Below are 210,800 nucleotides of genomic sequence, written 5' to 3'. Positions count from 1 at the left end.
AGAAAAGAACAGACTTCAGTAAACGGTGGTGAGACACTTCCTAGCATACACAAAATTAATTCCTCTTGAATTAAAAACTTAAAATGGGGAAGTCAAAATTAAAGCTTTAGAAGACAATATAGAGGAGTATCTTCATGACTTTGTGGCTCTAGAGAACAGTTTTTTTAAAACTCACAAAAAAATCTAGCCTTAAAACAAAAAATTGACACTTCGCAGTACCTGACCATTAACAAATTCTTTTTAACAAAGAGCATCATAAAGAGAGGGAAAGGCAAGCCAGAGTGGGAAAAAATATTTGCAATTATATAGCCAACTAAGAACAGGATTTATAAAGATCTTTTATGAATCAAGGAGGAAAAAAAACCTGCCAACACAACCAAAAAATGGACAAAAGAATTGAAAAGTCACTTCACAAAAAAGAAAGAGTGGCCAACAAACATATAAAAAGGTGCTTAATTTCAAGAGTAATTAGGGAAATGCAGAGTAAAACTTCAACGAGATATAACTGCACATCCAACAGATTGGCAAAATTAAAAAAAAAAATCTGTTAACACCAGAGATGAGCAAAGTGGGAAAACACGACATCTCTATTGCTCAGGAAAAACTTTGTTATTATCTAATAAAACTTAAGACGTGAATATCCTATGACCAAGGAATTCCATTCCTAGGCACATATACCTTAGTTACACTAGGCAATACATAAAATAATGTTCATTGTGGAACTGTGATTACCCACCCCCCAAACATCCCAACTGTCCACAGTCAATAGAATGAATAAATAAATAGTTGTATATTAACACAAAGGTAAAATTATACATCAATGACGATGAATGAAGTATTGTTACAAGCAACCACATGGATGAATCCCATGTTGAATGAAAGAAGCAGCCACAAATGAATGTATTGATTCTATTTACATAAAGTTCAAAAACAACAAAAGTAAACTGTATGTATTGTTTAGGTACATACATAGGTGGTAACACTATAAATAAAAACAAAGACACAGTTATCACAAAAGGTAGAAAAGTGCTAACTGCTAGAGAGTATGTGTGGGGAAGCTGGTTGTGATTGGGAAGGGACCGCAAGGGGAGTTTCTGGGCTGCTGCCAATGTTCTATTGATTTGAGAGCTGGTTATGCAAGTAGTTACTTCAAAGTTATTCTTTAAACTGTGTATTTGTATTTTATATACTCTTTTGAATATATGTATATACACACACACACATACATATATGTATATATATATGAATATATATTTCTTAAATAAACAAAGCTAAGACAAGGCAAGACAAAAATGAACAAATTACCTACTGATTACTTCCTGTGACCCCCAAGATTGCAACTTCCTGATTTATGTTTTGAATTTGTTAAAAGTAAAATAGTTAAGCCCATACCTAATGATTGTATACTAAATGGTTATATATTTACAATCACAATGAATTTTTGATAATATTCATTGCAGTTGAAAGGATTATTAGGTAAAGAGAATATTTCCCTCAAGATCTCAAGAGAACAATTTTCTTTCTGTCTTCATTTTACTAATTATAAAATAGTGGACTCTAAACACTGCTGACGTTTTTATGTCTTGTCACTGGCACCACCAGGGAGTGCCATGATACATAAAAAATAAAAATAAAGATACACATCTACATCCAAGTTCTTTGGGACAATTTAGAGGAACTTATAGATGTGTAACATACTGCTGTGAACTCTAAAAAGGAATGGACTTCGGAAATCCCCAACCAACAGTCTGGGATTTACCAGATCTTCTAGGTTTTACAATTTCTCAATTGTTTTAAAAGAATTTCCAGGAGCTAAAAGCACTTTGAAGTAATGTCTCTCCATATCCAGTGAGTGTTCTATCTCCATGATTGCAAAACTTGAAAACTAGGAAACACCAAAGCAACACTACTCACAAAATGAATAATAAAATTGGAATCTCTGGAGTCAACTACGGAACAGAATTTACAAAGATATCGTCAAATTTCTTAATTTATTTTTAATAAGTAAAAAATCACTCAGTGGTACCATACAAAATCAAATCATTAATTTTTGTACCTGGTATTTCAATCACCAGCACTGATCTCATGGTACAGAAATAAAACAGATAATGAAAAAGAACTGTCATTAAATTCACGCTGGCTTTCCAGCCTACTAGAACTATACAGAAGAAACTAATGGCAATAACCGTTACAGAAAAAAAAGCAATGACAAAATGGTTTCAGATTTAATCACAAAATGAACTTAATCCTTACTAATTTTATTTATATCTGCTAAAGCTCTGATCTCTATAAATAAGAACTGATAGCATGGTTTTGTTCTAAATTTACTTCTGAAGAGATGTGGAGATTTAGATCAAATATAAGCAAGCTACTAGATCATAGTTGAGAATTACTGAATGGCTACCTGGAAAATATCAGTTATTGTCATAGAGCACAAAACAAAAAAGTGGGAACAGACTTCTTATAGGAAAGTGCTTTTACTGCTGCTGGCCTCTAAAGTTCCAAACCATAGAACTTTGATATTCCTGGATTCAATTTTAAGTAATATTAATTTTAAGCATTATATTTGCAATATACATGACAGGAGAGGGTAGGATATGACGAACCAAAATTAATTGCTTATTTCAAAGGTAGCCATTTCCTTTAAACTTATCCTGTCCACTTATCCTCACCTCCAACGCAGACTACCCTTTAATCATACAAATTCACCCTCCACTCCTAAATATATTTTCCCAATTGGATGATACTTTTACAAAAGAATGAAACAATACAGATGGTTGGCTAAGTAATTTAAACTATTTGTAAGTGGAATAAAAGGAAAGTTAGGTAGAGAATATAAAAAGATACCAAACTGGAGTAATACTGATGTGAATCTAGTTTTTAATTTATCAAAGTACCTATTAATGGTTTGAACAGAAGAGCAGAAGAAAAGCAGCTAGAGGGAAATGACTTTCTGTGGTTACAAAATGCCAATTGCTTTAGAATGCATGACAGCCTTGGAAATAAAATAAACACTTGCTGTTTTCACTGAGTTTACAGTGTTGAGTACACTTTATGTTATTTTAATGAAAGCATTTCTATGAACATATGCAATAGCTCATATCAGAAAACAGAAAGTTTCTATCAGTAAAGACCTAAAAAAATAAATTTTTATCTTTGTCAACTCCCTTTCTGGGAATGTAGAATTAAATAATACATTTCCCTTTAAAATAAAATATTAATTTATTATTATTTTTTCTGTCCATTAGGCTGCTGGAAGAAAAAAAATCAAGACTCAACTAGTGATAATTTTTTAATTTCTACTTTTCATCTACTTCTAAGGACACTCCCTTTACAAAACCTTTTAGTCTTATATACTATGACAATCAGGTTTAGAGTTCCAAATAAATAAAATAGCCACACTAGAAGGCATACTAAAGAATCAAATGACTAGCCATATTTATCTGTTCACATTCATGGATTCTCTAAGCAGGTTGTCAGAGTCCATATGCTATTGTTAACATTTAGTCCCAGTTAACACCTGTCATCTGATGTGCTCATGACTTACAACACTGGTGCTATCAGAAAAGATCCTGATTTTGGGGAGACAGTGATATAACAAACTCTGGTTAAATCAGCAGAGGTAACATGTCAGTAAACTGTAACTTTTAAAGTTTTAAGAGTAACTACTCTTCATCCACTGCTACCATCCCTCCTCCATTGGTGTTAAATTCAAAGCCTCATCATGAGAGGTGCAGGGAGCCAAACACTGTTTGTATAGAAAAATGGGCCTCAAATACTAAACAAAAAGAATTTCATAAAATGGGATTAAACTTTTTGGATAGTTGCATTTGTTATTTTCAATTTCTTGATCTTTTATTTCTTCTGGTCTTAGATACATATTTTTTTCCTTCTTTTCATCCAAAGAGGTTAATACACAATTTTTTGGTAAGCATTGTAAAACAGCATTCCAGTTTGAAGTTGCTTGTGGGCACATCCACATATGAAGCACTACACATGTGTATACTATGCTTCAAAATGCTTTACAATTCTTCACTGTAGTTTTTTACTGATGTTTCCCTTAAATTAAGGCTTCATCAAAGAGAAATCCATAGCGTTATGAGCTGACTTTTTAAGCTCCTGAATAAGTGCATTCTTTCCAAAATCAAGTAGTCCTAAATTTAAGACAACTTCTGTTAATCAGTGTCATGACTAAAGTAGTATCTTACTGGAGGTCCAGGTAAATCTTCATCTCCATCAGTATCTGGAGCAAATGACACAGTAAGATCCACATATTTCTTTTCAGTAGAAGGTTTCACAAGTTTATGCATTCTAAGGAAAAATAAGCAAGGAAAAATAATTTGGTAAATTCTGTAAAATGAAAGAGTGATTTGGTGATAATGTTGTCCAAAGAATCTGGGCTTGTTTAAATTTATTTTTAAATCTAATAATTCACCTGCTTTCATATAATTATTTTCTTTACTAAAAGCTCTAAAATCAAGACATTCTTTTACCTAACAGTTAATCAATTTTTACCTTTGCTGGTAATGATAAGGAATACAGACCACTTATTTAAAAACAAAAACAAAAACCAAAAACTCCACAGAAAAAAACCTAAAATGTGAGAAATGCTTTTAAAAAATGAATATATCAAATATAGATCCCTGCCCTTGTGAATGAAGCTTATATTGGTGGGAGGGGAGAGACAATTAATAATACAGTAACTGTTAGACAGTGATAAATGCTATGAGAAAGAGGAAAAGTAGAGCAGTGTAAAAGGGATTAGGCATGCTAGGCTGGGGTACCAGACAGGATGCAGTATTAAATAGGGTTCAGAGAGGCCTCTTCAGGAAGTGCAAAGACCAGAGGTGAGAGTTAGTCAGATGGCCATCTCAGAAAGAGTTGCAAGCAGAGGGAAAAACTAGAGCAAAGGTTGCATGTTGGAGACTGGAATGTTCAAGGAAAAGTAAGGAGGCCAGTATAACTGGAATATTGTGAGCAAGGAGAGAGAAGTATGAAAGGAACTTGGAAGGGTAAGTGGGAACTAGATAATTTAGGGCCTTGCAGACCACTGTAAAGACTGGCTGTTTTCCTCCCTCTCTTCCTTTAGGTCTCTGCTCAAATGTCAGCCTTTCACATCAGAATATGACAGGCAGGGACTTCCCTAGTGGCGCAGTGGTTAAGAATCTGCCTGCCAATGCAGGGGACACGGGTCCGAGCCCTGGTCCGGAAAGATCCCACATGCCTCGGAGCAACTAAGCCTGTGCGCCACAACTACTGAGCCTGTGCTCTAGAGCCCATGAGCCACAACTACTGAGCCCACGAGCCATAACTACTGAAGCCCGCATGCCTAGAGCCTGTGCTCCGCAAGAGAAGCCACCGTAATGAGAAGCACGCGCAGCGCAATGAAGAGTAGCCTCCTCTCGCCACAACTAGAGAAAGCCTGCACGCAGCAACAAAGACCCAACACAACCAAAAATAAGTATAAAATAAATAAATCTTTAACCAAAAAAAAAAAAAAAATATGACAGGCAGAGGGAATACCTAGATTGCCCAATATACTGTAGCAACTTAACACCCCCTTATTCTGCTTTATTTTTCCACAGCACTTATCACCATCTGACATACATATTTAATTGTTATGCAAACTCCTCGAGCAGGGCAGGGACTCTGCTTTGCTCACTGCTGTATCCCTAATGTTTACAAAAGTACCTGGTACATAGCAGGCATTCTTTAAAAAAATCTGTTGAATAAATGAAAATAACAATTCGGCATTTTAAAAAAACACTTCAGTCTCACAAGCCTAGTCCTTATGTGTTTGCATATAAGAGGTGGATCTACTTTTACTTGGTATATTGACCAAATCAGGTTTCTAAGCCTATTAGCTTATAAGCTGACCCTGAACGATAATAAACTCACAAGGGTATTATAATCCTATAAATCTCACTTGATAGGTAGCCTGTGGAGCTTGGCAGATTCACTGTCTTTATTACTGCCATTAGATAGGAGTAAATCACATATTTTTATCTGAACTTCAATAACCTCTATATTTAATTTTCTAGTGTGCATCCAACTTATATTTCAACTTTTGAGAATCTCTTGCATATAATGTTCAATACTTACGTTAACTTCAATCTTTTTGCATGACCAGGCATTACAGGAACATAAAGCATTTTGACTCCCTGTACCACCATTGTTGGCTCAATTCCGTACTTCTCCTAAAAGTGAATACCCAAAAGAGAAACAATCAAAGCTCCACCCAAATATAAAATGCTGAATGACAATGTTTTACAACCAGTAAAAAGAGAGAAAACTCCTGCTAAATAATATTTATAAAAACCTCTAATGAAATTATGTATAAAACTAACAGACTCAAAGCAACTAATGAATAATTGTCTCACTTTGACTGCATTTATGAAATCCAAGAGGGTGAACTCTTCTTTTCCATGTATAATCCATCTGTCCCAAATTGTAAATGATATTCCATTTCTGTTGTAGAAAAATATTCAGAACAAAAACATTTAAATTTTCTTCCCTTTACTAATAATAAAAAACCCCAGAAGTCCACTATTTGTGATTTAGCTAGATATTAATGTGGGAATAAAAAAGGAAAATATAACAAAATATTCCATAATTCCATCTTACTTCCCCATCACACCACACAGGTAACCACTTTCATCAGTACCTTGTTTATCTTTCCAGTGTCTTATTATAGATCAGTATGTCTTAGCAAGAGAGTTCCATTTCTCTCTTTAAACAGTTGCATGAGTTTCACTGTGTGGATGTTCCAGTCTCCTATTACGAGACACTTAGGTTGTTCCAATCTTTGGCTATGATAAACAATGCCAGAATGAATATCCTGTACATATATCATTTGAGATGAGTGCAAATGTATCTGCAAGTTTGAAATATAGTGCTATATTTGCCTTAATATGGGTTATATTATTTTATACTCTCATCAGTAATGTATGAGAGTGCTTTCTCACACTCTTGCCAAGGTAATAGTTTTCAAATTTTTGGTTGTTACCAATTGAAAAATTGAAAAATGGAAGTCCAGGGGAATTGATTTGCTTTGTCATACAACTTTTGGAACTAGATTCTTAATCTCATTATCCATTAGTCAGACACTAGAATGGCTTCTAATTAATCTGAATTAGGCAGACATAGATGAAACCATAGAAAGTACAATGCTAAACAGTGTGGCACATTATGTGTTGTGAGAGTTCTATGGCTAGTTTAGTCAGCAATGCTTCATGCTACATGCAAAAGAATGAAATTGGACTCCTATCTTACACCACACACAAAAATTACCTCAGAATAGACTGAAGACTTGAATGTAAGACCTGAAACCATAAAACTCCTAGAAGAAAACTTAGGTGGTAAGCTCCTTGACACTGGTTTTGGTGATGATTTTTTAGATTTGACACCAAAAGCAAAGGCAACAAAAGCAAAAATAAACAAGTGGGACTACATCAAACTAAAAATCTTCTGCACAGCAAAGAAAACCACTAACAAACTGAAAAGGCAACCTACCGACTGGGAGAAAATATTTGCAAATCATAAATCTGGTAAGGGGTTAATATCCAAAATATATAACAAATACATACAACTCTACAGCAAAAAACCCAAACAATCCAATAATAAAATAGGCAGAGGACCTGAACAGACATTTTTCCAAAGCAGACATACAGATGGCCAACAGGTACATGAAAAGATGCTTAATTATCATTAATTATCAGGGAAATACAAATCGAAACCACAATGAGATATCACCGCACACTTGTTAGGATGGCTATCATCAAAAAACAGAAGACAACAAGTGTTGACAAGGATGTGAAGGAATTGGAACTCTTGTACATTCTTGGTGGGAATGTAAAAATGATACAGCCACTATGGAAAGCAGTATGTAGGTTCTTTAAAAAATTAAAAACAGAACTATCATATGATCTAGCAATTCCACTCCTGGGTATTTATCCAAAGAAAATGCAAACACTAACTTGAAAAGATATCTGTACTCCCATGTTCACTGCAGCATTACCTGTAATACCTAAGACATGGAATCAATCTAAGTGTCCACTGATGAATGGATAAAGAAAGTGTGGTTCTATATATAATGAAGTATTATACAGCCATAAAAGGAATGAAATCCTGCCATTTGTGACAACATGGATGGACCTTGAAGACGTTACGCTAAGTGAAATAAGTCAGACAGAGAAAGACAGATACCTTATCATCTCATGTATATGTGGAATCTAAAACAAACAAATCCCACAAAAAACTCAACCAACCAACCAGACCAAAACCAAAAAAATCCCAAGCTCATAGATATAGAGAACACTGATAGTGCCAGAAACAGGTGGTGAGGGTGGGCAAATGGATAAAGGGAGTCAAAAGGTACAAACTTCTGGTTTTAAGATGAGTAAATCATGGATATATAATGTGAAGCATGGTGACTATAGTTAATGATACTGTACTGCATATTTGAAAGTTGCTGAGTGAGTAAATCTTAAATGTTCTCATCATCAGAAAAAAAAATTCTGTAACTATGTATGATAATGGATGGTGACTGGGCTTATTATGGTAATCATTTCACAGCATATACCAGTGTTGAATCATTGTGGTGTACACTTGAAACTAATTTAATGCTGTATGTCAATTATACAATAAAAAAGAAAAAAGAAAAAAAAGAAATGCTACATGAAGATGGGGTTTTGACCTCATCATGAAGTGATGGAAGAGTTTATATATATTGGAGAAAAGGAGCAATAAAGCTATTATTTTTCCCTTTTAAAAGGTAAAAAAATTATTTCATTCTCATTATGCAAGAGAAACACACCTTCGTGCATACCTGATTTCAGTTTTTCTTACTTCAGATGTCTCTGTAAACACTATAATTGGAATGGCTAAGTTAAAGAAACAATTTTTGTAAGCTTCAAATGGATAGTCACCAGCTACTTTGATCATCTCCAATGCAACCTAGATAAAAGAAGGTGATCTGATTATATAAATAGCCTAAAACTATTCATGACTTTAATTGCATCTATATAATTTTCCTGAATTCTTCTCAAGCATTTCTGTGTAGAGAATAAAAGCAGCTATTGGACTGGAGTAATATAAATTTCTTATAAGCCTCTAATTAATTTGACCATGTAATCTTCCTACTTTGAAAGCAGATATCAGAAGTCAAGCAATACAGCAGTCTAAAATCATTTAATAATAGGAACAATAATTACATAGCTTCTAAGAATAACACTACAGTACGGTATAATAACTAGGGCCATCCTAAAGATTCTAAATCATTAAGGAAAGACTAAATTTAAAGAAATCCAAATCACTAACAGAAATTACATTTATTTTAAGACAAAGAACTAAAATCCAATATAATCAAAGAGTAAAGATTAGGGTAGTTCATTTTATTCAAGAAAAATAGAGCATTTGGATTGTACAGAGGATACAAAGATGATGAAGAGGATTATTGTCTGTAAGAAAAGTTATACTCTATCTTGACAGAGCTTATTTTTTTACATTAAAATGTCTGTATTATCTGTAAAAGTTCAAAATACAGATTACTGTATTTTCAGAAATATCTTACAATTTTAAATTATAAGATCAATATGTATCCCTCCTTCTCTAAGATCTCTGAGTGAATGGTTTGGGGTGGTGTAATAGGGAAGACAGAAAAGAAGCAATGAATAACAAGCATTTTCAAAGAATCATAATCTCACCAAGCCAGAAACTGCAGCAGTGGATGTTGCTATAGCAGGTATAATTCTACCTGCTATGCGTTTTGTTTTCAAACGGTCAGCTGGTTCAATGTTATACATTTTGGCACGAAGATTTGATGCAGCTGTGATGAAATCTATGTGTCCATTACGATCATCATCTTTTTCAAATGAAAGCGCTGCCATCTGAAGGTCACCTGATGACAACAACCAGAAAAACAAAGTTTCCTACTAAGTGATAAAGGCTTTACTAGGTAAAAAGCAAGGCAGTGTGGGTTCACTACTGTTAAAGATTCCTTTTTGTTTAGGTTTGCAAATGACTGAAAAATACAACAACAACAACATCCAGGGAACTGAAGTTACTGAAGGATATGAAAATGATGGCTTTAAAACCACTGAATTAGAAGTTTTAATATTAAAAAAAAAAACCTTTCTAAAAAAACATAAAAATAAGAAAGCCATGTACATCTGCTATTAAGTGGCTTACAATAAAAAAGTCAACACTGGGTACTGTTCAAAAATTGATTTCATAAATACTACTCTGAAACATTTTACCTCTGATAACTAAGAATAGGGTATATTGGTCAAATAAAAATAAGTGTCTTTATGAAAGATTTCCAGATTAGTGGTTCCCCAAATCATTCTGTAGACAGGTGTAGTTTAATCTGTGATGAAATGAGAAAGTAAGAAATGGCAATATGTTTTTTCTAGAATTATAATTATTAACTTAGGATATAAACCTTTTACTTGCAAAATAAATAGTTGGCTAATCTAGGCTTTTCTCCTGAATTTTACTGGTCTTTGTGTAAAATCTCAAAAGTTTGGAAACTGCTGATTTATGTAGTAGAAAGGTGCTGAGCGGGTCTAAAAACATGAGCTAATACAGATCTGTTTTTAAGGAATTAAAAGTTCAGTTTCCCTATATTTAAGACCATTTAGCAAGGGTGTACATAGGTCAGGTTTGTATTCCCTGTGTGTAATTATGGAGACTAAGAAGCCAAGAAGAAATCTGTCTATGATATTTTTTCCTAAAGTGATTTCACTGGATCTCAGGGTTAGTCTCCAAAGGACTCCATGTGTTCTTCATTATGCTAGCCATAAGTTAAAAAGGAATCACACAATAGAATCTCAAGAACTAAAACAATCAGAACAGCAAAAACAAAGCAGACTTACATTTCAGCCTTCTACGGTAGGGAAATGGTGGAGAAAGTTATGAATTTAGTCACAGTTAAAGATGAACAGTGACTTTCATATGATCATGGAATCAAGTAATATCATTATTATTGTTGTTATGATTTAATCCCACAACCTTCTGAGTGTACAGCTTAGTGAAAATAAAAATCCCTTTAGTTCAAAACATTTTTATAAAGATTTCCCCTTACTTGCGGTAGCTTCACTAGATGAAATAGCCTTTTCCAGTTGGAAAACAGCATTCCTCTCATCTTCACTGCTAACAGGAACATGGTCTGGTTTCCTTGCAGTTTCATCTGTTTGAACAACCTTTAAATATATGTATGTATATTCATTAATGATATCACATCCTACACCTAAGTTTGACTAACAAATCTGTTTTTATCAAATAAGTCACAAAGCGAAAACATTCTATTGGTTTAATTAGATTATTAATCATTATGGTCCAATGTATTTTACACCTTCTATTGTTAAGTAATATTATGTTATTTACATATTTATTATCTACTGCCTCACATTGACATGTAAACTCTATGAGAACAGGGATCTTTATCTTGTTCACTGAGATAACCTCAATATATCTAAAATAAACCGCTCATAGTGGGTGTTAAAAATACTCCTGAATAGTTTATAAGATCTAAGTTCATACAACTCTCTCTTAAAATTCCACACTAAAATAAAGTTAATGTTAATCAACAGTTTGTGATTCTGACAAATCAACTTCAAACCAAATTACATACCTCTAACTAGTGCAGAGCTGTCTTCTGTCTCCAAAGAAATTGAAGAAATCCACAAAATATATAATATGGGCATCTTTTAAATATTTATTGACTGCTGAAAAGAAGTTCTATCCCAAAGAATATGTCTTCCTTCATATAGTTGCATGCTTAGGGCAGCACATATAAGTAATTTATCTTTAAGAAATTACTTATTAAACACAAGGGCAGTGAAGTTAATATTCTCAAACCAAGAAACTAGCTACACATCATCATTAAAATACTATTTCTTATTAAAGAAACACATTCAATTCACATTTTTACATATTAAATATGATTATAAATATTTGAGAAATATTAAGGAGTCAGGGAAGCCGTAATTTTTATTTGCCAGAATGTGTAGTTGATATTTTTTGGCTGTGGCATCTTTTAACTAGGAGTGCCAGACGCTGAAGCTTCAGTGGGAACTGCTTCAAGGAGTGGTGAAAAAGCTCATAAGTCATGTTAAAATTGCTCAGGGTAATTTATGACGCCAAAACTTCGACACAGAAAGAAGCAATTCAAGCTAGAAAACATATTGAAGAGCAGTAGAGACCTGTAAAGTTATTGATGCATATTTCCTTGGCTTTTGTCTAGCAGTTTTGCCCATTAGAAACATGGGCTAGGAATCTTCTTTATATAGGAATTTTGTTTTTCCTTTCTGTACTTTTGTTCTTGATAAACTACAAGTCATGAACATTTCATTCAGAAAACCTATTTACTTGCACAAAATGAACTGCCTACAAGTTTTCCTTGCCCCTAAAATAAAAATGCAGAGTCGAAGACTGCACACACCACTTCCTACTTGAATTTTGCAGGGAGGCACTCATTACTCCACATTTTCCAGTATAGCTAAAGGTAAAGGGAACAGCAGGTTGTTCTGTGGTTTATTTTTTAGAGTGCATATGAAAAGGCACATAATGAACATGTGAAAAAGAAAAATATTTAGTATTTTCAAACTTTTTTATTTACCCTGCCTAAATTTCATGTTCCATCTTTATTAATACTCCCTTTCTCCTTCCAACATATTCGCCTGACAAAATCACAACCCTTGTTACAATCCGATTTACCAGCTATTCTACAGTAGCACCCAAGCAGCTAAATGCCTTTTCTCCAGCCACATGTAGTGGAATACATTAAGTGGAATTAACATTAAGTGGATCTTAAATATTATCTCGAAATTCTACAACATCTTCTAATTTCCCACTTTTCCCACTCCCCTAGGCAATTATTTCACATCTTTTTTTTCTCTGCTCAAACTTCTTCTATCTTCTCCCTGTCACTCGGAGTGATTAAGCTTGCTTCTTTTTTTCAACTAAAAAAATAATCTTTTTTTCTTACACACTCAAACCAATTCCTTACAAATCCTGTCAGGGCTACTGCAAAATGTGCACAATATCCAACCTCTTACCACAACTTCCCTGTTACCCACTACCCCTGTTTGATGGTTCATTCAAACTACCATCATCTTTTTTTTTTTTTTACATCTTTATTGGAGTATAATTGCTTTAAAATGGTGTGTTAGTTTCTGCTTTATAACAAAGTGAATCAGTTATACATATACATATGTTCCCATATCTCTTCCCTCTTGCGTCTCCCTCCCTCCCACCCTCCCTATCCCACCCCTCTAGGTGGTCACAAAGCACTGAGCTGATCTCCCTGTGCTATGCGGCTGCTTCCCACTAGCTATCTATTTTACATTTGGTAGTGTATATATGTCCATGCCACTCTCTCACTTTGTCACAGCTTACCCTTCCCCTCCCCATATCCTCAAGTCCATTCTCTAGTAAGTCTGTGTCTTTATTCCCGTCTTTCCCCTAGGTTCTTCATGACTTTTTTTTTTTTTTTCTTAGATTCCATATATATGTGTTAGCATATGGTATTTTTCTCTTTCTGACTTACTTCACTCTGTATGACAGACTCTAGGTCCATCCACCTTACTACAAATAACTCAATTTCGTTTCTTTTTATGGCTGAGTAATATTCCATTGTATATGTGCCACATGTTCTTTATCCATTCATCTGTTGATGGACACTTCGGTTGCTTCCATGTCCTGGCTATTGTAAATAGAGCTGCAATGAACATTTTGGTACATGACTCTTTTTGAATTCTGGTGTTCTCAGGGTATATGCCCAGTAGTGGGATTGCTTGCCTATAACCTCCTAATAGCTATTTCTGCTTCCTCTCTCATGTCCTAATCATTCTTAACACAATTGCCAGGGTCATCCTTTTAAATATGTCAGGTTGTGTCCTCTGCTTAAAATCCTCAACTGGCTTCTTATCTCATAATAATACATGAAGTACTTATAACCCTCACTACCTCTCCAATCTCGCTATCTCCCACTCTCCTCTTGCATATTCTCCTCCAGAAAAATTCTGGCCTTCAAAGTCTTTCAAGGCCTTTCTCTGAACTTGTTCCTGCCGTCTGTACTGCTCTTTCACCAGATAACAGTATGGCTCACTCCCTCACTTCCTTCAGGCTTCTGCTCGAATGTTACCATATCAGAGAAGCTTTCCCCTTTTATCTCATATAAGATGACACCAGCTCCATCACCCTTTGTTTTCCCTGTTTTATTTTTTCTTATTAGCACTTATGCCCATAATGCAATATTACATAATTATTGGCACTTTTTTTATAGTCTGCCTCTGGCCCAACTTGCACAAGAACAAGAATTTTGTTTTGTTCCTATTGGCTTCTCCAGGTTTAGAATGAGACTTGACACAAGCAGAAGTTCAATAACTATTTGCTAAATGAATGAACTTGTACACATACCTTGTTGGAAGGTTTGAATTCCTGAATCTTTACTTCGGAAAGAATATTCAACAGGGTATCTGCTGATAAGTCCTGGTTTTTAAAACAGTAATTTTATCAGCATATTCTTAAAATTCTGAATTCTAAACCTTAAAAACAACCTAAAAAAGGTCCTTTATCATACGAAATATTTGAATAATTTATGATATAACTGTTTAGACCACGTCTGTTTGTGACATTTACTTTTATTTCTATAGAAATACCATCCACAAAGGCTGGGAAGTGGGGGTGTTGTGTGTGTAAAAAAGTGCTTGTTAGTTAACAAACATGAAATCTTAGTTCTTTCCACAAATTTTTTTTTTTTTGGCCGTGCCATGCAGCAGGTGGGATCTTCCCCGACCAGGGATCGAACCCATGCCCCCTGCACTGAGAGCACGGAGTCTTAACCACTGGACTGCCAGGGAAGTCCATCCACAAATTTTTAAAAAGGTAGTTTTAGGACTGGTTGTATCAGACAGAGTGCCTTGAGATCAGGAACTATCTCTTCATTGTTTTACAAAGTTCCCTGGGGAAAGTTACACTCAATATACATTGACTCACAGTAAATGGAATTCATACCTTTGGAAGCAGGAAAATATTTAAATGGTTCAGGATAAACTTAGATGAATTTAAGGCTACATACATGTTTATTATTAAGAATCTACTTAGGAAAAACTGAGACACAGTGCTTTTGAGGTCACCTACAACTCATCACAAAATTATCACTCTTTTCACAAAAAGAATACCCAACTGAATGCCACTATTTTTACCAGATATTTATGGTATATTTTACTGCGTGTTAATTCCAAAAGGGATTAATGTACAACAGGCATTTTTATCTAGATCCAAAATAGCCAATTCTAGTTATGGATCTGGCTCATATTTCCCATTCAGCCTAGTACCTAAAAGTATAGCAATTTATTTAGCTCTATTATGCATTTGAGAAGGAAAATTCACTAATGCAGACCTGCCTTTCAAATAAAACTGTATTAGATCCCTTTACATATGAGTCAATGAAGACGATGTCTAAGAGAAAAGGTATAAATGATAAAAGTTAAGAAATTTCAATGTAGGGTAGCATTTTCAAATCTCCTGAAAAGCAGGTTAATTTCACAAAAATTAGCCAAACAAATGTTAACAAACAGAATCACTAAGAAATATTTAAAAATTGTTATGAAATAGGTCACTTTGGGTTTTCAGAGTAATTACAATAATTAAAGTTAGTAGGTTATAAATGTTTTAAAAATAAAGTAAGACTGCTTTTACAAATATTTGTTTCACTACTTAAGTTCAGAAAAAAAAAGTGACTTTCTTCTACTTAGTGATGCTGCAATGAGATTTTAGCTTCTGCTTTATTAGAATGGGCAACACTACAACAAAATGAGAAGTTTATATCGAAGAACGATTCTTATAACATAAAACACATTTTGATGATGCAACTAGCTAAGTCATCTAATTCTAACCTTTTCTATTACTTGTTAGGGCTTGAAGAATATCTTACCTCTTCTGTAAATGGAATGCAATAGACTGTAGCATATAATTTTGCAGCATTCAGAAGGAAACTGAAGTGCCTTTTGAAATTAAAAAATAAAGTGTGAATGCACAGTTTCAAAGATGTTTACCAGAAACTATAGCCTTTAAAATGCTGAAGATAAGTAATTACAGAATTTTTGTTACAGGATTATTTTTTTTAAAGTTAGGCAATGAAATTCTGGTCTAGACCAAGGCATTGTAGAAGCTATAAAAGAAAAAACATCACATGTTTATCCTCATAAGCACTAATATTCAGGTAGTGATCAAGACTACTTTGGGAAAAGAAGTGGCCAGAAGTAGAAAAATTATTGAAAGAAAATTCATTTTAATTCATAAGAAAATATTACAAACTTGGTTTTAAAGAGTGTACAATAAGTTCAAACTAAGCAAATGAGTTTGTTTAAAAACAAAAAAGGTAAGTTTTATAGAAGCAATCAGGGCTTCCCTGGTGGCGCAGTGGTTAAGAATCCACCTGCCAGTGCAGGGGACATGGGTTCGAGCCCTGGTCCGGGAAGATCCCACATGCCGCAGAGTAACTAAGCCCAGGCGCCACAACTACTGAGCCTGTGCTCTAGAGCCACAACTACTGAAGCCCGTGCACCTAGAGCCCATGCTCTGCAACAAGAGAAGCCACCGCAATGAGAAGCCCGCGCACCACAACGAAGAGTAGCCCCCGCTCACCACAACTAGAGAAAGCCCGAGCACAGCAACAAAGCCCCAATGCAGCCAAAAATAAATAAATAAATAAATGTATTAAAAAAAAAAGAAGCAGCAATCAGGATAAGATAACTAGAATAAGCACCAGAGGAAAAAACTAAGCACAGAATTACTTGTTGAAAGGAAGGTTAACAAGCGAAGTGTTTAATTAAAATATATACATATAAGTGTGTTTGTGTATAAAATGCATATCTAATATAGATAGGATATACAGGTATTTACTCAAAGATCAACTCCTTTGAAAATTAACCTGAGATTATTTAGGGAGTTATTTAGTAGTGATCATTTTCCCCCATTTAACTAAAGTTTCTTATATACTGACTTCATTAAATAGGAAAACATCTGTCTTCATTTTACTTTTTTAATGAATAAAGTCAAGGAGATGACACTTTGGTTGTACTTTAGAGAAGACAAAAATAATAAGATTATTTACCATGTAAATAAATAGATTCACCTATGTGTGGGGAGAAGAACTGTGGCTGGCTTTGTTGGCCAAAATGCTATGCTAACTCTTAGGTTAACAGGGATGCAATAATTTAACATTAAAGAGACTGCAGTTTTCACCCTGCAGTGTAAACCTATACAGTTAAGAAGTTTACAATGAAGGATGTATATAAAACTGGATATATATACTTACAAAGGTTCATTTAGATCAAATTTTAATGGAGAGGGGGGCCTTTTTGGTGACTGCCAAAACAAACCTAACAAAATACAAAATATTATTTTCAGTGTCAGCAGTCAGTAATAAATTGCATTAAACTTTCTTCTCAACACTGATATATACTTACTGCCATCTTTTAATCGTGTGTCCAGAGGGAAACAGTGAAGAAGCTGAAGAGCCTAAAGAAAAAATTGAATTTAAAAAAATCACTACTTAATATTAAATGAAGTAAAAAAAAACCCAAAAAACAACATACATACAAAGATATACAGTGAAGTCTTCCAGTCACCGTTGTACTCAATCTGTCCATTCTCCTGTCACTGCCCCCCACCCCAACTCGGAATAATCTCTATTGCTATTTTTTATCAACACTTATAGATTTTTTTCTTTTTTTTGTATCTATGGCAAACATGAATATAGATTATTTTATCCCTTTTACACAAATGGTGGCATATTTTACATATCATTCTGCTCCTTTCAAAGAGCTAATCCTTAAAACAAGCAAAAAAAAAAACAGTAAAAATACATAGTATTTTATATTTTGAAATGATATGCTGCTTGAGATTTGCTTCAAAACCATCTAGGGGGAGGGTATATTAGGTGGGATTATAGATGAAATAAGATTTTCTATGAGCTGGTAATTGTTAAACCTGGGTGACAAATATATGAGGAATACATGGATATTAATTATATGCTATTTTCTCTATTATTTCTGTGGTTGAATTTTTCCACAATAAAAAAAAGTTAAAAAACCCATAGAAGATAAGGACAAAAAAGAGTTCTGTAGATTTTGAAACATGAGGTCACTGATAGTCATGGTAAGAATAATTTCAATAGTCGTGGGGAAAGAAGACACATTTACTGGATGAAGACATGGCAACAGTTAGTATAGACCACTTTTCCAAGAAGCAGAGCAAAAAAGGAAGTGAAAAACAGGAATAAGTATAATTTAAAGACTTTAAAAAGATGAGCTTATTTTATATTCCAATAGGTAAGAGCCTAAAGAGAGGGAGAGACTAAACAGAGTGCAGGACACATTCAAACTTCTGTATGTAACTGGAGTAAGAATAACAGCTAATATTTCACTAAATATTTATGGGATGGACCAGGTTCTATGCTAAAGACTTTGCATGTATTAACTCATTTGATCCTCACCACTATGCTATGAGTCAGGCACCAATTTATTACTCCCATTTTACAATGAGGAAACAGACAAAATGTGATTATTAGATATATACGGGGAAGGCAAAATTCCAACAAAATTTCTGATGGAATCTCTATTCTCTCAGTCTCTTGCTTTACTCTGAACAACAAACTTCTTTATGATTACTGATTAAATGTATTCCTTCTTCTCTAGAAGGAACCCCTATTTTATTAAAACCCATTTTGTACACAGAAAGACAAGGATTAGTTAAATGTATAACTGACAAGCCAATGGGTGGAGTTTAAATGCATTCTTTAATCAGTAATATTCAGGGAGAAATTAGTTGTGTGCCCTTCACTTGTTCTCAGTTAACTTACTAATTTCTGAAAAGCTTCCTGAAAGAAAGAGCACACATTTCAGGTCAATGAAATTAATTTCATAGTAATTAAATGAGCCAAGTTTAGACTTTTTCTTAATGTTTTATAATGTACACTTACCTTATGGTTAAAATATTTTTCAAACTTTAATCTTGCTAATTCTACACAGTGGGACCAATTTCTAGGTCTTTTGCTAAGTAACTTAATAACTTGAAAACAGCCTTCTAAACTGTGTCCAGTTTGTATCTTCTAGAATGAGAGGAAAAAAGAAAACAAAGCAAATACATGTCCAATTAATCACACAAACACACACGCACATATTCCCAGGAAATGTCAGCCAAAGTTTGAAGTGCCAGCTCATGTGTCTTATGATTTTATTATTTTCACCTCAAGCTCCCTGTCCTCGTCTTTCTACTTTCCCTCTTTCTTTTCTTTTCTGGAGGGGAAATGGGAAAAGATAGCATGTAAAATGTTAACTCTAAAGTTTCTTATCTCCCAAGTTATCCTCATGTCTTGCTAGTGGTAAGTTAGTACTATATATGTACTTACTATATGAAGTGCTATGAATAATATTTTACACTAAAAAGTTGGCCTTTTTAGTGTAGGATTACAGGAAAGTGAAAAAACAGCTTTGAAGTTGCCCTCACCATGAGACTAATAAATCTGAGACCATTCCTACTCCTGAAATTTTCACTAAAACTTACCTCAGTTTTTTCCAAAGAGCTTAACAATCTGTTTTATTATTTGTAGCTCTCTTATCATTTATCAAATTCTTATTAGGTTGAACCATATGAATTGCTGTTCTGTGAGTCAAACATGGTAAAATATTTGCAACTCCATATAGTTTGACCAAATTAAAAATGAAGGGTTATTTGTGACCTGCTAACTTCGAGATTCCCCATATACTTACTATATACAATATTAATGTATAATCTCTGTTTAAGGAGGTAAACTATTTATAGGCAACTTGAAAATAAGATTACACTGACATAAAGTGTCAGAGTTAGCAGATGCAAACTACTATATACAGAATGGATAAACGACAAGGTTCTACTGTATAAGACAAGGAACTAAACTCAAAATCCTGTGATAAACCATAATGGAAAAGAATATGAAAAAGAATGTATATACATACAACTGAATCATTTTGCCGTACAGAAGAAATTACCACAACATTGTAAATCAACTATACTTCAATTAAAAAAAAAAGTGCATTGATTTTTACCTTTAAGACTACTTCTGCAGATGGATAGGTTTGCCAAAATTTGTTAAACAACGAAGGCTTGTAGGAAAAGGAACTTTCAAACTATAAGGGAAAAGAGGAAAACACATTACAAATAAAAGTATATTTAAAAGTTGGAAAGATCTGATGAATTGGGCAATTGGGATTCACATGTATACACTGATGTGTATAAAATTGATGACTAATAAGAACCTGCTGTATAAAAAAATAAATAAAATAAAATTCAAAAATTAAAAAAAAAAAGTTGGAAATATCATCTTTCCTACTTCAAAGAAAAATTTCTTAAAAAATATCTTTATTACCTTATCTCTTGCCCATTGTATAGTGTGTTCAATAGCAGCTGGAAAGGATTTTAGGGTACAAAATGGTATTTCCTCTTCTGGGGGATCCCGCTATTTTATAAAATATGACAACAGTTAAGAGAAGCAATGATAATTTTTTATAGAATGAATTTACTTGAGTGTTTTAAGACCATTAAAAAATAAAATTCAAAAATAAAATAAATCCAACATTTTTTAATCTTCTTTCTCCTACACATTAAGAGGAAAAGTTTATTCTTTTGACACTTAACCCACGTGTTTATAGCAATGTAACAACAAACACGAATTCTATTGTCACTTATTATCTGTGCACTCCTTTGGTATCATGTAGTACTCATATAGCAGACTATCATATATAATTACCTTTTTTTTTTTCTCCAAGTATCAAGGTGACATTTAACACTTTAAATATTCCGCATTTTGAAAAGTAATTCAAGAATTCCCAATATAGTGCCCACATACCGTGAGTTTCTTTCTCCAGGGAGAAAAAATATTTGTAAGCAGGAATCGTATGTTCTTGATGCTTAGTATAGTTTCTTGCAGAAATTGTGTATTAAATAAATGGCAAATGTCCATGTTGTGTCATGTGAAAAAGTACCATTGAAGAAATCCATATTCTCTTAAAGGGTACATTTGGTACATTTAGTCTTACTGGCTTACCCAATCTAAAACAACTTACTTTGTATCTTTTTACTTAGAGATTTTATTTTAGTGTGTTGATCTATAAAATACCACGGAATATTTTATAAACCAAAAAGGAAAGCCAGATGGAGTATTCAATTCTAGTTTTTCTGAGTATGAAGTTAGAGAATATATGTATAGGAGAAGGGAAAGATGTGGCAGAATGAGAGAATCAAGGGAACTTTCAGAATTTTGTAACATCCCCTACTTTGAAAATCTTCTAGTATGATCCCAGCATATCATGATTTTCTCCACCTAATTTCCTTCAAATCAAACTTATCAATTTTGTCTATTATAGTGTTTTTATTATATAAACTTCTGATTGCATGAGAGTAAAGGGGAAAACAAATTTTATTAAAATTAAAAAAATTTTCTAAACCAAACATATCCATTAAATAAAGGGATATTTATGCTTGTAAAATAATATTCTTCTTTCAATTTTACAACTTGGGTTGACCTTTTTTTTTAAATCCCCAAGCCTACATTTCTTAGACCAGTGATTTTCAAATTTGGCAGTATCTCAAAATCACTTGTGGAGGTTAAAAAAAAAGTTACACCTATATCATTTGTATAAAATATATGGTTATAAATGGCTTGGTCCCTCATATGGAGAAACTGAGTCTTCAGTAAGATTTTGGGTGGGTCACCAGTTCAAAGGTTGCTAAAAACTAATCAAGAAGCTCTGAGAAACAAACAGTAAACACAAGAATAATATTCCAGAAAGACCGGAAACAAAATTTTGATGATTAAAAAAATAAGTTCAGCTACATTTAAAAAAATGTCTATACACATATGCACAGACATCATTGGCAGATCAAAAACAGAAGGGATTAGGAATGCTAAACCAAATTTGCTGACTAATGAAGAGAAATAAACCATGAGATATAAAAATGATGAGCTATAAAGAAGAGATATTTACTTTAAAAAACTGGTTCACTTACATGACTATTATAGGATTCAGTTAAATGAGGTACAATAACTTCAGTGTGTCCCTTAGTGCCCATTGTTCCAGAATCTAAGAGGGGCCGTAGATTTGCTAAGCAACGGCTATGTGAAAAGAAAATGGGTAACAAACATAAAAGTGAGCAGTAACAATGTAAGCAGAGGACAACTTACCAATTTCTACTGACCATTTCACATGTTGATCACTTCTTGGATATAACACTTTAGGAAACAGATACATGACCACCAAACAACCCATTTATTATTACCATCCCCTTCCTCCCACAAACTTTGTTGCTCACCCTAGCAATTTTTGTCTCTACCTTCCATTCCCAAAGTTTGGTAGTTTTAGAACAAGACACATTACGTTTATCTTGTTCTAAAACTCCTACACAGAATGGATAAACAACAAGGTCCTAATGTGTAGCACAGGGAACTATATTCAATACCCTGTGATAAACCATAATGGAAAAGAATACAAAAAACGAATGTCTCTATGTGAATAACTGAGTCACTGCTGTACAGCAGAGATTGCCACAACATTGTAAATCAACTATACTTCAATAAGAAAAAAGAAAAAACAAAATAAAACCTCCTATCAAATTTTGGGCTTCAACTTTTTTTCCTCTGGGTTAACTCTTAAAGTGTTACCCTTTCTTTTCCTGTTTTCTATTTCTTCTTTGGTTATTTTCTGACTATAAGTTCTACCTCACTATATCTTTTCAACATTTTCTTCATCCCAAACCTTCTTTCTCAATACTTATGATACCTATATTCAACACACTTTAATTTCTTAAAGTTTCTTTCTTGCCTTTCTCTGCTCATGTTTACAAACTTTCCACCGTACTCTCAACTGGTAAATTTTCCTGCTAATAAATCTGCTCTAGCACCCTAACATTAGAGAGTCATACAAAGATATAAGAAAGATTATGTAAGGTGTATACATCATAGTCATTTATTCATCTACTTATTTAACAAATATTTACTGAATGACACCATGTATTGGGCACTGAGGATAGAGTGATGGGAAAATAAATAATAACTGAATAAATGATTTAGTGAGGAAACAAATATTAAATAAATGTGCATGTCAATAAAAAATAAGTGATATGAAAGAAAAATGAGTGCTGTGAAAGATTATCTTAGGAGGATCTAATTTAGAATTCAGGGGTTAAAGAAAGTCTGTTTGAATAAAGACATTCAGGCTGAAACTGAAAGGATGAGAGAAAAAACTAAAGGAAGTGAAGAGTAAGTAAGCAGATTTGAGGTCAGGAGTTTTAGAACAAGATAAACATAATTTCCTGAGGTTGAAAGAGTGCATGTACAAGTCCCTGAGGTGAAAAGTGTTAGATGCCCCCACTGTAAGAACTGAAAGAAAGAATGTGTGGCTAGAATAAGGGGAGCCAGGGAGAAATAGTAAATTTTAAGCTGGAGTGGTGGACAGGTGGCAGATACTCTATGAAAAACATTTAGGCCATTTTAAAGATTTTTAATTTTATCCTGTCTCTAATGGGAAATCATCAAAAGGCTTGGGTTCGAGGAGAACTATAATAGGAACATAAAGAATAATCAGAAAATTCAGTAACTTTTCCATAAATAGGTATGAGAAATGAAGTGAAAACAAAAGAGACAATTTCTATGAACCTGAATTTCAAGAACATACCTGTCTACATATCTCCTGGCTTCCACATTATCTAATGCTGTAATAATTATATCCTGCTTAGTATAGAACTCATCATTGTAAATCACCTCAGTGGCTGGACATACTTTGTTCAAGTGTGCATCTATCTTTAATTGAGGATTTATTTTCAGGGTTGCATCAGCAGCAGTATAGCTTTTAGGTTTCTAGACAAATAACATATAAAAACAGAAGAAATAAATGGTAAACAGGAAAAATAGACCATGATTGAACTTAAAACATTTTTTATATGAAGAATAACATAATGAGACCAGTTTTCATTTTTAATTTGTGGAAATTACATTCATTGTGGTAATGCTGCATTTAGTAATGCACATTAGAATAATTCATACATTATTAATAAAAATATAAACAACCTCTATTTTATAGCTAAGTGCTTTGTAATTCTTAAAATATTAGTTAAAAGTCTAATTAAAAGTACATTTTTCCCTAGTAATGAGGTTTGAATCGAGTAAGTGCCTAGAAAAAAAATGAGAACACATTCAGTAAAATATTAGAAATCCAAGTTCTACAGAATATGAACTCTCAGAGGTATGGTAACTTAATATCAATATTTTGATACTAAAATCTTTAAAAAATTTTACCATTTCTGGATGGAAATATTTAAAAAATTATATATGTTTCAGTTTTATAAAAAGAGTACTCTTTCTTTTCTTTTAGAGTTAGTGATCATTTTTAAATCACTGGTGTCATTTCAGGTGTTATCATAGTTTATTTGGGAGTACTGGCTCTGACACTAAGTATCTATAGATCATTCAGCTTGAACGAATGCATCTACTGTTAGACGGACATGTTTTTACTTCTCAGTGCTATTAGCATTCATACATACAAACTGTAAACTTTGTTAGAAGTGTAAAACAAACAGGCTTTAACAGTTCTTTTATAAGTAAAATGCACAAATGTCAGTGAATGAATCTTATCACATAAATTTTAGTTCATGAGAGACCCTGTTACTTAGTTCTTTGTATTTGGATAGGTGAGGTCATTTGGTTAACTATGCCACTACATAACTATACAAAAGTATGCTTTAATTACTTTTCTGTTCATGACATTTCTTAGTTTACTAAGATTCTCAATGAGTTGTAGGACAACAAAGTGAAAAAAATTTCTGAAGAGCAAATTTACTTGACTGACTAAATTGTTTCTTTTACTGACTTAAATATTTTGACCTTCATAAAAAAGAAGACTGAGAATAAGCATTATTTTATAATAAAAAGAGATGTTAATCAAACAAGATCAAAAGAGCAAAAAATTCTCAAACTTTACCTGTTTTGTAATAAAGGTTAACAAAAAAGACAGTGCCAAATTTGTCATCTATAAAAACTTCAAATTAGGGAACCTGTTTTTATATCCTAAGATGTTTCTAAAATTAAATACATAGATAGATCTTGATTATAAAATGAAAAAAATACTGCTCATCATTCACAACTCAGATTTTAACACCCAAAATCAACGCAAAAACTAATTTTTATATCAAAAAATTATATATTTTCTCTATTGTCATTCCCATTATTTGATAATTTGAGAGATTCTAGTAAAATAAAGACACTATGCTTGTTCAAGCACCATTTTCTATTTATAAAAAGGAAACTCTCTTCTTTTTTGTATAACATAACAGATGATTCAAATTTGAAACAGTATAACAACACACCTGTATGTGATGAGGACGAAATAGGAACTGTCTATTCAAGTTGGATTTTTCTATCAAGTCAGGATCTGTTACTGTAACCTAATACCAAGGAAAAAAATGGCTGAAATTACATAAGAGATAAATTTAAATCTACTTTGCTTTTCTCTGAATGACTAAAACTCCCACAAGTTATTCTAAATTATTTTGGCTGGTGAAAGTTATAAGAATACAAATACTCCAAAACTGGTTACCAATACTACTGTTTTTACACTTATATTTAATGATAATGTTTAGCATAGGAACATGTCAAACAAAACAGCTGAAACCAATTGCAACTCCTACTCAAAACTTTTTTTAAACTATTCGTAACAAAATAAAGGCTTAACATCACTATCACATTTTAGAAACGTAATGGATTAGCCATAGAGGAGTTAGCTCTTCTTTCTATACATATTTATTCTCAATCTCAATTGATTGGGAAAGAAAGCCTCCATGTTTCAATTTGAAAGGAGCTCTTGCTAAAGCAGAGGTCTACAAACTATAGTGCAGGCAGGCTGCCTGATTTTGTAAATAAATTTTACTCAACACTGTCACGCCACTTTATGGCTGTTTTCATACTGCAATGGCAGAGCTCAGCAGCTGTGACAGAGCCTTAAGATCCACAAGCCTAAAACAGTTACAATCTGGTTAAGAAAAAGTTTGCAGACCCCCATTCTAAAGGATGCGAGATTAAAGTAAACAGATCCAAGATAATCTAAAAAGTACTCATAATGCATTTGCCACTTAAGCTAGTATTTGTAAAAGATTTCACTAGAAGCAGTACTTCTCAGAGTGTGTTCCAGCTGTTACATGTTGATTTGTATTCACAAACACATTCACTTTCTTTTAGCTGGCATTTCCGATATATATATATATATACATATATATATATATATATACACGTATATATATAGATATGTGTGTATATATATATGTATATATATATATACTTTGTTTTGTTTTCAACAGTTCTTTGTAATTATGTGTTAGAGGGTATCTCTTTGAAATGGGGAAAAAAAAAAGCACAGAAAATGTCCTTTAAGAAAAAGCTTAATCAGCGTATACTTACTGTGATTCCTGATTAAAGAGCTTTTTCTTCTACCTCCCCCAACCCTACTTTTTATCCACTCTTTTTTTTTTTTTTTTTTTTTTTGTTCTTCTACTGGATTGATCAAGTATTCTTGATTCTAATCCTCCCTCAACGCCCCTGTCAACCCCTCACCGAACTGATTTGGAAGTTAAATCTCTATTTTTATGTGGTGATATTCAAAATTTTAACATGTACATGTGACTTAAGATCTAAAATTAAAATCTCCATCTTCCTCCTGAACAACTGGAGGATATTTGAACACTCCCTTCTATTTTCCATGATATCAATGAACATTTTACTTATTCTTAACCAGCCCACCCCCAAACTGGTCAATATTTTAATTAAAGGTTTTAAAAATCAATGTTTATTTAAATCTAAGAATGTTGATAAATGCCTCTACTTACCCTTGCTTCACACATTGCCTATATTAATCCATAGTTCTTTCAGTGAGAATAAGCAGTAATCTTTCATCATTTTAATAGTCAATTATCTTTTTTTTTTTTCTCCTCTTAACAGATAATTTAGCTGGGTATAGAAATCTAGGTTGATAATCCCTTGCACTATGAAGATATGCTTCTCCATCTTCAGGTGTGCATTTATTGCTGATGAGAAGTCTACTAAGTAATCTCTCTTTCTATCTTTGCTTTTGATTTGTTTGGGATTAGTTTACCTTTTCAAACTGAACACACTTGTCTCTTCAACTCTGGAAACTTGTCATTATCCTTGGAATATATTACTTCTTCTCCCTTATCTTTATTCTCTGGAAATTCTACTACACTTATGTTGGACCACGCAAATGTATCCTCTTTCATTAAAAAAAAAAAGAATCCTTCTATACTATATTTTGGGTATTTATCTTCTTTTCATCAATTCTCACTTCAGCTATATTTGAATTTTAAGTTCACTGATTATACAAAAATTCTTCCTTGGCTTTTTGTGAAAATTTCAGTGCCTTTTCCCCTCATGTTTCCATTCCTCTTTCTATGTCTTCGGTCATTTTTAACTTTACAGTTTGTTTGTTCTATTATCTGTAGCACTCCTATTACCTATGTTCTTAGAGAGCTAATTCTTCTATTTTCATTGGCTGATTCTTCCAGGTGGTACCTTTTTCTAGTAGACTGTCATTTTTCATTGTGAATTGTCTTGAATGGATGTTGATTTCTCTGCATAGTCCTATGTACTCTCAGTGTGTAAGTATCACCATGATGCGGTTTTACATTTGTTTTAATCAGAGCTCTAGAGGTTTCAACAGCCCTAAATTTGTTATATTCATTTCTCTTCTTGAAGTTTTTTTTTTTTTAAGATTTTTTTTTTTAATTAATTTATTTTATTTTTGGCTGTGTTGGATCTTCGTTTCTGTGCAAGGGCTTTCTCCAGTTGCGGCAAGCAGGGGCCACTCTTCATCGCGGCGCGCGGGCCTCTCACTATCGCGGCCTCTCTTGTTGCTGAGCACAGGCTCCAGACACGCAGGCTCAGTAGTTGTGGCTCACGGGCCCAGTTGCTCCGCGGCATGTGGGATCTTCCCAGACCAGGGCTCGAACCTGTGTCCCCTGCATTGGCAGGCGGATTCTCAACCACTGCACCACCAGGAAAGCCCTTGAAGTTTTTATATGATATAATTTTGGACCCCATACACCAGTGTGGTGCAGCTCTGAGTTATGATTTCTCACAAATGACTTTCTTTCTAGTTAATGTATTGGACATATATTCAAGACAGAAACACTTGTGAGTCACCACAGCTTTTAGCTCAGGAATTAATTTCCCTCTTGGTTCCTGGCACCTGGGGATTTCTCTTTCCTTCCTTCTAGTTAGTCTGGCTACATATGTAAACACTTTAAAAAAGAATAATTTATATAGCAAGACTATGCATTTGCAGTAGGCTAGAAATCTGTCCACATTAACTTATCTTGTTTTGTTACCTGAAGTAAGTAGGTTTATTTACTATAGTTCTTTTCCTGACTTTTATATGCTGATATGTATTATGAATTTCCAAGGAGTAAAGTAGGTGATATCCAAACTTGTGTAACCAAGGATTTTTTTTTTTTTTTTTTTAAGAAATACTTTAAAAACTACCAGAACTCATAGTCATTTGTGGAACACAATTTAGGAAATGCTGAGCAGAAATAATATAACTGTAGGACATCTGCCTGTAACTGTGAGAGTAAGTTTAATAAACTATAAAATGTGAACTATTAAATAAATTTCAGTCATTTAATTACTATTAGTCACCATGATAAATCTATGACATCACCACTGTAGTGTACATCTTAAAGGCAAACAGCATCAATGAAATACATTTTTATTTAAATATATGACATGGCTTTCCAGTTAACTGCCATTTATCATCTTAAGAATTTATATTGTATACCAAAGTTTACAGTACTCACTCTTCTTTTGATACTCACCAATTGAAACAATATCTGAGTACTCTGCAACTTTCTAATGTTAGCTTCACCCATCTTAAATATTTATTTAATAATAAGTAGTATCTAATAGAAATAACAGTATTAATGTGCTTTATTGTTTGAAAAGCCCTTTCACATTTGATCTTCATAATTATATTATGAGGCAGGTAGTACAGATAATAGTTTCACAATATTAAAGAAAGAAACTGAGGAGCAGAGAACTCAAGTTATTTGTCACAAGGTCACATAAATTTTGAAAAATGGTCAGGGTAGAATCAGAATCTTCCAATTTCTAGCCTAGTGGCCCTATCCTCAAAACTCAATACTTCAGATCCATGCAGTCAAATACGATTCAAAACTGGGCAGCAAAAGAAATATAAACTTTTAACTCTCAAGGATTTATATCTTACCATTCCCTTCTCTTTGCCTGTGCCAACACCTAGCAAAGCAAAATTTTTTAACATTTCACAGCCTATGGCTCCACATCCTACCTATGGAGAAGAAAAATAAAATGTATCAGATTAAATAAAATTAAAACATCTACTTACTAAAGAGCAATTTCATCTTAATTTTCTTCAAATGCTAAGTTACAATAAATACATACTTTTAAAAATAATTTGAACTTTTAAAGTAACTTAACTTAATCATTTTACTTTAAAATATTTAATGGTTCATGATATCATTATAAGTGTCTCAATTTAAAAAATGTATAAATCATAGAAGGAAAAGCATAATATTTATAATTCCTTTACAAAGAAGACATTTTAATATTCCACACAAAAGCCAAAGTTTGAACTAATTTTTTATATAAGATGGAAACAAACAGCACGAAACAGTGCATTATAATTAAAAAGATTACTTGTTTATAGACAATTTTCTAAACTCATTTGATGAATATAACTATTCTAAGACTTTTAAGTAAAAATTAATAATAAATTCTACATGCACGTAAAAGCTCAGGAATACTGATTTTCAAAGTATTATTTAAAAAATGAATAATAAAAATCAGTAGTACTTTTAGGACTGATTACAATAATTAAAAAAACTAAGTGGCAGGAGAAGTCGTCTTATGCTATTGGGGAGAGCTTCCCTGCCAATGCACTAAGACATTTAAGAAAGACAGATCCACCTACATATTCCTACATTTGGTAAGAAAAAACAAAAAAAACCCCAAAACCCACAATTTTTAATGTATTTCTAGAAAATCTTTTAATGTTCAAAACTATTATACTCGTATTTTAACTTTACATGTAGTAATTCTCTAGACGATGGGTTGGCAAACGTCTTCTATAAAGGGTCAGACAGTGAATGTTTTCAGCTTTGTAAGCGATATGGTCTTTTTCACAACTACTCAGCTCCACTATTATAGTATGAAAGAAGCCATAGACAATATTTGAATAAATGGGCTTGGCCGTGTTCTTGTGAAACTTTATTTATAAAAACAGGCAGCAGGATGGATTTGGTCTGCAGGTACAGTTTACAAATTCCTGTTTTAAACGCTTCCTGAATGTCTACTATGTTAGAAACTGTACTCAAATTTCCTTTAATAAATTAATTTGATATACAATAGCAGTTTGACTGTACTATTTATTCTCATTATTATTCCTACTTACTAAAAAGATATTCAAATTTTGTAGCTTCCGACACAAAGTGTCTCCAATGCAGGCTCGTAAGGCATCATATCTATCTCCTCTGTAGAAAACAATACAAACCAAGAAAATAGAATGGAATAAAAAAACATTATTAAGATTAGTTTCATTGCTGCTATACCAATATAATGAGTTTCTTCCAAACTAACAGATAAATTATCTTATTTGAAAGAGAAGAAACTTCATAAAGAAACCAGTTGATTCTTTTTTCCATTTGACTTAATATTCTAAGTCCAAATGACTTAAGTGAAGGTCACTTTAGTTTATCTGGAAAAAAATTTTTAAGGCAGGGATTTTTAATAAAAGTTTGTAGAGAAGACTATGGTTGGGCTTTGAAGTTGTTAACCCACTTAAATTGAAGGCAGAACTTTGGGTTATGTGTATTTTTGGGAGAATGAATTCATAAGCTTTTATCAGATTCTCAAAGAGATATGTGACCCAAAAGGTAAAGAATGACTGATATAAATAAAAGCTGCAGGTAGCAATTGTTTTCATCTAAAATCAGAATGGTGTTCTGAAACCTAACCATTCTCATGATATAAATTTGACACTTTATATTCATTATTTATAAAGTGGTAAAGAGATACTGCATTATTATGACATAATCTATAAGTAGAGAAGAAATGACTGCAGAAGTGAGCTAGGAGAAAAGACATCTAAAACAAATGCATGTTTGCACAAAAACTCTTTTAATCTAGTTGCTTCTTATAAACATACAACTAAGAAAAAAGCAACAAAAAGGTCAGTATTACCGTGGGAGAAATTCTTCACGTTCAGGTTTGCCTAGGGATTCGACAATATCTGCTGCTTCAATATATAACTTAAAGTAGAAGATAAAAACATAACTTACTATGTAGAAAACTAAATTGCTAGAAAAAGTAATTATCTTCTGTAGTTATTTAATGATCATTAAAGAAAACAATGATAAACATGCTGCTTCAGAGTAAAATAATGGATTAAAAAATATAATTGTTTCTTATGCAATAAACATTCCTTACATTCTTTCACTGAGACAATGGTTAAATCTGGAGGAACTGTAAAAAGATATAATTTGATTCATGTCATTTAGCCATCTTACAGATGATATATTCTAATATTAACAAACAAAAGGAAATTTCACCTCCAAATCTATTTTTTTTTTATAACTACATAAAAACTTCTGGAAGCTTCATTCAATTTCAGCTACATTTGAATAATTTGTTTACTTTTGATAGGAAAGTACCTAGTCCATATTTAGTTTCCAACTTGGAAACTGTTGTAATTATTACATACACTACAGAGGAAATGGTCTAGGAAGCCACAATTTCAGCATTTAAAATAACATCAAACAGAATTAGTCCAGGTTAATGCAAAAAACCCCTGAGTCTCATTCTCATTTTCATTTTAAGTAACTTATATGGCTAAAAAACATAAACATGACCATGAACATGAATAAATGGTTATTTATTTAATTATAACATAGAATCTATATTAATAACATAATTTATATTCCCCATGCTGCTAATAGTTATATCTAAACCAGACTTTTACAATTGAACTTGTACACTGTGTTAAAATAAACCAAATAATGCAGCAGCAAAATAACATTAATTAATAGCATAATTAAATTATAATATAATTATAGTATATTAATATATATAATATAATTATTATAATATATAATTATTATATATTATATATAATATATTATAATAATTATAAACTATAATAAATTTACAAATTTTAATTATTAAAGCTAAATTTAAACTTTTTAAAACATAAAAAACAAGATCAATGTTATATTCAAATGTTTAAAATTAAAAAAAAAAATAAAGGGCCTGAACAGTATCCTTTGATACACTTTGCCAATTATTCCTTCTGGTAATAGAAACCAGGGTTTTTCCATCTTGTGATGTTTTTACCCTATATAGTTCTCAAACTTTTACCATTCCTATGCTTTCTACCTTTAGAAGTTTATACCTAGAAACTAGGGAATCTGAAGATTCATGATACCAAAAGACTCCATGGAACAGTTCAAGAGTCCTGAAAGCATATGACTGCTAAACTAACAGTAGTGGAAACTAAATATAAGGATAAGAAAATTCATTCCTTCACTCTCACAAATGAGGGGAATACATCCTAGAATGCAACTTTGGGTTACATGCCAATAGCCTTAACAAATGATCTTGTCAGTTTCCACTACAGAATTAAGTTTTGGTGGCATATCACATCTGACTCATGCATCAAAAAATATTTTAAGGTTGCTTTTATAATATATTAATTAATACTATGTTATAATTCATAACAGACATTCATTATATGGGTGAATAATTCAACCTTAAGCACAAAAAAATATTAAAATAGAGAACTAACCCACTGGCACAAAGGAGAAAACTTTCCTGTCACAGCTTTCAATACTTCTTGGCTGGCAACACCTCCTACTGCTGCAGCAAGTGGGGGTAAAAAGCCTTGGGCAGTCCAAGAGAGCCAACGCACAATGTCATAATTTACTTCAGGCTGAAACACAAGCCACGAAAGACAATAATCTTAACAGTATTCACATGGTATACTCAAAATTTCAATAAATAATTATACCTTAACTTCTAAAAGAGCTACTCAATTTCCCTAATAGTTTTTAAGTCCTAAAAAAAAGTCCCAATCTCATAATAAAAGATCCAATTCCATGTCAGTTACCTTAAGCAGTATATTTCATTACCAGTACCTGCCCAATTTTGCTTTTTGACTCTTTACATTACACTAGGGAACAATTTAGAATTAACTGGATTATCTACCGTGATGTCGGACAAACAACCAGAATTTTAAAAAACATGTTTTAATGAAAACTATGGAAAAAACCTTGCACCTACATAAAAAAAAAAAAAAAATGACCCATAAAAGATGATGAGCTATCATTTGTGCTTGAAGTGGCAAATAAAAAGTAAAACTGTAAAAAATGAGGCAATACATTGTAAGAAAAGGCAGTTTAGGAAAAAAATTAAGAGAGTAATGGCACTTTTGCAAACAAATCTAAGAGCCAGTCATCACAAAGTTCTCATTATTATACTTAAACTGAAATGATGTTTCTCAAAATAAAATTTATTAGTTTCTCAAAATAAAATTTATTAGTATTTTTAAGGAAAAAACTGGATTTTGGAGCTATTATTTTAGCACAATTTCTTATTTGTCACAAAGATCTCTTCATGAGCTCTGGCTTCTCTTTCTCTTCCTGTTCTTTCAACATCAGTAACTAGAATCTTAACCTAGGATTCAAGTAGGGCTCAATTAATCTCTTGAAATTCTATGTAAAATAACAGTACTTGTACATTTAGGGGAAGAAGGAAGGCTTTTATTACATTATCAAAGATATCTATGATACAAAAAGAGGTTACTATCTACTCACCACTCCACCCACTCCATTTCAATTTTCTATATCTCACTATTTTACAACTATTTAGCACTAAACTCAACTCAGATTACAATTTCATTTAAGATGTGGCATTTCTGAATGCAGAGATATTGGTGGTACTAATAATATTAAAAACAATGACAAGAATGCTAACAGAATCAGGTAATTTGATTGAGCATCTATTTTGAGTTGTATATTAAGTCCACATGTAATCTTCAAAATAATCCTAGGAAATATAATTTCTATCATACAAATTAGAAAACTGAGTCTTTGAAAGATTAAGTAATTTACTCAAGATTTTACTGCTAGTAAGTGGTGAAACCAGGATCTGAACCCAAAAAGTCCAACTCTCCAGCTCTATTCTTACCATTAGGTTACACTATCTTTCAAGATTTTATAGTTTTTAATAAACAAACATCCAAATCTGGGGAGTTTTTCATCACCCTAGGATAATGACTAAGGCCTATATCTGAATTTCTCCACACGGTCTCCAAAAGATGATACATATCCACAAGAAGAGAAATAAACCAGTGGCAGGGCTTCAGCATTACTAAGAAACAGAAAATATGAACTTCAAATTGCCTGTAAATAGAAAAACAAACACCAAACCCCAAATGAACTATTTCTGGACTTCATATTGCTGCAAGCCTGAACAGAGAGCAGGAAGCGTGTAACCACAGAAAAGAGGATGAAAGGCCTAATGTGACAAAGCACAGTCAAAATCATCCTGAGAAAACAGAAGGCCCATACTAAGTGCAAAAAATACTGAACATGTATGAAGTCTGGCAGATCTCAACAGTGGCTATGGTGAAAGAACTTCCCTGGGGAGAATGATGTAAATAGAAAGGGGGAGATATCCCTTGACAGAGAAGGCTAAAAAAGGAAGTAAGAGAGGAAGTTAAGTAGGATTTGGCAGAAATCAAAGAGATGCACAAGATATATCAACACGTATCCACCAAAAAATTATTTTTAAATAAAAAAAAATCACCTATTAAAGAAACTCCTTTTCAGGAAGAGAAGAGGAAGAGGGGCTCTAGAAACAGAAATCTGGAAAAGCACCCAAAACCCTTACCTGTCCAAAAGCATATACAGAAAAATCAGTTTACCAAACAAAGCAGATGTAAAAAGGAGACAGAAAATTAGAATCAAACATTTCAGTACTGAAAATTTCTCCCCCAAACTAATTACAAGGCGGAGTAAATTTGACTGAGTGAATTATATATCAACAAACACTTGGAGATGTGGAAAACAAACACAAAAAACCCCACCTTGAATCAGAAATTTAATAACTAAGAACCAAAATGATCCATTCCACCTCCCCCAAAGGGGAAAAATAAATAAATAAAAGAAAATATGAATCTATGAATCAAAATGGGCTCATGGTATACCTGGAAAAATTGACTGAATGATCAATCTTGAGTTATAACCTGGTTAAACTATTAGATTTCACAGATGAAAAAATACACAGAAGAAAAAAATATACAGGGCCCCAAGGCAAAAAGACCAGATTATTTATAAAAAGTAAGAAAAGTAAGCTGACATCGTATTTCTCAACTATTAGATACAAAGCAAGATATCAAGGAAGAAAGTTAACAGCCTTGAATTTTACTTTCAGCCAGGCTCCTTTCAAGCATAAAGGTTACAGAAAAAATTTGAAATGTGTAAGAACTCAGGGAATACGGTTAATTCTAAGCTCCTTCTGAGAAATGCACCAGAGACTAAACCTGATTTCAAGTCTTACTATAAAGCTACAGTAATCAAAATAGGATGGTATTATCAAAAGGATAGAAACAACCAATGGAAGATAACATTGAGTTCAGAAAGAGCCCTACACATATGTGGTCAATAAATTTCTGACAAAGGTGCCAAAAAAACTGAATAAAGAAAAAACTGTGTTTTCAATAAATGGGCTAGAATTACTGGATATTCATACACAAAAAAATTAACCTTGATCTATGCCTGGCAAGATAGAAAAAAACAAATTAATAAAAGTACAAAACTGTACACAATGAGTTCAAAATGTATAGTCATGTACACGATCTATACTTTGTATGGTATAGAAAAATAAACTCACAAAACAATAAACCTACTAGAAGAAAATACAGGGGAAAAGCTTTGTGATTTTGAGTTAAAAAAGGGCACAAACCATAAAAAAGAAAAACTGATAAACTGAACTTTATCAAAATTAAACACCTGTGCTCCTCAAAAGACACTGTATTGATAGTAAAACGAAAAGACAACCCACAGACTGGAAGAAAATATCTGTAAAATGTGTGTCTGATAAAGGACTAATTTCCAGATTATATAAAGAATGCTCTCAACTAATAAGAAAACAACCTAATTAAAAAACAGGCAAAGATTTGAAAAAGTGAAGTAGAATAATGTCAAGTAACTTGCTTACTGTCACAGAGTCAATAAGTAGCAAAACTGGAATTTTCAGGATACGAGAACAGTAATATATAGAAGATTTATATGTTACATAATTTTTGATGGCCATAACTTTGAACATTCACCTGCTCTTCCAAGGTTTCACTTATAGATGTTGCTAGTTTCAGTAGCTCTTCTGAATCTTGCTGGCATCTAGGATTCAAAATAAAACACCCCAATTTCAATGTTCTCAACTGAAATTTAAGAAATATGTTGAAAAACTGTGGATTACAAAGTGCTTACTGACTTTAAGGTAACTGGATAACTAGATACATTACTTCAAAATTACTTCAAAATCATGCTCACCTAAGAACAGTATATAAATAATGTTTAGTTTTAAATATACATGGCAAAAACTTTTTGCAACAGTACTAGGAGGTAAAAAATTCTATAGCGGATTCATAATGTAATAATTCTCAGATTTTTTATTTTAAAAAGTTATAGCTTTTGAAGACTTCAAAATGGGAAAATTCTTATTTAGTATAACTCCATTTTTATAAATTGATCTCTCCACTCCTACCAGAAAAAAGACCAGGTCAGAAGTGTTTATACAGTTTGGTGTATCTAGTGGTATTACAGTTAAAAAAAAAAAAGTTATTTCAAACAAAGAACATTACCCAATATTTGGCTTGCGACTATAGTTCTCCTGAAACTGGTCCAAGGCAAGCATGGCTGAGTGAATCTCTAAAGGTGCCTATTTAGAACATTAAAAATTGGTCAATATTTATTGAGTGTGTAATATGTGTCAGGCACTGTGCTAATGCTTTTAAGACACTATTTAATTTAATCATTATAATAAATGTATTAGCTTATTACTATTATTATCTTTATATAATAGATAAGGAAGCTGAGACTTGACTTCAAGGTCATAAAGCTATATCTAAACAAAGATCTAAGTTTTAATCCCAGGCTCTATGACTAGTTTTTATTAGGTTATCCATATGAAACAAAGGAAACAAAATGTCTGTACAAGAGCACCGAATTCCTTTTCTTTATCAACATTTACAAATTTGGAAACTGTTAATATTGAATATAATTCTTTACTTATCACAAATATATCCATTGCTACAAAACTGATCCAGTGATTTAAAAAAAACAGAATAAATGCTTCCAAGGTTTTTATGGAAGAACTATGTATTATATAAAACTCTACATGGTTCAGAAAATCTTTTAACATGATCACCTTTGCATAAATTAATGAAACCACCTTTACACTATCAAACCTGGTATATCATTACAAAAGTAAACCTTTTTCCTATTATTCTAACATTTCCATTATATAAATTCCTATTTTTAATCCTTGGGCATCAGCTCTAGATACATGAATACAACTTTTATTTTTAAAAAATCCGACAGTCTGACAGAAATCTTCATAATCTCTTACCAATCCCCACCCGCCTTTCTCAAACCTGCAAAGCATTTATTTACCTCAGGTTTGCTAAAATCCGCAATAAGGCACTTTGGATGTTTTATCTGCTTCTCTAATGGTTCCTAACAGAAAAAAACAAACAAAACAAACAACAGAAAATAATCCACTATTACTTCGGAGCAAGCACATGATTACTTGACAAACTATACAGAGCACTAAACAATGGCTCCCTCCCAAAGGTCTGAAATAAATAAGGTTGGGCTAATATGTTTTAACTGAAATATAAAATAGCTACCATTCACTGGTTACCCCTTTTCATATTATCACACTTTATTTTTTTAATGTTACATGCAACTAGATAACCTGTTCCAAATAGTAAATTTGGGAAGAATTGGTACAAACATTTGTATACCTGAAAAAATCTATAATCTTAGTCAAAGAGCTACCATATTTTTTTGATACCAAGTTATCAGGACTTGTTATGCCTGACATAACTTGAATAAATACCCAGTTAAAATTTTCTGTGTGGAGCAAAGAACACACCAAGGCCAAAAAACCCAACCAACCAACCAACACTCCACCACCACCTCTGCCCCCCCCAAAAAACAAACCCAATCTGAAATTTACTTGAGGCATAATTAAAAACTGGGGACAATGGCAAGAGGAAGTAATGCACAAATCTTCCTACAGCAGATATGACTAGCTGTAGCATTTTAATCTGTTTAGCTCTAACTTTGGCTTGAACAAAACCTTGTAGAGAACTTTAGTTAATAATTGTTCTGGAAAAGAAAAGGCAGTCAAGTTAAAACCTTGAGAACTTGCAAGAAAAAACAGAGATGTGTTAGACAGCTTATACTGAGAAGTGGCCTAAGGATTTAAGCAGCAAGAGGCTCCTTGGTTCCTTGATACAAGTAGCCTCTACATTCTCTCTATACAGATACTTACCTTTCCTTTCAATGCCAGTTTATGGGAATTATTTAACATTTCCAACATATTACACTATTTCTTGAAATCCAAAAAATTAAAAATTTAGAAACCTGGATTAACAAATATGATAAATAAAAGAAATATTCCTTTTACTTCAAAAATGTAAATAACTAAATAATAAAACAGAACATATACTGAATCAATGCTTATTAAATCTTTCAAATATATATTAGTTACATCTTTTGTCTTAGGAAGTAATTATAAGAAGTATAATCAACTCTTTGATGATTCACAAAGGAGTAGTTCCTTTGAGGTAACTTATATACCTTAACTATATGGATGGGTATTGTAGCTGTAAATTTTTTTGCTGCTATCAGTTTATTTCCATAGATTGATTCCATTTTCCTGAAAGTGGGTACAAATTAAAAAACAAAATCTGTTCAGCCTTTGAATTACTTTTATTGCTTTTTTCTCCCTGCCATTCTTCTGTAAAGAAACATATTTTTAATCAGAAAAAAAAAATACTTACAAAGCAGAATGTTTTAGGAGTCTTAACTTGAACAGCTATCCCTCCATGTAAATAAGGTTCCAGTTCTCTAGTATCACCAATGCTAAAAGAAAATGGTGATACCACTAAAAGGAGGAAAAAAGAAAACCATTATATACTGATATAAGTATTTAAATTTGAAGGTTTATCATCATAAAGATGTTAATTTTTCACAGTTTACAAAATTAAGATCTCAGTATACATCATTTTATTTGGTGGTGGGTGGAAGTGTGGGGAGCTAGACAGATTATTTTTCCCATACAAATGTAAGGACTTAAGCAAAAATGGTCACGAAAACTTGGAAGGAAAAAAAGGGAATGAGAGGTGCTTATTATATTAAAATACTTTATAAAGACTCAATAATTAATATACTGATACTTTTTATATATATAGTTCATAATAATTAAAATAGTATGATACTGGCTCATGAATAGACAGGCAGACAAACAGAATAGATTATTCAGTAACAGACCCACAAGGGACACAATTAAGGTGGTACCTCAAACCAGCGAAGAAAAGATACTCAATAAATCTTTTGGAAAAAAAGCCATCTGGGAAGTATTCCAAATGGATAAAAGTTTTAAGTATCAAAAAAGATGACAAAAAAATTATTAGATAAGAGCATAGGAGAAAAATTTCTTTAAAACTTTGCAGTAAGGAAGGCTTTTCTAATTATGACTCAAAAGAAAAAACTGAAAGCTTTGACATCATATACACATAGAGCCATCACAAGCAAAGTCAAATGCCAAACTACAAAAAAATTTTTGCGACTCATATTAAAAAAAAAAAACTCAACAAATATGCCCTATATATTAGGAGTTCTGGGGAAAAATAATCAACAACTCAATGAGAAAGTGGGCAAAGGACAGATGATTCACATTAAAGGAAAAAGAAATAGCTCTAAAATTTAAGAAAAGATACTTAATCTCATTCATAAAATGTAAAATGCAAATCAAAATTATACTATACCATTTTCAATCATACAGGAGACTATTCTACAATTACTGATGTGAAAAGACCATCTAGATGTTTAGTTTAATGAAAAGGCAAAGGGTAGCTCTAGTCATAATATGTTACCTTGCATGTAAAAATGCATAAGGAAATCTGGAAGGGCACACAATAAACTAAGAATAGTGGACAGGTAAGAATGAGTGGGAGTCATAGGTGGGCAATAAAGTTTTCACTATAAACATTTGCCTTCTATTTTTTTTTTAAATTTATTTATTTATTTATTTTTGGCTGCATTGGGTCTTCGTTGTGCACGGGCTTTCTCTAGTTGCGGTGAGCGGGTCTACTCTTCATTGCGGTGCATGGGCTTCTCATTGCGGTGGCTTGTCTTGTTGTGGAGCACAGGCTCCAGGTGTGCAGGCTTCACTAGCTGTGGCATGCAGGCTCAGTAGTTGTGGCTCGCGGGCTCTAGAGCACAGGCTCAGCAGTTGTGGTGCACGGGCTTAGTTGCTCCGTGGCATGTGGTATCCTCCCGGATAAGGGATCGAACCCGTGTCCCCTGCATTGGCAGGTGGATCTTTAACCACTGTGCCACCAGGGAAGTCTCCCTTCTACTGTTTTTGAACGATTTGCTTATTCACAAAATTAAATTAAATAAACAAGGTTTATATATTAAGTAGACAGAAAAGGTCAGCAGAGTAAACATCAAACTTAGCTGCTGTTACTTCTGGAGTAGAGGGGAGGTCTGAACTAGTACTCATTTTTAACTCTACCTAAACATATATACATATATGTATCTAGAATAAGCATATATTGTTTTAGCTATTTAAAAATGTTTTTCAAATAACAGAAAATTACTTTAGAGCAGTAAGTACCAACTAATAAATGTTAAGAAAAAAAAAGTTTCATAAACTGCTACTCTATTCAAATATTCTCTCTCTGCCCAAAGAATTTTTGGTACAAAATGTGGGTTTTCTTTATTTTCATTCCTTGATATCCAGTGGCTTCTCCTGTTAATATATACATATAGCCTCAAGATTCGGATCCAGCACCACAATCTATCATTGCATGGCCCCCAACACAACAAAGGATAATCCTAAATAGTTAGTTGAGTCAATTTATGCAAAAACAGATAAAAATTCTTTAATATCAGTGATCTGAATCTGTATTTTACTTATTTAGATATAGTCTGGGAAACATAATCCAACAGTTTTGTTACCAAAGATTCTTTTTTAAAAATGTTTATTTATTTATTTATTTGGTTGCACCGGGTCTTAGCTGCAGCAGGTGGGCTCCTTAGTTGTGGCTCGTGGGCTCCTTAGTTGCAGCTTGTGGGCTCCCTAGTTGTGGCATGCAAACTTTTAGTTGCGGCATGCATGTGGGATCTAGTTCCCTGACCAGGGATCGAACCCTGGCCCCCTGCACTGGGAGCAGAGTCTCAACCATTGTGCCACCAGGGAAGTCCCCAAAGACTCTTAAATATAGATCCAAAGTTGTTTTGGTATAAAGAGCTCGTAACAGGGACTGATTTTTTTTTTTTTCTCTCCTAAGGATTCATCTTGTAGTCATTAAAAGAAAAATAAAAGTAATCCATTTACTAGTCTATACACTAATCACATAATTATACTTTTAGATGCCCTAAAGATAAAACTGAATCACTCTCAGCTGAACAGGTGTAAACATGCTGTCTCTGAGTTACAAGACATCTAGCAATGTCTTTAACTCTTTTAAACATGGCTGGAGGAAAATCACAAACTACACAGACTAATGCTGCTATAAATTCATTATTTTCAACTTCAAATGGGCCCTAAATGAAGCCTGATGATTTTTTGATTTTTTAAAATGTTTACTCTCCTCACATCTCTGGCCTTACCACCTTACCTCTCCTTTCAGTCATGATTTCATCTCAGTCCACTGACAAAACAGATTCCTGCAGCTTCTTGCCAATAAATCCACAAATCTGCCTGCAGTAACATCCATTCATCCCTTTATCCAAGCCACTGAACAAAAACATATATCTTCACTTGAATACTTCACTGTCACCTCACCCAACAAGCCTAGACTGTACTCATTATCTCTCTCCAAAACCTGCTCCTCTTCTTGCACTCCCTAATGTGTAAACAAATAAGGTGCCAGAATCTTCACTCACCTACCATAAAGTTTCCTCTTAAATGTCTTAAGACTCTTGCTATCTCAACTCCCACTGTCACCCCTGCTATATTATATCTTTAAGTTCCTTGAATTCTATTTTGCTTCTTACTGTTTGTCTCTGCACAGAATATTTTTTTCATCATCTTTGTAAGCCGATGCAATCAATTTTAATCAAGACACCCTGTCCCCACTGCTGCTGTACCAAAAGTGAGTAGGTTTCCTTGCTAAGGTTAGAGATCCCAGAATGCCTTTTCTCTCTTTATACCATCATTGCTGAATGTTAGTATCCCCTCACTTGGATTAAATGTCTTGAGGCCAAGAATTGGATCATGTCTATCTGAGCTGATGGTGTGTTCTCGACACTGAGTATAGTGTCTGAACTGTAAACATGCTAAATAATGGATAAGTATAAATGAATTAATTAAACTTACCAGTTATTTGTTGTGTACATCCATTTAAGCCTGTCATTCCATTAATTTCTCGAAATGTTAGGAATTGTCCTGTTTCAAGTTTGTGAGGACGATTTTCAAGGCAAGTGACAATGCCAGGATTAGCCTAGAAATAAGAGTAATATACTAAAAAACAAGTCCATGTATTCCTTTTTTGTACAAATTCCAAATCTCACACAAAAAGGAACGTTATCATAAAATTCTCAAAATAACCAAAATTCCAAGCCATTCTTCTCCTTCCATATTAAAAGCAATGCTTTAAAGAATTGTCACAAAATAGTAACTTATCATTTTATTATGTGATTTTAAAACTTATTTTATTATGAATGTTTAAAATATAATTTCTATGTTTGGGGGAAATAGATTCCACAAGGGAGTTCAAATATTTCACAGATGCAAAGATTCTTGTGATTTATAAAAAACATTCGAAGTGACTGAATGGTAAGTTTCAAAGTCATTCATGACAGACTCTGTGTACACAAAAGATGACTCTAACTTTGAAGATCAAAGAAATGTAAGAACGGAGGATGGAAATTTAAAGCCAGGAAAGTGGTAGTTTAAAGCTTATCCAACACTTTAAAGCAAAGAAATATTATGTACCCCTGCTTATCAAGATAAAAACAGGAAGGAATTGATTTATCTCATCTAAAAGGTGGATGAGATAGGTCAGACACCAGGAAATTTCCTAACTGCATATAATCCATCACATTGCGTGAATAATGTGATAATAATTTAATTTACATAAAACCTAATGGAATTATAATTCTCTCTTTCATAAATATGTAGATTCTAAAAATTCTCTTGCTGTTTAAGGGCTTGAGAAATACAATTATGATCACAAACATGTAGATAAAATTAATGTAATGTGGGTTTACTAATATCTCAACAAGAATAGAATTCATAAGGGCTTTAAGAAGGAGAAATAATTTATAGATAAGTTAAATGGGAACGTTTATGATATTTTTCTAATTTTTTATGGATAACCTCCATATTTCCTGCACTATTCAATAAAAGACAATATCAGTGCAATACAAGATCCCTTGGAGTTTATTCTAACTCTATAATATTCTTAGGGACAAACTAACAATAACTAGAGAAGGTAAAAGGCTGAACAATAACCATTCTGTAAGCAAAGAGATACAAAAAATGATTTTGCAATGAATTTTTTCTTAAAAAGGGGTGAGAAAGGCAACATTACACTGGGTTTAAAAAGAAAGCATAAAGATAGAAGCACAAATACTATTCGGTCAAAGTATATTATCATTTCCTTATGTTTGGTTTCTTTTGAGCTTTAATGTAAATTGATTATTAAGAGTGCAAATAAAGTTAATGATTTAGGCTAAACTACAGAAAGAGTAGTAAAAATGGATCATAATTTCTCCAATTCTTTCAGGGAATAAAAAATTAAGCTTGCGTGATATTAAGAGAACATGGTTAGAAAATTCAGAGTTTTTGATTTGAAGGTTAATTAATTCTTAAACTTTTATCATCCTCCAAATAATGTTTTAGAAATATAACAAATTAGAAAAGTTTTTGTTTATGATGATTTAAGTGTCCATCTTCCTGGAGTCAGAGTGTTGGGCCAAGTGACTTAAGACATACTTAGTACATCTATGATCTGACACAATCAACAGTTCAGTAAACACTGACTCACAATTCATGTCCCATAGGAACATGACAGAGAACAAAATTAAAATTAATGACATAAGCAAATGTTCATCAATTGTTAAAAAATGTTAGATGGAATCCAGAATACTCTCTCTTAATATTCTAACTTCAATTTTAAACAAATAAAAAATACTGCATATTATAATATTTTGCTAATATCACTTTTTAAAAAATAGTCTTCACATCAACTTAAGAAAATCAATCATATACATATACAATAATATACGTATATAATCATACTTGCGTTATATTTGAAATGAAAATCTCTTTCGGTTCTTCTCCTGTTGTATCTAAAACTTCAAATTCATCACCGAAATCACAAAACAACCGTGACCAAATTCCATGTATATCTGCACTGATGAACTGTGAAATGAAGAAACAAGTTCAAGCTTATACATTTATATAAAGAAAAAAAACCCCTCAACTATCTTAGGCCTTTTGGTGACAATTTTATTTACAATTAAGCATATTATTTGAGGTATAAAGTGACCACAAATATGATAATTTATTTGTAAATTGGTTTTGGAATCAAGGATTTTGGTATTTCAGACTGGATATCTGGTGTTAACAAAATCAGAAGCAACATCAGCACACCATCATTGTACATTCTATAATTTTTAAATAACAAAAATTTGTGCCTTGCCCTAAAAATCAAGCACAGAATATAAGAAAGATATCTTGGTTTGACGGTCTAGCAGTGAATTCTTACCTTTCATTTTAGAAAAGAAGAATGGAGTGTCCATTCACCAAAAGCGGTAGAGTTGAAGGAAAATAAAACAGCTAAAAACTGAGAGTGGCGTCAACAGGAAAGGGGCTGAGGAACTAACAGTGCACGTTGAAATTATGAAAGGTAAGAATCAGATTCTTAAACACAATCATAAATGTTTTATTGAAAGTGATTTTTATAACATATATACATTCTCCAGTCTAAGAAAATGTAAAGAAATTATTTTTGTGCTCAGTTATTTTTAGACATACTGATAATAAGGAAAAAGTCTTAATCTGTAACACATATGACCCTGTATAAGGTGATATTTTTCTAACAAAAACTAAAGTCTATTCATATTTGGGCATAAGAATGTAGCCCATTAAAATAATTTATACCACCTATTATATGAGGTAGAGAAATAGCTAACAGAAGACTACCTCCTACTTGATCATGCACTGCATTTACTATCAAAATAGGTACCTACAGCATTTTTTATGAGACATAAAACTGAGAAGAAATTTATAACCTTTTTTTTTAAGTTTAAAAGCTGCAAACTCAAGGACAATTTCTTTCTCTGCAAAACAACTTTAAAGTATGAATATATGCATCAATCACATAAAGATTTTAGTTTACAACCTTGTGTAATCATTTTGTAAAACTTTCGTGTTCTGTTCTAAGTTTACTGACTACTCTGTCTTATTCATCTACTTAATTTGTGAAACAGAACACACATGTTCTACAGAGTATAAATATGCTATGTAAGTACCACAATCCAAAGATTTTCAGCACATCTATTTTATACAGTATGATGATAGTTTAGTGCCTATCTCAAAGGAACAAATAGCATTTTCCTTTTGCCAAAAGAACAAAGGACCCCATGAAGGAGGTGGAGTCAGTAATATGTATGCAGTTGCAGGGGATGATTTTTCCCATCTAGACCTCTTTCCAGTCTTCTCAATGTCATCACTACTTAACAATACTTAATTACTCTGGACAAAAATCTAGGAGTCATTCTTTATCATTCTTTCCTTCACAACTCTTATTCATCCATTCTCAATCCCATTAGTCTGTTTTTACAAAAGATACCTCAAATTCAATGACTTCTCACACTCTCTATTCCCATCAAGGCACAAGTATCTCTCACTTGGACTACTTACTGCATTAGCCCCTAACTGGTCTAGCCACCTCTACTCTACTGTTACAATTCAACAGTTCTCTTTCTTTTTGGTTTCACGATCCCTTCACATTCTTAAAAATTATTGATGACCCAATTAGCTTTTGTTTATGTGGGTTATACCTACTGATATTTACTGTGTTCGAAAGTAAAACCAAGAAACACTTAAAACACAAGAACACACACACACATTCAATTAGCTGTCAGAGCAATGATATCACCACGTATCAAGTAGACTTTGTAAACTCTACTGCACCCCGTAAGAGAATCAGAGGGAAAAAAGCAAATAACATTTCAGTAATATTATAATAGTTTGACTTTGCAGACCCTATGAAAGGGTCTCTGGGACCCTCAGTGTCCTTGGACCACACTTCGAAAACGAAAATTAAAAAGTATTATTGTGATTGTCCTCATATAAAAAGTTTCTTATATAACTCACTGAAAAGCTATGAATTCTAATACTGAAAGTGCTTTTCCTCTGGTAAACTATATGTCATTATTAAGTGATACTACTACCTTTATTGGAGGGCACTGAGAACGGCAAAAGTCATTGATCTTCTTCTGCAATGATAGTTTGATCTCAGTCAATACTACACACTGTTGAGAAGAATACAAGATTAAAAAATAAACAATTATTTTGGTAATGTACAACTTCTAAATCAGGAGCATTTCAGTTTGCACTATGCTAAAAATACTTTTCTTTGTAAAAAATACTATCGTATTGTACTCCATTTTAAGGTTAATACCTTCAGAGGTACCAAATAGCAAAAGTAAAAGTAACATATACAGCCATCTCTAGGTATTCGCAGGGGATTGGTTCTAGAACTCCCTGTGGATACCAAAATCTGCAGATACTCAAGTCCCTTACATAAAATGGCATAGTATATACAGGACAAAACCTGCCCACACTAAATTCAATTATCATCACAATTAGAAGCAAACCTTAATATCCTATGTGGCATTTACACAACCCAAATGGTTGGAGATTTTATTTTACCTGTTACTGCCATGGAAATGCTTAGTCATCAAAATATTAATTAAATGCTAGCTTAAAACAATTACATTTTCAAAGAGATACATTAGTTGGCTGAGCTTTCTTTTACTTTTATTTCAGAGATTCAACAGATTCAAAATATTACAACTTTTATTTATGACAGTGCCACCAAGTTCTGTTATTTAAGATAGCAAATTATAATTTTCAATGCTTACTTTAATTTTTTATCATCACCCTGTGAGATAAGTAGAGAAGGTTTTATCATAGCTAACTTAAACTCATAAAGGTCAAATATTTTCTTAGGGTCATTCATCTATCAAGTGGCAAGAGCAGGTTGACACACTCAGTCCAGAGCTTTCCTTGCTGCTGGTTTCCATGAAATGGATAACTCAGTTTCACTACAAATAACCAGGTGTGGATTTAGTTTTATCTAGCTTAGAATAGGGTGTGATTCCTACAGAGCGGTAATCCTCCATGGATCTCTTAATGTTTATATATCTCTCACTGGGTATGCCACGAATGCAAGGCTCTGACCATTCTTTACGTGGGCTGTTTCTCAGGATTGTATTTGCCTTGTGCAAACTTGAGAAATGAGGTAATGTCTCCCTCTGGGACAAAGAGCAAGCTTGTTCACTGCTTGCTATAAAACAGCAAGTTCCCCAAGCTCAATGTTCCTTTCCTCTAAAGGAACCCACTACATGTGCAGCCATCCACTGAGCCCTCTGCACTGCACAGGTGGGATTTGGAGGAATGCAGGAGGAAACAAGGCAAATATCATGCTCACACATTTACCATGCTCTGAGTAGTAAAGTCCTTAGTCTCTGATCCAGGAATCTCATGTTTTCTGCCAGCATCCATGAAACTGTAACAGGCTAACTTATTAGCTTGCAATTAGGGTAAAATGAAATCCTATTAGACCCAGTATATATTGAGTCTAATTTGTGTTTCATCAGTGCTAGAAAATTCTCAACCATAATTTATTTGAATATGCCTTTTTCTAGAAGTCCAATCTCATGAATTAGACCTTTTTATTCAAGCTCTCATTTCTTTTAATTTCTCTTTAGTATATTCTCTTATTACTGTGTGCTATAGTTTTTATTTTTAGATTTAATTCTATTTATTTATTTATTTATTTTGGCTGCGTTTGGCCTTTGTTGCTGCGCGTGGGCTTTCTCTAGCTGTGGCAAGCAGAGGTCACTCTTCGTTGCTGTGCGCAGGCTTCTCATTGCGGTGGCTTCTCTTCTTGCAGAGCACGGGCTCTAGGCGTGGGGGCTTCAGTAGTTGCAGCACGCGGGCTCAGCAGTTGTGGCACACGGGCTCTACAGCACAGGCTTGGTAATTGTGGTGCACGGGCTTAGCTGCTCTGCAGCATGTGGGATCTTCCCGGACCAGGGCTCGAACCCCTGTCCCCTGCACTGGCAGGCGGATTCTTATCCACTGCACCACCAGGGAAGTCCCTGTAGTTTCACTAATCTCCTCAGCTCTATCTTTCGATTTATTAATTCTTATTCCAGTTGTATATATCCACTGTTTAATCTATTCATTGTTTTAATTTTTAGGACTATATTTTTCATTTCTAAAAGTTCTATTTGAAAAAAAAAAAGTTCTATTTGGTTATATCTGCCTGATTGCTTTCAATAGTGTCTTATTTTCCTGTTGTATATTTAATCCCTTCTTGTAAGATTTAGTCTGTTTGAACATCTATATTTTATAGTCCCTATCCAATAATTCTATTATCTGAAATTCTTGGAGGTTTAATTCTATTGTTTGTTATATCCACTGACTCTTGATCATGCTGAACTGCTTTTTCCTGTCTTACTATTTTATATTATGAACACAACCTCATAGGAGCTTTATATATTAGAATATACTGTGGCCTGGTTGAGGGTATATTCCTCTAGATCTTTTGTTTCTGTCTGGCATTCCAGCATATCACCAGCTTAGTACTATGCTTTTTGTGTGTGTGTGTGTGTGTGTGTGTCAAGATATTTATTGTGTACAAGATAGTTTACTGTCTTTTTCAAATTCTAAGCCCTGTATAATTCATTCACTCATTAGGCTAAAAGAGGCCTTAAGAAGTTATTCAATATAATCTCCTGAATCCAGGCAAGTCTACATGATAATGTGCATAGAAGTTAAATCAAGACTTAAAATCTTTAAAATCACAAGGCAACTTCACAGCTTTCTCAATCACCCTTGTTTCAAGACATAACAATCATCTCAAATAGGTTATACACAAAAAATTACCGATCAGACATTCACAAAATATGCTTTGAATGAAAATAACATAGCAACAATTCACTCAGAGACACCTATATGGCAAAAACTATACCATAATACAAATCAGAAATAAGAGTTTAGGATGAAAATTTGAAAAAGGTACAAATTTAAGGGCTGATAACCTAACTTTTCTTAAACTTACTGCTCTCTGTCTCCAAAGTTGTGCTGTATCAATAACAGTCTTCCACAGTGCCTCTTCTCTATAAAGGCGAATATACCAAAAACCAGTCCAACTGGGTAGTCACAGATTGTAACTAATGCAAGTCAGTTTTGTAAGGTATATTTGATATTCCATCTACATAACCAGGAACTGTCTTAAATAATAACCACCCTATATTTAACCACAACCATAAATCTCATTCTGAATCAATTGAAGAAAATGCCCCCAAATTCAGATTTAATTCAATTTGAAAACCAATTCATTTCCATATAAACCATTTTTTAAAAAAGAAGCTGGAATAACATTCTGAATTATTCATAATCCTGGGAAATCATTAATTTGGGCAGTGGTTTGAAACAGCATAAAAGAAATTATCAACCAACTTTTCTCACCTCTTATGTAAGAAAGAAATGTTACTTTAATAGTTAAGAAGGCAATGAATTGGCTGACAAGGGCCCACGGTCTATGGATGAATATAGAGATGGGATTAGGGAATGGGACATCAACTTGTGTTGAGATGTAGAATCTTCAATATTTACCAAATCTTTTCCAGAGGTAATACCTTTGTTGGCTTGTCTTTCTTTTTTTTCTCTCTGGTGAAACTATAAATTCTGAACTACCAATGCTCAATTTCTGTGACATTTCCACCACTGACACTGGAAAAAGCTTTGTTTTACAAAAAAATACACAAAGTACATTTTTCTGAGAAGCAGATGAACAGTTGGGGCATTCTGTGGATTTTTTACCACAGCTGCTATCAGACATTTGCTTAACTCTGCAACAAAAGCAACTTGAAAGAAAGATGTTTCCACAGTTTGAGGAAAAGAACCAGACCAAAAACAATAAGGCAAGCTGATGGAGAAAACTGTAACATCCAAATGGTGAGGTCATTAGGTTAATGATGCACTAGACTTACAGTCACACATTAGAGTTCACTCAGTATGACACACTCTAGGTCCATCCACCTCACTACAAATAACTCAATTTCGTTTCTGTTTATGGCTGAGTAATATTCCATTGCATATATGTGCCACATCTTCTTTATCCATTCATCTGTTGAGGGACACTTAGGGTGCTTCCAGGTCCTGGCTAGTGTAAATAGAGCTGCAATGAACATTGTGGTACATGACTCTTTTTGAACTATGGTTTTCTCAGGGTATACGCCCAGTAGTGGGATTGATGGGTCATATGGTAGTTCTATTTTTAGTTTTTAAGGAACCTCCATACTGTTCTCCATAGTGGCTGTATCAATTCACATTCCCACCAACAGTGCAAGAGGGTTCCCTTTTCTCCACACCCTCTCTAGCATTTAATGTCTGTAGATTTTTTTGATGATGGCCATTCTGACTGCTGTGATGTGATACCTCATTGTAGTTTTGATTTGCATTTCTCTAATGATTAGTGATGTTGAGCATCCTTTCATGTGTTTGTTGGCAATCTGTATATCTTCTTTGGAGAAATGTCTATTTAGGTCTTCTGCCCATTTTGGGATAGGGTTGTTTTTTTGATATTGAGCTGCATGAGCTGCTTGTATATTTTGGAGATTAATCCTTTGTCAGTTGCTTCATTTGCAAATATTTTCTCCCATTCTGAGAGTTGTCTTTTCGTCTTATGTTTTCCTTTCCAGTGCAAAAGCTTTTAAGTTCCATTAGGTCTCATTTGTTTATTTTTCTTTTTATTTCCATTTCTCAAAGACGTGGGGTCAAAAAGGATCTTGCTGTGACTTATGTGAGGGCAGGCCTATTGTTATGAACTCCCAGAGAAGATCTTTTTTTTTATTCAGAGCTCAAGAGAAAACAGACAAGCATCTTGTTCTGATGGGCAAAGACTGTTCTCCTACACCCTTTCATTAAGGGTGTAGCTTTCTGAGGTTCCAGAGAGCTACAAAAGGTGGTATGTCTCAATTACACTTTTCTATCACATATAAACAAATTTTTATCATTTTTGTGTGACCATTAATTCACAGGAAATGTGGTTACTGAGACAGGCAAACCCTGTCCCTGAAAATGACCACAGCCAACAGTTAACTGGTCTTCTGTTAGCTACCTATTCATTTTTGGTCTCTGAGCACCTCTCTTACATATTTTGACCTCATGTAATCATTGAAAAGGAAGTCTATTAAGCAATTCTATCGTAGACAGTCTATGAAGCATCTTTGTAGCAGGATGGATTTCAAGCTATCCAGTCAAGAATGGAAGTCTACACTGATTTTTAAGTGGGTGTGATATTGTGATTATAGTAAGAAATATATATTTTGGTCTTCATCCAAGGTTCCTGCCACATAGCTCCTACCACACTTGTAATTTCCTATATAAGAGCTATAGATGCATCTTTTGTTATAATATTTAGTTTTGTCCTATTTCCTGAAATAGCTTCAGAGTGATAAAGATGAAGTGAACGTCTTGTTATTCATAACAAGCCCTTTCATCCACACCTGAGTTTATGTTAATGAGGAGACTTTTGGAAAGCCCCTAAAGATGGGGGCTGATTGTTAGAGGAACCAACCTTAGGATGTGAGGTTCAGAACTTTCAGCCCTATCTCCCAGACCTCTGGGGCTGGAGACTGACTTAATCACCAACGGCCAATGTGTTACTCATTCATGCTTACATAATGAAGCCTCCATAAAAATCCCTGAACCAGGAGCTTAAGAGAGCTTCCAAGTTTGTGAACATGGCATACCTGGAGAGGGCATGGGAACTCGACAACCCTTACCCCATACCTTAAACTATGCATCTCTTCTATCTGGCTGTTCCTGAGTTATAGCCTTTTACAAAAAACTGGTGATCTAGTAAGTAAACTCTTTTCCTAAGTCTGTGCGCTGCTCTGGCAAATTAACTGAACCTGGGGAAGGGGATGTGGAAACCTCTGATTTATAGCCAGTCCTCAGAAGCACAAGTAACAACCTGGACTTGAAATTGGCGTCAGAAAGGGGTTGGGGAGTGTGGGTTCTTGTGGGACTGAGCCCTTAACCTGTGGAATCTAACACTATTTCTCCGGGCAGACAGTATCAGAACTGGATTAAACTGTAGGACACCAAGCTAGGTGTCCAGAGAGTTGGAGAATTGTTTGGTGTTGGGGGGAACACCCATATGCATATAGTCACACAAGTGCCAGAAGTATTGAGATCTTAAAGAAACACAGGAGTGCTTTTCCCTAGACGATGGGGGAACATCGTAATTTAATCACAGGGAAAATCAGGGTCAATCTAGTCACTTTTAGAACTTCCAAGGTGCTGAGAAATTTTGTTTTTATTCGTTACCTGACTTACACTGAATTGTTGGTCCACATTATTTACTTCCTTGTTCCTGGGTTATATATTACTCTCTGCCCATGGCCTTAGGAAGAGTATAGTGTGCTTTCCTGCTCCTTCACTTTGGGCTTGACCATGTGACCTGCTTTGGCCAACAGACTATTAATGGAAGCAACACAAACAGAGGCTTAAAATGTGCTTGAATGGTTGCACTCGCTCCTTTGCATTTCTGCTATTGCTATGAGACCATGTCTCAGGTAGCCTCCTGGTCCCAGAAGAGAGGTACATGGACCAGAACCCAGACTGTGGAGTTCAAGTTTAGCCTAGAACAGCAGAACTCAAACTGACATGCAGATGCATGAGAAAGAAATACATGTTGCTATAAACCACTAAATTTGGGTAGTTTTTCATGTACATTACTGTGAAAATAGCTGACCAATATATTTACTTTGTGAGTAGTTCTTAGGCCCTTTCCCTAAAACGAAGCACTTGAAATGTATTAGTCTAAGTCTTTTAACCTGAAATTTTTTGATCTGCTCAACAGACTACGTTAAATTAGTTATACTATATTAATACATAATGATTTGCCTTGGAGTCTGTCAATAACATCTAATATAAAATGGAGTACCAACCTGGTATTTATCTAAGAAGGAAAGATCGGTAGTTTCATTTAAAGGAATAGAAGATGATGTGACATGAACATATGGATTTAATTCTGCAATATGTTGAAGTACAGCTTCAGCCCTAAAAAAAGAAAAGAAAAGAAAAAAGACTTTTACTACTCTTTTGTTCAATAAATATACTCAATCTTTCAAACTTGGACACTTTGATGACATCAGAAGAACCTGAATGTTACAAAATTTCATGGGAATTTAAACTGGAGAGGAATAAAAGAAGTTAAAACTTATTTTTACTATACAATCTTGAGATGTAGCATACTGTCATATTCCATAGTTAAGTCACATAATCTCAAAGTGTACCCTTATAGGTCAATGCTCCTTAAGGCTCAATGATTCAGCAATAATAAAGACCTACTTAAACAATCTTAAAGAAATGCATTTCTAGGTAGCAATGTGAATGTATTAAATTTTTGACAAATATAAATAATTAAATGTCAACACTTACTTATCTACAGTAGAGTGAATTTATGGTGATGAGTTAAACAACTATGACTGAACTGGTGTTCTGGATATAGAAAATATTCTAAGTAACTACAACAGTAAAAAAAAAAAAATCCTATGATAATACATCAAAATATCTTCACCTGTTTCTCATACTAACAACATCATCTTCACAGAGAAAGAAGTTGGTTCCTAGATCCCATGCTTGGCATTCTTCTGTATCATGAATTGTAAGTGCCTTCAAAAAAGAGAAAAATATCTGTTAAAGTCAGGAGTAAGACAAGGATGCTCACTATTTCCAATACTATTACACTGACTTGGAAGAATTATGTAATTAGACAATAGAAAGTAATTAAAGTCCTAGTAATTGGAAAGGTTATAAAGTTACATCCATTTACAGATGATATGACTATATACAACTGGAAACCCAGAAAAGTTCATGGAAAAACTACTTTATTATTATTTTTTTTATAATGCAAAATAATTTTTTAATGCTAGTATATGATTTTTTTGGCAGAGATTACTGTTACATTAACTTGAATATAGCTTCATTATTCAACTGTGAAGTGAGATAAGACAAATGTTAAAAGCAGGGTTTTGATTACTTAACACAGTAAAACTGTAATTCCAAGTTACAGAGGCACTCATGTAACGATATTTTTAAGCTACTAATAGCTGTATACTGATGACAATAAGAATTAATAATATTTTCCACTTACGACATTTATCAATAACAATTCTCAATTAATTAAGTAAAAAATAATTAACATGATGGTCATATTGTAATTCCAAATAAATATACTATATGCTTGCTGTAGGTGTGTGTATATGTACTCTATTTTTCAAATAGTACTGAAACCTAGTTGACTTTAAAAAATGAATAAATTAGGCATATTACCATGCACTTACATCACCAGGGTGCCTTTATGCTATGTGAAAAACTACTTTAAAAAACAGAGAATTTAAGTTTAGAAAAGTAGCACATTATACAGATCAACATATATACAAAGATTTTAAAAATTCACATAAACTAACATTTCCAAATGGTCATGTTCTAAGTAAGAAAGAAAACTGACTAACTGGAAAATATATTTTTAACTTATATTTCAAGCCACAAATCTTATAGAAAAAGGGGCAAGGTATATGAACGCAGAGTACACTGAAAAAGAAATACATAGGGCCCTTTAAAATATTTAAGCATGTTCAACCTTGCTCAAGAATGAAACACCTTTTTTCATTCATCAGAATGGCATAAATCCAAATTGGTGAGAGTGAAGTAAATCAGGTATTCTCATATATTACTGGTGGGAATATGAAGTAGCACAAAACCTCAAAAGAAAAAAAACTGGCATTCTTTAGCAAAATGACAAGTACTTTTCTCCTTTGACACAGCAATTCCACTTTTAAGAATCTATTACAAAGACACACTGGAAATAATACAAAAATACATATGTACAAGACTCTTAGCTGCAGCACTATGTGTAATAGCAACAGACTGGAAATAATCAAAATGTCCACCAATGAGGAACTGGGTATAATTACGTATGATACATCAACACAACATGTATCCATGCAGCTATGAAAAAAATAAGTGAAAAAATATATTTACCACTATGGAGTAATACCAGGATATGCTGGTATGTGATAAAAAGCAAAGAAGTATGGCACTTTACCTAAGAAAGGCAGGTGGGGATAAATATGTACACACACACGTACAGATTTGCATGTCTATAGGTATGTATTTGCTTATATTTAAAAACAGATTAAAAAAAGAAGGCAATCTAATAAGGGAAGGAGGAAATAGGGTAGAGAGATGCTAAACTTACCTGAATATACTTCGCTTTATAAATTTGACTTTGAATTATATGTCTCATATAATAATAAAACTAAATCAAATTTAAAAAGCAATCCCTAAAAATCCAAAGTAAAATGAATAAATGGACAAAACTATCTACTTGAATTTGTTGCATAATTACACACAGGAATTATTTAAAGTGACTTAAGAAAGCAGTTAATTTGTCTGCCAAATCCAGATGGGATACTAAGGATAAAAAAACTTATCTTAAACTGTTTTCAATAATCATATTGTTATTAATAATGCTGGAACTGTTATTCTAAAACTATGTCATAGATATAATAGGATATAATATAGGATAAAGCAAATAAGTAGTCAGGTTCATGTCATTAAGACCCAAAACCTTATAGTAAGAGAAGAGATACAAATATAAAATCTAAGAAGTAAATAAGTAAATACCCTGTAATCCTAAACTTGAAACTCAGAAATTTCAGTGTTCATTCACAATGAATGTTCTAGCTCTGTCCACTGGTAAGACTTTACAGGCAGTGACAACCAAAGACCACTGGGGTAGTGTCAAAAGGACTCAAGGACTTCAGGAAGATCCCCCAAAGCAAAGATGAAACAATCTGAGCATCAATGAAAATAACAAGCACAATGGCTCAAAACACATCAAATACGTTTAAATCCATCATGATGTTCACATACACACATACCACCCAAGTTTCACCTGTCACTGTTATGGGATCATAGAAAACCAGTGATTTTGAAAAGTAGTAAATAAAGGGGGGAAATCAAGTATTTATCTTGTCTTTTACACATGCACTAACTATATGTAGCAAAACCAAACAAGTGATGAATGGAAACTTTTCTTTCTAAAATATTATTCCCATTAATAAATGAAATAGAAATGACAGAAATAGAATATCACAGCCCCAATAAAATAATGATCTAGGCAATGATCATTAATAGGTAGTAATAATCACAAAAAAAAGATAACAGAATATTATTTCCTCCTAATGGGAGAACACAATATCACTTGTGAAGCAGCAGTGCCAAAAGAATCAAATCTGAATCTGATTCTCTGGATATAATGACCAGTTTATAAGAAATACAGAGATGGAGGTACACGTGACAAATGACCTGATTTCTTTAACAAGTAAATTGAAAGGAAAAAAAAAAATCAGAGAAGGGAAATCTATTGATTCAAAGAAACCAAGTTCAGTATATGGACTTTACTTGGATCCTGATTAGAACAAAACAAATTAAAGAAAAATTCTTTTAGACGATTGGGAAAATACGGACTCTAACTAGATACTTGACGATTGTGGTAGGCAGGCTTCAAAGATACCCCAATGATTCCCACTTCCTGATATTCAGGCCGTTGTGCAATCCCGTCTCCTCCTAGTGACTTGCTTTTAAGGACTACAGCATAGGTGATGGAATGTCACTTCTGAAATTAGGTTACAAAAGACTGCGATTTATCTTGCTAGCACATTCCCTTTCTTGTCTTTTGCTTGCTTACTCCGATGAAACAAGCTGCCATATTGTGAGCTGCCCTATGAAGAGGGCTACATGGCAAGGAACTGAGGGTGACCTCCGACTAACAGCCAGCAAGGGACTGAGGTGGGAACGACACAACCTTGCCACTGAATCCTATCAATAACTACACGGGCAGGTTTGGGAAGCAGATCCTTTCCCTAGCCTCAAGATGACTGCAGGCCCTGCCAATATCGGTGACTGGAGCTTTGTGAGAGATCCTCAGAGGAATCTGCTAAGTTGCACCTGATTCCTGCCCCAAAGAAACTGAGGTAAATGCTGTTGTTTAAGTTGCTAAGTTTTGTTTAAAGATAACAATGATCTTAAAAAAACTGTTAACGTTTTCTGGTGTGGAAGTGATACTGTGGTTATGTTTTCAAAAGGCACCCTTATCTTTTAGAGCTATATAGTAAAATATTTAAGAATGATATAATAGGATATCTGAGATTGATATTAAAATAATTTGGCAGTTGGGGGCAGTGGGGAATGGGAAGAAGATACATGAAACAAATTTGTCTATGAGCTAATAACTGCAGGTGCATGATGGATACATGGGGTTTTGCTAACACTATTCTCTTTTTTTGGATAATTTTCAATTTTTCTGTAATAAAAAGTTTTTTAAAAGGAGGAAAATAGAGAATTATGACAATTTTGCTACTAAATGAAGAAGCAATAATTAGGCCAAAGGGTAACTAATATTACCACTACGGATGAGGGGAAAAAAAAAAGAGTTCATAACAAACAAACAATTCTTCTTACCAAGGACATTTACTCACCTTAATCCCTGCAAGAACAAGATTCTTTGCTATAAAGGGGGAAGAAAAAGAAAGGAATAGCTTAATATTAGGAATTGTATATTAGATATGTCTTCATGGAGTTTGGTTAAATCTCTGACTGAATAATTTTAACTTTTTACTACCTAAGAAATATAGGTTCCTTAGAAAATATGGATGAACAAAAAGAAAAAAATAAAATTTTCCATAATCAAGCCACACTGAGATAATCATTCTTAAAATTTCAGTGTATGCTTCCAGACATGCTGTTATGAATGTGTGTAGGTGTGCTCTCCATAATGAATTAATGGATACAGGGAAAGATCATTAATACCTATCAACATCACAAAAAGAGAAGCAGGAGAGTCATTACTGGTTCCGTGTGGAAGAATGTAACAGTATGAAATACTCTTGCCCCAGCTGTCCCCCCACCCAAAATCAAAACTGAATCTCATCAAGGTTTTGGATCTAATTTCCTTTATAGAAAATAATACAAGGGAAAGGAATTAAATTCTTTAAATTATGTTGCTCAAAGGCATCATATATAATTATGAATAAAAATACTGCTTACCAATTTCCAAACCAAGACCACCCATACCACTTAAGAAAACATGGGACTTGGCCATCTTCTGCATTGCTGTGTCTCCAAGAACATACCTCTGTCGACTACATGTAAAACACAATGAAAAATTATTTTACCAGAATTGTATATCCTTTTAAAATCATTTGCAAACTAATAACCTGGCAGCTAGATCCTGCCCACAGACTTGTTTTGGATCACTTGCACAGTGCTTAAAAGTTCTGAATTAATGCCAAATATATGACATATTTTGAAAAATTAGAAGATTTGGCACCACAGTCCACATTCCCTCATGGCTACAGAGTTGAGTAGGAGTTGCCCTGTTCAGAGAGGGAGGACTATGTGATCTAGATTTGCCACAGTTCCCATCCTTCTCCTCTCATTTACTACCTCGGTGGCCACCACAGGCATCTGAGTTCGCCACTTCCACTTAAAGCCTTTCACTGTGAAAAGGATTTCTCAGGCAAAAAACTGGTTTCCTTCTTGGAGTTTAGGCGACTTAAAGTTAAGTAGTTTTCAAACATTATTTTAAATATAAAAGCTGATAAATTATATAAAGGACCTTGTTAAGTCATCCGTCCTAACAGTCACAAGGCAGTATCAGGATGGGAATTTCAAAAAATACACATTGGCAATTAAAAAAAGTTAGATATAGTAATAAAGTCAATAGTAAGAGTTTATTTGAAAGAACATTGATTAACTTGACGCTATACTAGTTTTTGAAGATAAGGGCATTCCAATGGCTTCTCACCAGAATTATTTTGAAACATGAGTTCAGTATAAATAAATAATTCCAGAGCCCCTTGGGTTGCAAGTATTTCTTTTGGAATTGACACACACGCACATTTACAGATGCTGGTTTAATGTATGTTTGTTTAATATATAGATGTTTATTTAATTTCCATATTTCATCTATTGATATTCAATATAAAAGCCTGAAAAGGGGTCTCTTGTTTAGTAAGAAGAAACTTTATAAACACAAGCTATCTTTACTATTTCCATCCTTATTCCCTACAATATATAATAAAAGCTAGACTTTTCTTGTTCTTTTAAAATTTATTTTATTGAAGTATAGTTAACTTACATGTTGTTAGTTTCTGCTATACAACAAAGTGATTCAGTTATACATACATTTATATTCTTTTCTATCATGGCTTATTATAGGATATTGAATATAGTTCCCTGTCTTATACAGTAGGACCTTGTTGTTTAACCATTCTATATATGTAAGTTTGCGTCTGCTAATCCGAAACTTCCAATCCATCCCTTCCCCACGGCAACCACAAGTCTGTTCTCTATTAGACTTTTCTTTTTAAATTGGTATTCACCATTTCTGCTTCACACATAAAATCGATTTATTTATGAAATATTTATTGAACATCTACTATGGTATGTATAGAACAGTGTATTATATAGTCTTACAACCCTTATTTGTGCATTCCTAAACAATATATTTAAGTTTTGTCTCTTTTGGAACTTTATATAAACAGGATCATTTGAATACTTTTATGAGTTATTCATATCCATGTAGCTGTTCATTAATTTTCATTTCATGTTGTATTCTATTACACTGTACTATTCTATTGTGATAATATACCATAATTTAGCTATTCTACAGTTTTGGACAGTTACCAATAATGAGACTATGAGTATTCTTATATATGTGTCATGGTACAAGTGTAGTAGTTTCTATAGCACGTATATCTAGGAGAGGAAATGCACGGTTAACTATTAGATAATGCCAGACTGTTTTCCAAAGTGGATGTACCAATTTACTCTCCTCCTGGCAGTGTATCAAAGCCCCAATAGTTTCAAATCCTTAACGTGCTGGAAAAAGTTAACACAGCAGGTCTAATCTTTAGCCTGCTTATGGGGGCTAGCCTTTGGCCACTGCCTGTGAACTTGGCTTTTGAAATGTTTCCTACGCTAATAATTCTACTTTTCTATTTTTATTCCCTGAGTTTCCTGAAATAAAAACTCCTTAATTTTTAGGTTTTCTATTCTAAAATACACATGTAGAACTTTAACTGATCTTAAACAGCATCCCAAATTTTGATCCATAGTACTTTAAATTACTATTCTCCAATTTTAATCATGATTCTTCTTTTGACTTATGGGTTCATCTGAAGTGTATTTTTAAATTTATAATTTTATGAGGAATTTTACAATTATTTTTTGTGTTGACTATTAGCTTAAATGTATTGTGAATAGACATCACCATCTATATAATTTTCACTCTTTAATATTTGAGAATTTCTTTGGTCAATTTTACAAATGTTCCATGTATTCTTGAAAAGAATGTGTACTCTACAGTTGTTAGATACAACACTCCTTATATGTGCATTAGATTAATCTTAATAATCATGTTGATGAAATCTATACCTGTTCTTTTTGTTCGCTTGTTCTCTCTTTTTTTTTTTTTTTTTTAATTTTATTTATGGCTGTGTTGGGTCTTCGTTTCTGTGCGAGGGCTTTCTCTAGCTGCAGCAAGCGGGGGCCACTCTTCATCGCGGTGCGCGGGCCTCTCACTATCGCGGCCTCTCTTGTTGCGGAGCACAGGCTCCAGACGCGCAGGCTCAGTAGTTGTGGCTCACGGGCCCAGTTGCTCCGCGGCATGTGGGATCCTCCCAGACCAGGGCTCGAACCCGTGTCCCCTGCATTGGCAGGCGGATTCTCAACCACTGCGCCACCAGGGAAGCCCCTCGCTTGTTCTCTTGATTACTAAAAGCAACATTTAAAAAATGCCCCACTATGATTGTAAATTTGTCTATCCTCCTTATATATCAGTACCTGAACAGTGCTGACATGTAAGAATAACAGCTAAAACTCAGTGTTTATTACACGCCATGCACTGTTTTAGTGTTTTATTTGTATTAACTCATTTAATCCTCACAAAAATTCTATAAGTTCTATTATTATTCCCATTTTTACAGAGAGGAAAACTTAATCATAGAGAAATTAAGCAACTTATAAATAGTGGAGGCAAGATTCAACCCAGGCAGTCTGGTCTTAGCATCCATATTCTTAACCACTATACTACACTGCACATAGATTAAGAAAGTTAAATCATTCTACAAGGCTTACAGGAAGAAAAAAAAATCAGTTCCTGACCTAACTCTTCCCTACCCTGATTCCCAAGTCCTAAGAACAACCACCCTCAATTCTTTTAGTTATTTCTTCTAATATTAACCCCCTTCTTTCTCAATAACATGTTTGTACTTTTATTTCTTGATTTTTCAGTTTTACATATTACCTATTAACTTCCAACTAAGAAAGACAGAATGACTTTTCTGAATACAAATCTGGTCAAATCATTTTCCTGCTTTAAAAACTCCAGTGGTTTCCTATTTCCCTTAAGATAAAGTCTAGACTCTAATATTAGTCACAAAGCTGTTCATAATCTAGTCCCTGCTTGGCTCTCCAGTCTCATTTTTGTCACTCTACCAGCAAACTCCATGTTCCAGGTGTACTAAAGGTTTCCAGTTCTCCAAACGTATTTTCTCTTTGGCTGATAGACGTTTTTCTGGAATATTCCTCTCCCCCACTATTTTATGCCTGAATAACTCCTACTTGTCCTCAGGTCTCAAATTATATATTATTTTCCCCCATGATACTTCCCCTGATACCCCTAAACTTTCTTAAAACAGTGTTAGATCATCTTTTGTGTGCATCCATAACACCCTACATTCAATCTATTATAACAATTAACACAGTGTATTTTCACTATTTGTCTATTTTTCCTAGGAGATGTAGATTCCTTAAGACAGGGCCTGCCTTATTTACTACTGTATCCCCATTGACTAACAGGGCCTGGCGCATAACAGACACACAAAACCAATTTGCTAAATTAATGAAAGAAATGAATTGGCACACAAGAACAACACTTTTATGCTCTACTAAGCAGGGGGCTTGAATTCTTTTTTCTACATTCACAGTCACAAAAACTACATTAGAAAAATATGTTTTTCATCTCACACTTGTCTTCATCAATTATTTTTAAGATTACTTAGGTAAATAATGAATAGCCGTGACACAAACGTGGTTATAAATGACAAAGAACATCCAGATAAAAGAATAAAATTAAGATATATGAGCCAAGGTTTTCAAAGAATCATATAATCTCAGACAAATTCTCAACAGTTGATTAAATTACCTGCCTTTTCAATGTTGGCCACCAAGGGGAAGGGTACTAAGTAAGTGCCTACTTTGTGCTAGGCAATGGCAGGTACTCTGCAATTGACCCTTAAATCCTATCGGATGGGATTTAAAGAGCTGAGAGTGTAACTTCAAGCCCAGCATTGATACATTACAGCTGACTGTATTAAATGGACATGCAACATATCAGTGAATGTACCCAGTAAAAAAGAAATTTCCAAGGCTAACTACTCTACTTTTAAAGAGCCCTATTTATTAAAGATTCTCCCTTTAATGAAGGTACAATATCCCCCTGTAGTTTTCACCACTAGTCCTAATTTTACCTCCTTGGGGCCATAGGGAACTTGTCTAATCCCTCTTTGATGTGACAGCCCTCCAAACATTTGAAGATGGTATTCAGGTTCCTCCAGGCTAAACATCTCCAGTTCCTTAAACAATTCCAAACATGGCATCATTCTGAGTCCCCCTCAACACTCTAATCACTATCTTCTGGATGTACTTCAATTATCTTCAGGCATTCATAAATTTATTAAAATATCTATTTCAAGGCAGGCACTGGCACTGTGTGGGGATCAAGATAGCAACAACCTCATGAGGTACTGTGAAAATTAAATTATTTAAAATAAAATATATAAAATACCTAGGAGGATGCCTGTGACATGTTATTGGTGGGGGGGGGTAAATAATCAAATAATCCATTATTAAGTACTATATACAGAAGTACCAGAAACTACGGGAACCTGAAATACAGAAGAGAAAGTGATTATCTCTATCAGTGGAGGTCATGGTAAGCTTCACAAATGAGGTTCAGGTTGAAATCTGAAGACTTAAGAGGAGTTAAATTAATCAAAGAAGGAAAAGCATTCTATGCTAGGAAAAAGAAAAGCATGAAAAAGAATGGCAGGTAAGAGATACATAGTATGTACCTAAGACTTCCACTTCTGGCCTTGGTTAAGTAACAGGGACCAGATTTATCCTCTTTCTGCCTTAAACAACTGAAAACTGGACAATATAAATGAAACAACAGATTTGAGACACTGGAAAATAGGTAACTGAGGACAGTAATCTCAGAGAAGAAAAATAAATGAGGTGAGTTTTATGATTGCCTAGCCACTGCCTGGAGAGTTTCCAGGAGACAGAGCAGGAAGGGAAACTCAAGAAGAGCCTGGTGGTCTCCTTGTTGAATTGAAGAGACAGAGCTGTGAATTCAAGGCTAGAATTTGTGAGCAGAAAGATGCACAGAGAGAACACCAGACATCTGTAGAGGGTTCTCCTTGAGTCTTCAGCTAAGTTAAGATGAGGAAACAACCTCAAGCTGGGGAAAGAACCAGGTGACAAGTGCAAGTGAAACAATCACTGTTTTTAAACAGGGTCAGAAACAGTTTGTGTTCCTCTCCAGCCAAATGGAAAACCTATAATACAGAGGGCACTGGATAGAATACTCTGAAAAATATTACATCAATACTGGGGGAAAAGTAGCCTCAGAATTGAGTCTCCTCTCATCTCACCTAACAAAGCTTAAAAGTAAGTAAGCCTTGAGAAAATAAAATTGTTTTCAAGTAATTTAACTGTGTCCCTGAAAAAGCTCAAGAATATTTAAAGGAATTCAAGATTATCCAGCAACCAAAAAAGTAAAATTCATAATGTCTGACATACACTAAAAAATTACAGATATGCAAAAGAGCAAGAAAATACAACTTACAGTGAACAGAAAAATCAACAATAGAACACATTTAGAAATGACAGATGATAGAATGTGTAAACAGACATTAAAATAATTAAAAATATAATTCATATGCTCAAGAAGCAGCAAAACTTTTAGAGATGAAAACTATAAAATCTAAGATGAAAAATACTCTAAATGGAATTAACAACAGATTCGACACTGCAGAAGTGAACCTGAAGACATGGCAATAGACTTTACAAAATGAAACACAGAGATGAAAACAAAAAAGACTGGAAAAAAAACCCAAACAAACCCCAAAACCCAGAGCTTAAATGAGCTACGGCACAACTTCACTTGGTCTAATATATGTGAAACTGAGGTCCCTGAAAGAGACTAGAGAAAGGGGGAGAGAAAAACATAACTGAAGAACTAAACAGTTAAAAATTTTCCAGGAACACAATAAACTCACAGACCATGATGCAAACAAAGAACAAGATGTATAAAGAAAACTATACCAATGCATATCATAATTGTTTAAAACTGGGGATGATGAGGAAATATTTAAAAAATCAGAGAAAACAGATCATGCAGAGGAAAGGTACAAATGACAACTTTCTCCCAGGAAAGCAGTACAAATCAGATGGCAGTGGCACAACATTTTTAGAACACTGAAAGGAAGACACTGTCAACCTAAAATTCTATACTCAATTTCAAAAAAAGGAAGTAAAGACTTCATTTGACACACAAAAGGTGAAAGAATTCATTGCTGGCAGACCTTCACTATAAGAAATGTTATAGCAAATCCTCAGGCAGAAGGAAAATGATACCAGATGGAAATCTTAATTTACACAAAGGAATAGAGAATATCAGAAATGACAAATCTATGGATAAATACAAAACCCCCTTTTCTTTATTTTTTAAATCTCTTTTAACGATAATTGACTGCTTAAGCCAAAAACAATAATGTACTGTGAGTTTATAACATAAGTAGAAGTAAAATGTTAAGACAACAATAACTCAAATCCTGGAACAGGAAAAACAGAAGTACACTGTTGTAACATTCTTATGTCATACAGGAAGTGACAGAATAAGATTTGAACATACACTGTGACACATTAAAGATGTACACTATAAACTACAAAGTAATCACTAAAAAAGGCAAAAGAAAGAAGTACAGTTGACTCTTGAACAACACAGGTTTGAACTGTGTGGGTCCACTTATATGTTGATTTTTTTCAATAAATATACAGTCAGCCCTCCATATTCACATCTGAGGATATGGAGGGCCAACTGTATTCATTGTACTACATCACTTGATGTAAGAGGCTTGAGCATCCATGGATTTTGGTGTACATGGAGGCTCCTGGAACCAATCCTCCCCGGATAGTGAGGGACACCTGTAGAGTAACATGCCAATTAAAGGAGATAAAATATAATTAAAATACTCAATTATTCAACAAAAAAAAAGGAGAGAGAGAAAAAAAGGAACACCAGTAACAGAATAAGCAATTAGAAAACAAACAGCAAAAACGGTATCAACATTCCACATTAAATATAAATAGTGTAAACACTCCATTAAAAGACAAACTGTCAGGGACTTCCCTGGTGGTCCAATGGTGAAGAAAATGCCTTTCAATGCAGGGGATGTGGGTTTGATCCCTCATCAGGGAACTAAGATCCTACAAGCTGCGGGGCAACTAAACCCTCGTGCCACAACTACTGAGCCTTCGCGCTCTGGAGCCCGCATGCCACAACTAGAGAGAAGCCTGTGCGCCACAACTAAAGAAGCCCCCACGCTGCAATGAAGAGCCTGCGCGCCACGACTAAGACCCAATGAGGCCTAATTAATTAATTAAAAAAAAAAAGACTGTCAGATTGAATAAAAAGAAAAATCCGACTATATTCTATCTATAAGGAGCCCAATTTAAATATACAAATGAAAGTCAAAGGGTGGAAAAAGATATCATGCTACCAATAATCAAGAGAAAAGCAGACTTTTAATATCAGATAAACAGATTTCAGAGCAAAGAAAATCACCAGGATACAGAGGGCCATTTCATAATGATAAAATGGTCAATACATCAAGAGGACATAACAATTCTAAATGTTTATGCACTAATAACAGAGCTTCAACCTACGTGAAGCAAAAACTGGTAGAACTGAACTAAGAAATATACAAACAGGAAATTATGGACAACACCACTCTCTCAGTAACTGATATAAAGAATGACAGAAAATCAGTAATGATACAGAAGAGCTGAACAACACTATTAATCATTTGACCTAATTGACATTGATAGGACAATCCAATAAATAACAGAATACACATTCTTTCCAAATACACACAGAACATTGACCAAGATAGACCATATTCTGCACTAAAAAACTTTAAAAAAAAATTTAAGTCACACAAATTATGCCCACTGATAACAGTGGAGTTATTAGAGATCAAGCATAGAAAGATCTCTGGAAAAATTCCTCAATATTTGGAAAACAAATAAGACACTTCTAAATGAAGCATGTGTCAAAGAAATCAAAAGAAAATTACAAGTTTTCCGAACTGAATGAAAATGAACACATACCTGTCAAATACATAACAAAGCAGTGCTCAAAAGAAAAATTTTAGCATGAAATGGATATATTAAAAAAGAAGGGTCTCAAAAATCAATGATCTCAACTTCTACCTTAAGAAATTAGAAAAAGAGCAAATTAAACTAAAAATAAGCAGGAAAAAACCCTCAAAAGAACAGAAATCACTGAAATACAAAACAGAAGAAGTATTAAAAAATTAATTAAACTAAAAGCTGGTTCTCTGAAAAGACAATAAAATTGATAAACCTCTAGCCAGAATGATCAGGAAAAAAGAGAAGACAGAAAAATTACCATTATCAGGAATGAGCAAGGGAACATCATTCAGATCTTACAGACACTGAAAAGGATATTCTGGGAATATTACAAACAACTTTATGCCACTAATTTCAACCACTAAGATAAATGAACACATTCTTTGAAAGACACAAACTATTAAAGTTCACTCAAGAAAAAATATATTACCTGAATATCCGTTTATCTATTAGCTGTTTAATATGTAGTTAAAAACTTTCCCACAAAGAAAACTCCAAAGACAGCTTCATTGTGAATTCTACCAAAAATTTAAGAAAAAAATACCAATTCTACACAAACTTTCTAGAAATTTGAAGAAGAAACACCTCTCAGCTTATTCTGTGAGGTCAGCATCACCCTGATACCAAAACCAGACAAAATCATTCAAGTTAAAAATACTCAACACCAGTATCCCTCACGTACATAGTTGCAAAACTTCTTAACAGATTTTTTATATATACATGTAAAAATACATCATGATCAAGTGAGCTTTATCCTAGAAACAGAATGCAAGGGTACTATAATACTCTAAAAGACACAATTGTAATTCACAACATTAAAAGACTAAAGAAGAAAAACCATATAATCACTTCCATGAACGCAGAAAAAGTGTTTGACAAACAATACCGATTTCTGATTTTAAAAAACAACAAAACTCTAAGCAAACCAGTAATAGAAGGGCACTTCCTCAACCTAATAGGGTATCTATGAAAAACCTGTAGCTAACATCATACTCCTTATGGAGGAATGAATGTTTTCCACCAAAGATCAGGAAGAAAGAGAGGTTGCCTGCCTTTACCTCTTCCATTCAACACTGTATTGAAGGTTCTAGCCACTGTAATAAAGCAAGACATAGAAACAAAAGGCACCCAAACTGTAAAAGAGGAAGTAAAATTTCTTTATTTTCAAACAACACGACTGTCTAGAAAATGCTATGGAATTTGCAGAAAATTTTACTAGAACTAATAAGTGAGATTAGCAAGATTGCAAGATAAGAAGTAAATATGCAAAAATCAATTGTGCTCCAATTTAAGAATAATGAATAACGAGAAATTGAAATTCAAAAATTACCATTTACTTTACAATAGTATAAAAAATACAAATACTTAGGGATTAATTTGATAAAAATTATGCAAGATCTTTGCACTGGTAACTATATAACACTACTAAAGACAGTACAGAAATAAACTGACAGACATACCATATTAAAGATTCTTAAAGCATGCTCCCAATTGAAGGAGACTAAACAGGCTTGACAAGTGAATGTAATATGTGATCTGGGATTTTCATTTCTGTAAAAGATATTTTTAGGACAACTGATGAAATGCGAATAAGCCTGGAAAATTAGCTAATAGTCCTGTATTGATGTTAATTTCCTGATTTTCATCATTATGCTGTGTTTATATAAGAGAATGTTCTTGTTTTTAGGAAATACACACTGAAGTATTTAGCGGTAAAAAAAAAAAAAATTCTTAAAGTTCAACAGTTAAAACATCAATGTTCTCAGAACTGAACTACAGACTCAACACAATCTCAAACAAAATTCCAGGATTTTTTTTTTTTTAAAGAATTGACAAGCTGTAGAAATTCAGAGAACCTAACAGAGCCCAACAAACTTTGCAAAAGACATCAAAGTTGGAGAAATTTTACTCCCAGATTCCACAATCTATGATAAACCCACGGTAATCAAGACAGTGTGGTACTGGCATGAAGAGAGACACATATATCACTGAAATAGAAGATTCCAGAAATAAAGCCAAAGATATTTAATTTATTGAATTCTGCCAAAGATATGCAGGGAATTCAATGGGAATGGAAAAATCTTCAACATATGGTGCTGAGACATCGGAGAGCAATATGGAAAAAAATAAACCTTGACCCCCCACTTCACACCATGTACAAAAATTAACTTGAAATGGATCATACACCTAAATTTAAGAGTTAATTCCACGAAACTTCAAAAAGATAACACTGGAGAAAGTCTTAGTGTCCTTGAGTTTTGCAAACACCTTTTATTTTTTAATTTAATTAATTAATTTATTTATTTATTTTGGCTGAGCTGCACAGCGTGCAGGATTTCAGTTCCCTAACCAGGGACTGAACCCGGGCCAAAGCACTGGAAGCCTGGAATCCTAACCACTAGGCCACCAGGAAACGCCCACAAACATATTTTAAGTAGGACAACAAAAAGCAGGCAGTATATACTAAAAAGTTGTATCTCACTAGAATTAAAATGTTGCTCTGCAAGACACTGTTATAAAAAAAAAAGACAAGTCACAAACTAGAAGAAAATATCTGCAATCATATAGATAACAAAGGACACTCTCATAGATGTCCTCATAGAGAACATACACCATAAAGAACTCACTAAGACAAACAACGTAACAAAAAAAAGAGAGGCAAAAGATTTAGAGAGACATTTCACCAAAGTAGATAGATGGCAAATAGGCTCATGAAAAGATGCTCAAGATCGTTAGTCATTAATGCAAATTAAACCACAACATAATACTATTATATACACCCTAGAATGCCAAAATTAAAAAGACTGACCATAGCAGGTGCTCAGTGAACATGTGGGGCAATTCCAACCCTCATACGCTACTGGTAAGAATGTAAAGTGGTACAAGCATTTGGAAAACATTTTGGCATTTCTTCCTTTTTTTTTTAACATCTTTATTGTAGTATAATTACTTTACATTGTTGTGTTAGTTGATGCTGTATAACAAAGTGAACCAGCTATATGTATACATATATCCCCATATCCCCTCCCTCTTGAGTCTCCCTCCGACCCTCCCTATCCCACCTCTCTAGGTGGACACAAAGCACCGAGCAGATCTCCCTGTGCTATGTGGCTTCTTCCCACTAGCTATCTATTTTACATTTGGTAGTGTATATATGTCAGTGCCACACTCTCATTTCGTCTCAGCTTACCCTTCCCCCTCCCCATGTCCTCAAGTCCATTCTCTAGTAGGTCTGCGTCTTTATTCCCGTCCTGCCCCTAGATTCTTCATAACCATTTTATATATTCCATATATATGTGTTAGCATACGGTATTTGTTTTTCTCTTTCTGACTTACTTCACTCTGTACGACAGACTCTAGGTCCATCCACCTCACTACAAATAACTCCATTTCGTTTCTTTTTATGGCTGAGGAATATTCCATTGTATATATGTGCCACATCTTCTTTATCCATTCAGCTGTCGATGGACACTTAGGTTGCTTCCATGTCCTGACTATTGTAAATAGAGCTGCAATGAACATTGTGGTACATGACTCTTTTTGAATTATGGTTTTCTCAGGGTATATGCCCAGTAGTGGGATTACTGGGTCGTAAGGCAGTTCTATTTTCAGTTTTTTAAGGAACCTCCATACTGTTCTCCATAGTGGCTGTATCAATTTACATTCCCACCAACAGTGCAAGAGGGTTCCCTTTTCTCCACACCCTCTCCAGCATGTATTGTTGGTAGATTTCTTGAGGATGGCCATTCTGACTGGTGTGAGGTGATACTTCACTGTAGTTTTGATTTGCATTTCACTAATGATTAGCGATGTTGAGCATACTTTCATGCATTTGTTGGCAATCTGTGTATCTTCTTTGAAGAAATGTCTATTTAGTTCTTCTGCCTATTTCTGGATTGGGTGGTTTGTTTTTTTAATATTGAGCTGCTTGTAAATTTTGGAGATTAATTCCTTGTCAGTTGCTTCATTTGCAAATATTTTCTCCCATTCTGAGGGTTGTCCTTTCGACTTCTTTATGGTTTCCTTTCCTGTGCAAAAGCTTTTAAGTTTCATTAGGTCCCATTTGTTTATTTTTGTTTTTATTTCCATTTCTCTAGGAGGTGGGACAAAAAGGATCTTGCTGTGATAGAGTGTTCTGCCTATGTTTTCCTCTAAGAGTTTTACAGTCTCTGGCCTTACATTTAGGTCTTTAATCTATTTTGAGTTTATTTTTGTGTATGGTGTTAGGGAGTGTTTTAATTTCATTCTTTTACATGCAGCCGTCCAGTTTCCCCAGCACCACTTATTGAAAAGGCTATCTTTTCTCCATTGTATATTCTTGCCTCCTTTATCAAAGATAAGGTGACCATATGTGCGTGGGTTTATCTCTGGGCTTTCTATCCTGTTCCATTGATCTATATTTCTGTTTTCGTGCCAGTACCATACTGTCTTGATTACCGTAGCTTTGTAGTATAGTCTGAAGTCAGGGAGCCTGATTCCTCCAGCTCCGTTTTTCCTTCTCAAGATTGCTTTGGCTATTCAGGTCTTTTGTGTTTCCAGACAAATTGTGAAATTTTTTGTTCTCATTCTGTGAAAAATGCCATTGGTAGTTTGATAGGGATTGCATTGAATCTGTAGATTGCTTTGGGTAGTATAGTCATTTTCACAATGTTGAATCTTCCAGTCCAAGAACATGGTATATCTCTCCATCTGTTGGTATCATCTTTAATTTCTTTCATCAGTGTCTTACAGTTTTCTGCATTCAGGTCTTTTGTCTCCCTAGGTAGGTTTATTCCTAGGTATTTTATTCTCTTTGTTGCAATGGTAAATGGGAGTGCTTGCTTAATTTCTCTTTCAGATTTTTCATCATTAGTGTATAGGAATACAAGAGATTTCTGTGCATTAATTTTTATCCTACTACTTTACCAAATTCATTGATTAGCTCTAGTAGTTTTCAGGTAGCATCTTTAGGATGCTCTATGTATAGTATCATGTCATCTGCAAACAGTGACAGCTTTACTTCTTCTTTTCCAATTTGGATTCCTTTTATTTCTTTCTCTTCTCTGATTGCTGTGGCTAAAACTTCCAAAACATTGTTGAATAACAGTGGTGAGAGTGGGCAACCTTGTCTTGTTCCTGATCTTAGCGGAAATGGTTTCAGTTTTTCACCACTGAGGACGATGTTGGCTGTGGGTTTGTCATATATGGCCTTTATTGTGTTGAGATAAGTTCCCTCTATGCCTACTTTCTGGAGGGTTTTTATCATAAATGGGTGTTAAATTTTGTTGAAAGCTTTTTCTGCATCTATTGAGATGATCATATGGTTTTTATTCTTCAATTTGTTAATATGGTGTATCACATTGATTGATTTGTGAATATTGAAGAATCCTTGCATTCCTGGGATAAACCCCACTTAATCACGGTGTATGATCCTTATAATGTGCTATTGGATTCCGTTTGCTAGTATTTTGTTAAGGATTTTTGCACCTATGTTCATCAGTGATATTGGCCTGTAGTTTTCTTTCTTTGTGACATCTTCGTCTGGTTTTGGTATCAGGGTGATCGTGGCCACGTAGAGTGAGTTTGGGAGTGTTCCTCCCTCTGCTATATTTTGGAAGAGTTTGAGAAGGATAGGTGTTAGCTCTTCTCTAAATGTTTGATAGAATTCGCCTGTGAAGCCATCTGGTCCTGGGCTTTGGATTGTTGGAAGATTTTTAATCACAGTTTCAATTTCAGTGCTTGTGATCGGTCTGTTCATATTTTCTATTTCTTCTTGGTTCAGTCTCGGAAGGTTGTGCATTTCTACGAATTTGTCCATTTCTTCCAGGTTGTCCATTTTATTGGCATAGAGTTGCTTGTAGTAATCTTTCATGATCCTTTGTATTTCCACAGTATCAGTCGTTACTTCTCCTTTTTCATTCCTAATTCTGTTGATTTGAGTCTTCTCCCTTGTTTTCTTGATGAGTCTGGCTAATGGTTTATCAATTTCATCTTCTCAAAGAACCAGCTTTTAGTTTTACTGATATTTGCTATTGTTTCCTTCATTTCTTTTTCACTTATTTCTGATCTGATCTTTATGATTTCTTTCCTTCGCTAACTTTGGGGTTTTTTTGTTCTTTTTTCTCTATTGCTTCAGATGTAAGGTTAGGCTGTTTATTTGAGATTTTTCCTGTTTTTTCAGGTAGGATTGTATTGCTATAAACTTCCCTATTAGAACTGCTTTTGCTGCATCCCATAGGTTTTGGGCCATCATGTTTTCATTATCATTTGTTTCTAGTTATTTTTTGATTTCCTCTTTCATTTCTTCAGTGATCTCTTGGTTACTTAGTAGCATACTGTTTAGCCTTCATGTGTTTGTATTTTTTACAGTTTTTTTCCTGTAATTGATATATAGTCTCATATCACTGTGGTCTGAAAAGACACTTGACAGGATTTCAATTTACTTAAATTTACCAAGGCTTGATTTGTGACCCAAGATATGATCTATCCTGGAGACTGTTCCGTGAGCACTTGCAAAGAAAGTGTATTCTGTTGTTTTTGGATGGAATGTCCTATAAATGTCAATTAAGTCCATCTTGTTTAATGTATCATTTAAAGCTTGTGTTTTCTTATTTAGTTTCATTTTGGTTTATCTGCCCATTGGTGAAAGTGGAGTGTTAAAGTACCCTGGTATTATTGTGTTACTGTCGATTTCCCCTTTTATGGTTGTTAGCATTTGGCTTATATATTGAGGTACTCCCATGTTGGGTGCATAAATATTTACAACTGTTGTATCTTCTTCTTGGATTGATCCCTTGAGCATTATGTAGTGTCCTTCTTTGTCCCTTGTAGTAGTCTTTATTTTAAAGTCTATTTTGTCTGATATGAGAATTTCTACTCCAGCTTTCTTTTGATTCCATCTGCATGGAATATCTTTTTCCATCCCCTCAGTTTCAGTCTGTATGTGTTGCTAGGTCTGAAGTGGGTCTCTTGTAGACAGCATATATATGGGTCTTGTTTTTGTATCCATTTAGCCAGTCTATGTCTTTTGGTTGGAGCATTTAATCCATTTACATTTAAGGTAATTATTGATATACATGTTCCTATTACCATTTTCTTAATTGTTTTGGGTTTGCTATTGTAGGTCTTTTCCTCCTCTTGTGTTTCCTGCCTAGAGAAGTTCTTTTAGCATTTGCTGTAAAGCTGGCTTGGTGGTGCTGAATTCTCTTAGCTTTTGCTTCTCTGTAAAGGTTTTAATTTCTCCGTCGGATCTGAATAAGATCCTGGCTGGGTAGAGTAATCTTGGTTGTAGGTTTTTCCCTTTCATCACTTTAAATATGTCCCGCCACTCCCTTCTGGCTTGCAGAGTTTCTGCTGAAAGATCAGCTGTTAACATTATGGGGATTCCCTTGTATGTTATTTGTTGCTTTTCTGTTGTTGCTTTTAATATTTTTTCTTTGTATTTAATTTTTGATACTTTGATTAATATGTGTGTTGGCATGTTTCTCCTTGGATTCATCCTGTATGGGACTCTGTGCGCTTCCTGGACATGATTGACTATTTCCTTCCCCATATTAGGGAAGTTTCAACTATAATCTCTTCAAATATTTTCTCAGTCCCTTTCTTTTTCTCTTCTTCTTCTGGGACCCCTATAATTGGCATGTTGGTACGTTTAATGTTGTCCCAGAGGTCCCTGAGACTGTCTTCAATTCTTTTCATTCTTTTTTCTTTATTCTGCTCTGCGGTAGTTATTTCCACTCTTTTATCTTCCAGGTCACTTATTTCTTCTTCTTCATCAGTTATTCTGCTATTGATTCCTTCTAGAGAATTTTTAATTTCATTTATTGTGGTGTTCATAATTTTTTGTTTGCTCTTTAGTTCTTCTAGGTCCTTGTTAAACGTTTCTTGTATTCTCTCTGTTCTATTTCCAAGATTTTAGATCATCTTTATTATCATTACTCTGAATTCTTGTTTGGTCTGGTGGGTTTTTACCTTGCTCCTTCATCTGCTGCATATTTCTCTGTCTTCTCATTTTGCTTAACTTACTGTGTTTGGGGTCTCCTTTTCGCAGGCTTTTACTCCTTTTCGTAGTTCCTGTTGTTTTTGGTGTCTGTCCTCAGTGGCTAAGGTTGGTTCAGTGGGTTGTGTAGGCTTCCTGGTGGAGGGGACTGGTGCCTGTGTTCTGGTGGATGAGGCTGCCTCCTGTCTTTCTGGTGGGCAGGACCATGTCCAGTGGTGTGTTTTGGGGTGTCTGTGACCTTTTTATGATTTTAGGCAGCCTCTCTTTTAAATGTGTGGGGTTGTGTTCCTGTCTTGCTAGTTGTTTGGCATGGGGTGTCCAGCACTGGAGCTTGCTTGTCATTGAGTGGAGCTGGGTCTTAGCGTGAGACAGAGATCTCTGGGAGAGCTCTCGCTGATTGATATTACGTGGGGCTGGGACGACTCTGGTGGTCCAATGTCCTGAACTCGGCTCTCCCACCTCAGAGGCCAGGCCTGACATGCCGGCGGAGCACCAAGACCTGTCAGCCACTTGGCTGTTTGGAAGTCTGAGGTCTTTTGCCAGTGTTCAGTAGGTGTTCTGTAGGAGTTGTTCCACATGTAGATGTATTTTTGATGTATTTGTGGGGAGGAAGGTGATCTCCACATCTCACTCCTCCGCCACCTTGAAGGTCTCCTCCTAGGCAAACTTCTTAAATCCAGCATTTCTTAAAAGGTTAAGAAATACACCTACCATACAACTCAGCATTCATTTCTAGGTATTTATCTAAGAATACATGAAAGCATATGTCTACCCTAAAACTTGTATATAAATTCTCATGGCAGCCTTATCTGTAATAGCCAAAACCTGGAAACAACTCAAATGCCCATCAAAAATTATTAAGCGGTTAAATAAATTGCAGTATATCCATACAATAGAATATAACTCAGCAATAAAAAAGAACAGATTACTGATACGACATCATATATGAGTCTCAAAATCATTAGGCTAAGTGAAAGAAGCCAGACCTCCCAAAGGTGTACATACTGTATTATTCCATTTATATAAAATTCTAGAAAATGAAAACTATTCTACACTACAAAAAGCAGATGAGTGGTTGCCTGGGGCAAATGGTAGCTGGAGAGAGAAGAGAGGAAGGGATTACAATGGAGCACAAAGAAAATGTTTAGCTTTGATCGATGTTATCTAGGTTGTGGTGATGATTTCATGAGTATATACACATGTCAAAACACATCAAATTGTACACTTTAAATATGTACAGTTTACTTTATATTAATTTATACCTCAATAAAACTGTGGAAAAATACGTATTTATGTTGGGAGACACTCCTTCATGGGTCTTTCAACTCCTAGATGTCTCTCTAGGTATGCCTAGTGGGCAATGTCCTGACTACTCTTCACTTGGCCTTTTCTCAGGGTTGTATTTAACTTTGAGGTATAAGGTGAATCTCTCTCCAAGACAAAGAGCAGGCTTGATTACTGCTTTGGGTGGGTCCCCCAAATTCAGTGTTCCTCAGCAGTGATATATGTACCAAGCATCCATCTGGGCCCATGGCATCACTCCCATGGGACGTGAGAGCAAGGAGAACCAATACCAGGCTGATGCCCATGCTGTTTGCTATAAGTAATGAAATCCTCTCTCTGACCCAGATGTTTCACACCTTACGCTATCACCCACTAAACAATAATAGGCTAGCTTTTAGCTTGTAAATAGGGCAAGATCAAATCCTAAACCTTGACAATATATACATAAATTCTGAACAAGGCTAAAGAATAGGATGTCAGAGTGTAAAGTGGTGAGAAGTGACATGGAGGCTAAAAAGAAAGATATGGCCATAACTCATGGTAAATTAGAAGCTACTGAATTCATAGGTACAGTACTAGTCTTCATAATTTATTTGCAATTTGTGCACATTTTCTCATTAAATATTTAATGAATAAATGAAAGAAATGATTGGACTTAAAGGTTAAGTAACCTAAGATCATACACTAATAAATGATGGAGAATGATTCAAATTCAGATCTAATACCTAAGTTCAAACTGTCAGCCACTGTTATGCTGTATCCATAAAAGGGCTTAAATGTATATTGTACAGTTTGGCCTCATCAATGTAGATTATAGGGAATCATTTAAGGATTTTAAGCCAAGAAGCCATGGACTCCAAGGTAAGTGCCAAAAATACAACTTTGAATAACTTATGAAAGATGGATTAGAGACAAGAATAGTTCTAAAGAGAACACATAAGAGAATATTATAATAGTTCAATTGAGAGATTCCAAATGCAGGGAGAGAAAATGAAAGAACTGGAATTAAGAGTTGTTTAAAAAGAACTGAAAGGATTTAAAAAATTTAATTTGGAAGATGACAAATAGGGAATAACCTAAGATGACACCAAGGTTTCTAGCTTAGGTTACCGAGTGGGTGTGGCACCATTTAATTAAGCTTGGGAATGGGAAGAGGGAAGGAAAAGGATTCCAATGGTGTTGAGTGCTACTTAATGCTGAAAATTTTATATTAAGTTTTTGGGTGAACACTTTAAGACTTAGATATTATTCTTAAGAGATGTTATTATTCTTATTTACACATGAGAAGTATGAGAAGCAGAAAGATTAAATAACTAGTTTCGGTTCATATAAATGTCAGGATTGGATGTGAACTTTCTCCTCTAAATCCAGAGACCATGTTCATTTCACTGTACCATAGTGTTTCTCTAAGAAGTAGATATTCTAACACAACATTGTAAATCAACTATATGTCAATTAAAAAAAAAAAGTAGTTATTTGCTGAACATCTGCCTGGTTTACCTTTAAAGCACCTTGTGGGACTTCCCTGGTGGTCCAGTGGTAAAGAATCCGCCTTCCAATGCAGGGGATGCGGGTTCAATCCCTGGTCGGGGAACTAAGGTCCCACATGCCACGGGGCAACTAAGCCCAAGTGCCACAACTGTTGAGCTTGCTCACCTCGACGAGAGAGGCCATGTGCTGCAACCTACAGAGCCCATGTGCCCTGGAGCCTGTGTGCCACAACTAGAGAGAGAAAACCTGCACATCACAACTAGAGAGAAATCTGAGCAGACTGTGTGCCGTCATGAAAAGATCCCGCGTGCCTCAACTAAGACCCGACACAGCCAAAACAAACAAACAAAAAAACAGCACCTTGTGTGCATTTAAAAACAAAGGTCTTGAGCTTGGAAGAAGAAAGCTGAAGAAAGGGACTCAAATATAGACAGAAAGCTAAAATCATGGAAATGGATGTGAACTAGAGTATGAACTGAGAGAAAAATCCTCAAATTGGAACCTGGCATTTATAGTGCAGGCAAAGCAAGAGCAGACTAAGAAAAGTCTGAGAAAGAAGTCAAGAGGAGTAGAAGCAAATCCAGAAAAACTGTTATCTCAAAAGCCAGAGAAGTTTCCTCTAGTATTACACGAGAATACACACAGTTTTGATACTATTATGACTGTATTAATCCAGAAAGCTAAGAATGCCCTGATGCTGCTCTGATATTCACGCCTTGTTCATATAGTGATCTCTACACAGGAACCTATATGCAAGGAGCATAAAAAAAGAGACAGCAAAGTATCATTTTATCACTATCTGAATTAGTTTTAATTACCTCCAACAGAGAGTTCTTTGGTAAAAGGAGAGTTAGAAAACCAAGGCTTGAGTCCTAAATTGGGACTCATTCATTTCTTTAGATAAATCTTGGGATTAGCAGGCTCAGGCATATCTTCAGAGGAAAAGAAATGGGCAGATCTACAGAACTGGCTCAAGTCTAACTAGCTGTCTAACTCACCCAACAATTTACTGGCCATAAAGATGCAAAATTAAAGAGAGATGGGGCCCAGAATGCTGTTAGAAGTGCTCCGCCACCCCAAAAAAGAAATCTTTAGATTCTGAGAATAATTTCAGGTTTAGTTGATCAGTAACTATGAGGTAATTTAAGATTGAGTAATAAGAAAAAAGTGAGATATATTTAGCAAGCCACTTTGTTAAAGTAAGTATTGAAACTGCCCTAAAAATATTTCCTACCTAAATATATGTACAAATATCAGACAAATATGTACAAATTCAAGATTTGTAGATTTTATAGAGTTTCAGTTTCATAGGAAAGCCTAAATGTTTACAAATAATTATAACCTGAGATTCAGTTATTCATATCTGGGAAAAACTTTTATACCTAGTAAATATTAAACAAATTTCAATGACAGTATTTAGGAATAAATAAATAGTATTTAAAGTATTGACCTTGGGGACTTCCCTGGTGGTGCAGTGGTTGGGAATCTGCCTGCCAATGTAGGGGCACAGGTTCGAGCCCTGGTCTGGGAAGATCCCACATGCTGCGGAACAACTGGGCCCATGCACCACAACTACTGAAGCCTGCGCGCCTAGAGCCCGTGCTCCACAACAAGAGAAGCCACCACAATAAGAAGCCCGTGTACTGCAATGAAGAGTAGCCCCTGCTCACCGCAACTAGAGAAAGCCATCACGCAGCAATGAAGACCCAACCCAGCCAAAAATAAACTAAAAAGAAAAAAGAAAAGACAACAGGTGTAAATGCATAAACTATGGTAAGAAGTAGTCTAGTATGGCCAGTGTACTCAGAGGAAAACGTAGGTTTGGACTAACAAAGAGCATTGGGAAAATTGGATTTCCAAAACAAAAGATGAAAAGATTAGAATTTAGACCTCTACCTTACATCATCCACAAAATCAACTCAAAATGGCTTAAAAACTTAGACAAAAGACCTGAAACTATAAAACTTCTAGAAGAAAACATAGGAGGGAAACTTCTCAGCATTGGTTTTGGCAAGGATTTCCTGGATATGACACCAAAAGCACAGCAATAAAAGCAAAAACAGACAAGTGAGACTACCTCAGACTCAAAAGCTTCTGCATAGCGAAGCAAACAATCAGCAAAATGAAAACTCAAACTATGGAATGGGAGAAAATATTTGCAAACCAGGTATCTGATAAGGGGTTTAATGTCTAAAATATATAAGAAACTACAACTCAATAGCAACCCCCCCCCGACCCTGCCTATAACCTGATTAAAAAATGGGCAAGGACTAGACTAGACATTTCTCCAACAACAACACACAAATGGCGAACAGGAATATGAAAAGGTGCTCAACATCACAAATCATCAGGGAAATGCAAAAACACAACGAGATAGCACCTCACACCTGGAAGGATGGCTATAATATAACAAAAATAAAACCCGAGAAAATAAGTGTTGGTGAGAATGTGGAGAAACTGGAATTCTTGTGCACTGTTGGTGGGAATGTAAAATGGTCCAGCTGCAATGGAAAACAGTATGGAGGTTCCTTAAAAAATTAAAAACAGAACTACCTTATAATCCAGCAATACCTGATCATATATGAACTGCTATATATGATACCTAAATTGCTATATTCTATAACTTTCAGTCCAGCAAACTGACTACAAGTGAACTGTAAGCTGACTTACCTAGCTTTGCAAATGGAAAATTTAATCTCTGGTTTACTGAAAATTATGTTCATTAATCAGCCATTATAGGATTGGAGGGATATAAAAATGTTTCACAAGGACTGCAACAAATAATGAAAAAAATTAGCCAATGCTATCTCAAGGAGCTGCCATTTGTTATCCCAAGAATATGATCAGAAGGACATTAAGAACATCGTAACTATAGACAGAGTCCAAATTTAAGATGACTTCTGAAGTATAATCAGAGTCAGGAGACCACATGGTAAAACAGTTTTCACGTAAGCAAAATCAAGTTAGTCTTTATCTCTTCTTCCAAGGTATAACACAAAATGTGACTTGAAATCAACATACCAGGTGGTATATATCAGCTCCTCCTAAACTGCTCAAAATTGACTCTGCATCCCACATAAAAAAATATAGAAAGAAATCCAAATTACATGATGAGCCTATTGTTCCAAATTCTACCTACATAAAATTTATTTTTTCATGATTACTTATAGAGGAAATCTAAAAACTTTTAAACTGAGAGTATACTATCTTCCATGCAAACATCTCAAAGTATCTACTAGAAATGACAGCAATTTATGTGTTTTTAATTTTTCTTTAATTTTGAAAAAAGTATTTTTATTTCATGAAAAAATATGGTAAAAAAAGTCCCACTAAATTCCATTCAAATCACAGCTCTTCAATCACAAAATACTTCTCCACTGTCTATACAGTGCAAACATGCAATGTTGTTAATGAGATTACACTGAAGTTAACATGGTCTCTAGATGCTACTGTATAACTAACTAAAGTGAAATGAATTGTCTTTCATGAGACTCCTGCACTATCAAGGACATAAATATGTACTCCTGTCCAGAAACAAGAGGTATATTTTGTAGTGGATAGCAAAATCATTCTTAGTCATATCACCTAAACCTAACGCAACCAAGATTTAAATATTATTCAAGCTTTCAGCCTACAGTAAAAAAAACAAAAAAAGAAACCCAAATTTTTAACTTGAGTAGAACTCTTAGAATATATATTACAAAATTCTGCATAGGCCTAATGGTGTCTTTGAATAAAACTACTCCGTTACTGGAGAACAATGAATGGGGAAAATGTTTCAGTTTCCATAAGGTTCTTACCTGTATAATGCATCATCAATCTCCACAGATTCTGTTGGCATATTGGGCAAATTTGTATTCACACTGAAAAAAGAAAACATAACTTATAAGGGCCAGTACGGCTATTCAATATTCATATTCTGTAATGTAAAATTCAATTATACATGGGATCAGATTCACTAGTTACTAAAACAGGTTTTACAAACCAGATATATATTTTATTATTTACCACTTTATTTAGATTTTAAAAATAGGTCAAGATTAAATTCACTGACTGCCTACCCTGTGTGTATTATAAAATTAAGAGCCCATGGTTGTTTTATTCTCAGGTGTTGTTTATCATTGCTACATATTTTCTGATGCATCTATATTTTAGCAATTTTATTTGCGTGCCCCATAAACCTTCTATAATATACACACTCGGAATTTACCATATAATGATATCTAAGCTTATTTCTACATGTTTGATCTCTCCTCTGCCCTCCAGATTTTATGCATCTGCCAGAACAGTATCTCTATTCTGATGTCTAACTGGTATCACAAACATAACAAGCCTCAAATAGAATTCAATTTCCCTTGCTTAATCTATTCTTCCCCAGTGTTTCCCAACTCACTTGGGACCACCAAGCAAATGATGCCACCACTTACTCACATGCTCAGGCCAAAAATCTAAGGATCTTCTTAACTTTTCCCTTATTTTCTCTATCTGTGAGTGCTGTTAGTTCTACCTTCAAAAGGGATCTCAAATCTGATCACTTCTCACTATTTCAGTCAATACAATCTCAGGCCAAACCATCATCATATCTCATGTGAACTACTTCAAAGGCCTCTTAACTATTCTATTTCTATTGCCCTTCCCTTTATTTTCCATCTAACAGCCTAAAACTTTTAGAATGTAGTCAGACATTACTCCCTAACTTAGAATTATCCTTCAGTAAGTTTTCTTTACCCTTAGAACAAAATTCAAACACCTTAACATACATAATAGGGCCTTTATGTATGTCTCCCAGTTACCTGTCCAACCTCAACGCCCACACCTCTCCCTCTTGCTCACTATCTTCAGCTACACTGGCCTACTTGATGGTCCTCAAAAAGCCAGGCTTGCTATCACTTCAGTGTTTTTATACTTGCTATTCCATTCGCTTCAAATGTCCTTCCTTCAGATCTCTGAATAACTGACTCTTATCATTTAAGCCTCTATTAAAATACTGCTTCACAAATATCACATAGACCATTTGGGATCACCCTACTGAAACTGAGCAGGACCCTGTGGGGCCTTCCCTGGGACAGACTTCCCCTCCCTGCTTGTTTGTACAAAAGTTTTAGCCTCCTAGGCTTTCCCCGAGTTCCAAAGAGCAAATTTAATCAGAGAGGTGAGAAAATGTAGAAACAAAGGAAAGCAGTCAAGCACGGCAAAGTAATAATAGTTTAGCCATAAAACAAAGTCAAGGACCTTTCGTTGTCTTGCGGATGCTAAAACTCCCACCAGGTGTACGAAGTTAACTGTGTGCTGAACTGCTGATCAGTTGGAACCACAAGGTTGATGACTGAGGTTCCAAAAACATTACCCTGTTACCTCACCGTCAAGCAATCAGAGAACTGAGCATGGATCACACACCCCACGACCCTCTTCCTCAGACTGTCTTTAAAAACCCTTCCCTGAAAGCCAACGGGGAGTTTCTGTCTTTTTAGCATGAGCTGCCCATTCTCTTTGCTTGGCCCTGCAATAAACTGTACTTTTCTTCACCATTACCTGGTGTCAGGAGATTGGCTTTGGTGTGCATTGGGTAAGCAGACCAAGTTTGGTTTGGTAACACAATCAACGAAGTAGCTCCCTAACTTGTTAACCTGCTGTATTTTCTTCAAATCATTAACTATGTATTTTTTTCATTATCGTTAACTATCACCTGCCTTCCCCTATAGAATACATGATCCATTAGGAATTCACTACTGTATTCCAAATCCCTAAAACAGTACCTGGCATTTAATAACAAGAGCAAACATGTGCCACACACTGCTTTAACTGCTTTAGATGTACTAACTCAGTTAACCCTTTCAACAACTTTATGAGATAGACACTATTATTATCTCCATTGAACAGAGGAAAAAACCTGAGACTGACAGAGATTAACTTAAATAATATGCCCATGGTCACAGAGCAGGTAAATGGCTGAGCCCTGAATCTAATCAGTCTAGCTCCTGACAACCACATTATACTGCCTACTGCCTCTCACAGTAGGCATGAAGAAAGCACTAAAAAAAAAAAATCTGTTAAATGAATTTTAAAAATTAAAAAAAGGTTAAACATACTAGTGTAACAAGACACAAAGTGATGTATCATTTACTGCAGTTCATTCCAATTTTTTCACAGCATGGCACAGAAAGAAAAATGATAATAGGTAAACACTGGGAAACAGAAATAGTTCCTGGGCAGAGGGAACCAGCTGGGACATTTGGGCCTGAGCCACGGTGACAGCTAAGATCAATATCATCTTGGCAAAAGTGGGATCCATTCTAGGTTTTGGGAAGCTCTAATTATCAATTACAGTATTCTAAAAACAACGTGATAGCACAAAATTCAGTTTTGGAATCTTATTTTCTAGGCCTGGTGTTGCTATACAAGCCAAAGGATTTGAAAATATAATATCAAAATGTGACTATTTCTGTTATCAAATATTGATTAGATGATCAAGTGATATCAGCTTCTAGCTAATAAAAACACACAAATACACAATATACCCTGGCACTGTAACAAAAATTTTTATTACAGCTTTCTTATTCCTGGTATACTTTCACTAGCTATCTTCCTTGCATGGAGGGCAATAGTCTAGTGGGTAAAGCTCTTAAGTAAACATGAGAAGAGCTACATTCTAACCCGTTCTGTCACTTAATGATACCACTGGCACCTACTTTTCAGAAAGTTCTGCCTTACTGGAATATTTCAAAAATCATTCTTATGATAAGGTCTACATGGCAATCAAAAGTGCTTTAAATAAGGAGAGGTTTTGTTTGTATTACATAATATCTCCCAAGTAAATTTGGCAATGCTGGCAATGTCAGGTAATACGATGGTACCAAAAGCATCCCTTCAGTCTGAAGCTGGTGAAAATGCTACAGGTTTGTGAACATTCACATTAGCTCAAAATCAAATATGCGCCACTTTTATCTTTGGCATATTGTATTCTGGTAGTGGGCAGAATATAACTATCCGCTTTATTAATTACGAAATGATTGAAACAGGAACTACACGCACATTTCCCCTCTATTTTTGCCAGAATGGAAAAGACATGAACCTCAACACCAACTGGGAAATAAGAATGGGTAACTCGCGTTTTTTTCCTGGATTTCTTTTTCTCTCTTTCTTTCTTTTTAAAGTGCAGTCAACGGAGGCCTCAGACTGTCCTGACTACCACTGATTCATTATTACCAAGTTCCCTCTGGTAATAGTTTTCAAAGGAGAATCTCAGCGGAGGACAGCGCACAGCAGAGCTTAGCTTTCACTTTATCGAAAGGAGGGAAGGTGTCCGGCACCAGGTCTGGGAAGCTCACACCGAGCGACTCGGACCAGAACTCTCCGCCGGAGCCCCTTCCTCCCCTCCACGTCCGGTGACTGGGGGGAAGGAGGATGGCAGACCCCAACCAGAACTGAGAAAGCGCTGAAAGGGGTTGATAAGTGGGCTTTTTCCTCAGCGAAGCCGGCAGTCGCAGAGGCCGGAGTCCACGCCGCCACACCCACACCGCGCGCTCCCCTAGCCGCCCAGGGCCGGCTCTGGCCAGCCCCGCGGCCTCTCGCGCGCTCCCTGCCCGCCTTAGGGGGAGAAGCAGAAAGCCGGCCCCTGGGTCCTGCCCGCCACGCCTTGCTTCTTCGCGCCCACACACGTCCTCTCACCTGCCGGCCCCCCAGGAGGAGCAGGACGCTTCTTCCCCCTGACGTGCGGCCACCGGCTGGGAGCCCTCCATTGCCTCCCAAGACGCAGCCGCCGCTGGATACTGGGAGGCAGGGAAGGGGGCAGGACCGCGAGGTCAAGGGGCGGGCGGTGACGTCACCGGAGGGGGCGGGCCTGGGGGAGCGCGCAGCCCGGCGGCGCCTTCCCGTCAAGCCCGGAGGCGTCCTGGCTTCCGGTTTGGGTGTGGTCGTGGAGTGGGCTTTGCTGCAGGTGATTGCAGGGAGTGGACTGTTGCGACTGGGGTCTGGCAGATGTAAACCGAACCAAATCACTGAAGGTACGAGTCACCTACCAAACACAGAGGATTCCAGTGGCCAGCGAAGTGATGGGATTGCGTAGCAAAATCCTTAAGAGTTTTATAGTAGGAAGAAGAAACCCCTTCCATTTTATACTTTTAAAAAACCCGAAGGCTAGTAATAAGTAGCTCCGGATTTCCAGTCTGAGATTCCATTTTAAGACGTTACACGTTTAACAAATAATTTTGGACGTCTACGTGTCAAGCACTGTCACAAATTTGATAGAATCGTGATTTTATGAGCCATGAATGGCATATGGCATCCAGGTTGCCCCCTTAACTTTGTGAGGGACAGAAATTTACGGTTGGTGTGACTTGCCAGATTAAGTACCTGAACATATGTGTAAGGACCTCTCATCTAATTCCCTTTCCATTGACTCCCCTTTCACTCTTCTTGGAAAACAACAAGAATTAGAGTGACTCAATAATATTACGATTTATCTTTCATTCTATATAAGTGTATGTTTGGAGAAATGTCTGTAGGATTTTAAAAACTGACAAATAGTTTGACTCTATATTTATATCATCTGTAATGTATGATATTTTTACTTAGAATTTCTTCCCATTCTGGTGTGGAGAGAGGGTCCAGGCAAAAGGGCATTATCCTTCGTGCCTCTGTTCTCTTTTCAACTTGCACATCTCCAAATACCTGGAAACTTCTTATTGCTCACCTATGCTGTCATTCAGATTTCTCAGTTAAGTTGTGTACCTTTTCTACATAATCATGAAAATGAACTTGGTCTGTGTCCCATTCTTTCAAGGTTCTGCTCTAGGACTGGACTTATCCCCTGTCTTCTCTCTTTATTCTAAAATTAATAGATATAAATATCTTTGAAAGGTTCGCTCCGCAAATAACACCAGTTTCTCTCCTAATTTCTTTTCCCTGTTCCTTTCTTTCTTAAATATTTATTGAATGCCTGTTAAACATTAGGGCCTAATGACTAGACAATGATTGGGTGATAGAGATACAGTGATCCCTGATTTCATCAGTCTCATTGTGGGAAGGCAAAAAATGGAAAATAAATGAAAAATAACATTAGAAAGTAAATACGATGAAGAAAACTTTATAACATGAAGAAAGAGACTTGGGGAGGAGGAGAGAGACAATTTTAGACATAGTAGTCAAAGGTGGCCTCTTTGAAGAAGTGACATTTGAGCTAAAAACCTAAGTGTGTGAGTCCTGTGAATATCCAGCAGAAGAGCATTCTAGACTGAGGGAAAATCAAGTGTACACTTTAAAATTTTTATTTTTTGAGATTTGTCACCTTCTGGTGTATGTTTGTTATTTGTAAATTGCCTCTCTACCTTTAAAAGAGACTGGTCTTTTCCTGGAGAAAGAGATTCAGAGTGTGAGGAGGAATTTGTTGGGAGGGAAAATCTCCATTGCTGGCTTCGAAAAGGGAAGGGGGCACATAGAAAGGAATGGGAATGACCTCTAGGGGCTTACAGTGGCCTCCAGCTTCCAGCCAGTAAGGAGAAGGGGACCTTGGCCTACAGCTGCAAGGAACTAAATTTGGTCAACACCTACATGACCTTGGAAGAAAACCCCAAGTTCCAGATCACAACAGGTCTGCTAGTACCTTGATTTCAACTTTGTGAGGCCCTGGGCAGAGAACCCAGCTGTGATGGGCCCACAATTATGACCTTAGAACTGTGAGCTAATAAATTTGTGTTGTTTTAAGCCACTATGTTTACGGTAAGTTGTTATACAGCAATAGAAAATGAATATACTGAATATTATCTAAGACCCACATTTTTCTACATTTTAACTTCCTTGGAATTGCAATGTATTTTTTTCTTTTTTATCAGGACAGAAAATAATGGTGTTCTTAAAATTGAGGTCATGATAGATTTGGTGAAGTATAGTGTGAATTATTTCAAACAAACAATGTAACAGATACCCAGATTTAACAGATTTTAGTGTATTCTTACATTTGCAAAATGGGGAAGAAAATTGGAATATCACTGGACTTTTCACAGTGAAACTTTTGCCAGAAGAAAGTGGAACAACATATTTTGGGTACTCAAGGGACAAAGCATGCACTAAGGATTTTATATCCAGCAAAACTAACTCTCACGTACAAAGGGTATAAACTATTATCAACACTTGATATGATATCAGTATTTGATGAGACTTTCATTCTCATGAGCCCTTACTGGAGAATTACTAGAGAATGAGCGTCAGACAACGAAAATGATGAGAAAAACATTGACCTAAGGATTGGTTCAGGTTCTTAACGGAAAATCATAATCTGTTGTGTGTAATTAATTCTTTATTACTAATTCTCCTGAGTTCTGTCACCTTAACTTCTGAGTTTTTCTATTTTCTTCCCAGCTTTATCAAGATATAATTGACAAATAAAATTGTAAGACATTTAAAGTGTGCAATGTGATGATCTGATATACGTATACAGTGTGAAAGGATTCCCTCCATAGAATTAATTGTGTTTTTCTAATTCTGAATCATGTTGTTCTTTCATACCTTGTATCATTTTCTTAATGTCATTTAGCTAGTTTAAAAATAGTAACTTTCAGTTTTGATCTATTTTGTGACACATGTTTGAGGCATGCTTTCATTATCTGTAATCATGATGTTATACTCCTTATTCTCTCTTTTTTGATAATAATTTTGTATAGTATTTGAACTTGATAGTTTTTGGCAGCTCAGTTTTATGTGAAATTACTGTTCTTTAACTTTTAGTATGAGGCAGGCTTTCTAGTCCAATAAGACTACATCCATCAGAAACAAAACTGTATTCCAAGAATGTCAGGTTTCTGGCTCATTGCAAGGAGGGAGGCCACATTCCATGGAGCCCACCATGGGATGCCTCATCAAACAAAGGAAAAGGTAGGTTTATTACAGGAATTTGGGGAAGTGTAGAATTTAGGAGAAATTAAAACGAAGTAGTATTTTGATGGACTCGAAAGGAAGGATGTATGTAAAGGGGTCTACCTTAGGTCTGGACTGTAACATGGACCCTGTTTTTTTGGAAGCTACAAAGTCAAAGTAGGTGAGGAATGTGTCCACAAACCCCTTTTCTGAAGTTCTGGAAGTAGAGGCTGTGTCTCTATCACATAACTCAGATCATCTAGCCAAGAATGGGATATTTCAATCTTAATGAAAGATTTCAAAGAGCAAGTTTTTTGACAATCTATGATTTTAGAGAAAAGAGTTCTCTGTGAGTAAAAAAAGCAGCAGTTACTCATAGTGGGTTTTTTTGGTGACACTACAGCATGTTCTTGGGAGAGATATTATTTTCTGTTAACTTTACAGCTGGCTTTATCTGTGTTTATTATCTATACCTGATGAATGGCAAAGCAGATTTTTACTTTCTTAGTCCAAGCTCATTTTTCCTTTCTCACAGGTTTCAGGAAAACTTTTCTAACACCAGAGAGCTCCTTTTTTGATGCTTTGGTGTAGTGCTGAAAAATATGGTGGCTTGATTTCTGTGATTTCCTTCATTTCTGTTGTCCCTGTGCTGCATGTGTTTATATGTGTGTATGTATGTATGAATGCATAGTTACATTCTCAAGGCATAGTACAATAATTTTATTTTAAAATCTTTATTTTGGGTAATTTTAGATTTACAGAAAATTTGCAAAGGTAAAACAATTTCTGTATATACTTCACTCAGCTTCCTCTAATGATAACATCTTAAGTAACCGTGGTCCATTTGTCAAAACTAAGAAATTAATACTGGTACAATACTATTAACTAGCTACATACTTTATCTGGATTTCACCAGTTTTTCACTAATGTCCTTTTTTCTGTATGGATCCAATCCAGGATACCACAATACATTTAGAATTGCCCCATCTTGATCATCATGTAAGTGTACATTGTAATGAATATCTTCCTGAAATTTTATGTACAAATTGGATTTCTGCAAATTAAATAGTTCACATCATAAATTATAAAGATAATAAATAACATCTATATTGTGTTTTATAATTACAGAGGCTATTTACATGCATTTTTTACTTCATTCTCCTAAGTTATTGACTATTAGCACAGAAAGGATATTTAGCAGTCACCTCAGTATACAACCCTATTTCTTTACAGAGGATGAATCAAAGAGGTAAAGAGTTTAAATGTCTTGGATAAATTCACATCATTACAGGTACAGAGCCACAACTAGCTTCATCCCTTGTTGAGTACTTCTCTAGTATATTATACCCAGATCCCAACAATTGGAATACCTGTTCCGTGACTATCATAAAGAATAGGGAGTACTACGTCCTGAGGTCAGGCCTTCATGAACATGGTTGGAAAGCAGCCAACCTCCTGAGTTTTGAAGCAGGCGTCTTTGTCCAAAGATGTTGCGGTAACATTTGAACTGGCTTGAAGCTGATTATTAGAGACTATTTAGAAGAACCTAGAGGGAATTCCTTTGTGAAGAAAATAAACCTTTTCAAAATGTGAATAATTATCATCTTAAGTGGTCTATGAATTAGGATATATGCATATCACATTTTCCTGAAATATTTTTTAAAAATTGCCCATAGAGCAATAAAAAGACAAGTCACTGTAGATTAACGATTGAAATATATTTTTCAAGACACTTTATTGTTTGATTTAACTGCTTATGCAACAGTGACTAGAGATAAAATATAATAAATCATGCCCCTAAGTTTAACCTTCTTCTAATATTGGTAGAAAACAGATGACAAACCTGAAAATCCCTAAGTGGGACTTCATGTTTTTGTGTCTTTCTAGGCACTATGCTGTAAATGCATCTGGATGTGCCCTAATTGGGTGATAAAGGCACCTCAACCCCTTTATGAAAGAGGATGCTCAGAGCCCTACTCCAAAGATCCGAATTCAGCCACAGTCACTGTTCACCATAGACTCAAACTATACTATCCAATTTCACATCTTTTTTCTTGACTGAAACAATGTTCAGATCATCTCCCTTCTCATTTTCGGCTTGTTGTCTCATCTTTAGTTTGGCAACCAGCACCTCTAGCCTGGAGGCATCAAACTTCAGCACACACCAGAATCTCCTGGCCTGCCTATTAAAGCAGATTGTTGGACCCCACTAGCATTTATGCTTCAGTATGCTTGGGTAGGGGCTGAGAATTTGCATTTCTGACAAGTTCCCTGGTGATCTGTGCGCTGCTAGACCTAGGACCAAATTTTGCGCTGCTCTAACTCGCTTCCTCTAACTCATTCTTTGGGCTACCTCTAAACCTCCTTTCAGTACGGCTTTCCTTATTGCGTTCTGGACTGCACCGATCTTTGTGTTAGTCTTTTGTTTCTGTTGCTTAGTTTATTTGCGGTCCCATTCCTCTTGGCTCTGATGTGATTTTATACTCTGAATCCTGCCTTTAGAAATGCCTTATATTTACCATTACAAGGTAATAGAAAAAGAATTAGTAATTTCTGCTACAGAAAATGTTTGTGATTGGTTTTTCTAGCAAAGATAACTGGGATATATGTGGACAGAGGGAGGGAGGTATGGAGATAGAGAAAAAGTTAGTATGGAATTCTGTCACATAAATGTGCAAGGCATCATAAAATCTGAGGGAAGCAGTGACGGAGAATACAATCCTGTTGATAATGTGGTTAAGGTTATTGTATACTGAGTGCTTGTAATTAAGGTTTTTACACAAATATAGGTAGCCCCATTATCTCATATAAAAGCACAATCATAATACTCCAGAGTAGATGAAGTTGAAGACTTCAGATACAGCTAAGAAAAACTAAGAAGCTGGGTAAATGGAGAACTGTTCCTATAATCAACTATCAGCAGGAATGAGAAATAGAAACTGGCTTTACAACCAACCAGCAGAAATCCAAGAAAGCCTGAACCTACATTCAGGTCAGCTAGCTTCTGAATCCTGTCCAACGCTAGGTCACTGATTTCCTCTTCAATGGTGTAGTGCCTAGAGGCTCAGCTATTTGCAACATCTTCTTTGCCAGTGATGGCATTCTAGAGAGACCTTCATCACTTACAATTCGTTGTACGTCTATCTATAAACATTCTTGTGGGGACATACTAGACAACACTATTCTCACTGAAGAAGGTGTTGAAAGAGTCATCTCTCACAATCCTCTTATCACTGGGCTTTGGGTGGGATGCTGGATTTTATATTCCAGGAAATAGAGCTCCCAGCAGCTATTTCTATTCTGGACACTAACCTCACCAATGTGATTAAGGATGCTTTAATGCAGGGTGGTAGAAACAGGAAGCAACGCTGAGGGAATAGATACTGAGTCCAGGTTATCATCTCCAATAAGGTAGGAAGAGAGATATCTGATTTAATAATTAGTAAAATGACAAGTTTAGAATAAACATACTCTAAAGATTCTTTATTATCAATTAAGATAATATTAAGTAACAATGGCAACAACAACAAATTACCTGCATGAATCCTCAGCCCTCTGCTGGTGAGATTTGTTTAGTTCCAAATGTTGGGCAATTCTGGATGAAAGGAATAGGCAAGAAATAGATTTGCCTACCACCAAGTTTCATGGATAGATCTGGTGATTGCTTCAAAATGGGAGATGCTCCCATCACTTTTAATACTTCTACTGAACAGAAATTATGGTCATTGATGACATCTAATCACAGCTTCTCTTTATTCATTCAAATTGCTGAAAGACGGGTTGAAAGACATCATACTCCTTCTTTCTTGGTAAGAGATCTCTCTTCTTTCTTGTTAACAGAATATCAATTTTGTTCAGACAAGGCTGCCATGAGCTTCACGGGAGGCTAGATTTCTCCCTAACCCTAGATACTGAGTTATGATTGGTCTAAAATAGTCAAAATCCCAATCTCCTTAGAGCTGACTGGTTTAGGCATTGGCATGTTAGGCGATTCAGGATAATAAGTGAGAGGTAGTCCTATGGATGGGTTTCTGAAGAAGATTCTCCCTGTTGATAAGAATAGACACATCATGGAAATATTCCCTTTTTTGTCTTCGGACTTACTCTGTGAGGAGATGACTCCTGCAGCCGTTTCAAGTTTTTCCTGGCCAAAATGGACAAGCCTGAGATCAAAAAAACTGATACAGTGCATATGCCAAAATCCTAAATTTCCTGCAACTCTGAGTCAGCTAAGCTCTGGAATGCTTGTTATGTGAAATAGTTTCTTTTTGTTTAAGCCATTTTTAATTGGGTTTCTCATTCTTCTAGCTTAAAGCATCCTAGTTGATAGTATTTCTCTCCATTACTGAATAGAAACATTAAGGCAGCAAACTTGTATTACATCTGCACTCTGAAATATCACAAAGAATTTTAGAGTTTTACATATTTCATTTCTCTTAGCATATACATGTAAATATATATACAAAATTATAAATATATAAAATATATATTATACACAGACACACACACACACACACACACACACACACACACATATATTTCCTTGAACCACAGTGTGGGTCTTGCTGTGTCACTCTTTAGGGACAATGATGATATTATACTAATTCCATCCTTTTACTGAAGAAGGAAAAAAGTTAACATTGGCAATGTCCCACAGCCTCTCAGCCTGAAGTCAGAATTGATCATTCAGAGTTGCTCAAGAACACCAAAATAAGAAATTTGGATTTTGTTTTAAGTGGAATGTGGAGTCATTAGAGAGTAAGCAGAGGAGTGACATTTTAATTATATTTAAAACGAGCATTCTGGCTGCTTTGTGGAGAATGGATTATAGCAGAGCAAGAGGAATTTGGTGAGAAGTTTGTGGCTCTAATCAGGTTGAGAGAGATGATGCTGGGTTAGACTAGGTCAATGACAATAGGAATAGAGAAATAGATTTGGAAAATATTTTGAAGACTGAACTTATTGATGGATTAGATATAAGATACTATGGAGAGATAAATTAAGAATAAATCCTGGATTTTGGCTTGAACAAGTTAGGCATACTTTGGTGCCAGCATTGAGATGGAAAGAATAAATGAGAAAGTGATTTAGGGAAGAAATAAAGAGTTCATTATAACATAATAAAGATATATTGAGTTTAAGATGTGCATGTAGAGGAGTCAAGTATAAATTTGGATCTATGAACTTGTAGCTTAGAGAAGTCTGAGCTAAATATATAAATTTAAAAATATATAGTATATAAATATGTGTGTGTACATGTGCATGTGTTTGTATATGTGTATATATATATACATATATACACATATATATATATATACACACACACACACACACACACACACACACACAGGACTGAGTGATATCCCCAAGGGGGAGAGGGTAGACAGATAAACCAAGAATCCCTAGATCTGAGCCCATATAAATATTAGGTAGAATAGAAGGAGAAAAAAATGAAACTGAGAAAGAACTCCTAGTGAGATAGGAGAAAAACTGGGAGGGGATGGTTTCACAGAGCTAAGAGGAGTGTCTCAAGTGGGAAGCGAATTGGTATAGGAATTCATCACTGTCCAGTTCCACTCAAGTATTGATGCTGGGCTTTGTTCTTAATCTGTTAAGGAATTACCACCCCCTCTTTTCAGTGGAATTAAAAATATACTAGACTGCTGAAAGTTGGATTTCTACCCAGAATAGTTATTCAGATGGGGGCTCAGCCTTGTTTTAGGATGATGACTGTTTTCATGAATGGCCAAGGGATATTGTGCTGATATCTGAAAATGGAAGGCCATTCACCAGATAGTGATAAGAAAAACAGCAATGGGGCTCCTCTGTGACGGCAATATTATTTACTCACTTGAAGAGGGAGGGATGGCCCTCAGACATCAATTAAGCTTCCATGTAGCTCCCTGGTGCTTGACAATTTCCCAACCCACCTCTTTGTCTTGTGGTCTCTCCCAAGTCAAGCTTTCTCTTTCAACTCCTGCCACTCCAGTATTCTCCAAGATACGGCCCAGTCCTCCTTCACCTGAGCTCCTTACAGAGAGAATGAACAATTGTTTGAATGTTGATGAAAATTACAGTAAGTCAAGAACAGAGAAATCACCATTAGCTTTCATAGTAGGGTGATCTTTGGTGACCTTTACTAGAGTTTCACTGGAGTAGTAAGGACAGACTACAAGGTGACAGGTGTTGAGGATTAAAAGGGAAGTCAGGAAGAGGAGTTATCAGGTGTGGACAACTCTTGAGAAGTTTTCTGGGAGGGAGAGTAGAGAAATGGATTGTGGGAGGTGAAGCTGAAATTGAATATATAGCTGAGGAGGATTTTTTTTTAAGATGCAAGATAAAAAGCATTTTCATACAGCAATGGGAATGGTTTAGTAGAAAGGGGGAGATTGATGGTGTAGGAGGACAAGGGGATATCTGAAGTGATGTCCTTGAAAGGTGAGAGAGAATGGTATCCACAACACAAGGGAAGGAATTGGCTTTTAAGAGGAGCAGGGACAAGTCTTCCATTGTAATAGGAGAACACAGAGAACAGGATATAGTTTAGGAAGGTTTAATAGTGGGAAGTTGAGAGAGCACTCCTCTGATAAATCTTTGTCAGCTTCTGCATTTCTATTTCTTTGGGATCTGTTTTCTATTGAATTTGACAGTGCTATTCTGATAGTGGTTGCATTTTGTCAAATAGCTTGTCATGGGATTGTTATCTGCAATGGACTTGGAGACCTTGTGAAGGTATTCCTGGGAACTACATCTATTGGGGCAAGCAATTGTTGTAGAGGAACCAGCTATCAGTGAATATGGTAAGTGCATCCTAGAAAGTAGAACACATCCAGCATGTTTAGTGATAGATAATTACTAGTTCCAGAGATCAACTAGTAATAGAGAAAGCAGTGGATGAGAGTGCAGCAAGATACATCCTATCAGGTGGGTGGAGCATAGTAATTAAAAATCTATAAAAGTAGGGAGCATTAGAGATTTTGGTACACAGACCAGTATAGTTTGCAGCAGAGATGCCTGAAATAAAATAGCATGTTCTCCTTAGTTAAAGTTGGTTTAGGAGCAGACTTCAGTCCCATTCTAATGGAGAGGAGGCATTAGAATGGTAAGAATAAGGCAGGACCCCATTCTAGCAAGTCTAGCTTTCTGAAGAGATCACTGGGATAGTAAATCCCAAGAAAATAAGATTTGAATCCTTTTACCAGAACTAGTGTATAAGTTTGGAAAGTGGAAAGTGGTCTTAGAAATAAAGCAGGGGCTTAGTTTCTATCAGAAGGATTCATGTTTTCTGGGGCCTGAAGTTTTTACAAACATCACAAAATCTAAAAAAAAAAAAAAAAAAAAGTAATAATTTTAAGCATTAACTGCTTGACATAACTCTAAAGTACTTTTTCCACTAAATTATTTTGGCTGCATACTCCCTAATTATGTCTTAGTATAACAATGTTTTATAATATAATGTTTTATATATTGATAGTTTTAATTTTTTTCTTTCAATTTCAAAATTCTTTGTAAGTAATGACATCCTAACATTTAATCGCATACATTGAGATGCATGAAACAGATGTACTCACTGGCTTTAGTACTGCTACAGTTTTGTACCCTACAAACACAGGAATTCTGATAAATTTTACATTTCCAGTCAAAAAGAAAATATAGGCATTTATAATTGTATATGCTGCATTGTTGAGTATATTTCTGAAAGGAGAGAATTTCTATTTTAACTAGGATTTGATGAGGACCCAATCTTTTTCTTACAATTTTACATGCTAAGTATATTAGTTTTCCATTGTTGCATAATAAATTACCACAAGCATAGTGATTTGAAACGACACACATTTATCTCACAGTTTCTGTGGGTGTGGAGTCCAGGCATGAGACTGGGTCTTCTGTTTCGGGTGTCAGCAGGCTGTAATCAAGATGTTGGCCAGGCTGTGCTCTTCTCTGTAGGCTTGACTAAGGACAAATCCACTTGCAGGCTATCAGGTTGTTGGCAGAATTCGTTTCCTTGCAACTGTATGACTGAGGGTCCCAGCTTCTCATTAGCTGTCCACCAGAGGCTACCCTCAGGTCCTAGAGGCTGCCCACAATTCCCTGCCACGTACTCTCTGCAAAAGTAGTTCACAGCGTGGCTGTTTGCTTCTTCAAGGGCAGCAGGAGAATTTCGGGCTCAGCTAAGATAATCATATATAATGTAACAATAGTCATGGGAGGAACATCCTATCACCTTTACCTTATAGCTTAATCAAAGAAATGATATCCCATTACCTTTTCCATAGGTAAAGCATGGTTGGAAGCAAGAGTAGCTTATACAGGGGTGTGATTTATTGGGAATCACTTTAGGGTGGACATGCTAAGGAATGAAATAATTTCTGTAGACCAGTTTCTGTACGTTTTATACCCTACTTTTCCTCCACTACTCAAATAGTTCTGGTGCCATACTCTAGACACCTCCATATCATGATATGACCTCTGGCCCTACACTTTCCTGTCACTATGCCAGGTAAGTCAGTATGGGGGTAACAATATTTTATCTAGTACTATGCCTAGATGCTTACTGTGATGGTTAGCAGTGACTTAACTACACATGAAAGTGACCAAGAACCACAAAATATCCCTCTAGATTCAATGTAAATATATACCTAATTCAAGTTCCCCTTGGCTGGATCCCAAAGCTATCCATGGCCATTCCAACTCCAACACCACCTCATCTGAGGGATGAGTGTGACAGAGGGGAAGTAAAAGTGAAAAGAGTCTTAATTATTGTAATTATAATATCTTATTTTTATGAATTTTATAAAAACATGTACCCACGGGAAGACTTCTTTTCCAGGGCTCATGAGGGGGCTAAATGAGGAGCTTTGAAATTAAGTTTCATTAGCTTCATGGGAAATCCACTTCAGGTTGCCACATTTTTTTTTATTTTATTTTTTTTTATTTTTTTAGTTTTGATCACATTTTAAAATTATTAATTTATTTGACAATTATTCTCTTGATCTGAAGTGATAGTTAGAATTTTTAAAACTTATGCAAATTTCTTATCCAATGGACTAGTTATAAAAGAAAGTCAATAATTGGGTGGAAGTTACCCTCTATGCATCAGTTGAAGATTCCAACCACAGGAGTTTAAATGTTTGGATTTAGATTGTGAAAAACAATAAAGTTTGTTCTTTTCCCTTAGGGCTACATTTATTGTATAATTACAATGTACCAAGACTATATTTAGCCTTTATTCTTTGTGTTTAAATTGTGTGCTATTTAAATTTTGTGATATACATAGTCCTGATTTTATTTTGAGAAGGTAATTGGTGATTGTAGCAGGTACTTCTGCCTTCTGATCCCCAAAACATTCCCCTCTTGCTCTCACAAAAAAAGAAAAAAAAAGAGAGAAGAAAAAAAGAACTAAATATTTTTTAAAAGTTATCAGGTGACTGAATGTTCAGGGAAATTGAGTGCTGCTCTCCATAAGATAAAACATACCCTTAAGGTGTTTAGGGTAATCCCTTTCTCCTTTGCTAGTGATAGTTTAGAGGTGTTCATGTGCTCCAGTTCTAGCCAATCTAAGAGGAAGTGCTGAGGGTTCTGGGAAAGAGAGATGTATGGTGAGAAGCCACCCTTTCTTTATGCCTTTGAGACTTCTAGTTGGTGACAAGTAGTTTCTGATCACGAAAGCCTAGAGGAAGCAGAGAAAATGACTCAAAGCTCTGAACTAACCAACTCTGCATGCTTTCTTCTGGACTTCCTATAACGTGAAATGGAAACATGCCACGTCTAGTCTGACATTTCTATTGCTTACAGCAGAAAGCACTCTAACAGAAACAGCATAAAAGTCATACAAACACACATATAATATTTATTGTACCTTTTTCTCTTAGAAAAGCAATATATGTTCATTCTGGAAATTTGGGATACAGGTATTCACAAGAAATTTAAAAAATCATTCAGAGATAACTATATCAACACTTTTTGCACATATTCTATTTTTCCTATTCATGCACTTTGTATATTATATAATTTTAAAAATTAGACTTATTGTTTTATACCTAATTTTTAAACTTAATAACCAAAAGAATTAAATTGAAGATTTAAATCAATTAATCTTAGAAATTAAATTGAATCTTATTCTATTTAGTCTCCTATGGACACAATTTATAGTAATTAGACAACAAGAATTGGTTCGACATTTGAAACTAGGCTAAAGGTAAAATAGATGAAATTCAAATGTATTTTAACTGCTCATAAATATTATCTCTTTGTGACTACCAAGTAAGTTCTGAGATCAGGGCACTTAAAATTTTTTTCTAACTCATTTACACTGATTTATGCTGCTGGGAAGATTATGTTTGTAGTACTCCAACATTTTTGGTTTGTTTGTTTTAAGCTATGATATCTCTGTTTTGTAGGCTGAAATTGAATTTGCACAATCTTTTAATTCATTGTTGTTTGTTCATGTCATGTATTACTAAATTGAATTTAGCAAGAGGAAATCCATTTTTTAACCAGTTTTATATGCCAAATAGAAGAGGAGATATCCAAGATAGAATCTTAATTATCTGATATATTGGATTAACTCTGCAGAATGTATCCTTTTTTACAAGGAATCCTCATCTTTTATTATGACTGAAAATAGAGTAAATGACTGTAATACCAAATATGAAATACTCTATATTGAGTGATGTATCTTTAACTTAAAAGCCACATTTACCTTTTGCACTATTAATTTTTGTATAAATCCATATCCACATTATAATTTACAGACCACAACATTTATATAATATACTTATTTCTGCCAAGTGTTTCATTACATGTTGAGCCTTAAGAGAGTTTTTAAGGTTGAAAATGGTGAGTGATCAAATTGAAACAATCCAGTACAGTTTCAATATTAACATTATTATGAATATATATATATATATATATATATATATGTAAATGTATCAGGTGAATACATTCTGATACATTTTTATTGTAATAAACTTCTTTATGAATGTACAGAATCAGTTGGGAATTCCTAACCTTTTTTGTGACATTGGCTCCTTTGGCAGTGTGGGATGGCCAAAAACCCTTCTCAGGATAATGTTTTTAAATGCATAAAATAATACAAATAGGAATAAAAGTAAAGCAGTTGCATTGTAATACAGTTTTGTGAATGGCCCACAGTTTAAAAACACCTGCATCAAGATTTTGAATAGCCCTTTAGTTAATGTATTAAAAAATGCCTGAGAGCGTATCTAAGTAGAGCAGTTTCTTGAATGTGTAAAAGCCAAACTGACATATGTTCAATAAACACATATCTAACAAAGCCGTTAGATTGTATCTTGTATATTTTTGCCTTTAAATCCATATGTAAGAATTGTTATCAGTTTGGGAATAAGAATACGTATGACAAAGAGACGGTAGAGAAGAATGGTTTTGTTGTGACTTATCTATATTCCTGTGTCATCTAGTGGAACTTTAAATTCTTGGTATTAGTATACACACCTTTAAAGTTAACTTTGAGCATTTTAGCACATTACAAATTTGAGTTCAGCCCAATTCAACTGTAGAGTTGGGGCATTGATTGGCTAATTAAAGGTATGAGTTTAGTAAAAAGATATGAATGAAAGAGTAGAAGGAAGGAGTTCAATAGTGACAGAAATAGGACCAATGGAGACAGAATTGGAAAATAACCTAGAATGTGGAAAAATAACTACTACACACTACAACACTAAAAGACAAAGTATGAGAAGAGAAAAATAAGGAAAGGAAAGACCTACCATTAGTTTAATTAGTAGTTTACTTATCACAGTTCCACAGGGCCTGGAATGTGTGGAAATAACATTTCATCTTTTGTGTGGTACTACATACCTCATGTGAATATAATAATATTTTACCTATTTCTTTTAAAAAATAAGTTAAAGAGTGGTTGAATTTCTTTTAATTCCCTTATATGGTTTTCTTATTTAATGGATATTATAGAACCCTTTCATCCTATCCCCTTTTTCATGGAATGGGTGGAAATAGGCCTGAATTAAAAGAGGTATTGTGCTGACATATTTTGGAAACCATACCACTCAATGTGAACATCAGCAGGTATTAGTTATACATTTACAGAGAGTTTTTCTTTTCCCTTTTCCAATACCCTTCTGTCTCCTTTGACCTATATATAGTGAAACTGAGGTTTTCAGAGTTAATTTTACATACCAAATAACTTTTTGCTTGTGCATTTGCTTGATTTCTTATTTTTTTTTTTTAGTGATTTGTGGATTATGGATTTAGAAAGATCAGAAGATAGAAAAAAATCCCTGATATTAGAAGAGAAGGTATGTTATTTATAAAACATAATCAGTATATATCTTTTCATGATTGCATTTTAAAACAGTGTTATTATTACTACACTTAATTACCACAAACTCCATAGACTACACAGCCCAAGAGGAATGTTCTAACCCCCTGTCCAAATCTGAGCCCATCTGAAACTCCCTTTTATATGGAGGCACTTCACAACCTGTACCAAGTGAAGAATGGGATGAAAGAGAACTATTTATAAGTCTTGTCAGGTTGGAGCAGTGGACGGTGGGTTGGTTGCTGAATACTCCAAACATCAGAATGCTTTTGAAGCCAAGGAAAAAATTTGATTCATTGCATTTTGTTTTTTTAAACCATAGAAGGGAAAACTGATCACATGGGCAGGGCTATCTCTGTGCTCTATGTATTTATTGTTTTAGCATAAGATTGTAATTGCTGCTAAGCCCCTTTGGAGAAAAACTCTCCAAGGCATGCTGAGGTTAGGACTGTGTTTCTCAGCGTTACTTTTTGGCATCTGTTTGCCTTAGGCCATGGCTATTTTAAATATTTATATATTATAAAAGAAGAAAGTGATTTAAAAACCCATATAATATGTTATAGGAGCTCAGTAAGTGAAGAGATTAATTTAGAAGCTAATGGTTAAGAGGAAATATTTAATTATTTTTCCTGAAAAAAATTTTCCTAGTAATTGAGTTTCTGACAATGTGATTTCCAAACGAATAAATATAATACCATAATCTGAAACTCTGCTTTGTTTGTATGTAAATGTGCTGGAATATGCTTTGTGTTTATCATTCCCAAAAGGGGAAATTCATTACCTTGTCCTACATAGTTTACGTGTATGTTTACGTGACTTCCTATGTAGTCTAACAATTACAGAGAAAAATATCCATATATAAGTGGATCAAAGCATGGATTTAAAAAAGCAAAGAGAAAGAAGAAGTGATTTACTGGATCTGACACCCTGTTTACCATTTCAGGATCAAACCAATACCAAATTCCAAGGACATAGTAGGGAGTCCAGCAGACAGTAAATGAAGTGGCAAATGCAACCGTCATCTTTAGAGTCCTCAGTCGAGCTTGTGGTATATTATTCTTGGATTGATTCAGTTGTAGTTCTTTTAGGTAGAGAAAAGAGAAGGCATTTAACAACCAGTTTTATTACAAAACCAAAGTAGACAAAAAGGAAGAGAGAATCATAATTCAACCTGATGAATATAATGGAAGCAAATTTCTAATATTTTTAATAATGACAATTTGTTTGAAAGGCTTGTTTATATTTCAAGTTTTCCACTATGTTACATAATGAATAGAAAATATTAAAGATAGTAGTACTCTTAAAATAAATTTTCCATCAAACTAATATGGATTTGAAATAAGGGGCTACTCAAATTCTTAAAATATAAATTTAAGAGAGCAGACTGAGGTTGAGCTGAGTTGAATTCCCTGCCTTTTGGTTGTCATGCCAACATAACCATGTTTACTTTATAAATTTATAAATTCCCCCTCTTTCCCGACTGGCCACGCAGGAGGTGCCATCGCCATTGTGGGAGGCAATGTAAGCTTGGCACATGGAAGAAACACATGCATTGGAACTGGTGTCAGAATCCTAGTTGGCATTAAGGACATTGAAGGACGAGGACAAGATGGTGGAGTAGAAGAATGTGAGCTCACCTCTTCTTACAGAAACACCAAAATCACAACTAACTGCTGAACAAAACATGCTGGAAGCTACCCCAAAAGATACCCTACATCCAAAGACAAAGAAGAAGACTCAATGAGACGGTAGGCGGGGCTCAGTCATGATAAAAACAAATCCCATACATGGTGGGTTGGCAGCCCACAAATTGGAAAGTAATTATACCACAGAAATTCTCCCATAGGAGTGAAAGTTTTGAGCCCCATGTATGGCTCCCCAGCCTGGGGGTCAGGCAATGGAAAGAGGATCTCCCAGAGGGTCTGGCTTTGAAAGCCAGGGGTTTGATCACAGGAATTCCAAAGGCCGGGGGGAAACAGAAACTCCACTGTTGGAGGGTGCACACAGGGTCTTGTGCACACCAGGACTCATGGGAAAAAATAATGACCTCATAAGAGACTGAGCCAGAATTACCTGCTAGTAGGGGAGGGTCTCTTGTGGAGATGTGTGGTAGCTGTGGCTCACTGTGGGAGCAAGGACACTGGCGGTGGTAGTTCTGGGGAGTACTCATTGGCATGAGCCCTCTTGGAGGCTGCCATTTTCTCACCAAGACCTGGCCCCACCCAACAGCCTGTAGGCTCCAGTGCTGGGATGCCTCAGGCCAAACAACCAGTAGGGCAGGGACACAGTCCCACCCATCAACAGACAGGCTGCTTAAAGTCTTCCCAAGCACACTGCTGCCTGCTAAACACACCCCATGACACAGCCCTGCCCACCAGAAGGACAAGACCCAGCTCCACCCACCAGCAGACAGGTACCAGTCCCTCCCACCAGGAAGCCTGCACAAGCCTCTTAGACAGCTTCGTCCACCAGGGGACAGACAGCAGAAGCAAGAAGAACTACAACCCTGCAGCCTGTGGAACAGAAACTGCAATCACAGAAAGTTAGACAAAATGAGATGGCAGAGGAATATGTCCCAGATGAAGGATCAAGATGGAACCTCAGAATAACAATTAAGTGAAGTGAAGATAGGCAATCTACCTGAAAAAGAATTCAGAGTAATGGTAGTAAAGATGATCCAAGATCTTGGAAAAAGAATAGAGGCACAGATCAAGACGATACAAAAAATGTTTAACAAAGACCTAAAGAACTAAAGAACAGTGAAACAGAGATGAACAATACAGTAACTAAAAAGAAAGATACTCTAGAAGGAATCAATAGCAGAATAACTAAGGCAGAAGAATGGATAAGTGAGCTGGAAGACAGAATGGTGGAAATCACTGCCACAGATCAGAATAAAGAAAAAAGAATGAAAAGAAATGAGGACAGTCTAAGAGACCTCTGGGACAACATTCAATGCACCAACATTCAAATTAGGAGAGGAGAGAGAGAGAGAGAAAGGACTTGAGAAAGATTTGAAGAGGTAATAGCTGAAAACTTCCCTAACATGGGAAAGGAAACAGTCACCCAAGTCCAGGAAGCACAGAGTTGCAGGATAAGCCCAAGAAGGAATAAGCTGATACACATAGTAATCAAACTGACAAAAAATTAAAGACAAAGAGTAAATATTAAAAGCAACAAGGGAAAAGCAACAAATAACATACAGGGGAATCCACATAAGGTTATCAGCTGGTTTTTCAGCAGAAACTCTGCAGGCCAGAGGAGAGTGGCATGATATATTTAAAGTGATGAAAGGGAAGAACCTACAACCAAGAATACTCTACCCAGCAAGGCTCTCATTCAGATTCAACAGAGAAATCAAAGCTTCACAGACAAGCAAAAGCTAAGAGAATTCAGCACCACCAGACTGGATTTGCAACAATGCTAAAGGAACTCCTCTCGGCAGAAAAGAAAAGGCCACAAGTAGAATAAAGAAAATTATGAATGGAAAAGCTCACCAGTAAAGGCATACATACAGTAAAGGTAGGAAATCATCTGCACACAAATATGATATCAAACCCAGCAATCGTGAGGAGAGCACAAATGCAGGATATTGGAAGTGCATTTGAAATTAAAAGACCAGCAACTTAAAACAATCTTGTTTATATATAGACAGCTATATCAAAAGCTCATGGAAACTGCAAATTGAAAATCTGCAGTAGATACACACACAAAAAAGAAAAAGGAATCCAAATACAACACTAAAATTAGTCATCAAATCACAAGAGAAGTGAACAAAAGAGGAAGGGAAGAAAAGACCTACAAAAACAAATCCAAAACAATTAACAAAATGGCAATAAGAACATACATATCAAAAGTTACCTTAAACATGAATGGATTAAATACTCCAACAAAAAAGACAGAGTGGCTGAAGGGATACAAAAACAAGACCCATATATATGCTGTCTACAGGAGACCCACTTCAGATCTAGGGACGCATACAGACTGAAAGTGAGGGGATGGAAAAAGGTATTCCATGCAAATGGAAATCAAAAGAAAGCTGGAGTAGCAATACTCATATCAGACAAAATAGACTTTAAAATAAAGACTGTTACAAGAGACAAAGAAGAACACTACGTAATGATCAAGGGATCAATCCAAGAAGAAAATATAACAATTGTAAATATATATGCACCCAACGTAGGAGCACCTCAATATATAAGGCAAATACTAACAGCCATAAAAGGGGAAACTGACAGTAACACAATAATAATGGAGGACTATAACACCCCATTTTCATCAATAGACAGATCATCCAGACAGAAAATCAATAAGGAAACACAGGCCTTAAGTGACACATTAGACCAGATACACTTAATTGATATTTATAGGGCTTTCCATCCAAAAGCAGCAGAATACATATTCTTCTCAAGTGCACATGGAACATTCTCCAGAATTTATCACATGCTGGGCCACAAAATGAGCCTCGGTAAATTAAAGAAAATTGAAATCATATCAAGCATCTTTTCCGACCACAATGCTATGAGATTAGAAATCGACTACAAGAAAAAATAAAACTGTAAAAAACACAAGCACTTGGAGGTTAACCAACATGTTATTAAACAACCAATGGATCACTGCAGAAATCAAAGAGTAAATTAAAAAATTCCTAGAGACAAATGAAAATGAAAGCATGATGATCCAAAACCTATGGGAGGCAGCAAAAGCAGTTCTAAGAGGGAAGTTTATAGCAATGCAATCTTACCTCAGGAAATAAGAAAAATCTCAAATAAACAACCTAACCTTACACCTTAAACAACTAGGGAAAGGAGAACAAACAAAACCCAAAGTTAGTATAAGGAAACAAATCATAAAGATCAGAACAGAAATAAATGAAATAAAGATGAAGAAACAGTAGAAAAGGTCAATGACACTAAAAACTGGTTCTTTGAAAAGATAAACAAAAAACCTTTAGCTAGACTCATCAGGAAAAAGAGGTAGAGGGCTCAAATCAATAAAATTAGAAATGGAAGAGGAGAAAGCTATTATACAATTGACAGCACAGAAATACAGAGGATCTTAAGAGACTACTACAAGCAACTATATGCCAATAAAATAAACACCTAGAAGAAATGGACAAATTCTTAGAAAGGTACAATCTCCCAAGACTGAACCAGGAAGAAATAGAAAATATGAATAGACCAATCACAAGCATTGAAATTGAAACTGTAATGAAAAAACTCCCAACAAACAAAAGTCTGGGACTGGATGGCTTCACAGGCAAATTCTATCAAACATTTAGAGAAGAGCTAACACCCATCCTTCTGAAACTCTTCCAAAAAATTTCAGAGGGAGAAACACTCCCAAACTCATTCTATGAGGCCAGCATCACCCTGATACCAAAACCAGACAAAGATACCACACAAAAAAGGAAAATTACAGGCCAATATCACTGATGAGCATAGACGCAAAAATCCTCAACAAAATACTAGCAAACAGAATCCAATAACACACTAAAAGGATCACACATGATGATCAAGTGTGATTTATCCCAGGGATGCAAGGATTTTTCAATACCTGCAAATCAATCTGTGTGATACATCATATCAACAAATTGAAGAATAAAATCCATATGATCATCTCAATACATGCAGAAAAAGCTTTTGACAAAATTCAACACCCTTTTATGATAAAAACTCTCCAGAAAGTCAGCATAGAGGGAACATACCTCTACATAATAAAGGCCATATATGACAAACCTACAACTAACATCATGCTTAATGGTGAAAAGCTGAAAACATTTCCTCTAAGATCAAGAAAAAACAAAGATGTCCACTCTCTCCACTTTTTTCAACATATTTTTGGAAGTCCTAGCCATGGCAATCAGAGAAGAAAAAGAAATAAAGGGAATCCACATTGGAAAAAAGGAAGTAAAACTGTCACTGTTTGCAGATGACATGATACTATACATAGAAAAACCTAAAGATGCTAACAGAAAACTATGAGAGATACCAATACCAGACAAAGACACTACAAAGAAAGAAAATTACGGACCAATATCACTGATGAATATAGATGCAAAAATCCTCAACAAAATACTAGCAAACAGAATCCAACAACATGTTAAAAGGATCATACACCACGATCAAGTGGGATTTATCCCAGGGATGCAAGGATTCTTCAATATATGCAAATCAATCAATGTGATACACCATATTAACAAATTGAAGAAGAAAAACCATATGATCATCTCAATAGATGCAGAAAAAGCTTTTGACAAAATTCAACACCCATTTATGATTAAAAACTCTCCAGAAAGTGGGCATAGAGGGAACCTACCTCAACATAATAAAGGCCATATATGACAAACCCACAGCAAACATCATTCTCAATGGTGAAAAACTGAAAGCATTTCCTCTAAGATCAGGAATGAGACAAGGATGTCCACTCTCACCACTATTATTCAACATAGTTCTGGAAGTCTTAGCCACGGCAATCAGAGAAGAAAAAGAAATAAAAGGAATACAAATTGGAAAAGAAGAAGTAAAACTGTCACTGTTTGCGGATGACATGATATTATACATAGAGAATCCTAAAACTGCCACCAGAAAACTGCTAGAGCTAATTAATGAATATGGTAAAGTTGCAGGATACAAAATTAATGCACAGAAATCTCTTGCATTCCTATACACTAATGATGAAAAATCTGAAAGAGAAATTATGGAAACACTCCCATTTACCATTGCAACAAAAAGAATAAAATACCTAGGAATAAACCTACCTAGGGAGACAAAAGACCTGTATGCAGAAAACTATAAGACACTGATGAAAGAAATTAAAGATGATACCAACAGATGGAGAGACATACCATGTTCTTGGATTGGAAGAATCAATATTGTGAAAATGACTATACTACCCAAAGCAATCTACAGATTCAATGCAATCCCTATCAAATTACCAATGGCATTTTTTACGGAACTAGAACACATCATCTTAAAATTTGTATGGAGACACAAAAGACCCCGAATAGCCAAAGCAGTCTTGAGGGAAAAAAACGGAGCTGGAGGAATCAGACTCCCTGACTTCAGACTATACTACAAAGCTACAGTAATCAAGACAATATGGTACTGGCACAAAAACAGAAACATAGATCAATGGAACAAGATAGAAAGCCCAGAGATAAACCCACGCACCTATGGTCAACTAATCTATGACAAAGGAGGCAAAGATATACAATGGAGAAAAGACAGTCTCTTCAATAAGTGGTGCTGGGAAAACTGGACAGCTACATGTAAAAGAATGAAATTAGAACACTCCCTAACACCATACACAAAAATAAACTCAAAATGGATTCGAGACCTAAATGTAAGACCGGACACTATAAAACTCTTAGAGGAAAACATAGGAAGAACCCTCTTTGACATAAATCACAGCAAGATCTTTTTTGATCCACCTCCTAGAGTAATGGAAATAAAAACAAAAATAAACAAATGGGACCTAATGAAACTTCAAAGCTTTTGCACAGCAAAGGAAACCATAAGCAAGACGAAAAGACAACCCTCAGAATGGGAGAAAATATTTGCAAATGAATCAACGGACAAAGGATTAATCTCCAAAATATATAAACAGCTCATTCAGCTCAATATTAAAGAAACAAACACCCCAATCCAAAAATGGGCAGAAGACCTAAATAGACATTTCTCCAAAGAAGACATACAGACGGCCACGAAGCACATGAAAAGATGCTCAACATCACTGATTATTAGAGAAATGCAAATCAAAACTACAATGAGGTATCACCTCACACCAGTTAGAATGGGCATCATCAGAAAATCTACAAACAACAAATGCTGGAGAGGGTGTGGAGAAAAGGGAACCCTCTTGCACTGTTGGTGGGAATGTAAATTGATACAGCCACTATGGAGAACAATATGGAGGTTCCTTAAAAAACTGAAAATAGAATTACCATATGACCCAGCAATTCCACTACTGGACATATACCCAGAGAAAACCGTAATTCAAAAAGACACATGCACCCGAATGTTCATTGCAGCACTATTTACAATAGCCAGGTCATGGAAGAAACCTAAATGCCCATCAACAGACGAATGGATAAAGAAGATGTGGTACATATGTACAATGGAATATTACTCAGCCATAAAAAGGAACGAAATTGAGTCATTTGTTGAGATGTGGATGGATCTAGAGACTGTCATTCAGAGTGAAGTAAGTCAGAAAGAGAAAAACAAATATCGAATATTAACGCATGTATGTGGAACCTAGAAAAATGGTACAGATGAGCCAGTTTGCAGGGCACAGGTTGAGACACAGATGTAGAGAACGGACATATGGACACCAAGGGGGGAAAACTGCAGTGGGGTGGGGATGGTGTTGTGCTGAATTGGGCTATTGGGATTGACATGTATACACTGATGTGTATAAAATTGATGCCTAATAAGAACCTGCAGTATAAACAAACAAACAAACAAAACAACTAATACTAAACTTTCATTGTGTTATTTGTATGGAAATATGTTAATATAAATGTTTCAGACATTACATGAAATTTCTAAAAATCTTATATGTTCTGGTATAATGTTATAAGTCATAATCCTAGTTATTACCTTAAAATGTATATCTCAGAAATAACTAATTTTCTTGTCAACTGCATTATTATGAACTTTCATCAAATTTTTAACTGTGGTCATTTTAAAGTCTTTTGTCATTTACAGACAGTTCTGTGTTTACTCTGATGCTATTGCAAATATGTTCCTATAAAAGGGTTTCATCTTTAAGAAATTCATGGAAAAGACTCTGACAAGTACAAAAAAATAAAAAATAAAATAAAGTATCTTTCTTAAAAAAAAAAAAAGAAAACTATGAGAACTCGTCAATTAATTTGGTAAAGTTGCAGGGTACAAAATTAATGCACAGAGACCTTCAAGATGGTGGAGGAGTAAGACGTGGAGATCACAAATACATCAGAAATATATCTACATGTGGAACAACTCCTGCAGAACACCTACTGAATGCAGGCAGAAGACCTCAGACTTCCCAAAAGGCAAGAAACTCCACACGTACCTGGGTAGGGCAGAAGAAAAACGAAAAAACAGAGAAAAAAGAATAGGGACAGGACCTGCACCTCTGGGAGGGAGCTGTGAAGGAGGAAAAGTTTCCACACACTAGGAAGCCACTTCACTGGTGGTGGGGGTGGAGGGGGGGAAGCTTCGGAGCCACGGAGGAGAGCGCAGCAACAGGGTGCGGAGGGCAAAGCGGAGAGATTCCCACACAGAGGATCAGTGCTGACCAACACTCACCAGCCTGAGAGGCTTGTCTGCTCACCCGCCAGGGCAGGTGGGGGCTGGGAGCTGAGGCTCCGGCTTCCGAGGTCAGATCCCAAGGAGAGGACTGGGATTGGCTGCGTGAACACAGCCTGAAGGGGGCTAGTGCGCCACAGCTAGCCGGGACGGAGTCTGGGAAAAAGTCTGGAGCTGCCTAAGAGGCAAGACACAATTTTTTCCAGCTGCGTGAGGAGAGGGGATTCAGAGCACCGCCTAAACGAGCTCCAGAGACGGGCACAAGCCACGGCTATCAGCACAGATACCAGAGACAGGCATGAAACACTAAGGCTGCTGCTGCAGCCACCAAGAAGCCTGTGTGCAAGCACAGGTCATTATCCACACCTCCCCTCCCAGGAGCCTGTGCAGCCCGCCACTGCCACGTTCCCATGATCCAGGAACAACTTCCCTGGGAGAACGCACGGCGTGCCTCAGGCTGGTGCAACGTCAAGCCCATCACGCCGGCCTCTGCCGCAGCAGGCTCGCCCCGCATTCTGTACCCCTCCCTCCCCCCGGCCTGAGTGAGCCAGAGCCCCCTAATCAGCTGCTTCTCTAACCCCCTCCTGTCTGAGCAAAGAACAGACGCCCTCAGGCAACCTACGCGCAGAGGCGGGGCCAAATCCAAAGCTGAACCCCAGGAGCTGTGCGAACAAAGAAGAGAAAGGGAAATCTCTCCCAGCAGCCACAGGAGCAGCAGATTAAATCTCCACAATCAACTTGATGTACCCTGCATCTCTGGAATACCTGAATAGACAACGAATCATCCCAAAATTGAGGTGGTGGACTTCGGGAGCAACTGTAGACTTGGGGTTTGCATTCTGCATCTAATTTGTTTCTGGTCTTAAGTTTATCTTAGTTTAGTATTTAGTTTATCATCATTGATAGATTTGATTTGGTTGCTCTCTTCCTTTTTTAAATATATATAGATATATATATTTTTTCCTTTTTCTCTTTTTGTGGGCGTGTATGTGTATGCTTCTTTGTGATTTTGTCTGTATAGCTTTGCTTTTACGATTTGTCCTACAGTTCTGTCTGTCCGTTATTATTATTATTTTTTTTGTATAGTTTTTAGTGCTTGTAATCATTGGTGGATTTGTTTTCTGGTTTGGTTGCTCTCTTCTTTCTTCCTGTCTTTTTTTAAATTTTTAATTTTTTTAAATTTTCTTTTATTTTATTTATCTTTCCTTCCTTCCCTCCTTCCTTCCTTCCTTCCTTCCTTCCTTCCTTCCTTCCTTCCTTCCTTCCTTCCTTTTCTCCCATTTCTTATGAGGCGTGTGGCTGACAGGGTCTTGATGCTCTGGCCAGGTATCAGGCCTGTGCCTCTGAGGTGGGAGAGCCGAGTTCAGGACATGGGTCCTCCAGAGACTTCCTGGCTCCATGTAATATAAAATGGTGAAAGCTCTGCCAGAGACCTCCTTCTCAATGCTAAAACCCAGATCCACTCAACAACCAGCAAGCTACAGTGCTGGACACCCCATGCCAGACAACTAGCAGGAAAGGAACACAACTCCACCCATAAGCAGAGAGGCTGCCTAAAATCATAATAAGGTCACAGACACCCCAAAACACACCACCAGACGTGGTTCTGCCCACCAGAAAGACAAGATCCAGCCTCATCCACCAGAACACAGGCACTAGTGCCCTCCATCAGGAAGCCTGCACAACCCACTGAACCAACCTTAGCCACTGGGGGCAGACACCAAAAACAACAGGAACTACGAACCTGCAGCCCACGAAAAGGATACCCCAAACATAGTAAGGTAAGCAAAATGAGAAGACAGAAATATGCAACAGATGAAGTAGAAAGGTAAAAACCCACCAGACCATACAAATGAAGAGGAAATAGGCAGTCTACCTGAAAAAGAGTTCAGAGTAATAATAGTAAAGATGATCCAAAATCTTGGAAATAGAATGGAAAAAATACAAGAAATTTGTAACAAGGACCTAGAAGAACTAAAGAGCAAACAAACAATGATGAGCAACATAATAAATGAAATTAAAAATTCTCTAGGGGCTTCCCTGATGGTGCAGTGGTTGAGAATCTGCCTGCCAATGCAGGGGACCCAGGTTCGAGCCCTGGTCTGGGAGGATCCCACATGCCGCGGAGCAACTAGGCCTGTGAGCCACAATTACTGAGCCTGCACGTCTGGAGCCTGTGCTCCGCAGCAAGAGAGGCCGCGATAGTGAGAGGCCCACGCACCGTGAAGAGTGGCCCCCACTTGCTGCAATTGGAGAAAGCCCTCACACAGAAACGAAGACCCAACACAGCCATAAATAAATAAATAAATAAATAAAATAAAAAAAATTATCTAGAAGGAATCAATAGCAGAATAACTGAGGCAGAAGAATGGATAAGTGACCTGGAAGATAAAATAGTGGAAATAACTACTGCAGAGCAGAATAAAGAAACAAGAATGAAAAGAATTGAGGACAGTCTCAGAGCCCTCTGGGACAACATTAAACGCACCAACATTTGAATTATAGGGGTCGCATTAGAAGAGGAGAACAGAAAAGGACTGAGAAAATATTGGAAGAGATTATAGTTGAAAACTTCCCTAATATGGGAAAGGAAATAGTCAATCAAGTCCAGGAAGCGCAGAGAGTCCCATACAGGATAAATCCAAGGAGAAACATGCAAGACACATATTAATCAGACTATCAAAAATTAAATACAAAGAAAAAATATGAAAAGCAGCAAGGAAAAAAAATAACATACAAGGGAATCCCCATAAGGTTAACAGCTGATCTTTCAGCAGAAACTCTGCAAGCCAGAAGGGAGTGGCAGGACATATTTAAAGTGATGAAGGAGAAAAACCTACAACCAAGATTACTCTACCCAGCAAGGATCTCATTCAGATTCGATGGAGAAATTAAAACCTTTACAGAGAAGCAAAAGCTAAGCGAATACAGCACCACCAAACCAGCTTTACAACAAATGCTAAAGGAACTTCTCTAGGGAGGAAACACAAGAGGAGGAAAAGACCTACAATAGCAAACACAAAACAATTAAGAAAATGGCAATTGGAACATACATATCAATAACTACCTTAAATGTAAATGGATGAAATGCTCCAACCAAAAGATATAGGCTGGCTGAATGGATACAAAAACATTACCCATATATATACTGACTACAAGAGACCCACTTCAGACCTAGGGACACATACAGACTGAAAGTGAGGGGATGGAAAAAGGTATTCCATGCAAATGGAAATCAAAAGAAAGCTAGAGTAGCAATTCTCATATCCACAAAATAGACTTGAAAATAAAGACTATTACAAAAGACAAAGAAAGATACTACATAATGATCAAGGGATCAATCCAAGAAGAAGATATAACAATTGTAAATATTTATGCACCCAACATAGGAGCACCTCAATACATAAGCCAAATGCTAACAGCCGTAAAAGGGGAAATCGACAGTAACAGAATCATAGTAGGGGACATTTACACCCCACTTTCACCAATGGACAGATCATCCAAAATGAAAATAAATAAGGAAGCACAAGCTTTAAATGATACATTAAACAAGATGGACTTAATTGATATTTATAGGACATTCCATCCAAAACAACAGAATACACTTTCTTATCAAGTGCTCATGGAATATTCTCCAGGATAGATCATATCTTGGGTCACAAAGCCTTGGTAAGTTTAAGAAAACTGAAATTGTATCAAGTATCTTTTCTAACCACAATGCTATGAAACTAGATATCAATTACAGGAAGAAATCTGTAAAAAATACAAACACATGGAGGCTAAATAATACATTACTAAATAACCAAGAGGTCACTGAAGAAATCAAAGAGAAAATCAAAAAATACCTACAGACAAATGTCAACAAAAACACGATGATCCAATACTGCTGGGATGCAGCAAAAGCAGTTCTAAGAGGAAAGTTTATAGCAATACAATCCTACCTCAAGAAACAGGAAACATCTCAAATAAACAACCTAAGCTTACACCTAAAGCAATTAGAGAACGAAGAACAAAAAACCCCCAAAGTTAGCAGAAGGAAAGAAATCATAAGGATCAGATCAGAAATAAATGAAAAAGAAATGAAGGAAACGATAGCAAAGATCAATAAAACTAAAAGCTGGTTCTTTGAGAAGATAAACAAAATTGATAAACCATTAGCCAGACTCATCAAGAAAAAAATGGAGAAGACTCAAATCAATAGAATTAGAAATGAAAAAGGAGAAGTAACAACTGACACTACAGAAATACAAAGGATCATGAGAGATTACTACAAGCAACTATATGCCAATAAAATGGACAACCTGGAAGAAATGGACAAATGCTTAGAAGAGCACAACCTTCCAAGACTGCTACAGGAAGAAATAAAAAATATAAACAGACCAATCACAAGCCCGGAAATTGAGACTGTGATTAAAAATCTTGTACCAAACAAAGGCCCACGACCAGATGGCTTCACAGGAGAATTCTATAAACATTTAGAGAAGAGCTAACACCTATCCTTCTCAAACTCTTCCAAAATATAGCAGAGGGAGGAACACTCCCAAACTCATTTTACAAGGCCACCATCACCCTGATACGAAAACCAGACAAAGGTGTCACAAAGAAAGAAAAGTATAGGCCAATATCCCTGATGAACATAGAGCAAAAATCTTTAACAAAATACTAGCAAACAGAATCCAACAGCACATTATAAGGATCATACACCATGATCAAGTGGGGTTTATCCCAGGAATGCAAGGATTCTTCAATATATGCAAATCAATCAATGTGATACACCATATTAACAAATTGAAAGAGAAAAACCATATGATCATCTCAGTAGATGCAGAAAAAGCTTTCGACAAAATTCTCATCACCCATTTATGATAAAAACCCTCCAGAAAGTAGGCATCGAGGGTACTTACCTCAACATAATAAAGGCCATATATGAAAAACCCACAGCCAACATCATTCTCAATGGCGAAAAGCTGAAACCGTTTCCTCTAAGATCAGGAACAAAACAAGATGGTCCACTCTCACCACTATTATTCAACATAGTTTTGGAAGTTTTAGCCACAGCAATCAGAGAAGAGAAAGAAATAAAAGGAATCCAAATCGGAAAAGAAGTAAAGGTGTAACTGTTTGCAGATGACATGATACTTTACATAGAGAACCCTAAAGATGCTACCAGAAAACTACTAGAGCTAATCAATGAACTTGGTAAAGTAGCAGGATACAAAATTAATGCACAGAAGTATCTTGCATTCCTATACTTTAATGATGAAAAATCTGAAAGAGAAATTAAGGAAACACTTCTCTTTACCATTGCAACAAAAATAATAAAATACCTAGGAATAAACCTACCTAAGGAGACAGAAGACCTGAATGCAGAAAACTGTAAGACACTGATGAAAGAAATTAAAGATGATACCAACAGATGGAGAGATATACCATGTTCTTGGATTGGAAGAATCAATATTGTGAAAATGACTATAACACCCAAAGCAATCTACGGATTCAGTGCCATCCCTATGAAACTACCACTGGCATTTTTCACAGAATGAGAACAAAAAAATTTCACAATTTGTATGGAGACAGAGAAGACCCCGAATAGCCAAAGCAGTCTTGAGGGGAAAAAGCAGAGGTGGAGGAATCAGACTCCCTGAGTTCAGACTTTACTACAAAGCTACAGTAATCAAGACAGTATGGTACTGGCACAAAAACAGAAATATAGATCAATGGAAGAGGATAGAAAGCCCAGAGATAAACCCATGCACCTATGGTCAACTAATCTATGACAAAGGAGGCAAGGATATACAATGGAGAAAAGACAGTCTCTTCAATAAGTGGTGCTGGGAGAACTGGACAGCTACATGTAAAAGAATGACATTAGAACACTCCCTAACACCATACACAAAAATAAACTCAAAATGGATTAGAGACCTAAATGTAAGACCGGACACTATAAAACTCTTAGAGGAAAACATAGGAAGAACACTCTTTGACATAAATCACAGCAAGATCTTTTTGGATCCACCTCCTAGAGCAATGGAAATAAAAACAAAAATAAACAAATGGGACCTAATGAATCTTAAAAGCTTTTGCCCAGCAAAGGAAACCATAAACAAGATGAAAAGACAACCCTCAGAATGGGAGAAAATATTTACAAATGAAGCAACTGACAAAGGATTAATCTCCAAAATTTACAAGCAGCTCATGCAGCTCAATATCAATGAAACAAACACCCCAATCCAAAAATGGGCAGAAGACCTAAATAGACATTTCCTCAAAGAAGATATACAGATTGCCAACAAACACATGAAAAGATGCTCAACATCACCATTCATTAGAGAAATGCAAATCAAAACTACAATGAGGTATCACCTCACAGCAATCAGAATGGCCATCATCAAAAAATCTACAAACAATAAATGCTGGAGAGGGTGTGGAGAAAAGGGAAACCTCTTGCATTGTTGGTGGGAATGTAAATTGATACAGCCACTATGGAGAACAGTATGGAGGTTCCTTAAAAACTAAAAATAGAACTACCATGTGACCCAGCAATCCCACTACTGGGCATATACCCTGAGAAAGCCATAATTTAAAAAGACACAAGCACCCCAATGTTTATTGCAGCACTATTTATAATAGCCAGGACATGAGAGCAACCTAAATGTCCATCAATAGATGAATGGATAAAGAAGATGTAGTATATATATACAATGGAATATTACTCAGCCATAAAAGGGAATGAAATTGGGTCATTTGCAGAGACGTGGATGGACCTAGAGACTGTCATACAGAGTGAAGTAAGTCAGAAAAAGAAAAACAATTATTGTATATTAACGCATATATGTGGAATCTAGAAAGATGGTGCAGATGAACCTATTTGCAAAGCAGAAATAGAGACCCAGCTGTACAGAAGAAATGTATGGACACCAAGGTGAAATGAGTTGGGAGACTGGGATTGATATATATACATTAATATGTATAAAATAGATAACTAATGAGAACCTGCTGTGTAGCACAGGGAATTCTACTCAATGCTCTGTGGTATCCTAAATGGGAAGGAAATCCAAAAAAGGGAGGATATATGTATACATATTGCTGATTCACTTCACTGTACAGCAGAAATTAACACAACATTGTAAAGCAACTATACCCCAATTAAAAAAAAAAAAAAGATAACCAACAAGGACCTGCTATATAGCACAGGGAACTGTGCTCCATACTCTGTAATAACCTAAATGGGAAAAGAATTGGAAAAAGAATAGATACATGTATCTGTATAACTGAATCACTTTGCTGTACATCTGAAACTAACACAGCATTGTTAATCAACTATACTACAATATAAAATTTAAGAAATTCATAAATTTTAGTATTTGAGAATGCACCAGATTCTTAAAGCAAAAAGGCACAACTGCATCTGTGAAGTTAAAGATGAAATAGTCAATTACACGTTCACGTTCGCATACTCAACACACACACACACACAAATGTGCATAGTGTGTGGATACATTTTGTGGGTACAGGAGATTTGAATGTGATACAGAAATGCTTAACTTTAACAAGTCTATTGGCTACCATTTAACGAGTTGTACTTTGGTATTCTAGACATTAGGTGTTTGATAGAGCTTTGTGATGGACCAGCAGGAACAAGTTGCCAATGCTTCTATCGGGTAATTGGAGTAACTGTCCTTTCATTTTTAATTTCATGCTGTAAATTTATAATATTGGGAGTATTAAATTACCTCGTCTCTAAATTGGGGATAATAAAAGTATTGCCTCATGGGTTGATTCTGAATATTAAAAGAGTTAATTAATATACATAAACTGCTTAGAACAGTATCTAACGCATAGTAAGTGCCACTCTGCTTCTGTACTTTGAGTACTGCTGTTAAAAGCTGTCTACCCCCAATTAACACCAAATCTAAGGAATACGTACTGTGGGGATCCTGATGAAGGACGCTTGTCAGGGTGAAGATAATTTTTGCATTGCAGATCAACATGATGAGAAGAGGGATGATGAAGAGGCAGGTGAAGGTGAAGAAGTTATAAAAGGCTTGATGCCACCATTGTGGAAAACTGCAGTGTGTTACACATTGAGAGAAACCTTCTGTCTGTCCAGAGTCATCTGCTAAATGGATCATCCTGAAGATGTATAACTGTGTGAGAAAAATTTTTAAAAAGTGATGTTGCTTATTTTCAAACAGTATTTGCAAGTTTTCTTGAAAGTTTTCTCTTCTGTATTCTGCTAACCTTCTAACATGTTGGTGCCCAAAGCAACTGCTAAGCATCTTGATATTCTTTTGGCATTTCTATAAAAAGTTATAAATGGATTTTACTTAAAATATGTTTGGGTAATGTGAATGGATCTGTAGGATTTTGGATTTCTTTTGCAGTTATTTCAACCTTGCAGCACAATCATCAACCAAAGATTTAAACCTTGTTTGTATTTCAATTTCAGATGCTATTATGCTGAGTAAACTTTTTGCAAGTGATTTTGCAAGTGATTTTATTGTTATATCCTCAGCACATAAAACTGTGTCTGGTATTTAGAATATACCCCCAAAATACAAATTTAAATTTTATTTTTGAGACACAAAATATCATTAAAATGGTCATAAAACATGAACAGACAGTTCACAGAAAAGATATAACAGTGGCCCTTAAGCATATGAAAAGACGTTCAATCTCACTTATGAGAGCAGTGCCAACCAATTAAGGCTACAATGATATGCCATCTTCTACTATCAAGATTGGCAAAATTAAAAAAAAATAGCACACTTTCATGGCAAGGCTTTAGGGAAACAGGGACTCTCATACATTGCTAATGGGCATGCAAATTGGTACAACCATTAAGGAGGGGAATTTGGCAATAACTAGCATAACTACATATGCATTTACCTTTGACTCAGCAATCTGACGTTCAGGAATTTACCCTGAAGATACACCCCTACTTCCATTATATGAAAATACATATGCACAAGATTATCCATTGATGCATTGCTTATAATTGAAAAACATTGAAAATAATCTAAATAACAAATCATTGAATAGTAACTGAATAAACTACAGTTGGCCACACAATGGGGTGCTGTACAATTGTAAAAAAAGAGTAAGGGTAATTTGTCTGTGTGTGTGTGCATGTGTACACATAAATACATTTATTCCAGCTCTGCCTGTGGAGAGAGCCTAGGAATAATGACATGCGAGTAGCAATGAGCACACCCAGCACTACAGCACCCAGATCTTGTTTTCTAAGTATCATTCTCTACCAAAAGGAACCAGACCTAACTGGAGAAATGGGTGATCCCAAGGCTGGGGAAAGCAAAGTACAATATGTCCTTGGAACAGCTCTTTTGCTGAAAAGTCAGGAAATGCCCAGAGAATGATGGAGCATGTGAAAAATGTTCAGGCACCAGCTAGAAAGAGCTTCAGTTGGCTGGATCTGGGATAGTTTAAGCATGAAAACAAACACTGATAGAAAAGAATGATAAACTATTGAATAAAGAAAGAAACCATGACTCCATGCTGATATAAATTACAAATCAACAATGACAAAAAAATGGGGAGAGGAAAAAGATCTTTACTGTAGAAAGTCAATTAATAAATGTAAAAGGTATAGTGGAAGTAGTGAGTACCATTTTGTAATCACTATAATAATAATTGATTCAGGCAAGAATCACCAATGGATGGTAAAAATATGGGTGTAAGTTTGAGGAGAGTAGTTTATTTATATCATCTCAAAGTATCTACCTGCAGGATACATGTCATTATAACATTATAAAATAACTTTACTAGTCGAGAAATAACCAAATAATTAACATTGCCAATAATGGGACCAATCGACAGCTTCTGCTACCTTCTAGAATGTGCTGTGAAGAAAGTGTCACCTCTTAGGTATTTTTTGCTAAAAGTGTGTGGATGAAGAATGTCACCTACCATATCAGTAAACAAAGGATGTTGTGGCCATCAAGCCATAGCCACTGCAGCCACCCCCGACTGTGCACACTGAGGGGATTCAGGATGGAAAAAGGCAGGATACTGGCTCTAGATAGTTAAGGTGCTTTTCAAAGGGATGATTTCAGTAAGTCTGGACTCTTGTACCTTCCCATACTTAGAAAAGCGCTAAGTTCATTAACTTGAGATGTATCATTTTTCTTTAATTAACAATAATCTTTTGATGTTCCGACTACCTCGTTTTTGTTGCAAAAAAACCTATACATCCTGGCTCCTCCCTTGCTTCTTGGGAACAGTCCCTCAGAGTTATCTGAGAGGCTGTCTTCCGGGCTTACGTCCTCAGAAAATCTACTGAATAAAACATAATTCTCAACTTTTAGGTTGTACATTTTTCTTCAGTCGACAAGTGCATAACCTGAATCTACCCACGAGCAAACATCAGACAAACTCAAATTGAGGGGCATTCTACAAAATAATTGGCCTGCACTCTTCAAAAATGTCAGCATCATGAAATTCAAAGGAAGACCAAGGAATGGTTCCAGTTTAAAGGAGACTAAAAAGACATGGGAACTGAATCCCTCGCATAGTCTTGGATTTTCTTTTGCTAAAAGGGATATTATTGAGACAGCGAGTGAGATATGGATAAGGTATATAGATAAAAAATAGCACTGTGTTAGTGATAATTTCCTGATTTTGATAATTTGTATTGTGGTTATGTGCTAGAAAAAACACAATGAAGTATTGAAAGGGACATCATGTCTGAACTTACTTTTAAACAATCCAGAAAAAAATGTATACAAGAGAGAGAATAAGGCAAATAAGCAAATGTAGTAAAATGTTAATATTTGGGGAATCCAAGGGAAAGGTATCCTAGAAATCTTTGTATGATTCTTGCAACCTTTCTCTAAGTGTGAACTTATGTTAAAAAAAGAACAAGTTGAGTTAACTATTAAGGAAACGTTGCAAGTGGTTTTCAAAAACAAGTTCTAGTGGACATTTATTCATCCTTTCCCCATCCGTCAAGCACATTTCTTACTTCGGCATTTCCAAGATTTTCTATAGAAAAACTTCATTTTACCGTGAAAAATTATTAAAATGAAAAGAGTGCCCAAGCACTTTAAAACTGATAGCAAGTTAATTCAAGCAAAAATGTTACAGGATTTTTTCTTTTATTTTAAGCAAATGAGGCAGAGTATACATTTTCTTTAGTTGTTGATTAAATTAGTAAATTTAAATTACATTTAATTAACTTAATAGGCCCAGAATTTCTTTCCTTTTTGGGAGGGGTGGAGTAGGAGTAGATTATGCCTTAAAAAAAATACTGTTTTTCCTCTTTGCTTGTAGAGTAGAAAAATTTTACTAAATGTAAAATATAAATATAATAAAATATATACAAATGTAATAAAATGTAAGTAAGTATAATACAAAATATAAACCTATTTCTTTTATTTGTAATTAAAATGTTGATTTTCAGTTTCAGATCTTTTCAGCGTCAAGGGCAAAAAAGAATTTTGAAATAAATCCACTAGAGGGCGCCAATGATCATATTATCTATCATAAAGTCGAAAAAACATACATTCAGCTAATTCTATTTTATGATCCAGACCAACTTTTCCCACATTACAAAGTGACCCTTTCAGTTTTTCCATACTTCTTTGCAAACTGACCTTATTTAAAATTCAGTTTGAATTTGACTCAACAGGTGTTGTGAGTTGAAATCCTTAGAAGGGTTCCTTCGCATAGAATCCGAGAGTCCTGTATTTCTTAAAAATATTTTTCTCTCTACCTCCCCAATCAGCCTTGGAACCAGATGACCTGAATTTGATTTTCTGCTCTGCACTGGGTCACATTTTCACTTTAATATTTTATGTTTTTAAGTTATAACGATGAAACTTTCAATAAAATTGACTTTATAGTACTATGATTTGAATTTGGTTGTCATCTTTATTTATGTAACAAATGCTAGTTTTTAAAGCAACTCATTGGTCAAAAAACTATACTAGGCACACTCTGTTGTAAAAGATGAACTACATATGTCCTGCCATCAGGGAATTAAATTTTTGGTAGGCGAGATATAGCATGTATGTGACACCTGTAATACAAGATAGACAGTGATAAGTTCCAAAGGAGAGGTATAGTGTTATGAAAATTCAGAATCTTACTTGCCCATAAATTAATTTGTTTTAGGCTTGGTTCTGTTCATTTTCAGCTCCAAGGCCATGTTCATTTGCATGATTAATATAAGGATCCACTTTACTTCCTGTGGTTCTTTTGTCCTTGGATCATATTTTTAAAATTTCTTTATGTTTCTTTACTCTCATGCCTGGCCCCAGTTCTCATCAGTGTTTGCTTTACTTTGCCCTCAACAATAGCAATCTGTTTTCCATATTTACAGTCCTTGCAGATGCTATTCCTCATAGCATATTATTTTTAACCTTCACCTTACCCACTCTAGTGACAACATGACCTAATCTTTTCCAAAGGTGATTAAGTTTAGATGATGTGCTTCAGGTTCCTCTCATCTATAAAAGGGATATATTAATAGTATCTGCTTCTAGGAGCTGTCATGACAATTAACAAGTGAATACTTGCACTTAGAGTAGTGCCTGGCACACAACACTATGTAAATTATAATCATTATTAAAATAAAAATTTAGAGGCACACAACTTATAAATATATATCATATATATATGATATATATATGTGTGTGTGTGTGTGTGTCTGTGTTTTTTGGCCGTGCCATGGGGCATGCGAGATCTTAGTTCCCTGACCAGGGATTGAACCTGTACCCCCTGCATTGGGAGCACAGAGTCTTAACTACTGGACTGCCAGGGAAGTCCCTCTGATATCTCTCTCTCTCTTCTTTTTTTTATAATTTGTAAGAGTCTTTTTAAAATAATTAATTAATTAATTAATTTTTGTCTGCTTTGGGTTTTCGTTGCTGTGCACAGGATTTTCTCTAGCTGTGGCAAGCGGGGGCTACTCTCTTTGTTGTGGTGCGCGGGCTTCTCATTGCGGTGGCTTCTCTTGTTGCAGAGCATGGGCTCTAGGTGCACTGGCTTCAGTAGTTGTGGCACATAGGCTTAGTTGCTCTGCGGCATGTAGGATCTTCCTGGACCAGGGATCGAACCTTGTCCCCTGCATCGACAGGCAGATTCTTAACCACTGCGCCACCAGGGAAGTCCGTCCCTCTGATATCTCTTAACTATCTATTCTCACCTTAAGATTTTCCTGTCTTTTTCTTCTTCAGCCTCCTACAGGAAGAAAGAAAATAGACAATATTGTATAGTGTGATATATTGTAGTCATTAAAAACTCTGGGTATGGAGTTAACTGGATGTACTGATACCTCCACTTACTAGATGGTAATCTTGGGCATGTTACATAGCATTCATGATCTTAGGTTATTCATGAATAAAATAAAAATAATAATTGTATCTAATTTATACAGTTATTGGGAGCCTTACATGAAGTAATGAACACAGAAGGGAGTTCCCTGGTGGCCTAGTGGTTAGGATTCTGGGCTTTCACTGCTGCGGCCTGGGTTCAATCCCTGCTCGGGGAGCTGAGACCCCTCAATCCGTGCAGCATGGTTGAAAAAAACAAGACAAAACAAAAACACAATACAGAAGAGGGACTGTCCTGGTGGTCCAGTGGTTAAGACTCTGCACTCCCAATGCAGGGAGGCCACATTCGAACTAGATTCCTCATGCTGCAACTAAAAGATCCCTCATCCCGCATGCTGCAACTAAAGATCCCACAGGCGGCAAAGAAGATCCCTCGTGCCTCAACTAAGACCTGGCGCAGCTAAATAAATAAATAAATAAATATTAAAAAACCCCCACAGAAGCATTTAGCACAATTCCTGGCACATATTTATATACTGAATAACTATTATTTATCAAAATCATCATCATTATTTTTATTTTTGCTACTAGCATGCTATTACTATGTTCCAGTACTGTTTTGGGCATATTGTACATGTGTAACGAGTATTTATTGAATTTAAACTGCTTGTCAAGTTCAGAAGTGCATTCTAGCCCTGTAAATTCTGTGTGTAACAGGAAAGCCTCCACATTTATTCAGACCACATGTCTTCACACCAAAGAATAAAGAATTGCTCATATACAACAGACCCTCCAAATCTGTGGGTTCCACATCTGCAGATTCAACCAACTGCAGATGGAAAAATATTTGGAAAACAAATTTCAGAAAGTTCCAAAAAGCAAAACTTGAATTTGCCAAGCTCCAGCAACTATTTACATAACACTTACATTGTATTACACTTACATTTGAGTAGGACAGCTTGGTGACTAGAGAGTACATTGGCCAAATTTACTTATCAGTCAGAATAAATGTCATAATTTGAGAAATATGAAGTAATCTTTATATAAGCAATTTTCTTTGCTGTTTCTTAAATAATTATTTAACTTTCATACTCATATTTCCCTATTATTTTTTTCTCCTGACTTCAAAAATTCTGTTATGAAGGAAGTAATGAAGACAGGAAAAGAGGAAGGAATGAACATTGAGTGTTAGTGTAAAGTCTTGTACTGGATGATTTTATATATCTTACTCGTTACAATTGAAAATTACAAAAGAATTGTAATTCTTTACAGTTATCCTTTTAAACTTAGTTAACTAATTTACTCAGATAGCTGGTAAGAGATAGCATTGAGATCTGAAACCAGCTTTGTTTAAATCCAGTATCCATGCTATTTTGACTATCCCATTGCCTTTCAGACTTGCAATGGGATCTGAGGTCTTCAGAGACTATGACCAAGCAGAGGACTGGGGCTCCTTTATCCCTATTTGACCAGAGCAAGTCCACTTATATCTGTTTCATTTACTGAAGCTCCACATAGAATTCCGTTTTAAAAGAAAATTCCATTACTAGCAAAAAGTATGACATTTTGGCCACACTATGCTAAAACTTCTGAAAATATATCCCCAAATCGTCACAGAACTCTGAGGTTATTAGGAAGGTGGAAAAGCCAGGTGGTCAGTTTGAAATTTGGTCATTCTGAGCTCTACTCTAGCAAAATGTCATAAATTCTTAGATTCCCGGCAATGTGACAACTAGCTCGTTAGTTTATTTCTTTTTTCAACTTAGGTATGAATTACTCAAGTGATAGAATATATATGCACCAAAAGATGAAGATAAAAGTCATCCTTTCAATGTAAATTAGCCATGACAGGATACGCCTTTGTCAATGGGCTTCTCCGTGGAGCGTGGTGAAGCGTGATGTGTACTCACTGTGTATCACAAGGTCTGGAAATAAAAAGCCCTCCCTACCTCTTATCTTCCCCATCAAATACACATAACATTAGTCACAGGGTTGAAACCTCTTTTATTCAGAGAGATAGCAGAGAACTATAATAAAAAAGATAAACTGGACTTAGTAAAAAGACAGGAGTCCAACAGGCCAAGTGGCATTGGGCAAACAATGAATCCCTTTAAACCAGTGCTTTTCAAACTGCGGGTTGTACCCATCAGTTGGTTGTAATCAACATTAAAAAATGAAATGGAACAGAGTAGAATATTTATTTTATGAAAACTTTTCTCAGTTATAAGTGTGTGAGAGAGACAAAGTCTTTATGTAGTATGTATATCTTTCTGTTACTGTCAAAAAAGTTTGAAGGACTTTGCTTTCAAAGGTTCTCTTTGTTCTCTTATATGTGAAATGGGGACAATAACACAGCTTTTATGTACCTCACAGAGTCAGTGTAAATACCAAATAAGATTATGACTGTGTGGTTTTTCAGGAAACTTCAGCAAAGTGCTTTATAAATTTAAAGTGTTGCTGAAATCAAAAATGGGTCATTTGTTTTACAAAATGAAAGAGTACTACCATTTTCTGTGGCCCACATTTACACAAATCTCTCAGGTAGAGTAATGTATTTGAGCTCAGGCTATTACATGAAATTCCTAAACAATTCGAAATTAATTTCAGATTTTCTTTTCATTACATCAAGACAGATCAGTATTTTGCATTTTCTGTTATTGCTGTGATAGACTTAGATGAAAATAATTGAATTAATACATCAATATTTTATTTATAGTCTCTGGGAGAGTCCTTTAAAAGAAAGTGAAATTGTGGGTTTGTGTTTGTCATTATCACAAATTGACTTATTTAGACTTCTGTCTAGACTTCCATCTGCATCAATATCCCAAATTACCAAATGCTTTCCAAATAGCTCTTTTACTAGCCTGCCTTCTCTCCCCCTTCAAACAAATGGACAGGCAGACAAACAAACAAACCCTTCTGTTCCCAACCTACCTGTCTATTCCAATGGTTTTAAAACTCCTCGGCTAAAAATATTGGAACTTTATTTTACTTTGGTCTATTACTAACCCCCCTAAATCCAATTTGTTGCCAAGCTTTGTTTTTTTGGTTGAAACGTCCCTCATAAATACTATCAACCCCCTCTAACACCATCCTAGCCTCCAGCCTAATCACCTCATCATCAAATGACCTGAAAAGGCTTCTTTGCCTCTCTCCACTCTATTTGGTTTATGTAATTTTCTCAAAACATTTTTGTTAAAAATCATTTTAATAATGTACAACATGATGGCTACAGTTAACACTGATGTATGATGTATAGAAAAGCTGTTGAGAGTAAATCCTATGCATTCTCATCCCAAGGAGAAAAAAATTTTTTTTCTTTTCTTTTTACTGTATCAATATGAGATGATGAATGTTAGCGGAACCTATTGTGGTAATCATTTCACAATATACATAAATCAAACTATCATGCTGTATCCCTTAAACTTATACAGTGATGTATATCAATTATTTCTCAATAAAACTGGAAATAAGAAAAAAAACCCAAAAGAAATATTTTACTCCTTGCACAGGACTCATGAAGGCTATATGGCTTCCGCATTATTTTCAGAATTTCCCCTGGATATTGGTGTCTTCTGTTATATACAACCATTCCACCCCCAATGATTGATTCATTTAGCCAAATTTTTTTTTTTTCTTTCTTTCTTTCTTTTTTTTGTAAAAGGTGAAAGGTCTACTTGATCTGGAGAGAAACGGGAGTATCCTAACATTTAAAATTTCTATTTTTGTTGGGTGTCTCATTGTGTACTGTGAATATTAAGTTGATCATAACAGTCTTCACTGTTGTAAGAGCAAATACCATAATGGCAAAGACAAGCAAATACATAATCATAATGTTTTCTGGCAAAGAAATAATGTGCCATGAGGTCAAAGGAAAGACAGCAACCACCAAATCTAATTTCCTGCTACTCTCAACTCTCAGTCTTTCACTTCAGCCAAGCAAGTCTCCTATGAAAATTAATCACTTTTCAACCTTTGCTGAGAAATATATGTGATCCTTGGCTTACTTTTTCCATCCAAAAATCATTCATCTTTAAAAACTCAGCTCATCCTTCTTTTACCCTAAAACCTTCCTTCACCATTTCAACTCTTGTTCATCTCTCTCTCTCTTCTTACACTTCTAATACGTTTAAAAACTTTTTGGTACATAGTTATATTCATTTTATGTAAGTTTTGTCTCTACAACTGAATGATACTTTCTTTGAGGGCTGTTTCTTTGTTTCATCAGTACCCGGCTCAGTGTTAGGAGCCTAACTTGTGTTTATCTTTTCTAAGAAAACTGGACAATACACAGCACTCCTACTTTAAAGAAGTAAAATGGAACATTTCAGAGCATAAGCCTTTGCTAAGCAACCTCATTTTAAGTGACATATTTGCTAAACTAATTCTTGTATATGCAGTCACTGTGAGAATAATTGTAATATGCTTTTTTCCAGGGAAATGAAAGCATTTTGTTTTTTCCCATTTCTTCTTCAATAAAACACACACTGATATACAAAAAATGTTAAGTGAGGAATTGGTGGGAGAATTTAGATATCTAGCTTTCTAGTGCAAGAAAATGCACTAGAAAGAAAGAAAAAAAAATTTAAGGGTTACAAATATTCAGATTTTATTATAAATAAAATACTATTTTTTTAAACATAAAAAAATGTCAAGTGTTGCATTTTATTTACTACCCTGGAGAGCAAGACTGTAGATTTTAAGGCAAACAGCTAAAGTGAAGGCACATGGAAAAGGGCCACAGTTGGAATTAAAAGGGAAAATTTCAGGGAATAGCTATGTATGTTCCCTGTGACATCAGCATTCTGCCGCAGCCACCTTGTCAATTTTATTAATAAAGTACAGATAACTAGAACTATACAATAAAATAATGGCTATATTGCAGGAGTGTTGTTAAGGTATCATCTTATAAATAACTTTTATTTTAAAAATAAAATTCTGCTTATGTGTCCTGGCTATTGTAAATAGAGCTGCAATGAACATTGTGGTACATGACTCTTTTTGAATTATGGCTTTCTCAGGGTATATGCTCAGTAGTAGGATTGCTGGGTCATATGGTAGTTCTATTTTTAGTTTTTTAAGGAACCTCCATACTGTTCTCCATAGTGGCTGTATCAGTTTACATTCCCACCAACAGTGCAAGAGGGTTCCCTTTTCTCCACACCCTCTCCAGCATTTATTGTTTGTAGATTTTTGATGATGGCCATTCTGACTGGTGTGAGGTGATATCTCATTGTAGTTTTGATTTGCATTTCTCTAATGATTAGTGATGGTGAGCATTCTTTCATGTGTTTGTTGGCAATCTGTATATCTTCTTTGAAGAAATGTCTATTTAGGTCTTCTGCCCATTTTTTGGATTGGGTTGTTTGTTTTATTGATATTGAGCTGCATGAGCTGCTCATAAAGTTTGGAGATTAATCCTTTGTCAGTTGCTTCATTTGCAAATATTTTCTCCCATTCTGAGGGTTGTCTTTTCATCTTGTTTATGGTTTCCTTTGCTGTGCAAAAGCTTTTAAGTTTCATTAGGTCCCATTTGTTTATTTTGTTTATTTTTGTTATTTCCATTTCTCTAGTATATATGGACATATATACACTACCAAATGTAAAATAGATAGCTAGTGGGAAGGAGCCACATAGCACAGGGAGATCAGCTTGGTGCTTTGTGACCACCTAGAGGGGTGGGATAGGGAGGGTGGGAGGGAGGGAGATGCAAGAGGGAAGAGATATGGGGATATATATATATGTATAACTGATTCACTTTGTTATAAAGCAGAAACTAACACACCATTGTAAAGCAATTATACTCCAATAAAAATGTTAAAAAAAATAAAATAAAAATAAAATTCTGTTTAAAAATATACCACACAGATGGAAAAGGAGAAAAGAAACAACAACAACAACAACAACGAACCCTCAAAATTTCACTGTGGCCTAAGACTTACTGGCGTGAACCTGACCCATAGGCTAGATGGAAAACTACCTTAACAGTGTATCTTCAGTCCTTTTCCTTCAACCTTGACCAAAACATCTTTTAGGATGTGGCCACTTAACAAGAGGAACTAGCTAGGAAACACTGATGTCAACACTTGGCAAGAAAGAGCCATGCTTCCTGTTATAAAAGAGGCCTGAGAGGAGGAACAGAGTGGAAGCTTAGGAGGATGCCAGGTCAAAACACTGGTAAGTCAAATCTGGGATGCAAGGAGGAGATGGAAAGGGGAAGAACTAGGTTAGACCACCTCTCCCTCTCTGCCTTTCCGTAGCACAATCCCTGATGCCCTACAATACTCAGTAATTATGCAGCCCCTCATCAAAATGATCCATCCAGCCCAAACAATTGCCAGAGGGTTTTAATGTCTTGCACTATTTAGTGAGTCCTGTGTGACAGTTTTTGTTTGTTTGTTTTTTGTTTTTATGCCACCTGGCCAGTTTAGAATGTCTAGATAAATTTCCATTTGTAGTGATAAGTTTTTGGAGAATCACAGTAAACTCTGACTTTACTTCTTGACACATCTTTGTACCCTGGGTTCACCATAGAGTACATTTACAAGCATAGAGACAACTTGTTCATCTGTTATTAAAGGATCTTTGCCATTTTAAAGAATGTGTCCTTTTCTTCAGAGATCTGACTGTTGAAGAGGCAGATTCTGCAGGTCAATCAACCAGGTTGCCTCTGATGAAGACAGTCTGGAGAGATATCTGCTTTCTATAGGAGAGGGCCTTGCCTGAACCAACAGTCTTATAGTTTTGCTAACAGCCTGTTACATCTAGCCTACCTCCAGAAAAGCTCACGTCAACCTCAGGGAAATGTTCAAATTTCCAAAAGTCTGAGATTTCCCACATTTCCTCTTTATTCAATGCCACATAGCTGCAAACTGCAGAACAACATACTAATCAAGGATAGTTCTCTCTAACCTGCAATGACAGAAGACTCAAGAAGCCCCAAATAAAACAAGTTATACGTACTTTCTACCTATGCAAATTTCATTGTTCCTAAAGATTCTCTCAATTTACCATGTCAACCTGGGTGAAAGGAAAAGTAGATGGAAAAATAGAATAGGGATGAGGTCAAATTTGAGAATAGCTACATTTTCAGGGAGCATTCACTAGGTACCGGAGATTATGCTAGACACTTTAACACACTATTCATTTAATCATCACAAAAGGTGCATAAAGTAGGCATTACCTCCATTTTATAAATGAAGGAACTGAAACCCAGAGGGGTCAAGACATTTGCCCAAAGTAACAGAGCAGAGCCAGGATTAAATTCCACACTCTGACTTCTAGAACCCAAGCTCTTAGAGATAATACAACACTGCCTTTGACAAGACCTTCATTCAAATTTATATAGGAAATCTGTGATCTCCATGTCCTAAAAAGTTTATGATACTGGTTTACCTGTGGTCCAGCAAAGATGCTACTGAGGAGCCAGGCCCAGCCAATCAGGAGCTGTCCGAGCTTGTTGTTGCTTTTCACAGCTAGGGGCCTCGTGATGGCCAGGGAGCGGTCCAGGCTGATCACCACCATCACGAAGGCGGGGGCGTACATGGAGAAAAGCTTCAGATAGCTGAGGACTTTGCAGAGGAGTTCTCCAGCATACCATTGCACAGTAATGTTCCACATTCCGTCCAGTGGCATGACAATCAGAGTCTCCAACAGGTTGGCTAAGGTCAAATGTTTTAAAAGCACTTTCATTCTTGAGAGTTTTTTCCCTTTCTCTTTCCTTTGAGTCCACTTCTGAAGTTTCAACAAGAAAGAAGCATTGAAAGTTGTGGAGAGTAGAAAAAGGAAGAAAGTAACTGTCACTCGAATCTTTCCAGATAAGGTCAGTGTGGGGAGGTTGCCCTGTGTCAGTGGGATGCTGCTGTTGATTGCTGAGCAGTGATTTTGATTCTGCTCAGGAGAGGCACTGTTTGCCATCCTTCACGGCTGATATAGCTTCAAAACTTGTGTTTCAGGCACTTCTGATGTTTTCATTGTAATTGCACTCAAAGTCCTGTTTTATTTCAGCCTTCTTCGAAGAGAAACGTCACGGGTTTATATTTATGTCAAATTTTGTCCCTGAGATACTTTATATTTAAAGTGAAAGATCAAGGTGAACTTGTTTTGTGGGCTTATAATCCAACAGAGTGCTAAAGCGAGCAAACACTTTCTGAGGGCCAAATGTAACTGTAGTATCTCAGCAGATGGCCTGGTTTCCACAACATTTTTCTTAAGTGAAGAAGGACGTTTGAAACTTAATTTTATATTTAAAATTCACTTATGGTACTGTTCAAATAACTCTAATGAAGAGATTTTCTAAAAACTATTACATGTCAACAGATGCAAAATGAAAAAGAAGAAAAATACTAAAAAAAGAACTTGATCCAGTTAAAATTTGTTGTTTTAAGAAATTTATATATTTCTCAAAAACATTTGTTTTCTTTTCAATCACACACTGCTGAGCATTCAAACACTAGATAAATAGATTTATTTAAAACCATCCTCCACGAAACACCAAATTAATACCTTAACAGAATCAATTTGATCTGATATAAATTGGGCTGCATTCAAATTTATCAATCAGTCTTAACAGTCAGATTATCCATGCTTAAGTTAGTAAAATCATTAACTATTTTTTCTGTTATTGCCTTGATTTCATAATTGTCTAAATATTGTACCTGCCATTATTGTACATATTGCATAATGTGACTAGGTATTGGAGAGAATACTGTATAAATGCTGTAACCACATCTATGTATGTTTATATATACTATGAATATTTGTTTATATCCCTTTATATGCAATCTGATTGTTTCACATTAGGGTCACTTAGAAACTTTCTCTGAGTTGTTGCTTTAACTTTCATGATGAGTACTTGATGATGTTGTTTACTAATACTGGTATGACTTAGATTGGAATTGATTAAATCACCAGCTTGATTTGTCTTATATCAACTAGTTTGCTTCTGTGGCAGCCAAAGAAGGAATAATGTTAAGAATAAAGGTGGCTATTTTAATTTAGATGGTCCATTCTTGTTGATTCATTTATTTGTTTGTTCTGTCTTATATTCATTTATTTAATAAATAATTACTAAATACCTGCTATATATACTCTCTTGGCCTTAGCAGGTGATTAAAACGTGAATACGGCATCATCCAGGCCCTGAAGGAACCTATTTGGTACTATAGAAGATTAGACAAGAGTACTGGATTTACCTTATGTGCCTCCTCAGTTCCTGCTGTGCTGGCTCCTTGGTCTTGAGCAGCTTAGACCAGTTGCTTACCTGGGTTCCCCTTTGGTTGTCACCACATGCCCAGACATACTGGTTTTTCTCACTACTTCTAGACTTGGATGAAATATTATACTGCAGGACATGAAATATGGCTTCTTAAGTGCCTTTCTGAAGGTTCTAGAAATATTTTCAAATGGATTATTTTGGTCCTGAAATAAACTACTTTAGAAAAATTAGTGGGAGGAATAGATGAGTCAGAAATCAAGAGGCATGTGTTTTTTAGCAAAATGTAACAATGCATTTTTAAGCAGAAGTATAGCATAAGTATACAGTTCATGCTACTCATTATTTGTGGTAATTCTGTTCTACAGAGTTGCCATGAATTCTGAGTTAGTGAATACTGAACCGTTGCTGCTAGTGAAGATACAGGGTTAGGTTTCTCCAAACCAAAAACATCATTTGCATCATACAGATTCATCTGCCAATGTCTTTGTAAAACAAGCCCAAACTCATCAGTGTTGAACACCTGCTCCTCCACATAACCCTTTTCCTGTATAACACAGAGCAGATATTTTAAAAATTCTGTAATATAATATTGTAAATCAACTATACTTCATTAAAAAATTCTTCCCAAGATGCGATGCCTGATTTGCAGAAATTGCCTCACCTGCAAGTGTGACATTTTTCACACTATATCACCTTTCATAATGTGCAAACCGGTTACCATAAGTTTCTTTGGCTTTCAGTCTCATAACAGTGCTGTCCACTCTACTTTAAAAAATCAGCCCTCATCTCATGAATCCACAAATTTCACCACTTGTGCAGGTTTTCTGTGGTTTCATCACAAACTATAGATTTCACCTTAGCACTCTCTGAAGCAGCCTCATGTACAGATCAGAAAATTTCCTCTTCCTTTTTCTGGGTATACCATGGTTTTGAGTCATTGACATTGAACCCATGGGCACAGCACTATAACTTTTGCCTGACAAGGCCCATATAACACATCCATTTTCTCCATAAGGCACATCACAGCCTTCTTGTGCTTAGGAACACTGGACAGGACTTCAGCACTATGCTTGGGGGGCCATTTTAACAGTGAAATCACCAACAAAAAGCACAAACATGGTACTATATATACCATGAAAAACGTGGTACTAAATATACCATGAAAAGGATGCTAGCTTGGAATATAAGAGCTAAAACAAGGAGGCAGAGCATTGCCTTTTTCATCCTTGGCTGGGAAATTGCACCATGGGCAACTCAAGTATTTCCCTATTCTGTGCATGTACATGCCTGGGAATAATCACAAAATCACTATGAATATGATTTTGGGGTTTGAAAGAAATTTTAGCAAATAGATATATTTGCAAATAATAAAGATCAACCGTAAATAAGAATTGATGTCAAATAGAATAAAGAAAAATTAAAATTCCCACTAGAACTTCCAAATAATTTAAACTGTATTACAAACGAAAATGTTCATAACATTAAAAATAATAGTGTTTTAATCTAGAAGTTCTCAATACATTAAAATATATTTGTTGAACTTGCAGCCATTTTGACTTTATATAGCATATTGAAGAAAGGCATTTTTTTTTTCACATCTGATACTTGTGAACATAAATTTTGTACCTACTGCATTAGCTATAGTAGGTTCCTTAAAATCAAACAGTCTTGATTATAAGAGTTTATTATTCTGAAAAACTCAAAAGACTTTGCATATATATCATGCCAGTTAATCTGATCAAGGCCATATGCTTGAGACAAAACAAAACAAGGTAACCATTGGATAGATTTTATAAATCTGAAAAGCTATTATATGTGGGTCAGAAACCTAAAGAATAAAGGAAAAAATGTTCATGGTAAAATCTGATTACACTGAGGTATATTTTGCCCTTGCCTTCTACATTTAGGGAAAGAAAAACTGACGCATAAAAGCTTCATTGTATCTTTCCTTTCTATTTCTTTCCCTTTCTCTTTCCAAGATTCAGCTTGGTTGAAACTTCTTCCAACATGTATTAGTCCATCAAAGTAAGAAAAAGGAAGTAAAGGAAGATTCCAAAAGAAAGAAAGAAAGGAAGAAAAGAGAAAGAAAGAAAAAAAGGAAGGAAGAAAGAAAGGAAGAAAAAGAAATGAAGGAAGGAAGGAAAGGAGAAAGAAAGAGAAAGAGAACTTATGACGAAGGCAAAAAGGTGATTGGGGGATGAAGTAGATGGATGGGGAGGCCATTCTCAGAAGCTGGAAGAACATGCTCAAATACAATGTTAGGATATTCAATGTGGCTGGAAAACGGAATCTGAGAACAGGAGTGGAAAAGATGAAGCAGCCATCAGATCAGGAAAATCTATATTACATACTAAGAAGTCTGGGCTTTACCTATGCACAGTGTCTTGAAGGATGGAGTAATACGGTGTAGATATGGCCAGAAAGAAAAAGTGCACTTCAACAAACAGTACTTACTTGTAGTGTTATCTGTGTAATATTGAACTTACCTATTTAATAAACTTGGTAATAATTTATTTATATTCAGTGTATTGAGTTTTCAGTATTATTTCAAAGTTCTCATCATGAACTCTTGCCAGGTACTATTTATAGAAGAAATGCCTGAATCTGAAGAGACTCAGTAGTTAAGACACTGATGCCAGATGGGGAGGCACCATTATCATTGACATTACCTATTGTTTTGTCTCTCTTGTAGAGAGGGAAATAGAGTCTATGATCACATAGTATACTATCATGCAGATTAGTTCACTTAAACCATCCCTATTTGGAACTGGCATACTTCTTAAATGTGCTAACAATGTAGCTATTTTCATGTCAAATTATTTTCAAAACACAAATATTAAGTGTTTTGTACTTTTTTCCCCCCCACAGGAATTTTATATACCTGCTATACACAAGGAAATTAGATAAAGAGGAGTACTATGCCTTAAAGTATTAGTCCATCTTGCTTTTTTCCAAGATATCAAAATATGCATAGTGTGACATTGTTTTATGGAAAATCTGATTAAGACAATAAACACATGAAAACATAGAATTTCTGTTGTGAAGTAATATGATTTTGAATAACATATCGATTCAGAAGATAGTACATTTTCCATTGGATAATAAACAACTTTTTTTTTTGGTCTACTAGCATTCTTTTTCTGGAAAAGCCCTTCCCTGACCTGAGAGGCTATCAGTAAAAGGCCCCATCTCCTCCACCACGAGTGGTTCCCTGGGCCAATCATAGGCATCTCAGGACTTCTTTCTTTACTCAAGGCAATGAGTAGGAGGGCTCTATTTTTGAGGGACTGTTAGCCTACCACTAAGGAAAATCTAAGTCTAGAGCCAAGAAGCCTGTCTTTACCACCTTAGTGGGTAGTATCTGGCCATGAATGAAGACAGAGGAGAGGAAAGTTAAGATGTGGCTAGAGATCAAGACATTGTTTGAGCTCCTGGATCTAGCCTCAACTCTGCCATTTGTAGATCCTTATATTTTTAATTAGATGAGTCAATATATTTCTTCTTTTCATTTAAGCTACTGTTAATTGAGTTTCTGTCACTTACAACCAAAGAATTCTGGCCAAAATGCATACAGTTTTTTGTTTATTCTTAATTTCTAGACAATAAAAATATAGAAATATTAATTCTGATAAATTTATAACTCAAGATAGATCAAAATATTTTAAAACCAATCAAATAACAAACCTACTATATTAACTCATCCCAAAATTTTATGACAAATATTTCATTTTAGAATACTATGCTAGGCAGATACTTAGTTACAACCATATCACATAACATAGCATAGTTGTTATTAAGTGTGGGCTCTGGAATTCAGTTGTCTGATTTTTAATCCCAGCTCAGCTAATTATAAACTCTCTGATCTTGACTTTTCCCTACCTCAGTTTCCTTATTTATAAGATTAAGTTTACAAGGGGACAATCCTCACAGTGTTGTGGTGAGAGTTCAATGTAATAATACATGTAAAGTGTGCCTGGCACATAGTAAGTGGTCTATGAATGTTAGCTACTATTATTAATGCAATTATTCTTTGGGTCCTTGAAAAAAATTATATCATAATGAAGGCTATTAGTGGTAGCTGTAGGAATGTCAGTGATGAAAAGAGAAGGGAAAACTGCTATAGAGATACTGGTGGACTGCAGTCTCGGAAAGCACCCTGATGAAATAGTATTCCAGGTAAAAGCCAACTGATCTGCTTATTTGGCAAGTTGGCATGAGGCATAACAGTGCATTTTATAGATATATATGCCATCATCTAGAGTCTTTCTGTATGGGCAAAAGGAAAGTAAAGTAGAAGCAACATTTTCATATTATTTATTCTGTTTGATAATTTGTATTGTTGAGGAATTTTAAGAGATTGGAGACACGTAATATGGTGTTATTGACATAGTGTATTTAAGCCTAATAATGAAATATAGCCCATGTGTCTGAGGATAATTTTACTATTGTATGTGTATATGTGAGAACTGTCTTCTAGCCTCACTTTCACATGAAAGAGAAATAGGGACAAATCAACAGTCATCAGCATACGTCAAGGGATCCATCAACGATTATCATGCTATTGTGCGTCACTCAAGGTGAGGAAGCCATAAATAGAGAAGGGATTAGCGTTGGTACAAAGACTAGAAAGAAAACAGGTAGACAGATTTTCCTGAAAAATTTTTATAGTCAGTATTATTGCAACTCACTAGCCAAAAACCCACCAATATTGGGATCTTGTGGAGTCCATGTGATTCAGCAGGGGATTGTTTATACACTCGGAAGGTAGTTTATTGCTAACACCTAGTCTGTGATTTCTCAAGGGACCTGGATCTGCAAATCAATAGAGAAAAACTCCTTAGTAAAGTGTAATCCACATTTACTCATATGATTCCCTTCAGTCTAGAAAGGGTAAAAGGGGAATTATATGGCCTGGTCCATCATTATCACTAAACCCTTGTCAAAGTCTAATACACAAAAATTTTTCATAATTCTAAAATTATATATGTTTAAATTTGAGACATTAAATGTACATAAAGAGAGGTGATTCTAAGTTAAATGTGGTTTGAAATTACAAACATATTTAATAAAGGTATAATTTTTGAACTTTAATCTACAAAGCATTTATGCACTAGAGACCAGTTTTGGACATGATCCAGTCTCTATAGTATATCACTCGAGTGTAGACTCCAGGTTTGTTTGGAAGGGCACACTCATCTCCCCAGCTTATAATACCAGCAAGGAACCAAGTGCCTATATAATCTGTACCAACCAGAGGTCCACCAGAGTCACCCTAGAGAGAAAAAGGAAATATACAATTAATATAAAGATGAATACTGCTTATTTTTCTCTTCTGTAGTAAAGACAAGGAGAAGCAGAAGGAAAAAAACCCTAGATATTTCAATATTAAAATGATTCTAGTCAAGAACACTTTTGTTTTGTTTTGTTTTGTTGCTGTGCCACGCAGCATATGGGATCTTAGTTCCCTGATCAGGGATTGAAACTGTGCCTCTTGCAGTGGAAGTGTGGAGTCAACCACTGGACCTCTAGGGAAGTCCCCAAGAACATTTTTGAATTCTATAATCATTTATTTAAATCAAAGACATCAGTACATGTCTTTGGATATAACAATATAATAATAAGAAATATGTCTGAAAAATTTCAACTCAATTATTACCCAAAAGAGATATTTAAGGTATTGTTGCTTATGGCATCATCAGTATGCTGAGGAATTCTCTGATTATCTCCCCAAACTCTCCTATTTTCACTCAGATGTTGAAAAAAGAAGTAGTTTATATTTACTCACCACCAGCACTGGGCTACTGCTCTTCCAATCTTGTGGAAACATCGCTCCAGTTCTCAGAATTGTGTAATTTGGCTAAACTATCCTCTATACTCCTTTATGGTTTTCATTTACTGGTGTTTAGCCCATTCTTCCAGAATGATGGGACACCTTGGCATCTGGATTTTCCTTTGCTCTAATCTTTCCTATCATCCTGGATAACTTCAACACCCATTGGATGAAAGCATAGTCTTTTGGTTTCTTTGATTCTAATCATCTTCATATTTATTAAACATTTCTATGTCACTCCTTGTCATCACCTGGACCAGCTCCACCTCTGAAATGCTACTACTAGCATTACAATTGCAGCGTTTTCACTCCACTACTTTTTAACTCTACTTGTGCCCTTCAACCTCTCAACCATTAAGAATGCTAATTTTTGACTCCTCCGTTTTCTCCTAGTGTATTAACTTACCTCTTACTTTCCATCTTTCTTTATGTGACAATATTCCATAATTTATCCATACCACTACTCTTTCAACAAGATTCTTAGCTTCTTACCTTCCTCCCTACTGTAATCTGGACCAACCATACACTGTGAAAGAAAACCATGTTACAAATTTACATCCTCAAACCAACACCTCTCCCCAGTAGTTATGTGTCCCTAGCCATATTCCTTTCTCATTTTTAAAAAAATCACTATTTATTTTTTAATTGTGTAAAATGCACATAACATAAAAATTACCATTTTAACCATTTTAAGTATGCAGTTCAATGGCATTATATACATTCATATTGTGCGATCATCACCACCATCCATTTTCAGAACATTTTTCCATCTTGCAAAACTGAAAGTCTATACCCATTGAACAATTACTCCCCATTGTACCCTTCCCCCAGCTCCTGGCAAACACCATTCTACTTTTGGTCTCTATGAATCTGACTACTTTAAGTACCTCATATGAGTGGAGTTGTACAGTATTTGTACTTTTGTGACTGGCTTATTTCACTTAGCATAATGTCTTCAAGTTCATCCATGTTGTAGCATGTCTCAGAATTTCCTTCTTTTTAAGGCTGAATAATATTTAATTTTATGCGTATATCACATTTTGCTTATCCATTTACCCGTCAATGGAAATTTGTGTTGCTTCAATCTTTTGGCTATTATGAATAATGCTGCTATGAATATGGATGTAAAAATATCTGTGTCCCTGCTTTTAATTCTTTTGGGTAAATACCTAGAAATGGAAATGCTGGATCATATGGTAATCTATTTTTAATTTTTTTGAAAAATTGCCATGCTGCTTTTTGTATAGGCTCACCATGTTATGCTCCCACCAGCAACATACAAGGCTCATTTCATAATTTTTAAATTTCTCACTCTGAACCTAGTGTCTTACTTCATTTTAAATTCATAGAATAAGTAGAGAGTAACAGGTAGCAATCTCTCCGTTTCTTGTCCTTGCCCCTTTTGATTTCCCAGTTCAACTACATCAGCCTACCATCTGTATTTACTCTCCTTTTCAGACAAATGGATGTATTTGGTTCTTTCCAAGGTTAATCCCCCCATCTGTTCTTTGATTCAAGGACCTTGTTCTATCAATAATTGTTTTGTGTATTTGTTTTTTCCTAATATGTCTTCATTTCCTCCACTGTCATTTATCTCCAGGAATATACATTTTTTTGTTTGTTTGTTTTTGGTCTTGCCTGCCTGAAAAATGACAAACTTTCTGGATTTTAAGACCTCCTCTATTGCCCTAATTATCTTTCTCTCATAGCTAAGTGACTTGAAGTAGTAGTCTATACTGAAGTTTCCAGTTTCTCATTCCATTCTCCACTTACTTCTTTTTTTATTTTAAAATTGAGTTATGATTAACATACAATATTATGTTTCAGGTGTATAACATAGTGATTTGATTTTTTATACATTATGAAATGATCACTACAGTAAGTCCAGGTACCATCTGTCACCGTACAAAGTTGTTACAATATTATTGACTACATTTCCTATGTGTATGTTACAACCTTATTTATTTTATAGTTGGAATTTTGTATCTCTTAATCCCCTTCACCTATTTCATCAGTCCCCCCACCCCCTCCCCTCTGGCAACCACCAGATTGTTCTCTGTTCCTATAAGTCTGCTTCTGTTTTGTTTTTCAGATTCCACATGTAAGTGAAATCATATGGTAATTGTTGTTCTGTCTGGCTTATTACACCTAGCACAATACCCTTCAGGTCCATCCATGTTGCGGCAAATGGCAAGATTTCATTCTTTTTTTATGGCTGAATAATATTCCAGTGTGTGTGTGTGTTTGTGGGTGTGTGTGTTTGTGTGTGTGTGTGTGTGTGTATACACCACATCTTCTTTATCCATTCACCTACTGATGGACACTTATGTTGCTTCCATGTCATATGGTAGTTCTATTTTTTATTTTTTGAGGAACCTCCATACTGTTTTCCATAATGGCTGCTCCAATTTACATTCCCACCAACAGTGCACAAGGGTTTCCTTGTCTTCACATTCTCTCCATCACTTGTTTCTTGTCTTTTTCATAATTGCCATTATGACAGGTGTGAGGTGATATCTCATTGTGGTTTTGATTTGCATTTCTCTAATGATTAGTGATGTTGAGCACGTTTTCATGTGGCAAGAATAGTATGCAATGGGGAAAAGACAGTTGTCTCTTTAATAAATGGCTCTGCGGAAACTGGACAGCTACATGCAAAAGAATGAAGCTGAACCATTTTCTTACACTATAAACAAAAATAAACTCAAAATGGGTTAAAGACTTAAATGTAAGACCTGAAACCATAAAACTCCTAGAAGAAAACATTGGCGGTAACCTCTTTGACATTGATCTTAGCAATATTTTTTTGGATATGTCTCCTCAGGCAAGGGCAATAAAAGCAAACATAAATGAGACTATAGCAAACTAAAAATCTTTTACTCAACTTACTTCTAAATGGTTTTTCCACCAATGCACCTTTCCAAACTTTACCAATAAGCAATTGCTGAATTTGATAGACACTTTCCAGCACTTACCTTACTTGACTTCTTGATGTCATGTGTCACTATTAACCATCCCCTTTTTTCTGATCCCTGGACCCCCGTGAGACCAATTTCTTATGCTTTTCTGTCTTTCTGATCTTTCTTATCTCTTACTGTTAGCCCTTTAAAAGCATGTGTACCTGAGTTCTGTTACTTAGCTGCTTCTTATTTTATATACTTTATCTGAGCTATTGTATCCATACTCATGAATTTAACTACCACCCAGATGACAATGACTTTTAGGTATATATCTCTAGCCAAACTCTTTCCTGAGCTCAAGGTCTTTATTTACAATGATATAATGGACATATGTACCTGGATATTCCACAGGCACCTCAAATTTAGCAAACCCCAAACTGAACTTTTACCCTCCTTAAACCTGCTCTTTCTCCTATATACCCTTTCTCCAGTTGCTCAGGGAAAAATATAGAGTTAGCAGGTATAACTCCATTTTCTTCTTCCTCACATCTAATCAGTCTCACAGTCCTGGTCACTCAACTGTCTTATGGTCTTTTCATTCTTACTGTGTCTTAGTTGAAGCCCTTATTACCTTTCACAGGCAACATATTTTAATAGAGCCCACTATCTCTAGCTTTCTTGCTTCTGGTCCATCTGACACTCTGCGTGTATTGAATCTGGCAGTTAGAAAATCATTAGTAATCTTGGCTAGAATACTTTCAGTGAACTAGTAGGGCAAAAGTCTGCAAGCAGTGGGTCAGAGAGTGAATAAATTGAGAATGTGAAACATTGTTGTAAACTATTCTTTAAAGATTTGACCAAGAAGGGAATAAGAAAGACAGAGTAGGATATATTAAAGGAGAGACCTAATAATGTTTGCAGAATATGTGGAAGAGTGTATTAGAGTGGAAGTTTGGAAAATATGGGAAAAGTTCAAAATTAATGAAAAGTTCAAATACCTGTGTAGATGAAAACAGAGTGGATAAAGAACACAGGTAAGAGATGAGCTTTTCTTTTCTTCCTAATAGATTTATATTTGTACTTATCCTTAACTTCTAAGCTGAGGAGGAACAAGTTTCTTCTACTATTCAATCAGGAAGGAAAGAAATTAAAGGAGTAGTTGCTTTCATTTTTTTTTTCTAGTTAGTAGGAGGAAATGTCATTTGTTAAGGAATATAAGGGCGTGGTGGGATACATTCAAAGAACATAATAAAAGTTTGACATAGCACCATAAAAGATGCATTAAAGGATTCTACAGTCTGTTAAGGACCCAGATGTAACTACATGACACAAGGCTTTACATTTATAAGGCTGTAAGATTTCATCTAGCTGTGCTCAGGAGATCGCATATAAAAGCAAATAAGGTAAATAGATTGCTATGTGTTTGGAGATTAGGATGTGTGTGGGGGAATTAGAAGATGGTGAAATCATTGAGGGCGCTGTCAATAGAGTGGTTGAAATAATAAAACATGGGCTCTAGGCTGCACAAAGTTAGAAGACAGTCATGGGTTTGAGAGTGATGGGCTGCGAGAAAATTGAGAGAAACAAGAATTTAAGTTTGTCATGACTTTGAAGAATAGGTTTAATGGGACAGTTGCGAAGATGGGAATCTGTAATAAGAAATGATAATTATGTATTACAAGTGTTTGTTTGCATGTCTTCTAGCTCCTAGAGTACAAGAATAATGAGTAAATTGAATTGAATGAATAAAATAAGGGTCCTTCTGGATTTATCACTGATTCTGCATGCTTAGATAACTTACAGTAGTACTTTAGTAGTTCTAGGACTATTGCTTATAAAGAGCATCAGAGGTATTTGAAGTATATTAAGCATATGGAGAGGCAATTTAGTGTAGCATTCAGAGTATAGGCTGTGGAGTCTAATTTCCTGAATTTAAATCTCAGTTCTGCCACTTAATACCTGTGTTAGTTTAGACAAATTACTTGACCTCTTTGTCTCAGTCTCTTCATTTGAGAAATAGGGTTTATAATAGTATAAACAAACATCACAAGATTGTCATAACTTGACTAAATTATTATTTGTAAAGAGCTCAGAAACACTGTCTGGCACATGAAGATGCTATATAAGGGTTGTCAAATAAATAAAACATTTAGGATGTTGGAGCCACCCTAAATCAAGAAAGCTCCATGATCCATAGGTTTGTTGTTGGACCCAGTTGTGATTCCCAGTCAAAGAGGGCCAGTTGAACTAAAGTCACCAATATTCAATTTCATCTCTTCATTGCTTATTCCATATTGAGTCTCATCCCCACTCCCATTCAAAGCTTCTTATAACAATAAGGGTGATTTAGCTCTATAGTACTTTAATGAGACCTATCAGATAGCAATATAATTTTAATCAGGTACTTTGGCTATGAAACACACGTAAGTCTTTAAAAATTGTCAGTCTTTTGAGACAATTGAACAGGTTAATTGGAAATTAAAAACCATATGAAAAAAATCTTTTTGAAAATGGAATAAGCAGATTTACCTGGCAGGCATCCACACTTCCCTTCAGGAACCCGGCACACAACATTCCAGGTTTGATTGCACCACCGTATACCACTTTACTGTGGCAGGCCTTATTATCTATAATCTTCACTAATCCTTTTTGGAGTATATTAGGATTTGTTCCTAAAGGAAAAAATATATATATAATATTTGCTAAAGTCAATATTAATCTCTCTGGCTAGGTTATTAGTATCTAACCCTATGTAAAATTTCCAAATCAATGTAAAACATGTTTTAATTAAACGTATTTGTGTGCTTTCTTAATAACAAAGAAGTAATGTTATGAATACACCAAGCTATTGTTAAAAATCATCATATTTAGAAATACTTAGTGTGTCCATCCATGTGTGATGGGATGGTTTTTACTTTTGAATTGTTTTAGAAGTTTATATTTATTACCTGTATGGTTTAGAAAACAAAACAAAAAATTCATATTCCAGAAATATACATTTTATGATCATTTTTAGATTTTCTACTGTTTGTTACTACAATTCTGAGTCTTGGAATTTTGTGGTTTATTTTTTTCTGCTTTCAAATGCATTTATGAACACAAACAGCCACTAAATCTTTACATTATTAGGGTCATGGTTTAAATGGTCTTTGCTCAAGTATTGCTTTGTCACAGAGAGCTACTCATTTTACCCCATCAAAAGTGTCAAAATCCCCTGTAGTTCTTACTTTTGCTATGGTACTTATCTGCATAAAATATGCTATGTAATCTACTTATTTATTGTATCTCGTGATTATTGTCTGTCTTTCTTTGCTAAGAATGTAAGCTTTGTAAGGGCAAGAATATTTGCCTATTTTATTCATTAATATATCCAAACGACCTAGGACAGTACTTGGAATAAAAGTCGTAATCAAAATAAGTGTTTATTGAATGAGTGAATGAATAAATGAAATGGAGGAAAATGAATTACTTATTCAAATAATCATTTCTGTAAAAACTGCCATTCTTAAGGGAAATTAAGGTAAACAGCTCTATGAAATTGTAGTTTCTACATGAATGTTGTTGAGGATGATTTTCAACCCATTGCACATTACCTCCTTTAAAATGACCCAGAGAGAGAGAGTATTTCTCAGGTTTAATTGTGATTCTGAGTATTTTTTTTGACTCCTAAAACTCAAACCATGTAATGATGGAAGGTTAGGAACTCACCATCAGACTTTGATGTTCCCTATCCTGTGACCACCACATCGGAACTGGGTGGGAATGCATAAGAAGCTTCTGGAAGACATGCTCTTTGGATGTTGCTTGTATATAATACTGGTGAAGACAGATGCACAAGAGCAATGTCATTATCGTGTGCTGCTGGTGTAGTGGTAGTTTTCATGAATTATAATATCCTTGACACTTTGCTGTATTTGTGGATCACTTAAAAGAAGCCTCAAACTAACATTCCATTCTTTGGGATTCCTGGCCCTAAAGAAAATAAATTTATTTATTAAAAGTCCTGTATATTGGAGTTGTAGGAATTAATATCTTTTACTTTTTTAAAGAACTAGATAAGTTTTGAATTCCCATAGTGCATATAAACATACAAAAGCAAAGATATATGTAAGAAAAAAATTAAAATAATGATAACATGAATAGACTTTGAATAACTCAATAAGCTCTATTTTAAAGGATAGCTCATGTAAACTACATTTTATTCTTTTTTGTACAGAAGAGACTAAAGGGGATTTAGAAAGATAAATATAACAACACAAGATAATAAGATTAAACAAAAAGTGGGAAAGGATATGGGACAAAGTGAACTTGTGGAAATTAAGGAAATAGTCTAAATCCTGTTTTATACGCATTAAAAACTATAAATAGAAAATATTTCTGACTTTTACTATTACTTGTTTATCAAGGGTTGTACATTAAGCACTGAAAGTAGTACTGCCGGAACACTTTAAAACTCTCAAGTTTGAGAGGGATTTTTGTTTACATATAAAAACAATAAGTGCTATATAGAACCAACAGAAATTAGTGAAATGAACCATCAAACAAAAGGGTAAAAAACTTTTAGGTATAAAAAAGTAAACTTTTGGTGTAATAATATATCCTTTAAAGAAATAATCATTTCATGTAGAGATATAACATATATGGGAGGATGCAGGATGGATTCAAATACTTATGATTAAGTAAATATGACCAAATGTAATAATGATGAGAAAGGAATAGAAGACCTGTACTCAATTTGGGATTTATAATTTCCTTATAAAATTGATTAAGCAGATTTAGCTTAGTGATTCTCAACTGAGAGCTATTTTGTCTTCCAAGAGACATTTGCTAATGTCTAGAGACATTTTCGGTTGTCAGTCTTGTCCTCTAGACACTGACATTTGGTGTTTAGAGGACAAGGATGCTCCTAAACATGCTATAATGCACAGGTTAGTCCCCCACCACAAAGAATTATTTGGTCCAAAATGTCAGTAGTGCCACTGTTGACAACCCTGCTCTAGTCTGAATATATATATATATATATATATTTTTTTTTTCTTTTTACTGATAATTCATTGAGTAATTTTGAGCTATATCTCACAATATTGTACAGCTGGAAGCATAGTTGTATGACTATATTCTTGAAAGATATGTATCAGACTTTTAGGTACTTGAGTGAATTTGAGGCCTTTAAGTGGTTCAGAGCTTACTTTAAGAGACAGTGAGCAGCAGTGACAAGCCAGCTGTTACTAATCAGAGAGGCTCCACATTGGTGGACATTGTTCTGTTGAAGGCTAGCTTGCCAGGGCCATTCCCCTTCCTCGGCATCCATGCCCCCAGCTATCTTGTTGCCAGAGGGAGTTATTGTGTGTTGTCCACAACCTTTTCAAAATCGAGTCATTAGCATATAATATTGATACCACTTATGCATGCATTCCTATAGTAAACAACCTTCCTGTAATATGGGCTACTGTTAACTTTTAACTGAGAAAAAACACAGTCTTGGAAAAGTCAGGACTAATTTACTAATGACATGAGATTTCCTGAGAATTCATTCAAAATAGATTGACATCTTTCTCCCCCATCCTCATCACTCACATACATCTTTTTGTGCGTGGTTCGGCCTTGCTATGACCTGTTGAAAGAGGTAGGTGGAATTAAATGTTTAAATCTGGAAGATAATTGTATAACAAATTACAAAGTTGCATGGGGAAATGTGTGCTTTTTAATGTTGTGAACAGTTGTTTAAAGCAATAATTGCTATTAAACATTCATAAGAAAGTGTGAATGAGATATTGATGAGAGACAGAGTAGATAGAAATGTATTTGCATTCAAGTTACAACAAACAATACTTGGATAAAAGGAAAAACACATGAAGATAGCCAACACTTTTCCCAAAGTTATATGCTTCTCTGTATCAGGACTGTGCTTTAGTGTCAATTTAGATCCAGAGAAACTGCTAGACTCTTAAGTCTTTAAAGCAAATCTGCAGTAATAGTGTAACTTCACTATTATTCTACCCATCTGACCCTCTGTCTGATTCTCGTGACTATCTCGTCTTACTCCAACTAAAGCACTGAGCTTGTCCCTTAACAGTTTATGGTACCTTTTGCTAGAGATCATCAGCCTCACTAATAAATATTTTTAGAGGGCAAGAATCGTATCTTTAAATTAAAATGTATCTCCAGAACCTACTGGAGAGAACCCATCACATAAAAGGAGCACAAACAAGTTCTCAAATGTTTGTAGAAATGAAGCCTGTATAGCGTAATCCATGAGACATCTTAAAATAAAAATATTTGACTGCAAAACCCTCTTCTGTATTAGGTTTGTTCCTAAGAATTTGGAGAGTGAATAAAATTTGCCAAAATCAGTGCAGTGGGCATAGATTAAGGTAGTGGTCTCAATCAGTGTCAATTTTGCATACCACCTCCCATCCCCAGGAGTAATTTGGCAATATCTGGAGACATTTTTGGTTGTCATAACTGGGAGGGGAGCAGTGTTGGGCTACTGGTATCTAGTGGGTAGAGGCCAGTAATCCTGCTAAAAATTCTATAATGCGTGGGACTGTCCTTGAAACAAAGAATTATCTGGCCCAAAAAGTTAGTAGTTAGGGTTGAGAAACTCTGAATTAAAGAAAAGATGTTTGTATCAAGAATGAGAATATTTAAATTAATTGGAAAGGTTAGATGGTCAATTGCTTCACAGAGATGTTGTTTATTATACGTGACAAGAGGTATCTTGAGATATTCTCTCCTGAGGGTGGAAAGGATTAGAAGAACAGGGGAGGGACATGTAGACTTTTAAAAAAACTTCACTAGCCCTTTGAAATCCTTAAGTTTGTATATTGCTTCTGATTCTAGACTGTTCTCTTTGATGAAACCCAAACTTCAGGTTGTAAGGCATCCTCTTGATAAACATCACTGAATTTGAATGAGACAGCACTCACATTGACTCACTAAGTGTGACTCCCTTTTCTTTCCCTCTTTCTATCCACTCCTTTATCATGGACGCTACAGAGGATAAAGAAAATAATGCAGAACCTGAATATATAAGGGTGCCTGCTGATCTTCCTTTCTGTTTGGACAACTCCTAAAGGAAGTTGGCTTTTACTCAACTTCCTTCAGAGGAATGTAAAAACAAAGATGATTCTCTGTGGGCTAGGAGAACCTCCCCTGGGCGACTCTACTTCTCTGTTTCTGCTCTTACTCAGAATTTTAATCTAATTTATATCCATGCACCAATTTTTATTCTGAGTTTTTATTTACTCATGATTGTTGTATCTGTTAAGCTTTTAGCCGCCACCTCTGCAGTACTACCTTGTTATTACCTCTGCCAAAATCTTACCTGGCACCTTAGAGCTTTTGTTATGTCAAAAGAGGTCATTTGACAAATTTCAAGGATTTAAGGAATATAATGAAGACTCTCTGGGTGATACTTTCAGGAAAATCAGATAATCTACCAAGCTCTTACAGTCTCGCTACCCTTCTAACTTCTACTCCATCAGATATTACTGCATTTAAAAAATTTTTTTATCAAAGTATAGTTGATTTACAATGTTGTGTTAATTTCTGCTGTACAGCAAAGTGACTCAGTTATATATACATATATATATATATATATATATATATATATATTCTTTTTCATATTCTTTTCCATTATGGTTTATCACATGATATTGAATATAGTTCCTTGTGCTATACAGCAGGACCTTGTTGTTTATCCTATTACTGCACCTTAATATACTTTACGTCACATGCCAAACTCTATTCTCTTCAACTCTGTTCGATTTTTCTTGCCTACCTCTCCCTTCTCCCTTCTTATTTAAAGTACAATTAAAATCTCAGATAAACCAAGGCAAATTCAGGATACTGGTCTGGATGGTTGTTTAGTGTCCCAGATGGGCAGATGGACAAATTGGCTAATCTCTTTCTTACCACTGCTTTTATTCCTGTGTTGACTACCTCTCTCTACCAACCTGACAAATTCCTAATTGTGGATTTTGATCATATCAGTACTGAAGTTTTTAACTGGAATAATTGACTTAAAAATGTCTAATTAGTTGCTTAAGCATTGTTCAGTCAAAATATATCACAGAGAAAAACAATCTAATACAGATTTGTGTTTAAGTTTTGCCCAAGTTGCTCAGAAATAACTATGATGTGACTGAAGGATAGCAAGAGCAATTGGGGTCGGTGTCACCTGGCTCTGGAGGGCAATTCCTCTAATCCAGTTGCTCCAATCAACCTCAGATAAGAGGAGTGCTTCTCCTGACAGTGTGCTCCAGGTTCTAGCAACCTTGGGGATCACATTTCCCAAAGCGGCTAGTGGGAGAGTAGAAACAGAATGCCTTGGCCAACAAGCAGCTGCTTGCATGTAAGGCAGCTGACTTCTTAGCACACTAAACTTGGCTTCTAGGATCAGAATTCCACAGTGAGTTCCTAGGCCTGAAGTTTTCAGCGGCAGAGTAGAAAATGCAAAGGGCTGACATCTTTTGAGTGCTTATCATGAGCGTATACTCTTTTAAGTACTTTACTTGTACCTTCTTTTATCATCACAATAACTTGGAACGGAAGGTTTGAGAAGTTAAATAACCTGTGTAAATTCATCCAGTTAGGAAGTGCTAGATCTGGGGCTCAAAACTAATGTGTAGCTAGTTTTAGAGTCTAAGTTCTTCTTTTTTTTTTTTTTTAACATCTTTATTGGAGTATAGTTGCTTTACAATGGTGTGTTAGTTTCTGCTTTATAACAAAGTGAATCAGTTATATATATACATATGTTCCCATATCTCTTCCCTCTTGCTTCTCCCTCCCACCCTCCCTATCCCACCCCTCTAGGTGGTCACAAACCACCTAGCTGATCTCCCTGTGCTATGCGGCTGCTTCCCACTAGCTATCTATTTTATGTTTGGTAGTGTTCTTAATTATCACTGCTGTCCTTAGATCCCCTCTGCCATCATGGCATGAGATAATGTGTTCCTCATTTTAAATCCATGATATCAGTCAAAAACCATCTACAGTCACCTTCATACAAGTTTCCAGAAGAAAGGTTCCCATTACACCTTTACGGATACCACATTGACTCTCAAGTGGATGGTTGGTTTTTTTTTTTCCATCTAAGGAATTTCTTACTAGAAAATAACTGTTTATTAGTGAACTTACAGGTATTGAGAAGATTTTCTGCTGTTGGCATTGCAATGTCTAAAAGTCAAGGGGGAAGAAAATGGAAATAGTTACATTTATGAACACATTTTGTTTTAATATTAATTCATATTAATTATTTTGTTTTGGAGAACACATTATTCTGTAGGCATAATCATTTTATTCAATCCTGACTATGTAATTTCTATGTTCATAGATTAGCATAGAGAGTAATAAAATCTTAGTATTTATTATTCTGTTTTTAAAAAGACTCTCAAGTTCCCCATCACAAGATATTTGAAAAAGAGGTCTGAGTTCTAGAAAGTATTAAAATATATGAAAAATGGTAATCTGTCACCACATCTTGAATACAAACCACCAGATACTGAATGCATTTGACACTTTTTAATGCCATTTTAAATACTCTTGGCCCATCTTATCCCAGCCACAGTATGGTGACCTATTCCACACAGATTTGGATCTTCTCTACTCAGGAGTAATAAATGCCCTTCTCAAGTCAGCACCTAAGACTTCTCACCTTCTGCTAGAAGGAACCCACTGGACATTCCAAGATGGACAATAGGAGATGTGGGAGGTAACTGTTGGAGCCAGAATTGGCTGAGAGCTGATGGACAAATGTTTCCCCCTTTAGTCACAGGGGAACACAGTTCTGAAATACAATTAGTAAGGTCCTACCGGATGGAGCTAGAATTGCTGCTAGTGATGACCAACTTCTTCCCATTTTACTCTTTCTGTCCTTTACTCTTTCTCAAATCAACTACTGAATGCAAGTCTCTGTCTCAGGCTCTGCATTTGAGGAACCAGGTTAAGACACTCAAATAACTACATACCAGAAAAAATAATGCTTGTAATTAGGAGAGAGTACATAAATTGTTATAGTTAGTGCATTTTTCAGTGTTGTGTGCATTTTGCTATATTTTGCTCATTTAAAAATAAATACATTTTGTGCAGTAAATTTCAATTATTCAGAACATTCAATTAAGCATGCCATTCCATTTCTCATTCATTTTGGATAAAAATATATTTTAAGAAAAGGGCACACTTCAACATTGTCTACTCATTCCTAGACATCTAGGGAATATTATAGAGTGAGATTTACTTCTGATAATTTTGGTATGGGCCCATATCGATGCAGAACGGCAAACCTGTTTAATTCATGTGCAAAGTGTGTGAGGAGAGGGTAAGTGAATTACAATTATGTCCCAAGTTTCAGATGCAGAGAACTGTAAATCCAGTAGCCATTTTGACTTATGAGTTCCTCTTCAAAAAGAAATCACCAGTTACTCTATAAGTTAAATACTGTAAATGTCAAAGTAGGTTCATTTTTATCATGCTCTTGGATTTCTATAAATCCAGGAGGGAGTATCCAGTTATATATGCCAATTACAATTACACACTCTTGTATTAGGTTGCACAACAAATCAGGGAGACAAAAGAATCCTTTACCAGAAAGTCAACCTGTCTGAACAAAAAGGCAGGAGCAATTCAGCAGTCAGAGGGACTAGGAGTAGATGTGTGCCACACCTACTTAAACCGATGGCGTATTTCTGTCTAATCCTTTATGTCTGCTTTCCAGAGGCTAATTTTTATTCAACATGATACCAGTAGAGTTTGATTTTGAGCTTTGTGTGGTTGGTAAAATATATCAAACCATATCAAGATTTTGGGAAATAATTAAACTACTATAACTCTACTGGAAAAATGTTAATTCCTATATCTTAAGAACTAATTATTTAGAAACCCTACTTTGTTCACAGACTTTCTTCTTCCTTTGAGGTTTTCTTTACTGATGCATGACTTTTTTTTTTTTAAGGTATGATTAACACTACAAAAGTTACAGCTTTATTCTGATATGGCCTCAGTACCTAATTTATTTTTGTATTTTTTAATATATCTTTATTGGAGTACAATTGCTTTACAATGGTGTGTTAGTTTCTGCTGTACAACAAAGTGAATCAGCTATATGCATACATATATCCCCATATCCCCTCCCTCTTGTGTCTGCCTCCCACCCTCCCTATCCCACCCCTCTAGGTGGTCACAAAGCATCGAGCTGATCTCCCTGTGCTACGCAGCAGTTTCCCACTAGCTATCTATTTTACATTTGGTAGAGTACATATGTCAATGCTACTCTCTTACTTCGTCCCAGCTTCCCCTTCCCACCCGGTGTCCTCAATTCTGTTCTCTACATCTGCGTCTTTATTCCTGCCCTGCCACTAGGTTCATCACTACCGTTTTTTAAGATTCCACATATGTGCATTAGCAATGCATAACTTTCTAAAGAGAAGAAATGTTTTTGAGTTGGAACTTACATTTAATAGTTGTATTATTTCAGAGCTTAATACAGTAACTATCACTTGGTTAGGTGGAAGACAGGTACCATGAATGGGGAAATGACTTAAGCTGTCATTGTTTTCGACTGAGTCACCGCTCTGGCACTTTGTGTGTCCTTCCTTTTTTTAATTATTTTTAATTTAACATCTTTATTGGAGTATAATTGCTTTACAGGGGTGTGTTAGTTTCTGCTGTATAATGAAGTGAATCAGCTATACATATACATATATCCCCATATCTCCTCCCTATTGCATCTCCCTCCCACCCTCCCTATCCCACCCCTCTAGGTGGTCACAAAGCACCAAGCTGATCTCCCTGTGCTGTGCGGCTGCTTCCCACTAGCCATCCATTTTACATTTGGTAGTGTATATATGTCCATGCCACTCTCTCACTTCGTCTCAGCTTAACCTTCCCCCTCCCGTGTCCTCAAGTCCATTCTCTACGTCTATGTCTTTTTAAAAAAATTTTATTTATTTTTATTATTATTTTTTTAACATCTTTATTGTAGTATAATTGCTTTAGAATGGTGTGTTAGTTTCTGCTGTATAACAAAGTGAATCAGTTTTACATATACATATGTTCTCAAATCTCTTCCCTCTTGCGTCTCCCTCCCTCCCACCCTCCCTATCCCACCCCTCTAGGTGGTCACAAAGCATCGAGCTGATCTCCCTGTGTTATGCAGCAGTTTCCCACTAGCTATCTATTTTACATTTGGTAGAGTACATATGTCAATGCTACTCTCTTACTTCGTCCCAGCTTCCCCTTCCCACCCGGTGTCCTCAATTCTGTTCTCTATATCTGCGTCTTTATTCCTGCCCTGCTACTAGGTTCATCACTACCATTTTTTTAGATTCCACATATGTGCATTAGCAATGCATGACTTTCTAAAGAGAAGAAATGTTTTTGAGTTGGAACTTACATTTAATAGTTGTATTATTTCAGAGCTTAATACAGTAACTATCACTTGGTTAGGTGGAAGACAGGTACCATGAATGGGGAAATGACTTAAGCTGTCATTGTTTTCGACTGAGTCACCGCTCTGGCACTTTGTGTGTCCTTCCTTTTTTTAATTATTTTTAATTTAACATCTTTATTGGAGTATAATTGCTTTACAGGGGTGTGTTAGTTTCTGCTGTATAATGAAGTGAATCAGCTATACATATACATATATCCCCATATCTCCTCCCTCTTACATCTCCCTCCCACCCTTCCTATCCCACCCCTCTAGGTGGTCACAAAGCACCAAGCTGATCTCCCTGTGCTGTGCGGCTGCTTCCCACTAGGCATTTATTTTACATTTGGTAGTGTATATATGTCCATGCCACTCTCTCACTTCGTCCCAGCCTACCCTTCACCCTCCCCGTGTCCTCAAGTCCATTCTCTACGTCTATGTCTTTTTTTTTATTATTATTATTTTTTTAACATCTTTATTGGAGTATAATTGCTTTACAACGGTGTGTTAGTTTCTGCTGTATAACAAAGTGAATCAGTTATACATATACATATGTTCCCATATCTCTTCCCTCTTGCATCTCCCTCCCTCCCACCCTCCCTATCGCACCCCTCTAGGTGGTCACTAAGCACCGAGCTGATCTCCCTGTGCTATGCTGCTGCTTCCCACTAGCTATCTATTTTACATTTGGTAGTGTATATATGTCCATGCCACTCTCTCACTTTGTCACAGCTTACCCTTCCCCCTCCCCATATCCTCAAGCCCATGCTCTGGTAGGTCTGTGTCTTTATTCCTGTCTTACCCCTAGGTTCTTCATGACCTTTTTTTTTTTCCCTTAGATTCCATATATATGTGTTAGCATATGGTATTTGTTTTTCTCTTTCTGACTTACTTCACTCTGTATGACAGACTCTAGATCCATCCACCTCACTACAAATTGAGTTATTTGTAGTGAGGTGGACGGACCTAGACTCTACATGACCCTTTTGAATTATGGTTTTCTCAGGGTATATGCCCAGTGGTGGGACTGCTGGGTCGTATGGCAGTTCTATTTTTAGTTTTTAAGGAACCTCCATACTGTTCTCCATAGTGGCTCTATCAATTTACATTCCCACCAGCAGTGCAAGAGTGTTCCCTTTTCTCCACACCCTCTCCAGGATTTATTGTTTGTAGATTTTCTGATGATGGTCATTCTGACCGGTGTGAGATGATATCTCATTGTAGTTTTGATTGGCATTTCTCTAATGATTAATGATGTTGAGTATTTTTTCCTGTGTTTGTTGGCAATCTGTATATCTTCTTTGAAGAAATGTCTATTTAGGTCTTCTGCCCATTTTTGAATGGGGTTGTTTGTTTTTTTGATATTGAGCTGCCTGAGCTGCTTGTAAATTTTGGAGATTAATCCTTTGTCATTTGCTTCATTTGCAAATCTTTTCTCCCATTCTGAGAGTTGTCTTTCGGTCTTGTTTATGGTTTCCTTTGCTGTGTAAAAGCTTTTAAGTTTCATCAGGTCCCAATTTTTTATTTTTGTTTTTATTTCCATTTCTCTAGGAGCTGGGTCAAAAAGGATCTTGCTGTGATTTATGTCATAGAGTGTTCTGCCTATGTTTTCCTCTAAGAGTTTGATAGTGTCTGGCCTTACATTTAGGTCTTTAATCCATTTTGAGTTTATTTTTGTGTATGGTGTTAGGAAGTGTTCTAATTTCATTCTTTTACATGGAGCTGTCCAGTTTTCCCAGCACCACTTATTGAAGAGGCTGTCTTTTCTCCCCTGTATATTCTTGCCTCTTTTATCAAAGACAAGGTGACCATATGTGCTTGGGTTTATCTCTGGGCTTTCTATCCTGTTCCATTGATCTATATTTCTGTTTTTGTGCCAGTACCATACTGTCTTGATTACTGTAGCTTTGCAGTATAGTCTGAAGCCAGGGAGCCTGATTCCTCCAGCTCCATTTTTCGTTCTCAAGATTGCTTTGGCTATTTGGGGTCTTTTGTGTTTCCATACAAATTGTGAAATTTTTTGTTCTAGTTCTGTGAAAAATGTCAGCGGTAGTTTGATAAGGATTGCATTAAATCTGTAGATTGCTTTGGGTAGTAGAGTTATTTTCACAATGTTGATTCTTCCAATCCAAGAACATGGTATATCTCTCCATCTATTTGTATCATCTTTAAGTTCTTTCATCAGTGTCTTATTATTTTCTGCATACAGGTCTTTTGTCTCCTTAGGTAGGTTTATTCCTAGATATTTTATTCTTTTTGTTGCAATGGTAAATGGGAGTGTTTTCTTAATTTCACTTTCAGATTTTTCATCATTAGTGTATAGGAATTCCAGAGATTTCTGTGCATTAATTTTGTATCCTGCTACTTTACCAAATTCATTGATTAGCTCTAGTAGTTTTCTGGTAGCATCTTTAGGATTCTCTCTATATAGTATCATGTCATCTGCAAACAGTGACAGCTTTACTTCTTCTTTTCCAATTTGGATTCCTTTTATTTCTTTTTCTTCTCTGACACTTCCAAAAGTATGTTGAATAATAGTGGTGAGAGTGGGCAACCTTGTCTTGCTCCTGATCTTAGTGAAAATGGTTTCAGTTTTTCACCATTGAGGACAATGTTGGCTGTGGGTTTGTCATATATGGCCTTTATTATGTTGAGGAAACTTCCCTCTATGCCTACTTTCTGTAGGGTTTTTATCATAAATGGGTGTTGAATTTTGTCGAAAGCTTCCTCTGCATCTATTGAGATGATCATATGGTTTTTATTCTTCAATTTGTTAATATGGTGTATCACATTGATTGATTTGCGTAAATTGAAGAATCCTTGCATTCCTGGAAGAAACACCACTTGATCATGGTGTATGATCCTTTTAATGTGCTGTTGGATTCTGCTTGCTAGTATTTTGTTGAGGATTTTTGCATCTATGTTCATCAGTGATATTGGCCTGTAGTTTTCTTTCTTTGTGACATCTTTGTCTGATTTTGGTATCAGGGTGATGGTGGCCTCATAGAATGAGTTTGGGAGTGTTGCTCCCTCTGCTATATTTTGGAAGAGTTTGAAAGGATAGGTGTTAGCTCTTCTCTAAATATTTGATAGAATTCGCCTGTGAAGCCATCTGGTCCTGAGCTTTTGTTTGTTGGAAGATTTTTAATCACAGTTTCAGTTTCAGTGCTTGTGATTGGTCTGTTCATATTTTCTATTTCTTCCTGGTTCAGTCTCGGCAGGTTGTGCATTTCTATGAATTTGTCCATTTCTTCCAGGTTGTCCATTTTATTGGCATAGAGTTGCTTGGAGTAATCTTTCATAATCCTTTGTATTTCTGCAGTATCAGTCGTTACTTCTCCTTTTTCATTCCTAACTTTGTTGATTTGAGTCTTCTCCCTTGTTTTCTTGATGAGTCTGGCTAATGGTTTATCAGTTTTGTTTATCTTCTCAAATAACCAGCTTTTAGTTTTATTAATCTTTGCTATCGTTTCCTTCATTTCTTTTTCATTTTTTTCTGATCTGATCTTCATGATTTCTTTCTTTCTGCTAACTTTGGGGTTTTTTTGTTCTTCTTTCTCTAATTGCTTTAGGTGCAAGGTTAGATTGTTTATTTAAGATGTTTCCTGTGTCTTAAGGTAGTATTGTATTGCTATAAACTTCCCTCTTAGAACTGTTTTTGCTGCATCCCATAGGTTTTGGGTTGTTGTGTTTTCATTGTCATTTGTTTCTAGGTATTTTTTGATTTCCTCTCTGATTTCTTCAGTGATCTCTTGGTTATTAAGTAGTGTATTGTTTAGCCTCCATATGTTTGTATTTTTTACAGATCTTTTCCTGTAATTGATATCTAGTCTCATAGTGTTGTGGTCAGAAAAGATACTTGATATGATTTCAATTTTCTTAAATTTACCGAGGCTTGATTTGTGACCCAAGATATGATCTATGCTGGAGAATGTTCCATGAGCATTTGAGAAAAATGTGTATTCTTTTGTTTTTGGATGGAATGTCCTATAAATATCAATTAAGTCCACCTTGTTTAATGTATCATTTAAAGCTTGTGTTTCCTTATTTATTTGCTTTTTGGATGATCTGTCCATTGGTGAAAGTGGGGTGTTAAAGTCCCCTACTATGATTGTGTTACTGTCGATTTCACGTTTTATGGCTGTTAGCATTTGCCTTGTGTATTGAGGTGCCCCTATGTTGGGTGCATAAATATTTACAATTGTTATATCTTCTTCTTGGATCGATCCCTTGATCATTATGTAGTGTCCTTTTTTTGTCTCTTGTAATAGTCTTTGTTTTAAAGTCTATTTTGTCTGATATGAGAATTGCTACTCCAGCTTTCTTTTGATTTCCATTTGCATGGAATATCTTTTTCCATCCCCTCACTTTCAGTCTGTATGTGTCCCTAGGTCTGAAGTGGGTCTCTTGTAGACATTATATATATGGGTATTGTTTTTGTATCCATTCAGCCAGTCTGTGTCTTTTGGTGGGAACATTTAATCCATTTACATTGAAGGTAATTATCGATATGTATGGTCCTATTCCCATTTTCTTAATTGTTTTGGGTTTGTTTTTGTAGGTCTTTTCCTTCTCTTGTGTTTCCTGCCTAGAGAAGTTCCTTTGGCATTTGGTGTAAAGCTGGTTTGGTGGTGCTGAACTCTCTCAGCTTTTGCTTGTCTGTAAAGGTTTTAATTTCTCCATCAAATCTGAATGAGATCCTTGCTGGGTAGAGTAATCTTGGTTGTAGGTTTTTCTCCTTCATCACTTTAAATATGTCCTGCCACTCCCTTCTGGCTTGCAGAGTTTCTGCTGAAAGATCAGCTGTTAACCTTATGGGGATTCCCTTCTGTGTTATTTGTTGTTTTTCCCTTGCTGCTTTTAATGTGTTTTCTTTATATTTAATTTTTGATAGTTTGATTAATATGTGTCTTGGCATGTTTCTCCTTGGATTTATCCTGTATCAGACTCTCTGTGCTTCCTGGACTTAACTATTTCCTTTCCCATATTAGGGAAGTTTTCAACTATAATCTCTTCAAATATTTTCTCAGTCCCTTTCTTTTTCTCTTCTTCTTCTTGGACCCCTAGAATTCGAATGTTGGTGCATTTCATGTTGTCCCAGAGGTCTCTGAGACTGTCCTCAGTTCTTTTCATTCTTTTTTCTTTATTCTGCTCTGCAGTAGTTATTTCCACTATTTTATCTTCAAGGTGAGTTATCCGTTCTTCTGCCTCAGTTATTCTGCTATTGATCCCTTCTAGAGTATTTTTAATTTCATTTTTTGTGTTGTTTATCACTGTTTGCTTGCTGTTTAGTTCTTCTAGGTCCTTGTTAAACGTTTCTTGTATTTCCTCTATTCTATTTACAAGATTTTGGATCATCTTTACTATCATTTTTCTGAATTCTTTTTCAGGTAGACTGCCTATTTCCCCTTCATTTATTATGTCTGGTGGGTTTTTACCTTGCTCCTTCATCTGCTGTGTGTTTTTCTGTCTTATCATTTTGCTTATCTTACTGTGTTTGGCGTCTCCTTTTTGCAGGCTGCAGGTTCCTAGTTCCCGTTGTTTTTGGTGTCTGTCCCCAGTGGCTAAGGTAGGTTCAGTGGGCTGTGTAGACTTCCTGGTGGAGGGGACTAGTGCCTGTGTTCTGGTGGATGAGGCTGGATCTTGTCTTTCTGGTGGGCAGGTCCACGTCTGGTGGTGTGTTTTGGGGTGTCTGTGGCCTTATTATGATTTTAGGCAGCCTCTCTGCTAATGGATGTGGCTGTGTTCCTGTCTTGCTAGTTGTTTGGCACAGGGTGTCCAGCACTGTAGCTTGCTGGTCGTTGAGTGGAGCTGGGTCTTGGCGTTGAGATGGAGATCTCTGGGAGATTTTCTCCATTTGATATTACGTGGAGCTGGGAGGTCTCTTGTGGACCAGTGTCCTGAACTTGGCTCTCCCACGTCAGAGGCAGAGCCCTGATGCCTGGCTGGATCACCAAGAGCCTGTCATCCACACAGCTCAGAATAAAAGGGAGAAAAAATAGAAAGAAAGAAAGAGGATAAAATAAAATAAAATAAAATAAAATAATTAAAAGAAAAAATAATTATTAAGAAAAAAATTTTTTTAAGTTAAAAAAAAAAAAGAAATCAAACAAACAAAAAAAACTGACAGACAGAACCCTAGGACAAATGGTGAAAGCAAAGCTATACAGACAAAATCACACAGAAGCATACACATACAGACTCACAAAAAGAGAAGGGGAAAAAATAATGTATCTATCTTTGCTCCCAAAGTCTACCTCCTCAATTTGGGATGATTCGCTGTGTATTCAGGTATTCCACAGATGCAGGGTATATGAAGTTGATTGTGGAGCTTTAATCCGCTGCTCCTGAGGCTGCTGGGAGAAATTTCCCTTTCTCTTCTTTGTTTCCACAGCTCCCAGGGTTCAGCTTTGGATTTGGACCCGCCTCTGTGTGTAGGTTGCCTGAGGGCGTCTGTTCTTCACTCAGACAGGACGGGGTTAAAGGAGCAGCTGATTCGGGGGCTCTGGCTCACTCAGGTCGGGGGGAGAGAAGGGTACGGATGCGGGGCGAGCCTGCGGCGGCAGAGGCCAGTGAGACGTTGCAGCAGCCTGAGGCGCACCATGCGTTCTCCCGGGGAAGTTGTCCCTGGATCACGGGACCCTGGCAGTGTCGGGCTGCACAGGCTCCCGGGAGGGGCAGTGTGGATAGTGACCTGTGCTCGCACACAGGCTTCTTGGTGCCGGCAGCAGCAGCCTTAGTGTCTCATGCCGTCTCCTGGGTCTGCGCTGATAGCCGCGGCTCGCGCCCGTCTCTGTAGCTCCTTTAAGCAGCGCTCTTAATCTCCTCTCCTCGCGCACCAGGAAACAAAGAGGGAAGAAAAAGTCTCTTGCCTCTTAGGCAGGTCCAGACTTTTTCCCCGGCCTCCCTCCCGGCTAGCTGTGGTGCACTAACCCCTTCAGGCTATGCTCACGCCGCCAACCCCAGTCCTCTCCCTGGGATCTGACCTCCAAAGCCCGAACCTCAGCTCCCAGCCGCTGCCCGCCCTGGCGGGTGAGCAGACAAGCCTCTTGGGCTGGTGAGTGCTGGTTGGCACCGATTCTCCATGCGGCAATCTCTCCACTTTGCCCTCCGCACCCATGTTGCTACGCTCTCCTCCGTGGCTCTGAAGAGTCCCAGCTCTGCCACCCACAGTCTCCGCCCATGAAGGGGCTTCCTAGTGTGTGGGAACCTTTCTTCCTTCACAGCTCCCTCCCACTGGTGCAGGTCCCATCCCTATTCTTTTGTCTCTGTTTTTTCTTTTGCTCAACCCAAGTACGTGGGGAGTTTCTTGCCTTTTGGGAGGTCTGAGGTCTTCTGGCAGTGTTCAGTAGGTGTTCTATAGGAGCAGTTCCACGTGTAGATGTATTTCTGATGTATCTGTGGGGAGGAAGGTGATCTCCACGTCTTACTCTTCCACCATCTTGAAGCTCTGGTAAATCTATTTTTAGTTTTTAAGGAACCTCCATACTGTTCTCCATAGTGGCTGTATCAATTTACATTCCCACCAACAGTGCAAGAGAGTTTCCTTTTCTACACACCCTCTCCAGCATTTGTTGTTTGTAGATTTTCTGATGATACCCATTCTAACCGGTGTGGGGTGATACCTCATTGTAGTTTGGATTTGCATTTCTGTAATAATTAGTGATGTTGAGCAACTTTTCATGTGCTTCTTGGCCATCTGTATATCTTCTATGGAGAAATGTCTATTTAGGTCTTCTGCCCATTTTTTGATTGGGTTGTTTGGTTTTTTTTAATATAGAGCTGCATGAGCTGTTTATATATTTTGGAGATTAATCATTTGTCCGTTGATTCGTTTGCAAATATTTTCTCCCATTTTGAGGGTTGTCTTTTCATCTTGTTTTTGGTTTCCTTTGTTATGCAAAAGCTTTGAAGTTTCATTAGGTCCCATTTGTTTATTTTTGTTTTTATTTCCATTACTCTAGGAGGTGGATCCAAAAAGATCTTGCTGTGATTTATGTCAAAGAGTGTTCTTCCTATGTTTTCCTCTAAGAGTTTTATAGTGTCAGGTCTTACATTTAGGTCTCTAATCCATTTTAAGTTTATTTTTTTGTATGGCGTTAGGGAGTGTTCTAATTTCATTCTTTTGCATGTAGCTGTCCAGTTCTCCCAGCACCACTTATTGAAGAGACTGTCTTTTCTCCATTGTATATCGTTGCCTCCTTTGTGATAGATTAGTTGACCATAGGTGAGTGGGTTTATCTCTGGGCTTTCTATCTTGTTCCATTGATCCATATTTCTGTTTTTGTGCCAGTACCATATTGTCTTGATTACTGTACCTTTGCAGTATAGTCTGAAGTCAGGGAGTCTGATTCCTCCAGCTCCGTTTTTTTCCCCTCAAGACTGCTTTGGCTATTCGGGGTCTTTTGTGTCTCCATACAAATTTTAAGATTTTTTGTTTTAGTTCCATAAAAAATGCCATTGGTAATTTGATAGGGATTGCATTGAATCTGTAGATTGCTTTGTGTAGTATAGTAATTTTCACAATATTGATTCTTCCAATCCAAGAACATTGTATATCTCTCCATCTGTTGGTATCATCTTTAATTTCTTTCATCAGTGTCTTAAAGTTTTCTGCATACATGTCTTTTTTTCTCCCTAGGTAGGTTTATTCCTAGGTATTTTATTCTTTTTGTAGCAATGGTAAATGGGAGTGTTTTCTTAATTTCACTTTCAGATTTTTCATCATTAGTGTATAGGAATGCAAGAGATTTCTGTGCATTAATTTTGTATACTGCAACTTTACCAAATTTATTGATAAGCTCTAGTAGTTTTCGGGTGGCATCTTTAGGATTCTCTATCTATAGTATCATGTCATCTGGAAACAGTGACAGTTTTACTTCTTCTTTTCCAGTTTGGATTCCTTTTATTTCTTTTTCTTCTCTGATTGCCATGGCTAGGACTTCCAAAACTATGTTGAATAATAGTGGTGAGAGTGGACATCCTTGTCTTGTTCCTGACCTTAGAGGAAATCATTGGCATAACATTCTATGACATAAATCACAGCATGATCCTTTTCAACCCATTTCCTAGAGAAATGGAAATAAAACCAAAAATAAACAAATGGGGCCTAATGAAACTTATAAGCTTTTGAACAGCAAAGGAAACCATAAACAAGACCAAAAGACAACCCTCAGAATGGGAGAAAATATTTGCAAATGAAACAACTGACAAAAGATTAATCTCCAAAATTTACAAGCAGCTCATGTAGCTCATTATCAAAAAAACAAACAACTCAATCCAGAAATGGGCAGAAGACCTAAATATACATTTCTCCAAAGAAGATATACAGATTGCCAACAAACACATGAAAGAATGCTCAACATCATTAATCATTAGAGAAATGCCAATCAAAACTACAATGAGATATCATCTCACACTGGTCAGAATGGCCATCATCAAAAAATCTAGAAACAATAAATCCTGGAGAGGGTGTGGAGAAAAGGGAACCCTCTTGCACTGTTGGTGGGAATGTAAATTGATACAGCCACTATGGAGAACAGTTTGAAGGTTCCTTAAAAATCTAAAAATCACACTACCATACAACCCAGCAATCCCACTACTGGACATATACTCTGAGAAAACCATAATTCAAAAAGAGTCATGTACCACAATGTTCATTGCAGCTCTATTTACAATAGGCAGGACATGGAAGCAACCTAAGTGTCCACCGACAGATGACTGGATAAAGAAGATGTGGCACATATATACAATGGAATATTACTCAGCCATAAAAAGAAACGAAATTGAGTTACTTGTAGTGAGGTGGATGGACCTAGAGTCTGTCATACAGAGTGAAGTAAATCAGAAAGAGAAAAACAAATACTGTATGTTAACACATACATATGGAATCCAAAAAAGAAAAACAAAAGAAAAAAATGGTCATGAAGAACCTAGGAGCAGGATGGGAATAAAGATGCAGACTTACTAGAGAATGGACTTGAGGACATGGGAAAGAGGAATGGTAAGCTGGGACATAGTGAGAGAGTGGCATGGACATATATACACTACCAAATGTAAAATAGATAGCTAGTGGGAAGCAGCCACATAGCACAGGGAGATCAGCTCGGTGCTTTGTGACCACCTAGAGAGGTGGGATAGGGAGGGTGGGAGGGAGGGAGACGCAAGAGGGAAGAGATATGGAGATATATGTGTATGTATAGCTGATTCACTTTGTTATAAATCAGAAAGTAACACACCATTGTAAAGCAATTATACTCCAATAAAGATATAAAAAAAAAAATAGTATGGTACTGGTACAAAACCAGAAATATATATCAATGGAGCAGGATAGAAAGCCCAGAGCTAAACCCACGCACATATGGTCACCATATTTTTGATAAAGGAGGCAAGAATATACAATGGAGAAAAGACAGCCTCTTCAATAAGTGGTGCTGGGAAAACTGGACAGCTCCATGTAAAAGAATGAAATTAGAACACTTCCTAACACCATACACAAAAATAAACTCAAAATGGATTAAAGACCTAAATGTAAGGCCAGACACTATAAAACTCTAGAGGAAAATATAGGCAGAACACTCTATGACATAAATCACAGCAAGGTCCTTTTTGACCCACGTCCTAGAGGAATGGAAGTAAAACCAAAAATATACAAATGGAACCTAATGAAACTTAAAAGCTTTTGCACAGCAAAGGAAACCATAAACAAGATGAAAAGACAACCCTCAGAATGGGAGAAAATATTTGCTAGTGAAGCAAGTGACAAAGGATTAATCTCTAAATTTTACAAGCAGCTTATGGAGCTCATTCAGCTCAATATCAAAAAAACAAAAACCGAATCAAAAAATGGGCAGAAGACCTAAATAGACATTTCTCCAAAGAAGACATACAGATGGCCAAAAGGCACATGAAAAGCTGCTCAACATCACTAATTATTAGATAAATGTAAATCAAAACTACAGTGAGGTATTACCTCACACTGGTTAGAATGGGCATCATCAGAAAATCTACAAGCAACAATTGCTGGAGAGGTTGTGGAGAAAAGGGAACCCTCTTGCACTGTTGGTGGGAATGTAAATTGATACAGCCACTATGGAGAACAGTATGGAGGTTCCTTAAAAAACTAAAAAGAGGGCTTCCCTGGTGGCGCAGTGGTTGAGAATCTGCCTGCCAATGCAGGGCACACGGGTTCGATCCCTGGTCCGGGAAGATCCCACATGCCGTGGAGCGACTGGGCCCATGAGCCACAATTACTGAGCCTGCGCATCTGGAGCCTGTACTCCGCAACAAGAGAGGCCGCGATAGTGACAGGCCCGTGCACCGCGATGAAGAGTGGACCCCGCTTGCCACGACTGGAAAAAGCCCTCGCACAGAAACGAAGACCCAACACAGCTATAAAAATAAATAAATAAATATATAATTAAAAAAAAAAAACCTAAAAATAGAACTACCATACGACCCAGCAATCCCACTACTGGGCATATACCCTGAGAAAACCATAATTCAAAAAGAGTCATGTACCACAATGTTCATTGCAGCACTACTTACAATAGCCAGGACTTGGAAGCAACCTAAGTGTCCATCAACAGATGAATGGACAAAGAAGATGTGGCACATATATACAATGGAATATTACTCAGCCATAAAAAGAAATGAAATTGAGTTATTTGTAGTCAGGTGGATGGACCTAGAGTTTGTCATACAGAGTGAAGTAAGTCAGAAAGAGAATAACAAATACCGTATGCTAACACATATATATGGAATCTAAAAAAAAAAAAAGAGGTTCTGAAGAACCTAAGGGCAGGACAGGAATAAAGATGCAGACGTTGAGAATGGACTTGAGGGCACGGGGAGTGGGAAGGGTAAGGTGGGACGAAGTGAGCGTGTGACATGGACATATATACACTACCAAATGTAAAATAGATAGCTAGTGGGAAGCAGCTGCATAGCACAGGGAGATCAGCTCTGTGCTTTGTGACCACCAAGAGGGGTGGGATAGGGAGGGTGGGAGGGAGATGCAAGAGGGAGGAGATATGGGGATATATGTATATGTATAGTTGATTCACTTTGTTATAAAGCAGAAAGTAACACACCATTGTAAAGCAATTATACTCCAATAAAGATGTTAAGAAAAAAAAAGTTCAGGATTCATTTCAGGTATCCTGGATCTAAATTGCCAAGATAACTCTAGAACTCCACTAAATAAAATCTGTTGGGGTCTGGTCTACTAACAGCTTATTTTGATCGAGTCTCAGTCATTCTACATGGATCTATCAGGTAGTCCAGGCAAGTAACTGAATTGGCCCACTAGATGGAGTGTCTTAGCGTTAATCATTTAAAATTAGTGCCTGACTATCAAAAATAAGCAATATAAATTATAATGTTTTTCCTTTTATAGAGAGTAGAAAATAAGGATGATTCATTTGGAAGAAAATTCTTGTTTCACAGATAATTCTGTGACAGTATGTCTTGTGTGCCCTATTCATAGCGAGTCCTTTAATGCAATGACTATTAATAATTTTTAAATTCTCTTAAAGTATCTGGACTGTGTCTAATAGCTGTATCATTCAATAATATATATTTATTTCAAGCTTGCATTTGAAAAATACGTAAAGAAAGAGAACATGTCTCTGGGAAACAGTATACTTTAAAAAAAAAGTCCTCTAGAAGTTATCAAAGAATGATTGGTTAAAGTTGGTTTAAACATGGTACAAATGAAGCCATGCAGTGTCTCAGGATCAAGCCACATGAAAAAGCTGTGTTCTACTAACATCATTTATATCTCAGTGTTGCCCAGCTACACACAAATGAGTGCTAGGCCAGAGCTTCATTCCTCTTCTTGTAAAACTCTTAACAGTGGGTCAGGACCGTCATCCTTGTGTATGAATTTCTATTACTGTCACATAATTTGAGTTATTACTTTAACCAGTTATGATTTAGCATAAGTATTTAAAATATTTTTCAAGCTTAATCAGTAAATGGTTAAGTGTAGCAGTATGTACAAGGCATTTTTCTGTAGGAAATAATAAATATTTTTTAAAACAAGGAATAGTCATATCCTTAAGTATGCCCATTAAAGTTATGAGCATTCAACTTTATAAGGCATTTCATTAAAACCCTCACTTCAGCTTATGAGGCATTTCTTTGTTTTTACAAAGAATGACTTAGATTTTTCCTTCCAAAGCTTCCAGGAGAGAAACACCATGTGGTCATCCTTGCAGTTGTGTAGTTGGTAGATCTAGTCTAGCATTACATTTTCTTCTTAGCTGTTGGCTTGATAGTTTATGGCAGTGACAGTTAAGTGCATCATGCTATGAGGTCAACTTGTTTGGTGAGATATCACTTGCATTGCTTTACTTGTTCTTTTCGTTCTTTCTTTCTTTCTTTCTTTTTGCATTAAAGTTTGTAAAACATTAAGTATCACATGTATGTTCTGGTTTTTTTTGCATTAAAGTTTGCATAAACATTAAGTATCACATGTATGTTCTGCCTGTTAAGCTATAAAATAACAAGATCATGTAAGCATGATCTTATAATTTATAAAGAAAATAATTTATAAAGAATTGATTGTGTTAACTAATTTTAACTATTGAGGTTATCATCTCTATTTTTAAAATAATGTGATATTGTTTAAGGATAAAGTATAAGTGAATATAAATTCAGGGGTTTGGGAATGCATAAAAACTTTCACCACTGAAGTCAGTGGTATTAGGTTAAGAAATTTGCCGTTTGAGAGATTTTTCTGGAAACTATTCCATCATGGGCAGGGGAAAACTATTCCATCAATGTTTTTTCTAGGCTTTATGCCTGGTAGTCAATTTGAAAATTCTCTGATCTAGTAAGTTTAGAATTGATGGAGAAAATACTTATTTCTCACTGAAGAATACACTGTAAATACTGATTGTTAGTACCTAGGAAGATAGTAGCAGTGTCATTTCCCTGGAATTCAAGAGTGAGTGGAAAATTAAATTGCATATTATGTTCACAGGTCTTAATAATTGAAGCACTCTTTGCATCTTAAATCTGGGGATAGCAGTGCCTACTAGCAGCGTACATGTGCCAAACTTGCCATCGGCCTTCCTCAGTTGGGGTTCTGTAAGGGAATGAAGCTCTAAAGTCCTAGGTGGCTTTTGTTCTAATGAAACTTCTCTTTTATGCACCTGGAACATCTCTATTATGCACCGATGATACATAGGTTATGCATATCATTATTCTATATGCCCTCTTTCTAGGCATAATCATATGGGAACACTGGTATTGTATTCAGGCATTCATTGTAACTAATAGCACTGGCCAGTGATGTCTTTTTCCTCTACGTTAGCAGCTTGTATGAAAATGAAATCCACAACCTTGACATACTTAGGAGCAGGCGCTAAGCAACCAAACTAACCAGGCAGCATAAGAAGGTCAGGCTATTCAATAAGATGCTGTGACAGCAACCGTGGCTACCTAAATAAGCTTTCGTAAATCCCTAAGCCAGAGACCCATTTATGTGGTGACTAACGAAGGTTCATAATCTCTTTAAGAGCTGTCTTAAATGTGAGCTTTGTGTTAACTCACTTCATTGTGGTTTTGGAGGCCTGGCCCAGTCGGCTTCTGAGTTTGATCTTGCACCTGTGAACGCCCAGTCAGTTTCATGAGACGTCTAGCTTCTGATGAGAAGTGAAGGAGGAGAGATAGGGAGTTTCTAGGGAACAGGCAGAGGCTAAGACAGTACCAAAGCACCACATGTACTTAAGAGTATTACACTTATCAGTCACTGCTCTCCATAAACTTGTCGGATGGCATTGTAATAAATAAAACTACTGAGGAAAACCATAAACCTGGGAAATACCTCCCAGAAAGTCTATTTTCCAGGGATCCTACATAATGTTCTTAAAGTTTGGAGGAATACCAGGAATATAATGCTGTTTCTTTACTATGTGAGTTCATGTTATAGCAGATGAGTTTCCAAAAATATATCTTTGGTGGTTGATTCTCTGTAAATCAGAGAACTGCTTTATTTCTCCGTGTTTTTTTAAGGTAATCACACGTAGTTGTGTGAGAAGGAAGGTTCTAAGACAAAGCGTCTAATATAACCTGAGGAGAGTCACATTTCAACAACATGATGGATTTTTATCCAGGAGAAGCATGTTCAGGTTTTGCTTTTTGATCCTTTTGATGTTCCAGACAAATGAACACTTGGACTAGATTTTTTTTTCACAAACATTTAGTCCTTTAGTCCTTCCTGTAGGAATAGGATACTTTTCTGCCCTTGATCAAATTTGTTGTAGCAGAGAACTGATAGCCTAGCTTAGATGTGCCAGGCATTGGCTATACATTTATCAAGATCAGGGAGACATTGATTATCCTGTGAATGGAGGACATGTGTCACTATCTTTTAGTAGCCATCTTTCACAATATTGTTATGTGACCAAGAATAAGAATTAGATTGGATATAAGAGAGAGATGAAATCCATTAAAGGCCTATCAAGAAATAAGTTGGATGTTAAAGATATTCAAACTCAGTTCTCGAATTTGGGAGTCTAGATTCTTAAGACATCCAAAAGAACTGAGAGAGAAATCATGACCCACAGAACAAGCCATAAGTGTTCGAGCTTAAGGCTGCCTTGTTTTGCAAAGAAATGTTATTTGGGACCATGACTGCTTTTTTTGAAAAAAATCTATCATTAAATAAAGTTTAATTTCAAGAATACAAGGATGATTCTATATCAAGAAATTGATTAACAGAGACCTTGATTACCTTAACAGCGGTTAAAAATAATTATCATTATCTATGAAATGATATTTAAAGAGAGAAATATTGTTTTCATTTGCACAGCAAAACACCATATTCAAATTAAAAGATGAAAATCATTCTGTACCATACATAAAAAGCTTACCTGAAAATCTAAATGAAGACGAATCTATACATAAAGACCCAGTTTTGCCCTTTAGCTTCTGATGTAAAATGGTTTCGATCCTATCCCAAAATTTTGCTGCATTATTCATATAACAGGATTTAAACTTAAGCACAGCATGTGTTATCACTTTTCCTTTGGCTCGGCAAAGGAAACAGACGAAGAAATTATGCTTTTATTACTGAGCCTCTATCATTCTTAGTGGAGTCATTCTATCCTTTGTTAAGCAGAGCTCCTGGCAGTTTTCTAGTTCCTCCAAAGGGAGTGGAAACAGCACTTTATTGACATGGTGAACAGCAGAGAGTGTGATTTAGACTCACAGGAACTGAGTTTGTACTCTAGATTCACCATTTCACATTCACATTCAACCATCTACCCTGTTGCAAAAGCCTTGAACAATATCTTCCTTGTCTGTTCAGTTTTGTATGGTGCAATTTGTGCTTTGACAGCCCGGTGGTGGGAACAATTTTGTCATGTTTATTGGGGGAATAATAGCAATCTATATGGATATAAGTGTTGAATGAGGATGAGGGTATGAGATGAGGTCAGAGAGAAGCAGGGCCATTCCAGGTAAGGTTATGTGCACTATGTAAGAAGTGTGGAATTTGTGGGAAACTGCCAGAGGATATTAAGGAAGGGGATGATGGCCTCTTCTAATTCATTTTGATTGCTGCATGCAGTATGTATAATAGTGGAGCAAGAGTGAAAGCTGAAGAGTAGACAAGTTGATGCAATAATCTAGATATGATTGCTTGGGTTCAGACTACAGTTTTTTACTTATTAAATATGTGACCTTGGCAAGTCACTTAACCTAACTTTGCTTCAATCTCCTCCTCTGCAAAATGAGAAACTAATATGTACATACCATACAGGGTTGCTATCAGGTTAAATGAGTTAATATAAGTTCTCTGGGGATTCTGGTTGAGAGCATGGATTATTTAAAAAGGAACCAAGAAAATTAAATAGCACAAGTTCTAGTTTTAGGAAGTGGTATATTCCAAAGCATATTAGCTTTTCTATTTGAGATTGTGGTTATTGTTTTTCCATATCTATTGCAGGTTACCTCTTCCTCACCAGTGTTTGGATAAACATCTTTGCTGCTAGAAAATAACTGTAGAATTAGGAAGGTAAGGTAAAAGAGTGAAGCTGGTTGGGTGTAAATACATGTGTGTACATTTGTGTGAGTGTTAGGGCCTGCTGCAAACAGTGCAGCTTCAGTGTCAGAATATTGTTACTGTGTGGGAATGTGGGTCACATGTTTTTAGATCTTTTGATTTTTTTAACGCATTCTGAGAATCCTGCTTTTATGTGAAATTTTCAAACTTTTACATTTAATCCACAATTCTAAGCAAGATTTGGCACATTATCTACTAGCGTGCCACTCCTGGGTCAGATATTTTATATGTGGCTCTCTTATCTTATCCATTCTTACATTGAAATTATCTGATTTTAGGTTTGCTTTTTGACTTTGTGCCTTCAAATAAAAAACAACCCCATTTAACCTTTACCACCATCAGCTGGAACTCTTGGTTCTGGTTTAATAATTTTCCAACAGACCTTGAATACAATTTTTCACATTTGAAAAGGCTAGTGGTTTTGAAGCCCCAAATTTAACCTTTCGATTATATACTATGCAAAGATATTCTGTTGAATATGAGATATGAAGGCAAAGGAAAAGTTTATTCTCTGTGCCTCTCAGGCTGTGTTACATACCTTACTTGGGCAACATGAGGTTTGACATACTGTCTTCTCAGTCTGTATCCATGAAATGTTTCATTTATCTGTTAAACAGTAAAATGAATAACTTATGCTTTTAATTTTAAAGTTTTCATTGTGAAGAACTTCAAATATACATGAAAATAAATAGTAGTATAATGTACCCCATGTACCCATCATTCATCTTCACCAGTTACCAATCAAGGACCAAACCAGTTGCATTTTACTACTATCCACATCCTAGGGATCAAATAACTCCGTAATATCATCAAATACATACTGTTAAAATTTCCCCAGATCTCATTTAAGAAAGAGATGCAATGTGTGTTAAACATGTGTTTTTTTTTGAAAATTACCTTTATACTAGCTCAATTAATTCACAAATATCCTTAAATCAATAAATTGTGTGGCAAGGTGAGGCAATAATATTTGCTTCCTAACAGCATGATAGGGAAGAATATTCATTTTGGAGAGGTAAATTCAAAGGTCCAATGGATACAGTTTGTCTTCCATGTTCAGCATCCATTGAACATCAATGCGATAAAACTAAACAGAAGTGTCCCGAGAAGGAGGAAATATTTCTTTCTTTTTTTTTTTTTTTTGTACTATGGCAGCCCGCTTTTCACCTCTGGACTGCAAACCATTTCCCCTGATCTTTCAGTTATGTGCTACCGACGGGTTCAAAGCAGGATATGTAGAAATCTCTCAGAGAAATCTCACATAAGAGTCATTTTCTCAGCTGTTCTTGATCTTAACCTAATGATGATTTCTCACAGCAGGACCTTCACAGAAGACAAGACAAAACGTTGCACTGTCCATGGCTTTTACTTCGGCAAAGATAGTCCTTCAGAAACAGTGACTCATTTTTGGAATTGCAAAGATTTAATTTATATTTTTCCTCTTGCTCCAAAGCAATTGGAATATGTTCATTTATTCAATAAATATCTATTGAAATAAAACTACTAACAAATTAGATAGATCCATACTTTCTTGGAGATTCAATGAAGGAGACAGATAATAAGCAGACCAAGAAATAAATATATAAATATGATAATTTGAGATAGTGTTAGGTGATATAAAAAATGTAAAATGATGTGATGGGGTGATTTAGGGAATAATACTTGAATGATAAAATAATATCTCTTTCAAGAGGTGACACTTGATTGAGACCTGAAAGATGTAAAGTTGACTATCAAAGGGAGAAGAATATTCTATATGGAGTGAACAACAAGTGATATAATCCTAGGTAAAAATGAGATTAGTATATTTGAGGGATAGAAGCAAAGTTGCTGTGACTCAAGTAAAGTGAGCAAGGGAGAGTGTATAAGCTGAGGTTGCCCAGGTAGATAGCAATGTGATTAGAGAGAGCCTATTTGGCCATGGTAATAAGTTTGGATGTTATTCCTAAATATAGTGAATGGAGGAATCCTGACAAGATGGTAACTAAACTATACTGTATTTTTCTTCTATTTTTCTTCTATTCTCTATTTCAATCTGCCACTCTTGGGGCCAGGTGGAATTGGGTTTTATGGGAGTCAAACAAGAAGGTGATGAAGAATTTCTTTTCCACGGGTCAAGGAAGAACCTAGAGAATAGTATGAGTCCTGTGCAAGGATAGAATCAAAACAGGCCCTGGGAAGATCCTGGTCAACAGAGGTGCGTGAATACCCAGGGATAAGGTCAACATTGGACCATGTGAGTGTGTTTCCATGGCTCCACAGAGGCCAAGAAGGAACTGAAAAGGGGGCTGAAGCCTCCTTTCTCCTGATGCTAGGCTAGTACTGCAGAGCTGGAAGACTTCTTCCTGGGTCTTTGGTATGGAGATGCAGAAGGCCTGCTGCCCACATTCAGACTACAGGATTTAAGAATAGCTCATGCTCTATCTTGTAGGATTGTCTCCAGTAACAAGACTGTGGCCTGAATAAACCAACAAGGAAAAATGATAATACAAATAAAGAAACCCAGCAGCCAGAGAAAGGAAATAACAGATTAGGTGCTCATCAAAAGAGAACTTCTGGAGAACACAGCAACCTAACAACAATGGCAAAAAGCACACATAAGAACATTCAGGTACATCAAAAAAAAAAGACTATGTGGTACTAAAAAGCACAATTTTCAAGTTAAAAAATTTAGTGGGTCAATTAAAAAAAGATGAGTGTCATTCTTGAGATCCAAATTTGTGACCTGTAAGGCCAAAAAGAATAAATACTTTAAATAGTAAAATTTAAAAAGAAGAAAACAATGAGGGAAGAGAAGCAAAACAGATCATGATTCCAGAAGTGGCTGTAAATAATAGGATCTTGAAGAGAGAAAGAGATGGAGGGAAAAAATAATAATAATAGTAAAATAAGTAGTAGGAGGAGGTGGTTCTGAATTAAATAAAGATCAAAATCTACAGATTCAAAGGGATAGACTGAGTTTCAGGCAGATTTGATGCATCAGGGGGAATATTTTCTAATTTTAGCTACAAACTTTAATACTGAAGTAAAAATATTTTGACAGAAGAAATAGAATCATTTCATATGTAACATTTGAAGGTGGAAGCTGGTGGAATAATATCCTCATACTCTGAGAGAAAAAGCTGACAATTTAACAATCCTATCCTCAGTCAAGATATAATTTCTCGTTAGAGTAAAATAAAGTTATTTATGGATATTCAAGAATTCAGTAATCTAGCATTCACATATCACAACTGAGGAGAATACATGACTATGGATTCTAGGAAAGCAAGATATAAAACAGAATTGAGGTCTCAATAGAGGGGGAGGTGAAGAGGAGAGGGAACAAACGTTGAGCAATGAAACCTGAGGGGTGTGTGTACACTACAATGAATGTATAATGGAAATGCTTGCAGCAGAAGCAACAAACTTTAAGAAACAGCCTAACAATAGAACTTGAGGTGCTATTTCACCTATTAGGAATAGGAAGGGAGGGCAGGAGAGGGAGGGGAAACAAGTGCTAAAAAGCCTTATCAGGAGTGGGGAATGGGAATGTGAGGAGAGGATACAAATGAAAGTATGTTAAAGGCCTCCCGTTCTTGGGTTGGGGTTTAGGTAAGGAAAATAATGTTTTGATAGGGCTAATAATTTTTTTAATAAAGAAAAATATTCATCTAACTTTGAGTTTCAGGATGGATGTTACCTATTAACTAAGTACATTGAAATTTTCAAAAGGAAAAAAATAGAATGAAAAACAGTGAAAATCAGGAAGAATAAGGATAAGAAAGTAAAAAAATAAAATGTTATTTACTTAAAGCAAGATGGAGAAATAAAATCAAGTATATTACCTGCTACAATTAATGAGAATAGATAAAACTTTGTCATTAAAGAATCTATGAAATTGCATTCAAAAACCAAAACCTAGTTATCTATTATTTAAAAGAATCGTACTTGTAAATAAAGGGATGAAAGACTGTTGACTATTTTGCTCCTGACTGCAGTGTGCATGTATTTTTTCCCCCTCTTCCATGTTTTCTAAACTTACACTAAAAGGATTCATCAAATCATCTTGTTCAGATAGCTCAGGATTGTTTTTCTTTTGCTTACCCTGTGCTCTTGGGTTCTATGGTATTTCTGTAATTACGTAACAATGGTGTTGCACAGTAATCTATCATATAGAGCTATATGTATGGAAAATTTTGATCAGTTTTTAAAAGAAAATTATCCTGTTTGCAAAGGCACAATAAAGTTGCATCTTATAGACTATAGGCAATAAAGCTAACAATAAACTTTATTTAGCACAAACCATATTCACATTCCCTGTTCATTTGATCTTGAGAAAAGTATATCCAGTAGTTTCACGGATATCATTTTAACTTAAAAGTTTCTGATATATTTAATTTATAAATCTCAGACTGATATAGTTTTGGAAAACGATAAGAAATGCTTTGTTAATGTGTGTATTCTTATATAAAACCCATGGCTTCTCCTGTGTATATTTTTAAAAATTAAAGGAATGCACATTTGACAAAAAAAAGACCGTTGATTATGAAGTTATGAGAAAGAAATGCTATACAATTAATGTGGAACACAATATAGAATCAAAAAATAGATCCTAGATTATACACGGACTTAGAATACAACAAGGATGGCATTTTATTTTATCTATTTTTCAAATTAACATTAAAATTTTATTTGGAAAAATGTAGTTTAGGGAAGATCTAGGCTTATTTCATGTATGAACATGTGTACTAACTGTTTAAGTACCATAGGTTTGAGTCCTAAAACACAGAAATTCTGATATATTTTAGTTTGTATGATTTCCATTATAAGAGAAAAAAATGTAATGGTATATTTATGATTTTACATACTGCCTTATCAAATATGTTCCTAGTACAAGGGAACTTCCATTTGACCATGTACTGAAATAATGTGTACTGATGGATGTTAACCAGACCTATTGTGGTCATTTCACAATATACATGTAGACGGAATCATTATGTTGTATACCTGGAACCAACACAATGTTGACAATGTTAATGTCAATTATACCTAAAAAAACAAAAACAAAAACTGAAGCCTTTAAAAAATTTTACATGTCTGATGACTGGATTCTAGCTCTTAATACCAAGATTCATTTATCCCCCTCTACCACATACTTCCACTGTTGATGCTCATGATGCATTCATCATCATTCTAGGGCGCCAACCCTCTTCCTCATATAACAATGCTAATTTTCTTGTGAGATGCATAAGTTCTAGAAGCTATCTGTGCAGTAAAGAGTTAACTCAGTAGGCTTAGGGTGTTAAATCCCTGTACATTCCAAAGGAAGGAGTGACCCTTGACCAGCTTCTGAGGGATAACCTTTAAGCCCTTGGAATGTCCTGCCTGAGAAGAGTGTGCTTGTATACCTGGGGCTTTGGGGGCCCTGGGTCATGGTATAACAGTTTCACCTCTGGAGGGGCTGCAGACTAAGTAGTTAAGGACAGTCATGTGGATACTCCATGTTTATGTGACTGCCCCCCAGAAATTACCCTGGATGCCCTAATGCTTGGATGAGGTTCACTGGTTGGCAATATTTCATATGTGTTGTCAAACCTTTTGTGAAGGGGGACAGTAATTATATGCTGCTTATGAGCTGTTATGATGATTAAGTGAGATAATATGTCATATGCTTAGAACAGTGACAGACACTGTTCTAATAAATAAAAGCTATCTAAGCGCTTGTTAAATAATTCTAAAGGGTGAGTACAGGAAAGCCAGAGTTTAGAATCGAAAACATAGATCAAGCAACAGATTTGGGATGATGAAGTTTGAGCAAGCAACCAAAGGGTCAAAAGGCAAAGAAACCTGGAGCAAAAAATAAACACACACATACACACACACACACACACACACACACACACACACACACACACACACACACACAAGTATGAAGTAGAGGGAGTACAGATAAAGAAGAGAGGAGAAGATAAAAGGAGGGGGAAAGATGGAGAAGGAAGGGAAACTCTGGACAATGCAGAGGGGACCACCTATATTTAGAGATCTACAGATGATAAGGAACCAGCAAAGGCAGCTGGGAAAAGCAGTTAGTGAAGAAGAAAATATGGAGAAGGAGGTATCTTGTAAACCAAAAAGAGAAAAGTTTCAGGAAGGAACATCAGTAATGGTGAGAAGTTCAAGTAAGAAGTGACCATCGGATTTGGCAACAGTGAGGTACTTGGTGACCTCTATAAGAGTAGTTGAATGGGTGGGGGAGAGAAAGAAATTCCAGTTGGATTGGGTTAAAGTGAGAACAGGTGACAAAGGAGGTGGAAACAGAAAGCATATCTAACTTTTTCAACAAAACTTTACTGAGAAGGAGAGCAGGAAAATGATGCTGGAGGAGAACATAGAGTCAAGAGCAACATTTTTAGATGAGTGTGTGAGCTAGCTACTGATATCTCTGAAGAAAAGACCATGAAATACTGTACTGCACTCTAGAAGAGCAGTAGTATTACAGTATCTTGTTTCCTGTGGAAAAGAAAATCCTATGAAAAGAGAGAAAGATATAGCTACTTATATGATCAGAATAATTCAACTGTTGTCAACTCTCTTAGGCTGCAGAAATTTTCTGGTGATCCGTAAATCTACCTTTTTCTCTTTAAGCTGTTTCATCATTTTTCTTTCTCACTCCTTCCTAACTCCCTTCCCCCTGACTTTTTCTTCTCCTTTTTTTCATATATTATTTGAATATGAGGAGATGACTGGGGCAAGAGGTACAGGGAGCATACCTGTAGCTACAAAGAGAAGACACAGTAAGTGACAAAATTAGTACCATAGATTGTGTTTTCTGTAGGTATTCAGAGATGGGAGACAACATTTTGAGTTGGAGTGGTTAGATAATAGCATCCTAGAATTGATAGTAATAAATCCACAGATTCATGGAATTTAAATCTATAAGCCACCTTATAAACAATCTTAACCAGTCCTATTCTTCAGATAAGTAAACAGAATCTTGCACAAGCTAACTACTTATGTAATTGAGTGATTACACCAGAAACACAAATAATATCACTTCCTATATTTTCCAGATGGCTAGCTGATTGGCCCAACACTATTGAATTTGAAATTGCATCTTTATCATAAACTAAAGGATTGTACTGGATTTATTATTAATTTGAACAGGATTGATATAATTAAGATAATGAGTCTTCTGTACAATTTATGTTAGTTTTATTCATGTATATCTTATAGTTTTTGTTGCTATTAAATGGAATTTAAAAATGTTTATATTTTGTTATTTTTGCTGATTAAGAAAACTATTACTTTTTGTGTGTTGGTCTGGTATTTGGCCACCTTGCAAAACTCTGTTACTATTTCTAGTAATTTTTCAACTAAGTCTTTTGAATATTTTAAGTATCTAGTAATATTGTCAGTATATAATGACCTTTTCCCCTCATTATTTTCAATGTACACATATTACTTCCTTTTCTTTTTGTGGTTGCATTGGTATAGACTTCCAGTAGAATGTTTGATTCAGTCCTTTAATTAATTTACAATATATTACTTCCTGTTGGAATAATTAATACCTTATGTTAATTAATTAGTTACCCACTATGACTTCCTTTCAACCTTTGGTTTCTCTGATCTTGTGTTTATTTGAAGCTTCTCTTGGGAAGACTCACTTTCTTGGAGGCTGGTATTTTACCTCAGGGCTCTGGAGTTTGTCAGCAACTGTGCTGCTGAGATTTTACTCTTAGTGGAGCTCTAGTTTTTATCTTCCAGAAACTCCTCACTCTTTTAGTCTTTTGGGTGGCAACATTTCCACCATTGTAAGACACATTGTGTTGTTTTTATTTGTCTTCTGTCATTTCAGTGAGATTTGAGGAGAGAGAGAGGGATAAATGCTTGCTTTTAATCAGCAATCTTGCTTTGGAAGTCAGGCTAGAATACTTTGAAGAAATAATTAATAAAATTTGGTGAATGGTTAGATAATGGAGATAATGGTTAGATAATGGAGAAGGAGGGGTCAAAATTGACTTTAAGATATGGTGACTAGGTGAGTGGGAGAATGGGAATACTATGAACCAAAACCAGGGAAAGAGACTAGACTGAAGACCAAAAATGATGCCTGCTAAATGATACTTGAAAAAAATAAGCTTCAAAATGAACTCAGACACCCAGCTTTAGCATATAATATTTGTTTAATAAGGTGTGGATATATGGAAGATGTAGAACCATCCTTAGAGTGAACAGTAACTTCAGGCTTAGGGTGTTCCAAGAAGCTGTAAGGTGGATTTATAGAAGTTTCCACAGAAGCACTCATGCAACCCCTGTTTTTAAGAAGCTCGGTCTCTTGGTACACCTGTAGGAAAAGGGTTGTTAGATATTTGACCTGAAACTAAGTGCCAAGTTTCAGAAACTCACTTAGAATTATGTTAGTGTTCATTATTACCATTCCCACCCTCCAGAACCATGTCTGCAGACATCCTGTCCTGAGCATCTAATATTTATTTCTTCTCTCCTTATTTTCCAATTGTAGAAAACTAGTGCATCAGTAATTTTTGTAAGTTTTCTTCATACCATTTGAAATATGAATAATATCTTCATAATGTTGGTTGCATTTTTTTGATAAACCTGGGATATTCTCAATTCCTTCATGGTTAAAAATTTAACTCACAATGATTTTCATTTAATATGTCAGATCAGCATTTTTTCAATAGCCTATATTGGAGAGTACAGTATTCTTGAATTTAGTTTTCTTATAAGTTTTGAAGGGCATGAAACTGAATGACCACTGGCATAATATTTACTCATATTAGATAGGACAGGAATCCTGCATAGTATCCTTCACTTTGTTACCTTTTAAAAATTACATACTTCTAATCCTGATGAATTCCATAGATAATGTGTCATTTGGTAGGCTGCACAGAGAGACATAAGTATAAAGGTGCATATGCCCGTACCAGGTTTAGGTTGGCTCAGCAGAAAATTTGTTATTTGATGAATACCCTGGTTATATAATGACCAAAGATGCCCCCTGCTCTTGGATACTCTGGTAAGTAGTTTGATGTATAAGCTTGGCTGACCTGTTTCTTATGGGTAATCTTAGATATCTTAAACATATCACGTATCGTTTTGGTCATCTATAATCCACTGCATTTATATGTGAAAACCACATAGTATTTGGTTAAACATTTTGGAATATTTGACCTGTCATGTGAAAATTGATGTAATTGGAAATGTGCTTGAGATTTTATAATGTTTGCATGCTCATTAATTATAGGACAATAAATCATAAAGTAGAAGGAAGCATACTTGCATTATGACTTTGGGTAAATTAACCTCTTCATGCCTCAGTTTCCTCATATGGAAAATGGGGATATCAGGAGAATCAAATAAGTTAATATATAAAGTGCTTAGAACACTGCTGACAATTAGTAAAGCTAATTTTTGTTGTTAAGGTACTACCTCACTCCTAAATTTTAGAATTTATATTCACTGTAATTGGACATCATATCTGCTGGAGAGCTACAAAAAAAAAAAAAAAAAAAGAAATAACAGAGATTTCTTTTTGAGTTTCTCACTAGAAAACCATATATTTAAAACATGAAAATGTTCCCTATGAAGGCTTATTCTCTGTAGTGAAAAAAAAACTATGATTCATAGTAAAGCAGCATCTCTCTTTATTTAATTCCTTTTCTCCTTTTAGAGTGAATCATCACAAGAATTATTTAATGGAAATCAGAAGAAAAACAGGCTGTGTGCATTATAATAATGACTAATAGGTAAGTTTGATGAATGATTCACAAGTCCATTTGGTACATGCTATCATCACCAGTGTTGTACTTTTGAATGTTGTGTATATGGTAATAATTATAATACAAGGAGCATTGAATTAAATGAAAATAGAAGGAAAGGCATGTAAAAGCAGGCATTCTGACCCATGTAAATGAAAAAGTATGAGAAATATTTGGTGCTTGTTTTAATACAGGTGACTTACAAATTGGGAATGAGGACTGCTAAAGGAGCCTGAAGCAAGATGTCAGGATTGGTGGTTGATTGACCAAGATGATATGATAATAGATCAGACTGATAGTTTTGGAATATTCATTTGTGAAGTAAACATAGGTTAATTGGTTTGAACATGTTGATTTGAATTTATAGCAGAAAAGGTGAATTTCTTAGTGTGGCATATTTGGAGTTATTTTAAATTTACATACTAGCTTTCTTATATACTTAAAATTTATTAAGTCTATTGGCACTCATTTTAGGTAATTGTTTTAGACCATCCTTATTTTAAGGGTTTACAGAATAATAAGACTTCTGCTAAGATTATGACATATTTAACCTTATGCCATGCCAAGAATATTTCCATGGTATAGGTATTTGTCATCTCATTTTTAGTTGAAGAAACTGAGGTGTGGGACGATTAAATAACGTGTCTGAAGTCATACAGGTAGTAAATGGCTACACATAGAATTGAACAAGGACTCTGAGTTCAAAGTCTACTATTTATTAATGAGTGTGTTATACTGCTTCCTTGTCATTTCCTTCTTTATCATAAAGGTAAACTAAAAGTGGGAATTTTCTTTCTTCATTTTCTATATGCTAACTCTTAGTCTAATGGTAAAAGCACACCAAAACTTTTAAAGTCTTTGGATTTATTAGAAACTGGAGGTAGTGGAATGCTGTGGGAAAACTACAAGCTTTACTCAGAGACAGTTAGGTCTGAAAATGTCCTGTCAGGAATCTGCTCAGGGAAACGGGAGATGAATGATGACACCATTGCTCTTGGCAGAATTTGGTTTGATTGATAGAATTATTTGAGTTAGTTAGATTGGTATCTATGATAAAGGAAGCTTATGTCCAAGGGGCAGTCAAGACTTTTCATTAGGTCTTTAGTCAAGTAAAGTTTAACTTATAACAAGCATATTCTTAAGTAGACATTTAAAATTTTTTACATACACTGAGGCTCAACAAGAAGATTTTTATTTTGGGCTGTATGTTCTCTTCTACACTGGCCATTTCTCTTCCTTGAAGGACTGTTTAAGTTAGGAGCAGAAACAGCATAGCCTTGGTCAGGTATCTTGGAGGTAGAGTAAGTTTTATTCATTTAATTTATTAATACGTTAGAAATATTCTTTGACTGTCTATCACATGTCAGGCATTTCTTAGATGTTTCAAAATGTGTCCCTCTTACATTTTTCCTCCCATACATGTATTCTAACTAACTTTCTGAAAAGGCTCACTATCCTTATCTAGAACTGAGGTAGTGGTAAGAAATAATATCAAATTATCAATCATTTCCAACTTGGAAGGTGAGTGCTAGGATTCTGGCATTTTAAGGAGCATAGCATTAAAAAAAAAATGCTAAGAAAAGAATTTCATCTTACCAAAGATACTATCTTTTTAGTTAGGTCCATATATTCTTGTGAATATGGTTTTTTGAACGTGCTGTCATAGTCAATATTACTGACTTTAAAGCTCATGTGATAGTAAAAAGGTGTTTTTCCTGAGAAGGAGAAAAAAGAAAAAATAGTTCTGACTTTGCTTATTGTGTAACTGCTTTCATTCTTAAGGAATCATGTGAAATAGAATACTCTGATGAAATTTCAAGTAACTTAACATTTAAATAGTCTTAATTCCTAGCGATTGTGGAAATAACTTTGACATGCCTATTAAATTATAACCTTGCCCAAGAATGTAAACCATTTTGTAACATTCTGATAAAATTCTTCATGTGAGTGGCTGCAGTTAATTATTTAAAAAAATCTTTCCTGGGCTTCCCTGGTGGCGCAGTGGTTGAGAGTCTGCCTGCCGGTGCAGGGGACACGGGTTCAAGCCCTGGTCTGGGAGGATCCCACATGCCGTGGAGCAACTGGGCCCGTGAGCCACAACTACTGAGCCTGCGCGTCTGAAGCCTGTGCTCCGCAACGGGAGAGGCCGCGATAGTGAGAGACCCGCGCACCACGATGTGGAGTGGCCCCCGCTTGCCGCAGCTAGAGAGAGCCCTCGCACAGAAACGAAGACCCAATACAGCCAAAAATAAATATAAAATAAATAAATTAATTAATTAGTTAAAAAAAATCTTTCCTATACAGTCACAAATAATTAAAAAAAACAAACAAAAAAATGACATAGCATTTTTCTTGGATTGTATTGGCAAAGATGACAAAAATAATAATACTCAGACTGGAGTAGCTATACATATATCAGACAAAATAGACTTTAAGCTAAAAATAGTATTAAGAGACAAAGAAGTTCATTATATAATATTATATATACATTAAATAATATAATATGACTTATTATTATGCAATGATAAAGGGGTCAATTCATCAAGAACACATAACAATCATAAATATATATGCACCCAACATCAGAGCATCTAAATATATTAAGCAAATACTAACAGATCTGAAGGGAGAAATAGACAAGAATGCAGTAATTGTAGGGGACTTCAATATCTCATTTTCAATAATGGATAGATCATCCAGAGAGAAAGTCAACAAAGAAACGTTGAACTTGAATCATACTTTAGAGAAATTGACTTAACAGAATTATGTAGAACATTCTATCCAACAGCAGCAGAATACACATTTTCTCAAGTTTACACAGAATATTCTCTAGGATAGAGCATATGACAGGTCACAAAACAAGTCTTAGAAAATTTAAGAAGATTGAAATCAACTAACTATCTTTTCTTACCATAATGGTATGAAAGTAGAAATCAATAACAGAAATAAAGCTGGAAAATTCACAAATATGTGGGAATTAAACAACACACCCCTGGACAACCAATGGATCAAAGAAGAAATTGAAAAGGAAATTGAAAAATATCTTGAAACAAATTAAAATGGAAACACAATATACCAAAACCTATGGGTTGCTTCAAAAACAGTTCTAGGAGGGAATTTTACAGTGATAAACACTGACATGAAGACAAAAGAAAGGTCTCAAATAAAAACTCTAAATTTACACCTCAAGGAACTAGGAAAAGAAGAACTAAGCCCAAAGTTACCAGAAGGAAGGTAATAACCAAATCAGAGAAATAAATGAAACAGAGACCAGAAAAACAATAGTGAAAATCAAGGTTTTTTGAAAAGATTAAACAAGATTAACAAAACTTTAGCTAGACTGAGAAAAAAAGAGAGAAGACTCAAAATCAGAAATGAAAGAGGAGACTTTACAACTGATACCACAGGCATGCAAAGGATCATAAGAGATTACTGTGAACAATTATACACCAAATAATTGAATAACCTAGAAGAAACGGATAAGTTCCTAGAAACATACAACCTGCCAAGACGAAATCATGAAGAAACAGGAAATCTGAACAGACCAACAATGAGTTAGGAGTTTGAACCAATAATCAAAAACCTCCCCAAACAGAAGAGCCCAGGACCAGATGGTTTGCCTGGTGAATTCTACCAAACACTTAAGGAATTAATGTTAATCCCTCTCAAAATCATCTAAAAAATAGAAGTGAAGGGAACACTTTTTTTAAAAAGAAAATTTTATTGGGGTATAGTTGATTTACAATGTTGTGTTAGTTTCAGGTGTAGAGCAAAGTGAATCTGTTATATATATATATATATATATATATATATATATATATATATATATATATATATATATATATATATATATGTATCTCCACTCTTTTTTAGATTCTTTTCCCATATAAGCCATTACAGAGTATTGAGCAGAGTTCCCTGTGCTAAACAGTTGGTGCTTATTAGTTATCTATTCTATATATAGTAGTGTGTATGTGTCAATCCCAATCTTCCAATTTATCCCTCCCCCTGCCCTCACCCCTGGGTAACCATAAGTTTATCTTCTACATCTGTAACTTTATTTTTGTTTTGTAGATAAGTTCATTTGTAGCCTTTTTTAATATTCCACATATAAGAAATATCATATGATATTTGTCTTTCTCTGTCTGACTTACTTCGCTCAGTATGACAACCTCTAGGTCCATCTGTGTTGCTGCAAATGTCATTATTTTGTTCTTTTTTATGGCTGAGTAATATTCCATTGTATATATGTACCACATCTTCTTTATCCATTCCTCTGTTGATGGACATTTAGGTTGCTTCCATGTCTTGGCTATTGTAAATAGCGCTGCAATGAACATTGGAGTGCATGTATCTTTTCGAATTATGTTTTTTTCTGGATATATGTCCAGGAGTGGGATTGCTGGATCATATGGTTGCTCTATTTTTAGTTTTTTAAGGAACCTTGATACTGTTTTCCATAGTGGCTGTACCAATTCGCACTCCCACCAATAGTGTAGGAGGAGAAGGGAACACTCTAAACTCATTTTACAAGGCCAGTATTACCCTGACCAAAACCAGATAAGGACACTACAGTAAAACTAGAGATCAATATCCTTGATGAATATGGTACAAAAATCCTCAACAAAATGCTAGCAAACTGAATTTAACAACACATTAAAAGAATCATACACCACAATCGAGATTTATCCCTGGAATTCAAGGATGGGTCAATATATACAAATCAATAAATTTGATATACCATTTTAATAGAATGACAGATAAAAATCATATGATCATCTCAATAGATGAGTAAAACTTTTGACAAAATACAAAACCTTTCATGTTGTAAAAACCCGTTGGGTCTAAAGGGAACAAACTTCAACATAATAAAGACCATATATGACAAACCCACAGCCAACATGATAATCAAGGGTGAAAGGTTGAAAGCTTTTCCTCCAAGGTCAGCAACAAGATAAGGGTGCCCACTCTCACCACTTCTATTCAATATAGTGCTGGAAATCCTAGCTGGAGCAAAGGCAAGAGAAAGAATTAAAAGACATCCAACCTAGGAAGAAAGAAGGAAAGTTGTTATTTGCACATGGATGACCTTATGTATAGAAAATCTTATAGACTCTGCCAAAAAACTGTTACAATTAACTGAGTCAGTAAAGCTGCTGGACACAGAATCAGTTGTGTTTCTATATACTAACAATGAAACATCTGAAATAATATATAAGCATAGTAGTGGGATTGCTGGGTCATATGGTAGTTCTATTTTTAGTTTTGTAAGGAACCTCCATACTGTTTTCCATAGTGGTTGTATCAATTTACATTCCCACCAACAATGCGGGAGGGTTCCCTTTTCACCACACTCTTTCCAGCATTTATTGTTTCTAGATTTTTTGATAATGACCATTCTGACCGGCGTGAGGTGATACCTTGAAAACCATAATTCAAAAAGAGACATGTACCACAATGTTCATTGCAGCACTATTTACAATAGCCAGGACATGAAACCGACCTAAATGTCCATTGACAGATGAATGGATAAAGAAGATGTGGCACATACATACAATGGCATATTACTCAGCCATAAAAAGAAATGAAATTGAGTTATTTGTAGTGAGGTGGATGGACCTAGAGTCTGTCATACAGAGTGAAGTAAGTCAGAAAGAGAAAAACAAATACTGTATGCTAATGCATGTATATGGAATCTAAAAAAAAAAAAAAAAACGTACTGATGAACCTAGTTGCAGGGCAGGAATAAAGAGGTAGACATAGAGAATGGACTTGAGGACATGGGGTGGGAGGGCAAAGCTGGGGCAAAGTAAGAGCAGCATAGACATATATACACTACCGAATGTAAAATAGTTGGCAGGTGGGAAGTGGCAGCATAGTACAGGGAGATCGGCTTGGTGTTTTGTAATGACCTAGAGGGGTGGGATAGGGAGGATGGGAGGGAGGTTCAAGAGGAAGGGGATATGGGGACATGTGTTTGCATATGGCTGATTCACTTTGTTGGGCAACAGAAACTAACACAGTATTGTGAAGCAATTATACTCCAAAAAAGATCTATTAAAAATATATACACATAAGCATATTATGATAATCATTTTGTAATATACAAGTGTATGGTGGTAACAATTTTGCAATATATATCAAATCGACTCATTGTATATCTTCAACTTACACAATGTTATATGTTAATTATATCTCAATAAAGCTGGAAGAAGAAAATTCCAAAGGAACATAATATTTTTGTTATTATATATTTTTATTCATAAATACTATATGACCTTAATTTTCTATTAGGATATCAGGGTTGAAAATCTAGGGCATTAAGACAGTATTAGACTTTATTAACTTGTTGGACTACTAAACAAATTTTAAACACTAGAAAGGAAAGCCATTCCTTAGCTCTGTTATCCTGTTAGAGCACCGAGTCCTGAATTGGAAGGTGTAGTGATAAATTAGGTGCTACTGTTGGTATTCAGAGGAACTATCAGACTATTATACTAAAGGATTAGTTTCTCTCCTTCAAATGTAACCTGGACCTTGAGCAGAGAAAAGAAAAAAATATGATCTAGGATCTCTTCTGAGTGTTATTTTGATTGGTTTTTCCTCCCTAGAAGAGTCATGTTTTTCAAATAATCCAGGTCACATTCTGGGCTAGGGCTAAGAGCTCAAGGGAGGACTAGATCCTGACCAATTCTTCTCTTTGTATCTTTATTTATTTATTTTTATTTGCTTTCCAAGTGGTTTTTACAATTGAGATACAATTGACATATAACATTATATTAGTTTCAGGTGTACAACATAATGATTCAATATATGTACATATTGCAAAATGATCACCACAATAAGTCTAGTTAACATCCATCCAAGATTTTTATGCACATTAAAGCTTGAGAAGCAAGGTTTACATAAGTGGCTCTCAGCCTGGGCTTTCAAAAAAGATCACATGTGGATTTTTGCAAACTATCAAATCTTGGGTCCTCTCCCACAGATTCTGTTCATTGGTCTGGGTGGGAACATCAATGTTGCTTTAATTAAGTGCTCCAGGTGATTCTAAGTGAGGCCAGGGTTAAGTATGTGGGCTCCCAAGTATATTTATGAGAGTTGAGTCCAGGCTTTTGTCCAAGGGGAGGTAACAAGGTCTGTTCTACATGGGTTTGGTAGAGGCAGGGCGGTGGAGCCCACATTAGCTATTGTGTAGCAAAATTTAGGGGCATCTGTGGAAAGGGAGGGTCCTTGAAGACAAGAAAGGAGAAGCTCAAAGTCTGTTCTCCAGGTAGGAGCTCATTGTTCCTGAATATCTCCTGAAACAAGGAAGGGTTGACTTTCCTGAGTTTCAAGGCCCTTCTGCCCATGGCCACATTGGTAGCAGGTAAAGGATCTGTGCCGAAGCCTTTAAAGGCATATTCTCAAGATGCTGATGTGATTTCTCCACATAATCTCACCTGAGGAAGAAACCTAGAGGAGGAAGCAGAAGAGGAAGAAATGGTAGGTTCTCAGGTAAATGTCCTGTCTTGCATCAGGGGCTATGTTCTTCTTACTTCTTGAAATGCCATGGTTTTAGAACATGCAAAATTTTACTTCTGTACTTCTGGTGTTTCTGCCTAACAAGTTTTTTTTCAACTACCTTTTTTTTCTTCTTTCTTGTGACAGTCAAGGTTAACTCTTAAGAACACTTCTCCCCTGTATCCCAGATCCTTCTTTGTTTTCTCCATTCAGATTTCTGATGGGCCTTGAGCACTTGCCACCATCAATTAATGACCTGCAACTACAGATAATGTTCTTGTGACAGATCACTTTGGAAAGTTATTGATAGCTAAGATTCATATGTAGGAAGAAGTGGGGACCTGGAATATCAGTGAAGAAGGGAAGTGTAGTGTTTAGTGCCCATATGGATGCTTCGTCAGCTCTATGTAGACCAGGATTAAGAAAATGCACATCTAGGGCTTCCCTGGTGGCACAGTGGTTAAGAATCGCCTGCCAATGCAGGGGACACGGGTTTGAGCCCTGGTCGGGGAAGATCCCACATGCCATGGAGGAGCTAAGCCACTGTGCCACAACTACTAAGCCTGCGTTCTAGAGCTTCTGAGCCACAACTACTGAAGCCCACGTGCCTAGAGCCCATGCTCCGCAACAAGAGAAGCCACCTCAATGAGAAGCCTGTGCACTGTAACGAAGAGTAGCCCCCACTTGCCGCAACTAGAGAAAGCCCGTGCACAGCAACAAAGACCCAAAACAGCCAAAAAATAAAAATAAAAAATAAAAAATAAATAAATAAATAAGAAAATGCACATCTAAACAGGATGGCATTTATGACCCAGAATAATGCAGAAATTTCTAGAAATATAAGAGTAATTAGGAGACACTGCCTCGCTATAATGCTAAAGGAAGATTATTTAAATACACTACTGTATTAGAGATTGCAGAATATGGGCACTCTATGTGGCTTGACATTTGAATAAGACTGATGTTTTTCATGACTAGATTTAGATTATGATTTGCTTATTTTTCTGGCCAGTAAATATCACAGCAGTTATGTGTCCTTCGGCAAACATTAGGCACCTGATATCAGTTTGTCCCATTACAGCTGATGTTAACTTCATTCACTTGGTTCATGTGGCAGATTCCCTCCCCTACTCTTTGTATCTTTTCAAAACTACTGAAAAGTAATCTAAAAATGCTGTTCAAGGAAATGGATTTATGTTGAATTTTCTTTTACAGTACCACTTGTCCTGTGAGAATTCTTGCCCCATAGAATTCTTTCTGTGGTCAGGACCATACATATATTGTGGGCTTATAATTAACTGATAACAGTATCAGTACACTTGTCCCTAGATGTTTCCACACCTAGATCTTTCTCACACATGGTGACTTACTTGCTCAAAACTGCATTCTGGTGCTCTCATTTTTGTCTGCTATTATCTTAGAAGGTGAATCACCTTAAATACCCTCAGCTTGGTCCCTGGCTTCTGTTCTCAACATTTAAGACTTGTTGAAAGTAGTTCTCCAGGCCAGGATCTCCCAAATGTGCATCTAGAGAGTCAAAGAGATGCCTTTTACAAAATCTATTAGTTAACATTAAACTTGGCCCTAAAGAGACAGTCTAGAAAAAGTACCTCACATATTTATCATTTTGGCCTTTGGCTAAGAAGCAAGAAAAAAAAGAAAATAAATTTGAATTTGAGAAGAAATTATTTTTGCCTTGACTCTGATGCTTTCCCTTTCATTTCCTATTCCTTGAAAGTGAAGTTGCTATTTTGGGATTAACAATTTCCATTTACAGTTGGCACAGGAATATTTGAAATATCCTGAACTAGTGGTAGTGAGAAAATCAGCAAGATAGATTAGCTTTCTCCATGCATATCCAGAAACTCCCCTGGAAATCACATCTGTTCATTTCCTCATCAATTACTCACAGCCTAACCTACTGCAAGAGAATTTTAACCTCCTGAGGATGAAATTATGTGCTACTTCTTGATATTCTTTCTTCTCTTTTCCTATAGTGATACAGTTTGTGATTTTTAACTGAGCAGATTCTATTCAAAAACAAAAACTATGTTTTCCTGTCTCTGTTTGTTCCATCTAGGAGTGATGGAGTACATTTAAGTTCTGACAAATGGAATGAAATGGAAAGTGGTATGTGCAATTTATGACATGTTTTCTTAATAGAAGCCATGCTCTTCTTCCTATTCTGCCTTCTGTCTGGCTGGAATGTGAACATGATGATCAGAACTGGCACAGTCACTTTGAATATTGAGATGATCTGGGCAATATAGGTCATGGTAGCATAGCAAGATTGAAGGAGGCTGGGTCTCTGACATCTTGAAGTGACATACTGAACCTGAGTCACTGACTTCTGAAAATATTTGTGTCTGAATCTCATAAATATGTGTATCTGTTTCCCCCTAGATCAGTGGTTCTCAAATCTTGGCTGAACATTAGAACCACCTGGGGAGCTTTTAAAGTTAAAATTTCCACTCCAGACAGCATCTTTGAGTGGGGCTTTTGTACTAGTATTTTTTGAAAAAAGCTTTCCAGGTGATTCTAAGGTGCAGTCAGGGTTAAATTTTATTAATCTAGATCAGGGATCAGCAAACTGTGTAATCTAGCTTGCTGCCTAGTTTTGTATGGCCTGTGCCTAAGAAGGTTTCTACATTTTTTAAAAGTTGAAAAAAAGTCAAAATAATAATATTCTGTGACGTGAAAATTACATGAAGTTCAAATTTCAGTGTCCATGAATAGAGTTTTATTGGAAATTAACTACATTCACTTATTTACATATTGGTTACTTTAGCATTACAACATTAGACTCAAGTTGTGATAGAGACTATTATGGCCCACAGAGAGGAAAATGTATACTGTCTGATCCTTTACAGGAAAAGTGTGCTGACCCTGCTCTAGATGCTGAGCACTTTAAGGCAAGGACTAGTGTGATGTTCTAGAAACTCTCCTTCATTACTCCATTACTCCCATTATAGCACCTAGCCTACTACGTGCCATTAAGTACACAGTAGTCACCCAATGAATGGCTTGTTGGGTTGAATCTGTATCCAGTTTCAGATAGAATGGGAGAAAGAGGAAGGCTATCTATCTATCTACTCTTAAAAAGTTAACCAAATAGATAACACAACATTATTATTACATAGACTCATGTGAAGTAGAAAAAGGTAGGTTTTGTGGAGTGAATATTTGTGCTGTGCTTTGGTTGTCCAGCTGTCTTTGTTTAACTAGTTACTGGCCCAAGTGAAAGAGTAGTTATTTTGAGGATATGGCTAGTAGCTTCCAGGTTTGGTGTCTAGAATAGTGAACAAGAAAATCTTAAAATGGTAATGGGCAGAACGGAGCCCGCGGATACGCAGAGCTGGAACTCCTGGCTTGGGGTCTCTTCCCTCCACCGTCACGGAATTGCCCCGGAGCCCGACAGGAGGGTGGCCTCACTGAGGCTGCCATCTCTGGAGGGGCCCCGGCGGCCGAAGCCACGACAGTCATGGGGACAGCGGGCCAAGAGAAGATGGCGGAAGAGTAAGACACGGAGATCAACTTCCTCCCCACAGATACATCAGAAATACATCTACACGTGGAACTGCTCCTACAGAACACCTACTGAACACTGGCAGAAGACCTCAGACCTCCCAAAAGGCAAAAAACTCCCCACGTACCTGGGTAGGGCAAAAGAAAAAAAGAAAAAACAGAGACAAAGAATAGGGACGGGACCTGCACCAGTGGGAGGGAGCTGTGAAGGAGGAACGGTTTCCACACACTAGGAAGCCCCTTCGCGGGCGGAGACTGCGGGTGGCAGAGGGGGGAAGCTTCGAAGCCGCGGAGGAGAGCGCAGCCACAGGGGTGTGGAGGGCAAAGCGGAGAGATTCCCGCACAGAGGATCGGTGCCGACCAGCACTCACCAGCCCGAGAGGCTTGTCTGCTCAGCCTCCGGGGCGGGTGGGGGCTGGGAGCTTTGGCTTCGGCTTCGGAGGTCGGATCCCAGGGAGAGGACTGGGGTTGGCGGCGTGAACACAGCCTAAAGGGGCCAGTGCACCACATCTAGCTGAGAGGGAGTCTGGGGAAAGGTCTGGAGCTGCCGAAGAGGCAAGAGACTTTTTCTTGCCTCTTTGTTTCCTGGTGCACGAGGAGAGGGGATTCAGAGCGCCGCCTAAAGGAGCTTCAGAGACGGGCGCGAGCTGCGGCTATCAGCACAGATACCAGAGACAGGCATGAAACACTAAGGCTGCTGCTGCTGCCACCAAGAAGCCTGTGTGCAAGCACAGGTCACTATCTACACCTCCCCTCCGGGGAGCCTGTGCAGCCCACCACTGCCAGGGTCCCATGATTCAGGGACAACTTCCCCGGGAGAACACATGGCGCACATCAGGCTGCTGCAATGTTGCGCAGACCTCTGCCCTGCAGGCTCGCCCCGCATCTGTACCCCTCCCTCTCCCCGGCCTGAGTGAGCCAGAGCCCCAGAAGCAGCTGCTCCTTTAACCAGCTACTGTCTGAGTGAAGAATAGACGCCTTCAGGGGAGCTACATGCAGAGGCGGGGCCAAATCCAAAGCTGAACCCCAGGAGCTGTGCAAACAAAGAAGAGAAATGGAAATCTCTCCCAGCAGCCTCAGGAGCAGCGGATAAAATCTCCACAATCAACTTGAGGTACCCTGCATCTGTTGAATACCTGAATAGACAACGAATCATCCCAAATTGAGGAGGTGGACTTTGGGACCAAGATAGATATTATTTTTTTCCCCCTTTTTCTCTTTTTGTGAGTGTGTATATGTACGCTTCTGTGTGTGATTTTGTCTGTATAGCTTTGCTTTCACCATTTGTCCTAGGATTCTGTCCATCCGTTCTTTTTTCTTTAAAAAATTTTTTTTATAATAATTATTTTTTATTTTTTATTTTAATAACTTTATTTCATTTTATCTTACTTTATTTGATTTGATTAGATTTTATCCTCTTTCTTTCTATTTTTTCTCCCTTTTATTCTGAGCCAAGTAGATGAAAGTCTCTTGGTGCTCCAACCAGGAGTCAGTGCTGTGCCTCTGAGGTGGGAGAGCCAACTTTAGGACACTGGTCCACAAGAGACCTCCCATCTCCATGTAATATCAAATGGCAAAAATCTCCCAGAGACCTCCATCTCAACACCAAGACGCAGCTTCACTCAACGACCAGCAAGCTACAGTGCTGGACACCCTATGCCAAACAACTAGCAAGACAGGAACACAGCCTCATCCATTAGCAGACAGGCTGCCTAAAATCATAATAAGGCCACAGACACCCCCAAACACACCACAAGATCTGGACCTGCCCACCAGAAAGACAAGATCCAGCCTCATCCAATAGAACACAGGCACTAGTCCCCTCCAAAAGGAAGCCTACACAACGCACTGAACCAACCTTAGCCACTGGGGACAGACACCAAAAACAATGGGAACTACGAACCTGCAGCCTGCAAAAAGGAGACCCCAAACACTGTATGATAAGCAAAATGAGAAGACAGAAAAACACACAGCAGATGAAGGAGCAAGGTAAAAACACAGCAGACCTAACAAATGAAGAGGAAATAGGCAGTATACCTGAAAAAGAGTTCAGAATAATGATAGTAAAGGTGATCCAAAATCTTGGAAATAGAATAGACAAAATGCAAGAAACATTTAAAAAGGACATAGAAGAAGTAAAGAGGAAACAAGCAATGATGAACAACACAATAAATGAAATTAAAAATACTCTATATGGAATCAATAGCAGAATAACTGAGGCAGAAGAAGGGATAAGTGACCTGGAAGATAAAATAGTGGAAATAACTACTGCAGAGCAGAAGAAAGAAAAAAGAATGAAAAGAACTGAGGACAGTCTCAGACACCTCTGGGACAACATTAAATGCACCAACATTCGAATTATAGGGGTCCAAGAAGAAGAAGAGAAAAAGAAAGGGACTGAGAAAATATTTGAAGAGATTATAGTTGAAAACTTCCCTAATATGGGAAAGGAAATAATTAATCAAGTCCTGGAAGCACAGAGAGTCCCATACAGGATAAATCCAAAGAGAAACACGCCAAGACACATATTACTCAAACTATCAAAAATTAAATATAAAGAAAACATATTAAAAGCAGCAAGGGAAAAACAACAAATAACACACAAGGGAATCCCCATAAGGTTAACAGCTGATCTTTCAGCAAAAACTCTGCAAGCCAGAAGGGAGTGGCAGGACATATTTAAAGTGATGAAGGAGAAAAACCTACAACCAAGATTACTCTACCCAACAAGGATCTCATTCAGATTTGATGGAGAAATTAAAACCTTACAGACAAGCAAACGCTGAGAGAGTTCAGCACCACCAAACCAGCTTTACAACAAATTCTAAAGGAACTTCTCTAGGCAGGAAACACAAGAGAAGGAAAAGACCTGCAATAACAAACCCAAAACAATTAAGAAAATGGGAATAGGACCATACATATCGATAATTACCTTCAATGTAAATGGATTAAATGCTCCGGCCAAAAGACGTAGACTGGCTGAATGGATACAAAAACAAGACCCATATATATGTTGTCTACAAGAGACCACTTCAGACCTAGGGACACATACAGACTGAAAGTGAGGGGATGGAAAAAGATATTCCATGCAAATGGAAATCAAAAGAAAGCTGGAGTAGCAATTCTCATATCAGACAAAATAGACTTTAAAATAAAGACTATTACAAGAGACAAAGAAGGACACTGCATAATGATCAAGGGATCAATCCAAGAAGAAGATATAACAATTGTAAATATTTATGCACCCAACATAGGGGCACCTCAATACACAAGGCAAATGCTAACAGCCATAAAACGTGAAATTGACAGTAACACAATCATAGTAGGGGACTTTAACACCCCACTTTCACCAATGGACAGATCATCCAAAAAGCAAATAAATAAGGAAACACAAGCTTTAAATGATACATTAAACAAGGTGGACTTAATTGATATTTATAGGACATTCCATCCAAAAACAAAAGAATACACATTTTTCTCAAATGCTCATGGAACATTCTCCAGCATAGATCATATCTTGGGTCACAAATCAAGCCTCGGTAAATTTAAGAGAATTGAAATCATATCAAGTATCTTTTCTGACCACAACATTATGAGACTAGATATCAATTACAGGAAAAGATCTGTAAAAAATACAAACATATGGAGGCTAAACAATACACTACTTAATAACCAAGAGATCACTGAAGAAATCAGAGAGGAAATCAAAAAATACCTAGAAACAAATGACAATGAAAACACAACAACCCAAAACCTATGGGATGCAGCAAAAACAGTTCTAAGAGGGAAGTTTATAGCAATACAATACTACCTTAAGACACAGGAAACATCTTAAATAAACAACCTAACCTTGCACCTAAAGCAATTAGAGAAAGAAGAACAAAAAAACCCCAAAGTTAGCAGAAAGAAAGAAATCATGAAGATCAGATCAGTAATAAATGAAAAAGAAATGAAGGAAATGATAGCAAAGATTAATAAAAGTAAAAGCTAGTTGTTTGAGAAGATAAAAAAAATTGATAAACCATTAGCCAGACTCATCAAGAAAAAAAGGGAGAAGACTCAAATCATTAGACTTAGAAATGAAAAAGGAGAAGTAACAACTGGCACTGCAGAAATACAAAGGATCATGAGAGATTACTCCAAGCAACTCTATGCCAATAAAATGGACAACCTGGAAGAAATGGACAAATTCTTAGAAATGCAAAACATGCCGAGACTGAACCAGGAAGAAATAGAAAATATGAACAGACCAATCACAAGCACTGAAACTGAAACTGTGATTAAAAATCTTCCAACAAACAAAAGCTCAGGACCAGATGGCTTCACAGGCGAATTCTATCAAATATTTAGAGAAGAGCTAACACCTATCCTTTCAAACTCTTCCAAAATATAGCAGAGGGAGCAACACTCCCAAACTCATTCTACGAGGCCACCATCACCCTGATACCAAAATCAGACAAAGATGTCACAAAGAAAGAAAACTACAGGCCAATATCACTGATGAACATAGATGCAAAAATCCTCAACAAAATACTAGCAAACAGAATCCAACAGCACATTAAAAGGATCATACACCATGATCAAGTGGGGTTTATCCCAGGAATGCAAGGATTCTTCAATATACGCAAATCAAACAATGTGATACACCATATCAACAAATTGAAGGAGAAAAACCATATGATCATCTCAATAGATGCAGAGAAAGCTTTCGACAAAATTCAACACTCATTTATGATAAAAGCCCTGCAGAAAGTAGTCATAGAGTGAACTTTCCTCAACATAATAAAGGCCATATATGACAAACCCAGAGCCTACATCATTCTCAATGGTGAAAAACTGAAACCATTTCCACTAAGATCAGGAACAAGATAAGGCTGCCCACTCTCACCACTATTATTCAACATAGTTTCGGAAGTTTTAGCCACAGCAATCAAAGAAGAAAAAGAAATAAAAGGAATCCAAATTGGAAAAGAAGAAGTAAAGCTGTCACTGTTTGCAGATGACATGATACTATACAGAGAGAGTCTTAAAGATGCTACCAGAAAACTACTAGAGCTAATCAATGAATTTGGTAAAGTAGCAGGATACAAAATTAATGCACAGAAATCTCTGGCATTCCTATACACTAATGATGAAAAAACTGAAAGTGAAATTAAGAAAACACTCCCATTTACCATTGCAACAAAAAGAATAAAATATCTAGGAATAAACCTACCTAAGGAGACAAAAGACCTGTATGCAGAAAATTATAAGACACTGATGAAAGAACTTAAAGATGATACAAATAGATGGTGAGATATAAAATGTTCTTGGAATGGAAGAATCAACTTTGTGAAAATGACTCTAGTACCCAAAGCAATCTACAGATTCAATGCAATCCCTATCAAACTACCACTGGCATTTTTCACAGAACTAGAACAAAAAATTTCACAATTTGTATGGAAACACAAAAGACCCCGAATAGCCAAAGCAATCTTGAGAACGAAAAATGGAGCTGGAGGAATCAGGATCCCTGACTTCAGACTATACTACAAAGCTACAGTAATCAAGACAGTATGGTACTGGCACAAAAACAGAAATATAGATCAATGGAGCAGGATAGAAAGCCCAGAGATAAACCCACGCACATATGGTCACCTTATCTTTGATAAAGGAGGCAAGCATATACAGTGGAGAAAAGACAGCCTCTTCAATAAGTGGTGCTGGGAAAACTGGACAGCTACAGGTAAAAGAATGAAATTAGAACCCTCCCTAACACCATACACAAAAATAAACTCAAAATGGATTAAAGACCTAAATGTAAGGCCAGACACTATCAAACTCTTAGAGGAAAACATAGGCAGAACACTCTATGACATAAATCACAGTAAGATCCTTTTTGACCCAGCTCCTAGAGAAATGGAAATAAAAACAAAAATAAACAAATGGGACCTAATGAAACTTAAAAGCTTTTGCACAGCAAAGGAAACCATAAACAAGACCAAAAGACAACCCTCGGAATGGGAGAACATATTTGCAAATGAAGCAACTGACAAAGGATTAATCTCCAAAATTTACAAGCAGCTCATTCAGCTCAATATCAAAAAAAACAAACAACCCAATCCAAAAATGGGCAGAAGACCTAAATAGACATTTCTCCAAAGAGGATATACAGATTGCCAACAAACACATGAAAGAATGCTCAACATCATTAATCATTAGAGAAATACAAATCAAAACTACAATGAGGGGCTTCCCTCGTGGCACAGTGGTTGAGAATCTGCCTGCCAATGCAGGGGACACGGATTCGAGCCCTGGCCTGGGAAGATCCCACATGCCACAGAGCGGCTGGGCTCGTGAGCCACAATTACTGAGCCTGCACATCTGGAGCCTGTGCTCCGCAACAAGAGAGGCTGCGATAGTGAGAGGCCCGCGCACCACGATGAAGAGTGGCCCCCACTTGCCGCAACTAGAGAAAGCCCTTGCACAGAAATGAAGACCCAACACAGCCATAATTAATTAATTAATTAATTAAAAAAAAAACTACAATGAGATATCATCTCACACCGGTCAGAATGGCCATCATCAAAAAATGTAGAAACAATACATGCTGGAGAGGGTGTGGAGAAAAGGGAACACTCTTGCACTTTTGGTGGGAATGTAAATTGATACAGCCACTATGGAGAACAGTATGGAGCTTCCTTAAAAAACTAGAAATAGAACTACCATACGACCCAGCAATCCCACTACTGGGCATATACCCTGAGAAAACCATAATTCGAAAAGAGTCATGTACGAAAATATTCATTGCATCTCTATTTACAATAGCCAGGACATGGAAGCAACCTAAGTGTCCATCGACAGATGAATGGATAAAGAGGATGTGGCACATATACACAATGGAATATTACTCAGCCATAAAAAGAAACGAAATTGAGTTATTTGTAGTGAGGTGGATGGACATAGAGTCAGTCATACAGAGTGAAGTAAGTCAGAAAGAGAAAAACAAATACCATATGCTAACACATATATATGAAATCTAAGGAAAAAAAAAAAGGTCATGAAGAACCTAGGGGTAAGGCAGGAATAAAGACACAGAACTACTAGAGAATGGACTTGAGGATATGGGGAGAGGGAAGGGTAAGCTGTGACAAAGTGAGAGAGTGGCATGGACATATATACACTACCAAACGTAAAATAGATAGCTAGTGGGAAGCAGCCGCATAGCACAGGGAGATCAGCTCGGTGTTCTGTGACCACCTAGAGAGGTGGGATAGGGATGGTGGGAGGGAGAGAGACGCAAGAACGAATAGATATGGTAACATATGTATATGTATAACTGATTCACTTTGTTATAAAGCAGAAACTAACACACCATTGTAAAGCAATTATACTCCAATAAAGATGTTAAAAAAAAAGGTAATGGAAGCATTATTCAAGAGAGGAGCATTGTAAGGCTGCATTTATGTGATACCAAAACATCTGGATAAAAAGTATAAAATTTGTTTAAGCAGATTGAGATTTTGTTTGTTTATTGACAAATACGTAGATTCTTAAAAGGATCTGATTTAATTTTTTAGTTCATACAAGATATTGTGGCATCAGGTAGGTGGCCTAAAGGTGAAAACCAATGACTTTTAAAAAGACAAGAATATAAAATCTAGGATTTTGGAAACTCTATCAAAGTACTTCACCCAGTCTCAGGAGATTCTATTCCTGTTTCTACACGTTTACTATGATTTGAGAAAACCTACATTATTAACAAAAATTACTTATTATTCTGATGCAGAAGTATTTAATTTTGGATTTTCCCCTTCATTTTAGAAGTTTCTATAAGCCATTAAAGTTTATAATTTCTGGGAAATAGGTATTACTATAACTAACTCCAAGAGTGTGTCTTCAATATATTAGAGCTCATATTCATTTCTCCCATGAGTAATTTCTTCTAGGCTCACTGAAAATATCTGTGTTTAGTTGCTTTAGAATAAACTACAAGTGGTGATTATGAAAATAATATGTATATTATAAATTTGTATATAATACATATGTATAATGTGTGGATTTTATATACATTATATGCAATATAATGTATATATTTATATTAGATACAAATATGTATAAAATGGTATTTCAAACAAGTATATTTTATAGAATATAACCAGAAAAATTTTGTTTTCTGTTCTTTAGTATTAAAAAGTCTTACAGTTACTATACGTCACAAAATATGGTCTCAGTTCAGAAATTAAAATATCCAGGTCTGTTGAATAATCAAAATTTGAACTTGATTTAAGGTTGAGATATTTCCCTTCCTAAGCTCTTTACCCACTTAGTCCAGCTAGTCCTCCTTTTCTACTTAATTAACAGGATTTGGACCCCTCTAGGTACCTACATGAATGGTTGAGAATTTGGCATCTAGCTTTTGTGCTCTTAGAATTTAGTATATATTTAAAATTAACTTCTGTCTAGTTTTTTTCTGAACTTTGACATTCCTTTTCTACTCATTACTGGAGACGTCTCAACTATAGTTACCTTACATGAACTAATGTAATAATTCCAGCCTGAATTTACTCATTCCTCAGCATTTAGGCAGTGGGAGATATTTCCCATTCTTTAACTGAAGATCTGAATTCCCCTCCAAGTGGCCCCTTGTAAAGGACCTAAGGTGATGGGGCTTTTTTTCTGGGTGGTCTATATCTGTTTCATAGGAAACATTTTATGTATTATTTGTCTCAAAGACTGGTTGTTCAAACTGCCCAAGGGCACTGCCCCTCTCCACTCTGCTGAAAAATCACCAAGTCTCTTGCCCTTTAGAGAGTCCATGTGTGAGTCAGCTTCAGTCCACTGTCTTCTTGGATCTGCAAGTCTTCTTAGGGCTGTATTGGTGTCTTTCGAAGTCCATCTCTCAGCTTGATATAAAGGGGAAAACATCATCTATTCTTCACATATCAGGGTGGTTGTAGTTGTATGAGAAATTATAGCACACCTATCTCCAAAGATAAAATTTTCAAATATCCTTTTCTTATCTCCAGTTTCTGGCACTTTTACATCCCTGATAAAAGGCAGCAAATTTTGTGTCTGTCTCATGTGAGCACCTCTTACTCAAAGGTTTATGGGCATATGCTATGACTATGACTCTTGGATTGGTTGTGGTAGCAGCTGGCATTATAACCTATCTAATGATAGTGTTCACACAAATAGTTTGTCTCTGGAAGATGAAACAGATGGTAGTAAGCACTTAGTAGTAAGCAGTAAGTAGTAAAGCACTTAGTTCTTGGGGACATGGCCTTTTTATTCTACAATGTACAACTCTGTTTCTCTCGATCTAAATTCTTTTCCCCTTATAAATTGAAATGGATGTTTATTTAGCCAGAAAGCTCTTTTCTAAATGTGAGTATTTTTTCAGAAAATACTACTATGCCTTAAAGCAATAGTTCCCATCCTGTAAGACATGAATTATACAGGATAGGGAGGTGGCAGCAGAAGATGATTCTAGACAATATTATTTATATACACACCAGGCATTGTTTTTTAGACTTAATAAACAATGATCCTTGTATGTATATGTATTACTGATTTTTAAACATACGTAGATGTAATTAAGTAAACAAAGGTTAACTTAAAAGCATTACTAAATTTACATTACTTATGCATTTATTTTTTATTCAAAAAGTAATTATTCTCTTGTGGAATGGAGGAAAAAAAATTTTCCTTATAAAAAGGTCCTCATTCTTAAAAAGTTTAGGAGAGAGTAGGTTAAAGATCTCCTGTCTTCTCCTTGGCTGCCTTGTGAATAAGCCCTGTCTTCACTGCAAACCTCGGATGTCTCAGCGTTTTGGCTTGCTGTGTTTCTGACAAAGGGAACCTGGCTCGGATAAATTGCCAATCAAAGAAAAATCCAAGACACCAGTCAGATTTTTACCACAGTTGTCTATGCTGTGTGGCTGACAGGACCTTGGGCCTCCAGTGGGGTGTCAGGCCTGAGCTTCCGAGGTGGAAGAGCTGAGTTCAGGACATTGGACCACCAGAGACCTCCTGGCCCCACGTAATATCAATCGGCGACAGCTCTCCCAGAGATCTCCATCTCAATGTTAAGACATAGCTCCACTTAACGACCAGCAAGCTCCAGTGCTGGACACCCCATACCAAAAAACTAGCAAGACAGGAACACAACCCCACCCATTAGCAGAGAGTCTGCTTAAAATCATACTAAGTTCACAGACACCCCAAAACACACCACTGGACGTGGTCCTGCCCACCAGAAAGACAAGATCCAGCCTCATCCACCAGAACACAGGCACCAGTCCCCTCCACCAGGAAGCCAACAGAAGCCACTGAACCAACCTTACCCACTGGGGGAAGACATCAAAAACAACAGGAACTACGAACCTGCAGCCAGCGAAAAGGAGAACCCAGACACAGTAAGTTAAGTAAAATGGGAAGACACAGAAATATGCAGCAGATGAAGGAGCAAGGTAAAAACCCACCAGACCAACAAATGAAGAGGAAATAGGTAGTCTACCTGAAAAAAGAATTCAGAGTAATGATAGTAAAGATGATCCAAAATCTTGGAAATAGAATGGAGAAAATACAAGAAACGTTTAACAAGGACATAGAAGAACTAAAGAACAAACAAACGATGATGAACAACACAATAAATGAAATTTAAAATTCTCTACAAGGAATCAATAGCAGAATAACTGAGGCAGAATAACGGATAAGTGACCTGGAAGATAAAATAGTGGAAATAACTACCACAGAGCAAAAAGAATGAAAAGAATTGAGGACCGTCTCAGAGACCTCTGGGACAACATTAAATGCACCAAGATCCAAATTATAGGGGTCCCAGAAGATGAAGAGAATAGGAAAGGGACTGAGAATATATCTTAAGAGACTATAGTTAAAATTTTCCCTAACATGGGAAAGGAAATAGTCAATCAAGTCCAGCAAGCTCAGGGAGTCCCATACAGGATAAATCCAAGAGGAAACATGCAAGACACATATTAATCAAACTATTAAAATTAAATACAAAGAAAAAAATATTAAAAGCAGCAAAGGAAAAGAAACAAATAACATACAAGGTAATCCCCATAATGTTAACAGCTGATCTTTCAGCAGAAACTCTGCAAGCCAGAAGGGAGTGAGAAGACATATTTAAAGTGATGAAAGGGAAAAACCTACAACCAAGATTACTCTACCCAGCAAGGATCTCATTCAGATCCAACGGAGAAATTAAAACCTTTACAGAGAAGCAAAAGCTAAGAGAATTCAACACAACCAAACCAGCTTTACAACAAATGCTAAAGGAACTTCTCTAGGCAGGAAACATAAGAGAAGGAAAAAACCTACAAAAACAAACCCAGAACAATTAAGAAAATGGTAATAGGAACATACATATCGGTAATTACCTTAAATGTAAATGGATTAAATGCTCCCACCAAAAGACACAGACTGGCTGAATGGATACAAAAACAAGACCCGTATATATGCTGTCTACAAGAGACCCACTTCAGACCTAGGGACACATACAGACTGAAAGTGAGGGGATGGAAGAAGATATTCCATGCAAATGGAAATCAAAAGAAAGCTGGAGTAGCAATACTCATTTTAGATAAAATAGACTTTAAAATAAAGAATGTTACAAGAGACAAGGAAGGACACTACATAATGATCAAGGGATCAATCCAAGAAGAAGTGTATGGAAATATGTTAATATAAATGTTTCAGACATTACATGAAATTTCTAAAAATCTTATATTTGTATTTGTATGGAAATATGTATGGAAATATGTTAATATAAATGTTTCAGACATTACATGAAATTTCTAAAAATCTTATATGTTCTGGTATAATGTTATAAGTAATAATCCTAGTTATTACTTTAAAATGTATATCTCAGAAATAACTAATTTTCTTGTCAACTGCATTATTATGAACTTTCAACAAATCTTTAACTGTGGTCATTTTTAAGTCTTTTGTCATTTACAGACAGTTCTGGGTGTACTCTGATGCTTTTGCAAATATGTTCCTATAAAAGGGTTTCATCTTCAAGAAATTCATGGAAAAGACTGACAAGTACAGGTTTCTGGTAACTGACTGTACTGCTGAACTGAATGAATAAGCATTTTCAGAACTCTAATGAAAAACTGATGAACTCAAAAAAGTGCTAACAAAAGATCAAGATGAAAAAAAAATTTAATTACATGGGACTGAGTGAACTGATGAGGATGAGTATAATTTTTGTGACTTTCTGTCTGAATTAAAAAAAAAAAAATCCCACAAGGACTCAGAGGCAAAGAATATACAAATCAATTTTCACTGCAAAGTAAAGGAGCTGTTACAGTGGAGGATTACTGGACTGAATGTCAATATTATAACATAGTATGAGTGTGTTTCAGGTTTGGTAATTGCAATCATTGTTGCTTTCGTTGTGGTCATCCATGTGCAATGCTTGGTGTCAGTCTATTTATGTCTTGTAAAAATAAAATACAGTGTGTGTGTGTGTGAAAAAAAAAAAACAAAAAAACAAAATCAATGTGATAACCTGGTTCAATGTGAATAAAGACTGTTATTGAATTATAAAAAAAAAAAAAAGAAAAATCCAAGAAGAAGATATAACAACTGTAAATATTTATGCACCCAACATAGGGGCACCTCAACACATAAGTCAAATGCTAACAGCCATAAAAGGGGAAATCCATGGTAACAAAATAATAGTAGGGGACTTTAATACCCCACTTTCACCGATGGACAGATCATCCAAAATGAAAATAAATAAGGAAATGCAAGCTTTAAATGATACATTTAACAAGATGGACTTAATTGACATTTATAGGACATTCCATACAAAAACAACAGAACACACTTTCTTCTCAAGTGCTCATGGAACATCCTCCAGGATAGATCATATCTTGGGTCACAAATCAAGCCTTGGTAAATTTAAGAAAAGTGAAATCATATCAAGTATCTTTTCCGACCACAATGGTATGAGACTAGATATCAATTACAGGAAAAAACTGTAAAAAATACAAACAAATGGAGGCTAAACAGTATGCTACTAAATAACCAAGAGATCACAGAAGAAATCAAAGAGGAAATCAAAAAATACCTAGAAACAAATGACAATAAAAACATGACAGCCCAACACCTATGGGATGCAGCAAAAGCAGTTCTAAGATGGAAGTGAATAGCAATACAATCCTACCTCTAAAACAAGAAAAATGTCAAATAAACAACCTAACCTTACACCTAAAGCAATTAGAGAAAGAGGAATAAAAAACCCCAAAGTTTGCAGAAGGAACGAAATCATAAAGATCAGATCAGAAATACACGAAAAAGAAATGAAGGAAACGATAGCAAAGATCAATAAAACAAAAAGCTGGTTCCTTGAGAAGATAAAGAAAATTGATAAACCATTAGCCAGACTCATCAAGAAAAAATGGAGAAGACTCAAATCAACAGAATTAGAAATGAAAAAGGAGAAGTAACAACTGACAATGCAAAAATACAAAGGATCATGAGAGATTACTACAAGCAACTATATGCCAATAAAATGGACAACCTGGAAGAAATGGACAAATTCTTAGAAAAGCACAACCTTCCGAGACTGAACCAGGAAGAAAAAGAAAATATAAACAGACCAATCACAAGTGCTGAAATTGAAGCTCTGATTAAAAATCTTCCAACAAACAAAAGCCCAGGACCAGATGGATTCACAGGCGAATTCTGTCAAACATTTGGAGAAGAGTTAACACCTATTGTTCTCAAACTCTTCTAAAATATAGCAGAGGGAGGAACATTCCCAAACTTATTCTATGAGGCCACCGTCACCCTGAATCCAAAACCAGACAAAGATGTTACAAAAAAAGAAAACTACAGGCCAATATCACTGATGAACACAGATGCAGAAATCCTTAAGAAAATACTAGCAAGCAGAATCCAGCAGCACATTAAATGGATCATACACCATGATCAAGTGGGGTTTATCTCAGGAATGCAAGGATTCTTTAATATATGCAAATCAATCAATGTGATAACACCATATTAAATTGAAGGATAAAAACCATATAATCATCTCAATAGGTGCAGAGAAAGCTTTCAACAAAATTCAACTCCGATTTATGATAAAAACCCTCCAGAAATTAGGCATAGAGGGAACTTACCTCAACTTAATAAAGGCCATATATGACAAACCCACAGCCTACATCATTCTCAATGGTGAAAAACTGAAGCCGTTTCCACTAAGATCAGGAACAAGACAAGGTTGCCCACTCTCACCACTATTATCCAACATAGTTTTGGAAGTTTTAGCCACAGCAATCAAAGAATAAAAAGAAATAAAAGGAATCCAAATCAGAAAAGAAGTAAAACTGTCACTGTTTGCAGATGACCTGATACTATACATAGGGAATCCCATAGATGCTACCAGAAAACTACTAGAGCTAATCAATGAATTTGTTAAAGTAGCAGGATACAAAATTAATGCACAGAAATCTTTTGCATTCATATACACTAATACTGAAAAATCTGAAAGAGAAATTAAGGAAACACTCACACTCACCACTGCAACAAAAAGAATAAAATACCTAGGAATAAACCTACCTAAGGAAACAAAAGACCTATATGCAGAAAAGTATAAGATGCTGATGAAAGAAATTAAGGATGATACAAACAGACGGAGAGATATACCATGTTCTTGGATTGGAAGAATCAACATTGTGAAAATGACTATACCACCCAAAGCAATCTACAGATTCAGTGACATCCCTATGAAACTACCAATGGCATTTTTCACAGAACTAGAACAAAAAATTTCACAATTTATATGGAAACACAAAAGACCCTGAATAGCCAAAGCAATATTGAGAAAGAAAAAGGGAGCTGGAGGAATTCAGCTGCCGGAGTTTAGACTATACTACAAAGCTACAGTAGTCAAGACAGTCTGGTACTGGCACCAAATCAGAAAAATAGATCAATGGAGCAGGATAGAAAGCCCAGAGATAAACCCATGCACATATGGTCACCTTATCTTTGATAAAGGAGGCAAGAATATACAATGGAGAAAAGACAGCCTCTTCAATAAATGGTGCTGGGAAAACTGGATGGCTACATGTAAAAGAATGAAATTAGAACACTCCCTAACACCATACACAAAAATAAACTCAAAATGGATTAAAGACCTAAATGTAAGGCCAGAAACTATAAAACTCTTAGAGGAAAATATAGGCAGAACACTCTATGACATAAATCACAGTAAGATCCTTTTTGACCCAGCTCCTAGAGAAATGGAAATAAAACAAAAATAAACAAATGGGGTCTAATGAAACTTAAAAGCCTTTGTACAGCAAAGGAAACCATAAACAATATGAAAAGACAACCCTCAGAATGGGAGAAAATATTTGCAAATGAAGCAACTGACAAAGGATTAATCTTCAAAATATACAAGCAGCTTATGCAGCTCAATATAAAAAAAAACCAAACAACCCAATCCAAAAATGGGCAGAAGACTTAAATAGACATTTCTCCAAAGAAGACATACAGATGGCCAACAAACACATGAAAGGATGCTCAACATCACTAATCATTAGAGAAATGCAAATCAAAACTACAATGAGAAAAACAAACAAACAAAGAAAACTACAATGAGGTATCACCTCACACCGGTCAGAATGGCCATCATCAAAAAATCTACAAACAATAAATGCTGGACAGGGTGTGGTGAAAAGGGAACCCTCTTGCTCTGTTGCTGGGAATGTAAATTGATACAGCCACTATGGAGAACAGTATGGCGGTTCCTTAAAAAACTAAAAATAGAAGTACCATATGACCCCGCAATCCCACTACTGGGCATATACCCTGAGAAAACCATAATTCGAAAAGTGTCATGTACCACAATGTTCATTGCAGCACTGTGTACAGTAGCCAGGACATACAAGCAACCTAAATGTCCATCGACAGATGAAAGGATAAAGAAGATGTGGCACATACATACAATGGAATATTACTCAGCCATTAAAAGAAACGAAATTGAGTTATTTGTAGTGAGGTGGATGGACCTAGAATCTGTCATACAGAGTGAAGTAAGTCAGAAAGAGAAAAACAAATACCATATGCTAACACATATATATGGAATCTAAAAAAAAAAAATTGGTTTTGAAGAACCTAGGTTTAGGACAGGAATAAAGATGCAGATGTAGAGAATGGACTTGAGGACATGGGGAAGGGTAAGTGTAAACTGAGACAAAGTGAGAGAGTGGCATGGACATATATACATTACCAAATGTAAAATAGATAGCTAGTGGGAAGCAGCAGCATAGCACAGGGAGATCAGCTCTGTGCTTTGTGCCCACCTAGAGGGGTGGGGATAAGGAGAGTGGGAGGGAGATGCAAGAGGGAGGGCATATGGGGATATATGTATACATATAGCTGATTCACTTTGTTATACAGCAGCAACTAACACAACAATGTAAAGCAATTAGACCTCAATAAAGATTAAAAAAAAAAAAGATAGTAAGAAGAATAGGACAGAGAACTTGGCACATAGAGCTGTTTTTAAGAAAAATCAATCTTGAGAACCCCAGAATTTTTCTATTGTATGGAAAATATATATAAAAGTTTTTACTGACCTATTAAATTTTATTCCTCAATAATAGGGAATACTCTACTTTTTAATAAGAATTTTATCAGAAGAAAACTTTGTATAGAGAAAAATTATAGGCTTTGGAAGAAGAAAGCTTAGAATACCATATTATAGACTTTTAATGTTTGTTTGTTAACTCATTGATTATCTCTTCAGAAAGTTATAAGTTTAGCTAAGGTAGGGAGAATGACTACTTGCTTCACTAATATTTTCCAAGAACCTAAATCTTTCCCAGGAATTTAAAAAAGAGTACACTAAATCTTTGGGTTTAGAGTGCCCTAAACCAAAGTTTGCTAAAGAACAATCTTGTTAAATGTTATTAACCGTAAGAAATTTTCTCTGCCTAATAATATTGTCTGACTGCTTCTCTTCCCTCATTCTCAAAATTCCTAATTTTCCCAATAATGGAACCAATATTTCTGTGTGATTAGAAAGACATATTGAGTACTCAGCATAAGTGACAAAATAAACAATGAGTCTGAAGACTACTATGGTGATGACCATCATTAAGATACACAGGGTAATCTTTCCACAACTTGTGATTTTCATTTTTGTGTTTGAACCTGTTCTTTTGAGCAGAAAGGACAGGGAAGCAAGTGTTAATATGAGCAAAATATAGGATACTCTCAGAAATACATACGGACTTGATGTTAAGTTTAAAAGTATATTTTGTTTTATATTAATTATGGACTCAGTGGACTGCTTAGCTTGTAGAACAACATGCAGAACTAGTGAATTAATATTTGACCTGCTTATTTTTCAGCATGTATGAATAATATAATACTAAAATCAAACTTCATTCATTCAGCAAATTTTTATAGATGACCTACTAGGCATAGTTGTAGGAATAAAAATCTCTTTCATTATGGAGATTACATTTTACTGAGGGGAGATAGGCAACAAATGAAATATAATTAATAAATAAAATACATAACTGGTAAAAAGGTAATAAGTGCTGTAGGAAAGGTAGAGCTAGGTAAAGAAAATCAGGAATGTGGGGTGTGTGTGAGAGATGGTGGTGGTGGGGCAGGATGCGATATTAAACAGAGTGGTCAGATTAGACCTACTGAGAAGGTAAAATCTGAGCAGGCTTGAAACAGGCAATGGTGTTAGCCATAGAGGTATCTGGGATGTTCCAGGCAGACGGAATGACCCTATGAAGGCCCTGAAGGAGGAGCATATTAGGAGGGCGGTGTGAATGAGGAGTAATGTAGTAAGAGTACTTCTTGGCGTTACGAGGACCCAGATCATATAGGGATGTGTAGGTCATTGTAATAATTTTGTTTTTTTCCCTCTGAGTTAAATGTGAGCTTTGGAAGTCTTTGAGTGGAAGACTATGATGATTTGGTCTAATTTCTTAATGGGATCCCTATGACTGCTTTTTGGAAAGTAAATTATACAGTACAAGGGTGGAAGCAGAGTGACAAGATAAGAATTGATTCTAATCATTGAAGCACAAGGTGATGTTGGCTTGAACCAGAGTGGTGGAGGTGGAGGAAATGAAAAGTGTTTGAAGTTTGGATATATTTTGAATACAGAGTTGATAGGAGTTCCTGATGAATTGGTGGAATGTGAATGGAAAAGAGGTGTCAAAGATGGTTTCCAGTTCTTTAGCTTGAGGACTTGAGGGAGGGAGTTGTCTTCATCTGAGATGGGAAGGTTGCTGACATAGCAGGTTTTGAGGGGATGATTATTATTTCAGTTTTATGTTTTAGATGTTCACTAGTCATCCAAGTGAAGATGCAGGTTGGATATACAAGTCTGGAATTTTGGATAGAGGTCTGGGCTGGTGATGTACATTTGGCATTCTTCAACATAGAGATTATGCTCTGGGACTAGATGAGATTACCAAGGGAGTAAGTGTAGCTAGAGAAGAAGACCAAGAGATGATCACTGGGACACTCCCATATTAAGAGATCAGGGAGAAGAGGAAGACCAAGCAAAGGACACTGAGAGGAAGCAACCAGTGAGGGTAGGAGGAAAACCAAGAAAAAGTGGAGAAAAAGTGGTGTCCTGGGAGCCCATAGAAGTGTACCAAGATTTGTGAAGGGGATCAACTGTGTCAGATGTTGCTGATGGCTCATAAACAAGATAAGCAAATGAGCACTGAAAATTGATCATTGGATTAGCATTATGGAGGTAATTGGTGACCTTGATGCAAGAAATTTTAGGAGTG

At 35.8% G+C, this 210,800-nt stretch overlaps 3 protein-coding genes across 4 annotated transcripts; all 3 read right to left on the bottom strand.

Moving 5' to 3' along the window:
• Positions 1–1,972: 1,972 nt before the first annotated feature.
• Positions 1,973–85,834, bottom strand: UBA6 (ubiquitin like modifier activating enzyme 6). 2 transcript variants are annotated; one of them, XM_082390096.1, is made up of 33 exons: positions 85,683–85,834; positions 81,815–81,877; positions 58,808–58,902; positions 58,240–58,268; positions 54,273–54,367; positions 53,641–53,752; positions 46,840–46,920; positions 44,681–44,803; positions 42,755–42,878; positions 39,207–39,310; positions 37,810–37,872; positions 36,999–37,075; positions 36,468–36,534; positions 32,922–33,065; positions 31,322–31,389; positions 30,534–30,612; positions 29,331–29,411; positions 25,408–25,485; positions 23,721–23,902; positions 22,057–22,162; positions 20,417–20,506; positions 20,097–20,177; positions 18,992–19,120; positions 17,478–17,529; positions 17,327–17,390; positions 15,941–16,010; positions 14,422–14,493; positions 11,084–11,201; positions 9,705–9,898; positions 8,828–8,955; positions 6,381–6,468; positions 6,103–6,197; positions 1,973–4,311 (listed from the first exon to the last, which is right to left on the bottom strand). In XM_082390096.1, the coding sequence occupies exons 1-33, from the start codon at positions 85,751–85,753 to the stop codon at positions 4,176–4,178; spliced, it is 3,159 nt and encodes a 1,052-aa protein (XP_082246222.1). In that variant the 5' UTR covers positions 85,754–85,834; the 3' UTR covers positions 1,973–4,175. The 2 variants fall into 2 exon arrangements, with proteins under 2 accessions (XP_082246222.1, XP_082246223.1); XM_082390097.1 differs by lacking the exons at positions 58,240–58,268; positions 58,808–58,902; positions 85,683–85,834 and having other exon boundaries at positions 81,815–81,843.
• On the bottom strand, positions 61,226–189,884 carry LOC309627696 (transmembrane protease serine 11C-like; the record flags this gene model as incomplete). The annotated part of the gene is given in 12 exon segments (XM_082389849.1): positions 61,226–61,517; positions 135,758–138,261; positions 144,249–144,391; positions 145,428–145,446; positions 145,450–145,584; positions 145,586–145,691; positions 146,909–147,080; positions 150,861–150,899; positions 170,028–170,217; positions 171,764–171,826; positions 182,578–182,757; positions 189,855–189,884. Coding segments are annotated over 11 exon segments (1,239 nt in total). The 3' UTR covers positions 61,226–61,517; positions 135,758–138,099.
• On the bottom strand, positions 101,168–133,313 carry GNRHR (gonadotropin releasing hormone receptor). The gene is made up of 3 exons (XM_082390358.1): positions 131,168–133,313; positions 118,408–118,627; positions 101,168–102,265 (listed from the first exon to the last, which is right to left on the bottom strand). Exons 1-3 carry the CDS (start codon positions 131,687–131,689, stop codon positions 102,021–102,023), a joined length of 987 nt encoding a protein of 328 aa, XP_082246484.1. The 5' UTR covers positions 131,690–133,313; the 3' UTR covers positions 101,168–102,020.
• Positions 189,885–210,800: the final 20,916 nt, after the last annotated feature.

Source organism: Balaenoptera borealis (assembly GCF_965194805.1).
Source record: "Balaenoptera borealis genome assembly, chromosome: 4".
Classification (NCBI taxonomy): Eukaryota; Metazoa; Chordata; class Mammalia; order Artiodactyla; family Balaenopteridae; genus Balaenoptera; species Balaenoptera borealis.
This window is presented reverse-complemented; position numbering and strand designations above follow the sequence as displayed.

Excerpts from the sequence above, each read along its gene's own strand:
- UBA6 (XM_082390096.1), bottom strand. The coding sequence starts at position 85,753 with ATGGAGGGCTCCCAGCCGGTGGCCGCACGTCAGGGGGAAGAAGCGTCC. Across the intron at positions 44,804-46,839 it reads CTCAGTGCCCTCCAATAAAG|TTCATCAGTGCAGATATACA; the intron begins GTAGTAGTATCA and ends TTCATTTCACAG. Across the intron at positions 16,011-17,326 it reads TTTGATCTAAATGAACCTTT|GCACTTCAGTTTCCTTCTGA; the intron begins GTAAGTATATAT and ends TAATTTCAAAAG.
- GNRHR (XM_082390358.1), bottom strand. The coding sequence starts at position 131,689 with ATGGCAAACAGTGCCTCTCCTGAGCAGAATCAAAATCACTGCTCAGCA. Across the intron at positions 118,628-131,167 it reads GCATCTTTGCTGGACCACAG|TTATACATCTTCAGGATGAT; the intron begins GTAAACCAGTAT and ends TTTCTCACACAG. Across the intron at positions 102,266-118,407 it reads CCTTCATCAGGATCCCCACA|AACTACAACTGAATCAATCC; the intron begins GTACGTATTCCT and ends TCTACCTAAAAG.